Raw genomic sequence first — 272,438 nt, forward strand, 5'->3', positions numbered from 1 at the left:
GGTGTGTGGAGGCTGCACCGTCCCCGCTTCATGCGGCTCGGAAAAGGTGCCTGCACAAACCAGCCTTTTTTGCCACAACTCTAACGTAATGCTGACTTGCGGAAAACAGACTCCACAGGCAGTAGGATTGTAAAGTGGGTATGTTTATTGGTTCGTAAGGTTTATTCAGCGCTGGGCAGCACGGGGGTAGGCCCACCAAAATCGTGCCTGCCTGACGGGGCAACTTGCCCTGGTTCTATGCAGCAAAGAGGTACACGTGCACAAAGTTTCCCAACGCGCCTATACACGTTCATAACCTAGCTCCGCTTCGTATTAAAATGAGCTCCAAGGAGTCATTTCCATGAGCTCCTCCTGGCTGCACTTGCGCACTGTCTCCTCTCCTGGTGGTGGTCTTCGGGGGGTCGTGGGGACGAAGGCCGATAACTCCTCGTCATCACCACCAGCTGACCCCCTCAGCTGCTCCTCGGCTCTTGCCCAAACCACAGGGTCGGTCTCAGCTGCTTTTTTGAGACCGGTTCCCCGGTTTTGTCAGGAAACGTCCTCTGTGAGGGGCCCCGAGACTCCTCGTTTCGGTTCATTTGCACAGCAGCAAGCAAAGACACTCAGCACCATCTATTTTCTAACGCCATGAAGCGAGCCCCCATTCTTCCCTTCCCGGCTTTACCAATCCCGATTGTTTCCTGTAGAGCTCACGAAGGCGATGGAGCAAGCCCCCCCTCTCCTAGCCTCTCCTAGCCTCTCCTAGCCTCTCCTAGCCTCTCCTAGCCTCTCCTAGCCTCTCCTAGCCTCTCCCAGCCTCTCCTAGCCTCTCCCCCCCCTCCCCTCCTCTCCCTGGCTTCCCGCCCTCCCCTCAGGTATTTCTAGCCACGTCCATGCCCCCTCGGCTCCCCTCGGCTGCGCTCGGCTCCCCTCGGCCCCCCCTGCTGCACTCGGCTGCGCTCGGCTGCGCTCGGCTCCCCCCGGCCCGTGCTGCTCAGCGCGCCCGGCCGCGCTTCATTTGCATAGCCCCGCCCCCCAGCGCCCCAGCGGCCACTCAGCTCTTGGGGCCAACCGGAGCGCCGCCCCCCGAGGGTGCGGCGGTGGCTCACCGGCTCGAGGCGCTCGCATACCCCTGACCTCGCGACGTGAAGAGAAACCTGAGGTCACGGGTTCGAGACGCAGCATGGGGGTGCAACGCCCTTCCTTTTGCACACCCATACTCTTGCTTACAATTCCTTCCTCTTTTCTTTCTGCTCTCTGGCGTGGGTTTTTTTGCGTTTTACTCCATTACGAGCAAGTCCCTTTCATCTGGTAGATCCTGGGGATCCTGGCTTCCTAGCAGAATCTTTCCTGTTGGCCCCTTAAGAGTTACTATCTTCAGAGACTTTACGACTGAAGCCTTCCAATTAACTTCCTCAGAAAAGAGATTAAACAAGGCATCATCCTTAAGAAGATGGATCCCAGTAACAAATCAAATACTGTTTCACCCGTGCTGCTCCTGGGAGCCAGGACCAGATGTTCCCTTCCAGGTTCAAGACCTTCCAGGTCTGGACGCGAGCTACTTTTCTAATTCCCTTTTGTAATTTCTTCAGTGACTTTCCTGTTGTCATCGATTTGAAGACAGCAGCTTGCATCATTTGGCTTTGTCCATAGGCACCTCCTCCTCGTGCTGGTAAGTAATCGAGGACCGTGAGACGTAGCATTATTGCAGCTCGCATCGCATCTGGGTGGCTTGATCAGCGAGCAAGTCAGGAACCTTGGCGGTTTGGTCGGTGACGGTTTCAAATACTGCCTGCCACCTTATGATTCGATTTAGGTTGCACATGTATCTTACCTGCCGAGCTCCTGCAACCACCTCCTTCGGCTTCCAAGCGGCTGGCCCATAACGTTGGGTGATTCTCTCTGGAGGCCGCTCATCTGTACCCCGTTTCTGGTTACTTCCGGAAGCTAGGGATGTATCTCCTGACCTCTTTTCTCTTTTAAGATCATCACGTCGTTGGATTTCCAATCCCTTACCTTCGAGTTCTGGTATCAGAAAGAATGGTGGCCTGAGAAGTCCAACATAACTAGTACCTGAGGATCTTAATGGGACACGGTGTCAAAGACCTTCCTGAAGTCCACGAAGACGATATCCACTGCTCTGCTTTCATCTGCCAGACTTGACATTTCATTACAGAAGTTTATCTGCATTCAGTCAGTCTCATTTCGCTTCATTTGGCAGATTGGTTTTTCGACAAGCAAATCCCAGATCTAAGCAAGCTGAAAGCAACAGTCCCCCTGTTCAGCATACTAGTCCTGTACTGACCTCGCGAGCCATAGGCATCCTGTTGAAGATATTCCATAACACAATTCCCACCACAACTTTGTCCCTGAGGTAGAAAACGACACCTTTGCCATAATCTTCTCCTTCCTCTGCAACGCGAGGCGTTGGTGAAGCACTCGGAGAAGTGGAAATTTCCGAAGCTTCTGCTTCGGTTTCACCTTCCGATCGGATACCTGTCCCTAATGTAAAGATGTCACGTCAAAGAACCAGTGCAGAAAAAGGCAGCAGCTCTCTACCTGCGGTGATAAAGGCAGGCTAAAGAGAAGGCTTCTCTAAGAGACTGAGGGGTGTTTTTCTTTGACTTGACGCCAGCAAAAGTTAGGATTCTTTAACACAATAACGAAGCAATCCTAACACAAAGCATAACGCTGACAACTCCTGGCTTCCGTCACCAAACACGCTGTAGACTCACCGAACGGTTTGGGTTGGAAGAGGCCTTCAAGATGGTTTGGGTTGGAAGAGGCCTTCAAGATGGTTTGGGTTGGAAGAGGCCTTAATTCTGAACCCCTGCCACGGGCAAGGACACGAGATGCACTACATCAGGTTGCTCAAATTCCCATCCAGCCTGACCTTGAGCGCTTCCAGGGAGGGGGCATCCACAACTGCCTTGGACAACTTGGTCCCGTGCACTGAACTCGCCCCGTGCAGTATTGGCCAGGCTGAGCACAAACGGGGTGTGTGGAGGCTGCACCGTCCCCGCTTCATGCGGCTCGGAAAAGGTGCCTGCACAAACCAGCCTTTTTTGCCACAACTCTAACGTAATGCTGACTTGCGGAAAACAGACTCCACAGGCAGTAGGATTGTAAAGTGGGTATGTTTATTGGTTCGTAAGGTTTATTCAGCGCTGGGCAGCACGGGGGTAGGCCCACCAAAATCGTGCCTGCCTGACGGGGCAACTTGCCCTGGTTCTATGCAGCAAAGAGGTACACATGCACAAAGTTTCCCAACGCGCCTATACACGTTCATAACCTAGCTCCGCTTCGTATTAAAATGAGCTCCAAGGAGTCATTTCCATGAGCTCCTCCTGGCTGCACTTGCGCACTGTCTCCTCTCCTGGTGGTGGTCTTCGGGGGGTCGTGGGGACGAAGGCCGATAACTCCTCGTCATCACCACCAGCTGACCCCCTCAGCTGCTCCTCGGCTCTTGCCCAAACCACAGGGTCGGTCTCAGCTGCTTTTTTGAGACCGGTTCCCCGGTTTTGTCAGGAAACGTCCTCTGTGAGGGGCCCCGAGACTCCTCGTTTCGGTTCATTTGCACAGCAGCAAGCAAAGACACTCAGCACCATCTATTTTCTAACGCCATGAAGCGAGCCCCCATTCTTCCCTTCCCGGCTTTACCAATCCCGATTGTTTCCTGTAGAGCTCACGAAGGCGATGGAGCAAGCCCCCCCTCTCCTAGCCTCTCCTAGCCTCTCCTAGCCTCTCCTAGCCTCTCCTAGCCTCTCCTAGCCTCTCCTAGCCTCTCCCAGCCTCTCCCCCCCCTCCCCTCCTCTCCCTGGCTTCCCGCCCTCCCCTCAGGTATTTCTAGCCACGTCCATGCCCCCTCGGCTCCCCTCGGCTCCCCTCGGCTGCGCTCGGCTCCCCTCGGCCCCCCCTGCTGCACTCGGCTGCGCTCGGCTGCGCTCGGCTCCCCTCGGCCCGTGCTGCTCAGCGCGCCCGGCCGCGCTTCATTTGCATAGCCCCGCCCCCCAGCGCCCCAGCGGCCACTCAGCTCTTGGGGCCAACCGGAGCGCCGCCCCCCGAGGGTGCGGCGGTGGCTCACCGGCTCGAGGCGCTCGCATACCCCTGACCTCGCGACGTGAAGAGAAACCTGAGGTCACGGGTTCGAGACGCAGCATGGGGGTGCAACGCCCTTCCTTTTGCACACCCATACTCTTGCTTACAATTCCTTCCTCTTTTCTTTCTGCTCTCTGGCGTGGGTTTTTTTGCGTTTTACTCCATTACGAGCAAGTCCCTTTCATCTGGTAGATCCTGGGGATCCTGGCTTCCTAGCAGAATCTTTCCTGTTGGCCCCTTAAGAGTTACTATCTTCAGAGACTTTACGACTGAAGCCTTCCAATTAACTTCCTCAGAAAAGAGATTAAACAAGGCATCATCCTTAAGAAGATGGATCCCAGTAACAAATCAAATACTGTTTCACCCGTGCTGCTCCTGGGAGCCAGGACCAGATGTTCCCTTCCAGGTTCAAGACCTTCCAGGTCTGGACGCGAGCTACTTTTCTAATTCCCTTTTGTAATTTCTTCAGTGACTTTCCTGTTGTCATCGATTTGAAGACAGCAGCTTGCATCATTTGGCTTTGTCCATAGGCACCTCCTCCTCGTGCTGGTAAGTAATCGAGGACCGTGAGACGTAGCATTATTGCAGCTCGCATCGCATCTGGGTGGCTTGATCAGCGAGCAAGTCAGGAACCTTGGCGGTTTGGTCGGTGACGGTTTCAAATACTGCCTGCCACCTTATGATTCGATTTAGGTTGCACATGTATCTTACCTGCCGAGCTCCTGCAACCACCTCCTTCGGCTTCCAAGCGGCTGGCCCATAACGTTGGGTGATTCTCTCTGGAGGCCGCTCATCTGTACCCCGTTTCTGGTTACTTCCGGAAGCTAGGGATGTATCTCCTGACCTCTTTTCTCTTTTAAGATCATCACGTCGTTGGATTTCCAATCCCTTACCTTCGAGTTCTGGTATCAGAAAGAATGGTGGCCTGAGAAGTCCAACATAACTAGTACCTGAGGATCTTAATGGGACACGGTGTCAAAGACCTTCCTGAAGTCCACGAAGACGATATCCACTGCTCTGCTTTCATCTGCCAGACTTGACATTTCATTACAGAAGTTTATCTGCATTCAGTCAGTCTCATTTCGCTTCATTTGGCAGATTGGTTTTTCGACAAGCAAATCCCAGATCTAAGCAAGCTGAAAGCAACAGTCCCCCTGTTCAGCATACTAGTCCTGTACTGACCTCGCGAGCCATAGGCATCCTGTTGAAGATATTCCATAACACAATTCCCACCACAACTTTGTCCCTGAGGTAGAAAACGACACCTTTGCCATAATCTTCTCCTTCCTCTGCAACGCGAGGCGTTGGTGAAGCACTCGGAGAAGTGGAAATTTCCGAAGCTTCTGCTTCGGTTTCACCTTCCGATCGGATACCTGTCCCTAATGTAAAGATGTCACGTCAAAGAACCAGTGCAGAAAAAGGCAGCAGCTCTCTACCTGCGGTGATAAAGGCAGGCTAAAGAGAAGGCTTCTCTAAGAGACTGAGGGGTGTTTTTCTTTGACTTGACGCCAGCAAAAGTTAGGATTCTTTAACACAATAACGAAGCAATCCTAACACAAAGCATAACGCTGACAACTCCTGGCTTCCGTCACCAAACACGCTGTAGACTCACCGAACGGTTTGGGTTGGAAGAGGCCTTCAAGATGGTTTGGGTTGGAAGAGGCCTTCAAGATGGTTTGGGTTGGAAGAGGCCTTAATTCTGAACCCCTGCCACGGGCAAGGACACGAGATGCACTACATCAGGTTGCTCAAATTCCCATCCAGCCTGACCTTGAGCGCTTCCAGGGAGGGGGCATCCACAACTGCCTTGGACAACTTGGTCCCGTGCACTGAACTCGCCCCGTGCAGTATTGGCCAGGCTGAGCACAAACGGGGTGTGTGGAGGCTGCACCGTCCCCGCTTCATGCGGCTCGGAAAAGGTGCCTGCACAAACCAGCCTTTTTTGCCACAACTCTAACGTAATGCTGACTTGCGGAAAACAGACTCCACAGGCAGTAGGATTGTAAAGTGGGTATGTTTATTGGTTCGTAAGGTTTATTCAGCGCTGGGCAGCACGGGGGTAGGCCCACCAAAATCGTGCCTGCCTGACGGGGCAACTTGCCCTGGTTCTATGCAGCAAAGAGGTACACATGCACAAAGTTTCCCAACGCGCCTATACACGTTCATAACCTAGCTCCGCTTCGTATTAAAATGAGCTCCAAGGAGTCATTTCCATGAGCTCCTCCTGGCTGCACTTGCGCACTGTCTCCTCTCCTGGTGGTGGTCTTCGGGGGGTCGTGGGGACGAAGGCCGATAACTCCTCGTCATCACCACCAGCTGACCCCCTCAGCTGCTCCTCGGCTCTTGCCCAAACCACAGGGTCGGTCTCAGCTGCTTTTTTGAGACCGGTTCCCCGGTTTTGTCAGGAAACGTCCTCTGTGAGGGGCCCCGAGACTCCTCGTTTCGGTTCATTTGCACAGCAGCAAGCAAAGACACTCAGCACCATCTATTTTCTAACGCCATGAAGCGAGCCCCCATTCTTCCCTTCCCGGCTTTACCAATCCCGATTGTTTCCTGTAGAGCTCACGAAGGCGATGGAGCAAGCCCCCCCTCTCCTAGCCTCTGCTAGCCTCTGCTAGCCTCTCCTAGCCTCTCCTAGCCTCTCCTAGCCTCTCCCAGCCTCTCCCCCCCCTCCCCTCCTCTCCCTGGCTTCCCGCCCTCCCCTCAGGTATTTCTAGCCACGTCCATGCCCCCTCGGCTCCCCTCGGCTCCCCTCGGCTGCGCTCGGCTCCCCTCGGCCCCCCCTGCTGCACTCGGCTGCGCTCGGCTGCGCTCGGCTCCCCTCGGCCCGTGCTGCTCAGCGCGCCCGGCCGCGCTTCATTTGCATAGCCCCGCCCCCCAGCGCCCCAGCGGCCACTCAGCTCTTGGGGCCAACCGGAGCGCCGCCCCCCGAGGGTGCGGCGGTGGCTCACCGGCTCGAGGCGCTCGCATACCCCTGACCTCGCGACGTGAAGAGAAACCTGAGGTCACGGGTTCGAGACGCAGCATGGGGGTGCAACGCCCTTCCTTTTGCACACCCATACTCTTGCTTACAATTCCTTCCTCTTTTCTTTCTGCTCTCTGGCGTGGGTTTTTTTGCGTTTTACTCCATTACGAGCAAGTCCCTTTCATCTGGTAGATCCTGGGGATCCTGGCTTCCTAGCAGAATCTTTCCTGTTGGCCCCTTAAGAGTTACTATCTTCAGAGACTTTACGACTGAAGCCTTCCAATTAACTTCCTCAGAAAAGAGATTAAACAAGGCATCATCCTTAAGAAGATGGGTCCCAGTAACAAATCAAATACTGTTTCACCCGTGCTGCTCCTGGGAGCCAGGACCAGATGTTCCCTTCCAGGTTCAAGACCTTCCAGGTCTGGACGCGAGCTACTTTTCTAATTCCCTTTTGTAATTTCTTCAGTGACTTTCCTGTTGTCATCGATTTGAAGACAGCAGCTTGCATCATTTGGCTTTGTCCATAGGCACCTCCTCCTCGTGCTGGTAAGTAATCGAGGACCGTGAGACGTAGCATTATTGCAGCTCGCATCGCATCTGGGTGGCTTGATCAGCGAGCAAGTCAGGAACCTTGGCGGTTTGGTCGGTGACGGTTTCAAATACTGCCTGCCACCTTATGATTCGATTTAGGTTGCACATGTATCTTACCTGCCGAGCTCCTGCAACCACCTCCTTCGGCTTCCAAGCGGCTGGCCCATAACGTTGGGTGATTCTCTCTGGAGGCCGCTCATCTGTACCCCGTTTCTGGTTACTTCCGGAAGCTAGGGATGTATCTCCTGACCTCTTTTCTCTTTTAAGATCATCACGTCGTTGGATTTCCAATCCCTTACCTTCGAGTTCTGGTATCAGAAAGAATGGTGGCCTGAGAAGTCCAACATAACTAGTACCTGAGGATCTTAATGGGACACGGTGTCAAAGACCTTCCTGAAGTCCACGAAGACGATATCCACTGCTCTGCTTTCATCTGCCAGACTTGACATTTCATTACAGAAGTTTATCTGCATTCAGTCAGTCTCATTTCGCTTCATTTGGCAGATTGGTTTTTCGACAAGCAAATCCCAGATCTAAGCAAGCTGAAAGCAACAGTCCCCCTGTTCAGCATACTAGTCCTGTACTGACCTCGCGAGCCATAGGCATCCTGTTGAAGATATTCCATAACACAATTCCCACCACAACTTTGTCCCTGAGGTAGAAAACGACACCTTTGCCATAATCTTCTCCTTCCTCTGCAACGCGAGGCGTTGGTGAAGCACTCGGAGAAGTGGAAATTTCCGAAGCTTCTGCTTCGGTTTCACCTTCCGATCGGATACCTGTCCCTAATGTAAAGATGTCACGTCAAAGAACCAGTGCAGAAAAAGGCAGCAGCTCTCTACCTGCAGTGATAAAGGCAGGCTAAAGAGAAGGCTTCTCTAAGAGACTGAGGGGTGTTTTTCTTTGACTTGACGCCAGCAAAAGTTAGGATTCTTTAACACAATAACGAAGCAATCCTAACACAAAGCATAACGCTGACAACTCCTGGCTTCCGTCACCAAACACGCTGTAGACTCACCGAACAGTTTGGGTTGGAAGAGGCCTTCAAGATGGTTTGGGTTGGAAGAGGCCTTAATTCTGAACCCCTGCCACGGGCAAGGACACGAGATGCACTACATCAGGTTGCTCAAATTCCCATCCAGCCTGACCTTGAGCGCTTCCAGGGAGGGGGCATCCACAACTGCCTTGGACAACTTGGTCCCGTGCACTGAACTCGCCCCGTGCAGTATTGGCCAGGCTGAGCACAAACGGGGTGTGTGGAGGCTGCACCGTCCCCGCTTCATGCGGCTCGGAAAAGGTGCCTGCACAAACCAGCCTTTTTTGCCACAACTCTAACGTAATGCTGACTTGCGGAAAACAGACTCCACAGGCAGTAGGATTGTAAAGTGGGTATGTTTATTGGTTCGTAAGGTTTATTCAGCGCTGGGCAGCACGGGGGTAGGCCCACCAAAATCGTGCCTGCCTGACGGGGCAACTTGCCGTGGTTCTATGCAGCAAAGAGGTACACGTGCACAAAGTTTCCCAACGCGCCTATACACGTTCATAACCTAGCTCCGCTTCGTATTAAAATGAGCTCCAAGGAGTCATTTCCATGAGCTCCTCCTGGCTGCACTTGCGCACTGTCTCCTCTCCTGGTGGTGGTCTTCGGGGGGTCGTGGGGACGAAGGCCGATAACTCCTCGTCATCACCACCAGCTGACCCCCTCAGCTGCTCCTCGGCTCTTGCCCAAACCACAGGGTCGGTCTCAGCTGCTTTTTTGAGACCGGTTCCCCGGTTTTGTCAGGAAACGTCCTCTGTGAGGGGCCCCGAGACTCCTCGTTTCGGTTCATTTGCACAGCAGCAAGCAAAGACACTCAGCACCATCTATTTTCTAACGCCATGAAGCGAGCCCCCATTCTTCCCTTCCCGGCTTTACCAATCCCGATTGTTTCCTGTAGAGCTCACGAAGGCGATGGAGCAAGCCCCCCCTCTGCTAGCCTCTGCTAGCCTCTCCTAGCCTCTCCTAGCCTCTCCCAGCCTCTCCCCCCCCTCCCCTCCTCTCCCTGGCTTCCCGCCCTCCCCTCAGGTATTTCTAGCCACGTCCATGCCCCCTCGGCTCCCCTCGGCTGCGCTCGGCTCCCCTCGGCCCCCCCTGCTGCACTCGGCTGCGCTCGGCTGCGCTCGGCTCCCCCCGGCCCGTGCTGCTCAGCGCGCCCGGCCGCGCTTCATTTGCATAGCCCCGCCCCCCAGCGCCCCAGCGGCCACTCAGCTCTTGGGGCCAACCGGAGCGCCGCCCCCCGAGGGTGCGGCGGTGGCTCACCGGCTCGAGGCGCTCGCATACCCCTGACCTCGCGACGTGAAGAGAAACCTGAGGTCACGGGTTCGAGACGCAGCATGGGGGTGCAACGCCCTTCCTTTTGCACACCCATACTCTTGCTTACAATTCCTTCCTCTTTTCTTTCTGCTCTCTGGCGTGGGTTTTTTTGCGTTTTACTCCATTACGAGCAAGTCCCTTTCATCTGGTAGATCCTGGGGATCCTGGCTTCCTAGCAGAATCTTTCCTGTTGGCCCCTTAAGAGTTACTATCTTCAGAGACTTTACGACTGAAGCCTTCCAATTAACTTCCTCAGAAAAGAGATTAAACAAGGCATCATCCTTAAGAAGATGGGTCCCAGTAACAAATCAAATACTGTTTCACCCGTGCTGCTCCTGGGAGCCAGGACCAGATGTTCCCTTCCAGGTTCAAGACCTTCCAGGTCTGGACGCGAGCTACTTTTCTAATTCCCTTTTGTAATTTCTTCAGTGACTTTCCTGTTGTCATCGATTTGAAGACAGCAGCTTGCATCATTTGGCTTTGTCCATAGGCACCTCCTCCTCGTGCTGGTAAGTAATCGAGGACCGTGAGACGTAGCATTATTGCAGCTCGCATCGCATCTGGGTGGCTTGATCAGCGAGCAAGTCAGGAACCTTGGCGGTTTGGTCGGTGACGGTTTCAAATACTGCCTGCCACCTTATGATTCGATTTAGGTTGCACATGTATCTTACCTGCCGAGCTCCTGCAACCACCTCCTTCGGCTTCCAAGCGGCTGGCCCATAACGTTGGGTGATTCTCTCTGGAGGCCGCTCATCTGTACCCCGTTTCTGGTTACTTCCGGAAGCTAGGGATGTATCTCCTGACCTCTTTTCTCTTTTAAGATCATCACGTCGTTGGATTTCCAATCCCTTACCTTCGAGTTCTGGTATCAGAAAGAATGGTGGCCTGAGAAGTCCAACATAACTAGTACCTGAGGATCTTAATGGGACACGGTGTCAAAGACCTTCCTGAAGTCCACGAAGACGATATCCACTGCTCTGCTTTCATCTGCCAGACTTGACATTTCATTACAGAAGTTTATCTGCATTCAGTCAGTCTCATTTCGCTTCATTTGGCAGATTGGTTTTTCGACAAGCAAATCCCAGATCTAAGCAAGCTGAAAGCAACAGTCCCCCTGTTCAGCATACTAGTCCTGTACTGACCTCGCGAGCCATAGGCATCCTGTTGAAGATATTCCATAACACAATTCCCACCACAACTTTGTCCCTGAGGTAGAAAACGACACCTTTGCCATAATCTTCTCCTTCCTCTGCAACGCGAGGCGTTGGTGAAGCACTCGGAGAAGTGGAAATTTCCGAAGCTTCTGCTTCGGTTTCACCTTCCGATCGGATACCTGTCCCTAATGTAAAGATGTCACGTCAAAGAACCAGTGCAGAAAAAGGCAGCAGCTCTCTACCTGCGGTGATAAAGGCAGGCTAAAGAGAAGGCTTCTCTAAGAGACTGAGGGGTGTTTTTCTTTGACTTGACGCCAGCAAAAGTTAGGATTCTTTAACACAATAACGAAGCAATCCTAACACAAAGCATAACGCTGACAACTCCTGGCTTCCGTCACCAAACACGCTGTAGACTCACCGAACAGTTTGGGTTGGAAGAGGCCTTCAAGATGGTTTGGGTTGGAAGAGGCCTTAATTCTGAACCCCTGCCACGGGCAAGGACACGAGATGCACTACATCAGGTTGCTCAAATTCCCATCCAGCCTGACCTTGAGCGCTTCCAGGGAGGGGGCATCCACAACTGCCTTGGACAACTTGGTCCCGTGCACTGAACTCGCCCCGTGCAGTATTGGCCAGGCTGAGCACAAACGGGGTGTGTGGAGGCTGCACCGTCCCCGCTTCATGCGGCTCGGAAAAGGTGCCTGCACAAACCAGCCTTTTTTGCCACAACTCTAACGTAATGCTGACTTGCGGAAAACAGACTCCACAGGCAGTAGGATTGTAAAGTGGGTATGTTTATTGGTTCGTAAGGTTTATTCAGCGCTGGGCAGCACGGGGGTAGGCCCACCAAAATCGTGCCTGCCTGACGGGGCAACTTGCCGTGGTTCTATGCAGCAAAGAGGTACACATGCACAAAGTTTCCCAACGCGCCTATACACGTTCATAACCTAGCTCCGCTTCGTATTAAAATGAGCTCCAAGGAGTCATTTCCATGAGCTCCTCCTGGCTGCACTTGCGCACTGTCTCCTCTCCTGGTGGTGGTCTTCGGGGGGTCGTGGGGACGAAGGCCGATAACTCCTCGTCATCACCACCAGCTGACCCCCTCAGCTGCTCCTCGGCTCTTGCCCAAACCACAGGGTCGGTCTCAGCTGCTTTTTTGAGACCGGTTCCCCGGTTTTGTCAGGAAACGTCCTCTGTGAGGGGCCCCGAGACTCCTCGTTTCGGTTCATTTGCACAGCAGCAAGCAAAGACACTCAGCACCATCTATTTTCTAACGCCATGAAGCGAGCCCCCATTCTTCCCTTCCCGGCTTTACCAATCCCGATTGTTTCCTGTAGAGCTCACGAAGGCGATGGAGCAAGCCCCCCCTCTCCTAGCCTCTCCTAGCCTCTGCTAGCCTCTCCTAGCCTCTCCTAGCCTCTCCCAGCCTCTCCCCCCCCTCCCCTCCTCTCCCTGGCTTCCCGCCCTCCCCTCAGGTATTTCTAGCCACGTCCATGCCCCCTCGGCTCCCCTCGGCTGCGCTCGGCTCCCCTCGGCCCCCCCTGCTGCACTCGGCTGCGCTCGGCTCCCCCCGGCCCGTGCTGCTCAGCGCGCCCGGCCGCGCTTCATTTGCATAGCCCCGCCCCCCAGCGCCCCAGCGGCCACTCAGCTCTTGGGGCCAACCGGAGCGCCGCCCCCCGAGGGTGCGGCGGTGGCTCACCGGCTCGAGGCGCTCGCATACCCCTGACCTCGCGACGTGAAGAGAAACCTGAGGTCACGGGTTCGAGACGCAGCATGGGGGTGCAACGCCCTTCCTTTTGCACACCCATACTCTTGCTTACAATTCCTTCCTCTTTTCTTTCTGCTCTCTGGCGTGGGTTTTTTTGCGTTTTACTCCATTACGAGCAAGTCCCTTTCATCTGGTAGATCCTGGGGATCCTGGCTTCCTAGCAGAATCTTTCCTGTTGGCCCCTTAAGAGTTACTATCTTCAGAGACTTTACGACTGAAGCCTTCCAATTAACTTCCTCAGAAAAGAGATTAAACAAGGCATCATCCTTAAGAAGATGGATCCCAGTAACAAATCAAATACTGTTTCACCCGTGCTGCTCCTGGGAGCCAGGACCAGATGTTCCCTTCCAGGTTCAAGACCTTCCAGGTCTGGACGCGAGCTACTTTTCTAATTCCCTTTTGTAATTTCTTCAGTGACTTTCCTGTTGTCATCGATTTGAAGACAGCAGCTTGCATCATTTGGCTTTGTCCATAGGCACCTCCTCCTCGTGCTGGTAAGTAATCGAGGACCGTGAGACGTAGCATTATTGCAGCTCGCATCGCATCTGGGTGGCTTGATCAGCGAGCAAGTCAGGAACCTTGGCGGTTTGGTCGGTGACGGTTTCAAATACTGCCTGCCACCTTATGATTCGATTTAGGTTGCACATGTATCTTACCTGCCGAGCTCCTGCAACCACCTCCTTCGGCTTCCAAGCGGCTGGCCCATAACGTTGGGTGATTCTCTCTGGAGGCCGCTCATCTGTACCCCGTTTCTGGTTACTTCCGGAAGCTAGGGATGTATCTCCTGACCTCTTTTCTCTTTTAAGATCATCACGTCGTTGGATTTCCAATCCCTTACCTTCGAGTTCTGGTATCAGAAAGAATGGTGGCCTGAGAAGTCCAACATAACTAGTACCTGAGGATCTTAATGGGACACGGTGTCAAAGACCTTCCTGAAGTCCACGAAGACGATATCCACTGCTCTGCTTTCATCTGCCAGACTTGACATTTCATTACAGAAGTTTATCTGCATTCAGTCAGTCTCATTTCGCTTCATTTGGCAGATTGGTTTTTCGACAAGCAAATCCCAGATCTAAGCAAGCTGAAAGCAACAGTCCCCCTGTTCAGCATACTAGTCCTGTACTGACCTCGCGAGCCATAGGCATCCTGTTGAAGATATTCCATAACACAATTCCCACCACAACTTTGTCCCTGAGGTAGAAAACGACACCTTTGCCATAATCTTCTCCTTCCTCTGCAACGCGAGGCGTTGGTGAAGCACTCGGAGAAGTGGAAATTTCCGAAGCTTCTGCTTCGGTTTCACCTTCCGATCGGATACCTGTCCCTAATGTAAAGATGTCACGTCAAAGAACCAGTGCAGAAAAAGGCAGCAGCTCTCTACCTGCAGTGATAAAGGCAGGCTAAAGAGAAGGCTTCTCTAAGAGACTGAGGGGTGTTTTTCTTTGACTTGACGCCAGCAAAAGTTAGGATTCTTTAACACAATAACGAAGCAATCCTAACACAAAGCATAACGCTGACAACTCCTGGCTTCCGTCACCAAACATGCTGTAGACTCACCGAACAGTTTGGGTTGGAAGAGGCCTTCAAGATGGTTTGGGTTGGAAGAGGCCTTAATTCTGAACCCCTGCCACGGGCAAGGACACGAGATGCACTACATCAGGTTGCTCAAATTCCCATCCAGCCTGACCTTGAGCGCTTCCAGGGAGGGGGCATCCACAACTGCCTTGGACAACTTGGTCCCGTGCACTGAACTCGCCCCGTGCAGTATTGGCCAGGCTGAGCACAAACGGGGTGTGTGGAGGCTGCACCGTCCCCGCTTCATGCGGCTCGGAAAAGGTGCCTGCACAAACCAGCCTTTTTTGCCACAACTCTAACGTAATGCTGACTTGCGGAAAACAGACTCCACAGGCAGTAGGATTGTAAAGTGGGTATGTTTATTGGTTCGTAAGGTTTATTCAGCGCTGGGCAGCACGGGGGTAGGCCCACCAAAATCGTGCCTGCCTGACGGGGCAACTTGCCGTGGTTCTATGCAGCAAAGAGGTACACGTGCACAAAGTTTCCCAACGCGCCTATACACGTTCATAACCTAGCTCCGCTTCGTATTAAAATGAGCTCCAAGGAGTCATTTCCATGAGCTCCTCCTGGCTGCACTTGCGCACTGTCTCCTCTCCTGGTGGTGGTCTTCGGGGGGTCGTGGGGACGAAGGCCGATAACTCCTCGTCATCACCACCAGCTGACCCCCTCAGCTGCTCCTCGGCTCTTGCCCAAACCACAGGGTCGGTCTCAGCTGCTTTTTTGAGACCGGTTCCCCGGTTTTGTCAGGAAACGTCCTCTGTGAGGGGCCCCGAGACTCCTCGTTTCGGTTCATTTGCACAGCAGCAAGCAAAGACACTCAGCACCATCTATTTTCTAACGCCATGAAGCGAGCCCCCATTCTTCCCTTCCCGGCTTTACCAATCCCGATTGTTTCCTGTAGAGCTCACGAAGGCGATGGAGCAAGCCCCCCCTCTGCTAGCCTCTGCTAGCCTCTCCTAGCCTCTCCCAGCCTCTCCCCCCCCTCCCCTCCTCTCCCTGGCTTCCCGCCCTCCCCTCAGGTATTTCTAGCCACGTCCATGCCCCCTCGGCTCCCCTCGGCTGCGCTCGGCTCCCCTCGGCCCCCCCTGCTGCACTCGGCTGCGCTCGGCTCCCCCCGGCCCGTGCTGCTCAGCGCGCCCGGCCGCGCTTCATTTGCATAGCCCCGCCCCCCAGCGCCCCAGCGGCCACTCAGCTCTTGGGGCCAACCGGAGCGCCGCCCCCCGAGGGTGCGGCGGTGGCTCACCGGCTCGAGGCGCTCGCATACCCCTGACCTCGCGACGTGAAGAGAAACCTGAGGTCACGGGTTCGAGACGCAGCATGGGGGTGCAACGCCCTTCCTTTTGCACACCCATACTCTTGCTTACAATTCCTTCCTCTTTTCTTTCTGCTCTCTGGCGTGGGTTTTTTTGCGTTTTACTCCATTACGAGCAAGTCCCTTTCATCTGGTAGATCCTGGGGATCCTGGCTTCCTAGCAGAATCTTTCCTGTTGGCCCCTTAAGAGTTACTATCTTCAGAGACTTTACGACTGAAGCCTTCCAATTAACTTCCTCAGAAAAGAGATTAAACAAGGCATCATCCTTAAGAAGATGGATCCCAGTAACAAATCAAATACTGTTTCACCCGTGCTGCTCCTGGGAGCCAGGACCAGATGTTCCCTTCCAGGTTCAAGACCTTCCAGGTCTGGACGCGAGCTACTTTTCTAATTCCCTTTTGTAATTTCTTCAGTGACTTTCCTGTTGTCATCGATTTGAAGACAGCAGCTTGCATCATTTGGCTTTGTCCATAGGCACCTCCTCCTCGTGCTGGTAAGTAATCGAGGACCGTGAGACGTAGCATTATTGCAGCTCGCATCGCATCTGGGTGGCTTGATCAGCGAGCAAGTCAGGAACCTTGGCGGTTTGGTCGGTGACGGTTTCAAATACTGCCTGCCACCTTATGATTCGATTTAGGTTGCACATGTATCTTACCTGCCGAGCTCCTGCAACCACCTCCTTCGGCTTCCAAGCGGCTGGCCCATAACGTTGGGTGATTCTCTCTGGAGGCCGCTCATCTGTACCCCGTTTCTGGTTACTTCCGGAAGCTAGGGATGTATCTCCTGACCTCTTTTCTCTTTTAAGATCATCACGTCGTTGGATTTCCAATCCCTTACCTTCGAGTTCTGGTATCAGAAAGAATGGTGGCCTGAGAAGTCCAACATAACTAGTACCTGAGGATCTTAATGGGACACGGTGTCAAAGACCTTCCTGAAGTCCACGAAGACGATATCCACTGCTCTGCTTTCATCTGCCAGACTTGACATTTCATTACAGAAGTTTATCTGCATTCAGTCAGTCTCATTTCGCTTCATTTGGCAGATTGGTTTTTCGACAAGCAAATCCCAGATCTAAGCAAGCTGAAAGCAACAGTCCCCCTGTTCAGCATACTAGTCCTGTACTGACCTCGCGAGCCATAGGCATCCTGTTGAAGATATTCCATAACACAATTCCCACCACAACTTTGTCCCTGAGGTAGAAAACGACACCTTTGCCATAATCTTCTCCTTCCTCTGCAACGCGAGGCGTTGGTGAAGCACTCGGAGAAGTGGAAATTTCCGAAGCTTCTGCTTCGGTTTCACCTTCCGATCGGATACCTGTCCCTAATGTAAAGATGTCACGTCAAAGAACCAGTGCAGAAAAAGGCAGCAGCTCTCTACCTGCGGTGATAAAGGCAGGCTAAAGAGAAGGCTTCTCTAAGAGACTGAGGGGTGTTTTTCTTTGACTTGACGCCAGCAAAAGTTAGGATTCTTTAACACAATAACGAAGCAATCCTAACACAAAGCATAACGCTGACAACTCCTGGCTTCCGTCACCAAACACGCTGTAGACTCACCGAACGGTTTGGGTTGGAAGAGGCCTTCAAGATGGTTTGGGTTGGAAGAGGCCTTAATTCTGAACCCCTGCCACGGGCAAGGACACGAGATGCACTACATCAGGTTGCTCAAATTCCCATCCAGCCTGACCTTGAGCGCTTCCAGGGAGGGGGCATCCACAACTGCCTTGGACAACTTGGTCCCGTGCACTGAACTCGCCCCGTGCAGTATTGGCCAGGCTGAGCACAAACGGGGTGTGTGGAGGCTGCACCGTCCCCGCTTCATGCGGCTCGGAAAAGGTGCCTGCACAAACCAGCCTTTTTTGCCACAACTCTAACGTAATGCTGACTTGCGGAAAACAGACTCCACAGGCAGTAGGATTGTAAAGTGGGTATGTTTATTGGTTCGTAAGGTTTATTCAGCGCTGGGCAGCACGGGGGTAGGCCCACCAAAATCGTGCCTGCCTGACGGGGCAACTTGCCGTGGTTCTATGCAGCAAAGAGGTACACGTGCACAAAGTTTCCCAACGCGCCTATACACGTTCATAACCTAGCTCCGCTTCGTATTAAAATGAGCTCCAAGGAGTCATTTCCATGAGCTCCTCCTGGCTGCACTTGCGCACTGTCTCCTCTCCTGGTGGTGGTCTTCGGGGGGTCGTGGGGACGAAGGCCGATAACTCCTCGTCATCACCACCAGCTGACCCCCTCAGCTGCTCCTCGGCTCTTGCCCAAACCACAGGGTCGGTCTCAGCTGCTTTTTTGAGACCGGTTCCCCGGTTTTGTCAGGAAACGTCCTCTGTGAGGGGCCCCGAGACTCCTCGTTTCGGTTCATTTGCACAGCAGCAAGCAAAGACACTCAGCACCATCTATTTTCTAACGCCATGAAGCGAGCCCCCATTCTTCCCTTCCCGGCTTTACCAATCCCGATTGTTTCCTGTAGAGCTCACGAAGGCGATGGAGCAAGCCCCCCCTCTGCTAGCCTCTGCTAGCCTCTCCTAGCCTCTCCCAGCCTCTCCCCCCCCTCCCCTCCTCTCCCTGGCTTCCCGCCCTCCCCTCAGGTATTTCTAGCCACGTCCATGCCCCCTCGGCTCCCCTCGGCTCCCCTCGGCTGCGCTCGGCTCCCCTCGGCCCCCCCTGCTGCACTCGGCTGCGCTCGGCTGCGCTCGGCTCCCCCCGGCCCGTGCTGCTCAGCGCGCCCGGCCGCGCTTCATTTGCATAGCCCCGCCCCCCAGCGCCCCAGCGGCCACTCAGCTCTTGGGGCCAACCGGAGCGCCGCCCCCCGAGGGTGCGGCGGTGGCTCACCGGCTCGAGGCGCTCGCATACCCCTGACCTCGCGACGTGAAGAGAAACCTGAGGTCACGGGTTCGAGACGCAGCATGGGGGTGCAACGCCCTTCCTTTTGCACACCCATACTCTTGCTTACAATTCCTTCCTCTTTTCTTTCTGCTCTCTGGCGTGGGTTTTTTTGCGTTTTACTCCATTACGAGCAAGTCCCTTTCATCTGGTAGATCCTGGGGATCCTGGCTTCCTAGCAGAATCTTTCCTGTTGGCCCCTTAAGAGTTACTATCTTCAGAGACTTTACGACTGAAGCCTTCCAATTAACTTCCTCAGAAAAGAGATTAAACAAGGCATCATCCTTAAGAAGATGGATCCCAGTAACAAATCAAATACTGTTTCACCCGTGCTGCTCCTGGGAGCCAGGACCAGATGTTCCCTTCCAGGTTCAAGACCTTCCAGGTCTGGACGCGAGCTACTTTTCTAATTCCCTTTTGTAATTTCTTCAGTGACTTTCCTGTTGTCATCGATTTGAAGACAGCAGCTTGCATCATTTGGCTTTGTCCATAGGCACCTCCTCCTCGTGCTGGTAAGTAATCGAGGACCGTGAGACGTAGCATTATTGCAGCTCGCATCGCATCTGGGTGGCTTGATCAGCGAGCAAGTCAGGAACCTTGGCGGTTTGGTCGGTGACGGTTTCAAATACTGCCTGCCACCTTATGATTCGATTTAGGTTGCACATGTATCTTACCTGCCGAGCTCCTGCAACCACCTCCTTCGGCTTCCAAGCGGCTGGCCCATAACGTTGGGTGATTCTCTCTGGAGGCCGCTCATCTGTACCCCGTTTCTGGTTACTTCCGGAAGCTAGGGATGTATCTCCTGACCTCTTTTCTCTTTTAAGATCATCACGTCGTTGGATTTCCAATCCCTTACCTTCGAGTTCTGGTATCAGAAAGAATGGTGGCCTGAGAAGTCCAACATAACTAGTACCTGAGGATCTTAATGGGACACGGTGTCAAAGACCTTCCTGAAGTCCACGAAGACGATATCCACTGCTCTGCTTTCATCTGCCAGACTTGACATTTCATTACAGAAGTTTATCTGCATTCAGTCAGTCTCATTTCGCTTCATTTGGCAGATTGGTTTTTCGACAAGCAAATCCCAGATCTAAGCAAGCTGAAAGCAACAGTCCCCCTGTTCAGCATACTAGTCCTGTACTGACCTCGCGAGCCATAGGCATCCTGTTGAAGATATTCCATAACACAATTCCCACCACAACTTTGTCCCTGAGGTAGAAAACGACACCTTTGCCATAATCTTCTCCTTCCTCTGCAACGCGAGGCGTTGGTGAAGCACTCGGAGAAGTGGAAATTTCCGAAGCTTCTGCTTCGGTTTCACCTTCCGATCGGATACCTGTCCCTAATGTAAAGATGTCACGTCAAAGAACCAGTGCAGAAAAAGGCAGCAGCTCTCTACCTGCGGTGATAAAGGCAGGCTAAAGAGAAGGCTTCTCTAAGAGACTGAGGGGTGTTTTTCTTTGACTTGACGCCAGCAAAAGTTAGGATTCTTTAACACAATAACGAAGCAATCCTAACACAAAGCATAACGCTGACAACTCCTGGCTTCCGTCACCAAACACGCTGTAGACTCACCGAACGGTTTGGGTTGGAAGAGGCCTTCAAGATGGTTTGGGTTGGAAGAGGCCTTAATTCTGAACCCCTGCCACGGGCAAGGACACGAGATGCACTACATCAGGTTGCTCAAATTCCCATCCAGCCTGACCTTGAGCGCTTCCAGGGAGGGGGCATCCACAACTGCCTTGGACAACTTGGTCCCGTGCACTGAACTCGCCCCGTGCAGTATTGGCCAGGCTGAGCACAAACGGGGTGTGTGGAGGCTGCACCGTCCCCGCTTCATGCGGCTCGGAAAAGGTGCCTGCACAAACCAGCCTTTTTTGCCACAACTCTAACGTAATGCTGACTTGCGGAAAACAGACTCCACAGGCAGTAGGATTGTAAAGTGGGTATGTTTATTGGTTCGTAAGGTTTATTCAGCGCTGGGCAGCACGGGGGTAGGCCCACCAAAATCGTGCCTGCCTGACGGGGCAACTTGCCCTGGTTCTATGCAGCAAAGAGGTACACGTGCACAAAGTTTCCCAACGCGCCTATACACGTTCATAACCTAGCTCCGCTTCGTATTAAAATGAGCTCCAAGGAGTCATTTCCATGAGCTCCTCCTGGCTGCACTTGCGCACTGTCTCCTCTCCTGGTGGTGGTCTTCGGGGGGTCGTGGGGACGAAGGCCGATAACTCCTCGTCATCACCACCAGCTGACCCCCTCAGCTGCTCCTCGGCTCTTGCCCAAACCACAGGGTCGGTCTCAGCTGCTTTTTTGAGACCGGTTCCCCGGTTTTGTCAGGAAACGTCCTCTGTGAGGGGCCCCGAGACTCCTCGTTTCGGTTCATTTGCACAGCAGCAAGCAAAGACACTCAGCACCATCTATTTTCTAACGCCATGAAGCGAGCCCCCATTCTTCCCTTCCCGGCTTTACCAATCCCGATTGTTTCCTGTAGAGCTCACGAAGGCGATGGAGCAAGCCCCCCCTCTCCTAGCCTCTCCTAGCCTCTCCTAGCCTCTCCTAGCCTCTCCTAGCCTCTCCTAGCCTCTCCTAGCCTCTCCTAGCCTCTCCCAGCCTCTCCTAGCCTCTCCCCCCCCTCCCCTCCTCTCCCTGGCTTCCCGCCCTCCCCTCAGGTATTTCTAGCCACGTCCATGCCCCCTCGGCTCCCCTCGGCTGCGCTCGGCTCCCCTCGGCCCCCCCTGCTGCACTCGGCTGCGCTCGGCTGCGCTCGGCTCCCCCCGGCCCGTGCTGCTCAGCGCGCCCGGCCGCGCTTCATTTGCATAGCCCCGCCCCCCAGCGCCCCAGCGGCCACTCAGCTCTTGGGGCCAACCGGAGCGCCGCCCCCCGAGGGTGCGGCGGTGGCTCACCGGCTCGAGGCGCTCGCATACCCCTGACTTCGCGACGTGAAGAGAAACCTGAGGTCACGGGTTCGAGACGCAGCATGGGGGTGCAACGCCCTTCCTTTTGCACACCCATACTCTTGCTTACAATTCCTTCCTCTTTTCTTTCTGCTCTCTGGCGTGGGTTTTTTTGCGTTTTACTCCATTACGAGCAAGTCCCTTTCATCTGGTAGATCCTGGGGATCCTGGCTTCCTAGCAGAATCTTTCCTGTTGGCCCCTTAAGAGTTACTATCTTCAGAGACTTTACGACTGAAGCCTTCCAATTAACTTCCTCAGAAAAGAGATTAAACAAGGCATCATCCTTAAGAAGATGGATCCCAGTAACAAATCAAATACTGTTTCACCCGTGCTGCTCCTGGGAGCCAGGACCAGATGTTCCCTTCCAGGTTCAAGACCTTCCAGGTCTGGACGCGAGCTACTTTTCTAATTCCCTTTTGTAATTTCTTCAGTGACTTTCCTGTTGTCATCGATTTGAAGACAGCAGCTTGCATCATTTGGCTTTGTCCATAGGCACCTCCTCCTCGTGCTGGTAAGTAATCGAGGACCGTGAGACGTAGCATTATTGCAGCTCGCATCGCATCTGGGTGGCTTGATCAGCGAGCAAGTCAGGAACCTTGGCGGTTTGGTCGGTGACGGTTTCAAATACTGCCTGCCACCTTATGATTCGATTTAGGTTGCACATGTATCTTACCTGCCGAGCTCCTGCAACCACCTCCTTCGGCTTCCAAGCGGCTGGCCCATAACGTTGGGTGATTCTCTCTGGAGGCCGCTCATCTGTACCCCGTTTCTGGTTACTTCCGGAAGCTAGGGATGTATCTCCTGACCTCTTTTCTCTTTTAAGATCATCACGTCGTTGGATTTCCAATCCCTTACCTTCGAGTTCTGGTATCAGAAAGAATGGTGGCCTGAGAAGTCCAACATAACTAGTACCTGAGGATCTTAATGGGACACGGTGTCAAAGACCTTCCTGAAGTCCACGAAGACGATATCCACTGCTCTGCTTTCATCTGCCAGACTTGACATTTCATTACAGAAGTTTATCTGCATTCAGTCAGTCTCATTTCGCTTCATTTGGCAGATTGGTTTTTCGACAAGCAAATCCCAGATCTAAGCAAGCTGAAAGCAACAGTCCCCCTGTTCAGCATACTAGTCCTGTACTGACCTCGCGAGCCATAGGCATCCTGTTGAAGATATTCCATAACACAATTCCCACCACAACTTTGTCCCTGAGGTAGAAAACGACACCTTTGCCATAATCTTCTCCTTCCTCTGCAACGCGAGGCGTTGGTGAAGCACTCGGAGAAGTGGAAATTTCCGAAGCTTCTGCTTCGGTTTCACCTTCCGATCGGATACCTGTCCCTAATGTAAAGATGTCACGTCAAAGAACCAGTGCAGAAAAAGGCAGCAGCTCTCTACCTGCGGTGATAAAGGCAGGCTAAAGAGAAGGCTTCTCTAAGAGACTGAGGGGTGTTTTTCTTTGACTTGACGCCAGCAAAAGTTAGGATTCTTTAACACAATAACGAAGCAATCCTAACACAAAGCATAACGCTGACAACTCCTGGCTTCCGTCACCAAACACGCTGTAGACTCACCGAACGGTTTGGGTTGGAAGAGGCCTTCAAGATGGTTTGGGTTGGAAGAGGCCTTCAAGATGGTTTGGGTTGGAAGAGGCCTTAATTCTGAACCCCTGCCACGGGCAAGGACACGAGATGCACTACATCAGGTTGCTCAAATTCCCATCCAGCCTGACCTTGAGCGCTTCCAGGGAGGGGGCATCCACAACTGCCTTGGACAACTTGGTCCCGTGCACTGAACTCGCCCCGTGCAGTATTGGCCAGGCTGAGCACAAACGGGGTGTGTGGAGGCTGCACCGTCCCCGCTTCATGCGGCTCGGAAAAGGTGCCTGCACAAACCAGCCTTTTTTGCCACAACTCTAACGTAATGCTGACTTGCGGAAAACAGACTCCACAGGCAGTAGGATTGTAAAGTGGGTATGTTTATTGGTTCGTAAGGTTTATTCAGCGCTGGGCAGCACGGGGGTAGGCCCACCAAAATCGTGCCTGCCTGACGGGGCAACTTGCCCTGGTTCTATGCAGCAAAGAGGTACACGTGCACAAAGTTTCCCAACGCGCCTATACACGTTCATAACCTAGCTCCGCTTCGTATTAAAATGAGCTCCAAGGAGTCATTTCCATGAGCTCCTCCTGGCTGCACTTGCGCACTGTCTCCTCTCCTGGTGGTGGTCTTCGGGGGGTCGTGGGGACGAAGGCCGATAACTCCTCGTCATCACCACCAGCTGACCCCCTCAGCTGCTCCTCGGCTCTTGCCCAAACCACAGGGTCGGTCTCAGCTGCTTTTTTGAGACCGGTTCCCCGGTTTTGTCAGGAAACGTCCTCTGTGAGGGGCCCCGAGACTCCTCGTTTCGGTTCATTTGCACAGCAGCAAGCAAAGACACTCAGCACCATCTATTTTCTAACGCCATGAAGCGAGCCCCCATTCTTCCCTTCCCGGCTTTACCAATCCCGATTGTTTCCTGTAGAGCTCACGAAGGCGATGGAGCAAGCCCCCCCTCTCCTAGCCTCTCCTAGCCTCTCCTAGCCTCTCCTAGCCTCTCCCAGCCTCTCCCCCCCCTCCCCTCCTCTCCCTGGCTTCCCGCCCTCCCCTCAGGTATTTCTAGCCACGTCCATGCCCCCTCGGCTCCCCTCGGCTCCCCTCGGCTGCGCTCGGCTCCCCTCGGCCCCCCCTGCTGCACTCGGCTGCGCTCGGCTGCGCTCGGCTCCCCCCGGCCCGTGCTGCTCAGCGCGCCCGGCCGCGCTTCATTTGCATAGCCCCGCCCCCCAGCGCCCCAGCGGCCACTCAGCTCTTGGGGCCAACCGGAGCGCCGCCCCCCGAGGGTGCGGCGGTGGCTCACCGGCTCGAGGCGCTCGCATACCCCTGACCTCGCGACGTGAAGAGAAACCTGAGGTCACGGGTTCGAGACGCAGCATGGGGGTGCAACGCCCTTCCTTTTGCACACCCATACTCTTGCTTACAATTCCTTCCTCTTTTCTTTCTGCTCTCTGGCGTGGGTTTTTTTGCGTTTTACTCCATTACGAGCAAGTCCCTTTCATCTGGTAGATCCTGGGGATCCTGGCTTCCTAGCAGAATCTTTCCTGTTGGCCCCTTAAGAGTTACTATCTTCAGAGACTTTACGACTGAAGCCTTCCAATTAACTTCCTCAGAAAAGAGATTAAACAAGGCATCATCCTTAAGAAGATGGATCCCAGTAACAAATCAAATACTGTTTCACCCGTGCTGCTCCTGGGAGCCAGGACCAGATGTTCCCTTCCAGGTTCAAGACCTTCCAGGTCTGGACGCGAGCTACTTTTCTAATTCCCTTTTGTAATTTCTTCAGTGACTTTCCTGTTGTCATCGATTTGAAGACAGCAGCTTGCATCATTTGGCTTTGTCCATAGGCACCTCCTCCTCGTGCTGGTAAGTAATCGAGGACCGTGAGACGTAGCATTATTGCAGCTCGCATCGCATCTGGGTGGCTTGATCAGCGAGCAAGTCAGGAACCTTGGCGGTTTGGTCGGTGACGGTTTCAAATACTGCCTGCCACCTTATGATTCGATTTAGGTTGCACATGTATCTTACCTGCCGAGCTCCTGCAACCACCTCCTTCGGCTTCCAAGCGGCTGGCCCATAACGTTGGGTGATTCTCTCTGGAGGCCGCTCATCTGTACCCCGTTTCTGGTTACTTCCGGAAGCTAGGGATGTATCTCCTGACCTCTTTTCTCTTTTAAGATCATCACGTCGTTGGATTTCCAATCCCTTACCTTTGAGTTCTGGTATCAGAAAGAATGGTGGCCTGAGAAGTCCAACATAACTAGTACCTTTGGAAGTAAGAGGAAGTGCTCTGCAAGCTTGACCCCCATGTAACTGTTATTTTAATGCATCAGCTCTCTTAGGGAATAAATCAGCTCAGTTATTTTTATCTGGTGCCTAGCAATAACACGTGTTCCCAGAACCCATAGGATGAAATGTCTTGGCACGATGATTTTACCAGGTATTACTGCATCTCCAGTCCCCATTTTCAGAAGAGCAATTGATCTCTTAATTGCTATTGGCAATATTGGTAAGGTTTGTTGAGGACCAGTACTCCTCCAACATCACTATGCACCCAGATTGATTTATGCAGTTCCACTGTTGACAATAAATGGTGGCTTCTGGATTGCTGCTTCTTCTGTTAATCACTGAAGCTGTATTGGAAGTCCAGTTACGTGAGCTGTGTCTTAGGAATGCACTGTCAGCCTGATTACTCTTTATGCAATAAATGCTTTTTCCTGGATAACCTATTGCCCAAGGTGGCACATCAGGGTTGTCTCATGGCTCTGTTTTATTCACTTGCAATTTGCTTTGGTTGCTAACCAACCAGCTACTTAGGTGCCAAGAGAATGGAGAGCCATGGCCACATATTTTCCCCTTGTGGCCCTCTGCATACCCAGCAGTTAGTGAGGTTCTACACCTGACTTATTCTTGTCGGCTAAGGCACAGCATCAATTGTGGGACTCTTCGGGCAGTGAGTTGTCTGGTAAGTTGCTCTGAGTGCCAACGAAAAAGACAACACTCACTAAGATCACGTATGCCAACGTTTTCCCAAGTAGTCAGTATCTTTTTCCAGACAAGAACTACCCACCTCCACAGGAATGTGACTTCTCCTATTTACAGAATCAATTTGCCAGTTTCCCTCCAAAACCCATAGTTTGGACAATTTATTTCACCCCCTACTTCCAAACTGACCCAACATTGCATCCCACAATTTGGACAATCAGTTATTTGGACTGGCCCTTCTGTTGGATACTCAGTCCTTGTTAGCATTTCGAAGTAACAGGTCAGCTCTGTGCACCTTGATTTACACAGGATTATACCAAAATCAAGTAAGCAGATTATTCAAAAGACCAATACTCTCTCCTGAGGACACTAATTCAGTACAGGACAGTTCATTTGCCCAGCCAAACCCTGGCTGATACGAGCCAGGATGCCGTTGGCCTTCTCTGCCACCTGGGCACACTGCTGGCTCACGGTCAGGTGCGTATCAATTAACACCCCCAGGTCCTTTTCCTCTGCACAGCTTTCCAGCCACTCTGCCCCAAGCCTATAGCATTGCATGGGGTTGTTGTGGCTAAAGTGCAGGACCCAGCACTTAGCCATGTTGAACCTCATCCCATTCGCCTCTGCCCATCAACCTGACCTGTCCAGATCCCTCTGCAGGGCCTTCCTACCCTCCATCAGACCAACACTTCCCTCCCGACCTGGTTTCAGCTGCAAACTTTGCTCGTGGTTCGCTTGATCCCACCGTGTCACTGATAAAGATATTAAGCAGTACTGGTCCCAGGACTGGTGGAAATCATCTCCAGCTACACTCTGAAATGCTACCTCTCTGGCTCCACTCCCCTGTATGGTGCTGTAACCCATCTCTGCATCTCTTTTAACCTTTCAGGAACAGCTGAGATCTCAGTTTTATCAGAGAGCACCCCAACTCCCACACGGCAGCACGGGAGCTAACATGCTCCTGCTAGCACACCCTGGGTCTGGCATCACCAGTGAATGGTTCTCCCCACCCCCTCCAACCTGTTTTCTCCAAACCTGCACCGGTGTCCCTCTTCCAGCAGTCTCATAACAACTCCCAAGAGCACAGCCCTCCCCAAAGTTAGCCAGCAGTACTGAAAGATCTCCAGCCAGAACGTGCTGCAAGAAAACAGGCACTTCTGCAGGCTTCTTTGTTGTTGGTAAGCGGGAAAAGCTTAGAGAGGCACACAGCACGCTCCCCTTTCAAAACCAGTAATGAACATGTGCAGGAAGAAGACATTTAAGTTAGAAGAATCTGATTTTATTGGTGCAAACATTAGAATTCTAGGTGATGGGAAATATTAACAAGTGCTCAGAGCAAGTTCTCCAAGATGAAGGGGTACACACAGTCAGCAAGAACCTGCTGCCCTACTCCTATTGCAGCAATTAAATTCTGGAGCTCAGTCTTCGTGGATGTTGAAAAGCTTTGCTACTTCATTGAGATCAGCATGCTCCTCCCCATCTTTGATGATCTGGAAGAAGGAAGCTTGCATTAAAACCTGTATATGCTATAAAAAAAAAACAGCACTGCAAGCCCTACACAGTCACCCAGCCAATGCCACACATTTTAGATCCTCTCTAAAAGCCTCCTGGTGACAATATATTGTCTGTGACAATAACTGGAGAGTGATCTCCCTGTCCTTATCTTAACCCTTGAGCCATTTTTTCATTACATTTTCTCCCCCTCTCCCTTTGAGGAGGGGGAGTGAGAGAGCAGCTGTGTTGGAGTTTGGCTGCCCAGTAGGATAAAACCACCACCACCACATGACAACAGTATTTACTACAGCCAAATTGAAATGTAGCAATATCTGTCTACAACACAGACTTCACCAGCTTCTTTGTGAAGATCTTAATGGGACACGGTGTCAAAGACCTTCCTGAAGTCCACGAAGACGATATCCACTGCTCTGCTTTCATCTGCCAGACTTGACATTTCATTACAGAAGTTTATCTGCATTCAGTCAGTCTCATTTCGCTTCATTTGGCAGATTGGTTTTTTGACAAGCAAATCCCAGATCTAAGCAAGCTGAAAGCAACAGTCCCCCTGTTCAGCATACTAGTCCTGTACTAACCTTGCGAGCTATAGGCATCCTGTTGAAGATATTCCATAACACAATTCCCACCACAACTTTGTCCCTGAGGTAGAAAACGACACCTTTGCCATAATCTTCTCCTTCCTTTGGAACGCGAGGCGTTGGTGAAGCACTTGGAGAAGTGGGAACTTCTGAAGCTTCTGCTTCGGTTTCACTTTCCGATCGGATACCTGTCCCTAATGTAAAGATGTCACGTCAAAGAACCAGTGCAGAAAAAGGCAGCAGCTCTCTACCTGCGGTGATAAAGGCAGGCTAAAGAGAAGGCTTCTCTAAGAGACTGAGGGGTGTTTTTCTTTGACTTGACGCCAGCAAAAGTTAGGATTCTTTAACACAATAACGAAGCAATCCTAACACAAAGCATAACGCTGACAACTCCTGGCTTCCGTCACCAAACACGCTGTAGACTCACCGAACGGTTTGGGTTGGAAGAGGCCTTCAAGATGGTTTGGGTTGGAAGAGGCCTTAATTCTGAACCCCTGCCACGGGCAAGGACATGAGATGCACTACATCAGGTTGCTCAAATTCCCATCCAGCCTGACCTTGAGCGCTTCCAGGGAGAGGGCATCCACAACTGCCTTGGACAACTCTGTCCAGGTATCTAGCCATCATTGTAAGTAATTTATTCGTTCTATCATCTAAATCTACTCTCTCCTAGTTTAAAACTGTTACTTCTTTTTGTATCACTACACACCCTGGTAAAGAATCTCTTCCCCATCTTTCTTGTAGTCCCCCTTTAAGTAGCTTTCTGGGCTGCAGGCACACATTGCTAGCTCATGCCAAGTATTTCATCCACCAATACCCCCCTAAGTCCTTCTCCACATGGTTGCTCTCAATCCATGCATCACCCTACCTGTACTGATGTTTGGGATTGCCCCAACCCTTACAGGATCTTAGATTGGGACCTTGAACAGTCTCCTTCTTGCAGACTGTATATGCAAAATAAATATGCTTAGATTTGCACAATTTCTTTTGTGCATATCCTGATGAGTTTATTTCTGTGGAGGAAATTAATCTTGACTGGGAAAATAAAGTGTTTAATCTGGTAAATTAGTTACATGATGTGGTCTTGATGAACACTGTTTTAATCATGTTTTAACATTAAAACCAGCATTCAAAGCTTGGTCTAGAAAAGAAGCTTACAGACGATGTGTCTTAGAGTGCTCTGCCATGAGATCAGACTGACTGTTGCCACTACACAGAACAAGACACAAAAACCTGCATGCACACAAACAGCTCCCAAGGAAGGCTGTACACCTACCTGATTGCTCCGTTGCAGATTTTGGTGTGTCCTTTGCTGTTGCTTTAGCAAAAACCCCTACTGTTGGTAAAGTACTGTCAACAAGTCCAATGGCTTCATACCCTACATCAGGGCCCAGATCGCTCCTAGGAATGAACCAAAAAAAAAAAAAAAAGTCATTTATAGGATTAGCATTACAAATGTAGGGCAAGTCTAACCCAAGCCCTAATGACAGTGTCATGCAGGAGGGATCATGGCACACACACTGACTAACACCACCTCTGATGCACATGTAGTGCGTTTATGTGGCAAGGTTTTGGTATGGGGTGGAGGGCATAGGGGAGGCTTCTGTGAGAAGAATCCAGAAGCTGCCCAATGTTAGATAAGGGCCCCGCCGCTGGCCAGAGCTGAGCCAATAAGAGATGTTGTTTGCACCTCTGTGAGAGCATATTTAAGAAAGGGGAAAAAACTGCTGAGGAACAGCAGCTGGGAGAGAGAGGAGTGAGGATGAGCCCTGCAGACCCCACGGTCCGTGAAGGAGTGGGAGGTGCTCCAGGCACCGGAGCAGAAGTCCCCTGTGGCCTGTGGTGAGGACCATGGTGGAGCAGGCTGTGCCCCTGCAGCCCGTGGAGGAGACCACAGTGGAGCAGGTGGATGTGGCCTAGAGGAGGCTGCGACCTGTGGAGAACCCCTGCTGGAGCAGATTCCAGGCTGGACCTGTAGCCCATGGAAAAGAGCGCACGCAAGGCGTTTTTGGTTTCTTTCCTTTGTTTCTCACTTCTCTAGCTTGTTAGTAATAATAGATCTTCCCATCTTCCTACTGTTTTGCCTGTTATAATAATTGTTGAGCGATCCTTATGTCAACCCTTAATCCCTTTTCATTGTATTTTCTCCCTCTTTCTCTTCGAGGAGGGGGAGTGAGAGCGGCTGTGGTGGAGCTTGGCTGCCCACCTGAGTAAAACCACCACAGCATACATCAGTGTGAAAGAAGTAATCAAGATAGAGCAAATCTAAGGTCACCAGTTTCAGAAGAAACCAGCTTAGCGAATAAAAACTTAAAAACTACTCCTTTGGAGGAAATTTAACTAATTCCAAGAGCTGTGTATCTTGACCCTTTAGAAAAATTAAACATCTGACCTCAGGATATGGATATGAACACTGGTAGACAGTTACTTGCCTGTAATTACTAGTTGTACTAAATTGTAATTAGTCATAAGTACTTGCAGAAGTCTTCCGTGTTGCTTGCTAAGTACTAATGTCACTTGAGACAAGGTCAAGGCAGAAGCAAGTATTCCTCCAGGTTCTACTTAAGGCCATTTGACTAAGTTTCTGGCACGTTTGTTTTATAACCACTAGACTTAGCACCACAGACAATTATTTAGTGCATATTTGAGAGAGTGCATTTAAAGAAGATTGAAGAGAACTGCATGTTGCTTTAACACCTCCTTGAACTGGGCACCAGCTGAATTTGAATGTGCTTATAGTAGTCGATTCAGCCGTAGTTTGGGACTTAGTAAGCACAGTCTGTCAAAAGTGTTCCCAACTATGCTGAGGACAAAGATGCATTACACAAAACAGTATGGGTATCTCTGTATGTGCATTTCTAAATTACTGGTCATAAATCTCAAATACAGACTGGGGAGAATGAAAGAAATACCAATAACATGCCAGCCAACCGTACAAGGAACCCAGCTCAGCTGTAGCTTCACTGCAGTCAGAAAACAGAACGTTTACAAGGCATATCTTGTCATAGCTCCTACAACATGGCCAAATAAAAAATACCAAAAGAAGAACTGAACATTACCAGAACATGGACTGATGCCAGTAGGGCTTTGCAGCTCCCGTCATGTTTTCTCCAGCTAGTCTTCCACTCACAACAGCATGATCGTGGTGCTCTACACGTCTCCTACCTAGTTTGATATCATAGAAGCAGGCAGCATCCCCAGCCTTAAAGAGAGATTCATTCAGTGAGGACTGAACACAGACATCAAAAACTCAAACTAATGCACAAAAGAAAAAAGGCATTGGGAGGAGAACCAACTCAAATAATGAACTGAGTTTTCCTAACAACCCAACTCAGACCTGCTCCCGCTCCCCATGGCGCAGAAGCTCCACCTTCTCAACATTTTTCACTGATCTTCAGAAAATTAAGACAGTATCAAGTACGCGTTTTTCAGAGGAGCCAGAGTCATGACTCCCACCAAAAAGACTCTAAATACTCCCATGAAACAGCGTAATTTGTGCTACATTTTAATTTACCCCAACTCCTCTTACATATTCAAAAATATTCAAAAATATGCATTTATTACCACAGTAACAAAACATGCTGTAGTGCATGAACAGGCTCCAAGGCTGCTGGCAGGGTATGCACTACAAGTGGCCTCACTAACGTGCTGTTATTCACTTAATTGAGGTACGTCAGACCCCACAATTCTGTGTGTTTTGACTGCATCAGCTTAACTAGCAGACAGAAAACTCCTCCACATACTCACCACCCAGATATTGGAGCGTGCCTGCAGCTCTGCATTGACCCGGAATCCTCCAAAGTCAGAATCTACCTCCAGACCAGCAGATTTCGCTAATTCCACATTAGGCTCCAGCCCTACTGCAGCCACAATGTGATCAGTCTCCACCTGTTTGAGAATTTATAATTACTATTCTAATTCTCTCAGTGGCCTCTCTGCAAACTTACTCACCCTTTGCATTTAAATTTACCTTTCGGCCATCTTTTAGTTTAATCACCAGTCGATTTCCAGAGACAGAGACAGACTTGACCACGGCGTTAGGCATAACATTAACACCCTCTGGAAACAAACGTAAGAAATGTAATTACTTGCTCAGCAATAGTCTTCACGTGAAGCAGATGTCCTTAGTGCAAACTAAGATGGAGGCAGTGCAAGAACCAGCTTAGGAACCGAGAGGGAGACTACCTTATCTTTACTGAAGCACAAGGAGAAAGAAATCCAGACAATAAGTCAGAAAGAGCTAATTAAATGACAGTTGAAAGTATATCTCATATGATGGCAAAGTCACATCCAGAAGAACTCCCTAAGACAGGTTCTCAGGCCATAAGGATATTTAATTACCTACTGTTCTGTTACAGCCAGACCCAGAGGTTCTACGAGGAAAGCTTCCACAAGGAGAAGAAAGTAAATTGGACCCATCAGTTACTGGGTCCTGTAGCTTGCAGCCCCAGTTTCCCTCCTTCCTCTGTCCCCACTCTACTGATCAATCCAGAGGAACAGATTCTGCAGTACATATAGGAAATGGGGAAAAAAAAGGTGTCTCAGATCTTACAGATCAATTTAACACTACACTAAAGGTGAATGCATAAGGCATGGGGCTACACAATCCTTCTCTCAAACTGATTCTAGGCCAACTAGATTAGGCTGTAAGAAGGAAAATTACATGAGGCTTAGAGCAACTCAGAACTTGCAAGCTGTATTGGCAGTAGGGATCACTCTCTGTAGTGATATTCCAGGTGTATCACTGGCATCACCATGCATATTTGTTTGTCCTTGCCAGACGAACAACTAAGAAGTGAGAGCCCTGGCAGCTCTGTGCTACCCAAACTGCTCAAGGGCAAGCCTGAAACACAACTTGTTCTGTTCTGCACTTGGGCCACCTTGCAACAGACCCAGTTTTCCTGAGACTCCACAGGCTGAACAAGCAGAGATCTGTGTTGTACAAAGAAGAGTTACACAATAGCCACTGATCTAAGCATCACAGCTCAGCCACTTGCAGAGGAGGAGCACTAAGACACAGCTTTACCTCTTCTGACTTTCTCTGTGGTCCAGTTGCTCAGATATTCAGGCAAGATTTTGCCCATATTGCCATTTTCTGGAAACAGCTGAATCACCTCCAGGCCTCTGGTTCGCGCTGAGAGGAAAGCAAAGAGCAGACTTCTTACATCTCATCAATAAAGAGCAGTAGCACAGATTTCAGGACACAAGCTTCACTTTGCTTTACACAAGGAGCTTGGCAGAGGTCTCCAAAACTGGGAGTTCTGGCCCCCACATTTTCCACAGGAATCAAAAAGTGACCATCCACTTTGTCACATACACCTGAAAACTCTAGGATAACAGACAGCAAACTTCAAAGTAAAATGCTTAACATCTCGGTTTCTTATTGAAATCCTGCAGAAATTAACAGTAAAAGTTTATTCAGAAAGCTGTTGGCATTTGACAATTGAAAAAAAAAAGTTCAGTTTGAAGTAATTTTATGATGCCTTTTAGTATGAGAGCACAAATATATTACTTTTTACAGGGTGGAATGACTTCGCGACATGCACTGGTCTGCAAAGCTTACAGAAAGCCCAATTTACAAAAACATTTGTAGTCAGGGTCTGCTTGACAGCTAATGAGAGAATTGAAAACCAGGCCAGCCCATATAGCCAACAAAAGGCACGTGCATTAAGGTTATTTCAGACAAATCACAAATCCGTGTGAAAATTCAGCAGCTGGGGAATGAAAAGGAAGCTTAAAATATCAGGCTGCTTGCACTCAGTGTCTGTCACTTCTGTAAAGGTGTCAGATAAAGCAAGCTGCCTGCAGAGGCACACTTACCTCTTCTTCCCAGAGCACAGGCCAGCTCACTACCAAGAAAGCCACCACCAATAACTGTGATGGATTTGACTTGTCTTGAAATCTTCTCCAGACTTTTGAAGTCCTCGACCTGAAAGATGTATTCCCATTTCAAATATCCTCAAATAGGAAAGGCAGCAGGGTAAATTCTTCAGTTTCTCCCTTTGAAATAAGAGTAGCCCTCTCCTCAGCTTAGAAAATGGAAGAAGCACATCTCCCTTGTTCCTCTATCATACAAAGAAAAACAACCTCTGGCTTCCCAGTCTTGGTGCAAACTTTTCCCTGTCCAGACAGCCTCAGATTCCTGAGTTTCCCCCCCCAGCTGTCAAGAGAAAATTAGAAGGAAATTTCCAGACACAAATGATCTGAAGTACACGCAGTATTGTAAGCACACCACAGATCACAACACAACTTTCCTGTGCCACAGTTGATCAAACCAAACCTGACAACAACTAGACCACAGTGCAAGTCCAGCACAGAGCAGCAAGATTCCATGGGGCTCATAGGTACCTTAAAGGAGGCTGTAGTGAGGTGGGAGTTGGTCGATTATCCCACGTGCCTGGTGACAGGACGAGGGGGAATGGGCTAAAGTTGTGCCAGGGGAGGTTTAGGTTGGATATTAGGAAGAACTTCTTTAATGAAAGGGTTGTGAGGCATTGGAATGGGCTGCCCAGGGAAGTGGTGGAGTCACCATCCCTAGAGGTCTTTAAAAGCTGTTTCGATGTTGAACTTAGTGATATGGTTTAGTGGAGGACTTGTTAGTGTTAGGTCAGAGTTTGGACTCTGTGATCTTGGAGGTCTCTTCCAACCTAGACGATTCTGTAATTCTTATTATTGATTCATTCCCTGAACTAGACTGAGGAGAAACCTGTATATCTGTTCTAAACCCCACATTTTCAAGAAACGTGGAGCTTGTCAAGAAAAAGAATCTCTACTGTGAAAACAGAAGTCCACCAACCAACTTCTGTGTCTTTTATTCACTTTCTCCCAAGGCACAGGATGAAGGTGAAGAAATGCCATGAAGAAGACACATGCATTAGTTTATAAGCTCATCAGAAAACTACCCAAGCCAATCCCAGAGCTAACACAAACACTCGACTTCATACTCCACTAAAAATTCAACATATGAGAGCAATTTCTGTTCCGTTTCAGACTAAAGGCTGACCTCTTACCCATATGATGCAGAAATACGGCATACACTTATTCAGGAGCGGTGTCAGGCTGGAGCACTAACCTAACTTACACCATCTGATCATTGTCCTGAAGGCACACGATGCTTACAGTCCAAACTGACTTGCAGTCTTAGATGAAAATCATAGATCTAATACTGCTCATGCGTTTAAAAATGCTTGGAAGGTACAACAAAGCCATAGAGGAAAGAGACTAAAACCAACACCATAACACAGCTCTCAGGCCTGAGGTAAGGGCGAAGGTGGTGTCTGAGACTCTTAACTTGTTCACCCACCCAGAGAAAGGAATACACAGCAAACACACTCCTGTTTTTATCAGCTGAGGGAAGCTGCTGCCATGGCAAGGCTGTCCTAGACCCAAAGCAGAAGAGTGAACAAGCTGAAAATCATGGTAGTGGTTTTAATTTCTTCAACCTCACCACAGGACTAGCAGAGACTGGAGCTTACCTTTCGGAAGAGTGTCAGCCTTTGCTGGACATCTTTTCCTGCTCTTTCAATGGCGGGCAGATTCCTTGGGGAACCACCTGAAGGGGAGGGTATAAATAGAAAGATAGACTAGTGACTGCTGGCCCTGTCACTGTTTATCTAGTCAATGCAGAGCTAACTTCAGTCTGGACTGTGATTTTCAAGCTGTTACAGTATGTTCTATTCGCTGTTGTGCTCCGGGTTTTTACCATGAAAGATTTCCTGTGCAAGCAGCAGGTGACCCAAGTAACACAGAAGAAAAATAAATAGAAATCCAATGCTATACACTTCGTTCCACTAACTGGAGACAGTCAGTCCCACTCCATAGGGCTGTGGAACTGCTAGGGGTAGATGCTAGAGCAGTGTTCTGCCAAGGTAAAAGTTGGTTCTCCTTGCTACTGCCACAGGCAGGATTTGAAAGTGTTGAGCTATACAGGAGTTCCTTTACCCAGCTGCTGGGGAAGTCACCTTTTCCTCCTTTCCTACCGATTTTCAGAGTAAAACTTTGAACGTCCCAGAGAATCTGGCTCATGCAAGGCAAGTGAAAAACCCCATGGCACATTTGTTGGTCTGACTGTCCTTCATGTGACTGCTCGGCAAAGAGTTTGATACGCATGGCAGGAACTTCCTTGCCAAGTAAATGTCACTGAAATAAAAAGCCTGACACAACACAGAGTAAGGAGGAGATGAGAACAAAACACACACAAAAAAACCTTACCGGTGGCAATCAAACATTTATCATAGGATATCTGGGAACCATCACTGAGTTTCACCATGTTGCCTCTAACATCCATATGCACAACCTGCAAAATTAAACAAGCAGGAGAGCTCAGGCTTCCACCCACTGTAATTCCATCCATTTGAGTTAAAATTGCACAGACTACTGATTAGAAAACTTGTAACATTCCCCCACCTTTAAGTGGCTACTATTTTTCTACTGGGAGGCAGAAAGGGGAGGGCGGGACAGGCAGGGAAGGGAGAAGACTGGAAGGAGAAATTCAAAGAGCTTCTTTTGGCAGCAATAACAGATCGGGCCGATCTTCCCAGGATCTGAATCTAGAAGTGATTCAGCAGTAAGAAGACTGAAATCACTGAAGTCTTATTTTAGCAATATACAGAAAATTGAGGAGACAAATATAGTAGAAGCCTCACCATGAATTCTTTTTCACCTTTCTGCTGCCTCTGTACAATGCTCATGCTCATGTTATGATCCACAACTCAGATGACACTCTACTCTCTTTACCTCTCCTTCTAGTTGATACATAGCCTAGTTCCAATTTTGCCATACCTTGTTTGTAAACTGTATAAATTCTCATCCCATGCACATACTCCAATCTCATCCTTCCTGCTTCAACTTCCCTCAGATCACTACTATTTTTCATAGCTTTTCCTGCTTTCAAGCTTCACACATGCTGTTCTTAAGATTAGGGTAGTCCCAGATTCACTGTATAAATTTTTCACATTTTTCATATTCACCTTCTCAGCCAACCCCCCACAAGGGTTTACAGCTGTTACTTTTAAGCTTAGACCATGGGTTTTGCTTGGGAAGAGCTGTATGATGATAGAACAACAGCTAGTGATGCACTCACCTTCTTGCCACAGAGAACTGCTACTCCACCATTTTCTACAAAAGGCAGATCGCGAGCAGGCACATAGAATGACGGCGGCTGGAAATATATGCTGAAAAAAGCTCAATTATCAAATGAGTTCCAGTTTCTCTCTGACACCAGCTATCTGGAAATTACCAATGATATGAAGACAACTCTGTGCACCTGTAACAAGCTCCAGAATTTATTTATTTTTAAAAACTAGCAGCTTCACACTGTTAAGTTCATGTATTTACTTCAGTATGGGTTTATATCATAAATGTCACAAGGATCCAGTGGGATCCTAGGTTTCTTGAGCTCTGCTCTGAACTGTGAAGCTATACCCTCACCTATACCACTAACTTATTTCACAGGATTTCTCCCAGCAGCATATGATTAAGGGAATCACAGCAAGTTTCAAGTGATGTTTAGCACTAAGCTAACACAACGTACTAAGCAGCACATAACTGCCACCTCTGGAACATTTCAGCATCTCTGAGAAGCCCCTTTCCACATGCCTGCAGCCTCTTATTGTGGAGTCTCTTGGACTCCACAACTCAGATGGTCCAATGCAAAATATCACACAGGTTCTGCCCACAACATGCAACGATCTGTTCCTTCTTCAGTCACTCTACTGACAACGAACACATCCATGCACAACCCAGGACTCTCTTCATCACAGGGAAACATGAAGTCTACTCAGTGATCTGTTTAAACAGCATTGCTGCTGTGTTCCTCAGAGCTCTCCAGTAGCTCTCTCACAAGAACGCTTTTATCCTCATAAACACTTTCATAAACACTCTTCTTCATCTTTGCTAAGTGACATACCTCCTCTCCTTGCCATTCCACTGTTTGAATCGCAGAGTCTCCGTCACATTTGGATCATCTGAGAACCACAGTTCTTTGGAAAGGGGTGGACGCATGTAGGGCAATGCAGGATCTTCAGACACAATCAGCACCTTTAATTGGTCATTAAACTTGTCAGTTGAACTGATGCAGGCAATGCCAACACACACAAGGGCTCCGAAGCAAGCATGGTATTCAGCCATCCACCCAACTCTGCTCTAGAACAGGGCATCTCTTACCCGGGCACCAGGGTCACGAGCCCGAATGGACCGGGCAGCAGCAAAAGCAGCAGTTCCTCCACCGATTAGCAGGAAAGGAACATGAGATGGGACCTCAGGGTGAGCTTCTGGAGCTGCAGGTGACATATTAGACATTTTACTACAAATACAACATGAAAAACTGCCCAGCAGCAAAGAACAGAGTACACCACCAGACATCTTTCACATACAAATTTCCTTTGTCAGACTGCCCTTCAAATACTTTCTCCTCCCTTCCCTTCCAGCCCAATATAGTTCCCATGAACCATGCTGCTGCTTCACTAAAAGCAGGCTCCCCACATAACTCAAACTGGCATATTTTATCAAACAGTTTTTCTAAGCTAGATCTGCACAGCTGAGCTCAATGACTACTGAGAGTTTTAGAACAGGCCAGCAGCACAGCTTACATGATTTAGCTCATCTGTTATAAATCTACTTTTCTCTGGTTTAAGAGTTTGGGAGGAGTAAAAACGATCTACATAGCAAGTTTGAATACTAACATTTGGACAGCCTGTTAAATGCTTGTCCAGCAGACTCTCAAAGAGTTTCATTTTACTAACTGATCTATTTAAGAATGCTGCTTATGTTTGCACAGCTCAGTGAAGAGGCTGCAAAGTCAAGACCCCCAAAGTTTGTTTCTGGCATTGAACATGCAATTTCAGAAGCTTCAGATATCATCAGGACATTCTCTGTAGAGTATACTCAGGATAATGAAAACATGCTCAGCCTCTACTTTGGCCAAATATTGTACTAGAAATCCAACAGTCAGGTTTTATAGTAAATCTGTTGAGTTAGCAAGAGAGACAGCCAAAAAAAGTATTCAGGAGAAAAAACCTCAGAATTCTACATGACAGGGTTGCCATTCAAATCAGGAACCAACGTCAAAATTATTTGGGAAATACAATCTGCTGAGTGTTTGATCTAGCTACATTTCCTCAGCACCTTTATGGACATAAATCAAGACCAAAACTCTGCACTGGACAATCAGTTTATAAGAAAACAAAATTCTCAAAACCATACCAGAAATCCTAAGGTATATTATTCTTTAATTGCATTCCAAAAGGAGTCCAGCTTTTGAATTTCTACCAGAATATCTTTCCCCTCACACACAGGTACTGTTTCTAAACAACATGCAGTTAAATTGTATGTAGGAATAAGTCAAACATTACCATTAAGACCTCACCTGCTGAGCCCTGAGAAGCAGCACCTGTATGTGAAAAAAAAAAAAAAAGTCGACACTGACTTAATGCAACAAAACACAATCTAACAAGGATAACTTTAGGAAGCTGCAGTTCAGAGCTGATTCAAGACCACGTTATTAACAGACTCATCACCATAAAGGGGCAGAGACTCCAGAAACATTGACTTACAGACCTCTGCTTCAACACCTAACCTCTCACTCTCTTTTCCAGCCTCAACCCTGATAAACATGCTTTATCCTCTTCTTCAGACCAAAGCAATTAATTTGCTGTCCTGTTTCCAGGATAATATGTTGGTTTCATAACCAAGTGACATAGAACATGCTATTTTTTACGACCTGAAGCCACTCTTACTATGAAATACACCGTTCTTTGGCCCAACAGCTTAGACAGGGCCACACAGTCTGCCAGGCATCAAGAGCTTCACTAATTGTCAAGATTCCTCCATTTATACATGGCCCAAGCATGGTACTCCTTGCTGCCCCAGCCTACTATGCATGGAACAGGGACATGGCACAGCACTGAGGGTTTAGTGTTGGCAGACCATACTGTTCCCTTGGAATGTCTTTGCCAGACCAGGTAAGGGTGAAAACCCAAAGCAGGACCTTTTCTCCTTTCATCATGAAAGGTGTAAACTGCAGAAAGAAACCCCGAGAGACACACTACTTTTATCTGTAGGGATGTGTGTAAGGATACTTCATCTGTAACATAGAAGTTATGCATCAGGGGAAGCTAGCACCACATTCCATGCTGAGAAGACAAGTGAATTCACAAAAAAACAAAACAAAACAAACAAACAAAAAAAAAAACAAACACAAAAAAACAGAATGCACTAAGAAGCATCAATGCTGTGAAGGCACAATTTATGCTAATCTGTGGTCTGAGAAGGGCTCTGTTCTATTTGTTTTAGGAGTCTCAAGTTAAGAGCTTATGGAAAATAAATCTAAACACAGAAATAACAAGCTAGTACCCACCAGGAGATGATGCATTTTCTTGGGATCGTGCTGTTATTGTTGTGACACGGCTGGTGAAACGCTCTTTGTTTTCTCTTAACGTTTTGTACACCTAGAGATAGACAAGAAAACACCTTGTACGTGTTACAGCATCAAGGCATCATTCGGCTTCCCGCACCTGTAAACTTCTGTTTTGGATTATTAAATGTTGAAAAGTTTATTGTAAGGCAACTTTTCCCTTAAGAACTACATTATTTCAGAATAATAAATCTGTAAAATTATTTGTCAATGTCCCTCGAAATTATTTGAGGCCAGGGAGCACAAGGATGGCTTAACTGAAGTAAATAACTAACTTGGTATGACATTAAGGTACCCTCCCTCCACCCGCTCACCCAATAAAAACACATTTATTTAAGCATCTTACATAAGCTCCTGCCCCTGTGACTGTTCCTCCTACAATTAAGTAGAACAGTAGGTTGCTGCCAGCTTTGCCAGGAACACCTGAAGACATTAGTGATCTAGAAGGGTATCTTAGATGATGACACTGCAAAACTGTAGGTGAAGACAGGCAATGAGAGAAAAGAGAGGGAAAGTGCTGAGTATTAAGAAGAACTCTTGATTAAACAGATCTTGGAAGGAAGAGAGTATGTTTTCAGTTACCTTGTCTGTCAAAAATGAAACAAAAAAGAAAAAAAAAAAAAGAAACATTGGTGCTACAGGTAGAAGTACATATACTTACAGTTTTGGACTCAGAAGATAAAGACCTCTTAATTATTTAAGTCATCTTTCATGTTCAAAACAAAAGGTCTGGCTCAGATGAAGCACTGATTTTCCAGTGTGGACTAGGGGAAGGAGCTGGGAACACACGTCTCTCAAGACTATCTAATAATGTTTCCCTTATTACAAGTAACAAAGATTTTACTTTTTTAGCTTTTAGCAGATGATGAGTGGAGTTTAAATTAAATGTGTATATATATATATATATATAGTGACAGGTCACAGCTGCCCATGGTTTCTGGCCCTTCTCCAGAATTTTTACCCCAACCTTCTTTCCAGCTAGACAATAACCACAGATGTTCACACCACTAAAATGCTGTTCTATTTCACAAAGAAGCTTTTCACACTCAGAGGTGTATCTCCTCCTGAATGACAGAGCAAAGCTTCTTCTCCTTTCAAGTCCATCAAGAAATTTAATTGGCTTCTTAATCAGTTTTTCCTACAGCTGCTGTCTTCAGCTCAGGCAAGACTGCTGCTGCTACTCAGTATGAGTTGGCAGATGGAAGAAGCACAAAAGGACAATAAGGGCACATGAAGGAATATTTAATAGGAAAACATACTTTTCCTCCATGCACTGTTTTGAAATTCTATTTATTTCTCAGAAGTCTTCTGCATGGGGAAATTTCATTAGGAGAAAAATCACAACTCAAACCTTTTAAATAAATATGATCTTCAAAGAGGAAAAAATCTTAACAAAGATTTGTATAATGTAATCTTAGGGCCTGTCCCCTTCTAGGTAATGCTTTCACTCTTCAGCTGTTGGGGAATGTGTTTTACTCTCTAGGTTAGGCTGGAAAGGTTTACTCTTTTGAATCTTTGAGTCAGACATAAACGTGTGCTTCTCAACACTGTGTTGATTTGGTATACCTACACAAGCTAAACACTAAAGTTCTGAATTGAAATCTGTCAAATAAAGGTTTGTTTTGGTATTAGCAGCATATACCATCAAATTCTCACCGAACCATATGCTACTGTCACATACAAGACAACAGACAGAGCTGTAGTTGGTAAAAATGTGTGCCTTTATAATTAATAAAAACAAAAAAACACCACCACCACCACCAAAAAAGTAAGTTAATTTCCAGATAGTTCAGTTAGCTCCCCTCTATCAAGTTGACCAAAGGAAGAAATAGCTAGAAAGATAAAAAGCTAAGGAAAGTTAGCTGAAATACAACAAGCACTTGATAGGATAGCATAGCTTTTTTCTATGAACTACCTTTCTACTTACATATACACCCGCTCCTAACGTTGACAAGCCCATAATAAGGGCAAAAACAGAACTACTGCCTTTGCCCCCAGGCACATCAGAGCTAGCCACTTGTCTGCTCATCTGTAGTCCTATGGGCACATTCCAGCGCTGCAACAAGTTGCCTAAGGAATACAATTTATTAGACAAAAACATAAAAAGATTGTCAATACAGAGTTGTGTTTTAAAATTAGAGCCTAAGTCATTTCTGAAAAATAGTAAATAAGCTATTTGTTTGAAAAGCACAGTATCATGTCACCGCAGTGATTTATTCTATGCCAGAACAGCTACAAGACTGCTCCAGGCACCTGTGGATACCACAAATACAAGCAAGATCAAAAACTACTACAAGCCAATTAATAGCAAGACCATCTGCAGTGAAGATCCACGGACTACCTCCTGCTGAAGGAGTCTTCCAGCCACGTATCACTGGGAGAGTACATCAGAGATATGTGCGTACTATGCATTTGCTTTTCTTACTCCCTGCTCTTCTGTCAGGAGCAGGTGCTGGTCTAAAGAATCATTTTCTCATATTCAGCCAGAACTTGCTGCAGTTTGTACCCATTGCCTCTTGTCCTCTTGCTGGGCTCCACTGAAAAGAGTCTGGCCCATCCTCTTGACACCCTCCCTTTGGGTATTTGCACACACTTACAAGATCCCCTCTGTCTTCTCCAAGCTAAACAGGCCCAGCTCTCTCAGCCTCTCCTCGCATGAGAGATGCTCCAGTCCCCTCATCATCTTCATAGCCCTCCACTGGACTTGCTCCAGGAGCTCCCTGTCCCTTTGGTACTGGGGAGCCCAGAACTGGACACAGGACTCCAGGTGCAGCCTCACCAGGGCTGGATGGATGGGCAGGATCCCCTCCCTCGGCCTGCTCACAGCACTCCTCTGAATGCACCCAGGAGACTGATGGCCACGAGGGCATAGTGCTGGCTCACGGTTAACGTGCTGTCCACCAAGACTCCCAGGTCCTTCCCCGCAGGGCTGCTTTCCAGCAGGTCAGCTCCCAAGCTGTACAGGTGCAGGGGGTTATTCTGCTGCAGGACTCAGCACTTGCCTTTGTTCAACTCCATGAAGTTCCTTGCTGCCCAAGGCTTCAGCCTGCCCAGGTCTCTCTGGCTGGCAGCACAGCCCACACCGTATCGGACACTCCTCCCAGTTTTGTGTCATCTGCAAACCAGCTGAGGGCGCGCTCAGCTCCACCGTCCAGGTCATTGATGGATAAGCTGAACAGGACTGGGCCCAGTACGGCCCCGCTGGGGGACACCGCTGGCTGCAGGCCTCCAGCCAGACTGAGCGCTGCTGATCACAGCCCTCCGAGCTCTGCCCTGCAGCCACTGCTCCAACACCAAGACACTAACATAGCCACGTTAGGACAAGCAGTAGGTACGGTTATACCAACAAAAAGTCAATTTGCCACCAGTTTTCTGAGGAACTACCACCAGGAGGAGGCTTTTGCTGATAGCAAAGGCATCCCAAACGAAGGGCAGCAGCAAGGGCTGCCAATCCAAATGCAGCCCAGTAAACCTTACAAGCAAGACAACAAGCACATCTACTTGAACAGCCACATACCGTTTTATTTTAGGCTGAAGTATGAGATTAAACTTCAGTATTTCAATTAGACCTTTACCAGCGTCACAGCGATGGCTGAGCACTGCTTTAACACTGCCGGCCAGCTGTGCCCGGGCTTCTCTGCAGAACACGTTCCCCCTGACACAGAAAGCACCTTCTGCCTACTTCAGTGCTCGTAACACACAAACCGCTACACCCGCTTCATTTCCTCGCATATATCAGCGAGACAGAGCTGATTTGGAAGCCGTGAGCATCCAAATGGATGCGAGTAAACCAACCCCAGCTACACTACGGCTTCCTGGAACAGTCCTTGGGAACTAATGCACCTCAGCAGCTCCCTTGGGGCACGCCAGCCCCGCAGGCGCCGCTCGCAGCTCCAGCACCACATTTATTTTATTTTATTTTTTTCCCTGACAGGGCTCGCAGCGCCCACCTCGCGCCGCTTCCCCTGCCGCAACCCTTTATCTTCCCAACGCCTCCCAGCGCGGCAGCACCGAGCAGCTATCCCCTCCCACCCCACCTTCCCGGAGCAGCCCCCTCACGCCTCAGCTCCCCCCGCTCACCTGCGGCGGGGCCGAGGGGCCGCAGCGGCCGCCGCGCCCCAAGGGCTGCCAGGCGGCAGCACAACATGGCGCCCGCCGCCTCGCCGCCAGCCGGCCCCGAGCAGCCACCCCGACCCCCGCCGCCCCCACGGCGCACGCGCGGCCGCCCGGCTCCCCATTGGCCGCCGCCGCCTCCCTCCCTTCCCGCGCGCCCGCTCCGCGCCGCCGCCGCCATGTTGCGGCCGCTCCGCCGCCGCCTCAGCGTCCCGCAGCCGCCGCTCCGCCGCTCCTCCTCCTCCTCCTCCTCCGCCTCAGGGCCCGGCCACCGCTGCCGCCCCCTGCTGCTGTCGACGCCCATCTTCTACGCCAACGGGCCTCCGCACCTCGGGCACCTCTACTCCGCGCTGCTGGCCGACGCGCTGCACCGCCAGCGAGGGCTTCGCGGCGCCGGGCCCGGCCGCTTCTCCACAGGTGAGCCCCGGCCCTAACCTCCCGCTGCTGGGCGCTGCCGGCTCCTCACGGGGCTCCCCTGAGGTGCCCGGTCGCCGCGGCTCCCCCCCCCCGCCTCCGTGTGTGTCCCCTCACGGCCCTGTGGCGTTTCAGGTACCGACGAGCACGGGCTGAAGATCCAGCAGGCCGCGGCTGCGGCAGGGACGTCGCCCCCGGAGCTCTGCGCCCGCGTTTCGGCTCTGTTCCGCCAGGCCTTGACCCAGGCAGCCGTCTCCTTCACGGATTTCATCCGCACCAGCGAGCCCCGCCACCAGCGAGCCGTGTGTCACTTCTGGGGTGCCCTGCAGGAGCGTGGGGCGCTCTACAAAGGGTCTTACGAGGGCTGGTACTGCACTCCAGATGAGTGCTTCCTGCCCGAAAGCCAGCTCGCTCTGCGTACGGACAGCCAGGGGCGCACGTACAAGGTGTCTTCGGAGACTGGCCATGAGGTAACCATAGCATATCTGCATAAGCACTGCGTAACTGTCTGGTACTTTGTTCTAGGAAAATCTGGGGACGTTTAGTGCTTCCCGTGGGCTTTGTAATTCGTGTCAGTTGAGATTTGCCTATGCCTCAAAGAATGTCTCTCTGCTGCGTCTTATAGCCGTGTATGGCTGCATAAGGGAGAGATACCAATGGGATTCTAAACCCCAAGTGAATTTTAAATTTCAGCCATGTGGCAGGCATGTGGATTCACCCGCTGCTGAGTTTCACAGGCCATTGGCTTGGAAACAATGTTCTGAAGCGGTGATGAAAGATGTTAGATGTGAGGAAGGATAAAGCTGTTTATAACTGAGCTATTTGTTGGGTGCCCAGATTTTCAGATGACCTAGTTAGTGAGGCAGTTTCATTTGGCCTCTAGATATTTTTAATTAGTCATGTGTCATTACACGGGGTTTGGACCTAAATTAAACACAATAAGAGTACCTGCCTGTGGTTTAGTCTCACAATTGAATGGTGCAGCCAGGAGTATGGGACCTGACCTAGAGTGTCTCTGCCACTGCAATTTCTATAAGGTATCAGGAACGTGATTTAATACAATTGTGGCAGATAATCATGCTTCAGAGCTAAGCAGAGGTTATGCTCCTCTGATATTTGTACTAGATTGGGGCACGTGAGCATTGGTTCACACAGAAAGGAGTATGTTATGAAATAATCTCTTGTTAGGCACCTAATGTAGTTGGGGCCACGGAGAACGAGCTTTCAGGCAAATAAATCATTCCTTAGATCTAAAATACAGGCAGCAGGCTTCCACACCCTGAGAACAAGCTCCCTGAAGCTCCCTGTACCTATGAAGAGATCATCAAGGGGATGGAGCCAGGTTCTTCCAGTGGTACATGACAGGAGGGTGGGAGAGAATGGTCACAGGCTGAAACCAGAGGTTCAGACTGGGTCTAAGGAGAAGTTTTTCCCCATGAGGACAGTAGAACAGGCTGCCTGGAAAGGTTCTGTGACCTTCATCTGTGGTGGTTTTCAGGATGCACAGGTGACTGCTGGAAGCAGGAGGCTGAACTACCCTGTGTTCCTCAGACCAGGGCTGGATGGAAGACGACAGGGAATATCAGCTCTGTGCACAGTGCTACTCCTGGGCAGTGCTGAGAGCTGATACCCCAGAGTTGAAGAAGCTTATGGAAAATGATAAAGAATTCAGAATTTAAAAAAAAAAGAAGTTTGTGTAACTTGTTTATGATTTATGCAGGGAATAATATGTCTTTTGGGGTAACCTTTTAATGAAGTAAGCAAAGGTAGTAGCAGCTACAGACTGAAATTAGATAAACTGAAGTGCAACATACCACTAGGGTGGTGTGTTCTTTACTGGTCATATTGAGAGTGAGGCACTTTCTGGCTCAGCCAAAAATTGTTGGATTCAGCGCTAGAAAATTAAACTCTCCTGCATGATGCTGTCTTATTTTAGAGCCTTAGTCAGCTTTAAAAAATAAGAATCCTGACCTTCCCACAGATCTCTTGAGTATCTTTACACAATTCACTTGTATCTTAGGTACCCACAAAGTTGTCATTGTTTCAGCTATGTTACATAATTTAAATCTGTGAGAGAAGAGCTGTCAGTACTTAGACATAATTATAGGCTAAAGTTGGCAACTAAAATGCATTAAATCTTAAATGGAGGAAAAAGAGTAGAAGCACCTAGGAGAAAAGCAAGAGCACCCACCAGGAATGTTATTTTGTCTTTTTATGATTTTCTCCCGTAATCACAAAACTACATTTCTAAGAAAGTGTATTCTTGTCTCCGTTGTTCTTGCCTGATGACACACGAAGGCGGCTTGTAGAAAGGTATTCCTTCCCTGGGGGCATGAGGATCCTTCAAAGCAGAATCCCGGGTGCCTCAGTTCTTGGGTGTTGCTCTGGGGAACCTCGGAGGTGGTGTCTTTGGAGAGGAGGTCCCTCTAGGCATAGAACTATACCAGGGCTTTACGTGGTAGGGAGCACACCCAAACACAAAGGGAGCATGTGACAAAATCCCCGCTGAGAGTGCTGTGTGCAAATTTTAAAACCATTTGCAGTGCATTTGGACTGTAATTCTTTTCTCTCCTGTTTTTTCAGGTGCACTGGACCAAAGAGGAGAATTACATGTTCAGGCTCTCTGCATTCCGGGACCCATTGCAGAAGTGGCTCCGTGACAACCCCCGTGCCGTTTTTCCCGACCCTTTCTACCAGCGTGTGCTTCACTGGCTGGGAGACGACTTGCCAGACTTGTCTGTCTCTCGTGAGAGAAGCCGGTTGCAGTGGGGTATCCCTGTCCCCGGTGACTCCACGCAAACCATTTATGTGTGGGTAGATGCTTTGGTGAACTACCTGAGTGTCGTGGGCTACCCTGAGACACATGGCGAGTGGTGGCCCGCTGCGCACCACGTCGTGGGCAAGGACATCCTCAAGTTCCACGCTGTCTACTGGCCAGCGCTGCTGATGGCAGCAGGGCTGCCACCCCCCGAGCAAATTCTTGTGCACTCCCACTGGACTGTCCGTGGGCAGAAGATGTCCAAAAGCCTGGGCAACGTGATCGACCCTTCCGCTTGCATTGGACAGTACACGGTAGATGGATTTCGGTACTTCCTGCTAAGGCAGGGTGTACCCGAGCGGGATTGTGACTATTATGATGAGAAGGTTGTTAAGGTACTGAATTCAGAACTGGCAGATGCGCTTGGGGGACTTCTGAATCGGTCAACAGCCCTTAGCATTAACCCCAGCAACACTTACCCTTATTTCTCAGAGTCTTGTTTCCCAAAGATCTTGGATTACAGGGAGACAAAAGCCTTGGGTAGGGCTTCTGCTGAAGACTATGAGTTTGTGGTGTCTGTGGCTTCTCTGCCGCTGCAGGTGGCTAGCTATTTTGAAGATTTCCAGATCTACAAGGCTTTAGAATGCATTGCTCTGTGTGTAAGGCAGACCAATGGTTTCTTCCAGAGACACAGGCCTTGGAAACTCAACAGAAATCACCCTGCAGAGAAGCTGTGGCTTGACACCATCATCCACGTTACGCTGGAATGCTTGCGGGTCTTTGGGACTCTCCTGCAGCCAGTGATCCCATGCACTGCAGACAAGTTGCTTTCCAGGCTGGCTGTTGAGCCAGAAGAGAGAGGTCTCTCAAATTTGACGTTTCTTCCACGTTACAATGGGAAGCCGTGTCCCTTTGAGGGGAGACAGCTTGGACCTGACACCGGCGTCTTATTTCACAGACTCGAGAAGTCAAGTCAGCATCAGATAGAGAACAAGAGGCTATAGTCTCTCACAAATAGCTTTTGTAAATAACAGCCTCCAGGAATGCCCAGAAAATGTGATCTTTATTGGAGCATGTCCCTCCCATCTCTTGGTGGTAAAGCAAATTAGATAAAACAAAACTGAGCAAGGCTGCGCTGCCCCCCTCTGGTCCTTTGTAGGTGATTGCCAGAGGCATCTGCCTGAACTGGTGTGGTTGTACGCAGCTGGGCAGCTGAGCTCCACCACAACTCTGCTCTCACTCCCCCTTCTCAAAGGGAAATGGGGAGGAAATATGAAAAGGGCTCAAGGGTTGAGATAAGGAGATGGAGATCACTCAACAATTATCGTCACAGGCAAAACAGACTCAGCAGAGGGAGAAACTAAAAACGCCTTCCTCCCATCCACCCTCTTCTACCTCCCCCCAAATGGCACAGGGGAATGGGAGCTGTGGTCAGTCCCGAACACTTTGTCTATGCCACTCTTTCAGTCGCTCACTTTGTAGAATCACAGAATGGCCCTAGTTGGAAGGGACCTGAAAGATCATCTAATTCCAACCTCCCTGCCACAGGCAGGGGTGCCACTCACTAGGTCAGGTACGCCAATGCCCCGTCCAGCCTGACCTTGAACACTTCCAGGGATGGAGCATCCACAGCTTCTCTTGGCAACCTGTTCCAGTGCCTCACTAACCTTACCGTGAAGAATTTCCTCTTAATGTCTAATCTGAATCTATCCCCTTTTAGTTTAAGACCATTCCCCCTTGTCCTATAATTACCTGCCTGAGTAAAGAGTCCTTATCCATCCTTTTTATAGGACCCTGCTGAGTATTGAAAGGCCTCAGTGAGGTCTTGGAGCATTCTCCAGGCTGAACATCCCCAGCTCTCAGCCTTTCTTCATAGAAGAGGTGCTCCAACCCTCTGATTATCTTTGTAGCCCTCTGGACTCACTCTAACAGGTCGACATCTTTCTTGTGCTGGGGACACCATGCCTGGATGCAGTACTCCAGGTGGGGCCTCACAAGGGCCTCCTCCAGGCCACATCCACCTGCTCCACCGGGGGCTCCTCCACGGGCAGCAGCGTGGAGATCTGCTCCATGTGGGACCCATGGGCTGTAGGGGGACAGCCTGCTCCACCAGGGACCTCTCCACAGGCCTCGGGAACTGCTGCTGTGTGCCTGGAGCGCCTCCTGCTGCATTCACCTTGGTATTTGCAGGGCTGTTTCTCACTCCTCTCTCCCAGCTGCTGTGGTGCAGCAGGGTTTTTTTTTTTCTTTTTTTTTCTTTTTTTTTTTTTTCCCTTTCTTAAATCTGCTGTCACAGGGGCACACACAATGTCACATATTTGCTTGGCTCTGGGCAGCGGTGAGTCCATTTGGAGGTGACTGGAACTGGCTCTTAGCTGACATGGGGCAGTTTCTGGAGTCTTCTCCCAAAGGTTACTCCTGCAGCCCCCCCACTACCAAAGCCTTGCCATGTAAATCTAGTACAACGGGGAAGCAGACACACTCAAACTACCTGTATCAATTGGGCTGACAGCTAGGGAGGTTTCTGGGGTAACACCTTGGGGGTACACCTAAGCAGTGCAGTTGGTAGCAGAGAATAAACTGAAGGCACTGCCTAGGGTTTGAATATTGCTGCTTTGTTTCCTGGTGTACTTTAAGGGAAATGAAAATGGGTTGAGGCAAAATGCTTACCCCTTAAAACAGGGCGTGCTATGTGCACTGCCTTGAGGTTCTGTTAGAGAGCCCTTTTTCCTACGCATATCTTTACAAGGCAAATAACCTGGGACGCAAATGGCAGGAATGCCAGACCTCCTGCAGGAGTAGAGATGGCAAATGACAGCTAGAAACAACCCTTTACCTTAAGACCCTAAGGCTATTGGCAGATATGACCACCTAGTCCAGAAAGGGGTTATTTGGTCATGATCTCCCATTCAGACTGATGCTGTTACAGAGCTGTGATGCACATTTCCAGTAGCCATGTGCTGCTGAGAGCAGGCCAGTGTTCAGACTGAATCTGTAGGAGGATTAGTGTCCCTGAGAAAGGGCTCTTTCTGTGGGCACTCTCGGCAATGACTGTCTCTGCTCACACAGGGAGCTGATGTCTTGGTGTCCCCTTGACTTTGCCCTAGAGGTTTTTGGCTAGGCCAGGACTGTCTGGAGGTAATCAGAAATTATTTCCTGACAACACCTCTGGGGTGTACTCCAACTGTTGAGTCCATCAGCTGAATTTCCTTTATGGGCCAAAACCTTCGATCAGCTGATGTCTGCGTGAAATCTGTCCCAGCTTTTGGCTCCTTCACTTCTCACCAAGTACCTCTGCTGCAGCAGACTCGTGTCCTGGGCCAATTTTACCAGGCTCTGACCTCTTCTGGAGGTGTCTGGGCTGCGTTATGAGACAGCAGGTGTACCCTCCCTCTCCCCTCAGAGCACCGTGGGTGTCTGCAGACAGATCAGGGCAGGGCAGGGCTGCTTCCCCCTCACATTGCTCTTGTGTTTTATTTTTTGCACAGAGCATCCAGGCACAGGCAGAGGAAACCGTGCAGGACAGGGAAAAGCGAGAACCCGTCCACATCGCCTCACGGGCTCGCCTCACGGGCTCGCCTCACGGGCTCGCCTCACGGGCTCGCCTCACGGGCTCGCCTCACGGGCTCGCCTCACGGGCTCGCCTCACGGGCTCGCCTCACGGGCTCGCCTCACGGGCTCGCCTCACGGGCTCGCCTCACGGGCTCGCCTCACGGGCTCGCCTCACGGGCTCGCCTCACGGGCTCGCCTCACGGGCTCGCCTCACGGGCTCGCCTCACGGGCTCGCCTCACGGGCTCGCCTCACGGGCTCGCCTCACGGGCTCGCCTCACGGGCTCGCCTCACGGGCTCGCCTCACGGGCTCCGCTCGGCGTCCGTGACGCGGGGCGGAGCCACCTCAGCGCTGGTGCTCGGTGCCGCCGCTCGGTGCCGCCGCCCCCCGGCCGCACCGACCACCTGATCCCGCTCCGCCCGCCGCAGCCGCAGCCTTTGTGTGAGGAGCGGGGCTGCGCGGGGCGGCCCCATGAGGCGGTGAGGGATGGCGGCGGCGGCGGCGGGCGGCGGCGGCGGGCGGCCGCCGGGCCCCGACTCGTCGCTGGAGCCCTACGTGCAGACCCGCATCTTCAAGATCATCGTGATCGGCGACTCCAACGTGGGCAAGACGTGCCTGACCTTCCGCTTCTGCGGGGGCACCTTCCCCGACAAGACCGAGGCCACCATCGGCGTGGACTTCCGCGAGAAGACGGTGGAGATCGAGGGCGAGCGCATCAAGGTGGGCCGCGGCGGCACCCGCACCCGCACCGCACCCGCAGCGCACCCGCAGCCGGGGCTGGCGGCGGCCCCGCTCCCTGTCACGGGGCCGAATCTGTGCCTGCCGGACACCCCTCGGGGCTCTCCCGTTCCCATTCCGTCCTGAGGGAGGGCCACGGGAAGGTTTTCCCTCCCCGCGCTGTGGAGACGTCCTCCCAACACGCCGCTGCTGTTAATAAATAGCCACGTTGCTTTTTTTTTTTGCTATTTATATGCTGTTTGCTTGAGTCTGCAGGGGGGCTGAAACAATAGCTCGGAGCGAGACGCTGCAAGCATCTGGCGTAACGGGGTCCTCACAGCGCCAGGCCGGCCCCGGCTTCAGAGGCTCGACCACAGCAGCAAAGGGGTGAAGCTGTAGGGAGCTGGAGGAAGGAGCTGTGTGCAGAAACCAGAGCACAGCTCACACAGAAACCACGAGAGCATATGGCTGTAGGCTGGCTAGAGGCTTGCTGGAAAGCCAGGAGCTTGCACTAGCTGGTTGCAGCGGGCCTGACAGCTCTGATGTTAATGCACAGGAATGTTAGCAGGCAATCGGAGGATGCAGTTTCAAGGGAACTAAAATAGAACTAATTTGCTGTATGTACACCAGCAACAGTAAAGAAATGCATTAGCTCAGAGCTGAGGAGATCCGCAGATCAACGAGCAGTGGGTAGAAAACAGCTTGGGAAGCGCAGTTTGCAGCAGATCTTGGCTTACCTGGTTAGGTAGATCAGCACAAGCAGCAGTCTATGTGAAAGACTGACTTCTGGAAGAAGCCCATACTGCTATATTTTGCAGACAGATGGAGAATCAAAAGTTGAGGGGCCAATCACAGTGAATGTAGAGCTAATGTTGGATGATAAGATCTTTAATTGTGCTTTTAAACTGACCACGATTTTTTTCCTCTCTTTAAGACGAAAGGTGTTCATTTCCCCCCTGTGCCTTGCCCAGCTCCATCCAGTGCCCCCTGTCTGTGTTACAAGCTATAGTGCAGGCTGGCATGAAGCTGTCCTATGGCCACTAGCTTGAAAATATTGCCATGCTTTCTACCTTTGGATATTACTTCTGCTCTAGCAAACAGGACTGGGAGGCAGGGCAGCAAATTGCCCTTCTCCTAGGACCGTGCATCCAAATGGGGAGGTAGGATCAGTTCCTTTAAGTCGCACTTGTTCCCAGCAAGCACCTTGGGGACAAGGGGCCTGGGGCTCCTGCTGCTGCTCTGCCCAGAACTAAACAGCCTGGGATAAAGTGGCATGGAGATGAATGAGAGGTATCTCTTTGTTGCCAACATTTTTACTCTCTGAAAGATTGTGGGGCAGGCACTGTCACAATTCAGGGTGGTTCAGGTAAATCGCAGTAATTTAGAAATTGCCAGCTTGCAGCTTACAGAAGTTCTTACAGAAGAGCAAGGTGCAGGTTGGAAGGGACCTCTGGAAGCCATCTGGTCCAATCCCCCCTGCTCAAGGAAGACCACCCAGAGCAGGCTGCCCAGCACCATGTCCAGGTGGCTGTTTAAGATCTCTAAGGAGGGAGACTCTGTAACCTCTCTGGGCAACCTGCTCCAGTGCTCTGTCACCCACACAGTAAAGAAGTGCTTCCTGAGGTTTAGAAGGAACTTCTGCTGTTGCTGGGCAATGCTGAAAGAGCCAGGCTGCTTCTTTGCACCCTCTGTCCAGGTATTTATACATATTGATAAGATTGATTTATCACATTTATATATATACATATTTATAACACTGGTGAGATGTGCCCTGGGCCTTCTCTTCTCCATGCTGAACAGCCCCAGCTCTCTTAGTTTCTGATACAAGAGCTGTTCCAACCTCTTTATCATTTTGAAGGCCCTTTTCATTTCCATGTCTCTCTTGCACTGGGGAACTCAGAACTGGACATGGTACTCCAGATGCCACCCCAACAGTGCTGAATAGAGGGGAAGGATCACTTTCCTCAACATGCTGGCGATACTTTGCCTGGCACACCGTTATCCTTCTTTGTGGCAAGGGCACGCTGTTGGCTCATGTTCAAGCTGGTGTCCACCTGTACACCCAGGTCCTTTTCTTCAAGGCTGCTTCCCAGCTGGGCAGCCCCCAGCATGTCCTGCGGTTGTTCCTCCCCATGAGCAGGACTCTGCACCTCTCCTTGCTGAACTTCAGAGGGTTCCTGTCAGCCCGTTTCTCCAGCCTGTCCAGATCCCTCTGGAGGGCAGCACGGCCCTCTGGTGAATCAGCCCCATGCCCCACTTTCGTGTTGTTTGCAAATTTACTGAGGGTGCAGTCTGCCTCCTCACCCAGACCATTAACAGAAATGTTGAGCGGGAATGGACACGGTTTTGACCGCTGAGGTACTACGTTCATTACTGGCCTCCACCTACACTTTGTACCACCGACTGCTACCCTCCAGGCCTGGATGATCAGCCAGTGTTTGAAACACCCCACTGCTCATCCAGACAGACTTCATCAGCTTCTCTGTGAGTATCTTATGGCAGACAAGTGTTGAAAGCTTTTGTTGAAAGCGCACGTAGGCAATATCCACTGCTCTTACCTTGTCTAGCAATGCCTCTAGGCCTGTTTGCCTGACTACCTGTTCACTGGGATGCTTTTTTTTGAATATTAGCCAGATTTCTTGGGCCCATCTTCTGTCTTTCCTTTTCAAAATTCATCATTGTGGTCTGAAATTTTGCCCTACTCCTTCCTCTTGGGATCCTGAGTTCCACCATCTCATGGTCAATGAGATGGCTTCGACCATGACAGCCCTTCCTTGTTGGTATGACGCCCAGCAGAGCACCTCCTCGTCTCCTCTGCCACTTGGGTCAGGAATTTGCCACCAACGCTCTCCAGGAACCTCAACAGCTCTTTAATCCTAACCCTTAAGTTCTCATTTGGCTCTTTATCCATCCCCAGGCAGAGCACCACGTGGGAACATTGCTCTTTTCTTTGCCCTGCCTCTTCTGTACTGTTGCAATTCTGTCGGGTTCTTTTTTATGGCATAGGGTTAGGTGGGCCAATGTCCTGATCTGGTGCAAAAATGTTTCTGAAACGGGAAGCATTTTGTGGCATTTGTTTTGGTGGTGGGGATGATGGTGAAGTGCATTAGGAAGAGGAGGGCTGTCTGGCAAGGCGTTTCAGTCAGGTAAGTCATCACGCAGGGATTTTTCTCACTTAGAGCACACACAATTAAAGGGCACTGTCAATTCTTTTGAATATAATGGACCATTTGCAATGACTGAGAAATGGGATATGCCATGTAGAGCCTAGCCCTCGTCTGAGAGTATTGAAAATGAAGGAAAGTGCTGATGTGATCGCTCTTACTAGATGAGCTAGGCTTACTGTTTGAATTACACAAGCATACACACTGTCATACACAGCCTTGGACACTGCCAGCATATGCCCCCAAACCTGTAACTCATCCAACAACCCTGCTTCATTTAGATAAGAACTTGCCCCTCTCAGTGTGCTGGCCTTGCCCGTGTCCTGGAGATGGCTCAGTGCTGTTGCTCCATGATGCACTGTCAGAGGTGGAACAGCAGGAAGCCCTCCTGCTTTCCGCAGCAAGTTAAACACACCGACGTACTCGTGAAGCAGCAAGCCCTGCCTCAGGGTGGGCACTCGGTGCTCTGTGAGCCTCCTTTCCGTGCGTGCCTCAAGAACACTGTGCTTTGCTTCCTAGGTGCAAGTGTGGGACACGGCTGGCCAGGAGAGGTTTCGGAAGAGCATGGTAGAGCACTACTATCGCAACGTGCATGCCGTCGTCTTCGTTTACGACGTCACGAAGATGACTTCCTTCACCAACCTCAAGATGTGGATCGAGGAGTGCAACGGGCACGCGGTGCCCCCCCTCGTCCCCAAGGTGCTGGTGGGGAACAAGTGTGACTTGAAGGACCTGATCCAGGTGCCGTCCAGCATGGCCCTGAAGTTCGCTGACGCTCACAACATGCTGTTGTTCGAGACCTCAGCCAAGGACCCTAAGGAGAGCCAGAACGTGGAGTCCATCTTCATGTGCCTGGCCTGCCGGCTCAAGGCGCAGAAATCGCTGCTCTACCGCGATGTGGAGAGGCGGCCGGGCCGGGGGCACCGCCTGGAGCTGACGCGCGACGCCAACGGTAAAAACGCCTGCCCGTGCTGAGCCGGGCGGCCCCGCCGCTGCTACCAATAAAGTCTGTGAGGCTGCACTGCGCCCCGCCTCTTGCTTTGCGCGGCCCGGTACGGCCCGGTACGGCTCAGCCCGGCCCGGTACGGCCCGGCCCGGCCCGCGGGAGCGCGCATGCGCGGGGGTGGGCGGGCTCCCGCGCCCCGCCGCCGCCATGAAGTAGGTTGTGGGGATGATGGCGGGGGGAGGGAGGGAGGAAGGGGGACACGGGGGTAAGGCCGGGTGCTCCCGGTGCTCCCCCGTGCTCACCGTGCCCTCGCCCCCAGCCCGCTGACGAAGGTGAAGCTGATCAACGAGCTGAACGCGCGGGAGGCGGAGCTGGGCGTGCAGGAGGCGGTGTCGTGGCACGCCGAGTACAAGGACAGCGCCTGGGTCTTCGTCGGTACGGGCGGCGGAGGGGGGAAAGAGGGGGGGGGGGCGGCTGTGGCCACTCTCAGATCCCGGTCCCGGTCCCCATCCCGGTCCCTGATCCTGATCCCGATCCCGATCCCGGTCCCGGTGCCCGTCCCGGTGCCGCAGCGCCGCTGCTCTCCCCGCAGGTGGGCTGCCCTACGAGCTGACGGAGGGGGATGTGATCTGCGTGTTCTCACAGTAAGTGCCTCGGCCCCAGCCCCACAGCGATGGGGCCGTGCCCGTGCGGCTGCTCGGGGCGCTCACGGTGTGTTTCAGGTACGGGGAGGTGGTGAACATCAATCTGGTGCGGGACAAGAAGACTGGGAAGTCCAAAGGCTTCTGCTTCCTGTGCTATGAAGACCAGAGGAGCACCATTCTCGCTGTCGACAACTTCAATGGAATCAAGGTGAGTGAAGCTGCCTGCGATGCGGCTGCTTTTACTCCTGGCGAGTGGTTTGAGCTGGCCCTGCGGTTCTCTGGTGTCCCACAGGGCGCAGGGAGTGGGTCCATAGCTTTGCTAACTACGTGATTCCTGTTGCAGATCAAAGGAAGGACAATCCGAGTGGACCACGTGGCCAACTATCGGCCTCCCAAGGACTCCGATGATTTAGATGAGGTCACAAAAACTCTCCACGCAAAAGGCTGTGGAGTTAAAACACCGCCTCATTCGTCGTCTGATTCTTTGTCAGAAGATGATGATGTGCCAGCAAAAAAGCAAAAAGGTGAAACATGTTCCTGCCAGTCTTTACTGTGGATGGGTGGGACTGCATGGGTCTCCAGGACCCTTAGCTCATGGAAGCAGCATTAGTGGGAACAGCAGGAATAGGTGTCTGAAATGGCTTCTGGCCTGAAGTGGCTTCTGGCTTCCAGGATGAGCTGATTTGGCGTGGTGATGTTGGCGTGGGGTGGGGGTGTTGGTTATTCTGAAATCAGCCTGGTGCTTGCAGCGTGCAGAGGAAGCTTCTGTTACACACCTGGGCTGTCTCTGTGACAGGCAGTTATGTTATCTGGGTTTGAGACCTGTCTTTACTGCATCCTATTCCCCTATCAATACAGTAGTTCAGTACTGTGCTGCACAGATTGAGGACACAGGATGGGGCCTTAGCATGGGGGAGAGGGTGGTAGAGGTAGAGTCCTAGTTTGAGAAAAGTGGGTTGGAGGAAAGAAAATAAGCACGAAACCAAGGCTGGAGACAAGATGTCGCGCAGAGCTGAAGAGATGTGCAAAAATGAGAGAGGCAAAGGGGAGTGAAGAGGGAAGAGAATCATTGTCAACTCTGGAAATTCTCCAGATCCAGTGACATTCTTGTTGTGTGTACATTGCTTAGAAAACAGAATTTACAGTAGATGCTAAGCGTTGCAAAAATTGCTCAAAATCATGAGAGCAACCTAGCTGGAGATAACACAAGGTGACAAATGTTAAAGAAGGACTTAGGGTGACTCACATTGGAGAAGAAAAGTGTCAGGTTTGGCAGTAGAATAGGATATCTGGGGGGGTAAAGAGACTGTGAAGTATGAAGCTTGGGCCAAGGGTGGGAGGAACTCAAAATGGGAGTGGAGTTGGAAAGGTGCTGTGGTGCTAGGTAGCAGAGCTTGAGGAGCTGAGATAATGCTTGCAAGACTGTCCACCCCTGAAGATGAATCTTTTGTTTCAGATAAAGAGAAGAGTAGACAAGAAAGGCAAAAGCAGAGCTCGCAGTCTGTGAAGAGGGCAGCGTCTGCTGAGGAGGCACATCCTAGAATCAAGATTAAAAAGGAGAAGGAGGATCCTGCTTATGACCGATATGCCAGTGGGAGTCATCAGTCCTGGAATGGGTCTGAGAGGAAACATGCGAGCAGGATGCAACGAGAAGAGGAAGAGCAGAGGCATCAGAGGCAGTCGGAGAGAAGAGGAGAAAAGAGCTCCCAGGAACACAGGGGACAAAACAGTTTGCGGGAAGAGAGAGAAGAGACTGGCAGGAAGAGTGAAAGGCACAGCAGCAGGCGAGAAGAGTCTGAGGGGACCAGATCCAGGGACCAGCGGGAGAGTAGCACCAGAGAGCCCCATTCCAGGCACAGGGAGCGGGGTTCCACTAGAGATTCCAGCCACTACTGAGCTCTCATGTGAGCACCCCTTAGGGCTATGGCTGCTCCCCCTGAGACAGCTGTGCTCCTTGAGCCTGGACAAAAACCTGTGCAGGGCTTCCTGACACCTCTCTGTGGATACCCCAGCTGGTGCTTTCGCCTCCCACAGCTTCGACTTTGTTTCTCATTTCACTTCTCGGACAGGGGTCTCCTTGCTGTCTGTGCTGGCAGGCACCCTGCAGAGCAAAAGTGGTTGCTGAGGGTGGCAGGGTGCTGCTCTCCAAACTGCCCGGCACCACCCTGGTGGGAGCATCCCTGGTGTCTGCAGTGAGAGGCTGTTGGGTGCCTGCAGGCCTGACACGCTTCCTGGGTGCACCCAGCGCATCTTCCTTGTGTGATGAACCCCAAGAGACGTGCTGTTGAGTTAGGGTGCTTTTTTGTGTTTATTTTTTTAAACTCTTCTTAATAAAACTGATCGTTAACCAGAAGAGAGAACTGAAGCAGCACTCTCATTTCCCGGTGTGCTTTGTTTTTTTTGTCGTCCTGTGTTCAGGATGGGGGAAGGGGGGGCGTGCACGGCGGGGCCGCGGCCTCAGCCCGGTGCCGCCAGGGGGCGCCGGCCGCCGGCTGCGCGCGCCGCCCGTGCCGGGGCGGTTCCCGGTTCCCGTTCCGTGCCCGTGCCCGTTCCCGTTCCCGTCGCCGCTCCCGTTCCCGTTCCGCTCTCGGCTCCGGTTCCGGCGGCGGGGCGGCCCGCGGCCATGCCATGTCCGCGCTGAGCTGGAAACCCTTCGTGTACGGCGGGCTCGCCTCCATCGTGGCCGAGTTCGGTGAGGAGGGGTTCGGTGGCGGGTACCGGTGATCCCGGTACCGCTCCCGGTTCGCTGATGGGCGCTCTCCCCGCAGGCACCTTCCCCGTGGACCTGACCAAGACGCGGCTGCAGGTGCAGGGGCAGAGCGCCGACGCCCGGTTCCGCGAGGTGCGCTACCGGGGCATGTTCCATGCCCTGTTCCGCATCTGCCGCGAGGAGGGCGGCCGCGCCCTCTACTCGGGGTAAGCGGCGGGGCCCGGGGCCGAGGGGAACCGGGAAGGGGGCGTGGGGGTGAGCATCGGGGTACCGGGGTCGCTGGCGGGTTGGGGCCGCGGGGGGGTCACCGGCGTGTGGGGCCTGCGAGGGCAGCGTGCACGGCCCAGAGTCGTCTGGGTGGGAAGGGACCTCCAAGATCACCCCGTGCAGCCTGACCTAGCGCTAACCAGGCCTCTGCTAAACCACATCACGCAGTTCTACATCTACACGGCTTTTAAAGACCTCCAGGGATGGGGACTCCACCACTTCCCTGGGCAGCCCATCCCAATGCCTCACAACCCTCTCAGTAAAGAATTTCTTCCTAATATCCAACCTAAACCTCCCCTGGCTCAACTTTAGCCCATTCCCCCTTGTCCTGTCACCAGGCACATGGGAGAACAGACCAACCCCCACCTCGCTACAGCCTGCTTTGAGGTACCTGTAGAGAGCGATAAGGTCGCCCCTGAGCCTCCTCTTCTCCAGGCTGAACAAGCCCAGCTCTCTCAGCCGCTCCTCGTAGGACTTGTTCTCCAGGCCCCTCACCAGCTTTGTCGCCCTTCTCTGGACTCTTTCAAGCACCTCGATGTCCTTCATGTAGCGAGGGGCCCAAAACTGAACACAGTACTCAAGGTGCAGCCTCACCAGAGGGGACAATCACTTCCCTAGCCCTGCTGGCCACACTGCTTCTTGTACAAGCCAGGATGCCGTTGGCCTTCATGGCCATCTGAGCACACTGCTGAATTCGGTTCAGCCGGGTCTCATTTGTTCCCCTGCTCAGGATTGCCCCGGCGCTGCTGAGACAGGCGTCCTACGGCACCATCAAGATCGGCATTTACCAGAGCCTGAAGCGGCTGTTCGTGGATCGCCTGGAAGGTCGGTGTCGGCGCAGGCAGGTCTCTTCCCGCAGGAGGTGCAGCACAGAGCTGTGCGCTTTCTGCTCTGTGTGGTCTGGCTCCTTCCTTTCTCTGCCACCTTTCCCAGCTACAAATTGTCAAAGAAATTGAGTTGTTTTCATCTTCTGCTGCGCCTTTTATTTGTATAATAACAGCAAGGACAGCTTTCAACATAGATTTGAGCCTCACTGTGCTTGTCACTGCCCACAGTCGCAGAAATGACCCTTAAGCCAAACACCTGCCCCTCCAGACAGACCTTTACTTTCCCCAGCGTTTATCTCTGTTTTGTGGTTTCAGAGCCCCCCACCCCAAAACAAAAACAAAAACAAAACAAACAAACAAACAACAAAAAAAAACAACAACAACCCACCCTCTTCCTGTGTATGGCTCTACACCCATACACAGGGCTGCACACCCCTCCTCGCTCGCTGTTGCAGCGTTTCCAGTTGTGAGTACTGTTGTTTGAATATTTGTCTTCCTACAGGCCTGGGGCAGCCAGTGGCCTGGTCTCCGCTGGAAAGTGCGGTGGTCAGTACCAGCAAAGGGCCATACCTTCTTCCAACATAACTATCACTCTAATACTGGGCCTGGAAATCTTAGATTATTTTTTTCCTTTTCTGGGACTAATTGCATCTAACTTTCTCTGCCTGGGTCACCTATTCTCTGTTTTCTCAAGGCAGCCACATATTCAGAGTGTGGCCAGCTGGTGCTCCAGGTTAAAAGTAATTTGTATCAGGTTGCCTTCAGAAATGTTTAGCTGCCCCACTTTGTCTACCTCTGTCTTGCTGTTCTCTACTGTGAGAAATGTGTCACTGGGCACTGAAATCAGATAATTGTTTAGAATTTTCATGTGTAGAGGCATTTTCCTTGTCTGCTCAGCTAGAATCATCAGTCAGACCTGCTTCTCTCTGACAGCGTGTTGCTGTTTCAGCTTCTACTTTTTACCTCTGGCAGCTGAGGCAGTTGTGGGGACAGCTCTGCCTTGATCTGATTACAAGTTGCCAGTTTCTGCTTGTGCAGCTTCACCATGTGATTTGAGAGCTTACCTTTTCTGTTCTTTCCAGAGCTTCTTGCTTGTTCAGTACAATCTATACACCTTCCCTTTAGACCTTCAGAATCTGACGTTCTTTTCTTGGTTGCAGATGAAACGTTGTTAATCAATGTAATCTGTGGAGTGGTTTCAGGGGTGATCTCCTCTGCGCTTGCCAATCCAACAGATGTGCTGAAGGTAAGAAGTATATGTGGCCAGAGACAGCTTCCTTGTTTTGCTGTGTGCTCCTGCCTTCCAGTGAAGATGCATCTTTCCCAGCTGCGGTGACATGTTCTCTAAGCCACTACTGGCATTATTTTTGCTAATTTGGGCTTGTTGAGAATGGGAGTAGAAGCCCAGAGCCGATAAAAAAGAGTAAAAAAAAAAAAAAAAAAAAAAAACGCAGCTCCTAAAAATCAAGAAATCTGTAAATCTTTAAGGGGTCCAGGCTGTGTTACCTTAACTGGGAAAGGTGAGTGGGGTGGCAGCCAGCCATCAGAACTTCTCAGCTCCATTCCCTTTGATGACTATGCTTAGCTTTGTTGATACAGTTCAGCCCTACCTGTTGTGTAGAGAGTCTGGAGAACTTTCCCATACTTCCCCTTTGTGTGGTTCAACCTTCTCGGGCTGCCTTCAGAAGGGAAAGACCATGCCTGTCACTCTGTGTTGCTTGAATTTTTCACTGCCCTTCCACCCTGTTGCTGTCCCTCTGCTTGCCTGCCCTCATCTTCTGCATGGTTTGCAGGGAGAGATTGTGTGGGTAGTGGGAGAGCAGTGTCTGCTGTAAGTTTCCCCATTATTCCTTACCACCAGGAAGTCGCTGAGCTGCTGTCCTTGTCCCCCTTGTAGCAGACACTGATGCTATCCCACTGACTTGTGCATTTCTTTCAGATTCGAATGCAGGCTCAAGGCAGTTTATTCCAGGGTGGCATGATTGGCAGCTTCATCGATATCTACCAGCAGGAGGGTACCCGAGGCCTCTGGAGGGTGAGCACCACCTGATGGATAGTTGTGTTGAGGTTATTCTGCTCTTTAGACAAACACGCAAGAGGGGAAAATAGAATAGAGATGAAATGGAGCCCTCTTTGTTGCTGGTGTGTGCTGCAGACAGGTTGCAGTGCAGAGACAGGTCCAGTTCAAATTGGATTCCACTGATCAAGCTAGTCTTGTTTCTCTCTGGTTTGGGATAACCACTAGGTAGATCATGGCTCATAATTTGGCACACTGAAGAGTTGTTCCTGCTTCCAGTGACTGGGAAGCTTTGTCATGATAACATGGGTTTCCCTGAATTACTCAGGTGATGTTAAAGTTCCTGTGAAATGGCCAAGCTCTGTATTGCTGCTGTGTTCTCTGTGACCTGGTACTCAGTGGAATTGTAGGTGCTTTTACCTGTTTCCTGAGGGGGTGGTTGCTAGGTTATTTCCCAGATGGAACATAGCACTTACCTAAGCTCATGCTTGTTCTTTCCAGTAATTGTTTTGTCAGTTCCCAGATCAATGTCCTGCCACTGACAACTTTTGTAATACACGATCATCTCCTAAATCAACAGTGCTAGCAAAGCAAAATCTAGTTGCTGGCATGTAGCAAGGAGGACCTGGTCCTGGGAGGACTCCATCTGGTTCTCTAAACAGCTGCTGGTTTTGTGGTGCAGGATCTCTTTTGATGTTGAATCCCCTGGGTACTGTTGAGTGAGGGAAGATGAGTAAATTGTAGCCTAATTCCTGTGTGTTAGTGGCTGAGAGGAGAGAAGCAACATCTGGTTAATCTAGCTGGAGTAAAACTGTCACGGTGCAGGATGGAAGAATCCTTCTTAGCTTTGGAGTTAATGCTGGGAGACGGGGAGCTGGTCCACCTCAAAAGCTACAGCTGTGAGACAGGGTGAGGAGGATTCCGGGTAGATTTTCAGAGAAAGGCTCCTGACAGGGGAGTGGGAAGAGATATTACACTAGCTGCAGGCCTTCTGGCAGCAAACTGTGCTTGTGACTGATGTTTGTGCCCTGCAGGGTGTCGTCCCAACAGCCCAGAGAGCTGCCATCGTGGTTGGGGTGGAACTGCCAGTCTATGACATTACCAAGAAGCACTTAATTCTATCAGGCCTGATGGGCGATACAATCTTTGCCCACTTCGTGTGAGTATTTGCTGCAGCTGCTGGACTCTCCAGGCTTGGCAGGGTGTGTGGAGCAGAGGAGCAAGCTGGGATTTGGAGTGAGATCTGTTTGTAGAGCCAAGTGCTCTGGAGCTGCCAAGAACAAGCTCAATACTTCTGAGAGATCTGGTGTGTTGATTGGAGCAGCTCAGGATGCCCAGCAAGTGTCCCTAGAGAGATCTCCCTGGAGAAAGGAACTGAACGAACCCTTCTGGTGAAGTTACAGCTTGAATTTAGCTCACTGATGACCAGACATGCTGTTGCTCCATGTCTCTGCCCTGGTACAAACCGGGCAGGAGTTTTGGTTGTGTAGCAATCAGTTAAAAGAGCTGCTCCAGTCCTAGGTGCTCATCTCTGCAGACAATGTCAGCTTGCAGCCATTGCTGTAAGAGTTTTGTGAAACAGAAGTTTGCAAAACGGACCAAGAGAAGGCCCTGAGCAACCTGACCTAGTTTTAAAGTCAGCCCTGCTCTAAACAAGGGGTGGATTAGAGACCTCCCAAAATCTTTCTTCACCTACATTTTCCTATTATTCTTCTAGTGGACACTTTAGCTGGAGGTGCTGCAGTGCTTCTGTTGGGTTTGCCTGCTGTGGGCTGAAGGTGACAAGCACTAGACCATATGTGCAGGGAGGAGACTAGCAGCTGCATGCTCCCTCTTGCTGTCTTTGGTCTTCCTCCCTCCTTCCCTGCCATGAAGAAATGTTTGCTCTGGGGAGAAGGATGTGCACTTCCAAGAGGCTGCCTTCAGGTCTGTGTCACCTTGTCAGCACGAAGAAACCCTTGCTGGACTGCAGAATGCAGACCTGGCAGTGGGCTCTGACAGGGACTTAATCAGACGAAACTGAGCTTTTACTTTCCTTAGCTCTCTGGGGTTTCAGAGTGGTGTGATTCCTTTTTCTGGGTGGGAACAGAGAGTACAGCTAATGTTTATTGCTAAATACCCATCATAACATTCAGTGAAAGATATTCTTGTGCTTCTGTCACGGCCTTTCTGAGCCAGATTGGCCATACTCAGCTACTCCTCTCTGATGTTTTGGTGTATGTATAGTTCCAGTTTTACGTGTGGGCTGGCTGGGGCCATTGCTTCCAACCCTGTGGACGTGGTGCGGACACGGATGATGAACCAGCGAGCAATTGTGGGCAGCGTGGAGCTCTATAAGGGCACTCTGGATGGTCTCGTGAAGGTAAGGAGGTAACAGGTGGGCAAATTCCTGTTTTTTAGAAGCTGGCCAAATTCAAGCTGTTGAAATATGGGCTGGATGAGCAGACAGTGAGGTGGATCAAACACTGGCTGATCATCCAGGCCTGGAGGGTAGCAGTCGGTGGTACAAAGTGTAGGTGGAGGCCAGTACTGAGCGTAGTACCCCAGCGGTCAAAACCGTGTCCATTCCCATTCAACATTTTTGTTAACGGTCTGGGTGAGGAGGCAGACTGCACCCTCAGTAAATTTGCAAACAACACGAAAGTGGGGCGTGGGGCTGATTCACCAGAGGGCTGTGCTGCCCTCCAGAGGGATCTGGACAGGCTGGAGAAATGGGCTGACAGGAACCCTCTGAAGGTCAGCAAGGAGAGGTGCAGAGTCCTGTTCATGGGGAGGAACAACCCCAGGACATGCTGGGGGCTGCCCAGCTGGGGAGCAGCCTTGAAGAAAAGGACCTGGGTGTACAGGTGGACACCAGCTTGAACGTGTGCTCAGTGACAGGATAAGAGGCAATGGGCACAAACTGGAACAAAAGAGGTTCCTTCTAAACATCAGGAAGGAATTCCATACTGTGTGGGTGATGAAGCACTGGCATATGTTTTTCAGAGGTTTTGGAGTCTCCTTCCTTGGAGGTCTTGAGCAGCCATCAACCTTCTCTGGGTGGTCTTGCTTGAGCAGGAGGATTGGACCAGATGGCCTCCAGACATCCCTATCAGACTCAGCTGTTCTATGATTTCCTACAAGATACACCACTGTTCTGAGCAGTTAGATTGCACTGTGAGAGAACAGACTTGTCAGTGTTCTAAACCAGAAAAGGGTCTAGAGTCACTTTCCTGGGATCTCCTTTGCCAGCTTGAGCATTCTTCCAGCCTTACGGGAGAAAGCTTTGTTAGTGAATGCTGTGGTTTAACCCGGCAGGCAGCTAAGCACCACACAACCATTTGCTCACACCCCTCCACCACAGTGGGATGGGGGAGAGAATAGAGAGGGGAGGGAAAAAAGTAAAAACTTGTGGGTTGAGTAGTGTCTCATAACTGATAACTCCTCTCTCTTCGCAGACATGGAAGAGCGAGGGATTCTTTGCACTCTATAAAGGCTTCTGGCCAAACTGGCTTCGGCTCGGTCCCTGGAACATCATTGTATCCTTCAGTGTGCTGCTGGGAGGCCATGAACATGGACAGGCAGGGGAGGACAAGCTGTAAGTAGAAGTTCAGAGCAGACACGCTGACGGTGTACCTCTTTGTCTTCCTCGCAGTAGCCCAAAGTGAACTCCCTGTTCTGCTTGGACAGATGTAAACCGATGTGGCTGCAGATGGTTCAAGTGCCAAAAAATGCCACTGTTGGCGACTGCTACTTCTAAAAACTCTGTAGGTGGTTAGTGCAGGGACTGCCAGTGCAGCAGCGTGGATACTTTCCTGTAAAGTAAGTGCTCTCAAGTGTTTGGCTTTAAACTTTCCATTTGGCTTGAGCTGCTAGAGGTGCAGCAGTTTCTGGATTGGCTCCCATTTTTTGGGGAAAGCCTGGTGAATTTCTGCCCTTAGGACAGGTGCTGATCTGCTCTGCAGAATCAGCACTTCCGGATTGCTGTAATGGTCCTTCTGGCCCTCTGAAATTGTGTATACAGCTTATTTTAAAGAATTCAAAATTTAGGAAGTCCCAGTCTGGGGTTAGAGTCGCCTCCCATTCTCAGTGGTTTTGGCAAGCCTGGCCCAGCTTGCTTCTGGGTCAGTCTCTTCCCTCTTGGTAGCTCTCCTGCAGCTCTCTTCCACCTCTACAGATCACTTTATGCTGCCTGGAAGAGGGACTTTCCCACGGGCTTTCTGTGCTAATCTACCTGCCTTGCCTTGTCAGGTACGGCCTGGTTATGAGGGAGGTTCAGTGCAGCTGCTATATATATATTTGTCTGTCCCAATTCCTTAACTTTCTCTTCAGTTTTTTATCACATATGAGCAGTTGAAGCGACTTCCGTTCTGAGAGCTGGCTGCATTCCGTGGGTGTCATCTTCAAGACTTGCAGCAGTATTTTGCTGCAGCCTTCCTCTTCATTTCACCATCCCCGTCTTTTGATGTGTTGGTACATGTGGGTCTGGACTCTCCCCCTCCCCCAAATGCATGGTCCCTGGAGCATGTTCTGGCTGAAGTATAACTGAGAGGCTGATTGCAGGTACTGCATGTTGTTTTTTTTCACACAGAAGCAAGTATTAACTGTGTACAAGTGTCTGGGCCTGAAGCAATATCTTCTGTGAAGATCTGTGCATTCCAGTGGCCTTTTGATGCAGCTGTGGTTAGTTGTTTGGCTCATGTGCATTGTTCTGCCGTGCCTGTGGGGTGAGGCTGGAGGCTGGAAAAGGGGTGCTGTCATGTTTTCTTGCAGATCTGTAACCTCATTAAATTATTTATTGACTGGATGGTATGAGTTTGTGTTTGTGCAGACTTACAGTAGGTATATTTTCCAGAGCAGATGGTGTGTCTGCCTTTGGGGAGAACATGAAGTATTTTTTTCTGCACGATGTGTATCTTTTTTTTCCCCCAAATATATATTTTTTTCTTATCAATTTTTACGTTTTGTTGTAATATAAAAGTTTCTAAAACACAGTTTGTTACTGTCAGGAAATTGTTACCTTAGTTTTGCAAAACCTCAGTCTCTCATAACCTTATTGTTTATATTATTTTAAAGCAAAGTAAATTGATTTAAAACTGAACTCAGATGCCCCACTTTAAGATGATGGTCTAACATTTCCAGTGTGAAGCAGAACATCAGGTTATTTTCATCATTCTCTTCTGTGTTGTTTTGTTTTGTTTTGTTTTGTTTTAATGCATATGTCTGTGAAAGCAAACAGCTTAGGTTTTCCTATTTCCTTCCTTCTTTATGGGGAAGCTTTAGTTTGGATGAAGGTCTCTTGTGACATACAGCAATGCTTCCTGTTCACGAGCGCTGTAAACCGCGATTTTCTGTGCAAATTGCATAAGGGATGTTCAGCCGAACTGAGGGAATTGTTTGCTGTGGTTTTGCAAAGACCTAGGTGTACTGTACTAGCTGAATGCATAAGGAATTTGACTCCAGTAAACTCCTGAACTTAAATCATGCCATGAACAGAGTAGCAGCCTGTAGGTATTCCTACAGGGCCACAGCTCCTTCTCGTAGGGCTGGGAGGATTGTTTTCAGAGTTAAACCACAAGATACCAGAGACTGGGAACAGTGGATTGAAAGAAATGGACAACATGCATATGCTTCACCTTGCTTTACTCTTCAAGAGAATTTCTAAACATTACAAGTAAATAAATAGTTACGTGATGGATGAATATGAGTCCATTTGAGAGATGTAATTTAACTTCAGTTCCATATATTCTTTCGGTTTTCTTTGGTGTTCCTGTATCTTCAGTTCTGGAGCAGTTTCTTCTGTGCAACTCCATGCTATATTGCTGTTGTTAATTTTTGGACTGCTCATGTGACAGTTCTTTGCTATCGGCTGTTGCTAACCTGTTTTGTTCTTCAGGCTGCCACAAGGAGCTCCTCAGAAATGCATAAAGAATGTATCCATGGCCACTTTGTTGTTTGTATTTTTCAATGCAAGGTGCTGATGAGAGGCTCTTCTTTCCCCCATCTTTGGATCAGCTTCCCCACATGGCTTTGGAGATGCTCCTTCCACTTGCTTGAGTGGTCCTCAGCCCCTTGACCCCCTCAACCCCCAGTTAGTCAAACGTGTTGATGCAGATCCTACAATTGCCTCAGGAAGCAGGGGTACCTGAGCTACCAGGGCCACAGCTGCCCCCCTCTGTGTTGGCCATGTTCATGCCCTGAAGGCGTTACCATCTCTGCCTTCAGTGGCTGTGCCATTCTGCAGTGTGCCTGTGTGCTGAGGCATCTTCCTAGAGCATTCAAGGTCATAACAGGGGCAGTGGGTGGTGGTGGGCTGTGGGGGCTATTCTGCAGCAGAAATGTGAACTGGCACTATGGGAAGGAGGAATTGCTGCCTGTGGTACCTGCTGGGCCAGCTGTGGTCTCACAACTTGAGGTCTGTGCTGCTAAGTGATGGTCTCGTGAAAACACCTGCTGAGTCCTGAAATGGGGTGGAGGAGCCCCTGCGGAGCAGGCTTGCCCTCTCACCAGGAGTTATGTATGGGACAGAGCAAAGATACGTCCACAGGGAGGGAGCAGCTCTGGTTTCTGTTTGTGCTTTGTCCCCAAGTTGTCCTGCCATTTCTCTAACTTCCTGCCCGCCTTGATCCCACGCTGTGGAATTTGGACCTTCCCCCCATCAGGACTAAGGCACCCCAAATGTTTCTTTATATGAGACTCCCCAAGGTCCAGGCCCACAAAGGCTGGGCAGGGGTAACAAGGTGGCTCTGAAGCACTCCTGCCACCCTGTTGTCCACGGAATTACAGCACCATGCTGGGGACTGGCTGCACCTCTCAGCTCAAACCTACTGTTACCTCTTCCCAAGTGTCTAGCCCTCCCTCTCTGGGGTGACCCCAAGGGCTCTGGGGAAGGTGATCAAGGAAAGAAGTAACCACCATCTATACAAGGTGTCAGGAGGGGTCCTGCAGCCTGGTGGGAGAGAGGCTGGGGAGAATAAATTCACCTGGACAGGAAAAAAGAGGAGGCTCTAAGGACACCAAAGTTCTTCCCCATGGCTTTTTGTGCTGTGCAGACCCAGGGTCTTCACAGGCCCATGGTTCTGTTCACAGTGGCCTCAATTTATGTTTGCTGCATCCTTCCTCCCTGCTGCAGTATCTACAACCTGCCCTGTACCATGCTCTGCCCTTGGCTGTGTCCTGCCCTTGGTTCTACTCTCAGCCTGTCCCCGGCAGCCTGCTCTCCTCAGATTACTATTTGACAGAGGAAGTCTTTGCCCTTCCCTGTTTCCTCGCAGCTTTATTTTTTCCAGCTCACGTGGCAGGAGAGGTGGCTTGCGGCCCTTTGTGTAAAGGGATCAGTATTGTTTCCTTGGCCTCACGGGAAGAGGCTGCCCTCGGTCTGGCACTGACCCTGCGGAAAGGAAGGCCTGTGAGCTGTGCCACCTCTGCATCCCGTGAGGGTTGTACAGTTGTTACTGCTTGTTCTCCTTCGTTAGCGCTTGGGTCAAAGCAGGGCATCGTCTCTGCTCAGGTCTTTGGTGCTTGGCTGGAGGTGCCCACCTCCTGATGTGCCATCACAGCAGCACTGCTGGACAGGGAGGAGTGACCAGGGTACGATCCTAGTGCCAGAGTGGACTGTGGCCTCTGAGCAGGTCTCACGGTCATGCTGCAGGAGATGTTAGGAAGGCCAGTGACAGCATGGGCAGCCCTGGGGCAGGAGATGCTGAAGAAACCTGTGCAGGGGCTGCTGTGCTGCCAGTGGGGCAGGGAGCCAGGAGAGCATGAGTGGGCTGTTTGTGAGAGCAGCGTCAGCCTGGCCTTGCTCGGGCTTCCTGCCCAGGTGCTCTCTGCTCACCCTCCTGCTCCAGGGTTGTCTGGAAACGTGGCTGAAGGGGAGGGACCTGCGTGGGCACAGCGGGTGCCGTGAGTGCACCAGTCCCTTCCAGCAGGCAGCTGCACAGCAGAGCTCTGCTCCTCGGCCCGCGACACCACTGCACCCGGTGCTCTCACGGCACTACCTGGAGAGTGAGGGGCTGCGCCCGCTGCTGCCTGCTTGCTGAGCTGTACGTACCAAGAAGTACCAGGTGAGGGATGCTCTAGGATCGTGGTGGAGACACACAACCTTCAGGCTGTGCCCCACAGTGGCCAGATATGGCTAGCTCGGCACTGGGAACCATCCTGGCTGTTCTGGCCTCGCTCATCATCACTGCCAACGTACTGGTGGCCATCGTCCTTCTTCGCCTTATCCAGACGAGCGGCTACAAGGGACACTATTTTGTCCTTAATCTCGCTGTCGCAGATGCCATGGTTGGCTTCACGGTCATGGGTCTGGTCATGGATGAGTTTTCTGAGCCCTTTCATCCACCTCAGATCTTCTGTGTCCTGCGAATGGCTTTTGTGACTTTCTCTTCTGCTGCTTCTATCCTGTCCCTGACTCTGGTTGCGTGTGACAGGCACTTGGCAATCAGAAAGCCTTTCCACTATCTCCAGTTGGTCACGGGCTTGAGGGTTGGGGTGCAGCTGGTGGGGCTCTGGCTGCTTGCCACTATCATTGGCTTCCTCCCAGTGTTTGCCCCAGTCTTTCAGAGGATCTCTGCCCAGGAAAAGTGTTCCTTCTTTGGAGTCTTCCAACCCACCTACATGCTCACTGTCTCCTGCATCGGCTTCTTTCCAGCACTGTTTCTCTTCATTTACCTCTACTGTGACATGTTGAAAATTGCCTCTGTGCATGTGCAGCATATCCGTGAAGTAGAACATGTGGGGCTGGCAGGGAGCTGCCCCCCACCCCACACCACTAGCGACATGAAGGCCTTGCGCACCGTGGCTATCCTCATCGGGTGCTTCGCACTGTCCTGGTTGCCATTCTTCATCGCCAGCATCGTGCAAACTGTGTGTACCAACTGCTTAACCTACAAAGTCATTGAGAGCTACCTCTGGCTTCTGGGACTGTGCAACTCCCTCCTGAACCCCCTGCTCTACTCCTGCTGGCAGAAGGATGTGCGGCTTCAGTTCTCCCAGCTAGCTGCCGGTATAAAGAGGAGGGTCCTCCTTCACTTGGGCAATCGCCACCGTTTCCCTGGCAGAGGCACCAAATCCCTTCCTACCGTGTCCTGCTTGCGGCTCCAGGACTGATGTGGTAAGGAGTAGCAATCACTGGCTTTCTGGGTTATCTCCTCCGCCACAACCATGAACTTGGGGTCCGCCAGCTGTGGAGGAGATCCTGGACAGGGTGGGACAGGACTGGATGCTAATTCCCAGACATCAGCATGGCCAGCATGGCTGGTTTTGCAGCAGCTCCAGGGCAGCCCAAATTGCAGGTGCACAGCGCGTGTTAAATTTTGCTTGGAGAGCACTCAGCAAGAACAGCCTCGTGTCTGCTGTGACCAAGCCCTTGGCACCTACTCCATAGGTCGAGATCCTTCACCTTTTGCTGTCTAGGTTCCCCAGTCCATACCTGGGGTCCTTCTGCACTCCCCTCTGCCTGCAGAGTCAGCTGTCAGGGTCAGGTCCCCCGGCACCTGGGGCAGGGCTGCTCTCACTGTGTTGGCTTTGTCACCCTTGGCCAGATGCAGTAGAGACTGGGAGATGTGTGCACATCTGTCCAGGACCACATGTGCTCCCAATCACTGCCCTACTTAAATCAAACTCAAAATCCTACAGATGCAGTCAGGGCTATCCCCCAAACCTGTCCCCTGACTGCAATCAATCCTGCATTTGGGGAGGTGGCAGGCTCATCCCTCCCCCAGGCTGCACCCACCCCAGGCAGAGGTGAGGGGTATGGGCCTGGGGTCTCTGCTGTGGTGCAGGGGATGCAGTCAGGGCTCTGCTGTTCTTCAGCAGCAGCTGTACCTGCACCAGAGCAAGTGCTGAACAACCCCAGGCACTGCATGCCTGGGAGAACTGCAGGGCAGCACAGGTTGTGCTGTCACTGTTTGGCTTGAGCTGTAAAGTGAGTTAATGAGTAACCACCTGAATGCTGAGCTTTAACAAAGGAGCAGGAAGAAGACCTTGGAGACAGGGAAAAACCTGTGCAGAAGGGCTGCTTTGTCCCACCAAGGCTGTAGGATTGGTAATGGGACTGCAAAGGTCCCTCTATACTGACGCACAAGGTGGGTGCACACAGCGTTTGTTCATGTTGTCTCACACTGTGGTGATGGCCAGACTGCTGGCCCTGCCAGAGGCTATGGTAACATTTAATTGCTTTTTGTTAAATCACATCCATTTAATCCACATAGTAATAATTTTTCCCTTAAAACTGGTTTCTTAGCTAAGAACTCACTCTTCATCTGAAGATGAGGATGCTATGCATAAAATAGCAGCTGCTTCTACCTCTGTCACTTGCCCTTCTAATAGATATGAAGGCTCAAGGCCATATCCTGTATGCGTGCAGAACCTGCCTTGGTTCTGAGGCCATCCCCATACCAGAGGAAGAGAAAAAAATAAAAGTGCTCTATTAAAAACAAACAAAAATCAGTGGGCACTCTGGCACTCATCTCTCTGCCTGGGAAAGGCCTGAGACCAAACAGCATTAATCAGATCCTGTGCCTGGCTGTGTGTTAGGGGAAGAGCCTGAGATAAGGCTCATGTAGGATAGACCTGGCTCTGTGTCTGTGAACTGGTGCCTTGCAGGTGGATCTAGTGGGTGGAACCAGTCTGACTCAGTTCTGGGGATCAGTGCATCATCTGTTTGCATTATATGTTTGCTGCGTGAACTCCAACAGCTGTTGCTTTGCAAAGCTGACCTGTCCTTGCTAAGCATCTGACGATGCTGAAGCCATCCTCTGCCTCCCTCACGCATGCTTCACATGCGAATACCCACTGTGAATGGAGATGCTTTGCAAGCAGGCCTATTGCTGCTTTCCAAGCTTGCTGACTGCTGCATCCACTGCTGTTCTGCTGCCCACAGCGGGCCCAGCCACGGATAGGGTTTGTGCCTGGCACAGATCTGGAATGGGTGGCTCTCACGCTGGGTGCCCAGCAGCAGTACCCCTGGATGTGTGGGCCTGCAGCCACCAGGGAGCCCCTGTCTGCTGCTGGGATTACAAGCTCTGACCACCTCCTCAGTGCCAGAAATGCCGTTGAGACCCAGGGTGGTGGCTGGATGGGGAGATAATGCCCTTCTGCTGATTGTGGGGCTGGAGAATGTAGTCATGCTGGAAACAGAGCATCTAGCAGAGGATCCCTCGCTGTGCCCTGGCACTGACCTGCCTGTCCTCCCTCTTCTTGTGCCTGGGCTGGAGGTGGTGCTCTCAGGAGACACCTCAGGACCTGACGGGGCTGTTTGTGGTGTGAAACAGTGCCTGCCTCTGCACAACCATCCAGGTTGGAAGAGACGTCCAAGACTGCATAGCCCAACCTCTGCCCTAACACTACCAAGCCCTGCACTGAACCACATCGCTATCCCGTGTCCCAGAGAGCGCCCGTCCCCAGCTCTGCCTCATGGTGACCGGGCACCGAGCCCTGGGCGTGCGGGGAGGCCGCGGGGTGAGGGGGGCCCGGCCGTGCTGCCCCGGCACCATGGGGAAGGAGGCGAGGAGCGGCTGCCCTGCCCGCTGTCCCCCCGCCTGGATGAAGCCCGTGCCTGCGCTATAAACAAACAAACAAACAAACAAATAAATAAATAAATAAGTTTATTAAGTTTATAAGTTTATTAATTAATTCAGTGGAGAACGAGGAGGAGGAGGAGGAGGAGGAGGAAGAGGGGAGGTGCCTCCATCCCCGCCCCTCCCGTGGCGCAGCCGCCATGGGGCCGGGCCGGGTCCCTCAGAGCCGCCCGCGGATTCCGCCGCTATCCCGGCGTGCCGTGCGCGCGCGGCCCCTCCCCGCCCCCTAGCGACGCGGCAGCCAATGGGAGGCCTGGGAGAGCCGCGCGGAGGGGCCGCGGCGCGGATGTTCGCTGAGGGCGGCCGCGGCGGGGCCGGGCGAGGGCCGGGGCCGGGAGCGGGGCCGGGAGCGGGATCTGGATCAGGATCAGGATCGGGATCCGGATCCGGATCCGGATCGGGGCCGGGAGGTGAGTAAATGCGGTCAGGGCCGGGCCCGGAGCGCGGAGCCGTGTCCCTGGCGGCCGGCGGGCGGCCTGCGCTGCGTCCGGGCTCGAGTCGGGCCTCGGGAGGTTCCCGGAGGCAGCCGGGGGGGCTGTGGGGGGCTTTAGGCCCGTGGGCGGCCGCCGAGCGCTCGGTCTCGGCCGGTTCGGGCGCGGCTGCGGGGCGCAAACGCGTCCCCAGCGGCACGGGGCGCCCCGCCCCACGCAGCGCCAGGAGGCCGGCATGTACAGCTGTGTACATGTACACAGACGGCTGCACACGTGTTGATTTGGTGCTTTACGCATTATACTCCAGCTTTATGCTTCTATGCTTCTTGCTGTCTTATTTGTTTTACTCCTATTTTGGTACATACCTCGAGGTCCATCTATTAGCAGAATACACTCAGATCATGCTGCACATAAATGCTTTTGTTCTTTAATGCCGTGTTTCTTACACGAACACGTCAGTCCTTGGATAGATTGCTCGTTACTCCACACGCTTCAGTCATTTTTTATCTCCCCTGTACTTGTGCAGCTGCAGTAGGTGAGCACCACGTTTTCCTGACCTGCAGAGCGTTGCTGAACAGCAGTGCAATGACAGGTAAAATGCGAAGGCGACCTGAGGTAGCTGTTTGTCCAGTAAACCTGAATTCCTTCCCTGCTACTCCAGCTTTTCATCACTTATCAGGGAGTATAATGATAAGATGAGCATAATGACTTTAAACTTAAAGTGGATAGGTTTAGATTAGGTATGAAGAGAAAAAAATACTGTGATGGTGATGAAGCCCTGGCACAGGTTGTCCAGAGGAGCTGTGGGTGCCCCATCTCTGGCAGTGCCCAAGGCCAGGCTGGATGGGGACTGGAGCAACCGTGACTGGGGGAAGGGGGTTGGAACTGGGTGATCTTTAAGGTCCCTTCCATCCCAAGCCATTCAGTGATTCTATCTCCTGCCGTCTCTGGAAGCTGAGGAGTTGTTTCCTCTGTTTCTTGTTATTACATTTGGGGCACTCAGTGATATCTAACTGCAAAGCTCTCTGTGTTAAGTTGTTGAAAGCTCCGTCTGAGCCACTGTAAGGTCAGGTTTCTTAGCTTAAGGTCATGTTTTTGGTATCAGTGACTTCAGCTCGTAGAAGGGGTGAAGTTCAGTCTCCAAGTAATTTCAAAGATAAGGTGTTGCTAGAGAGGCATTCTGAATACCTTCCAAAGATGGTGTGAGATTTCTCACCTAATCCCCAACTTTTCTGCTGACATTCTTCCAGTGCCAACGTGTTCATCCCAAAGCAGTGTTCTCCTACAACACCCAGCTGCTCTGCTCTCAGCTGAGGCTGCAGTTCTGGTCCTCACGCTGGTGCTATAGCTGTCCCTTGGCCTCTGGTCTGCTTCTATCTCTCTGCAGATGCCTTGTTTGGGGAGCAGCAGCCATCCCTATAGGCCAGGTTTGTGCAGGATTTGTGATGATCCTGGCTGCTGGCTCTGCTGGAAGCTGAGTGGCTGTTCTCCTGCAGAAGGGAAAGCTCTGGGGAGATGTTACAGCAGCCTTCCAGTACCTAACGGGGGGCTACAAGAAAGCTGGAGAGGCACTCTATCAAGGATTGTGGCAGCAGGACAAGAGGTTATGGCTTTAAACTAAAAGAGGGCAGGTGTAGGTTAGGTATAAGGAAGACATTCTATGCTGTGAGTGTGGTGAGGCACTGGAACAGGTTGCGCAGAGAAGCTGTGGATGCCCCATCCCTGGGGGTGCTCAGGGGCAGGCTGGATGGGGCTTTGGCAGCCTGGGTTGGTGGGAGGTGTCCCTGCACCCCCTGCAGCGGGTTGGGGCTGGCTGGTCTGTAAGGTCCCTTTCAACCCAAACTATTCTGAGTGTGAAGTTTCCAGGGGAATTCACTCTCCTGCTCCACCCCAGTAGGTTGGTGTCAGAGAGAGGGTCAGTTATTCCTGCATCCCTTCACTTGTAGAAACACGTTTCATCTGCTTGTGTGTATAATTCTGCAGAGGTGATAGAAATGTAAAACTGCTCTTGACAGGGATGAGTCTCTGAGCCTTTCACAGTGGCATTTTAGATCGTACAAGTGTGAGTTTGTGCGTTTGTGCAAAGGTGCACGTATTAATTTCTGGAAATACTGGGAGTGAGGTTGGCAGGGTGGCTTCTGGAGAGCTTTGTATCCCAGCTGGACGATGAGCTGTCTGGGATTAGGCGTGTTCCTCTCCGTGGGCTGCAGCTACACGCTGCACACCTCTGCTTCCAGAGTATGTCTGCACATTGCCTGGAAGTGCAGGTGTCAGCGTGGAACAACTTCTGGATGCTGTGTCATGGGAAAGGTGGTTTGGCAGAGCGATGTGGGCGTCCTAAAAATACTCCTTGCCGTGAAATATTTGGAAATTTGTCGTGGTGAAGCCATGTAAGCTTTGTGAGGACTGTTGAGGGCTTGCCACAGGGAAGCAAAGAGCAGGCAATGGTGGATGTACATGTGTAGGTACATCGTGTTTCCCTTTCTCTGTTTATAACAGGAAACAGAAAGCACGTCACACACAACTTGATCAAGTCTCCATGTTTTTGCTGCTGTGTTGGCAGTGGTTTGTGAATACATGCCACTTGAAAACACTGCAGGTGGACCTTTAGTGTTACGAATGTTGTGTCTTTGGAGGCAAAGAAGAGAGTAAGTCCTTACATCTCCTTTTTTACAGTGCCCTGCTAGAATAAGCTTGCCTGAAGTTATTTCTTTTCCACTACAAGCTTCCAGAATCCAGAAGTGGGCTGTGTGCCTTTTATCTTCAAGGATTACCAGGACTTAATCTTTTGTGCAAAGGCAACTAACTTCAGGCATGCAGATGGGGTTCGTTTTGCTGCGTGCCAGTGCTTAGAGCATTGATGTATGAAATCCCTCACGGATTCAGATTTATTACTGCTAATCAGTTCTCCAGCTGCTCTTTCACCTCCTTGCCCCACGCCCAAGAATCAGCCCATTGGTGTCAGTCACTGGAGACTGATGGTGACACATGCGGCTGCAGTTTGTAAACTGTCCTAACCTGTGCTCTTGATGCCTGAGCTGTCGTTGCCTGCTGGTGGGGAAGCGCAGCGCTGGTTTTACTGACCCACCTTCCTTTCGTGCTCAGTGGCTTTTGTGGGGCTGTACTAAGACAGGAGCCTTGTGTGGGAGCTGAACCATCCGCCTTTCAAACAAACAGATAAGCAAACTGGAAGGGGCAGGAGAACTGGCTGAAACACTGAAGTATTATCAATATCTTGCCATGTTCCTTGTGCAGTATGCAGGTACCGTGTGCGTTTCGTGGCATTCTCTTGAGTGTGCGTTTCTCTGAGGCTGTCTGGATGAGAGTCGTTAGAATAAAGGATTATGTAGAATTGACAGGAGTAACTATCAAAAGCATGTTGGTCTCTTCAGTGTGCTTAGGCAGCTTCTCTATCAAATGTGTGTCTGCTAAACTAATTGTTATAAAGCTCCAGCTGTTCACACAGGAGTACAGCAGAAAAGAGTGCACAAGCCCAACAGTAGATTTTAAACCTGGGAACTATTTCAGAAAGCAAATGTTTGGTGTTGAAATGTGACTTCAAAGCCTTGGTATCTTGATTCTCTCCTTTCCTTTTCTTGTTGTTTTCTTTTCTCTGTGTTTTCTAATTGGTTACTGTCGGTGTTCCGTACTTTTTCTTCCCAAATTTATTTCTTTAGATGTGAAAACAAGTAGTATGTAAGCAGACGGGAGTTTGTATTCTGCAATTCTGTTTCTTTCTGGGTAAGAAAAGGGACCACTGCCCAGGTTGAGAAATACGTACTTCCAACATTTGCCAATGTTGGCAAAAGGTAGGTCCGTATTTATAGCAAAGCCTGCGTCAGCCCATTTCTGTTCTTCCTTCTTTATGCTGAGGCAAGTGGGAAGCTTGGTGAATGGTATAAACTTTTATAGACCTTCTAAGTGTGCGATTAAAATACTTTTAGGTATATGAAGGTGTCAGGGTACTCATTACTACTTTTTTTTTGAGTTACAGGGGATGAATTTGTGCACCTGCTTTTCGTTAACTAATTGGATGTCAAGACATTGGAGTGCCTAAACGGCGGTAGCATGAGGTTGCTGCTAGGGCGTGCATCCTGGGTGAACTGCTCTGCCTCTAAAGCAGTGCTAGGCTTGTGCACAGAGCTTGTGCTGTCATTTAATCAAATGTTAGCGAATCCAGCAGGTAAGATTTTTGCACAAATGTTAAGTGGAAGCCCCGTTGAGGTACTGTTTTAAGGAATACAGTTTTAAAGCACACCCAGCTGTGCGCAGTCGCGTTTTGGGTAGAATTGTTGCTGGCATTTCCAGCTGTCAGTAATAAGAATGATCTGTAAAACAATGCTTTTCAGTTCAAACGAAGTTGGTTCTCTCTTTTTTTGCTGGTCATTAAGACCAATGGCCAAGTTCTGTTAGCAGGAGCGACTGGTTGGAAAATGAAATCTTGTCGAGGGGCTGGCATGAGACCCAGTGAGGATAGATCATTCCGTTCATTTATGCCTGGAACATCATGATCTTCCCTATCTCTATTCAGGCTCCTTCTAAACGTGTGCTGGGAGAGCTGCAGCTTCCATCTGTGCATGTATTTGTGTCTGATGGGATACGGATCAGAGCTAAAGCTCAATGTTAGTTCACAGACAGTATAACAGGGAATTGTTCCTGAAAGTGGCTGCTGGGCATGGCATTCACCAGTTGTAGGGTGAAAATTTTGGTATAACGAGGTTTTCCCATAATGCGTAATTCCATTATGTGAGCAACAGAGAAATGGACTCCGAGGCACACTGAAAATCTTCTCCCTGGCTTGGTTTGTTCTGGGAACAGAACCCATGCTGCAGGAGCGCAGCGGCAATGTGCTCACTGTGCTGCTTCTGTTCTCAGTAATGCTGCCTCTGTTGCCTCTTGGCCTCTGCCTTTCTTCGTCTTGGGCAAGCAAGTGACAGCTTTCCCAAGCTGGAAACTTGGGAACTTCTCAATATTTAGCGTGTTGTAACAGCAATACTGTGGGCAGGGAGGCTGCAGTAGGACAAGGGAGATGATCGTCCCCCTGCACTCAGCCCTGGTGAGGTTGCACCTCGAGTGCTGCGTTCAGCTTTGGGCCCCTCAGTACCACAAGGACGCTGAGGTGCTGGAGTGTGTCCAGAGAAGGGCTACGAAGCTGGTGAAGGGTCTAGAGAACAAGTCGAGGAATGGTTGAGAGAACTGGGGCTGTGTAGTCTGGAGGAGTCTCAGGGGAGCCCGTATTGCTCTCTCCAACTGCCTCAGAGGAGGTAGGAGTGGGACGTGGGGGTCAGTCTCTGCTCCAAAGCAACAAGTGATGGGAAGAGGAAAAAGGTGCGCCAGGGGAGGTTTAGGTTGGATATTAGGAAAAAAAAAATCTCAGAAAGGGTTGTGAAGAGCCGGGACAGGCTGCCCAGGGAAGTAGCTGAGTCACCATCCCTGGAGGTATTCAGAAGCCCTGTAGATATGGTGCGCAGGGACGTGGTGCAGGGGTAGACTTGACAGAGCTAGAATAAAGCTTGGCTACGATGATCTTAGAGGCCTTTCCCAACCTCAGTGATTCTGTGACTCATCAGCTCCCGGCTTCTTCAGCTTCTGAATATTTCTGGCTTGTGGGATTCTTGTTGGAGTCTATTGAAACAGGACAGTGGGCTTCTCTTCCAGAGCACTTGGACCACGTGGCAAGTAAGTTGTAAATGCAAAGGGTTAGCTTTCAAACCAAGGAAGTCCTTTCTTTCTATTTTCATCTTTTGAAGAGGTTTAGGCTGTGCGGAAGAGCACATACAATGAGAAGGGCAGCTCCAAAACAGTTCTGACATTGAGAAATAATTTGTTTGGCATAAAGCAATTAACTGGAGTGAGTTTTACGACAAGAGTGCAAACTTACAGTAATATTTTCAGACACAAAGCATGATTTGAAGCCATAATGTTTTCGCTCTTTAAATCTTAGCTTCTAATTCACAGTAAGGAATCTTTGCTGCCTCAGCACTGCCTCAAAGTGCATCCTATGCCTGTGAAATACCAGTTGAAAAAAGGTTATAGAGAAGTCAGTCTCTTGTGCTGGAAATCTCTGAGCTATGTACTAGTTCTGGGTTTTATTCCTACTCTTGTCCCCTCGTTGTACTGGTATCGCCGTTTTATGATTGTTCTGTAAGACGTGTCAGCTGTTGTATGGCTTGAGGTTAAAAACAAACCAAAATCCTCCAGCGGGGGGAAAATGAGGATTTTAAACCTGACCTCTTCACTGATTTACTCCCAGTGTGGTCTCACAAATATTGCAGTGGCGTGACCTCAGCCATGGCTTGATGAGGCGGTGAATCTGGAGCTGAATTCCTGGTACCAGTGCCCCCTTAATCATGCCCTGTGGGGTTATCGCTGTGCATTAATCTGACACCATGAATTTGTGCTAGTGCAAAAAATGCTGCTGCATTCACGTCTGGGGATCATGTGTTGCATCTGTTACGGATCATATCAGATTATATTTAATGGGGAGCCCATAAATAATATTTTTTTTGGGAGTGGGCTATTCGTGTGATGTCTGGAGCAAGTCCATGGTCCGTTCTCCAAGGACCGTGGTGTCTCTGGTTGTCCTTATAATGCTTTTGTTGTGTTGTGCCCACGTTGCTCACAGCCAGCGCCTGGACCTTGATATTTGGAAATGTGTTTCGTTAGGTGATGCTGAGCTGGGTGCATCCTCATCTTTTAGACAGTCATTGAGTTCAAACTGAACTTCGTTTGCTTCCCCCTTCCTCCCAAAAAGCATACAAACAAAAAACCAAACAAAACCCACCTCCATTGAACTTGAATTCGTGTTACTGTTGCCTTTAGTCTCCCACCTACCCTTCGTACAGGGGTAGCCTGCTTGTGAAGGTGGGTTTAGGTCATTTTGTGAGCACGAGGTAGCCTGTGATAGCCAGGGATGAGCGACCTCATTCCTAACATCTTCCAGTGGCATGGGATGGTGTTTTGTTTGCTTGTTTTGTGTCGTGTCTGTCTTCCCCCTTACAGAGACCACAGTGCTGTGGTGCCTGGTGCTAGCTGCTGGAGGCTTGCCCTTCACCAGGAGAGAGGGGTTTCATTCTGTCAGTTCCTGCCTTCCTCTCCTTCCCTGCTTCAGACCCTCTCTGCTTTGGCACAGGCTGCTAAGATGCTCAGAGCTCTCCCTGCTTCTCTGGCCACAGCTGTTGGAAGCTGCTTCCTGCCCGGTGGTATGAGTGAGCAGGTCAGTTTAGCTTCATATTGGTGTCTTATTCCATCTTCCAGTTTTGAGTGAATTCCCAAATTGTGAATCCCTTTGTCTTCACATTGAGAAAACCGAAAAGTTCAGCCATCATCCGTGTCTGCCTGAGCATTTATGTGATGCTGTCTGGCTATGGCTAAGCAATAGCCTCAGTCGCTGTGGTCTTTTTAAACATCTGGCAGTTCTGCACTTGATCTAACCCTAGATCACCTAGTGCTCAGGACTGGACGGGATACCTTGTTGGTGCCTTACAGCTGTTTCGATGTACAGCAGCCTAACTTTGTGGATTTTAGAAAACTTGTGTAGGAGATGGTGCTGGGAACCTAATGCTGCCACAGGAGGTTTCCTCTTGGGTGGAGGGAAACCTCAATCTGTAGCATGATGGAAAAGACTGGGGTAATGCCTGCGGTTGGTGTGGCGTAGCTGGGGTGTTGTGTCCAGCTCTGCGAGGCACTTGTGGACATAGAAGAGTGAGCCCAGTGAAGGGCCGTTAGATGGGATCGTAGATGTTAGTGAGGTATGAGAACTGGGATTGTTTAACCTGGAGAAGAGGCTCGGGGTGGGGAAGATATCTCTTATCTCTTGATAAAAAGGTAATATCTCATTTATCTCTTATCTCTTGATAAGAGAGGTAAATTTCACAGTTGCTCTTTTTATTTTCTATTTCTTTCCTGTGCACAGCCTCTCTATTTTTAACCTGCTGCATTCGTGATTTGTTTTCCTGAAGCCTTGTGACCTCCGTGATATTTTGACTTTGGAGTATTGAAGAAACAGCATTGTAGGCATCTCGCATAGTCGTGCGTGACTATTGTTGGCTGCTGCCAGCTGAACAGTGCTTGTTTTCTTGGCTGCTTCTTGCATTCTCACCTTTCAGTAGCTAAGAGAAGAGCCCCCTTAGACTCTCTGTACCCACTCTCTTGTCTATTTACAGCCATACACAGCAACTGTATTTATTAGCAAGTTCTTGGAAGTGGAATCCTCTAGAATAGAAGTCACGGCGCTGCCTGCAGCTTGCAGTGTGTCCAGGGAAAGGTTCGTATAAATGAAGCTGTTGCCATGTTTCAGCCTATCAGTGCACTGAGGCAGCATAATTGTCATCTTTGATACTCTTGCAGTTTTGCTGGGTTCTCCCAGGAACATATGGCTTAGCAGAAATGCAGCTATTTTTATCACTTCATGTTAGTCCAGATTTTTTTTTCGCATTGCCTCTGTGTTCACGGTGAGTTTGCTGAGATGAAGATAAATAAAACTGAATATTTTAGTGTCCCTTCAGTCTTGCATCCCTGCAAGTGCTAGATGAAACAAAAGGTGGAACAATGAACTCAGAGCTCAGTTAAGGGCAGTATACCTCTCTAAAACTTGCTGTGATTGTTTACAAAATACTTTTGTACCTTTTTTTTTTTTTTTTGAGAAAAAGGCCATGGTAAAGAGGCAGAAAGGGTTAGGGACACATTCTTTAGGCACATAAATGACACATAGTTGACCATCACATCATTTTTCCATAACAGATCTGTGGAGAGCGATAATTGAAGCTCAGAATTACTCTGGAATGGTTGTAATGCCTTGAACTAGGAAACACACTGCAAGCTGCAAAGCAATATTTCTTCAATCACCTTTGGTTCAAATTTGCATAATTAGCTTTTCTTCATGTATATAGTGGCTGGATGTGGTTTGTCCTTTTGTTCTGTTTCCTGATATCCCCTAGAGGGCTGTAGATGTTGCTGAGTTGATGAGGTATCTGTCCATACTGGAGGGTAGACGTCTTAGAAGTATGCACATAAATAACTGCATTGATGTTGGTGTCCTGTCCTGAACTGGGTGCTGTCCTGCTGTCCTCTGGATCTGGCGTTTGCATGCTCCGGGTGTGCAGGTGGAAGCTTGAGTGGGCAGAGAAACTGAAGCAGAGCCCTCTGTATGTGCAGCCTGATCTGAAGTAGCTGGTTGCCTGTTGGGGCTGTGTGAACACAGGTGGAGGACTTCAGCTGCGAGTCCCTGAAGCGCTTGGACATCTGTGGTGGATGGGGGGAAATGCACAAGCTGTCCCGCCAGCGAGCGTTTACTTTCCTTCTGGCAGCTTTTGTTCTGCTTGATCATATTACTCTTCCTTAACTGTTGCTCCTTCTTCACGTGTAGCGTGGTAAACACAGCATTGGGTATTTCTTGGGAAAGCCAGACTCAGCACTGAAATAACTTGTCCTGCCTGGAAACAGGGATGTTTGTGAGTGAGGAAAAACTCAAAACTTTCCGGAAGCACAACAAACATGGTGCTGAGTGATCAGCAAAGTAATTTTTAAGTAATATTCAGACTATTTGTTTCTTGGTATTTCAGAACGTGCTTTATGGCTAGAGAATATTTAAGAAGTTACCCTATTTTTAACACCTTATTCTGGTCTTTATGGGTCTGTTCGGGCCTTGACATCTCCTTCAGTTGGGAACCATCCTGGAAAGCTGGGTAACGTCCTCCAAGGATCATGGCGTAACTCCGCTTGTAAGGTGGATGATGGGCAGCTCAGTCTAAAACTGGCATCGTGTGCTATCAGAGTTTGTGTTTACAGTAAATTTTGTGTGTGGATCTAAGCCTGCCACGGTTCCATACTATGTGCTGTGTCAAGCATGTCTTAAATAGCTGTACAGCTTTTGCTCAGTACCCTCTCACTGCAAAGTAGAAGAGGAGGCATCAGTTCCCCTGATGGAGCTTTTAGGGTGGAGTGGAGGTTAGAGCAAGGGAAGCAGATGGGAGTTTTCTGTGGCACAGAAGCAGGCGAAGGAGGTCTCAATTGTTCACACCATCTTAACTGTTCTGGTTTTATATCTTACGGGGCCTGTAGGGTACCAGTTGTATCTGGGACTGGGCATTATCTTTTATTACTGTGATCCCGAAGCATCACAAACCATAACAACTGTATCTGAATGTGTTTTTGTCTTTCAGGCTTAAACCATCTGTCCTTTGATCCTGCCAGCAACAGCAAATCTTTGCAGTTCAGCAGCACGAGTGGTGCACGGGTGTTGGAAAGCCCAACTGAGAATGGAAATGATCCGGGCAAGAAGAGGAAGAGAACAAACATTCCTCCAGGTGAGCTATGTAGCAGCTCAATATTTGGCAATGGACAAGACATCTGCTTAAGTGCAGACCAAAACCAGCTGCTGTGCTAAGACGTCAATGCAGAAATTGTTCTGCATTGGATAGACGGAAATAAAGTTGTGGTCTGGTGCTGTTTGCAGTCAGACCAGTGTTTGTGTTTCCATTCTTACATGGCTTTGAATCAGTCATCTTTAGTATTTCTGTGTAAAAATGAAAGCAGTTTTGTATTTTTTAAAAACCATTGTGGAATCACTATACCTGTCCCAATAGATTTTTTTTTTTTTTCTAATTCAACAATATCTCAGTATTAAAATCATGACTATAATGAAAAGTAGTAACTTAGAAGGCAGAACAGTCTGAATGAATGGAGACATTCATGGTTAAGAGAATGTAATAAAACCAAACTTGTTGAAGCTATTATTGTCTATTTAACACTTTCCCTTGTCTGTTTTGCCCTAAGACATCTCTTTTCAGCCAAAGTAAGGCTCCTTTTCCTTTTCAGAGTTATTAAAGAAGATAGCTTTCTCATCTTCTTGGAGACATTTTCTCCAATTGTAGAACAAGACATAGCTTTAATTTCAGTTTTGCAGTGCATAGTGTGATGTGTTATAAAATCATTACCTGCCTCTATTACCAAGAAGCAACGAACATCAGGAGTTCTTTGGAGGTGTGAGAGCCTGATTGTTCTGCTTTCGAGTTCAGTTAACATATTGATGGCATGTGAGTGTCTTTCACTCCAAATGTACCTTGCAGTTGCACACCTCTCCCAGGTGTGTTACATGCAGCAAGTGTGAGACCTGTCTAGCGTGACAAAAAGAGAACTGGAGGGAATTTGCTTTTTCCCTCTGAAAAGGAGGTGATGGCTTCCACTTTTGTGCTATCAAATATATCTCAGGTGAAGTGAGACTTTGGTCAATTTGCAAGTACAGGTAATGTAAATGTAGCCAGTAGGACTGTCCCCTGTCCAAAAGCAGTCCTAAAGGACTGGCTCAAGTGGGTAGCATCAGGAATTTTTGTTCTTTTCATTATATCTCTGGACCTTTTGCCTGTAAAGAAAGAAGGACTTCTGGGTGATGTGAAGACTGGAGGCCCTCTTGGACATAGTGATCACTAATTAATAGAGTTTTTGATCCTTGGAAAAGTGAGGAGGAGGCTTAGCAAAGCTGTCACCTTGGACTTCCAGAGGGCTGACTTTGGCCTCTTTAGGAGACTGGTTGGCAGAGGCCCTTCTTCTCGCAGATAACTAGTGACAGCACTAGAGGGGATGGCCTCAAGTTGCGCCAGGGGAGGTTCAGGTTGGAAATTTGGAGACATTTCTTCTCAGAAAGAGCAGTCAGGCATTGGAATGGGTTGCCCAGGGAGGTGATGGAGTCACTTTATTGGATGTGGAGGGAAACAGGGTGACAAGACATGAGGCAAAGGCTGAGGTACTTATTGCCTTCTTTGCCTCGGTCTTTAGCAGCAAGACCAGTTGTTCTCTGTGTACTCAGCCCCCTGAGCTGGTAGATAGGGACAGGGAGCAGAATAAAGTCCTCATAATCCATGAGGAAATGGTTAGTGAACTAGTACAATAAACTTTTCTGTGCAAACAGAAAGAAAAGCATTTTGTCTTGGTGGTGGTACGTGGAAGTAATCAGCTAAAGGCATGGTTGACCCCACTAAATCACTGCACATCTGAGTACTTAACATGAAGCCAGATATTTGTATAATGCTAATGGTTCCGCCCGGTTCCCCAGGTAACTTTGCTAGATGTTGAGTAAATAACAGTGGAACTGCTGCTGCCAGAAACATTGTTCTCTGCTTCATTTCTCCTTTTAGAAGGGAAGATATGTCTTCAAATGGGAGTGGAAATAATTCTCTGCTTGAGCAGACTGGCAATCTCCAAATTCAGTGCGATTATGGCAGTTTATGCCTGCTGAACATTTGTCCCTTCTTCATAAATTCTTATTTTTAATCAGTGTTCCTTCAAGGTCCCTTAGAGCTGTGCACTGTAACAGACAAAACATAATTTATGTGCTTTTGGAAGTCAGTTCTTCCATAGACTTGCTTCCCTGAAATGTCATCTACTTGATTTTTTTTTCAGTTGGCCCTTTTCTATATGTTAGGGTCAAATCTATTTTTGTATGCTGATACCTCACAGCCTTCTTGAGTAACATATGTCCAGCAGAAAATTTAAGATATGCACTGAGCTCTTCATCACCTTTTTTCTCTCAGCAGATAGTGGCAGAAATCTAAGCCTAGACTCCATTCCGATGGGTTTGCCAATGTCAGACCCAACTGCCTGGGCCACTGCGATGAACAATCTAGGGATGGCTCCCATGGGAATGACAGGACAGCCCCTCCTGCCTGGTACGTGAGTTATCCAGACTGTGTCCACCTTTTCGTTCAAACAAGTCTTTGGGAAGAACCTGTTTCACTTTAGTTAATGTTTTTTATATGCAGTAGGCATTTAATGCATTTCAAACACAGCTTATAATGTCTACAAGTGATTTATTCAAAGGTCAGTGTTTTAAAACTGATGCTTTTATGTCTTTTTCTCCTGCTCATGTACATGTGCCAAGTAAAAGTCAGTAGAAGTCTGTACTGGGAGTGTATACAAGTTTGAGGCCAGTTTCCCATTCCCTGATGTAAGAATGGGGAAGGCTTTTGGTGTTCTGAGTAGTGTTCATCCTGATCCTTTTGAGAGAAGACTTTGGGATCAGGAGTTCTGCAGCCAGCACAAACGACTGAGAATGTTTTAGAAGGAGCACAATGTTTTTTCTGATCTGATTGCAAGAGCAGAATGCTCTGGTGAATGTGGATCAGTTCTCAAGCCTGATGATAGTTTGAGGTTTAGACCAGTCACATTTGTAGTATCTATATAAAAATAAAAAGAAGAGAGAGACGGTGGAAGCTTGAAATGCTGTGGACCATCTTTGTTTAAAGCCAGGAGAGATTAAAGTTTCAGGTGACAGTAAGAAAAAAAATGGCTAAAAATGCTTAAGAACTTACTAGCTTAATACTGTTTCTACGGATGAAGTAAAGCACGTAGTTGGGAGATGCTTTGACAGGATTGCAGTATCTAAAATGAATATACAGCATCTTTCATGACATCCAGGTAAAGCCAGTCTTTGTATTAAAGGTTATCAGTTTTCACCAAACAAAACAGCACCTGCCAGGCCTGTTTCTGAACTTGTTAGAGTCCTTGAAGACTTTTTTCCTCCTTTTTTATTTTTTCTTACAAATGGAGCCTGACTCTTCTGATTTTGCTTCTTAAGCCTCTCAGGTGCTGGTCTGTAGCCACAGGCTTAGCTTCTTAACAGGAAAAGCAGACCTCTAGGCAAGATGGCAAGTTGTCCAGCATTTGAATATTGCTGGTTGAGCAATAAACAGTGGGGGTCACCACAGATCCAAAGATCACAGGTTCTGTTTCCCTCTGTGTACACACTTTCTACCTTTCTTTACAGTGTGGTTGTTCACTACCCCACTAGTTCTTCTGCTTCTGATAATCCTATCAATTCACGCTTTTTAGGAAGCTGTAGGTGTAGGTTAATCAGGGAAACACCTGCCCGTCCTAGATTTCTTCTCCTTCCAATTCCTCAAGCTCCTCTGCTACTGTGTTCCTCCATTAGAGATTTTCTCTGATTGGCATCAATTTCCATTACTGTTAACTGACCTTGAAGGAATAACAAATTATCAGGACAATAGGAGACTGCATGCTCACATTGGTATGAAGAATTACAGAATATGAAAAAATTAATTTAGAGGCTTACAAAAGCAGTAGCAGCGAATTTACTTGTCTGTTCTGGATATGTGGCAGGTAGCCCAGAGTAGGGCTGGGAGGAAGAGCCACCGTCCTTGCCAAGGATGGTGAGCAGGTGGCTGAAGCACACCATGTTTTGCACCTTTTGCTGCCAGCTAGTGTGATTTCCCTGCAATAGCATTGTGAACCTTGCTTCCCAAAGATGGAAGACTTGGCTGTCATCAGTTCTGATGTTTAACGACACACTCTATTCCTGTTTTTTTTTCTTTGTTCTGTGTCTATTTTCTGCTGGCCAGCAGTGAAATACTCTTGATCTCATAGGTGTACGTATGCCAAACTGTGCAGAGATGACAAGCAGGACCTTTAGATTCTAACACATGGGCATTTCAGCAGCCTGCATTTTGCAGCAGATCACTGCTGCTCCCTATCCCCCATCCTCCCTCCTGCCTCAGCAGTGTGAGCTGTGGCCATTCCTCCTCCTTGCAGATGCTTTTTATGGTTAGTAGTGGGCAAGGGCCAGATTCTCCCTGCTGATGTTTCGGAGTACAGCTCCAAGAAAATAATGAGTTTCTTTGCCATTTCAACAATGATTTCTGTGGGAAGATACCAAAGCTGTGTTTATCATAGCACAAGCTGTGAAGAAGTGATGGGCTGTGGGCGTGTGCCAAAATGGCATGGCTTCATCTGTGCTTCTTAGAGGGGTACCTCAGGACCTGCTCTGTTACCTGTACCATGGGCAGGGTGTGGTTGGGATAGGCAGTATTTGTGAGAATGGCTTAAAACTTCACAGCTGGGATTGAGTTTGCTGGCGTAGGTGTCACTTCTCTCCTTTTTGGCAACAAGCATCCCATTGTAAACCTTTGAAATCTGAAAGAAGTATTGCTACTCCAAGCCTGTGAGCCAAACCCCAGCACAAAGAACGCTTGCGTGGAGGATTGCAGTAGAAGAAGCAAATCCTACCCCACGATAGCAGACATACAGGTATGTCATTGATCATTCAGCCCCAGCCTAACCCTAGATCTGAAAGTCGTACCTTGCAATCTATTTCCTCTGTAAACTAATAACCAGTGTATGTTTCAGGGGAGTTGTGTGGCACCAGCATATGTGCTGATCTTTTTTTTAGACAAGTGAAAATACTGTTTAAAATAGCTGCAAACAGTGCTGTCTGCCTGGTCTTTTCAGCAGCATAATTTCTCAAATCTACATGGAAGTTTAAATACTAAAATTCTGTAACTTCAATGTCACACATTGCAAGCCAGGTATCACAGATTAGATACCTCATTGTTAAGTGATTGTGAATAAACCAGTGTATCTCATAAGGATAAAATTCACATGTATCTTTAAATGCATTTTTTCCACAACTGGCTTCAGGAAAATTTATTTTCCCTTCTCTGAAAAGTCTGTTTCATGGCAGAGGATTTGCTTCATGGCAGAGGATTTGGGGTTGTGCTATGACACTGTTCATGTGTGGTGTGAAATGGTGATGCTTGTACTGCGAACAAAACAATGTACATAAACTGTGTAGAAATGCAGCCCCAGATAAAATATTTTAAAATACAAAGGAAAATAAAATTCAGCTACCAAACTCAGACATCCCATTTGTACGCTAAAAGCTGTCTTGCATTCAGATTATTGTTCAGCCAAAGCTTTTTCTAAGTAGTATTTGCAAAGAGAAGAATACAAAGCTGCTTGCCTGCCTAATGGATACGAATAGAATCTGAAACGATGCCAGCTTAGGATCAAAGGAGAGTGCTGCCTTGCACCACTCAGTTCTGCCTATTTGTAATTTTCATCTGTGCCTGGCAAAACAAATCTTATCTGCCTACATCTGAAAAAAGCAGCCAGATTCAGAGGTTCCGTAGTGCTCAGGATAATATATTCGGTGGTAGTGTTTTGTGGTATTTTGGGGATTGCCTAGATCCTCAGAGTTTCTTCTGCTACAGAGAGAGGAATGGTGGTAGACAGTAGAGAAGATGATGTGCACCTGCAAGAGGAAATTATTCGTGAGATCTCAACCTGATAGTACCAGCTGGCCCTGGTGGTGTCGGTTGTCTTTACAGTTTAGCTGCTGACATTCTCAAACTCGTGAGCTTTCTTTCTAAGGAATTTATGTATATGGTTTCTATTTTTGTTGCATGCAAGTATTGCTTCCCCAGGGCTCACAGCTTCAGAACAGATAAAATACCTCTTGTTTGATAATTCTCTTTAGCTTTAGTTAGCATTGGAAGTTAAATGTAAGAGCAAAGTCAGAATAAAATGCTACTTATTCAGATATAGTAAGAATACTAAATAAAGCCTAGAAACAAGTTAAGCAGAGTAAAATGTGTGTTGCCATCGCAGGTTACACTTAATGGTAAAGTATTTCCTTAAATGCTCCTGTGCCTTTTACCCAGATTTCTTCTGGCACATTCTTAGCTGCTGAAATTCCTACACTTGTCTAGTGCACCATGTCACAAGCTGTCTGCACTACTTAGCTACTTAATAAAATTGAGCTGAGTTTGCTTTTACACTGTTTCCATACATCATAGATTTTTTTACATGGGCAATATAATACTTACTGGGAAAGGTTTTGATGCTAGATAAGAGATGGTATCTATGGAGTAGAAAGGGAAATAGTTTATTTAACTGAGAAAGTCTATTTGGCTGAGGCAATTGACATAGTTGTTTTTTTTTATTTTTTCTAAGGGTATAAATGTAATTTTCTGGTGAATTATATGAATTATATCCCTCTGTGTTGTTGTTTATTCGGTTAATTTTCACTGATGCATGTGGGTGGAGTACTTAATTTGCTGTCTGAATGAACAATTGCTGTATAAGTCCAAAACTGACTCCCTAATTCTCTCCCCTGTTTAGATTTTGATCCTGCTCTTGGGATGATGACTGGAATCCCTCCAATCAACCCCATGATGCCAGGCTTGGGGATAGTCCCTCCTCCCATTCCTCCAGATATGCCTGCTGTGAAGGAGATCATTCACTGCAAAAGCTGCACTCTCTTCCCACCTAACCCACGTAAGTGTCTATTTATGTTTTATCTTCTTTCTGTCTGTATATGAATATGTGTGTATAAAAATATGTATATAAAAATGTGAGAATATGAGAGAAGAGCCCTTGCACTGCCTGGACGTAGCTGCTGTGGGGTGAGTCACCATGCTCAAAAGCATGATGCTGGAAAACAGGTGACAGAGCTGCAGGAAAAATCTGCTTTTGTCCTTGAGTGTTTGTAATTTCAATAAATAGTGTTTACAGTTCAGTTAGATTAATAAGGATTGGGATGGAAAATATTTCAGTCCCCAGAACTGGAAACTACACAGCTGAATAGTGGTGGGACATAAGTGCCAGCTGCAATATTAATACCTCTTGTCTGCTGGGAAAAGTGTTGCTTGGCCTTATCCCATGCTTGCAGCCATATGCCTCTGGGGGAGCGTTGCTGTTGCAGTTTTTTTCTGCCACATGCTGGTGCACGTGCATTAGTGTGAAGACATGCTCATGAGCTCTGTCTCCCGATCCTGAAAAATCTAAATAACAGGTGATTTCTGATCTCAGTGGTTTTGTCTCATGGAATTAAAGGAATGTTTCCTCCTTTTTTTAGGGTTCAGAAAAAAAGTCATTGATGCTAATGCTGTGGTTGTTTTGCTTTCCGCAACTATGTAGTGGCTGATTCAGAAAACAAAGCGCGTTTGACAAATAATGTTCAGTGTGGACTGCATGCTGCAGCAGAAACTCAAGAGCAGCCTTAACCAGAGCTGCAGTTACCCAGCTGTGTTCCACATGAGCATGGTGGGAGCCTGAGATAGTGAGCTCTAGCCGGTGTTCTGCAGGAATCTGCCTTCTAATGCACAGTAGACCTTAAATCCCCATAATGCTTACCATCTGGGCTCCATTGGCTATCTTCCTCATCAGAAAAAAATGAGGAGCAGACTTCCCTTTTTTCCCCTGAGATTTATTACAGGGCTATCACGATTGTGGATTCCATCTGGATAACTTGAAATTGTTCTTGAACCTTACTGAACATCTAATGACAGCTTTCAGCGCTTCTTGATGGAGGCTACCATATTGGCATGTACTATAATGGGTGTATCAGATTCCTCTTCCTATTAGTGTTGCTCCTGAGGAAGGAGCTTTCCTACCTGACTTCTTTCTGTGGTCCTTATTCTGTAGTGGGAGTCAAAGAATGTTCCTGCTGGGAACATGTCATTCTTGTTTTCTGAGTTCTAACCTAAATCACATAGATAATTACATAAACATCACTTTTATAGGTGGTATCGATCTGTGTGTGCAGGTGTAGCTCGAGTAGGTAAGTGTGAAATGTGTACAGCTGCAGTACAGAGTTTACATGTAGTTTAGTTTTGCCAAATGATGGTGTGAAGCTAGTTCCTGGTCTGCTAATTAGTAATAAAGTGTTGTGGCCATGAGAATCTATTAGACCTTTTAAGAGTGCTAAGTCCAGCAGACAGCTGGGTGGTAACCTGGAGCTGGTCAGTATCCTGCCAAATACCACAGTGAGACCTGTTGCTGCTCTGGGGAGAGTGGGCTTACATTCTTTGCCAGAAAGCAACCTCAGAGACCATGTCTTCATGCAAAAATAAAATGCAGGTCTGCATCTTTCTGAGTGTTTTGGTGGCCTCTCTTTCTGGGGTCTAGGTTGCAATCTTACCTATTCAAACATTTTTCCTCTGCTAAAGCTAGTTATCACATGAGGGAGGATATCATAACGAGCAGACCACTTTCTTCAAGCTTCTGTAATTAATGTTTCTTGAGTTTGGCTTGCATTCCTGCTTGTAGGCTTTATAATGCTTCCTTTTGTTGTATATGTAATGAAAAACACGAACTGTGCAAGCTGCTCTCAGAGTGCATCATGTACATCTTGCCATAATTTTGTATTGGGCCTACATCACATCTAAGCAACACTGTTGAGGCTGTTACATACTCAGGAGGGACCTTCTCAATACTGGGTACTCCTGTTAGACATGGAGCAAGGTTTGGTATGTTCCATGGAAGTGCACAGCACACTTGGACACCTAGGAGACTGGGAGGACAAGGCTGTACTTACAAAAGGCACACTGGGCAAATGTTCCTCAACACCTTAACTGTATTAATTACACCAGTGATCAGCTCTGTCTCCTCACTGGAAAGAACATATGAACTCCATGGGGATGTTTTATTCTCCTTTGATCTTTTTGACTGGTGCTGGGGCCTTGGTCACTCCTTGTTACGTGACCATCTGCGATACAATTAGTATTTGACTTGAAAAATCAGAAATATGTGACCTAAAGTGATTAACGTCGTCCATAGAGCACTGTTGAGCTGTGGCACTACAGTGCTGTATTCTTACTCTGAGCAGACCAGTAGCAGTGGGAGGCTGTTGGCAGTTGAGCAAGGACATAGTTCTTGGCCAAATCAAGATTCAGGAATGCATCTCACGTTTGCAGGAGCCTGTACCTGCTGTCAGCAAAGTTCATGTCAAGATGTAACAGTTGCTTTTGAATCCTCCTTACTTGTAGCCAGTTTAGCAGGAGCAGAGGTTGCAGATCTACTACAGCATTATCAGTAGGATGCTGCTTGTACTGCTTCATTTATCACTTCACTAAACTGACTCTGATTTCAACAGGAAGGTGCTATTGCAGAGGGAGAGGGCAGGTCTTAGAAGTCTTAGTTTTCCCTTCAAAGAAAATAGGAAAAATACTGAACACTCAGTAGGGTAGCCATTTTGATGTGCTTGCCATGAGACTGGATTTCCCACACAAGGTACTTATTTGCAAGATGTGTGAAATGAGTTAACAGCTTTTAATGGCCCCTTTGTCACCCTGTGGTTGGAATGGGGCACCTCCACTTGGTTCACGTTACTGGAGTTGACAGGAGCTGCACATGATCACGTTCTCTTTTTCTGCTTTCTGCGGTGGGTACCAACATATGGCAGAGCCTGGCGTGAGCCCTCATGTTAATGCAAGCAACTTGGCAGCAAGCACTCCCCCAGTCTTCCTGAGATTGCTGTGTGCCAGGTAGCCAGAGCTTTGCCTGCAAGCAGGGCTTTGCTTGCCTTGTTTTCAGAGAAGGTGCCAGATCCTGTGAGCTGTGCTTACTGCCAGGCCAGCAGCGAGTGAGAAGGACACCCAGTAAAGCATCAACAATAAATTTTCAAGTAGAAAAATAAACAAAAGTTATGAACTGGGAGAGAGAAGTATGAAGTGCAATCTCAGGCATACTTCTCCCCTGAGCCTGTGTAGCTCAGCCACAGTGTTGGGGCCCTGCAGAAGTCTGTGGGGCTGTTTCAGGTAGGAGGGCTTTGAAATTCTTGATTGGAAAGAGAGGAATTTACCTAATCTTTTCAAAAAAAGGATGTTCCCTGGAAATATGATGCTAACTATGTGGAGAAGATGCAGATTTTTTTTTAGCTGCATGTCACTATATAATTCACAAGAAGGTGCCACCAGATGGCACCCAAATCTGATGGGCTCCCAGGATTGAGAGTCTGTGATGTTCCCGTGCCCAGCATTTTAAGTAAAACTCTGGTAATGCCTAGTCTTGTGATATATCAATTAGTATACCATTCCCTCAAAACAAAGAACAAAAAAAAAAGAAAACTAATATCTAACTGTCCTGGAAACAGCTTTTTATTTGTAAGTAATGCAGAAAGTGGTGTTCAAGGATCATCCTACTGTGGAAGGATGAAAAGCTGACAGCTCCCTCACTGTCTGGGCAGTGCCTGTCTGTAAGAGACCACAGCAGGGTAATTAAGCACAGCACGGATTATCTTACCTATCCCAAGCATACCCGTCCCTTAGCACACTGGCCTCAGTCCAGTACCATACATGTTATTCAACCAATAGATCATCGAATGTTGTTCAAGGCTCTAGTCTTGCATCTCTGCATCCAGTGAAAGATACCTAAATAAAAATAATATCGGATTTGGGGATCACAGTGTGGGTAACTGAAGGTTGTTTCAAAACAATCCGCAGCGCTTTGCAAGGCTTTCCCTGACTGCAGAAATCCTGCCAGCACACTCTCAGGGCACAGACTTTACAGCCTGCAGTACAGCTTTAGAATCCTCTGTATATGTTTTCTACTTACTCTGTATGTTTGGACAGTCCCTGAAGCTGTGTTTGTGTAACACCTCCTGTGATAACTTTTTGAGGTCCTAGCTGCTGCTCAAGTTTTATGATAGGAACCAGTGAGCCTTAGGCAAAGTGTTTGGAGAGCTTCACACTCCTGAGATCGTTTGTTTGGAAACAGGATGGTAAATGTGTTTGCTCTTGTGGAGCACCTCAGCAATGCTTGTACAACTCTTTGTTAATCAAGTCAAATACAACTAATCATACATGTGCTAGTATGGTTTGCGAGTATTTGCTAATCATACATTTGAAGGAATCCAGGACCCCTGTTAGGGCACATGGGCAAATGAATAGAAAGTGTTCTGACAAACCTAACCTGGCCTCTTTTCTTTCTGTTTGTGTTTTCAGATCTGCCCCCTCCAGCAACAAGAGAGAGGCCCCCAGGCTGTAAGACGGTGTTTGTTGGAGGACTGCCAGAAAATGGGACTGAGCAGATCATTATGGAAGTGTTTGAACAGTGTGGAGAAGTCATAGCTATTCGGAAGAGTAAGAAGAATTTCTGTCATATCCGCTTTGCTGAGGAATTCATGGTGGACAAAGCACTTTATCTTTCTGGTAGGTGTATTTTTGTCTTATCCGGTTGGCTTTCTGGGCTGCAAGTGCACGTTGCCAGCTCATGTTGATCTTGTCAACCAACACCCCCAGGTTCTTCTCATCAGGGCTGCTCTCAATCCATTCTCCACCCAGCCTGTGTTTGGGCTTGGGATTGCCCAAATTTTTTTTGATTCACCTCCCTGTCTATCTAGCCCATATTTTAACAGCCTCTCTCTGAGAATCACCTCCAGAGTTCCACTTCCAGAGTCACTCTGTGCACTAAGCTCTTCAATAAACTCTTCTGTTCAGGGACTTGCTGGCCTTGTGGGAGTTGCAGGTGGGTCCTGCTAGGTTTATGGAGCCTGAGATACTGCCCTGTGCGAGCCACCTGTCTTACCTGAATGCTGTTGTCATCACCACCAGGCTATCGCATCAGGCTGGGCTCCAGCACTGACAAGAAGGACACTGGGCGCCTGCATGTGGATTTTGCACAGGCTCGGGATGACCTGTATGAGTGGGAATGTAAGCAGCGGATGCTGGCAAGAGAGGAGCGCCATCGTAGGAGGCTGGAAGAGGAACGCTTCTGTCCGCCCTCCCCGCCTCCTGTCGTCCATTACTCTGACCACGAGTGCAGCATCATTGCTGAGAAACTAAAAGGTAGGTGGTTCCGTGGGCATGCACGTGTCTGCACGGGTACTGAGGTAGGGAGTTGTATTCTCCAGTGGTATTCTTACTGAACTGAGGTGGTGGTGTAGTTTTGTAACTTTCCTCGTGCTTCACATTGTATGTTAAAAGTTTACACAAAGAACAGCTGGTGGTGATTACTTATAATATTAAGGAAATAGAAAATATAGGGGGAAAAATGCTGTTGGACTGTTATAGAGATGGATTTAAAAATCTCATCACTTATATTCTGGAAGAGGTGGCATAGACTTCCCTTTTTTGACCCTGTAACAGCTAATACAAGGATGTGTGCTGCTGGACTTTTTTTGTTTTAATATCAAGAATACATCTCTTTCTCCCCATCTGCAGTTGTGACAGCTGCCACATTTGTTGTGTATTTCTTTATCATCTACCCTCATCTAATTTACTGGCTCTATGATGATCCTGATTTTTTAGTGTTTAATATAAATTAATTAACTGCCTGGGCGGAAGTTTTTATTTGTTGGTCTTTACTAGAATATGAATTTTGGCAGTGAGACAGGATGGATAATACTTTTTTTTTTTTTGCTTTCCCAAGAAAGACCATTCAAACTGAGCCCTCAGGCTGCACACAAGCTGCTCAGTGTTGCCTGTGGCTTCTGAGTATAAACAGAAGATTCTTATAAGCCTTATTGCACCAGTGCGTCTCCTGTGCCTAGCTCTCAGCTCTGTGCCATGAGCTGCTCTCCCAGCTATCTCTTTTTCAGAATTGTCTTTTTGTAAAAACGAAGGTATATTTTAGTACAATGGTTTCTTCCAAAATTTATTTATGTTAAAATGACTGGCCTAAGTCCCAAGACCTTTTATGAAGCCTAAACCAAATCTGTAGCCTGACTCTTCCAGTGAGAGAATATTTGCTGTCATGAAAGAATATGTCTAAATAGGCATATGGAGTTTTCCAGTAGGTTGTTAGCAGTTAATTTTCTCCTCTTTTTGTGCCTCGAAAGACAGTTTGCTGTCAGCTTGGTATTAGACTTGCATTCCTTTGTGTAGTCTTGTGTTTGGATAATACTGTGCTTTCAAGAATCCAGATTTGCCACTATAAGACGACCTTTGAAAGAGAGTAGTTCAGTGACATCAGGGCAAGGATCTGAAATCTATACAGGCAAACTTGCACTTCCATGGTCTAAAGATGTCCTTTCTTGCTGCAGATGACACAAAGTTCTCAGAAGCTGTACAGACCTTGCTAACCTGGATAGAGCGTGGAGAAGTGAACAGAAGGACTGCGAACAACTTCTACTCTATGATTCAGTCAGCCAACAGCCACATTCGCAGACTGGTAAATGAGAAGGCAGCTCATGAGAAGGAGATGGAAGAAGCTAAAGAGAAATTCAAACTTGCTCTCTCAGGGATTCTGGTTCAGTGTGAGTAGTATTTTTGCACTGAATGTTGGTTGTCTGTTGTTGTAGAGAAGACACTTAATTTCTAGAGTCTGGTGAGGTCATACTGAAAAAGTTCCAGGAAAAAGAAATGGCAATCCTTTTTACTCAGCTACAGTTAATTTATAAGCATATGTCATTAACTAATCAGAACTTTGTTGTGGAACTTTTCATTGACGTCAGAGTCCACATCCTGGGGGAGGAGAGCATGAATTCCTAATTTTTTTCCTCTTTTAATTATAGTCTATTAGAAATTCTATCATCTTTTCAACATTGCACTTCTGTATACAGACAAGGTAAGTTCCTGGTAATCTGATGCCTCAGCGAAATGTACAGGATTTATTCACCAAAGGTAGGATGCAGTAGAGTGTTCTCAACACTCTGTTCTCAGTCACAATGTAAGAAGTTAGTCTAAACGTGTTGTAGAGTAGAATTTTGAACCTGGGTCTTTCAAGTCCCAGTACTTTATTAAATCATGAAATCAAGGAAGAGTCATTGGGTCTGTTCCAGAATGTGATTTATAACAGTTCCTCAAATCACTCATTGCCTCTTACACATCCCTTCTTTAAGTAAGTCTGATTATTTTAAGAGTACTTTTTCCATAACTGTACTAAGTCTCCTTGAGCCCCTTGGCTAGCATATGAACAGTATTAATTTTGGTTTTATATTCAGTAATTTTGGCTGTTACTTATCTGACACTTGATTTTTATTTTATTTTTTTTTTTTAATTCTGTAAAAAATATGGGCATGTGGTCCAGAAGACAATACAGTAAGCACTGCACAGTAAGTAGTAATAGACAGCAGCATGCAACTCATCTCTACAAAACAGCTAGTGGTATCTGAGACACTTTCAGATTTATTAGTTAATCTAAATAGCAGAGAGATAATTTTATTTCATTAGAGTTATGCCTACTACAAGATTACATTTGTGGGGGGAAAAAAACAGCTAGGTGTGCTTTCTGCTGTTGGGTGAATTCTCATCCTAAGAGAGGCACTTCATATTTCCAAAATACCTCTGCAACTTTTTTAGAAAAATATTTTAGAAGGAAACCTAAGGAAACAAAATATTTTAGGAGGAAACCTAAGGAAACAAAAAAGTTGATGGCTGATGGATTGGATGCAGTGCTCAGGCTGGTGCAGTGTTCTTTAGGACTGGACCCCTTGGGCGAAAGAACATCCAAAGTGCTAGCTTTCACAGTTGTGAGAGGAAATGTTAGAGAGCGCATGCTACCTAGGTGTATCTGTTGCACTCACAAGCAGTGTTGCTCAGTGTGTTTGAGTGTTTTGTTTTTTTTCAGTGCAACATCTGCCTTCATTTTTTCCACTTGAGTGCAGATGAAGTTTTCCCAGTTGATCGTGGCCTGGTGAAGTCCATACTTTCCTTTCCAGGCACAGAGTCCTGAGCATGGCTTCAGCACAGTACAGTGTTATGACAAAAGGTTAGCCAAACCACCTGCCTGATTCCACTCTTTTACTCCTTTACTCCTTTGTTCGCCCTCTCTGGATGATATTCTGGCCTGATTTGACTGCTGATTTGATACTACAGTCGAGCAGATAGTGGCCGTGTACCATTCTGCCTCCAAACAAAAGGCTTGGGACCATTTCACGAAAGCTCAGCGTAAGAACATCAGCGTGTGGTGCAAACAAGCAGAGGTTGGTAATTTTCTATTGTGTTAGATTCTGCAGCCAGTCTCTTTCATGTCAGGATATTGATTTTATGTTTGCACAATGCTCACATGGGTAATGACGTCTTAATTCACAGTGTAAGATGGGAATTACTCAGTCGTCTCTTGTGTTGCAGGTAATAAATTTGCTCATTGTACTTCTGATACTAGAAGCAATATATTGATCTGTATGCCAATTGCAGTTGTGCACAATAATAATAAATATAGATCTGTTTTCTACTGTTTTTAATGTTAAAGCAAGAAGTATTTCTAGAGAGATACTAAAGAAAACAAGTATCATCACTGAGATCAGCTTTTTTCATGTTTTTCTTGAAAGATTTGAGAGATTGAAATAATTGCAGCTGGACAGTCTTGAAAACTCGAGGCAAGTTGTTCTCATATTCATATATTTATGTCATGCAGCAACATTGTTAGTGAAAAAAGGATTTAAAAATGGTGGCAAGGGTGGGGATAATGGAAGAAGGAATGTTATTCAAACTGCTGTTCCTGCAAGAGGAAGAATAGTCTTCAGTCCCTTATTTGATCTTCTGTGATTCAGATACAACATCAGAAAAAATAAACCTAAGATAAAGAAAGATTGTCTCTGCAAAGTGATGATTTTGTCAGATATTTTTCCTGGAGTCTGAGATGAAATATGTGCTGCCTTCTGTCACCTGTGTAGTAGGGATGTCCCGTTGCTTGGCTGCACCTGGCAGTGGAGCACATCTTGATGCTCTGTGTCCGGCCTGAGGAAGGCTGGAGGAGATTGTTATGCTCCTGGGAATGTGGAGGGCTTCCAAGAGGAACAGAAGAGCCCCATGGTAGGTTAGAGCTCTTCTTCCATAGAATCTCATTTTTGTGTTCCTTCCTAAGAAAGGTTAATGCTCAAAGTGGTAACCGAAGTGTTGTCACCTTGGGGTATGAATAGTTTTAAAAGAAAAAGCAAGAAGTTGTATTTTCCTTGCTCATTAACCTTTTTAAGTTGGATGAGACTTGAATCAGTTTTTACTTCTGGCAGCACACAGATGTCTTCTAAGTGGCAGGAAAAAGCATACGACAACAAAACAAAAACCTGCTATGAAAATTACCTGCCTTTTAAAGTAACCCTGCTGTGTTTAGATAGTAATTTTTTATTCACTATGAAAACGCCAGCAATTTAGAGATGATGTTGTCATTTATGTTTCGAAAATTTGGCAAAGCATATGCTTTCTCATCTCAGCATAACCTTAAGATGATTTACAGCCCAGTTGGTTTCCAGTGTTCTCCAAACCGAGCTGAGAAGAATATCAGCCTGAATGCATGAGGTAGCGTCCTTGGCTGAGGGACTTGGGAATTGGATGTTTAGCACTATTGTCTAAGTGTTCCCATGACAGATGTGTAAATAGGTGATGGTGTCTTGTCTCCATACACTGCTGAGTAGTCAGGTTTGGGTGAGAAATCCTAGTCTGCTTGATGGCTTTGGATTTTCTTCTTTCTTTGTTTTGGTTTTGTTGCTTGGAAAACAAAGGTTGCTGACTGCTGGACCTCATTGCATGACTTCTCAGTGCCCTGTGCAGTCATTAGTGGATTTATCCTCTTGAGATGGGGATAGGAGAGGTAGTGGATGAAGAAGCGTTTGCCTGATGTTGCCCAATAATTCTCTGGAAGACCAGATGTTTTGACTGCCTGTTGTGGATCAGACTCAGTATTTCTAGCAGTATTTTCTCAATATTTCTAGTTTGTCTGTATAGATCAGGTAGAACTGAAAGTCTGGAGACACTTCATGACACCCACCCCAGTGCAGGCCGTGGTAAAAGATGTGCATTTTGAAGTGTTTGTTTATTCACAGTAAAAAGAACTCAAATATATAAGCAGTAAAATAGCAATTAAAGAGGAAGGATAGCTTTTTAACCACAGCTTCTTGTTCAGTTGGTCTTTCAGTGTGACGTTGAAATCCTGTTCTGCAATGTTGTGGTGTCTGTCGCAGAGGTCTCTTCTGGTGGAGCACCAAGCCAGAGAGCACATAAATTCTACTCAGATCCCAGGAGCATGTCAGTCTAGGCATGTAGCTTTCTGCAGGACACTTGTGCACCTTTCATGCACTTTGGATCATGCTGATTGTTGTAGAACAGAACTCATATGTTGATTTCTTTCAGGCATTTGAAGGTTAGGCTGTACTAAAGTCCTCTGTGTGGTTAGAGCACCCCAGTGCTATGTAGAGTGTTCGGAGGGATATGGAAGGAACGACTTCCATCATCACTTCTTTACTGATAATGTTCAGAACAGGAAAGAAATGGCACACAAATATTTTAAATATTTTTTAAAATACTCCGTTTTTTGTATTAAAAAGCTACAGTATTAAATGAGTTTGCTGATCATGTTAGGTAGCTACAACTCCACAAGAACACCATAGTTACCAGCCATGACCTGTGATAGCTCCAGAGCTGTTCTGTAGCTTATCACCAGATCCTCATGAAGTCTTAAACCCGTCTCAGACCTGTGTGGATCTGCCTGGCCTTGTTTCAGCATAAAGCAAAACAGCTTTGATTAAACCACCTCTGAAAATGTTACTCTGTGTTTTCAGTCTTAACTGCATTAAGATCACATCTTTTTTTAACTAAGCCTGTAATAATGAGCGTCTAAGGAGAAAGCTTTTATTTTCTAAAGGACGATAATTTCTGTGAAAGATGTGTGTTTACTCTAGGGCATGTGAAAGAAGTAGATGAGTGTATACTTTCATATAGGACAGATTTTGCAGGGTTGCTTTGGTGAAATGGTGCTTAATCCAGCACTCTCAGGTGCAAGTGCAAAGCACTTGTGACATACATCATCCTTATTTTCTAGTGAAGTCAAATTTAATATTTAATAACCATTGATATTCCAATTTATATGTAATATTAGCAACAGAAGAAGTGCATCAAGTATCTGATTAAACCTCTACACATATCCCATCTGCGCATGCATAAATAAACGATAGATCTGAGCTAAGAACATGATTTGTCTGCCAAGCAGAAACATGATAAAGTTTTCTATTTGGGTTCTGTTTATTTCTGTTAGGAACATTCCTATGACTTCTAAGATTTGTCTTCCACACTACTCATGCACTGTGGGTAGTACAGAATTAGTGACACAATATCTTCTCTGTACACTCTCCTTACAAGACTATAACACCGTAGAAATTGTATACTAAAGGAGAATTGTTTGGGGATGTGGACATATCCATCACCTTGCTGCTCTTCACTCATCATCATATGGGATGTTGGGAGAATGAATTATGATAATTTTCAGTAAGGTCGAGCAATCATTTATTTATTTATGTGGATGGAGATCAGGAAATTCATAACAATGAGACTGATCAGTGGAAAAGATCACAGCCTTTATTTGCTTGGAGGGTAAGCAGCAACTGTGTAACAATTCCTTGGTTATTAAAAGGAGTGTATTAAAGAAAGTAGCTCACTGAACAGACTAAGTTTTTGTAGGAGAGAGGCTCTTTAAAAGGAAGTGCACTTAAGCAGCCAGTGTTTGAGCAATGGGATTGGGCTTGATTCTTTTCCCCTGCTTGGCACCAGGGAAACCACAGTTGCACTGCTCTGTCTGGCTTTGCCCCCCTCTCTTGTCTCCAGCCGCCCATATGAGAAAGATGACAGTGAATCAGTGGCAGCCCAGCAGGTATCTGCCAGGATGTTGAGGGAGCTGGGCTTTTGTAACCTGGGGAAGAAGAAGCTGAAGGGCCACCACCAGCAGCTTTCCACTATTTAAAGTGGAATGGCCTGAAGCTGCAACAACGGACAGTTCAGGATGGATATCAGGAGACAGTTCTTCACCCAGAGGTGGTCGGGGACTGGGACAGGCTCCCCAGGGAAGTGAGTGGTCCTGGCACTGAGCCTGCTGGAGTTCATGAAGCATTTGGACAACACTTGATCTGGGATTGCAGGGAGCACTTCTTTGAACAGGGCAGGGATTAATTTAGATACTTTGGGAGGGACTGTTTACAGCATAAATCTTCCTGTGATTCTGTGTTTTTCTGATGTATTGAGTTCCTTATTACAAACTGAGAAAACAAGTTTATTCCAAAAAAGCCAGAAGTCATCTTTCACCGTAAAGATATTTTAACATCAAACTTAAATTTGTTCTAGGCAAAGTTGACAAGTTGGTGGTAACTGTTTATATAGAAGTCATTTGTGACGGTGGGGTAGGTATGTGCAGGCCGCCTTTCAGGATAGCTGCAACCTGAGAAAAATCTAAATATCTGTAGAGCTGGATAATATCCCACTTTGGTAAAAACAAAAAACAAACAAAAACAAACAAACAAACAAACAAAAAACTGGTGATTGATCCTCCACAATGACTGTTTTCCTGGGAATTTTGCATCTGTGAACCTCCCCATGAGACTGCACTTCTGAGACTTCCTTTCCAAATCCCACTTAGTCAATCCTTTCTTAGCAGATGTAAAGGAGGAGCTAATGTTTTGGTTTATACCAAAAAAAAAAGATAGTTGGAGAGTCTTGATTCAGGTTATGGCTCCTCTTTGAGCCCTAGCACTTCTGTTTTGTGCTTGCCTGAGATTGCTTACCGTGACTGGGGTGGGAGTGCTCTCTCCATTTGGAGTGGTCTTTTGTTCCAAGGTAAGTTCTCCTAGTGCGAAGAAGCAGTGAGACCAGTGGTGAGGCCTCTTGCAGAGACGCTTGCTACTAGGCTCAGCTTTCTTTCCCTTATCAGAGTCTTTTCTTGAAGGAAAGTGGACCCCTAATATGCATCTTCTTGCTACAGCTTTTGTTGGAATTAATCCTGTGGGTGATAGCATCAGAGGAAAGCCCAGGGCAGGCAGCAGGTGTTTTGGAACTGCAGCCAGCCCTGTCCCTCCTGCTTTGGTCTGCCTTGTTCTTACCCTCTTCCCATTGCAGTCTCCAAGGTATCCACACACCCAAACTGAAAGGATGTGCATTTCACCTGTTGGCTGAGCTTGATTGAGCTGTGTTTGGTGCTAGCAAGCAGAGTTTTTGAAAGCTTCAGGCCATTAGAGTAAAATCTGCAAAGAGCTGAACATTGATTTTATTTCAAAAGTAGGTCTTCTGTGTCTTTTCTCCTACAGCTGTTTCTGGGATGTGTAATCTGAGTGAAGTTTGGGTAAGCTGACATCAGGTAGGGAGACTTGGCCAGCTGTGCTAGCCTCTAGTGAGTATTTTTGGCACCTCTGTTGTCTTGAATACTGGCCATCGCTTTCTGAATATCTCTTGTGCTGCCTTTGTGCAGGGGGGTAAGTCTGGCTAAGTATTTCCCTGTATTGCCAACAGGGCAGTGTGGGTCTGTGCAGTTCTCTCCAGCCTGAGTAGGGGACAGAGCTGAGGGATGGGTGAGTTTGGCTGGCTCTGCCTGGACAAGGTGAAAGACATGGAAAGGACCCGTGAGCAGGAGCTGGGGTCTCTCAGAGGACACTGTCGCAGTTCCTTTCTGATCCCTAAGGTGGAACAAGGCTGCGACAGAGGAGAGAGGATCTCAGCAACTGCAGGGGGAGTCACTGTGGTGCAGGCTGAGCCCTGGTAGTTGGCACAGATGCAGAAGGGGGAGAAGCTTCGAAGCTCACCAGGGTTGATATGAGTTAGGAGGTGGCTGGGCAGTGTCTGGCCTCTATCTGTGTACTTGCAATTCCCTCGTCTAACTGGCACGATCTCCATCTCAGGTAGGTTTTGTTGTAGCCACCCGGCTGTGTGGAGCAGGCACGCAGCACAGAGGAACAGAGTGAGGCAGTGCTGTGGATCACAGCTATGATCACACTGCAGCATGGCAAGGTTCATGGCACCGGGCACCGTGCAGGCCAGTGCTCGGGAAGGTGCAGAGTACGTTGTATGGCAGGAGAAAGAAATGCCAGGGAGGTGTGTCAGGTTGCATACTATGTATGTGAGGAGGGGATGTCACTAGTTGCAGGAGAGTTGTACAGATGTCAAGCAGGGCATGTGGGGAACAAAGTTCAGCAAGAAAGAACCCTGCAGACAAGGCAAGTTGCCTGCTCTGGGGTGAAGAATAGAAGGAAGATGGAGGAATCAGTAATGCCAGTAGTGCCGACAGATTGACTCATGCTAGACATCGTTCTAGATTTAGTAGTCAGTGCCAAAAATTTCTATCGTTTCCCTTTTCTTGTATCATGGAGTTGCAGTTTGCAGACTTAGATTTCAGCATTTCTGTATCCATCTGGTTGGTTCCTTATAATCTGTATTGAAAAAAACCTGCTTTCTGAACCTTAGGAAATCCGTAACATTCATAATGATGAACTAATGGGTATTCGAAGAGAGGAGGAAATGGAAATGTCTGATGAAGAAATAGAAGATCCATCAGAGATGAAAGAAACAGAAGAATCAGGTAAAATCACTTTTTGCAGCTCTTACATAAAACACATGTCTCTTCAGTGGAGTCTATTATTAGCCTCACCCAGATCTGACTGTTTATCTGCTGCTGAGGTTTAAAATTTTGCGTACAGTCTCTCTAATATGTGTTCTGCCTTGTATTAACCTCGTCAAACTTGTGTGTATTCATGCAAATTCTGAAGGACAAAGAAAAGGTCATAACACTGTGACAGTGCCAGGACTTTAGAAGAAACTAAGAAACCTGCTGTAGGCAAGTGTGGTATTGATGGACTTCAGTATTTAAGCAGTGGGTTTTATAGCTATTTATGTTCGTATCAGATGCTTTACCTTGGCTATTACTGCTGTTCTTCCAAACCCCTGATGTCTTTTTGAATTTGCTGCTATATGTTCTGTTGCAGCAAACCCTACAATCATAGATATAAAACATACAAAATGCTCTTCCTTTTGCATTTGAAGGTTATGTTATGAGAGAGAGCAGAGGGCTGTTTCTCCTAGCCAGCTGTTATTTTACATCGTTTATCGTGGCTCCATTTGGTGCCTGGCTTCTCATTCATTCCTTTCACGTAGATTTTGCATTATCATAATGCTCGAAATACCTGTCACTTCTTGATTGTTTCTTGTCATATCCTGCTTAGTTGAGGTGAAGCAGCAAGGTAACGGCTGCAGATATGTACATGAAATATTAGAATATTTGATATTTTCTACTAAGGAGTTGTTCTTTGTCCAGAGCAGCTTCTTTCCTAAAGAGACATCAGGAACAGTGATTGCGATAAATTTATTTTGTTTATTTGGGTTTGTAACTGGTAGCTGTGAGCCACAGAGCTGTCTACACACTGTGGGGAGAGCACATCGTGACTTCTTGTCCCCAACTCTGCTTTTTTCTCCAGCACTGGTGTCACAGGTGGAAGCCCTAAAAGAAGAAAATGACAGCCTGCGCTGGCAGCTGGATGCCTACCGGAATGAGGTGGAACTGCTGAAGCAGGAGCATGGCAAAGCAAGCAGGGATGAAGACACAACCAAAGAGCAGCAGCTGAAACTTCTCCAGCAGGCTCTGCAAGGAATGCAGCAGGTGGGCCTAGCTTTTTCTATAGCTGTGGCCTTGCTAGAAAGGCAAAGGGGCTGTCATGCAAAGCATGGGCACAAACAAAAGCATTTTGTTAACTTCAGTGGTAAATGAGAGCAACTTTCTGTCATTTCTGGTATTGCCAAAAAATAAAACAAAAATCTCAAAACAGTGATTCGAAATGAGCTGATAACAGTTGCATGAAAACAATCCATAGTTATGGATTCCTTGTGTGCTGTTTGCCTGACCACATTGTGACTTTTGAAATATTGAGTCTGTGCCTACCTTCCCTCGTAACCCTGTAAATCCTGCCTGCAAGCATGAACAACACGGGGAAATCCAAAGCTTGGTTTATTGCCATTTCTAAAGTTTACTGGATTTTCATTCTCTCAGAAACCGTAGGACGTGTTGTTCTTTGCTGTTTTCCTTATCTAAGTATCAAGTGTTTTGGGTCCCTATACACCTTAACAGTTTTGTCTCACGTATTAAGCCAGACAGATAACCAAAACACAGAGTTCAGCTAATAGTTCAGTTAAGCACGTTATTAAAATTAGAACTTGAAGAGATATTGTGAAGGTTGGGATTGTTTACTGGATGCACCTGTGGTAGGAACTAATTGCATTGGCATTTGTAACATTGGAGGTGGCAGAAGCTTTCTTTGGTCACTGTCAGCTATCCATGTGGGAGGAAATGGCAGGGGCTGCAGGACATAATAGATTTTCCTTTGTGCAGGTGTCAGGGAATTAAGGCTTCTCTAGGTACCACTGCCAGGATAAGTAATCATTCTGGAAGAGCACTCTGGAGGACCTACCCTGAGGAAAAAAGATGTTTGTTGTAAATATTAGCAAATAGTGTTTTATTACAAATAATTTTATATTTTTTTTTCTAGATGAGATAGTACTTTTCTGAGCTTGAAAGAAAGGATTAACTGAAATACCTATGTCTGTATCCTGGTTTGACCTTGGAAGGCTGCTAACCTAAAGACTTAGGCATATTAGTGTTTAATCTTCTCTCATCCTGGTGCCATGATCTTGCCCATCTCTGAAAGGCCCAGTGGTAGTAGCAGTTTTCTGAGAATCATTTTCTTCTAGCTCTGTTGGGGAATCAATCATTTTTTTTCCTCTGTTGCCCCTATCAGATTCTTGGTTTGTTCAGTAAGGTCTTTGTACTCATGTGCGTTCAATACAGACACATTCGAGACTACAAGTTTGTTCTCAGAGCAGACCATTGTATCCACAACCACAGCCTGGTTATCCTTGATAGGAAAATCATTCTGCTCATCTCTGAGATGCGGTTTGTGATTCACTACACCATCTTTCTTCTTAGCTTTGCGTGTCAAGGGAGTGCACGATGTGTTGTGGCAGCTGCTGCAAGCATGCTGAACTGCTGGACTGATGTCGAGTGTGGGAGCACTCATCACATTTTTCTGCTATGCTGAATTGTGCAAATAATAGCACAAATTTTATTAACAGTCATGCTTTTTGTGTATGCTAATAAGCAAAGAAATTGCTTGGGTATAGAAAAGATTTCTTCTTTTTGTGTACCTAACCTTTTAATTGTTACAAATATGATCTGTCAGGTCTGCATGGAAGAGTGTTTATTCATTTTATATTCTTTAAATAATAGGAGGTGAAAGGCTATGAACTGTGTTTAACTTTTCTTTTCCAGCATCTTTTGAAAGTACAAGATGAATACAAAAAGAGAGAAGCTGAGCTAGAAAAAGTGAGAGAAGACAAACTAAAGATAGAAACATTGCTAGAAACCCTTAAGGAGCAGGTATGTGACTTCCCAGTCCTTCCTTATTCTCAGTAGTAAATGCAGTCCTTGGATTTCATGGCCTATGGCAGGTGCAGGGAAAAGCAGAGTGTAGGAGATGCCTAGACCTGACTTAGAAGCAGTCTTTAGAAAGCTGGAAAAACTTTCTGCTTAATTGGAGGTTGCGTATTAGTAGTGAACTTGCTGATTGATCCATAAAATAGCGAGAGAATCAACAGAAGCAACTATATAAACAAAAGACTGACTTTCATTTTGTAGGGTACAGTGGTATTGTAGCTGAAATGTTTTTTTATGCAAACTAAATTTTAAAAGATAAGAAAAAAACCTCAATTATCAAACATCAATATTAGAGACATGTTTTGATCTGACCTTCATAAAACACCAATGAATTTAAAGTTTTTGTCAGTGTTATAATATTCTTATACTTGCTGCATTTATTCTGAACATAAATGCATACTGTTTATTCTCAGGTATGATCCATTCTGTATTTTGTGGGCCCACATGTGAATCTAACCTTTTTGGATCCTCTCCTCTGTAGCATGGACTCAATTATATGTGTACCTACAGAATAGATGAGAAACATTCCAAGGCACTTCTCGTTAAGGACCGTAGAGCCAAGTGCTAGGTCCTTCTCTGAATTTCTATCTTTTGCCCCACCATTCGGTGCCATGAGCTAGGGAATATAATAAATACTTGTCTTTCCATTAATTAAAACAGAGTTTGAATACCAGTAACCTTCAGTGCAGGAGCTTTGGTGACTTTTTGTATCAAAGAACAAAAATAACAGACTGTCATCAGTAATCTTTCCTTTTTCTTAAACTCTGTGTAGCAAAGCACAGTAGATGAAGAGGACAAGGAGAGAGATGCTATTGATGGCCAAGGGAATGTAAGTCTAAGTTTCTTTTCTGCTGCTTTAGTCAGAGTATTTTACTGAGGGAACTAGTGACACCTCATTGTAAATTGAGCAATCGTTTAGCATTTGATTTCTTCTGAAGTGTACAAGCATAGTACATATGGACTGTCTATGTATGTACAAATGAAACAAGTTAAACTATCCATAGCAGCTTCTAGATGGAAGAGCAGTAGGTATTTCCAATGCTCTGGTGTAGAAATGGGCTTTTGTGTGCAAGGTAATTTTTTGCATTGTCTTTTCAACTAGTCTTTCCAAGAGAAAGGAGGCCATGCATTTTCAGTATGACATTACTGGCTGAATTACAGTTCCTATATCAATCGGAAGCTAGCTTTGTTTCCACAAAGTGCACACCATTACTTTCTCCTGCAGAAGCAAATTATAGCCTGTTTAGGCTAGGACTGCGCAGTTTCAGTTCTGTGTAATTCACAATTGCTCTAGAGTAAGAAGCTAATCAAATCCGAGGAGCCATTTAATTCTATCTTTGTTATTGGCTCATGTCCAGTTCATTTTACTAGTGACTGAAGGCTATTTCCAATTATAGCTGCCTGTATCTCTCAGACCACTGGAATTCAGGCTATAATTTAGGAATAAAAGTCAGTCATGCTTTTAGTGCAAAAAACAAGTATTTGCTTCATGTGTAGTCTTACATTTATTTGGGGGATAATAAATTATGCAAAATTCTGTTTGATTTCAGTACCACAAACTCAAGTCAAGGACAGTCTGATCCCAAATCCTTTGCATCCAATAGGCGCTTGCTTAATCATACTGCCACTGTTAAGGCATTTGAAAAATGAACATCTGTGTCTCAATTAGTCACTGCAAGACTTCCTTTCTAGTCTTTTTGTTTGACTGGTTGAGGAGTTTGTTTGTTTTTGTGTTTTTAAGGCTCTTGCAGAGTAGACATCATACCAGTGAAACAGGGACAATGAAAGTGCATGTTATGGCATCTTACTTTTACTTTATGGGCTTTAATCTAGTTTGGTAGCTCAGACACGCAGTTTCCAACAGCAAAATGAACATCAGTGTGTTTTGTTGGAAGCATTTTGCGGAATAAACAATAGATAAAGCAATGCAGTGACTCACAGAAACAGGAAGACAAAAATACAAACACCGTCAAGTCTTATTGAGCTGCTGTAAGAGCGTGTAAGAGTGACTGCTGTGCTGTCAGTGTTTGAAATGGGTCCTCTGTGTTTGTTTTTCTTCTTCAGGAGAGCAGTATGTCCAGAGTTTGTGCGTGCAGTCAGGAGAAGGAAGGTCCAGTTGAGAAGACACTGAACAATAGTCCTGTGAAATCTGAACGAGAAGCTCTTTTAGTTGGTAAGGCCTTTTGATGGACTTGGTGACAATGTTAGAGACCGGGACTGAATGGGAGTTGCTTCAAATGGCCTCACAGCTTCCGCTGGCCACCTTTTGTTCCTTGGGTTATGCCAGTAGAGGTGGGAGTTCTCACAGCCTTTAGTCTTGGTGGTGCTCAGGGTTTCACTTGGTGCATTGCTCACATGGAAATCTTGTGCCATGCACTTTTCAGTCACGACCACGGTTATTATTGAAAAATAACCTAATAACCTAACACTGCATGCTACAAATTTTCAACCAAAAGCCAGTAGCTGAAAAAAATTTTTGAAGCACTGAGTGGGAGGAAAAGAAGTTCTCTTCTTGATGGGACAAGATAGCTTCTTTCTTGTCACTCAGCCTAGTTCTCTTTGGCCATCCCTCCACATATGATTTGAGAACAACAAAAAATCATTTACTGATATTCAGATGGGTCTGTTTGTGCCAGATCATGGTCTGATGTCTGCACAGAAAAAAAGGGGACTTTCAGGAAAAGATCATAGGCACTACCTTTTACTTCAGATGATGGTCAGAACTACAAGTTAGTATTTTGGATTTACAGTTCTGCCTGTGAGCTGGAAAAGAGTCTCTGTGGGACAGGTTACAAACTTGTGCTGCTCTGTTTAACTGAATGCTGCAGGACTTGTGAGATGGGACACACATATCACTGCTTGATCTCTCCATTTGCCTTTTCCTGCTCCTTGAAGTGATACATCTGGAGCACAGCTTTCCCTCTTCTTTAGCCTTGAATCCCCACATTTATGATAACCTCTTGCTGAATTTTGACAAGGATCATCATGGGGCACGTTACCATTACTCAACAGGCATTGAGAGCAGTGAGGTCTGTTTTAAGTGCTAACCAATTGCATCAATTAGCTGTTGTTTCCTTTGCAGCCTATGGGCCAAACTTCACTGTATTTAAAAGCAAAAATGCCTGATAAGATCCCTGTGTTCTGTACTAGCAGTGGCAGGGAGCTGGGGTTCCTAACTAACTCTTCTCAAGAGAATGATGTTTGTGGTGTTCCTTTTTTCCAGGAATAATTTCAACGTTTCTTCATGTGCACCCATTTGGAGCAAGCATAGAGTACATCTGTTCCTACCTGCAGCGCCTGGACAGCAAAGTAGGTGTACCAATGTCTCCATTTCCCCGAGCAAGCCTAGGCAGCACGTTTGTGTTCTGAGTGTGTAATTTCATTCCTGGGTATGATGCTGGTTGGGAGTGAGGACTGTAAGAGCTCGTGTCCATTACCTGGAATAATTTGTTGGAAGAGGACAAGGGTAGGGGGTGAATTTCTTCATAGCTTCTGGCTTAGCCCTTATAATTATCCCAGCTTAATGTTAACCTAAATACGGAGCTGAAGGTGATGTTATTGTTAATGTTTGTGTGTGATCCTGCTCGTAAGTCAAGAAAACCCTTTGACACTAAGTGTATTTTGCAACAGTGAATCCCATGTTTAAAATCTGCATCTGAAATGTATTTGTGTTTATTCTGTTTGTTTACTGCCTTTGTTTCCCTTATCCCTACGACTTCCAAGATAAAAGAGAAAATAACTTGCCCCGTTCATACTGTTCATTATACTGCTATGCCACTGTATATATTCTATCTAAATTGAACAGACTTAATGTCTTCGTGTCTCTGTGCAAAGTTTTTCCATGTTTCTGATCACGTGGCTCTTCATCAACCCTTTTCTGTCTCTGTTTTGACACTTAGAAGTGAAGTCATTTTTAGGAGGATGCTGTGCCTTACACTCTGAGAGCATAAGGATTGAACCACAGCCCCTGGTACAGAGGTCTGTGCTAAGTGGAGGGATCAAGTTCTTGGTGCAGAGCTCAAAAATGGCAATAACAAGATGAGCACTTGTGCGTTTTCCTTAGTACAAGGAGAAGCTGCTCTTTCCTGCATTGTTTCTGTATATTGCTGGCTTCAGACTCCTTATCAGAGTAAATGGGGAGGGACTGACCTCCCCATTAAAGGGGTTGACCTGACCTCATGGCAGCCTGCAGCCTTCACGAGGAGAGCGGAAGGGCAGGCACTGAGCTCTGCTCTCTGGGGACAGCGACAGGACCCAAGGGAACAGCATGGAGCTGGGACGGGGAGGGTCAGGCTGGGGGTTAGGGAAAGGTTCTGCACCCAGAGGGTGGTCGGGCACTGAGACAGGCTGCCCAGGGACGTGGTCATGGCACCGAGGCTGCTGGAGTTCATGAAGTGTTTGGTCAACACTCTCAGACATAGGGTCTGATTTTTGGGTGGTCCTATGTGGGACCAGGAGTAAAACTCTGATTCTTGTGGGTCCCTTCCTGCTCAGGATATTCTGTTACTGCGTAAAAAGTTTTGAAGGTTCTTGCAAATTGCATCTTGCTATTCTACTCTACTGATATACTTTGATCGTCTTCCTTAAAGTGCTCCATGAACAGGATAGTTACCAACAGGGGAATCATCTCTTGTGCCTGGAACTTTCTCAGGCTGCTTTTGTTTATAACTTAGTGCTTAATTTTCCCCATTCTAAGAAAGAGATCAGGCTCACTCCATCCCTTTAATGACATACATAATAGTTCATCTTCTTGTGCAAGTTCTGAATTTGTCTGAGAGGCAAACAGCTACCTTTATTTTCCTTTGGAGCTCCTAAAGGAATGCTGCCATGTATTTCATCAGACTTCTGACATTTCCTGTTTGTGATTTAAAATGTAGGACAGTGCTTCACTTCATTGGAAATTTCTGCTTAGCAGAATTTCTGCTTAGCTTAGCAGAAAACTACAGTGAAAAGCGCATCCTTTAGTCTCTGCAATGCTCTCAGTCCTTTTTATTGCTTGCTGATGCTTGGGTAACCTGCTAACTTCAACAGGATTTGTGTGTGTGATCTCTTAGAAGGTCTTCCCATTTCTTCTTCAGGGTACATCTTAATGTTCTTGTCTTCATTACTGTGAAAGCTAGGTAGTAGTTGTGGTTTTTGTTTTTAAAGTCTACCTGGTTTTGGCTTGAGGTTGGGCAGGTCTAAAGAGAGCACCTCCCCACTTCTGGGCAACACCTGTTTTGTTTTTTTTGAAGCCGTCAGCAAGGAATAAAGGAATATCTTTCCCCTGTTCACTGCCTATCAGTCTCACCAAGTAAGCCACCAGGTTAGCAGACAGTGCAGAGGTTAAAAGGGCAGTTTGGAGCCTTGAAATAATCCCAACAGAACTTCTCCAATACTACAGTGAGCACTGCAAGTGCTGATGAATAAAATAGATGATGGCTATCTTGGGGTGTCTCCTATCTGCTCCATGTTTTAGGTTGAACTTCTTCTTTACCAAACCCACTGTCAGCCTGAGCTTGTGCTTTTTCTTTGTCTTAAAACTTTAAAACTGTCATTTCTACCTGATTGGAAAACAGAATGATGACAGAAGTGCACCTCCCAAACACAAACCCATCTTGCAAAGCAGGTGCTCTTGATCTTTATCACATGTCAAAGAGTTTTCATGCACTCGCACACTAATGAAGCCTTAAAAGTGAATATACATTCTGCTACTTCGTTTTCTCAGTGGTAAATGGTAGCCTGCCCTCTTGAAAATAAAGAACTTTTCGGCCTAGCTGAGTCCTACCTGAAAACTGTGATTCTTGCTGGCATACGGTGAAAACGACTGAGTCAAAAGAACTTCTTTGAGAGGGTCAGAGTCAAACATGACTTTGAAGGACGGTAGGAGAAATGACTCAAGATTATCTGTTGGAAAATCCAGTTATGCATTGTATTAGACAGCATGAAGTGGGATCAGACTTGACATTACAGAATTGTTGCACTGAAACCACTGTGTTGGAGGTGGAAATGAAGCAGCAGCAGGAGGCATTGCTGAAGTGTGTGGTCCATACACACCAAGCTTGAAGCACAGCCCCTGAAAACTGACAGTACTGCAACAGTAGGACTACAAACTATGCAAGCTCTAAAGGGAATTAAAACCAAAAACAGTTACTGCGGTAGATCAGCAGAATATGTAAAAAGATGTCACATTCCCTGCAGTCTTGGAAAATACCCACATTTTCATCCAAAAATGTATCCTAATGTTTCACCTATCCAACAGGAGGATGAGGTTATTGTGCAGAGGTAGCTCTGAACATGTGTCAGAGCAGTCTCAAACACACAACAGAAACAAACTTGAATTGTTATTAATACAATAAATAAATTTTTAATGGTTCTGCTGCAGTAAGAAAACAGGTGCAGGCAATTGGACATAAGGTGGACACAGCCTTTGCAGTTTTTATATATCCTGAAACTTGCAGCATTTTACAGTTTTTTTTTTACTTGCTGAACTTTAATTGTATCTAGTAAATGCCAGAACAGTCAAATTTGTTAATCAAAAGTCTCCATAAGTTCCCAATTTCCCCGATTTCTGTATGCACTAGCTGAGAACTCTTTCTCAAAGCAGTGGTAGGAGTATTTACTGTTCAGTTACATAAATGCTTGGGAGTTTTTAATCCATTATCTTGCATTTAACAGTGAAAAACACTGGACGTTCTTTTTACCCTTTATTTATTTTTTAGTATTATAGCTGCAGCCATCTCACCCTGAAGTGTGACAGTAGCACAACTCATGCCATCCCAAAGATGTCACCATTAGTATTTGGACAAGAGATCTAGGGAAATCCTAGATGTTCCTTAGCAATTAAATGTTCTTGAGTTTGATTGTAACCAGTCATTTCAGGGCTTCTGTAACCAAAAGTATCCTCTTTTTTTAGTGAAATTTTCCTTTTGTTTTCACAGATTTGCACCACCGAAGTGGAAGTTCTCATGACCAGACTTCAAACTACGTTCAAACAGGAGCTGAGTGGGGTTGGGGCCAGTTTAGAGAAAAAATGGAAGTTTTGTGGTTTTGATGGGTTGAAAACAACTTGAGCTTCAGTTGAACTGACTTAACACTGAAAGCAACAGCAGGATGTGTATGTCAAGAAAACTTAGGATGCCTCTTACCTCTGTTTATGACGATTATCTTGCACGCATGGGATAATATATAAGTGAAATTTTAAGTCCAGAGAAGCTCTAGAAGAAACTTGAACTGCTGGAGCTTCTTTGATCAGATATTTTGTTAAGAAGCAAAGTGCTGTTTGATACATTTTGTGTACAAAGTTCATCTGATATTTTTAAGCCCATTGTGTTGACCACTTGTTTTGCCAATGTTGTATGTGCTGTGTGTGCCTAAATCTCTCATCCTGTACCTTCTTTTTACTGGTAGGAACAGCCATAGACTGTCCACTAAAGCACGAACAAAAAAAAAAAAAAACTTTCTGGTTTCTAGAACCACCCAGAGGGAAAAAATGACATTTTTTTTAGACATTTATATGACAAAAAATGAGGTATGTTTAAACAGAAGACGACTTAGTTGGCTCAGAGTCGCTATGAGCCTAAGTCAGATCTTTTTCAATGCTCTTTTCTCTACTGAAGATTTAACTGTTAAGCTAATGTGAAGGCAGTGTCACTAGGAGTGTGATTATGGTGGTTTCTCTGAGGGTTTGTGCATTGCAGAACCAGTCTGTAAATAATTTTCGATGTAGGAGGTGTATTGAATTTTCTACTGATCTGGGTAGAACAAAGGGCCTATGTCAGACCTGTATTTTTCTAACAGCTTACCATCAAATTTCTCCATCCGCTTCGTTTTTGAGACTGAGCTTCAGAAGGTGCTAGAAAACAGCACAGACTTTTCTCCTCCTGAATCTTCCCCAAGGCTGTACCTCACATTCTCAGTAAACATCAGCCTCCCCAGCCCTCTGCAGAAGGTTGGTAAGATATAGGGTAAAATGCTTTAAAAAAACAAACAAAAAATCTAAAACCAACCAACCAAACAAAACCGTACTCTGTCATCAGAGAGAGCTCTGGCAGTGGATGCCTCCTGGAGCTTTCGAACCTAGTGAGAGATCTGCACGTAGCTCATTTTGGCACAGGCAGCAGAAATGGGTGGAACAAACCTTTCTGTTGGGACCAGGCTTCCCATGGGGGGTGAGGGGGGAAACTATCTGCTCACTTTTGTTCCTGACACTGAAGGACTGCTACACTGGAAGCATATGAAAATCCTTTTTAATAACTCTATTTGTGTCACTACAGGTGAACATTGTATTTTTAAGGAATAAACATTTTTAATGTTCAAATCTTGGCTTTGTTGCTTTTTTTTTTTTTCCTTCACCCAACTTGCATTGTCTGCTATAGGAAAGGGAGCGCTCCATCATTAAAATGAAAGGTTTGAGGCCAAGCCCTCTGAACATGGGGCTTCACTGTCCTTGCAGACATCTGCTCTTCAGCTTCTGCCCCATAGTGTATCTAGACGCCAGGCTTCTTGCTGTGCACATCCTGGTCTGCTCTTGAAAAGATCAAGCGTCACTTTTTGTCACCTACCAATCATCTGGACAAGGACAGCTTTAGGTGTGAGGAAAGCTCCCAGCTTCTGGAAAGTTTCAAGTGTTGACTTTCAGAGGTGCTGGGATTTGAATCCTGCTTCCCCTATGCTGAGCTAGGCTCTTGTCCTCAAAAAAAGCAGACCTTGCAGACTAGGCACAGCTGTAGTGACTAGGAGGCAGGGTAGAAGCCTGCTGCTGGTGGCTGAAGTAATCCAGGAGCAGAGAGATTTGGGGTCAAATCTGGGCTGACACAGAACTTGTTAGAGAACTCGAATCTGCATGCAGGACTTGGTTTCACCTACAGCAAAATTCAGGCAGGATGCCAGAGCTTGAACTGGTTACAGGATTTTAAAATGAAGAGTAACAAATGTGACAAAGGTCAGCGCTTAATGCTTATATTGGGGGGCAAGTGAAAACTGCGGTCCAGAAAAGGGTGGCAGAAGGCAGGTTTAGGAACTGTCTGGGCAGCTAGATTCCACTGGAGCAAGAAGGTAAATCAACCCAAATTATGAGTACTTTTACAGCCTCTCCTGCCACTAATACTAGGAGTCCCGAAATAACCCTTGCTGGTGCAGCAATGGCGTAAATATTAATTTTAACTGTCTGTGCTTCTCAGTTACCAGTGACTAGTAAAGAGGATTTGAGCCAGCAGGAAGGTATGCAGATCTTTCCTGGACGATTTGCAGAAAAGGACTTTTAGGGTTTGTGTAATCTGTGAAGAAGAGTTCATGGCTGTGTAGACTCCTGCTTCTACGTCAGCACTTGAGACCTCAGTCCTCAGCAACTGCAAATGTGGTTTTCCTATGGGTTCCATTTAGGCAGCTCCTGCTGCTTTCTGCAGTTCTGCCTTTTAATCCCTTAATTCTTTCTGGGAGTTACTTTCTGTTACTTTTAATATGGGGTTGTGATTAGAGCTGGTTTAGGTTATTTCTGGTGAACGCTTTTGGCAGGGTTGTAGCTATGATGCTACAAAGCATCATATGATGGTACAAAGCATCACAGCTCCAACCACAGGCTGAGATCTGAGCAGAACATCATACCTCCATCGGCAGGAGCCTTTGGAAAAAAAAAAAAAAAGAAGATGCACCCCCTGGGACTGGCACAAAAGTAGTGCATTGCATTGCACTGTATCAGCTGACGTCCTGCACTTAAGGACATTTATATTCTGTGGGATTCTTTTTCCTGTTACCGTATCTACACCAAAAGCCTGTGGTGCTGATGGGGCTCTGTGTTTTCCAGCAGCGCAGTGCTTGTGCAGCCAGGTTTGGTGCAGCAGGGCACCAGTGCTCGTAAAGACGAGACTCCACAACAGGGCAAACAGCATTCCTGTGCAATGGATGCCCGTTTTGGAGGTAGCTGCAAGCTTGGCTGTGACTCCTCAAAGAGTAACTGCTGCTAAGGAGGGAAACAGTTCAGCTGCTGGCAGCTGGTGCCCTGCCTGCTGTATCACAAGACGCCGAGCCTCCCTGGGCAGCTGGAAATGGCAGAGACAGGTCCCAGATAAACAGGAGGCATCTAGTTTAAAAAGGAGCCTGAGGATAACCTAGGCGTTCCTGGAGAAAGATGCTCTGGAAACACGAGAGCTGGTCTAGGACTGGGTGTGTGATCATGCGTTGACTTGTGAAGTTTCAATTTTAGGTCTCGCCGTGCACGCTTTGTGGCTTGTTGTAGGTAGGTAAGGTTCTCTGGGACCTGTAAGCACCACGTACAACATGTCGTACAAAACGCCGGCTGTGCACCTGTGCTGTCAGGCCCCTGAGCTCTGTAATGCCAAAGCTTTGCACAGGATTTTGGTGGCCCCTCAGGTCCCTCATGGGTACAGAGGGCAGCCACGTGCCTGGCCCAGCCTGCCCGTGCCAAGCGGCACTGAGAGACGTGGTCATTTCTAAGAGAAGGTGATGGACCAGGTCAGAGCGTGGAGAACCAAGATAAAACCACAGACCAGCACCTAAGCAGCAAATTTCCCTTTCAGGTTTAATCTGCCAGAACAGCTACTGCTTTTGTGGCTGTCCTAGTTATTGACAGATAAGGGTAGGGAAAGCATGGGGACAGGGGATTGAGCAACGATCCTCTCTGCCAAGGAATAAACACTGTCAGGCGTGGGAAGTGCTGTTGCTTCCCATCTAACCCTGCCCTCTATCTCAACACAATGTTTCTGGCTCTCATTCCTCTTGGCAGAAAATTCATTTTCTCACCACCCTTCTCCTCCCCTTGGCTGCATTTAGATTTTCTTCCCCATCACTTCTCATCCTCACTGCACTCAGGGAAGGTTCCCTCACCCTTTGGAAGGGGCTGTGCAGGACACGGTGAAGACGTTGCTTTAAAATTCATCATCTCGAAGGAAAAGAAAGCGAGCCTGGGCTGTCACTGATCATGCTGTGAGAAGAAAATGAGAAAGGTAAATGCAAGTCCTTCCTTCCAGCTGGAAAGAGGGCAACTTTACTTCTGAAAATGGGGGAGAAAATGCAGCTCTCTGGGACTAGAAGGGGCAGCTAAGCTTAGCTTTTCCCATGAAATTGTTTAAATAAGACCTACTCCTAAAAATAAGCATGGAAAGTCATTGCAGAGAGGAAGTGCAATGTTAGCATTCCCAATGAAAAACTTTTTATTTCTGTTTTAGGATTAATCCAATTCCTTTTATGGCATCCACCTCTGAAAGAGGATTTGTAGTACTCTGGCTTTTCCCCAGCTGTGTATGAGCATTGGGTGTTCCCAATCTAGCTTGCTCCTGTGAGCACAAACATGAAGTAATTGAAAGAAGTAATGCCAGGTGTTTTGGCATTAACCATTAACAACAAGTTTATCTTAAAGCTGGTGATGGTGAAATTCTCTATGGCTATTCTTGGAGGGTGTAGACTAGCGCCAGATAAGCAGAGGGTTTCTATGACTTCCTGCTTTCTCTCTCTTCTGCTCTCTATTCTAATCTGGTTTCCTCCTCCTTTCCTCAAGGCAGCTGCATCCTCAGAGACTCTGCTCAGACCGTTCTCTCAGCTCAGGCAGGGGCTGTGAATGTGGGCTCTGTCTGGATCTGTGAGCTTCACCTACAGAAAGGTAATTCTCTTCGGTTTCACTGTCTCAGGGGCTGTCTCTCCATCTGCAGCATTTGCTGGTAGCAGAGCTCATGTGCTGCCAGGAGCCTCCTGGTCAGGCACCGCTTCTGCCCATTCCTGACTTCTGCAGGAGCTGCAGATCCTGATGTTGTTTAACAATGTAATAATGAAAAAATCCCTTTTCAGGCAAGACATAAATGCCTTTAGGGGCTGTGCTTGACTTCAGATTTCAGTAGGTGTAGTGACTCTCTGGGCTCTTTGCTAACGCATCCCCCAAGCTCCAAAAGCTGTAGAGTGGTCGCTGCTAAATCTGGCTGTATGCAGGGTTAGCTGCAATGCATGTAGCATTGCACAGCTCTTTTGGGGAGATTTACCCTGATCCAGTGTATTAAACAGCTGTGAGCACCTGGATCGGTGCTCAGGTTTGGAAGGTTTTTAACATACAGCAGTGTTGAGCAGTACCAGGAAACTTGGCTGTATTACATCTCGTTTTTGTCACCAAATCCTAACAGAGACATATAGTTTCTGTAATAAACTTTAACATTTTTAAGAATATCCAACCCCTACAATTCTGTGATTCTGTGATCTTTGCCTTTAGCTGAATTCCCTTTTTGGTTTCTCCTTCTGGGGAGTTTATAGCAATTTATTTATTTATTAAATTTATATAACTTTCTAAATCTGTTTTAAGAACTGGAAACCTGGCCAAAACAAACACTATGGCTGACAACATTCCTCCCCAGGCACAGAGGATGGAGGTGTGCTGGGGCTAATACAGGAGCCTGTGCGGGCTGCCTGGGCCAGCTACTTGGGCCAGCGCTTCTGAGCATTTTCACCCTCATCACTAGCTCTAGATTTCCAGAAACTTTTTTTTTTTTTTTTTTTTAATATTTCTTTAAAACCCTCCTTGGGAAAGCTCCTTTGTAGCCTGTACTTTGACTACATCTTTTCTATGTACATGCTACTAACCCAGGTCATTTCTTCTATTTACTGCTGCTTTTTGCTCTTTGGACTGTGGCTTGTGTTTGATGGGTGCCAGCAGAGGTGTTGCACGGAGTGCTGAAGGATCAGGGAGCAAGGGCAAGCCCCACCACAGCCTCTCTGCAGATAACAGGGAGAGGTGAAGTTGCAGGGTAAGTGGTCAGCACCCACTGCCTGGAGGCTGATGACACACCGCCTGGCTGGGGATGGGGCATTCAGCAGTCACCTGTGCCCCGTGTGGGGCTGTGAGCTGTCAGCTGTAGCCCATCCACTGCTGAGAGTAAAGACATTGAGGATTTGACCCCATGGGTTTATGATTTGGAAGAAACAGAGCTCAGTGTTAATTATTAAATTCAGAAATTAAACTATTTATAATGGGGAAAGAAGGCAGAGAAGAACAGTTCATGAATAAAATGGGGCCACAAGTCTTATTTAGTGGGATGTGTGCTAATTTTCAGATTTTAGGGGTTTGTAAACGATACTAAATCGGGAGGTGCTCTTGACTCCCTCAAGGGTAGAGAGGCCTTGCAGAGAGATCTTGACAAATTAAAGGTCTGGGTAATCAACAGCTGTTTAACAAGACAAGATAACAAGGTAAAGTTTAAGAAGACAAAACAAGATAAAGTTTATCGATGGAGCAATCGGCAGGGTCTGTTGGAGGGTTGGGACAAAGCAAGGGGAGGTGCCTGGGGAGCTGGGACATGCTCAGGACACCAGGAGGTTTTTATCAGGTGTTAGTTCTGGGAGGGAGAAAGGGAGGGGTGGAAGGCAAGGAAAGTCTGAGTCTGAACAAATCCAGAGCTGATCCCAATGTAGCTGTAAACAAATGCAGCTGAGGGTTGGGTGTGTGAGGATGTGATGAGACGGAGGGAGAGCCCCCTGGCTTCAGGAGTTTGTTTGCTGAGCAAATCTCAGGTGGAGAAAGGGGAAGAGCAGCATGTGAGATAAGGTGTTAGACCAAGCAGGGATAAGTGGTGTTTTTGTTCTCCTCTCGTGAGGTTTTGTCAAGCTTTGGAATTGATATTTGTTCTGGTTTTGGTAAGGAGATGGCCAGACGTGTCTATCCTGACTTTGCTCACATGGAGCATGGTCCAGGTGCTGACACCAGCCAGGAAACGTTCCCCTGGTGAAGAGCTGCAAATTTCCAGCATCAGGACTGTGGTTCCTACTCTGGCTCGCTAGGATGTGCCGTGCCTTGTGTACATGAGCCTGATAGCGTTGGGCTTCATATGAAAACAGAGGCAGCCAGAACTAGCCAGGAAACTCTCTGCTAAGCAGTGAGATGCCTCAGGGAGCCTGCTGGGTCTCAAGAGCCAGGACTGAGATCCCTGATGCCTCCAAAGGCCTTTGCTTGGAAGGGCAATGAGCCAGTGTGTCCAGGGCACCTAGAGATCAGCAGGCTCTTTGGAGAGGTGAAAGAGGGGCAAGTGTCCTTTGCACTTGGAAAGACACCGTGGGACGTTTTCAGCAGGTGTGTCTGCAATGTGCTCTTGAGTCTTTTACTTTTACATGTATGTTTTTCAGAGGACCTTTATCTCAGCTCTTCTGCCAAGATAAAGCACTGAAATGCAGCCTGTGTCCCTACACAGCCTTTCAGAGTTGGAAAGAGTCAGTCTGCAGGAGCTAGCCCTCTACCAGCTGCAGGAGAAGCTGCTCGTTGGAGATCTCAGCTTGGCTAAAGGTAGGGGATGGGAGAGGGTGGCTTTTGCCAGGGAAGGAACAATAGCTGAGCCATTATTGTTATTCATCCTCACTCCTGCACTTCATAATGTGGGATCATGTTTATGGAATGACATTTGTGACACTTAAGGGTTTTGTTCCATTTAATTTTTTTGTTTCCTGTTTTGGTATGAGCCTTGAAGGCCTAATGAGCCTTCTAAGGAAGGTTTGTGTGGCTATAGGAGTGTGAGAATATGACCTTGTCTGTTTGCCTCTGGTTCTCCTAATCCAAAACAGATGCAACATGATTCAACAAGGTCTTCCAGCAGGGCCGTCTTAATTCCATTGGGATAGGACAAGCTTTGCTTTGTGCATCAATGTTCAGCACAAAGTTCTGACGCTGGGATGGGGCTTATGCAAGGCTAGAGGACATGCTACTGAAATTAATGCTGAGATAAATATAGAGGTTCCCCAGGGACTGTGCTCCTCTACCCTAGCCTATGAAGAAATACAGGCACTATCTGCGTTCCCAACCGCCCTGATGTCTTCACATCTAACCAAACAAGTGCAATGAGATGGGGATCGGTAGACGCCTTCCCAAACTGTACTCATTACTTAACAGTGGCCAGACCAGCTCCAATGCACTACACTGTATTTTGGCACCCCAGTAGGGCAGAAAATACAACTCGTGTAGTTTACCAGCTATACAGTCACCTGCTACCAGCAGAGCGGTTGCAGGAGCCTGGGGGTTCTCCAGCCCCACTAGAGCACCAGCACCAGCCAGTTGCTCTTAGACATTAGAGCAAACAGCCACTTCCAGGATTACCCTTTTGAACTGCAAAGGAAACATGATGGGCACTACAATCTCTTTTTGGCCAATTCTGCAAGAATAAGTATGTGGCTCAAGCAAGAGGTGAACAAGAAAGATGAAATATCTGCAGGAGGTACATCTCTCAGTGAAAAGAGGTCATCCTTGTCTTCCAGGTTTGAAGTGGGCTTTGTGTTACTCTCTCACAGAGACACCAGCTCATGCCTTCTGGACAGGGGGAGCTTGGTGGTTTCTTTACTACCTGCTGCCTTGTGGTTTGTTTCCATTGGGAACATCTGGAAAGCTTTAGGAGTGGAGTTACTGTGATGGTGTTTAAGCAGTGGAGTTTTGCTGACATTTTTCTTCCTTATCTTGGTACTGTTTTTGGCTCTGGATTGTTCTTCATCTTCTTGCTATCTCGTCATTTGAATGAAACAACACATGTGGTGCAGTACAATGGTTAACGTAGGCTATTCTTTATACAAATACTGTTCATACCAACGTGTCTCTCTTCAAAATCTTACAAAATAACCCAAACATTTATATAAGCTGTGTCTAGGAAGAGAATTCTTAAGGAGTACAGAGCACGAGCCAAGGTAGGATGATGTGTTCTGGCTTGATTTAGTATAGTTATTGGATGAATTTTCAGTTCATAGTTACAATAAAAAATGATGACTGATGCTCCTGAATGTATAAATTGGAGCATATTTAAATATGGAACTTGACTGTCTAGGATCAGGATGGGACTTCTGGGTGGCATGTGTTTCATCTAATAAGTGTGGCACTGCTTTGTCAGCTTCTCAGCATTCACTCACCCAAGGGAGGTGCCTGTGGCCACGCTCAACTGATGAGGGTGCAGAAAGGAAAATGGCTTTAAGGTGGGACTGATCTAAAGCAGCCTAATGAAGCATAGCTTTTGCTTTCTCTTGCCCCCATAGTTGGACCTAAAGGCAGTAAATCTATCCGCCAGAAACTGGAGAGCTTTTCAAAGGAGAAGAAAGGTGAGCAGCCTTCCTTTTACCCAGGTTTTGGTCATCAACTCAAACAGAACTTGTGATTTTTTTGATGGGGCTGAGATGGGAAGTGTTCAAAGTCAGCAAAATGTTTTGTCCCAAACAAACATTGTTTTGTTGTTATTTCAGTGTGGTGTGTAATCAGAATTACACAAACATGAGAGCATGTCGAAGAGTGCATACGAGTGTGTGCATGAACATGCACGTGTAAAGATGTTCATTTGCTTACCTGCACATTTTACCCCTAGTCTTGCTGTTTTGAGTCTTGGTTTCTTTTCTGGTCCCTTGAAGGATATCAGCTGGAAAGTGGGGAAAACAGAAATGTAGAGTGCAGTCAGCTGGGAACAAGCACTTACCATTTATTTTTTTTTTTTCCACACAAGTACGAAGTCTACTCAAGGTGATTTTTAAGTCTGGTATTTTATATCTGTTATTCTCTTCTGAAGGCTAATTATTTTATTCAGATATTCACATAGATCCTTGGCAGCTGACCTGTGCTGCACTTGCTCTGTCTTGTTTTTTCACTGATAGCAATACTTTCCAATTCCTTCCATGTTTTTTTCCTAGACTATTCTCCTCAGACCTTTGGGATCCCACTTTTCCAAGTCATTGCCAATGATCGTGCATACAAGCAACTGCAAGAAACCGTGAAGAGTAGCCGCCGGCTGTGCTTGGAGGTGGAAGCAACAGTGACAAACTTTCGGGCACAGATGCAGAAGAGGTCCCAGCTGGGCAGGAGCTGCTGGATGGTACCTTGTGAGATGTTCCCTGAAGAGCCTCTTTCCCCAGCTTTTCCTGACCATAGCTCTTCCTGGAGTCAGAGAAGGGTACGATTGCAAAAATGGATTAAGTTCTCTGGCAGACATGTCATGATAGTATTATAGGCTGGGGGAAGCCCTTGCTTCTGCAACAAATCTGGTTTTCCAGGGTCTGTTCTTAATGAATGTGTGTTATTCATGCTGTGTCCCTGTCTGCCCTCAGAGAAATGAGGTGGGCACAGTTCACACACTCAGGGGCCACTTCCACCCAAGAGATGGACTGTGAGGGGTGGGCCAGTCTCTACTGGCTCATCTTGTATGGAAGCAGAAAGCTGAGGAAAACCAAAGTTACCAGAAGGACATGGCCAAATTCCTGTCATGACAGATAAGAAACAGGCTTCTTGGCTTTAGTTCTGTTTCCTGTGTGGAGAGGTGGGTATTAACTTGAATTTGGTTTGCTTCATCTCTTTGGAATAGAGACCCATCCCACCTCCTGCTGTGTCCCTGTAAATCCTGGTGTAGAGCAGCTCCAGTGTAGGTAACTAAATCCAGTATGTTGCTCAATCAAAGATGAAAGATTTGGGGATGTTTCCTCTTTCCCCATGTCTGCATGCAATATGGGCTCTGTCCCAGAAGGAAGGCTGTGTTTAGAAACACCTCCCACTAGGAGCAGTGCGCATAAACAGATGCGTGAGAGATGGAAATTGCGTCTGTGATTCTATTGCAACCCAGGATAGGCTCTTCGTAGACCTCTGCATTCATTTGGAGGCGATATTTACCTTTCCCACAAACTTCTGAGGTCACAGCAATGATGGTGCAGTGGGATCTTGTGGGGCAGTTCCTGCCACCCCATGAATGACCTCTCCTCCATCTCAGGGGGCAATGTCCGTGGACTCCATCACTGACCTGAGTGACAACAGTTCCAAGCTGCTGGAGGCACTGCAGTTGTCACACCCCCACGAGCTGGATCCACAGAGAAGCCTGGGCAAGAAAAAGATGTTAAGCCTCAACCCCATCACCTGGCAGGTCCCACGGATTGTGGACAGATGTTGCAAACATATTGAAACATATGGTAAATACAGATTTCTCTCCGGTCGGGTGGTCTGTCCCAGAGCAGGTTGGTCAAACCCATTGCAAGTGCTGGGCCAAGGCAGTTTGGCCTGGAAGTTCCCAGCTACAGGAGGAGACTGCTGATTTCTGAGGCAGGGTACGCTGCTGAACAGTCACCCAGGTAGAGTCCTCCAGGCTGAAGGCAGCCATTGGATTGAGAGGTGAATGTCACCTATGTGTATTGGTGACCCTTTCCTGGTGTGCTGGCCTTAACTTCCCCTGCAAATCCACTTCAAATCTCAGAGTGACTGTAAAAGTGGTTTTTCCTCCCTGATCCACAGACAATCAAATCTTATGGCTCCAAAACCTTTCTTCTTATCCCCTCTGCCAGAAATGGGGAAGGACACACTGCCTCATGTGCAGGTGAAGAGAGCTGTGTCCGTGATATTTACATGTTGAGGTGCTCTAAGGATGGGATGGGGCAGCAGGGAGCTGTGAGAATGCAGAGCACTAACCCACCTGTCCCACAGGTCTCCAGACAGTGGGCATCTTCCGAGTTGGGAGCTCCAAGAAAAGAGTTCAGCAGGTAAAGTCAGACACTTACTGCATCCTCATATTGTTAATATCATATCCAAGGGACAAATACCCATATGGGAGGTGAATGAATACAGCAGGTGTTGGCATGCAGAGTTCTAAAATATCACAGGCCATGCTGGAGCAGAATATCTGTAAACTGCTGGGTCCTTTTTTGCAGCCATGGAAAGCAGGCTTCATCTCTCCAAGCTGCCTTTAGCATAGGAGCCTCCTTCCCCTGGTGGCACTTCAGAGGTCCCTCTGGGTTCTCTTCACCAGCCAAGGCGCTCCCTCTGGTCAGTAGCAAGCTTTTGGGCTCTGGCATGCTTTCTTGCAGTAGCTCTGCAGAGGGAGAAGTTCTTGACAGCATTACTCATATAAAAAGGAAGAACTGACTGTTGCTTTTATTCTTCTCATTTCTATCTTTAAGCTGAGGGAAGAGTTTGACCACGGGCTGGATGTTTTCTTGGATGAACATCAAAGTGTTCATGATGTGGCTGCTCTGCTCAAAGAGTTTCTTCGGGACATGTCAGATTCATTGATTCCCAGAGAGCTCTATGCAGCCTTCCTCAGCACAGCCTGTAAGTACCCACATCAGGACGGTGACTCAACTGAAGTGCATCTTCAGTAATATATGCAGCATGAGCAACGTATAGGAGGAGCTGGAAGCTATTGTGCAGCAGGCAAACCATACCTTAGTTGCCATCACAGAAACGTGGTAGGACCATTCCCACGACTGGAGTGCTGCAATGGACACCAGTCTGGCTCCCTCCAGGGCTTGTTACTAAGGATTTAAACTAGGGCTGTCCAGATAGAAATATGTGTACAGCAGGCTGGAAACTGCACTAACGATGGGTTTCTCTCTTCCTAGCCATGGAAGTCCCAGCACAGCTGGCTGTGCTCCAGCTGCTGCTCTTCGTGCTGCCCCCCTGCCACAGCGACACGCTGCACCGCCTTCTGCAGTTCCTCAGCAAGGTGGCCCAGCATGCCAAGAGCTCCTGGGGCCCCGATGGCCAGGAGGTAAGGCTGGCCCACAAAGATCAACTGCATGAAGAAGATTGTTCAAACATTGTTGCTTAAAACCCAGCAGAGTTTCTTGCAAGCCTCGGTTATTCCTTTGACACCTTGGGTTCACGATGGCTCTCCTCTGGAAACTGTTGAACCAGCCAAATGATGAGGATTTTTTTCATTTTCTTGGGCAATATTTTAATTAGATCAATTAAAGGTGACAGTTCAGGCTGCCCTCTGTTGTACAGCTAGCTAGGGACCAGGTTTTGCTCTTAAAGAAACTGAGGCAGGTAACATTTAAAGAAGAGGAGGAAGAAAAAGAAGACTTATAAAACCAATTGTCAATAAATTTCCTTTTCTATGGTGAGTCTGGGTTGCTCTCAGTCCAGTTAAGCGATTTTCAGGATTTCATTAACCCCAGAGAGACTTGGCTGCACACCTGTACGCAGCACAAGGGACCTCTTTAGTATCCTGCTTCCAACTTTCATGAAGAACTCACCATCATGCATTGAGGTTGATTTTGGTTTCTCTGGACAACTTGAGCTCTAAGTCTCTCCATGATGGAAAAAGACTGTTTTCCCCCCCCTCCTTCCCCCCCGTATTGTAAGACAATATAGAAATATCAGCTGTTAACTTCTAGCACGGGTTGTGAAAGTGAATTAGAGGGAGACGAAGGCTCTGATGCAAAGAAGGGGTGAACACGTACTCCAGCACCACACACCCTTCAAGCTAGCCCTGCATTCAGAGAGGACCAAACTGGACCCAGATCAGCACTCTGTCCTCACTCAATAGCTCGTGTTCCTGTCCTAGGGTGGGTGAGGCTATCCTGGGACATCTTGTGCCGGTGCATACATAATCTGTAATTTCTCTTTGTGCTTGTTTGCCAGATTCCTGGGAATAAAATGACAGTTTCAAACTTGGCCACAGTCTTTGGTCCCAACATACTGCAGAAAGAGAAGCCTGGAGAAAAAGATTCTGGTGCCAAGGACTTTGAAGACAGCACTGCCATCATACTGGTGGTTCAGAGGTTGATTGAACATTACCAGACCCTGTTCATGGTAGGTGAGGCTTTCCCAGGACAGCTTTTCTAGACCTTTTCTTCCCATCTGAACAGTTTCTTAATAGTAGCAAGGACGTATTCACAGCCCCATTTAACAGCAGGTAACTTGAGTCAGCTTGTGTAAATGTGATTCATTGTCCATGACACATGTGAGTATTAATTTGGGATGGATCCCCCACCAGGGGAAGAATTATCTCTTTATCAGAATTGGCCATGCTGTACCTTGACCTGTGCCCAGGCTCCATCCTCTCTCCACCCTCCTGCTGGATTAGTGGGTGGGTTTAGTGGGTGACATTAGTGGTAGGGGGATGGTTGGACCAGGTGATCTTGGAGACCTTTTCCAGCCTTAATGATTCTATGATTCTAATCCTCCCTTTCCTTGAGTCAGGCTCTCTTTGGTTGCCTATTTATGGCCTAATCTTCTGTGACTAACCTCCAACCATTCATCACATCTCCCTCTCTGAAATTCCACTTAGGTCTTACTTCTACAGGTCTGTGAGCAAGTACTGGCCCAGCGTCCTTTTGGCTCTGCAGCACAGGGCCCTGGCTGTCTGCTTTTTTTGCCTTCAGAGAGGAGGAGGTGCCATGAGCAGCTGTGTTTGTGTATCCCTCCCAGGTCTCTCCAGAAATGCAGCATGACATCTTAAGAAGACTGTTTCAGACAGACCCTGATGTCATTGACTACCTCTTGCGCAGGAAATTCAATACTGTGCTGTAAGTCATGCCTGAGGTACAGCTGGGGGGCACCTCACTGCATTGTACAGTAACACTCGATGTACTGCTGGCAAGTCAAACACAAGTCTTGCTGACCTTTTGTGCACTCCCCTCACTACCCATCTTTCCTGTTCCTTCCATCCCTTCTGGTCATAAGCTACCCATCCAAAATCCTTCATTTTCTGTGTTAATGCCTTCTACCAGCTGGAACATCACGGCTTTTCTCTGTCCCTTGGACCTGCTTATTCCTTTCTTCTCCCTTGTCTGTGTCACACTCTCTCAGAATTCCACCATTGCACACTTTGCTGTGTGTGTATCTACACAGCTCTTGTCCTGCTGCACTCCCAGTCCCTTCCACTCCTCCAGGCTCTTAGGATCACAGAATGATGACTGCTCCATTTTCATCTCCATCACCAGCCTCCTGCAAATTTTCTTCACTCTTGGTGTTTTCTGCATTTCTGTTCATCCTTTTTTGCCTCTCTTTCATCTGTGTGAATAGGCATGTGCATGTATCTGTGTGTCTGCCAGCTACGTCTGTAAATCTATTTCTTGGCTGCAGGATAGGATAATCCCATAGAGACTTGGGGTCACTGTTGGCAGTCCTGTGGAAGGGGAGTTTGGAATAGAAGCACTTTGAAAATCCTATTTTTTTTTTTCCTTCCTTTCTTAGGAGCACAGAAAGTGAGGATTTGACAGAGGAGCATGTTCCAACCCCACTGTCTGGTCAGGCCCTGGAAAGCAACTCTGTCTCATCAGAATTTTACAGCAATATCTCATTCCTAAACCTGGATGTTGACATCTAGCAAACCTGGGTCAGGCCCTCTGCACTGCCTTCCATGGACAAAACCGTGCAACATTTCTACCACAAAAATAAGTTCTCTATCCCACTTTGGAGGAGTGGAGAGATGAAGGGTGTATAAATATTTGTGGGAGCATCTCTGCTAACAGTAGGCATGCCAAAATGTTCTGGTGTAGGCAGACCTGCAGCAGGAGAGGTTTGCTTGTTGCCAGCAGGACGGGTTTCCTGATGTGGGTTTATTGCTAGATGGCAGCAAAGAAATCTGCGTGCTTGTGCCTTGTGAGCAAGCCAAAGAGCGATTGGCATGTCCTGTAGCCTCCTTGTACATCTGAAGCAGTGCCTTCAGCACAGCACTGCCTCTGTGGTCTGCTGCTTCACAGGAGTTTGTCCCCAGAGCTGTGCACGACTCGCAGCTCAGGGTTACCAATGCACTGGCTGGTAGTGGGACTGCCTGGGGAAGACAGCCTCTCCCCCTCTGAATAACCACCAAAGCACTGGGACAGCAAACTGGAGCAGGCTGAGGAGCAGCTGGCAGAGGTCTCTAACAGCTCCGTGCCATACTCAGCAGATGGGACCTCCAGTCGCCTGCTGGGATGGGTGCTGTGCAGACCGGGCCAACACGGCCTGAGACACAAGTGGATGGGGATTGCCAGCAGGGCAGTAAGGATAGAAAAATGCAGTTTAACTTCATGCAATTTGTGTTTTGATATCCCATTTGCCATGTGTTATCCTGTCACTTCCTCCCTCCCTCCCTTTTTTGAATTCAGGTTTCCAACTGCTCATTTTATAGGCATAAAACACTTATTGACCACAAAGTATATAGCTAATGTACTAAGTAAGAGGGAACAATATACTCTGAAGATTATGAGCTGCTTTTTCCTTGAGTTAATATTGAGGAAGAAGACTGTGTAATGGATTGTAGAGATCCTGGTGGATTTTTTTTCATGATCTTTGTCTGAGAAATGTCTGGTTTGGTTTGTTCTGTATCTATAAAGTTTTGTGTTCAGCTGACTTTGGGAGCCAGGGAAGGTCTTCTGCTATCGCCCAGCCTCTCAGACTAGGGACAAATTTACTGCCACGGTTAAGTTATACTACTGTTCTGTTTGGACAGAGGCACCCTCAGGGCAATGCCATGGTGTGTTGGAGGTGTGAGTCCTCCCAGCAGTGATGGGCACTGGGAGCTGTGGGGGTTTGTGCTTTGCTCTAGTTGGTGTTAGGTCAGGGTTTGGGTGAGGCTCTGTGGCCTCCTGAGTGGGATTCCCAGGAGTCCTGCTCCATTTGGACAGCTGGGAAAAAAGCCTGATCATCATCTGGGATGTGGTCACATCCAAAAAATGGTTGCACTGTCGATGCTTTTCTACACGGGAACAATTGTGGGGGTGACAAGCCCGGGAAAGGGTGACACACAGGGTCCAAATGCTGATGCCTTGCCCTTCTTGTGAGCAGGGAGCCCACAGCTCAGCTCATGTGCCCTACACTTGCCATTGAGGGGTTATGGCTTTGGCCACCCTTTGTAGCATCAAGAGGCTTGTTAAAAAATGTGTGAGGCTTCTTTGCCATCAGTCAGGGAGATATTACCCTGTAGCCTCGGTTGCACTGCTCAGGGTTGAACTCTTGTTTTGAAAAGGCCCCTTCCCTGCACATGAGTACAGTCAGTATGGGTGGAGACAGAGTACCTGGAGAACGGCAAGCTGGAAAGAGAAGAGTGTGCTGAGAGATAGCTGGTGAAAGCCTCCACAAAACTGATAAACTTCAGAGATTAGCAGTGCTGTTGAATCTGCAGAAAACAGATAAACCCAGGACACCATGAGTCTGCTGAATGCTTCTGGGGCCACTAAGCACACTCAGGCATCAGCTGCGTGACCAAGACCGTGTCCAAGGAGGCAGCAGCTGCTCTGTGCAGACAGTCTGCAGGATTACACCTGCTGCAAGAGCAGACCCTCCAGGGGACCTTCCAAGTTTCTTCCTAAAAGACTCTGGCATGTCAGTGAGATTCTCTGTTCCTCAGTCAACTGCCAGCATTGGTCTCGCTGTTCCCCTGTGGTTTAAAGGACTGCCAAGGACAAGGTGTTCTAGTAACTGTTGCTCTTGGCAGATCGGGGAAGGGGGAATATACAGCACTAGGACACCTTTTCTTTGTCCCTTCTGAAAGGGAGCATTAAGAAGGGGAAAAATCCTCATATTGGGAGGAGTCATTACAAGCACTCACCAATAATTTTGAATCCAAGAGACAGCAGATGATCTCTATAGCTTTAATTGGATAAAAACACATTCAAATCATAAATCATTATGCCAAGCTGAAACTTGGACTGCAAATCAGCTTTTTTTTTTTTTGTCGTCATGTGGGAATATGAAGTGTTTGAGTTCTGGATGTATGGGGAATGGATGGATAAGTCTTGGTAAGTGCAGCAGGTTGGTGAGATATTCTGGGAAGGACCTTCCTAAAAGTGTCAGCCTAGAAGAGGATTAAGTCAGCCCTGTAAAGGCTTTATGGCAGACAGGCTGGCTGCCCTCAAATTTAATTTAAATGTGCACACACAAACTCACCGTTGTATTTCTCATGCTGATTCCCTTGGGCTATGGGAAGAAGTGCAAGGCATTGCAGAGCCCTTTTCAGAAAAGCCACTACAAAGAACGCTGAATTACTGTTCAAGTTTATGATAACCTGAAGGTGACAGGTACTCTGAAATGCTGTTTGCTTTGCTTTGCAAGAAAATTGCTTTTCAAGTTTGCTTTTCCAAACACTGCAACAGTGGTGTCTTTTGCAGTCACCTCAGGGAAATCCACCTTTCAAAGCTGGAGTTTTTTATTACAGAAAATGTAAAAAACACTGTGCAAGGACTTTCCACCACGTCACAAGACAGAACTGCTTAGTACAGGATGAACATCGGGATATTGCTAAAACCTCCACTTGAGGGCAGTACAGCACCTGTATGCATACTGCTTTCTGCACGTGAATTGCTGTGAATTGGGTTGAAATGCTCTGCACCACCCTGCACTGAAAAGAATTAGAGACACTGACAAATGCTGCTGACATCATCGATTTATTGGTATGGCTATCCAAAATGATATAAAAAAAAATAATACTAAAGATACCGTCCATCTGCAACAATAAACTAGACTCTACTCCTCTGTAATGCCTCATCTGTTAGAGCCACCATCTGCCTCTTATAGCTACTGGAACCCAGGCAGGTGGACAGTTTTAGTCGAAATTGAATCACAGTGACAGAGTAGTATCCATATCCACAAACCAGCAGCAAGGGGCAGTGAATGCCTTCCTCTGCTCTGCAGTGTACATTTAATGGGAAAGGTGCAAAAACATAGGAGGCTTCCCAGCACGGTCCACAATGCCAGGCAATCTTCTCTGGATGACGTTCCAGTATTTGTTTTTGTCTCTTTGTCAAGCAGTCAGACAGTTTGATGGTTGAGGACCTCTTCTGTTTGCCAATCGTTGGTGCTGAAATTATTCAGCTCTAGGCAGAACAGTGGTGTTTGCTGCACCTACTGCTTGTGGGAATGTGTTGTAGTGTTGTCCAGACGTGGACCTCTCAGCATGAACACTTACGAGTAAAACTGAAGAACAGGAGCTTGCCTGTATAGACTTACACCTGGAGCCACAAAGGTGTCAGCATTACCTGATGGTTCTGTACAGGACTAAGAGACGTTCACCTTTGTTGCAAGTCAGTTTTTCAGGCCAGGGCAGAACTCAAGGGCACCATCAGCAGTCCGGCTTTGTGACAACTTACAGACATCAGCCCACTGGAGGTTAAAAACTGTCTCTTTTTGCTGCGAAGAGCTGGGCTAATTGATCAGCACGGGCAGCTAGGGCTTAAGCAAGAAATAGTGACCTGGTGAACTCCATTGCTATCAAGGGATAGGAACCGGCGAGGTTTAAATTCAACCTGTACCTATGGAGCGTGGTGGGGGCTCTGCTGGGAGGACGAGCTGGGGAAATCCTGCTAGGGAGCTCACTCGTGGGTCAGCAGCTCTGCAGCAAAAAGGACAGCCCTCAGGAGAGGACACAAAGGCAGAGATGGCTGTAGGCTATGGATTTGTCTCATGCAGCTGTGCCCGTGCTGAGCACAGAGACGTGCAAGGGGCTAAAGCACACGGATATAGGCGAAAACACACGGATATAGGCGAAAACACGTACTGCAAAGCAGCCCCTCGCACCCCGAGGGCCTGAGGCAGCCCGAGGACCTGACGGGCACGGCCGGGGCTGGGCTGGAGGCGGTCCCGGGGGCGTCCTCGGGGCGGTGCCGCCGCCACAAAACGGCCGCGGGCCCCGCGCCCGCCCCGCCCGAGCACCGGCACCGGCACCGGCACCCCGAGACGAGGTAAGCGAGGGTGGCACCGGCACCCCGGGGAGGGAGAGCCGGCCCCGGGGAGGGGAGTGCTGAGCCCTCGTCCCTTGTCCCAGCGCCGAGCCGGTGGCTGAGACCTCCCCGGAGCCGCCCCGAGGTGGTGCCCGGCACGTCCCGGCTCTCAGCGGGTCTCTCGTGGGTTTCCAGCGGGCTTTGGCTGCGGCTCCGAATAGCCCAGGGGCCTCGCTCAGCCCTGCTGGCATCTCACCCGAGGGCGTGGGGTGAAGCTGGGGCAGGATCAACAAAAAGCCGGTGCCCTATTTCAGCGGTGCTGCTCCTGAGGGCACTCGGTGGAGGCTGTTCGCCTGGTGCCTGTCCCCAGCGCCTCACTGCCTGGTTTCTTGCTCGCAGCGATGGCTGACGACTTCAGCGACCTGTTGCGGGAGTTCGATGAGGCGATGGAGGACTTTGCGAGGGGCCCCGCACGTCAGTCCGAGCAGCACCTGGAGGAGCTGAAGAGGAAAGCGGGCCACAGTGTCTACGACAGCGGCATCGACGAGCTGGAGAGTGAGTCTGGAGCTGGGGAGTAAGGAGAGGTGTGGGAGGATGGTATCCAGCGGGATGGAGCTGCTTTAAGAGCTGTGGGGTTCTGCCATGGTAAATTGCTCAAGCTCCCCGCTGGCTTAGCCTCTGGGCTGCCCATCTGACCCATCCCCTGAGGGCTGGGTGAGTAAGGCTAGGAGGGCTGTGATTACCATGGGATCTTGGTCCAGGGCCTGCCAACATCTGCTTCTGTTTCTGCTGGGTTGGCTTCTGTAGGACCACCAGTAATGTGAGAGAACAGGGGATATCAAAAGGAAGCAGCACGCTGTAGTAACCCTGAGGAATCCCCATGGCCATGCCCAGGCAACCTACAAGCATTCCTTGTAGCCAGGGAAGAGCAGGTGGGCTGGGCGAGGGTCAGGGTAGACCAGGGTCCTATTCCATCTCTGTCTCTGGTCCTTGTTCCGTCCCTGGTCCTGCAACTTGTTCACAAGGTGCCTGTGGCCTTGAACATTGACTGACACTTTGCGTCTGCAGGTACCAGCACATCCCCAGCAAGCAGTCTAAACTCCAGCGAGGAGGATCTCAACACACATGCCAGTGCTTACCCCTCTAAAGGTAAGGCTAAAAGATCTGTCTGAAAGGCTGTCTGCCAGGGTTTCCTTGGGCACGTTTGGGAAAAGCCTTTAAAACAGTGAAGAAATTCCCGTGTCTGGCAGCTGAGGTCACCCCTTCCTGGCTCAGCAGCAGTGGACCCTGCTCTGTGAGGGGTGTGTGTGCAGGTGTGCCAGTGGTGCACTGCAGGATCTGGAGGTGGGAATGAGCCTTGAGGCCCTGGCTGGATCCCAGAAGAGATAAGAAGTTGGATTGGTATGTTCCCCATCAAGGCTAGGCTGGCCAGGGGTCTCTTTAGGAGGGTCTTGGCATGAAGCTTTGACCTGGAAGCACAGGATCTTACAGGGATAAAAAAACACAGGGAACTTGTCTTCTTCACATGATGTACTAATCCAATTCCCTGACCTCAGCTGAGTCCATGCTGACTTAGCTCATATCATGTGCATGGGAGGATGTGTCCCTGCCTTTCTGTTTTCTCTGATTACAAGCCTAAATTGCCACTGGCTGCTGTACAGGATGCTGATCTGCATGATGCCTGTTGGCGCTATCATAGCCCCAGAGCCCAAGTCTGGAACTGGGAGCAGAGAGGGTTGGGTTGGTGGGCTGAGAGGCTTTGCGTGGAGGCACATAGCGCTGGAGGGTGGAAAGATTGTATCTGCAGGTAAGAGTTAGTCCTGGGGTTTTCCTTTCTGTGGTGTCTTTGGGTAATATTGTGGGTGTGGAACACCCACCCCCTCAACTGTCTATGCAGCCATTACATAAACCCTTGACCACATGCTTCCAGGCAGCCTGCAAATTTACACATGACTGTTGTGAAAAGAGCAGACAGCTTGAGCAACTGTAGTCAAAACCAAGGGGCAGAGATCTTCTCTTAGACTAGAGGAGGGGAAGAAAGAAAGGACTGATGGTGTCTGTTTCTGTTCCCTAGCTAAACTTGGAGACACACAGGAGCTGGAGGAGTTCATTGCAGATCTGGACAAAGTATTAGAGGGTACGTACACAGCCCTGGTCACCACACTTTTGGCACAGACATGGGAATGCTTCTAACACACCAGTGTGGTTTCTCCAGGGCTGGCTGTGATCTTCCACTGGTGTGGATCTGGGGTGTGACTTATCCCCTCTGTCTCAGGATGCCTCTCTCCTGTAGTTGGTCTGACTGTGCTCTGGTGTTCCCTTGTTCTGGGAAATACCCCCAGGTAGCTGCATCCAGCATAGCAGGATGAAAGAGCCTTGGAGAAAAGCAGCTAAGCATAACATCATGTAGGGCTCTTGGCATTTTCAGGAAGATCTCAAGACATTTGTGGTTCTTTACCTCCATCATACCTGCTCAAAGGCTTTTCTTTGCAGCAGGCAGCAGAGTGGGTGAGCAGGAGGGGGAAGAGTATTTGTACTAGTGGTATGTCCCTGTGGAAATATCCCATGTGGAGTGAGGAATGTGAAGATTCGGGCTTGATAAGTATCACCTAGCAAATGCCACTTGGGATGTGTTGGCAGTAGGCAAGTCCTCTTAGGCAGGTTTACCCAGGCAGCACTACAGTATCGTGAGGTGAGTCCCCAGGAGCTTTCTAGCTGGGGAAACTGAGTTATGGGGTCCACAACTCCTCTCTGAAAGGGCTCCTGAGTGGCAGGCTAGAGTTAGAATGTGATTAATTTTATTCCTCTCCTCCCCAGTACGCTACATAGGTCACAGTTCTCAGTATCTGTTACTTCCCTTCCCTTCTGAGTGTCCAAAATGAGTTGGCTGGTGGGGAAGTGTGACTCAGGACCAGCAGAAGTAATACTTGGAGTCAGTAAACCAGGAAGGGTTTACTCAAGGGTAGCCCTGAGAGCAGCTCTCTGCTCTAACCCTGCTGCAGGCGATGCTGGATATAATGGTGGGGATGTACAGTGTGCTGTGCAGCCTCCCCAGCTGAGGTCTCACCACTTCTTTCCTCATTGCTCATCCTGCAGAGATGTGAGATGTGGCTTTGGAGCGTTGGGAGGAGCATCCACAGTAGATGCACGCAGCGCCTCCCTGATGTACCCTCTGCTTCTGTGCCCCGCCGCTCCTCTCCTGAGTGGATGACAGCTCTTCTACGCCATGGGACGTGCTACTCCGTGTCAGGGAAAGGCAAGGAAAACCACAAGCATGGACTGATCCTGCCTGAGCAGGCCAGCCTCCTGCAGCCTGCCTTCACAGCTGCCTTCTGGACCAGCAGCAGGAGAGCTGGGATGCGTTTCTGGGACTGTGGGGTTGGGGTGCTGGGGCAGCTGTGCTTGTGCCAGTCTCCTGGCACTGATGGGCTCAGGCCTGTGGCAGCTCTGTGTTCGTGGCTTGTTCAGGCCCTGGGGCAGGGCAGGCTGCTGGGAGGGCAGTGGGAGCCTGAGGGTGCTCCTCCCTGGTGGTGTGGGCACAGCCATAGAGCAGCTCTCTCCTCAGCCTTGCTTTTGGCCCGCTGGGAGATCTCCTGTGGTCTGCTGGCTGGAGTGGCACAGGCAGCTCTGCTGTAATGTCATCACAGGCACCAGACTCTGCTCTGTGAGGGAGGGCTGGGCATCTGCAGACCAAGTGGGTTTGGGGAATTCGTGCCACTGAAGCCAGAGGATGATGGTGGCATGGGGGGAGATGAGCTTGCAGTGCTTCAGTGATACCTTGGTGTCCTCTCCTGGTTCAGGAAGCCTGTTTCTGCTGTGGTATGCCATGCAGCAGCCACTGCTTGCCCTTTGCTTTGCATGGGTATCTGCAAATAAGGCCCCTGCCTGGACCCCAGGTGCTTGGACCCCAGGTACCTTTGCCCTGGCTTCTGCTATAAACACTGTAAAAATGATGTTGTACACTGTACAGTTGCTGTATTTTTATGAACGGGATTTTAAATCTTGGCACTTGTCTGTGTTTTTTGTCCAGCCTGCTCCTGTGGGCTCCTTTCATCTTTGGAGCTGCCTGCAGGTGGGAGCAAACACCGCTCCAGCCTTGAGTACTGCCAGCCAGTGGGCTGTGAGTAGTTGTGGAGGAGCTCAGGATGAGCTGAGCAGCCTGCCCCTGCCCGGAGAGGGATGGGGGACTCCACAGGGACACCGTGGTCCTCTCTGCCCTTGCCTTGGCAGCATGGGGAAGCCACCTGAGGTGGGGGTGGGACAGGAGGAAAGTGCCTGGGGCAGAATCCCCTCTGTTCCACCTCCATCTGTTGAGGAGGTGATGAGCCATCTATTTTACCCTGAAAGGACATTGTAGGGCATATTTCTTGACTGGCCTAAAGAAACAAGAAGAGAACAAGATTCCTTGCCATGAAGCCAGGTTTGCAGCTGTGTGTTTATTCCTGATATGTTTGGAAAGGTGAAGATGTCCGTGGGTAACACCGCATACAGACACTGCTCTTAGCAGCTCCTGCTCGCTAGGGGAGAGGCCCTGCTGATGCTTCATTTGGGTTTTCCCCTGCACAGAATTTTCCCCTACAGAGAGGCTGCCTTTTGAGTAGCGTGATGACTGGGAGGAACACAGGGAGACGTTGGGGTGGGGGGAGGCTGCTTGCTTCAGCCGTCGATGCTGCCCTTCCTTCCCTGTGACGTCCTGGTGAAGCACTGACATGTGCAGCTCTGTTGCAATTGTCTGAGCAGGAAACGAGACAGATTTAGCTTCTCCCCTCACCCCTTGGTTTACGCGATACGCTGATGTCGAGGCTACTGGTCATGCAGTCAGGCAGCTCGGGTGCTAATTCTGTCCCAGAAGTCTGCTGACAAAACGCTGATCTGGTGAACTCGAGCACTGGGGCAAGGAAGCAGCAGGGCTTGTGAGCTGTCGGAGCAGAGCCCGGCAAAGGGCAGGCTGTGCGTGGGACAAATTCTGCCATTGCTCTTCCCATGCTGGGTGATGTGGCTGCAGAGCTGCCTCCCAAAACGGACCCCTGAGCCCTCAAAGGGCAGCTCAAGGGTGGGGGTGACAGTGGTGCTGGGGGGCTGGAGGGGGAGATGCTGCTTGAAAGCATTCCCGTGATCCTGTCCTGGGGTGTGGAGCACCCTGCTCTGCAGGGAGACTCATCCCACACCAGAGGGGCCAGGGCAGCAGAAGCTGCCAAGATTGCTCACATTGTCTGCGTAGTGGGTGCCCGGTGATGGCAGAGCCCCTTGATGTCACTGGGGGTGCTTTTTTTCCCCTCTGATTCATTGTGTGCAGGAGTTTCACCCCTGCGCGCTCTAACTCTGAGTGTGGTGTTTATTCCACCCACGGTCCCATTTTCCCTGTGAGTATCACTCACGCGTTACGTGCACGTGTGGGAAGGGTGTTAAAAAAACTCGCTGGCCGATTGCGTGGCCTCCCATGGAGTGGCCGTGGTGCTGGGTGCTCGTCTGGGGCACCCCGCGCTGCCACAGCCCCAGCTGCTGCTCGCTGGCTTTGCAATAGTGCCGCAACTGTTGCTAAGCAACTGCATATATATGTAAATACTCTCAACCCCCAAAATTTGCTGCTCTGAATACACCCCTGCAGCAAAATAACGCCGTGACGTGCTGCAGGGGTTGTTTGTTGTGGGTGCTCTAGGAGAGGAGCTTGGTTGTTTCCTGGCCATCCAGCCCTTCAAGTCAGGTTGGCCACGTCGATGCAGCCCGTGCTACGAGGCTGGTAAGGCCAGGGCACGGGAAGCAGAGGCAGGGAAAGTGAGCAGCAGCCCCCACCCTGCCATCCGGGGGGACACCCAGCCCTAGGCAGGGCGTCTGCGAGGCTTCCAGCCGCGTGTGTTCGCTGCAGTGCGGTCTGCTGCCTGGTAACCCTTTTCGTGTTTTCTTAGCAGCAAGAACGCAGCACATGCGGGGCTGACAAAGGACGGGAAGTGGCTAACCAGAGCCAAGGCAATCGCAGCCTCCTGCCTGCACCTTTTCCTACAAGCTCAGCTGCAAACATAGCCTTCACAGAGAACGGGGGGTTTGTTTACCTGTGGAGCAGGCACTGCCCTAGCAGCAGGTCTCATACAGGCTCTCTGCAGGGTCTTTGAGTCCCTCCAGCTCCAGGCTGGGGGCATTTAGCTCCAGCCGCCACGCAAGATAACAGAGGAACAGTTCTGCTGGCATCCTGGAGGCCTGAACAGCTGTGTTGGGATGGAGGTGAGAGATTTAGAAGAGGTGGCCCACAGAAAGATTTGTTGTACAGTGGCCTCCCTTCAGGTTTGTGGGGAGGAGGGCAGGCACGCAGATGCCTTCTGTCTGTATGGAGGCTGATGGAGCAGGACGTCCTTCCTCAGATGGTCCTTGATGAAGCTGTTCCCTCGTGGAGAGATCTCCCCCACCTCAGTGGAGGGTAAAAGGAGTTACCGCTGTTCTTCAAAATAAATTACAGGTTAATGGACTTCTCCCTCACACTTCTCCCTCATTCACACATAACCAGAGCTTTCCAACCCTCTCCAGACTGCCTGTGGTCCTGCTCTGAGCCCCACCAGCAGTGCTCTCCCATCCAGCAGCCAAGTGAGTGTATTTGTACAGTGCTGCCCAGGGCTGGGTGCTCTCGCTGGCTTGGGGACTTGTGCACCACGCTGTGTTTCAGAGAGTAACCACATCCTTTATGGGGAGGGAAGTATCTAGAGCTCCAGACAGTTGGGCTGGCCACGGTGATGCAAAACGTTGTAACTATTTTGGGAGATAACTAACCCTAGGGATGAAGCCTGCTGCTTCTTCTCTTTTCTGACAAATCTTCTGGCATGTTTTGGGGGGATCTTTCCACGTTTATGGAAAAGGGAGATACAGGGCAGTTTCATGTCCTGGTGTAAGAGCATATTTTTCGTCATGCTTTCTTTTTTTTTCTCTGTCTCTTGGAGAGGTGCTTGGGGGCAGGAAGCAGATCTCCCTGTAATTCCCCTCCCAAAAGCACGGCTCATTGCTCTCCCCCTCCCCAGCCCATCCTGTGATGTTTTTATGATATGAGTTTGTCTTTGCTGCTGCGAGGCCCCTGCCTGGGGGCTGTTGTCCTCAGCCCTGGCATCATCTGCAGGGCTCATGATGCTCACCCCTCACTGTGCCTGATCATCACAGGCAGATACAGGTTCTTGGGGTGCAAGCCAATCCTGAGGAGCAAGGGAAGACTGGCATGGTGACCCTGCCTGCCTCCAGCCATCTCTCTTGTAAAACATCAGTGGCCTTTGGCCACCCCAGAGTCACCCCTCTGTGTTATATGGGGTGGCTTTACCTCCTGCAGTGGGAACCTGCACCTAGGCAAGGGGCAAAATAAGAGTAGGTTTCGTCTGCTTCAACAGCTCCTCGGAAACAAGCTTCCTTCCCAGAACTGAAAGGGGTGGTGTAGCCCAGAGACACCACACCATCATCTCTCTACTGGCCTTGACCACAGCTTCCACCTTGGAGACAGCAGATCTTAGCAGTGATGCCGCAGGATGTGAAACCACGGAGGGATCCAGTGAGGAACATAGGGAACTAGGGATTTCAGAGGTTGTCATCATGCTGGAAATTCCCCAGAGCAGCCAGCAGGAGGGAGGCTGGTTGGAGCAGAGCTGTGAGGAGAGCTGTCATTTGGGCTGACGAGTTCAGATCTCCGCTGAGAGTGAAGGGAATGTGGCTGCAGAACACAGCAAAGCGACCCTTACAGGTAACGCAAAAAGCTGGGGGCTTTGACAGCCATGGTGAGTTCAGGAACTTCCTGAGTTCCTGAACTCTTCCTGAGTTCCTGAGGAACTTACCTGTGAGGAAGAACTGGAGGAATTTGGCAAAGCTGAAATGCGAGGTCTTCATCAAACACAAGGTGTTCAGGAAGCCAGTCTGAGCGTGCTTCCCCCCAGTCACCTTGCAGCATCCTTTACAGCCCACAGAGGCGTCCCCAGCTACGTCAGCCCTCAGCAGGATTTTTGCCAGTGAACAGTGAATCTCTCCTGGGCCATATTTCAGGATGCTTTAGGGCCTGTGAGCTGCATCCCTGCTCCAACCAGAGCCTGAGGGACTTTCCCTGTGTGAACTCCTTCAGTGAACAGCTTCATCCCCACAGTGAGCAGTGCAGTGCTCTCTGACGCCCGCCTGTACAGACTGCAGAGCAGTGATATCTGGGGGCTGACTTCATCCCCAAGGTATCCAAAGGCACAATACAGGCAGCGGCAGCCAGCACAGCATCCTGTCTCCTCACCTCCCTAGGTCACTTCCCTGGATTGTTCTGCTCTGCTAAGGACAAGGGTTGGTTGCTGGCCGTCCCTGGAGACAAGGAATGGACAAGTGTCGCATGTCTCTTGGCCGGTGGAATCTCATTCAATGGCAAAGCTTACCTGTGGCACGGGACAATGGCACGGGAAGGTTATCCTGTCTCTCTTGGCTTCCTCCTACTTCTTTGGGAGCTGCTCTCCAGCATTCCCTATCAACAGCAATGTCAACCAGCCCCGAACCAGGGGCACGAGCCTGATTTCCATCCTTGCCAAAACCCTTTGTCTGATGTTGGAAAGGCTGGCTCAGGTTAGGGCAAAATTGAGGGAGAACAGAAGAACACAGCTGATCCATGCTCAGGCTCCCTGCTGGCTTAGATGACATTAACCTCACAATTAAACTAATTAAACTAATACCAGGATGATCCAGTCCTGTGTCACCATCCCTCCGGCACCAAGCCTGCAACCAAGCCCACCAGCTAAGCCTGCAAATTCTTTACCTCAGATTTTCTGCACTCAGAGGTGCGCAGCCTTTTCGTATTATTTGATCTTTGTATCTGAAATACCTTTTCTTTCGTAATTCCTTTAATTGTTTTTGTTAGGACGATGACCAGCCACGTGCTTTTTTCCCCACTGTATCACTTGAGTTTTCTTGTCCTGTCTGTCCTACCTCTGTAGGATATGTTTAGAATTTAAACTTCAACTCTTCTCACGTTTTGCTGTGAAGCTTGCTTGCTTTGGACGTGTTCCTTGACATCTTCTGTCTCCCAGATGCGTGCTGGCTGTCAGTAATTGGAAGATCAATGTTGAGTCAAATTGCTGATAGATGACACGTACAAATACCATGTGGATAAAGCAGCAGGAGGTGCTGCAGCATCCTCCCTACGGCCTCACATAGTACAGGGAATCTGTTCTTTCCTCTGTGTGGATAGCTTGGACATGTCTAAGGGATTCCTCTGCTCTGTCTGCATCACAGGGCCAGCAGCTCTGTCCCTGAACAATGTCCTTGCAGAGACACTGAAGAAGCTGGTTGTTTCTCTCCTGAGGATTGTCTCCGTTTATCCCCAGCACAGGGGATGCATGCGGCTGAGCTCTGCATTAGACAGGCAGCAGCAGAAAGTGCGGAAAAGCAGCAGCGAGAGGCTGCACCTCTCTCTGGGTGTGCTCTCCAGGTGGGATTCCAGATCAAGTGTGGCTCAGAGCATGGCAGGAATTCGTCCCAGGGTCTTGGACAAGGTGGGCAGCACAATGGCAGGTGAGGAAAAGGCACAAAATGACGCTGAGGAGCAAATCTTGCTGTGCACAGGGGGTGTCAGGATGCTGGATGCTCCCGGCCCTGCTCCTCACCTCCCTGTCAGCCCCAGCCAGCCACGTGTTTCCAGCTTCTGCTATTTCAGGGCTTCCTGTTTCCCTAAAACAAGTGTTTTCCCAGCACGCTAGGGACAGAACCAGCAACTGTGGGGCTGTCACTGCCTTCATATGATGGGTCTGACTTTCACATTCAGACAGAGGAATTTTTCTTCTGGTGAAGCTCTCAGGCAAGTAGCATCGAAAACAATGGACAGGAAAATGGGTTGAAGTTGCCTGCCTTTCCCTTCCCTGGCTCCTTGGTATGTGTATTGTTTGTGCATGTCTGCAGCTGTCTGTGAGTACCTCCAAGTCTGGGTTTCTCTTCCCCCATTGAGCTGCCCAGACAGGCAGCACAGAATTGCTTCTCTCTGCCAAGAAGAGCATGACAATGGCATCGTGGAGCAGACCCCTCTCCTTTCCATTCTTCCCTAGTTCCACACCCCTGCTCCTCTCTCCCAGAGACCATTGCTTTGCAGAAAGTCTATTTTCTGCTGAGGTTTCCAAGGTTCACCACCCTGTGAACCTTTCTCTCTGGTTGTTCCAGGCCTTTTGCATACTATGCAAGTGAAAAATAAATTCCGATTTCCAGGAGGAATAGACGAGAAGTCGATTTAATGGGAAAATCTCTTTTCCCACCTGAAAACACCCTGATGGGAGCTTTTCAGCCTGCCTCAGGACTCTTGTCAAGGAGTCTGGCAGGCAGTTGTGGGTGGGAGCTGTACAAGAGGAGGACAGCCAGCAGCAGGAGGAATGCTGAGATGGCACCTGCTGGGGCTGCCAGTCCCATGGGAGCTCCGCAAAGGACTGCACAGGCCTGGGTCAGTAACTCAGAGAAGGAGTGAGAAAGAGACCAGAAGAGCAACCAGGGCAGGAGAGCCCTTACTGTGTGCTGGGCCTCTGGGCAGAGCACAGAGGTTGCCCGCGCCAAGCTGGCCATCTCTAGGGAGGGAGCTGTTGGCTGCCTGCTACTCCCCATCAACCCCAATGCACTGAGCATGGGTGGAAGAAGGTGGAAAGCCAAATCCAGCAGCCTCAGCTCCCTTGGAAGCAGCCAAGAACATGCACCAGCCCAGTGCATGTCTAAAGAGGAGAACACTGGGTGTACCACATCTTGCTCATGCTGTGGGATAGTACAGGGATGTGGTGGGGCTGTCTGTGTCCAGTAGCACAGCCTGGAGTTGAGGCCAGAGGAGCTGGTGTTCATTTCTTACCACTAATCACTGGGGGAACCTGGCCAAGCTGTGTAATCACAGAAGATCAGAAAAATCCAGGGTTCACCCCTTCGGGACTCGTGGCAGGGTTTTCTTCTTTTAAAGGACTTTCACATACATGGCATGATGCCCATGCCATCTTGTATGGCAGCTGTTATGCTAAAACCAGTGTCTGTACTGCCACATCCCTAAAACATGAGCATTGCCAGCCCCACCATGATATTCACCCTCTTTACATCTCACCCCCACCTGGAGTGACATGGGAGGCCTGAAGGTACCAGGACACTGGGCACTGGGTGGAAGCCTTTGAATAAGGGAAATTAATTCTGAATAAGGGAAATTAATTTGAATAAGGGAAATTTAATTCTGCCAGCCAGAATTAAAAACTTCTCCGAGGGGACAGTGGGGAGTGCAAGCCAGGTGCTCGAGGCCGTTCACAGACTGGAGGCTGCTGCTGGCTGCACCATTGCTGCCCTCTAGTGCTGCCAGCATCTGTACTGGTGCCTGCTCCCGGATAGACTGGTGTGACGGGTGAGGGACCTGGGATGGGGTATCTGGTGGCCTGCTGTAATAGGAGAGGCTGTTTAAAATCTGTATCACACAAGAATCCGGGGATTCTGCCTGGGAATGATTTGTACCAGGTGCTGGGTGCATGACACTTCACCCCCCCTAGCTGCTGCTCCAAAGAGCTTAGTGGGGTTAAGGATGCCACAACACTGAGGGTGAGTATGAGGGGCTGGGGGAAAATGTCTGTAAAACCTGCACAAAGATCATCAAGTCCAGCTTCTGGCTCCACAAAGGGCCACCCAAAAAATCAGGCCATATTTCTCAGAGCATTGTCTAAACACTTCTTGAAGTCTGGCAGGCTTGGTGCTGTGACCCCTTCTCTGGGGAGCCTGTTCCGATGCCTAAAAGGAAGGAGGAAGCAGAGGTTTGCTGGATGTAGGACATGCTGTGTGACAGCACTCATGAAAGCTGCAGAGCATTCCACCGGAGTGGACAGCACAGCCCCTGACACCCCAGTCTGAGACACAAGTCACTGCCTCAAAAAGCAACAGTCCTAAAACCCAACTATATTGGCTCATTAAAATTCTCTTTTCTCCTCCAGGCTTGTTCCCTTCGGAGACAGGAGCAAAGGGGAGTGACAGGAGACGGAGCCTTCCCTGGACGCCCCCAGGGGCATGGGAGCTGCCAGCTATGTGCTGCTGCTGTGCTCCAGAGGTGTTTAACACTTGCAGGGTGTTAGCAGAGAAGCTGTTTCCCAGTCCAGTGCCTCTGGTGATTCTGATCCAGGCTGCTGTCACTGTAGCAGTCTGTGGCATGCCTTCAGCTTGTTTCTTCCAGGCACCTCAAAACACTTTCCCAACATTCACGACTTTGTCATTCTCTTCCTCTGACTCAGCTTTTGGGAAACTGAGGCAGAGAAAAGTCATCTGTGACATACTGGGTTGTACCCGCTCTACATCCCTGCCTGGGCTCTCTGGGTTATTCCTGGGCGCAGATGTGCTGCTGGGTGCAGAGCACAGGCTGGACTCTGTTCCTGAGGGGGCCACCATGGTGACCTGACACCAAACGAAATACTGAGAGCCACCAAGGTTAAGGCACAAGTGGTCTGAGGGTCCTTTGGGCACAGGAAGCACTAACACCTTATGTAAATATTTGGTGTGTTGATGGGGGGAGGTTTAACTCATCAGGCAGCGAGGTGCCACACAGATGTTCACCCACTGCCCTCTCCCTGAGTGGGGGAAGAACTAAAACATCAGCGTGTTCCCAGCATTGTTTTGCTCCTAAATCCAAACCATGGCACACACCATTTATATATATATATATAATAACATGGACCCAGCATTTATAAGCATGTATTTAGCTGTAGGAAGTTAGGGGCAGAACGGGCGCTTATTTTTGGGGACTTTTCACAACTTTTACGACCAGGAGGCGCCGGCCCGCAGGGGGCCCCCTCGGGCCCAAGATGGCGCCTCTCGCGGATGGGGCCGGAACGGGAGGGACCGGAACGGGCGGGGAGGGCCGGGGGGCGGTGGAGCGGGGCCGGGGCCGGGGCCGGGGCGGGGCTCGGCGGAGCGGAGGTGAGGGGCAGGGGTCGCGGTGATGCCTACGGGATGGGGACGGGCGGTGGCGAAGCGCCCCGGGGCTGCCCCAGCCCCGCGTCCCCCCCTGTGGGTGCAGGCAGCGGCTGGGAGGCAGGGTGGCGTTGGGCCCTGCGGTGGCCACCGGGAGATGAAGCCAGGTGCTGCCTTAACTGTTTCGAAATCCTCTTTATTCTTTTAAACCGAAAGGGTCTTTCTCCTGGGGAAAAAAAATAAATTTCAGGGAGGTCGTCGGGCGACTCCTGGGCTGGGTTGTGCAGCGCAGGAGCGCCCGGTGGTGCCCCCGTTTCGTGCCGGGAGGCAGGAGCCACGCCAGGCACTGATGGTGAAGGGTCTGGAGGGCAAAATGTGTGAGGAGAGGCTGAGGGCCCTGGGTTTGTTCATCCCCGAGCAGAGCAGGCTGAGGGGAGGCCTCATGGCGGCCTGCAGCTCCCTCACAGCGAGCGGAGGGGAAGGCGCTGAGCTCTGCTCTCTGGGGACAGCGACAGGACCCGAGGGGACGGCATGGAGCTGGGACAGGGGAGGGTCAGGATGGGGGTTAGGGAAAGGTTCTGCACCCAGAGGGTGGTTGGGCACTGGGACAGGTTCCCCAGGGACGTGGGCACAGTCCTGAATCTGCTGGAGTTTGAGAAGCGTTTGGACAACGCTCTCAGACACAGGGTCTGGGTTTTGGGTGGCCCTTTGGGGACACAGGAGTTGGACTTCACGATCCTTGTGGGTCCCTTCCAGCTCAGATATTCTGTGAAATTGAAACTATAATTGCAGTAGTTTTGGTGGAAGGCTTGAACAAGAAAGGATTTGTAATGCTTCCTAAAGATTAGGCTTTGGCTTTGTCCTCTAGGATGTTGGTGTACAGGAATATTCTTTGAGCTGGCTTTTTTTTCCCCCTCCCGTGTCTTTCTTATGATCATTTTGGCAGTTGTGCAGAAGAATTGTGGGTTTTGACATACCAATCCTTGAAGATTACTCTCAAAACTTTTAGTTGGCTCCTGAACATCCTTGGCTGTCGGTAGAAGAACTGGAGTGTGTATTTGAACACCGGAGGAAGCTGATGGTGCTACTGAGAGCCTTGTGTTTCTGTTTCCAGTGGTTGAAATGGTTTGCAAATGTAGTGCAGCTTGAAGACAGCAGTCCGTGTTTTGCTGTGTCTGCATTCCTATTGTACTGAGGATGGCAGCGTGGCCTTTAAGCTCCTTGGTACGAATATCTTCGCATCAGTAGGTAACACGTTGCTGTGAACAGCCATAGGAGTGGGCATGGTTTAGATTCACCTCCTGGCTGATGTGGTCTAAGTGGCTGCATGCCACCTACTGTAGCAGCCCAGCTGGTGGGCATTCAGGCAGCTGCAGCCTCATCTTTCTGGTGATACTCTTGGTCTGTTGGAAATGGTTGCTGAAATTACCCCTACCTGGTTCTGGTGGTAGTTACAGTCAAGGTCTGCAGCTTGCTGCTGGGGATCAGAGAGAGCTCGCCTTGCCTGCCTGAGCTCATGGCAGCACAGCTGGCTCTGGGTGGCCTTTGTCCTTCGTGGTGGGTTGTGAATGAAGGATGGCTGCTTGTTTTCTTCCTCTGGCTAAAAAAAATTGCCCTAGGAAGCTATAGGTAAGCCAGTATGCTGCTGGAGGAACAGTGGTATGTTGTGACTACAGTAGTTTGCACCTTGGAGCAGTGGTTTTTGGAAGTGGCAGGCTGTGAAGTAGGAATAGCTGCACTTCCCCCTAGAAGCATTGTCAACTGTGCAGTGCAGGAAAACTCTCCCTGCATACTGGTGCTCTGTGGCAGAGATGCCTCTCCAAGCATCCAACAAAGCCAAAGTCTCCGGCAGCCTCTCCCCAGCAAGGCAGAGCTGTGTGTCTCAAAACATGTATTTGAGACTTGGCGGGGATTGCTCAGAGCTAAACGTGTAACCGTGTGCTGTATCTCCTTACTCTGTTTTGACAAGGTAAAGTGGCTCATAGGGGAGGCAAGATTGCTAGTCTTGTCACCAAGGATGGGAGTGAACAGCTAATAAATAATGAGGATGTGTTCGTGGTGATGAGCCAGGTATGTTGGTAATAGAATTTCAGTCACACTGCTCTGAGAGAACTATCTCATGATGTGGAGGAGAGGCAGTTGGAGGAGGATCGCTAGGCTGTTGGTTTCTTGCTTTTTTATCTGCTAAGAAATAAAACTGTTCAAGGTAAGCTCAAAAGGGCGTGTGTTATCCAAAGTGCTGGTCTTAGCAGTGATGATGACGTAGGAATCCTTCAGGCTCAGGCTTGTCTCAGGTGACCTGAAGTGTAGGGTAGGTGTCAGCAGGGAGGAGGAGCTAGCGCCTTGGGATCAGGGCAACCTGCAGCAGTGCCTAAGCAGCTGGAGGATCCTGCTGCATTTGCTAAGAGGACACAGCGTAGTCCACACCAGCCTTTTGCCAGTTCTTTGCTCTGAAGTGCTCAGTCATGTGAGAGATATTGGGGTAGGCTGGGGAGGAGAAGGATCCAAAGCATCTTACTTAGTTCTAGCTTGCTGCCTGCGTTGGGTGGGATGATGGAGGGAAACTTCCCTCCCTCCTCTCCTCCACTGTGATTTCTTGGTGCTGAACCTCTTGGGCTGCATCAATCTAAAACTTGATTCTCAATAGCAAGGTGGAAAGGCAGGTTTAAACTAACACAGTGTGAGAATGACTTCCCTCAGCAATGTTTAGCCATCTGCTAGATCAGGCTTTATATGCAGTCCATTGCTCAGGCTTGCGTTCTTCCCAGAAGAAATGTGAATCTTCTCAGTCTGTAAGGAACGTGTTCTGGGAGTCTGTATTCCTTACTCCGTGGGAAAATGGTGTTATCTGCTAAATTCCTATAAACATTTTAGAAACTGCTACTGGAAATGAAAATTGTCTCTTTCATTGTCACGTTGTGTTCCAGGTTCAAACATAAGAAGTTTTCAAAATATAGTTAAGAGCTAAAAGCTGATTTTTGAGTCTGTTGATTTACCTGTCCCACTATGTTACCTCTCTTTCCAGTACGGGCTTAATGCTTGTGTCAGCTACCATTAAACTGGTCTTCTCTAGTCCGTACTGTGCTGGTGCTAGAAATGGAGGTAAGAAGCAGGAACTCTTGGCAAAGCTGACAGGAGGAAACTTTAAGAGAAACACGAAATGGGCAAATTCGTCAATTCCCTTTGTGAGCGCAGTGATGTTCTTAATGAGATTTGACACAACTTCAATAGGGGCCTTCCCTTTTACTACTGTGTAGTTCTGAGTCATAGAACTGACATTTACTGCTGGCAGTTCATCATCTAGTCATGGCTGGGTGTCCCACCTGTGTCTACTCACCTGAGCAAGTTACTGTTTCTTTTCCAGCTTACAGCTCCGAGAAGCATCAGAGTGAAGGAAGGAGTAACTGAGCCAGTGGAGAAGATACTGAAGCTGTTTGATGGGTAAATCCTCTCCTAATCCTCTCCTAATTTTGATTCACCTCTCCTTGGGATGTATGCTGGTGCTCAGAATCGAAAGCTTGCAGTGATTGTTGGACTAACCAGCTTGCTGTGATGTGGACTTCCCAGCAGATATTTACAGAGGATGGTGGTCTGTAGTCCAAGAACAGAGTGCTGCTTAGCACTAGAGAAGAACACTCTCTTTTCATTTTTTTCTGATTCTGCTGGAAGAGCAAATGGTCACAGGTGGCTTCCCTCTTGATTTGTTTGGGTGCTTGAAGAAAAATCCTGTCTGAGGAGGCGTCCAGGAATAGACAGGGTGAGAAATCTGTCAGCCAGAATTTGGCAGTCTTTTAATACGATACGTGTAACCAGCTTCTGGATGTTGTTAGCTTTGGTTTGTCGAAGTTTTAAAGCCTTTATTAATCTTGAAACTTGTTCCTCAAATCTCTTTGTAAGCGGAATGAAATAAAGTATTTAAATTTTCATACTCGTGCAAAGCAGGTGTTTGTAAAATGCTAATAATCAGCAGAATTTCCTAATTTTCAAGATGCTTCTTGTTTAGTTCTGCTATCAGCCAAACTGGTCTCCTGACCTAGCAGACAGAGTAGGGATGTGGGACTGGACTGCAAATGCTGGTACGTGGCTGAAATATTTCAATAGAACTTTTTTTTTTTCCAATTTCTTCACAGAAGAACTTGAAAACTACAGGATTTTCATTGTTGTTGTTTAAATACTGTTTGAACAACAGTGATATGAAATAGATAATGATTTTTAATTGTGATGCAGCGGGCTAATCAATTTCTTGGCTGCCAGAACTGCCTGCTGAACCGCCACTTTATAAAATAGTCTCCTGTCCTCTGCATGGTGATAGGTGATGTTTTTTTTTGGCATAAGACCTTAAAATAGGTTGCACTAAAATATATTTGAGCTTTGGATTTGTCTTTTTTTAGTTGGTATTTGTTGTTTGTTTCGGTGTTTTGTTTTTTTTTGTTTGTTTGTTTTATTTTGGTGTGTCGACGATTTTGTGGAAAACTGTTGTTCTCTGTGAACTTCAAAAGCTGAAATGGATTGGGAGGAACATCTGACACCAAATGTTTGTGTTTTTTTTTTTTTATTTTTTATTTTTTTTATTTATATACTTGCATTGCACCTTCTCTGCTCTTCGTATACCATACACACTTAAAAACATAACAGCAAATTTCCTTCAGTCATTCTGTGGATTTTGTGAGTCATGAACTGAAGCTACCAGGGAGCTGGTAGCTGAATGCCTGCACCAGGCGTTGTTTGGGGCCGTGTCCCTGAGCATGCAGCAGCTCTGCAGAGGGGCAGTGGCAGGTGGCTTTGTTCTTGTGGAGGGCCACCTGCTCTTAGGGAGCTTGGAAACACCTTTCACAGCCTGTAGGCTTGCACTACTACAGTATGGGTTGGCACAGGGATTTTAAGTGCAGGTGATATATTTATTTACCTCAGAATGGTTTTGTAAATAAGTATTTTCAAGAATATGTCTGGGCTTTGGTGGTGGCATTCTCCCCTCTGAGCTAGGTGCTTTCTTCAGCTCTGTGGGTACTTAAGGCTGACCTGTTTTTTCTGCACTTTTTCCCTGTATCCACCCTGTGCCCCTCAGCCCCAACACCTGCATTATCCTGTATTATCTCTTTCCTTCTCATGTGTTCCCTAATTTTCTTGCTCCGTCGTTGTTGCTGGAGTCATGTGGAAGGCAACACCTGTATCGGGTGGTATATAGTCACTGGTGAAAGGTGGCAAACCTGCCCCCTCAAATTCATCATCTTTACAATTTTTATATAGGGATACAGCTGATCCATGTAATATGACAAACACCCAGTGTTCCTAGGCCTTCACTTTCATGGCCTTTGTGGGCAGCTTCACTTAGGTGTCCTGGAAAAATTGAAGTGGATGAAGTCTAATGGTGTGGGGAGCCTCTTTGGTAAGGAGCTGCCTCTTAGGCTGTGCTTGCAGGCTGCATTCCAAACTGAGTGCTAACGAGTGCAAACTGAGGCTGGCTGATGTTGCCATCAGGCTGGCCCTGAACTAATCCAGCTGGTTTGTCCATGACTTTGAATTCAGGGCTCAGCCCCTGACTGCAAAATTTGTCATCGGGTGCATGAGTTTGAATATTTATATATATTTTCCATCATGTTTTTAATTATTCATGCTGATATAACAACTTACTCTTTTGATTATGAAGCATAGCTTCATCTGTATTTATTTCTGAAGTACTGCAAACCCTGATTTTGGAAGATCATTTTCTGAATGAGTCCCTTGAGAATGGAAGTACAAGGAGACCACCCGTCTCCCAGATGTAGTTTGAACAGCATTCAAAGGCAAAACGGATGAGTGAGCTTCCACAGGGCCCTTGGGGAGCCTACTGCATGGTACAGAGTAGACACAACAGTTAAGGTAACTGTGATGATGGGAAGCTGTAAAGCAGATGATTTAGATGTTATATGCCCATTCCTGTTTAAGCTGCCAAAGTTTGTTTAGTACTTACAGTGTCAGGGGAATGCTTGAACACTGTGAAGTGGTGTGAAAAGACCTTAACCGTTATTTGAGGGCTTGTTGTGGTGACACTGGTAGTGTTATCTCATAGTTGTTGTTCTTCTGTATAGCTGAGTCTTGCAAGATGCCTGTCCCCGCGTGCTTAACCATGTGAAACCATCAAGGATTTCCTCAACAGCGAAGAGACTGTCTGCACAGAAGGTGGCTTTTTGCAGCACCCTGTTGTTATCTGAAGACCTAGCTGTAGAGTAGGGCAAAATGTCCTGTAGTTCTCCAGCACAGAGCTGTCTTCCCTGCAAGCTGCCTGTGTCTCTGTATGGCTCTTTTTCAACCGAATTCAGGCAATTAAGCAGAAAACTCTCAAGAAATTAAGAAATCAAGATCTACTAGTACTAAGATCTACAGAGGATACATAAAGTTGCCTTTGTAATAACATGTGCTACAATAACACTTTAAAAAAGATTTTCTGGGATATTTCGTAGCAAACAACATGGAAGGTATTCAGCAAATATAACAGGAAGATCAGAAACCCATGTGTTGACTGGGTAAGGAAAGTATTCCATCACCAGCCTGGTTCTAGAAAACATTATACTGCTAAATACGTGGGCTTTGTGAGAAACTTGCTGGAAATTAAGTAGGGGGTTAGGCTGCCTGCTTCTGTGTGCCTAGCTGCTTTACTCTTTAGAGAAATATAACTTTTCTCCAAGGGGCTATGGCAGTCTCTTTATATTTTGAGGGAGCTGGAGCTCTGGGTAGCTACAAGATGTTTGTATGCTGAAATGTTTTATCTGCTTACACTACCTGGCAGCTGCCTTCTGTTGCTGGAGAGTGGAAAGGGAACTGTTGAATGTGCATCCTTGTTTTGCAGGGGACCAAAATGCCTGCAGAAATCTGGTGAGTCCTGACAGCTGCTTCAATATTTGAGTCTGTGAGTTAGCCGTTGGCTACCCTGTTTGTGTACCAGCTTGTTCTGGTTCAGTGAAATGGGTTTCAAAACTGTAGAATTACAATTTGCTACACGTCTAGTGACTACAAAAAAAAGAAGTGTGTATATTTTGGATCAAATAGTCAGTCTGAGGAAGTGTCTACAGGCAGAATGAGATCCATTGCTTTGAGAAAAATGTATAAAATCAGCGGCATGGTGTGTGCTGAGAAGCTCAGGTGTATTTCATGGAGAGGGAGATGCTTAGAAGTTAACTTGTGTATACAACACTCAGGGCTTGGCTACTGAATAGTATTCAGTATGTGCCAGGTGCAATTCTCACTGTAATTTGGTAACATTTCTTTGAATCATTAACCACAACCTCCCTAGGGAAATTTAGCAGTAGTTCTTTTCAGTCTTCTGGTTCTCCCCCTATGACCTCCTTAAAATTGCAAAGGGAAGTTAAGTATTGTTTTCTCAATGAGAATTTTGGGCAAATTGGGTGTGTTATGTTTTTGTGCCTCTGAAAATTCCCTTTTAAGTCTGTTGTAGTTTATATTTCAGTAATTTGAGCTTTTTCCTGTATCAAGCAAAAAAGAAATGCAGTCTCCCCAGAATACATCTTACTTAACACCACTTTGTGCAGTTTGAATTTAAGGGCGTGCTGTGAAACGTCTCATAAAAGAAAATGTAAGAGATAAGGTAAAAAAAAATAGATTAGATAAAGTAAAAAGATAACACTGCTGGAAGAAATACACCACTCGGCACTTAACAAAAGTATGGCGTAACTTTTCCAGCCAAATCTTCATGCAAGCTTGAAACCAAAGGGGACTATAAAAAGTAATTGGAAGTTTTTGTTCAAATCTTACCATTGTAACCATGATGGTCCTTATAAAAAATAATTTTAAAAGGTGGTGTTTAAGCAGAGATGATATTTTATCAGTGGTTATTTGGCTTTTTTTGTCTGAAAAAGTTTTGAGCATCAGCTGTTTTCATCAGATCTGGAAGACTTCAGCTCCTTAACGTCAAATTCTTGTTCTTTTTGAATTCTAGTAAAATAACTAAATGCAACAGATACAGAAATAATGGGGTGATTACACTGTTGTAAGTCACATACTCAAAAGAAAAGATCCTCTGTAGTCATGTTGGTTGCACAACCAGTGATTATGGTTCCAGTAGCGTGACTATGAGGAGGTTTGTGCTTAACCTGAAAAGTGAATTCACAAAGCATTAGGTGTGTGGCTTCAGTAACTTATTTTAGTCAGGAAGTAAACATTTATCTGCGTCTTTAATAAATTAACTGTTTTTTCTTGTTTATCTTACTCGTGTCAACAGGAGAGGACCAGTATTTAAAAATGCTGCTGCCTGGCACATCATGGTTTTTTGTGGTACAGAATGGTCTTGCGTGGTGAAGCACAGAGAAGCTAAGATGTGAGGGACTGAGGCTGCTGCGGTTGGATGGTAGATGGTAACTCGGTACAGGCTAAAGCTGAGTTGACCGACAGGGATGCGCCTTTTAGAGCTGCCACAAGCCCTGGCACCCATGGTTGCAGCCTACAGCACGCATAGCTACAACCTCAAACTTGCTGGACTGAAAGGTGAATGCCAAACTGAACGTAGGGGCTGGTGCCTCCTGATGCTTGTAGGGGCAGGATGGAGGGAGGTGCTGCAGCCTTCAGGCGTGTGAATCCATTCAGTGCCGTGGATCTCGGATGCCTTGACTCACCTCTACTTTTCTTAAGGGTGAAATTTGGCTGTAGCTATTTTAGCACAATGCTGTGGTGGTCTTATACTGGAAATAGTTGTTAAGGAAAGGGAAAGAAGCCTACCTTGCGAATGAAAACAGGCCTGTAGGGTTGTTCTGCTTCCTCGAGCTCTCCTAGTAAAGAATTTGGCTGCGAGGACAGCTTTGGTTGTGATCCAGTTCAACTAGAGATTTTGGCAGGAGGTGACTTCAGAGCCATTATCCAAGATTTTGATGTATTCAGGATGAAAAGCACATCTGATCTTAATGCTGCAGCAGTGTCTGTGATGAAGAACGTGTGCTTACTCTGGCTGTGCCATTTTAGGATCATGCTCTTCTGATTTGCATTGGGAAGGCTAGATAAATTCAGGGAAATCTGATTTTATGTTCTTGAAGGTTTGCTAACTTGAGGATGGCTTCCAGATACATTTTAATCATCACTTAGCTACACAGTTATGTTTTAAAAGCAAGACTGTAGCTTGGTTGCTGCTGCTACACAGACATGTGATAGTTTAACCTTCTAACATCCTGATTTCCAAAGAGGGCAGTAGTGGCAGAGAAGCTGTCAATTCCGTACTGAAACATGGAAACTCCTGTAAGTAACTGAATTTGGTCTAGAAAATACAGAAATCTTTACCAAAAAAAGTGTGTGTGTGTGTATCCTCAACAGCCTGCTGCACAGCACAGTTACAAACTGCCTGTAAATGTAGGGTGACCTGTTTACTGAAACGCATGGTGTTCCATAAACATGAGGAAGGCTTTTGGGTCACATCTTATTCAACTGAAGGGCAGAAAGATGTGTGAGGACCTGCAACTCGTTTTCTTGGAAACTAGGTGCTTTTTTTTCTCCAGTTGCTCCCTTAAAGAACTTCTTTTCCAAATACATGTACAGGTGACGTGCTAATGTTTGACGTGTACCTTCCTGGGGATGTCTAAAGGAAGACCAATGAATTTATCCTCTTGTTGCTTTGCTTTACACCACCTCCTTTAGTTAGAGAAGCAAGGGCATCCTTACTGCTAGGTGGATGTAAAATGTCCACCGATAGGTTTCAAGTGGGAGTACAACAGACTGTCCTTGCAGATGCAAGCAAAGGATGGTTTTCTGCATCTTCAGGCAAGAAAATCTGTCCTAGGAAAGAAAATTATGCAAAAGTGGACTGTCTGGTAATAAAAGTCATTCTCACATGCTGCCCAGCCCTGCTCCAGAGTAAAAGGTGGTTTCCCTTTAGCAGAGGAAGAGAACAGAAACCCTTGGAACTCTTCATCCTGGGACTTAGTACAAATAAGCAAATGGCAAGCGGCAATGAAGGGAAAGCCTTTAATGTTACACAGCAAAGTATAAGCAATAGATGTGTGTTAGCCATTGCCCAACACTGCAATGTGTACACTCACAAACTTTAATGTGAGTTAAACGCGTTGAGTTCCCTAAAGGTACTTGGTACTTGAAGAGGAACTTTTCAGGCCTGCTTGTAACTTTACATGAGAGAAACATTTCTTTTTAAAAGCAAAAATCTGCTTTCAAGCCTCAAAATGCCCTTTCTCTCGACCTTCTCAGATTGGCCAGATTTGGCCTCCTGAATTTCATGTAGAGTTGATCTGTCGGTTATCTAATCTCCTTCAGCATCTCCCACAATTCAGCAGAAGCATGGGGTTTTTTTCTTGTTCGTGGTGACCCAGGCTTTACCTTTGCCATTAGTAGTCCCTTGTACTTCCGTAAGTGTATAGAGGAAAGGATGGGTGGTGTTCTCTCTGTTGGAAAATTGAAAACTTTATCTTGAATTTGAAGGCTGAAACTTCATCTTGTAATTGTCTGTGATGTGTTACAGGTAAAACAGCACACGGAAATCAGAAGGCAATGTTTTGAGCCACGTCTTGACAGAACCCTACCCTGCAGTAGGCTCTGCTGCAGGAAGGGCAGCATGCTCATGGTGTGTGCACACAATTGCAAACTGTTTTGCTCATGCAAGGGGCCATGGTTATGTTGAAAATAAGAAAGGTACAGGATAGCCATGCCAGTGGAGAAGTATGTGGTGATTCTTGTCTTTTTACTGTGTTAACCTTGGAGCACGTGTGTAAGACTGTGCTGTTGCATTCCTACAGATTTGTTTAGCTTGTGGCTTTGAAATGAAAATAGAAACTATAAAAAGCTTAGAAGGAAAAAAAACAACCCAGTGAAAACAAGGCAGTCTGATTTGCATATTGGTGTTTGTTGTGTCTCTATACAATGAAGCATCCTACAAAAATGGGAATTCCTGCAGAAAAGCACTGAAAGGTCTGTGATCACAGTAAATCTGCTGGTCAGACTGCTTTGATTTGGAGCCACGTGCTCACGATGACCTGTTGTGTTTTTGACCAGCCAGCTGAGGAAAATGAAATTGTGCTGAAGGTGCCATTCCTGGAGAATGACACCTGAAAACTTATTGCCTTTGGAGTTGTTGGGCACTCGTGCCTTCCTGTAATGAGCATAGGGAAGAGAAGCAAGAAGAGGAGAAAAAGCAAAGCTGTTAGAGAAAGCTGGGAGACAAAACAGGAAGCTCGCCTGGGCCCAGGAGCTGTGTCAGGCCCGTAGTTAGTGTCACAAGACAGCAGCCAATTAAGCAGTCCTCTGGAAATGCGAATGGTAATTGTGTAGGGCCTGGGCTGGCTTTGCTGTGGGTTTTATCTCCTGAATCACTTCCTGGCAGAGGAGCTGGGTGGATTGCAATGTAGAGCATGTGGGTTGGAAGCAGAAGTGCCTGGTCGGGGAGGAGATGTAAGCAGCTTTGGAAACAGAAGTGGGTGTTGTGAAATTGGAGGTGCTGGCTGTATCTCGAACAGGCGCGTTATTTGAGCTGCCACAGGTGTTTGCTGTGGATAAAACAGGAAGAAATCCCACCCTCTGAGAATACAGCATAGCAGTTCTGAGGGAAGTCAGGGTCTGTCGACCTGTGTTCGCCTTCTCACAGCCTTCCTCAGGTGTTTCCTTGTGCGGCAGGCTGGCCTTGCTCTGCATCTCCGGCTGTTGGCAGCCATGGGTGGGCACAGCAATTACAGCCTCCAGGGGCCCAGTTCAGAGGTACAGCTAACAAAAAAATAAAAGGCAATATCAACTGAGAGGGGATCTTATTAATATTTATAAATGCCTGAGGTGTGGGAGACAGGGATTTGGCCAACCTCTTTTCAGTGGTTTGTGGGGACAGGACAAGGGGCCATGGCCACAAAATGGAGCCCAGGCAGTTCCACACCAACACGTGAAAGAACTTCATGGTGAGGGTGACGGAGCACTGGGACAGGCTGCCCAGGGAGGTTGTGGGGTCTCCTTCTCTGGAGATATTCAAGGCCCATCTAGACACCTACCTGGGCAGCCTGCTCTAGGGAACGGCTTTTGCAGGGGGGTTGGACCCCATGATCTCTCGAGGTCCCTTCCAACTCCTGCAATTCTGTGGTTCTGTGATCAACGAAAATGTTTAAATGGAAATGTACTGTTTTATCAATGGAGGATTGAAAGCTGTGTTTGCTCTATCAATAATTAATAGGAAGAACCATTCCTCAGCTTTTAGGAAGCGGTGCAAGGTGATGTCACATACTGAAAAGAAGCTCTCTGTTGGAAATGTAATCCACTTTCAGCCTGCGAGCACTTGTGGAACTGCTTCTGAATTCACATCAGGTGGGAAAGCCCTAAAGGCAAGAAAAGCTCCCTAACCCACGCAGAGCCTGTGTAGCCTTGCCAATGGCTGTTTAGAAACCTGTTTCCTGCAGAATTTGTAGGAAACTTGAATATTGTTTACAGATCAGTGGCCAGTGTTGGTTAGTTCTTTTACTTCCCATGGTGTCTTCACTTTTGTTCATAAAAAGCTTGCTGAGAACTCCTCTTTGAACAAGAGCTTATCCTGTTGCTGTCTTACAGCATCTTAAGAAATTTTTAATATGAATTTGTCACCAGTCAGAACAGGACCTGGTAACCAGAGATGATTTAGCTGCTTGATGCTTAGTGATCTCAATGCAAATTTGAACAGACTTACTGACTGTTAAATGTGACTTGGCAGTGTTATAGCACAATTCCTTAAAGCTATACCTAGCGTGATTAATATTTCAAAGAGCTTGAGAGTGTACAGGAAGAGGGAGGGACAACGAGGTTTCCTGGATAGGCCAATTGATGCAGCTGATAACTGGGAGGAAGTAGTAAAGAAAATATATTACTATTAATGAGTTATGATTTACTGTTGGTACCAGTGGCAGCTGAGCTGAACTTGAATGAAACAGTGCTTTGTTTTGTTTTTCCAGATAATTTTTGGAGGACTGACCCTAGTCTTGCTTTGGGTTGGAAGTAGAGTGTCTCTGCTTCCATCTGTGTGCCTGGAAGCTCCCTGCATCGCACGGCCACGGCTGCTGGTCCCAGCTGTCACTTGCTTTGATTCACACCTGAGGTTAGCAGCTGTGCTGGTGCAGAAGCTCATGCACAGCTCCCTTTCATGCAAGTAGTTCAGAACCAGCTTCTTCCAGTCCTATGTGTTTTCCCTGTTTCAACTGATGGAGACAGTGATGCAGATAATATGATTTAGCTACAACTACAGAGCTGTTCTGTGAGGTTTGTGCTGCCTTGTCTCTTTCGTGTCCTTTTCCCCATCAGTACTGAAAGGTGTAATGGCAGGCTTTGTACACTTGTACACGCTTTCCTCTTACTAAGTGCTTGGTGAATAAAAGCAGTAAGCACGTTCTTACCTGGCTTATTTATTTTTTAAATGTGCTCAAGCCCAGGGATTAGGAAGGAGCAGCATGCACAATGTTTGTGCTTGTGAAGGTTGTCAAAACTTTTCTTGGAAATACCAATTTTATAAAGTTTTATGATGCCTTTGCTGAGATATATGCCTTTTAGGTACTGATGGGACAAAGTATTTGTAAATTAGTCTAAAAGTTGGGTTGTGGAACAAATCTGCACTTCCTTGATTGTGATCTGAGTAATGAGGTCTTTATCTTCACATGACATACCACTGTGTTCTCCTCTGAACCACTAGAAATAAATAGAGGTTTCTTCAGACCTAGGACATGAACAGTTGAAACCTGTTAAAACTTCTGGTATTGTATGTGTTATGTGTTTTTGTGGTTATTATGTGAAAAACACCAGGAGAGGTCTTCAGTTGCTTGTTTTCCTCTTCCATGAAAACTAATGCACACACACACTATCCAACCCTGATCTTGAACTTGAAGAAACTCAGGAAGCTTTCCTGCAAGCTCACCCTGTCAGTACGTTCTGCTTCCATTCATTCTTCTGACTTGCTCCAGGTAGCTCTGACAAAAGCTGTTCAAACTTCTGGTACAGCAGGAGGAACTCGATTCAATTTCTTATTTCTCGAAAATCCCTTTTATGCAAAGCGTGTGCTGCAATAAGCCATTTCTTTAAAATCAATTTCGGATAGTTGTAGAGGGTTTTAATCTAGTAAATGAAATACGGAGACATCTTGATTTTGGAGCTATGCTCTCCTGACAATTATATGTGATTGTTAACAGTCACAGAAATGAGTCTTACTCTGAAGGAAAGTCTAGTTGCTCATGAGCTGGATGAAATCAGCTGTGACTGTGATGTTTGCCTCCAATTGAGTTTTCCACTGTACTGGGCTGCGTGACATAAGTGAAATGATGAATTATTCAAGACGAGGTGAGAGTAATGCAGGCTTAAAGACATCAGGTTTAGGTCTCTGTGTGCCTGTCAGTGAATAAGCATACCTGGATGGCAATTAATCTGTTAACGTGCTGTGTGGATCAGCCCAACTCACGCAGGTGTCCAGGAAACCTGAAACATTGCAGGGTTTGTGTGTTGTGTTCTGTGTAGTGTTACCTGGTAAAACACGGCGATGTTATCTCGCTATAACGATGTCAGATCATAGCATAGAATATCCTGTTGTGATTTACCACTCGTCTCCTCGGGGCTTGTAGGATTATGTTTAAAAATAAACAAAGGAACCCCATATAAGCGCTAACCCTCCAAGTGTTTGCATTTAGGTTGTGTTGGGACCCTTCTGTGTAATGATGGATGCACTGCTTGGGAAATTGAGGCATTGCTAATAACGTGGTTCATGTATGGAAAGAACATCTCATTTTTACCTGAAGTTCTTTGTATCCTTCACCTGGAGGGAGCCAAAACACAGCTTAAAAAATTCTGCTGGTTTTCAGCTCCCCTGGTGGTCCCCTTATGTGTCTTTTGTGTCTTCATGACACTTTCAAAGGCTGCCCTGGTATCTGAACTGAAATCTTGGTTTTGGGTGGGGGCAAGCTTAGGTCACAAGGAACGCTCCTGCTAGGGAAAAATTCAAAAGGGGAGAGCTCCTCTTGCATTTGGCATGTTTATGCTGTCCACTGTGGTGGTAGCATCCCTCTCGTGGGTTCTGAGAGCTTTGCGAGGGGTAGGATGCTGCAGAACAGCCCTGCTGCAGCAAAGGGTGCTCTGCTTTTTGTCCCAGTGCATGCAACAGGGTTCCCTTCCCTGGCCTGGGGCTATTTGCTTTGGCACTGTGGCAGGGCATAAAGCTGCTTAGTTCAAATCTTTCTCTAAATCTCTGTGGCTATTGCAGCAGGTGTTTGCAGTAATCTCTGTTGTTCTGCAATTACTGCCTGGCATTGCCTTCCCTTAGGCGGCTGGACCCGGGGTAACCACAGGAGAAGCACGTGTGGAGGTCTTCTGAAGTCATTACCTCCAACTTTGTATGCGTGGTCTTGTGATGTTTAGCAGTGAAAGAAGAAATTACAATTCTCTGCTAAGATCAAAAGTTTCCTTTTGATCTTTTATTAAAATCGGAAAGAAAAAAAATCCCCTTTCCTCTCTCTTTTTGCAAAGCACCCCGAGTGTGCTCTGCAGCTCCATCCCACGTGGAGGTGAACCTGAGGGTGAGCTGAGAGGGCTGCTTGGGTACCTCTTAAACCTTGGGGCTCATCTGACCCTGGCCTCCGAGCGTTTTTCGAGCGAGCAGCTCTTGCTGATCACTTCCCTCTTGTAATTCACTTACAGCCCACGTGTAGGGACCTGGGACTATGAGGTTTACGTGTCGTGGACTGTGATATGAGGAAGTCTGAAACAGCTTGCTTAGTCTGCCAGTGCACTGAAGTTTCTCTCGTGGAGTGAGCTCCTCTGCCATGAAATGCCTTCCTCCTTCTTTGTTTTCTTACAGCACTGTGAGCGGTTGGAGTGATGATGTTGTAGTAAAGCTCTGCTGGCACCAAGCCAGGTATTGACACAGCAAGTATTGACATAATTACATGATTTCCTTTTTTTTTTTCCTCCAGTTACAATTGCTTTCTCATGTGTTTTTCATTTGCGTATGGCTGAATCTTGGCATGGTGCAAAGGAACGTGCCTGGCTGTGTGCAGAGATCCTGTGGGGACAACGTGGGGCTCAGGAAGAAATGTGAAGGTGGGAGTGGGGAGGAAAAAGTGCCCTGAACTTCAAAGCTCATCTTTGGTTCTCTAATCTCTGAAAAAGAGGAGTCTTGTGATCTGGGCTTTGGTTTTTCAAATTAAAGTAGCCGCTAGGTGGTAAACTTGCTCCTTCCTCACAGGAAGAGTGACTCACGAAGGCAGCTGATCAGAGTGACTCTGTGCTCTTTTTCAAGATTTATTCTTCTCACAGAACGTCCTTGTGCTGGTGGTGGAGCTGAAACCAAGCCTTGTATCAGACAGGGAAGAGAAAGTGTTTTGGAAACATTCAGCGTCCTCTGACTTCTGAAAGTTTCAGGTTTGCATGCTGGAAGAGCTCCTGCAAGCCCACAGCGTGGTTTAGCAGCAGCCAGGGGACGGGGAAATCCTGCTGGTGCCAAGGCAGCGCCAGGACCAGCACTCCAGCGAGCAGGGGAGCAGATGTACCGCGTGCGAGAGGTGATGTTGGAGCACGGACTAAGAGGAGCCTGCAGGATCTGGTGTTGATTTGTGTGTTGCAAGCGATGGAGCTGACACCGGACTAGGGGTGGTTCTGTCCTGCCAGGATGGCAGTGGGTGCTCTCGCTTCCTGGTTGCAGTTGCTGTCACCAGAGTCACTGCCAGGCATTACAGAGCCAACTTCTTCAGGTTTATTGCTTTACTTCCCTTTGCCTGATTGAGATGGAAAGAAGTAGAAGAGATTAATGGAAGCATCTCCAGCAGGATGGCTTCTTACGCCCTCAAGCCCTGGAAGCACCCAGAGCCTTTTGGTACGTATGCCTGCCATGGGAGAGTCCTGGAGAGTGCATGAACCGTGCCAGCAGTTATCCTGTGATCTGGTAGGAAACAAGCAGCAGTTGCCCACTTAAGTATTGTGGTAAATTAACTAGAAGATAAGCGTGAGAACAGTTGTGTCTTTGTGTGCGTGGTTTAGCCTGGAAAAGCTTTGCTTGCCCGTAGAGGGAGTATTATTATTATTTTTTTTTTTGGCGGGGTTGGGGGGGAAGGTGATTTAAACTTGTATCTCTGAGGGCTGTTGTAGGACTTGTGAAAGAAACACGTAATTGAATTGTCTTCTGTGTCCTTTTTTTCTGCAGGCTAGATGTTATCTGGGTTCTGTTAGGACTGAAAAGTGTTTTGCTTTTTGCTTTTGTTTTCTAAACGGTGAGAACAAATGTGGAGATAAAGAGGCAGGAACGGGGAGCTGACATAACTCCAATTCCTTCTTCTTAGCACAGGCACTTGTGCTTCTTGCCAGACAAGGGATTCAGCTTCTAGCAGGCTATAAATTTATGCTTTTAGTGCAGATAGAATACATGAATGTGGACCTCTTTTAAACCTACTCGCACATCTTGCACAGCCACACTTGAAAATACTTATTGTGACACACAGGCACAGACTTTCTTGGCTCTCCTCTGGGGTGCATCAGGCTGTGTCTGCTGGGAACTGGAGCCCTGCGCTTCCTAGGAGCAGGTTGTCTGAGGGACAGCACAGCATGCTCTTGAAATTCAGTTATATTGTTAGCTGGCAAACAGCTGTGAATCCTTAAAAAAAAAAAAAAAAAAAAAAAAAAAAACTCAAGTCTTCGGTTTTCTGCTGATCGAGGTATGTCTTTGTGCTTGCAGAATGTTAAAGGCATTGTTTCTGGCAGGGCAGAGTGCAGCAGCTCACATGCCTTCCTGCACGCCCATCAGCAAGGATTCAGCTGATGAGTTTGCATCAGCAAGCGCTCAGCACTTTCTTTACTCTGTGTTGTGCATCAGTTTAATGAGTAAACAGGGCTTGAAAGTTAAGCAACGTTGTGTTCCACAGGGTAAGGCTCAGTAAAGAGCTCAGTGTGTCGCTTAGTACAATGCCAAGATATTTTTGGGTGGTGTGGTGCCTTTTTTTGTAAAAGGAAGTGCTTTCTGCAGACTGTGTAATTCATACTGTTTGCAAGTGCTGTCTTTTTCCCTTCCTGAAATAAGGCTGAGCTGCATGTTTGGTTCCTCTCTAACTCTCTTGAAAAATATGTCTGTTTGCGAGAGAAAAGCGAACGTGGCCTATCACCTTGTTAAGGTGAAAAAATCTCCATTTTTCAGGCTGCAAAGTCTGTTTTTGAGGCTAAGACCTGATTTTTTTTTTTTTTTTTTCCCAAATTATGTTAGTATTAAGCATTCAGAGTTTGTGCTCTTAGTTTCCCTACCATCCTGGGGAAAAGGACGGGAGCCAGGTCTTGTGTCATGGTCTGGTCCAGGCAGCTCCTTGAGATGGGCAGGGCAGGCAGCAGGTTGGGGACACTTCCTCAGGATTATTTATGAAGTTTAATTGCACACTTCCGTGAGTGACCTGCATTTTGAAGCTTCATCTTTGGGTAGTGAATAGTCAATATTAACTTGGGTTGTTTTGATCATTTGTGTATATCAGGACGGGTAGGTCAGTGAGTGCAACCCGTCTGAAGAACATCACCCAGCTGTGTTTGTGGGGTTCCTTCCTCCCTTACGAGTATCCTTGTTGGAGTTTCACATGCGTCTCACATGCAGAAATTATTTAGAAAATACACCATTGGATGTTACGTGCCTTGTCTAACATGGTGTTGACCAGAGTTGTTCTTTACCTGCTATTAGAGTGGATTTTTTTTTTACTGCTCTGTGTGGTATTGATCAGCAAATATAAATTGATTTGCAGTCTTTGTGGGTCATACAAAGACAAGTATTTGGAGAAAAAGGAAATACTTTCAGTGTCTTTTTAGACCAATATCTGTAGAAATATTTGTTTCTCTGTAGAGAAAAATATCGGAGGCATTCAGGCTGCTCTTGTGTTTGAGTTCCTAGTTGCAGAAGCTTGTGATAACTCATGCATTGTTACTGGATGTTGGACTTTGTATGTATAGCATTTAATTTTCCAAATGATCACACTGACATCTGATTCACAGGAGTGAAAACTGGTGGTGAGTGACATGTGGCAACACGTACGGGCTATGGTCAGCTGAAATATTGTCTGTTCCTAGTTCTTCAGGGGGATTGCTCTTTGCTTATAGTTTGTCAGTCTCATTGCCTTGATTAAACCTGTCCCATGTCTGGCAGCTGGCTCGCTGTGATTCAAAATCAGTTTTAAGCACATTTCATACACTCCCATTTTCAGTTTAACTGAGCATCACAGGAAGGGGTTTACAGTCCTGCTGTCTGTAAGGTCAGGAGCTCACATCCTGCAAAAAACTAATACTGTGCTCCTAGGCTGCAGTGTTTAGGAGCTATTTGCTGTGCTGGCTTTTCAGGCCACAGAGCTCAGCAGCAGGAGGAGAGGCTGCTGTTGGCCTTTTCCTCATGCGGGCTGGATCTGTCGTATGTGCTGCCCTCATTCCGAGCTGGAGAGTTAGCACACCTGCACGAGCTGTCTGGGATGCACTTACGGTCCCAGGACAGGGTCTGCTGCGTGCTTTGGTACTGTGCATTAGTGCCTCCTGTCCTTCGGGACAGAATGCCAACTAGACATCCACCCAGCTGGTTTAGAAAATGAGTCTTCACGTTTGTGCTCTAAAAAATGTCCCTTTTTTTCAGGTTTGGAAGTTCTGGCCATGGATCAAAAAGGTTATCGACGAGAAAGTTTCCAGAGCAGCACTAGTGATGAAGATATGCTAGAAATAGCAGGAGCATCTCTGGACTTCCCCATGGCAGATGATGACCCACCACTCGACAGAGAGATGGGAGGTAATATTCGTGCATCTCTCTGCTTCTTCTTTTTTCATAATGTCTTTTGGTAGGATTTAATGTAAATATTTGCTCTGTGGATCTCACTTTGCTAGTGTGAAAGACTAGCATTTTGGCACCAATACAGGTATTTTGCAGCATTCTGCACTGCATTATATCCATGAATAGATTTCTGCAGAATGCTCATGTGTCATGCATGCTTGGTATCTGATACCGCTTTTTTAAAGGTGGTTGATGGGAGGTGTGCGTCCAGTAAAAGTAGAAAATATCCGTAAAATAAATGGCAATTGCAAGAAGCAAGTGATTGACTTCAGTGTGGTGGTGGGGATGCACTGCTTCTTTAGCTCTAGTGTCTGAGCTGCCTACTACTGGCTGTGTGCTGCCAGTGGCAAGGAGGTAAATTGTTCTCTTTAGCCATCTGTGTGGTCATCTTACTATAAAACGTAGCACATCCTGTCTCATCACTTTGCTTTTAAGGTTCCTGAATAGAAAAGTTTCTGTAACTTCCAAAAGTAGCTGCTGTAGGGAAGAGCTGACCATGCTATGAGGGGAGTATCTTTATCACCAGTGTGAAAGGTGCAGATGATGGTGCTGAGTGATTCCTAGGGGGCTGTGATATGAACAGAGACTGCCCCCTCCCCTTCCTGTCTTCCTTACTGACAATTTTAAAGGTTGTCCTTGGCCTTGCTTCAGTGGAGAGAATCTCAAAAGTTTAAGGGAGTAAAAGGATTTGATGTTGAGCAGCGTGAAACACTTGCCTTCCCCTGACACCTCCTGTCTGTCAAGAAAGGATCTGTTACTACTTCTATCTGAGCCTGAATTAGTGAAATTAACAGGGGAGAGGTGAATGTACATTTTTTTGCTGACCTTTGGCACTAAATAAGCAAGGTATATCTGATTTTTGTCTTCCATGAATTATCATAAATTAGTCTAAAAGTGAAAATATTTTATTTTGGACAGCCAACTGCCAGTCTCTGTGACTTCCCATAAGCCTTTTGTAATCTCTTTCTCCCATCCTTGTTTGCCTTAGGGCAAAAACTAAAAACAAGTCTTTCTATTTTGATTCTTGACTGTGTGATCTTGAGGTAGTACAAATGAAGAGACTTCCTCAAATGCTTGTCACCTGCCAGTAGCTGCTGGGGATACTGTGAGCACTGTGTGGTTTTCTTCTTGTCTGGGCCCCTTTCATCGCCTTCCAGGCTCAAGCCTCCCAGGCTCAAGCATGAGAAGAATTATTGTTTCTGTATCAATTGCATCAGCTCTGAGTGATAAGTGAAACTTTGTGGTTATGAAGTTCTGTAAGTCTACAAAGGGAATATGTGAAAGATGTACATCTTGAACGTGTTATTTCATGGGTTATGCTGACTCCATCTAATGTGAAAGACAACAGCTAGTACTGACAGGTTTGCTCTGTCACAGATAGCAGGCACTATACTCCTCCAACCTGACCTCGTGATGTCCAGGACTTTTAGAAACAGACATATCACCAAATGGCTGAGGTTGGAAGGGACCTCTGAAGATCATCTAGCCCAGCCCCTATGCCAAGCAGGATCACCTAGAGCACATTGTACAGGATGGCATCCAGGCAGGTTTTGAATATCTCAGGAGAAGGGGACTCCACAACATCTCTTGGCAACCTGTGTGTCTGGGAGTTCACTTCAAAATTCCTCACATTTAACATGAAATAATAACTTGTGCCTGAAGTTCTTATGAACATTCGTTAATTATGCCTACGTGCAGAATTAGATACATAAAAATAATTGCTTTATGCATGTTGTTAATGCATCTCCTCTGTCAAGATGCTTTTTCCGTAGCTGTTTGGATATGAGCTATCTGAAGTTAAATGTTTGTGTTTAATATTTAGAGAGAATGCGCTAAATTATTTCCCTGACTTCTTGTAAGGAAATTAATTGCTCTATAGAGTTTCAAAGCAGTGGTAGATAACGTAGCTTTCAGTGGTAGATAACTTGTTTGTTTTGCTGTTTGCCTGAAACTCCTCTGCTCTGAAACTTCATCCCTTCTTTATCCCCTCAAAATGTTTTGCCACTTGTCTGAAACAGTACTCAGTTGTTTCCCTCCTTGTTTAAGCAGGATTTTTCCATCTCTGCTCAGTGCATTTGAAGGCCTGTGACGCCTACTGTGAAAAAAACTTGGTGGCAGGAATCACTTCCAGGGAAGTGGACGTCAGTTTAGCACAACTGTCCTTGGAGTGGTTAAGTATGCCCCACTAAAATGTAAATTGGAATAAAGGTGGTGGGGACAGCACTTGAGGAGGCTACAGACGGCTACTCTGCAGTGTAACAACTGTTTGTCTGTTTCTTGCGATTTTAGCAAACTTAATCATGGAGAGAAGCAGTTTCAGCAAAAAGGGGCTCTTTCTGTTAACAGGAAGTATAAATCTTTGCTAGTTTTGACATTGAAGGAAAAGAGGAAATTTAAAACGGGAAGTAGTTGCCTCCCTGAATACTGGTTTCAGTTCTCTATGGATTTTCCCTACTGAATTCAGAAAATGTTTGCTGACAAATACTTGGGTGTCAAGTGCCCAGCCTGCCCTTCAAAGGTGTAGCAATGACACATGCTTTGCCTGAGCTGGAGACGTGGTAATTGAAGTTCTCTTGTGGTGGTCTTCTGCAAACTTGTGGTTGGGACCTGTATTTCTGACGTGCTGCATTTGCTGTGACACATTGAAGAACAGAGGTTTTTTAGTGATGCCATTTGAAACCAGAATCCAGCCCTCTTTCACCTTCTTCTCCAAGACTAGCAGTGTCTCAAACTCTCCTGCGAATTAGCTGTGGCATCTCAAGTATGAAAATGATTGCAGCTGGAGCTTTTAGATCCTGTGAAATGACTTGAAGAAGAATCACATGCTCTTTGATAAATTTGTATATCTGGATTGCATTTCACAGCCAGTGCTCTTTCATGCTTTCCTCAAGAGCCCTGACTAATGAGAGGCAGGATTTTCTTGCTGTGTTATGGAAATGGGCAGCGGCAGCCTTGCACGTGGCCTGTAACATGTGATGCTTGTATTGGAAAAATATCTTTTTCACAGGACCTATACAGAGTGTGAGACTTTGTTCCGAACTGGAATTTGCATGTATGCACCTCCTTTCTGAAGTCTTGAGTTCTATGAGAGCTTGATATAGTTGTAGATACTGAGTTCTTCAGGCTTGGTTCAGTTGAAATGATTTGCAAGACTACAGGTACTTTTAATGCCTTGTACTGTGCTGTCTGCCTTAATGAAAAGTCACCATGAGTAGCACAATATATTACTCATCTTTTTTTTGTTTGAACTTCAGCATTTTGTCAATAAATAATAACAGATAAGTCTCCTTGCTTTTACATAATGTGCTTGAGAATCAAACTTTGATGATTCCACCATTTCCTTTCTCCTGTTTGGAAAACCAGCACATTTAGCCATTAGCAGCCTGTATCTTCATCCAGTTGGTCTTCTGTGGGAGAACTTACCCAGTGATTCCCAGAAAGCTTTATTTGTGTAAGACCCTCTGAAGAAGATTCTGTAAAAAGCTTCAGGGATACCCAAATACATTGTCAGTTATGTCTGTGGTCCTGTTGCTTTTTGGAAGAAATGCAAGATTTACATGGTCTGATTCCTGTAACAAAAGCTCTGTTGGAACAGATGCCTTAGCAAATACCAAGTCTCCTAGTTCAGCTCTTGCTTCTGTTGTTATGAAGGTAAGTTGTACTTGATATTCCTTTTCCAAACTATTAAATTTGTATCTACAGATAGTTTTCTTTGAACAGTAGTTCTGGTTGGGTGTGTAAGTTAGTCAGTGATGCCAACTTATTTTGCACTTTTCTTTCATGGCTCTTCCTCAACTCATCACAGTGGTGAGGCAGGTACTGGGCATGGGAGGAACAAGGTACAGTGCTTGGGTATCACAGTAGCCTCTGGATGTACTTTAAATTGTAGGGGACAAAAGCAGGACTGTGTTCCCCATTTCTTTAGAAGAAAGACTTAAAACATTTAAAGGCTGGAAAGTTCTCTTTTGTTGTACGACTTAAGAAGTTTTTTCTTTTGAGCTCTAAGGGAAGAATAGAGCATACTCCTAACACTACTCTAACTCTCAAAAGTGTTGCAGGATAAGCTAATAAGCAGGATAATAAGTTAATACATGGGGCTGTGAGAAGAGGACCAGCTGAAGACAGGCTGAAGACAGTCCTGGCTGCCAGATCTGCTGTTGGAACCATAACATTGAATACATCTGGTGGAAGTGGTATTGTCAGCTCTCTGCAGCTGCATTTGCTAAATTCAGACCCGCAAGTCCACATGTTACTGCTGTTGCTTCATCTGGCAGTGCTTTTGGCATATTCTTCAGCTGCATTTGTCCTTGAATTCCATATTGCCAGAGCAGTAGGAGGCCCTGCTGAGCCTCCACCCGGCACAACGATAAGACCAAAGTTAACATTTGTTAATGTGTAGTGTGTCAGACTTGTGAGACAAGGTTTAAATGACAAGTTATCACTAGTAATTGAAGCCAGGAAAACTTAATCACGAGCCCCTTTGAGTTCTTATGTATATTGAATGGCAAGATAAATAGTGCTGATGAGGCCCTGGAGGGGCTGCAGACAGCACAATGACATATTGCTTGAGGGTAAAAAAAATAAATGAATTGTCTGCCTGCTAGAAGGCAGTAAGCAAAGAGCATTGCCACTAGCCTTTTAATGAGCAAAATGTTGACAAAGTGGGAGAAGAAAGACTTTGCAGTGCATCCGTGACTGATCCCCCCCGCTCAGGAAACTCCACTACTAGATCTGTTTTCCTGCGATGTAGTTTGGCTTGGTCCCAGGCACGTGTGCCAGGAGCATCGTAGCCCTTGCTGTCTCATCTGACACGTTTAACTGTCAGTGCTTGTGGTAGAGGTCATCCCTCCACAGACAGACTGCGGATGAGGTTGTTAGTTGGCACTTTTTGTCAGTCTTTGGAACTGGATCATTGGGGTGAAGGGTATCTGGAAATTCTCAGTGTGCAGCTCTAACCCACCCGACTTCAGAGAGCGAAGAGTGTTATCAACAAGTTATTCAGCATCTCAAAACCCCTGCGCAGTCAGCTTCAGCCATCTGCACACTGAGTCTGTGCAGCTCAGCAAGCAGGTGGGTATTCATGCTGGGGAACGTGTGCTGCCAGTCAACATGTCCCGAATGCTGTCAGAGGAGCAGCTTCAGGATGAGACCTCTTTCCATAAATCAGGAGCCGCAATCTGTGGATGTAAGTCTGCTCTTTGCCCTTTCTTCCTTGCCTGCAAGCAGGAGCCTCTCCCTTGTGCTGATCCTGCCCCTTCCAGGCGGTGGAAGGGCTGGCTCATGTGACGGTGGCTGCTGACGACATGCTTGGGGAGCAGGGAGAGCCTAGCGCTGCCTGTGTTTGTCTTCACCTGAGTCCGAGGGAAAAGGATGAAGCGAGAGCTGCCGTAGAGGAAACAACACCCCTTTTCCCTTGACTTGCCTCGCCGTGCGATGGGCTGGTGAAGGTCCTTCTGCAGGAAAAGGAGCGTCTCCGTGAGGGTAAGGGGACTGTTGCCAGGGAGGAAGGGGAACACATCTGCCTGGAGACGCACACTGCAGAGGCTGTGAGGCAGCAAACTGCTGCTCACGGCTCTCAAGCTGCTCTGGTTTCTCCTCAGACGGAAGGTTTGATTGCAAAGGGTGAGCAGCCAGGGTGGTCTGTCAGATTTCTGCTGTGTGATGATCATGTACGGCAGTTCTTCCTTTTTGTCTGAAAAAAAATATAATCCTTTTTCCATATGTGTTATGGGAAAAAAGGACAGGGACACCTCTCTTGCAGGTGCTGTGCTGGCAGGCCAATTAATTAAGTGCTGCAGGTTTCCTGTGTTGCAAATGACAGATGCCTGTAACTTTAAAGAGCACTGTTCCTGGCTTTAAAAAAAAAAGGCAATCTCTAAAATGGAGCATTAACCCATTTAGGGAAGAAGAGGTGATCCAGAAATAAAAATAAAATCTGTTTAAATATGAGCTGTGTTTCTCTGACAGGACTGTATTGAACTTGCTGTCTCTTGTTTTAAATACTGATTTGGAGGTACATATGTTAGGAATTGGAGAGACCTACAGGATCATCTTGATTGTGTTTTGACAAGGCATTACTGAGCAGATTTTCCTGATTTATTCCTATATGAATTTCCTAGCATTCCTTATTTGCAACAAGCTGAGGCAGGAAATATGATCTCGATAAATATTTATGGCTGTCAGCCATTTTATAGTTTAGTATTAATCAGGGAAAAAAAAAAAGGACGTTTTCTCATTATCCTTTGTGAAATAGACTGCTTCTCCACTTGCACAGCCACAAAGTAGTCGTGTATTGCTTGGGGACTTCGGGGTTCTGATTCGGCGATGTGAAATCCGGTCACCTTAGGCATGGACTGAATGGGAGCAGTGTCTGGAGAGCAGGTTCGGTCTCCAGAATGCACCTGACTGTTCCTGAGCACGCAAGTCAAGGTGAACTGTCCTTTCTGTGCTCGACCTCCTTGCAGAGACTCACGGTGCGGTTGCTGGCTGCCGCATTGATGGAATGTGGAGGCTGATACCTGCGTGACTTTTGGCCCTGTTTAACAGGGCAGACCTGAGGATTCAGTTCCAGCAGCCCCTTTTGCTTGCTGAGCAGTGCTTTGTACTGACTCTGTGCCCTTTTGGTCTGGTCCATGTTGCTCTGTGGTAGCTCTGAGCTGGGAGGAGGTTCCCATGGCAGCTAAAAGTCATGGGCCTGGGCAGTTATTTCAGAAGATCGAGCAAGGAATGACACCAATCTCATCTTTCAGCAGAAAATGCTTCTCAGTGTTGTGTCAGCTTGGTTTAACACCACTTCTGATACTTTTCCTTTGGCCTTAATTTTTAGCTTGAAGAAAGACTGTGGTAAGTGTCCCCAAATAAACTGAGCGAACAGTGAAAATGTGCTGTCCCCAGTATGGATGTCTGAAACGCTATTGTACTTCCAGAAGTTTGGGTCATTCCTTTAGGAAAGATAACAGACTGTTTTGACTGATCTGCTTGGTTTTGAGAGGCGTGTCCAGGAGCTGGTAGTTAATCTCATTTTACATTTCTCAAGGCAGAATTAATGTAGTCTTAGGATAACTGGGTGTGGTATTTAAAAAAAAAAAAAATCATCACCCACACTTAGCAAAGCCTCAAAGACCTCCCAATAGTGCTTTCTTGTTTCTGTCTGCAGCTGTTCTAAAAGTGATGTTGCAACGGTGGTTCCTTTTGTTTCATCTCTGTCCCCTAAATAATGTCTGGATGGATGCTGACTTCACTGTCTGCTTTTAACAGCATTAAGGAACCTTTGCTGGATGTACTGAATCTGTTGCCTCTACTGTTAGTCACAAGATTTGTTTTTAGTGCTGCTGTTATGGGTGGTTGAGGAGTTCTTGGTCTGTCAGGTCTGTAGAATAGTACTTGGGATTTCCACTGGGCATACTTGAATGGGGAAGTCTTTGAAAGCATTGATACCGGTTTGTGTATTTTCTGTTGAGTGCAAAAATGTTGTTGAAAGCAGAGTACTTCCAGGCTCTCAACAAATGTGTACTGTTTTCTTTACAGTGCAAGTTGGGTGGGTTGGATTTGTGGTCTGTGAACTCCACTGGTTGGGGAGATCTCTGAAGAAACTCACTTAACCTTTTTGTTTTTTATCCTAAATGAAGAAAGGATTTTTTCTTTTTCTTCCCAAAGTAGGTTATTTTGTGGTACTTTTCAAGTGCACTATGAGACTGATCTTGTTTTCTTCGTTATTATTTTTTTCTTAATGCCTTCTTTGCCTCAGTCTTTAGCAGCAAGACCAGTTGTTCTCTGGGTACTCAGCCCCCTGAGCTGGTAGATAGGGATGGGGAGCAGAATAAAGCCCTCATAATCCATGAGGAAATGGTTAGTGAACTACTACACCACTTAGACATACACAAGGCTATGGGGCCTGATGGGATCCGTGTGCTGGTACTGGGGGAGCTGGCAGAAGTGCTCACCAAGCCGCTTTCCATCACTTATTTATCAGCAGTCCTGGCTATCTGGGGATGTCCTTGTCAACTGGTGGCTAGCAAATGTGAAACCCATCTACAAGAAAAGCCTGAAGGAGGACCCGGGGAACTACAGGCCTGTCAGTCTGACCTCGGTGCCAGCGAAGGTTGTGGAGCAGGTCATCCTGAGTGCCATCACGCAGCACTTGCAGGACAACCAGGCAATCAGGCCCAGTCAGCATGGGTTTATGAAAGGCAGGTCCTGCTTGATGACCCTGATCTTCTGTGAGAAGGTACCGTGCTCAGTGGATGAGGCAAAAGCTGTGGATGTTGTCTACCTAGACTTCACTAAGGCATTGGAACAGGCTACCCAGGGAAGTGGTTGAGTCACCATCTCCGGAGGTCTTCAAGAAACGTGTGGCTGTAGAGCTTAGTAGCAAGGTTTAGTGGTGGACCTCTCAGTACTAGGTTAGAGGTTGGACTGGATGATCTTGGAGGTTTTGTCCAACCTCAATGATTCTATGATTCTATAAATGAAATACTAAACATTATCTTTTTTATGTGGGAGTTTTAATACTTTTCCATTTACTGCCTTTCAATTTTGACCCAGTTTTTGTTTTATCTTTTTTATTTTTTCCTCTGAATAACTGTAAACACTTCATGTCTTACAGAACTGCATCTAGATTTATTCTCCTGCCCAAGTCTAATAAATCAACCTTTCTACCAAGAGTGTCTTCATCTGTACACCCTTTGTTTTAGGAAAGGTGTTTTTTCACTTGAGCTTGGTTTGGATCATAACTGTCAGTGAGTGAAGGCTGCAGTTCAGAAGAGCAAAAGCTCTGCAAAGAACAGTGTTGTCAGCTATCAGTTCGAAGAAGCCCTTCCTGGTTTGTACTTCTGAAATAGTCATTTTTCTTTAGTGTGATTTTTTTTCTTTTTTTTTTTTTTTTTAATGAAGAAGCAAACTGCACCGTAGCAGTTCAAGGTAAAGCTTAGGAGCTCTTTGGCTGTTAGGGCCATGGAGAGAGCCTTTGGGAATGAAAGTAGCATGAAAAAAGCTTCTTGAGGGAGTTTCAAAATTAGTATTCAGTATGTAAAGTAGCATAATTTTATCTTAAGAGGACACTTTTGTATACTGGAAAATACTGTAGGGCACCTTTCATCTCCACTGAAATTTAACACACTGTTTCTTGCAGTAACCCAGTGAATTTTTGCCCTTTCAGCATTTGGTGGCTTAGCAAGAAAAATACATGGAGTAAAATTAATGAAGAATTCTGTTGTTATTGACTTGGAGCAGAGGCCTCAGTGCTTGCACAAGCAAAAGAATGAAGCTTGGGCTGAATTGCACGGAAGAACTTGTTCTCTTGACAGAGTGACATGGAACTCCTTGATTTCCCTGGCTAAAGTTTAAAAGACTTTTGTTTTGTTTCCCCACCTACCCCTATGTGTTTCAACACCGTCAAACTGCTTGAATGGGGCTTTAAGAAACAGGTTTTTAAAGGAGCAAGGACTAAGTGTTATGTTAGTGGGATTTCCAAAGTTTCTTTTCAGATCAAAGGTGCCAATATTTTATTTTAGGAGCAAATAAAAGCAGGAATAGAGTTGTGAATGTTTTCCAGGTGGAAAAGATTTAAGTACATTTTCCAGGGGAGTTAAAAACCACTCAGGTCCAAGGTTTCTGCCTTAGAAGCCATAGGGGCAGCTCTGTTCTGCTGCTTTTCTGCCTGGCGGCCTTTTCCTTCAGGTGAGCAGTGAGGAGGGCAGGGTGCTGGGCAGGATTTTCTCTCCCCTTACTCACTGAACCCCGTGCTTTTGGGCAATTTGCCTCCTCTGCCTCTTACTTCATTTGGAGGCCCTCTTTGCTGAAGGTCTCTGTCCCAACCGGCTGGAAAAAAAAAAAAAAATCCCTTTTGTTTAGGCAGTAAAGCCCGTTAGGCAGCACTGGTTAACCACCGGTGTCGGAGGTGTCAGAGAATTGATCTGTGCTGAGGTCAGTGGTGCTGCTCAGCTTCCCGATGGCTGTTTGTAGCTGCTGGACGTGGGGGAGCATCTCCCTTGAGGCACCTGGTGCGGAGCACAGGAGCTGGAAGCCCTCATGGGAGGAGGAATCGCGTGGTAGAGGAATAGGCTGAAAGGTGGCAGGGCCCTGGCTTCTGGACACAAAGACAGCACCAATTGGCAGGGTTTAACCCACTTCCTGTGATGGAGTCCAGAATTAATTTTATTTATTTATTTATTTATTTTACTTGGCAGAGGGTGTTGGAACTGTAGGAATGATGCTTAGGAGGTTTTACTTTGAAGCGTGAGTTTGAAGCTGTGCAGAGCTTTTTGTATGCCATCTCCAGATGGACAAGGTCAACCCCTGTCACGCTGTAGGTTAATAGTTTTCTGCAAGCACTTACTGTGCCTGCCCCACACCCTTGGGCTGTGCTTCTAACTGTGAAGAGATTGTCTTTTGACCAAAATTATGGGAGCTTCCCTATTCAACATCATGGGCTGGAGCAGATCAGACAAAGTCAAGTGATTTGTAGTTGGCTGAGTTTATTTGACCTGGAAGGAGACAGCAAGCTCTTCAGGTAGCGGGAAAACAGGGCTCTTCTCAAGCTCTGATTGCTTTATCTGCTTTGTGTGCACTGTCTCCCCTCAAGCGATGGCTGGGGAGGATCAGGTGGTCATTTGCTTCTCCCTGCTGCCATTCACAGTCTTAGTTTGGTTCCTGCTTTATTCTTCCAATGGATCTCACTGAACTCCCTTCAACTCTGGTGGAATTCTTAAATATTTATTCAGTTTCCCTTCTTCCTTTCCCCACTGTTTCCCTCAAGGGTCAGAGTACAGCCACAGTATGCCCTGGATTTAGGGAACAGTTCAGTCTAGGTACTAGTTTACTTTGGTGGTTCCTGAACAAGTGTTTCCAGAAAAGAGCCCATCTCCTTATGGACTGTTGAAGCTGGGGACGTGCATATGGGTGCTGAGCAGTTAATCCCTGGGACGCTTGCCTGGTGCATGTAGCTGAAGGAATAGCTCGTAAGCTGTTTACTTACCCTGAAATCTGTATTGTTCCACTGAAGTCAGCACTTTAGTGATGTTTCTGAATTTTTTTCTAAAAAAGGGGGAAAACTAAGAAATTCTCAATTTTTCCCCCCTCGCTCCCCCATCAGGATTTTCCTCATATAATGGAGGAGAGATGAACGGCACAAGCAAAATGATGGATTTCCTGGAGGAACCTCTTCCTGGTGTGGGGACCTATGAAGATTTTAACACTATAGATTGGGTGCGAGAGAAGTCCAGGGACCGGGACAGGCACAGAGAGGTAACATTTCTTACTACTCCTTGCTAGCACCGAAGGCGGAACTATTAACTTGCTTAGAGCTAATCTGAGTTCTAATTATCTTACTAGGGAGCCAGTTACATGATACATATCAAGAGATTGCTGTAAGGGGGATACTGAAAGCCTCTACCTTTTGAGGAAAAAGAACACTAAATTGAATGTGTTGCAGTTTACCCATTGCTACTTTTCTGTCCAAGGCTTTATTTTAAAAGCTTTAACGATACGTTTTTCTGATATATGGCTTACATGCCTTGATCACTCATTTCTTTATGCAAGTTAAACTCGCTCAATTCTGAAGCAAATCAAAACTTACAATCCTAGCCATGGAAGATGCACGCATTGTTTAGAAGAATTATATTACCATTCCATGGATTATATGTAAGAATATAAGCACCCATGACTCCATTATACACATTGCTTATTGATAAAGAAATGGGATAGTCTTCCTACTGAAGTTTGTGCTGCATGGTTGAGAAAACTGGAACAAATGCTGCTTCTGGGACTTTATTGCTCTCTGCATATACAGGAATCTGCTTCGAACACAAGGGTTGTTTTAAATAAAGTACTGATGTCCCCAGCATGCTCCTGATTCATGAGAAACCCTTGTTGGTGGAACTTTTGGAGGGTGACAACTGAACTAAACTTTGCTGTTTACTTGCCAAACTGTTCTTTGATATTTTATTTTTGAGCCTTACAAAGCAACTCATCTTAAACAATTGTAGTGCACAAGCCGAGCTCCATCCTTGCTGGTCAGTGTGTGGGAATTACAGTACAGTGCCCAAATCCGAGCAAGTACAGACCCAACTAAGAGGCCCCAAGCCCAATACCTACTGTCTCCCAAAAAAACCAAACTTTCTATTAGTGCATTATGAGTACAGACTCCAAATCTTCTCAGATGCGTACACACACACAGACGTGTCAAACATGATGTCTGTGACTTTGGAAAAGGACAATCTATTCCCTATCTACAGAAAGCCTTTTTTTTATCAGAAGAAGTTGAAATCAGGTGAAGACAAAAATTACTACTGGTCAAAGAGATGTATGTTTGGTCAAACTGAAACAAATACCAAGGCAATAGTTTTGGCCACCACCTGAACTCCCACCTTCCTCAGTAGCAGTGATGCTGATGAAGCGTGCGGCATTTGAAAGACAAAATCTAGCGGAAAAAAATGAAAGTCATTGAGGAAGAGAGGATTCTTTCTCATTTAGTGAGAATTAGTTGTTTTCCTCAGTGTGCCTTGTCACCAGGGAATGATGGTGGTGTGCTGGCGCCAGGGCAGCGGGCAGGCTGCTCGTGCCCCTTTGTGCCATTGCCAGCCTGGCAGGGCCTGGCCAGAGGAGCTCGCTGGCCTGAGGCCTCTCTGTGTGGCTCTGAGTCCCTCTTTCAAATGCAATCAGCACGTGTAGGTTCCAGGACTCATAACTCATCCACACTCTGTCGGTTTGAAACCTGCTAACCTTCTTGTGGCCGGCTGAGGCTGATTTATGGCAAGCAGCGCTTGGCAGTCTGCTGTGCTCGAAGTAACAGCTAGTTTGTATTACAAATATTGAGGGAGTAGCTGAAGACTTCAAGAAGTTGGTGACAATTTCTGTTTGCTTCCCAGTTGGTGTGATGTCAGTACCTGTGAGGCAGCATGGGTAAGTTGCTGGGGGCAGTGCTATGAGGGTCCCTCGAGCATTCACACTTGCTTGTGGCATCAGGCTACTAGTAACTTCTTATTGCTAACAAGAAACATTTTAAAAAAACTAAAGGGTGGAATTTCTTTTCTTATTCAAAAGACATTGAAGAAGAATATGTTACATGAATGCTGGGAAGAATGGAAGTATCCTCGATTAATTCTTGTTCATGTCTGAATTGGAGCTGCTTTGGACTATACCAGCTGTAAACCCAGCTCCTGTCTGATGTTTTCCCTCTTGTCCCTCAAAACGGAATGTACTGTGATCGTTGTAGTGAACATTAGGGGTGTACCTCCAACACACAATGCTACCAAGTAACTCTATTTACAGGGAATTAGATCAGTGTCCTAATGGATTTTTTTTTTTTAATTCTTCTAGATTACCAGCAGAAGCAAGGAGTCAACATGGGCCCTGATACACAGCGTGAGCGATGCTTTTTCTGGCTGGCTGTTGATGCTGTTCATTGGGTTGTTAGCAGGTAAGAGCAAACCTTAATATAAAACCTGGTTCTGTACCATCGCTACTGATTCCTAGCATGAACCCTGTTATATCATTAAAGCAGGAGATTTTGTCCCAGAAACAAGGGCTGAGGAGCTACACTGATACTTATGGCTCTGCCACTGTTCTGCAATTTAAGTAGAGTTATTTTTAAATGCCCTGAGACCCTATTCGTATAAATACCAAGATACAAAACTCAGACTGAAGGCTGTCCTGGGGACTGTTCTTGATCTGATGCTGGTACAGAGCTCTGGAATAATAATAGGTAGCAAAATGGTGGTTCAGAGGGAAGTATCATGCTGTGAATCATTTTTGCTGAATGCTCTTTGACACTGGAGAGGCTGATGTCAAGGAGCATTAGATTTTATTCCCCCCCACTATACTTAAGAATAAAAGGTGAGCAATATTTCTTGGGAAGTCGGGCTTCTTTCAGAGGTTGACTGGCTGAGACCTTTTATATTATTTCAGAAGCAAACTTTGGACCCAAGTGCAAAAGTAGTAAATCAGTTGGATGCAAATCTTGATAGAAGGCAGCTAAACATTCATCATGAGGGATGAAATTAAGTCTTCTGTTAAATATTTACATAGGAAAGCTGCTAGCAAGTTTTTCATTAACTGGAAGATTTGCTAAGTGTTTAGCGTTGCCTCTGGGGCCTCTGATCATGCAGACCAGAGGTCTGTATTCCTGGCTTCTGTGTTAACGTGGCATTTTACCTGAGAATAGAGCCAATTACAGAATTTATGGGGGGGAGGTATAGGAGTTTTCCTTAACAGAAAAATACAAGATTGCTTGAAGCTTTCTTTTTTTAAAATGTAAATTACTTTCTGTACCGACTCTCGGATTGTATTATTTGACGTAGTTGTAACTTTCCCCTCTGTTTCTTTGTTAGTTGTTTGGTTTCTGTTTTCAATTGGGATTGGAAATGTTTCCTCCAAATTCAAAGTTATTCCTTGCACAATCTTAGCGTTGTTAGCATAACTTGTGGATTTCAGCTCTTGTGCTGGAGACCAGTTACATGTTTTATATTTTTCGGAAACATAAAACCCTCCTTGGCTCTGTCTACTTTCCATGATATATTTAGAATGTCGTTGTTCAGTCTATTTGAGAAGAATTAATTTCTAGTGACTTAGGGTAGGTTTTAATGCAGTTTCCTGGGGTCAGCCATGGAAATGTTGTTAGCCACACTTTGTTTTGTGACCTACTCTTTTCAGTGTATGCTTAAGCAGATCTTCCCTTTAGCCCCCTTAAGAATAAAAGTTAATTGTAGGCAAAAATATCAGTGCCGCTCTGTTTGCTGGTAGGTGAGTCAAAGTAGGGGCAGACTGTAACCTTCAGATATGTGAGTCTGCATAAGATGGTTATTAAGTTTTCACCTTGTTTTTTTTTAACCAGGTTCATTAGCAGGTCTGATAGACATATCTGCCCACTGGATGACAGATTTGAAAGAAGGAGTGTGTTTAGCAGGCTTCTGGTTTAACCACGAGCATTGCTGCTGGAAATCCAACACAACCTTTACAGACAGAGACAAGTGTCCCGAATGGAAGAGCTGGTCACAGCTTATTATTGGCCATGGAGAGGTAATGTATGCCTAGAACTACTTTTGCCACTGAATGTCCCATTTCCCCAGCCTGTATTGTCTCTTGGTATGATCTGTATGTATATGCCAGAAGTGCTAACTGAAGATATTTCAGTGACTTAAATTTGAATGTTGGGGTCTTCAAAGGGTGTGAATAAACAAGTTACTTACGTATTTTCCTCAGTGGGGAAGCAAAGCATCGGCACATTTACAAGTGTACTGCTTTAGTTGTGTTTGAGACTTACTGCTTAGAGAATGTTTTTGCCCATGAACACTTTAAAGGAATGCCAGACAAGCTCAGGTCCTGTGTTCTGGATAGAGCCAAGTTCTGGCAGTTCTATACAGTGGAGCAGCCAGCTTGACTGGGACAGTATTTGTATAACTTGTTTGCCATTTTATAAAGTGGTCTTCGGAAGTGTGGTTGGCTCATGTTTCTGTAACCCAGCAAATGTAACTTGTCCTTGGAACTGCAGACTTATTACGATTCCTGTTATTTTTGGCTGATGATAACTGTATTTTTTGATTACCTGCTATTTCTGTGAGCTTGCTTCAGTGTACTGGTTTGACGTAATCTCAGTTGAAGTGATACAAATTGGTTAACTTTCTCTGCATTACAGGGGGCTTTTGCATATATTCTCAACTACTTGATGTATGTTATCTGGGCTTTGTTATTCTCCCTTCTTGCTGTGTTACTTGTGAAGGGCTTTGCTCCTTATGCCTGCGGCTCAGGAATTCCAGAGGTGAGCAAGAATGAAAGTGTTGTGGGTTTTTTTTGTGTGTGTGTGGTTTTTTTTGTTTTTTTTTTTTTTTTTTGGGGGGTGGTGATGTTAGTTTGTGTTAAGGTGGGGTAGGGATCCACCATCCAAAGATAATGCTTGCCTGCTATGGACTAATACTTCCTTATATTCTAGAAATGTATAGTGGCTTAATATATGCTTTTTTCTCCAAACTGTATTCCTGAAACATGTCTAGTACTTAAGTCTCCATAGAATCCCTTTAAAAACTAAAATAAATTTACTAAAAGTAAATGCAATCTACAAGAGATACAAACAAAAGTGCACCATTTGTGGAAGACTGCAAAAGCAGCATCAGATTATTTTTCAGTGGGAAAAACAGTCCTGAAGGAAGGACTCAAAGGGCACCCTCTGTAAAGGGCACCTTCTGTCTTTGCATGTAGAGGTATTTTTACTGACTGTGTTTTACTTTTGATAGCTTGGGGAGGGACTGTGAAAGCTGTAGAGGAAAGCTGAAGGCAGGTCTGGGAGAGCCTAGTAAAACGGGAGCTCTGACCAGGACTTGAATGAAAGCCTGTAGAGCTCTGTGTGCTTGACTTCCAGATCAAAACTATCTTAAGTGGTTTCATCATTAGAGGCTACTTGGGCAAGTGGACGCTGATCATCAAAACCATTACCTTAGTGTTGGCGGTGTCCTCTGGCCTGAGCTTGGGAAAAGAGGGCCCCCTGGTGCACGTTGCCTGCTGCTGTGGAAATATCTTGTGTCATCTCTTCACCAAGTACAGGAAGAATGAAGCCAAGCGCAGAGAGGTAAAACGATACTGTGCTATTGTTAAACTGTTGAGATAGCATGGGAAAGCTGGTGGGTTTGGTGCTTTGTGATGAATAAAAGTTCTTGTTTTGGCACATTCTCGGAGCATCTCAGTTCAACGCTTCTTTGGAGCAAAAGCAATGTCAGTGACACTGCAGCTTTTCCCCAGCACAGGCAGTCATCTCGTTTGTGATAGGAGCATTCACTGGTCCTAGCCCACTTTTGCACACCCAGTTTTGCAATGTTTGCTTGTATTTGTCATACAACCTCATAGACTAAGACTGTTTGAGGGACTTGGACCTAGCTGTAGGCTGAAGGGCTTCACTTTCAGGGACCTTCTGCTGTTGTGAAGGACATGGTGTAAGGACCAATTTAACATCTTATGTGAAGCTTGTGTTTCCTCACAACGTAAGGTTTTTTTCTGGACAAGTCACTGGAGAATGATTAGGGTGAAATGCCTACAAGTACTGGCCAACTTACCCTCTGTTAAACACAGCAATGGCAGAATCCACACAGGGAGCAGGTGAGGTGTCTTCACGACATCTCTAGTTATACTTTGTTCTCTTCTAAGACAGGGTACAGATGTGAGGCAGGCAAATGTAGCAAAAGGCATGTTCTGGGAAATGGAAGTGCTGCTGTTCTGTTTTACTAAAGCTTTATCTAGGGTGCAAGCATAGCATGAAATCAGGTGAAAAAGAAAAAGGTAATTGCAATCGATGTCAGCTCTACTGATTTAGAGTTGGAACTGTTTAAATGGCAATGCTTTTTTTTAAAGCTATTTGTGGATTGAAATAGAATCTTTAAGGTTGAAAAAGACCTCCAAGATCACCTAGAATATTTCTTAGGGAATTAGCTCAGTTCATCTTTTCCCTGTTGTCTTTAAAACAAGTCAGACGTTAGCTTATTCGGTGATCATTGGATATAAAATTCGCACACATTTAAGTAGACATCCGACAAAAAAAGGGGAAAGGTTTTGAGGGGAGAGCTAAAAATGTGTGACTGACTTCAGTTTCTTTCATAGGTTTTATCAGCAGCTGCAGCTGCTGGTGTGTCTGTAGCTTTTGGTGCACCGATTGGAGGAGTGCTCTTTAGTCTGGAAGAGGTAACACCAGCATTTTCTATTAGCTCTGGTGAGCTGTTTTATTGCAAGAACTGACCCCGCTGGTTTTAAAATACAGTCCACTCATAACTGCTTGGGTGTGGAAAGGAGACTCTGTTGAATACTGATTGGTGGTGTATTTACAAGGTCTGCCAGGCAACCTAAACTTTACTGGGGTTTCAGGTAATTCTTATGAATACTGTAGAATTTATTTTGAATGATGTATATCTCTGGCTTTAAAGTAAACCTGCTGTTTTTCCCTGATCTGTCCATGCTCAGCAACACTGACTGCTCACAACCACAGCCTCTGTCATTCCATATGTCCACTCTCTCCAGACAGCTCTGTCTCAGAGTACCTCAAAACAAACTTACCTTGCTTATCAAACTCTTTTTCTTACCAAGTAATTTCTAATTCATGTTCTTTTGATCCAGACATGAAATGGATCACCATTTCTGGCTTCAGGGCCTAACTCAGAGAAAGAGTGGGATGGTTTTGCTCAGCTGAGCAATAGTTGTGCTCAGCTACTATGGCAAACACCATTGTTTGGCACTTCTGGACCTTGCAGAGCATGAAAGGCAAATACTACTCTGGTTTCAGCTCATAGGTGATTAGTAGCAACTTTTATCTGAGTAAATCATCTACGCTTCAGGAATCATAGAGGGCATTTGCTGCAAGTATGCACACCAGGATCCATCCTGGTCACTGTAGTCTGTATAGAGGGGACCTCATAATCAAGTCTTGGCTGAAGGGGAAGGTACATCAGTCGCAGTCCTTTCAGTCCTCATTTCACACCAGTCTCAGTCCTTTCTTGTACTTCATGCAGTAGTGATGTTACTGGGCACCAGTCAGGGTAGCAACAAGTGATTGAGTCTGCTTTGTTTTTCCTTTTTTAGGTCAGTTACTATTTTCCTCTCAAGACACTATGGCGTTCCTTCTTTGCTGCTCTGGTGGCTGCGTTTACTTTGCGCTCCATCAATCCTTTTGGGAACAGCCGCCTGGTTCTCTTCTACGTGGAGTTTCACATGCCCTGGCATCTTCTGGAGCTTGTGCCATTCGTCCTTTTGGGAATATTTGGTGGGCTTTGGGGAGCTTTCTTCATTCGCAGCAACATTGCCTGGTGCAGGCGACGTAAGACAACCAAGCTTGGTAAATACCCTGTGCTGGAGGTGTTTGTAGTGACTGCCATCACAGCCATCCTGGCCTTCCCTAATGAGTATACCAGAATGAGCACCAGTGAGCTGATCTCTGAACTCTTCAATGACTGTGGGATTTTGGACTCTTCCAAGCTCTGTGAGTATGTGAATGACTTCAACAGCACCAAAGGGGATGACCTGCCAGACCGAGCTGCTGGCCCAGGAGTTTACACAGCCATGTGGCAGCTGGCTTTGGCCCTTATAATGAAAGTCTTCATCACAATCTTCACCTTTGGCATGAAGGTGAGAGTTACCTGTAAAGCAGGTCATGTTCTTTTCATCTGATGCAGAAACCCTAGAATTTTATCTGTTTAATAAACAGACATGTTTTTCTCTCCAAGCCCTGTTGAGGAGAAGAAATTGTGCTTTGTAGGGGGGTGATAGATGGCAATTATTTGTTCCATTGTGAGTAACTGAGCACAATAGAAATCTTTTATCCTGTGTGTGGCCACCATGTGCAGTCACTGAAGCTGCTAGGTTAGGGATTCGTGGCCCATTTTCCAGACATTGAATGCTTCTAAGTTGTCTTTACTTAAGCCTTTTTGATACTTCCATTGTATCTCCCCTTTCCTAATTGCAAAGCAATTGAGATATTCATTTGTAAATGCTTAAGATTTCATCAATCAGACTGTTTTGCTCTTGTTCAGTGGCAGTCTCCTGAGTGGTGGATATACTGCCTAGGTCTGAGCTTTCCCTCTGGGCTTTATCAGATGGATCCTACCCTGTCCCACAGTCCCGTGAAGGGATTGTCCAAAAGAGGTGGCCCTGCCTCAGAGGTTTGCACCTCGTTGTTGCACTGAGGTTGTTGCTGACATTCAAGGGCAATCATCAAAACTGTGAGGAAAAATACACTGTATGAGAAAGCTATATGAAAAATATGTGAAGGGCACAAGGGGGAGATTCTCTGACTTCAAAGAACAGGAGCTTTTGAAATCCAGGAACAGTTGAAGTGCAGAGGTGAAACTTGCTGGTAGTGGCCCTACTGGGTATCACTAATATGCTAATTACAAGCACTCTCACTTTGAAGGATCGTGTGTATTTCATAAATAAGTACAAGTACTTGGTTAGTTGGAAAGGCACGGGGGAGTGTTAGTGGTGTGCAAATGAAACTTTGTTTTATTATTCTGGGAAATAAACTTTGATTTTTAGGAAAATTTTTGAAAAAAAGAAAGCCTTTCCTATTTCACACTAAACTGTTGTGTGGGTCTTTCTCCTGCTCAGAAAGAAGTAACTGCAAACAATTCAAACTCTGTTACAGAGGTTTTAGAGTGTGGTTTGTTTCAGTGAGGGACAGCATTTGGCATACCCAGTGCTGTCCCTTGTTCCCTCCAAGGATACAAGGAGGTGTTCTCCCACCACCTTTTTTGGTGCAGGAAGGGCGAAGATGATGAAGCATGGCATCTGTGCCATTTTTAACTTTAGAATAACCTCTAAATCAGTCTTGTTTGAACTTCTGTCACTAGTCTTTGAATACTGCCTCCCTGAGAAATGCCTTATTCACTGATGTGCTTTTTCATAGGTCCCCTCGGGGCTCTTCATCCCAAGCATGGCAGTAGGTGCTATAGCAGGAAGATTGCTAGGAGTAGCAATGGAGCAGCTGGCCTTTTACCACCACGACTGGGTCATCTTCAGTGGCTGGTGCAGTCAAGGAGCTGACTGTATCACTCCAGGCCTATATGCAATGGTTGGGGCTGCAGCATGTCTGGGTAAGCAACAGATTTCTTTTTAAGTCCACGCTGCATGTTTGGGTGTTCGGTCTACTTTGTGGTAGAACATATAATGTGTTTCCTATTCTATTTGCATTCTTTTGCCAGCACCAACCTATCACTGGACATGATAGGTTTCCATGGGGAATCTCCTGAACATGCAGCTAGAACAAATGAGACTGTCCAGGGACTTTAGATTCCCACGTAGGGAAGCCATGTTGTTAGGAAAATTAATGATAGTAGCCAGAGGATGTTAAGACGCCACTTGTCTTTTTGCATGGCCTATCATAGGGATCACTCCATAAATCTATTCTATCAGTGTAAATGTGTAAGGCCCTTTCACAGCATGACAGACTATTTTGCAGGTAGTTCACTTTCTTTTGTGTTTAAGTAACGGGATGACCTTCCCAGCAAATTGTCGTGAAATATTTCATTGATATATAGTCTTAAGAAGTAAGTTTTGGACAGATGTACCACATCATTCATGGATCTCTGCAGTTCAGAAGATGTGCTATACGAGGACACATGCCTCCAGGGTATTTCTTATGACCTGATTTGAAATGACTATGGCCTTTTAAGGTTGCTTCTCAAAAGGACACCAAAAAAAAAGTAGCAGAAGGCCCCATAATCATGATATTTTGGAACAGACAGATGGTTTTAACAGTATGTTCTGTTCATGTTTGGCTTCCACTATGATGCTGAATGTGATGCTTATTTTCTAGCTAGGAGTCCAACAGTACAACCTTTTACTGATCTAATACGTTACCTAGATGCATTGGTGGAGGACAGCTGTAGCAACTGTCAGAACAGCTCTACTGGTTGGAAATCCCCAAAAACATGTTAACGTCTTCTGTCTTCCTGTGTTCTGTTCGTAGGAGGGGTGACCCGAATGACTGTGTCACTGGTGGTCATTATGTTTGAGCTCACGGGCGGACTGGAATACATAGTTCCTCTGATGGCAGCAGCCATGACCAGCAAGTGGATGGCTGATGCTATCGGGCGGGAAGGCATTTACGATGCCCACATTCGTCTCAATGGCTACCCTTTCTTGGAAGCCAAGGAGGAGTTCTCGCACAAGACACTTGCAATGGATGTAATGAGACCACGGAGGAATGATCCTCCTCTGACTGTCATTACTCAGGACAGCATGACAGTAGAAGATGTTGAGACCATAATCAATGAAACTACGTACAGTGGCTACCCAGTGGTGGTGTCACGGGAGTCCCAAAGACTGGTTGGATTTGTTCTCAGGAGAGACCTCATCATTTCAATCGGTAAGTGCAGGAAGGCAAGATGCTATGCAGATAAACAGTGCAGTTAGAGGCCTTAAATGGCATCAACTGTAATTGACTTAACAAATTTAAACACTTAGTGGTGATGGTGGATATACATAACGGAAGCCTGCATCTCCATCCCCCTGCATGTCTTGAGTGTGAAGGGACAGCATGACTTGTCTATTGCAATTATAACGGCTGTGCTACCTGCAAAAATCTTGTGAATCTTGTGAAGTATGAGACTTCTTGTCAGCAAGATCTAAGCCACATTTTCTTTTGGGTGACTCTGCAGAAGGCTTTCTTAACTGTTAATGTCTCAAACCTTATTTTATTTAATTAGAGGAAAAAGTCTGGTTCGTGTACTGAATGTTGGGTCACTTCTGAGGTGGTGCTATCAAACCTGTAAATATTGATACTGATGTTTTTGAGGAGAGTCTTTTTCCTTTCTCTGCACCACTGAAAGCCATCCCAATCTTTGCTCATTTCACATGTGCTCCAGCATTGTTCTGAGGCAGTTGATGTGTGGTGCTGGCAGAACCTGGTAGACACTGTCCTGGCATCTCCCACGTGCAATTTTCATCTGTGACGTGAGAGTTGAGTTCCTTTGGAAACAGCATTGTACAAAACAGCGTTGTATTTTACAATTATTAGGGCACAGTTAGGTTCCTCTTGCTCACATATTGCTTAGAAGCCTGTAAGTAATGTTTGTAAACGTGAGGTTTGAGTACAAGTTGTGATCATGTTGCCTCTTGCTGGTTGTGTGAGGCAGTGTTTCTTCTGTTGATGAGGCAGGAGAAATCTGTGTGTTAGGGTTGAGGAGTACATTGACGTGTAGGTGTTTTAAAAAAAAAAAAAAAAAGCAGCACTTGCTCTATAATGAAGATTTGGTTATAAGGGAGTCAAGGTCCATGCTCCGGGCCTGTTTAGTCTGCGTAGATTGCATTCAGCTGGACCTGAGGCTCCAAGCATCTATGCTAAGCTTGAGTGAGCTGGAGTTGCTCCCATGCCTACTCACATTTCCTTACACCATCACCAGGCAGAATCCATGCAAGCCCTGTGGTGAGCTGGATGGAAGACCTGATCCAGCTGCATACATATCTCAGTCATTGCTCAATTACCTTCCTGCAGATCAGTCCCCTGTTTTGGCTCTCTGGGGGGACACAAATGCTGGTGAAAGAGAGCAGGTGAGAGCATGTTTGCTGGAAGGAGGATGGCAGTTCCCTTGGACAGAAGCAGAAAGTGATCACAGAAACAGCATGGTTATTAAGGGCTGAACACATCTGAGCTCTGTGGTGTGGTTTAATGTGCTGTCTTAGCTCCAGCTTGATGCTTCTCTGTATGGAAGGTTAGAATTGTTGGTCCTGAGCTGAGGTTGTACCATGGCACAATTAGTTTCTATAAGTTACTTGCAGCTATGAAACAACCTCGTGTGTTCCCTCTTTTAAGGTAAATTGTCAGTGTCAGTTTTGCATACAATACATTCTTCTGGAGTATGTAAGTATTGCTTTTCTGATAAGTACCTGGTCAAATGCTTACGACAAAATGTGATGAAATACAGAAAAAGTGCACTATCATACTATTTATTTTCTTCATTCTGTTAGGATACTTCATGGTGTGACTGAATTCTTGGGTTTGCCTTGTTCTGAATCTCTTGGAACTCCTTAAAAGTAATTTTTTTTTTTATCCAGGATGCATGGAAAATGGGATTTAGCTTTTGACAGCCTGCTCTGAATATCAGTCTGGTGTTCAGATGCCAAGCCATTCCCAATCCAATGAGTCCTGGAATGTAAATATCAAATTGAAGCTGCGATACAGCAGACATCCAAATTGCCCATGGAGCAGGAGTAGGCACTATTGCAAATACCTGAATGGTGTCAAGTACTTAACACCGTGTTGATTTTTTTCTATTCTTGACCCTGGTCAGGGGACGTAGAGCTTGAGCCAGTAGGTTAAGCATTTAAAGAAAAAAAAAAAAGACTTATTTTATTAATCAGCTTCCCTGCACAGGTCCCAAATCAGTGACTGGTAAAAGTACAAATCATTTCACTGCCTGCTTAGGTCATTCATTACGTGTTTTGAGAAACAGTGCAAGTGAAGTGAAGGAATGGACCTCTAAAGCCATTCCGGTGTGGCAGAGAGCAAAGGATATGTTCTTCAACTTAGAAAAGGAAAGGTTATTTAACCGAATATTTATTCTTCTAGAAAATGCCCGGAAGAAGCAGGATGGAATTGTGAGCACTTCAATTATTTATTTCACTGACCACTCTCCTCCACTGCCTCCAAGCTTCCCCTCCATGCTGAAACTCAGGAGCATCCTGGACCTCAGTCCTTTTACAGTGACAGACCAAACACCCATGGAAATTGTCGTGGATATATTTCGCAAGCTTGGATTGCGCCAGTGCCTGGTTACTCATAACGGGTAAAAAACAAAACAAAACAAAAAACAACTACCTGTAGATGCAATCTTGGGCCTGAGTCCCAATGGATAGTGCTAGATTAGTTGGTGTCTTTGGGCTGTTTATAGTAGGAAAACTCCATGCAGGAGAGCAAGATGGCAGTGGGTTTGGAACTTTAAAGGTCCCTTCCAACATCAAACCGTTTGATGATTAAACATCTGCATCTCAGTCAGAACTTCAAGTGGCCTCTGATAGGTAGAACTGAATATCAGTTAGGGCAAAAGTAATCTGGGGGGGAAAAAAAAAACCTGAAACCACTGAACCTCTTTCAGTTGGATCAGTTAGTTATACTTAAAGCGTAGCTATTGAGACTACCAGCACTTAAAATGCAGTCCTAAACATTTAGGTCGATCTTTTTGGAGACGGCAGGTGGGTGCTAATAAAAATTGTGTCTTGGGTATAAGTCTTACCTTTTTCAGTATAAAATACTGATAGAGTATCTGTCTGGGCTTAGAAGCACTGTACTTTGCATGGAGAGTCAGCCTTGTGATCCAAACAAGTACTGCAGCTACTGCAAGGAGTTAAAACTCTCATATGAGAAGCTATGCAAGAGCAAGGATATGTTCCTTGGATGTTGATGCACTGAAAATGTGTTTTAATTTTTCAGGAAGCTACTTGGAATCATTACCAAAAAGGATGTACTAAAGCACATTGCACAGCTGGCTAACCAGGACCCAGATTCTATACTCTTCAATTAATGGCAGACTTGTAGGTGTTGTGTGTTAAACACAAAAGAAACTTTATAGAAGAACCTGGATATTCTTTCCTATTTTTATTGAGACCTTGGAACTAATTTCAGCATTTCCTTTCATGGAGCTGAAGAAGATAATTTTTTTTCTACAAGATAACCAATTGCACTACATAGTCTGTGGAAAATTAATCTTCTTTTTAGAAGAAAAAGACTACATTGCTTTTGTGAAGTTGCGTTGGAAAGATTCCATGAAGAAGTAAAAGCAAAATGCTACAGAATTATCTCTCTCCTTTTTACTTTATCTGAATTCTTGTTACTAATGTGGGGAGGAAAGACAAGGTGTATACCTTCAGAAATTTTGAAGGCGGATGATTTTTGCACACAGTATTAAGGTGGTGGCGGAAGGATGCAGTTGTAACTCAGGGGCAGTGTATTTCCAGTGAGCCAATTAGTGAAAATAAGAACCTTGTACAGTCAAAAAAAAAAAAAAAAAAAAACATACAAAATTGTCAGGTGGTTCTGTAACTAATTCCATATAAGAGCTCAACTCCTCAATTACCGATATTGGTTAGTGAAGAATGTTTTGCTGAGAGAATGAAAAAAAAATCCCGCGGAAGACCAGTCTTAAGACTGGGTTCACATTTGGATTGGGAAAAAGTTTATTTTGATTAATCTGCTGTGAATGTATTTAATTACTCTCTGATGCTAGCTTGCTAGGAGAATCCTGAGTAGGAGAAAGGAAGAGTTAACAGTTGTATTCTTGTCATGCTCTCTTATTTTAGATATATGCACAAGGATTTCTTCTTGATTTCTTTTGAGCATGTAATAAAATTGCAAGGACTGAATCCTAAAGCCCTGGCTTTACTGCACTTCCAAGTGAAGTCTGATCATATTAGTTATTGTGCAACTGACCTCTTCCTTAATCAGCAGTGTCTTATGTTGCTGAGGATGTCTTAATGGAGACTCCTGGGCCCGGAATGTTTACATGGATGCATTTTTTTTTTGTTGTTCCCTGCTATTCTCTCCAGCCCTGCACCAAACTCAGGCTCGGATCCTGGCTCTGGGATTGAGAACACTGCCACTTTATGTATGTTTGCCACTCGATGTCTCTTGTTTCACTAACTATGCAATAAGAACCCTGCCTGACAACTGTCAGCAACATAACTTGTTCCTGAGAGTTGCTCCGTTCCAAGTCTGTGCTCCTTGAATCCCTGTTCCGATTAATTTTCTGTTAATAAAATTGTGACAGTTAACTGGAATTCTGAATGTATATAAATTCCTTTTGGGGATCAGCGTAATTGTGGCTTCTGTCTAAAGCAGACTTTACTTGTTGTCTGTGGCTGAGGCTTGTCAATGGGAACAGCTCCCTTTCACTCCTGATTCACCACCAGCAGTGCAGGAGGGGGCCCAGGGTAGGAGCTGACCTGTTGAGTAATGAGATGGGGCTCTTACTCTGCTTCCTGATGGACAAACCTCCAGCTGCTAAGCAGGTGGTGCACTCTGCACAGCCTCAGCCACAGACACCGTGGTACCAACTTCCCTCACCCTGGCTGAAGTACCTGCAAGATGAGGCTGAGGTGCAGTGGCAGGAGGCGATGGGTTGTCAACATGAGGCTGCTGCTTCTGTGCAGTATAAACTTCTTCTGTGGCCAAGTGGGGCTCCTAACTAGAGATGGCTAGAGATTTTTGCAGTTTTAGGCTCTCTTAAATATAAATATATTCCTCATCTGTGCTTGGAACAAAAGCCAGCTTATTTATTTTTTTCAAAGCCATCCAACATCAAGTACCTGTTGCCGCTACTGTAACGTGGTAGTGAGGTGGAACCACTTGAGTTTGTGTATGGCTTAAAGCTGAATCAAGCCAAGATGTTAACAATGGATGAAAGATCTTATGTTTGTAAAGCAAATGCCACAACTTTGTGGTGTTTTTGTACAACAGCAGATGGTTTTCGAGTCACCTTAGGCTCGAAACAAGGATACTGTGTGCCCGTAAGATGCTCACAACTTGAAATGCTTTGCGGTCTTTCTCTCCTATGACTGTCAGCAGGCTTTGTCTGGTGGTGGCAGAAGCTTTGCCTTTAAATGCATTTTGCCCTGTTCTGAGAGGGTTGTCCTCTGCTTACCAGTAAGAAGGATGCTCACAAGCCTGGGTCTGAGAACAGGGAAGAAGCCTCCTCTTTTCCTTGCAGGCTTCTTGCAGAGGATATCTGCACCGAAGGAGGCTAGGGGTGCCTGTTGCATGCTGCTCAGAAAGCTTTGTTCTCTTCGGCACGCGTGGGACACCAGGAAGACGTAAGCTTTTGTTTTGTGCCTTTTTTTTGCTTACTTTGCAATATGCAGGGATTCTCTAGCTTGAAAAATAAAGACCCTGTTATAATTAGATCTGCAGTACGTGACAGCTTATTTCTCTAACAGTCATTAACATGTAACGCTGGACTCGGTCGCTGTGGTAAGTGCCCTTATCAGGGAAGGGAAAGGGAGGGACTGCTTGTGGGAAGGCTGCAATAGTTTTAGTCCAGCATGTCAGGTGCTGACAGGAAAATCCAGTCGCAGGCTGGATTGTCACAGCTGGCTCGTGCCCTGCTTCCAAAAGGGAAGCTCTTGTGGAAATTGGCAGGTCAGAGAGAGCAGACCTTCAGAGGAGCCAGCCTGTTGTGTGGGGGTGGGAGCATGGCAGCCAGAAGCTGCAAAATTAATTTTGGGGTTTTTGAAGGTAGTTCTGTAGGTAGCAGGGGTCAAAGAGCCATCACAGTGTGCCTGTCACATGGCTTTCTGGTATGGAGGAATTGTCCTCGAAAGGTTGGCCTGAAAAAATCATACACAGGAAGATGGGAGTGTGAGAAAACACAGGATTTTTGGGACAGTCTGGTAGAGTTTTAGAGAAGGTGAGTCCTTGATGGAGGCAGGGTTTCAAGTCCTCACAATGCCAAACCAAACATCATTAAGATGGGCAAATAAAAAAAAAAAAAGTTTTGCAATAGTAAAAGGCCTTTTTTTTTTTGCAAGCTTCTGAAGAGGAATGTTCCTCTTACATGAACACATTTCTCTGCTCTTACATCTTTTTAGTATGGAAACAGATTTTTTTGGTGAACGAGAATATAGTTTAATGAATGGAGGTCTGGTACGTGTGGGTAAGGTGAAAATAGAAGCTCGGAGTGATTTCATAGCTGCTCTGTAAGTGAAAACCTGCTGACCACATAAAACCAGTGGAAGTGGTTTCTATGTGAAAATAATAATAATAATTTCAGCTCCAGCTGTGTTTCTGAGCTGTAGTTTTCTATGGGGGAGCTTGCAGCAAAATTACATGGTCAGTGTTACTGCATTGGCTGCAGCAGTGATGTCAGAACACAGGGCTCATTAGGGCGTGATGCTGATTTGGGTGGATAGCTCTGTACTGGGACTGATGACTTCATTTCTACAGGTAAGACATTGTTTACAGAGACTCCCAGCTGCTTGGTGTGAGCTTTTATTTAATGGAGCTTTAATTCCTACCAAAATGTGTTAAACTGTTTCATCAGAAAGTCAGGGGAGATATCATAATCAGTTTTTTGAGCTCAGGCATTTTCTACCTTGTCTGTAACCAATGGTGCTGGTTTGGAAAAGGGTTCCCCTGCCTAGGGCTGTTCCAGCTGCTGTTAAGGGTTTTGTCCTATCCTGTTCTTGCTTTTGTATTGTTTTACTTTCAGAGCGACTCCAGGAGGAGCCCTGGAGTTTCTCTTCAGCAAACAGCTCATTATACAAATCTGTACACACATACTCCCCACCCTCCCCCCCCCCCGCCGTGAGGGTAATTTTATATTTATGAAATAAATTATTTGGGATCGTTTTGGAGAGGCTTAAATGCCTGCTGGGCCTTCTTAAGGGTGGGTTGTGAGTTGGAGCTTGTTTGATTTTTTTTCCTCCCAGGAAACGTAGTGCTGGGATTTGAACAGGGTGCACAATTCCCGAGGTGGTTTGTTACGGAGGTACGGGGCTAGTGAGCTGAGCACAGGAGAAAGAAGCCCATCTTCTCTGCCTGCCCGCAAACAAACCGCTGTTCTCTGAACTTTGTCGCCGTGAAATGCAGTGTGTAACGTGGCCTGGTGCCAGCCCTTCCCACCCTGCCAGTAGCCCGGAGTGGCAGGGTTGGGACTGGAATCAGCACTTAACAGGTCCTGCTGATGGGCAGGAGGGAAAAGTGAGGGGCAGGTCTCCTCCTGCCTCTGCTGTGCCCCAGGGATGCTGTGAGTAAAGTAGGTGTTGGAATCTTTTTTCTTGGTATCCCCAGCTCGGGGAAGAGGAAAGCAGCCTTCCCCTTCGTGCTCTGCATACCTGGGTCTGGATCAAGCTGCCTCAGCTGTTTTGTTGCATACAGCTCGCTCTTCCCAAAAGGAGAGCACGTTCAGAGCCAGGCTGTGCTGGCAGGGAGGGCTGGGACAGCGCCAGAGGAAGGAGGTGATGTTTGTGTGAGGGAAAATGGAGGAATGACCGAGCTGCTGGAACCAGTTTCATCGCTTCAGCAGATCTGAGATTTGCTGCTCAGAGTCCAAGGTCTGGGTGGTAAAAGGAAAATCACTTTGGGAGGGCAGAGAAACTGTGTTCGAAGCAGTCTCCCTCTTCTGGTTCACTGCTCACTCGTGTTGCAAGAGCATTAATGTTTTCCCATAGGTAGGGCTGCTTTAAAGAGCATGCTGCTTCCTCCAGTTACACCAACCCTTTTTGCTGAAGGAAATAGGTTTGCTGGGTTTCGTTTTCCTCTTCCAAGGCTTAACTAAGGCTTGGGGATGAGCTATCTCAGAGCAGGACTGCGCTGTACTGTGAGATGTGCAGGGAAGTGAGGTTCAGGAGGAGCATCTGCAGGACAGGGAAAAGTGCTCTGAATTTTTGTGTCTGGGTGTGTGCAGTAGTAAGGACGTAACCTCCCGCATGGGCTTTCTCTTTGGACGCTTTATTTACAGTGTTCCAAGAAATGATTTCCTGGGGTGTTGACATGTTTTTCAGCGTGGATTTCCTCCTTACGTCTGAGAAATTGTGCTGGGCTCGGGACTTGAAAGTAAAACCAGATCTTGTTTGGAGGGGAACAAAAGACTTGGATGTAGTGATGAGCTGGTTAATAACAACAGAGAGGAGGAAAAAAAAAAAAAAAAAGAAACTATCAGCCCCAGAATTTATTTTGAGACAAAGGGCAGCAAAGTTAGCATTGTAAACGCCCTTGGCTGTCTGGCAAATTTGTCTGAGCTGTCTGCGCAGCCACACGATGAACTGAAAGCAGAGCTCCGAGACAGGGAAGATAAGGCATTACTTGGCAGCAACTACAAGGAAGGAGCATGCATCTTGATCAAATAAACATGATGAGGCCATGAGAGTTAAGGTCAACCTGAAAATGTTATTAGAGCTGTTGTTGCATCTTCCATCCCCCCTATTTTTTTATTTATTTTTTTTTAAAGCATCAGGTTTGTGAAATGTCACCTGGCAGGGATAGCAGGCTGGGAACAGGGAGGTTGTGGCGGGTGAAGGGGGGCAAAGTGTTTTTTTCTTTTCTGGAGCAGTTTGGTGACTGGGCTGCTACTACTGAGGTTAGTTACTGAGGTTTTTTTTTTACTGATCCTGTTCCCCGAAGCCACAAGTTTCTCCCAGGCAATGCAGGCAGGCCGGCACACCCCCTGCACTCACCTGACATCGCCTCTGGCTCTGCCTTGACAGTTCCAGGAAGAAATCACTGCAGGGCAAAGTAACACTGCAGTGGGCAAACAGATGAGTAACGAGACAGATGGCATTATTTTATATGCTCCTAGGTGGCAAAGTGTCTCTATTTATGCACATGTGCACGCACATATAGGCATGTACAGGCTTTCTGGTGTAAAATCCATAACATGGAGTAGATCAAGGTCTTTCCCTGGTGCTGTCCATGCCACCAGAACTTCACCCTGGGACGGGTGAGGAGATGAGAGCCATGCTTGCTGGGAACATGACTTTGGACTTTGCTTGAGGTGCTGTGGTGGATAAAAGTACTCTGCAAGCTGCAGTGCTATGTAGTGCTTCTGCCTGTGGGTCTCAGACTTTTACAGAGACTGACACACTGGGTATCTTGTATGGGTGAGGTAGTTGAGGCACAGATGCTTAATGAGTGCCCAAGTCTTCTGATGAAGAAAATGAGTAGTGCTGGCTCTGTGCTCTCATTTATTGGCTAACTCAAAGTGCTTGTTCCATCTCTGGCAATTGTAGGAAAATAAGCTAATGGGCGCTTAAGCAGGTTGTGGTTATGACCTCAAAATCTCTTGGTTAAAGATTCCCTGTCCTCTTCATGTCTTCAGGGTGTTCTGCAGGTATTCCTAAAAAAAAAAAAAAAAAGATCTTTGTATAGTGTTGTGCAAATGAGATCACAACCTGGAGAAAGGCACAAGCCAAGTTCTTCCTCCAGGCAGCCTTTGAGATGAAGACATTCAGTTTCTGAGGATGGCTGTGCGTGTGGCCGTTGGGTTGACCTTGCCCAGCCACCAGGCCTTTCAATTAAAATCAAACTTTAAAAATTCAGGGCCTGTTCTTTGTACCAGCAAGCATTGAGGCAGCTTTGCCTGGTGCTGGAATCATCAGTGTGTCTGTGGGAATGGGACCGGAGCCTCCCTGCCACGCTGGGTGGGATGTGCAGAAGCAGGAGATTACCCCCTGCCTCCCCGCGTCGGTGCGGTATGGTCTTGAATCCAACATCTCTTGCTGTTTGTTTTTTACATTTGGTTTTAATTTGGGAAACTTCAAACCATTGCCCTTCTCCACAGAGCTGGTGCAGGCAGCAGGGCCCCAGATTTCTTCCCCGGGTTGTTCCCTGCAGCACTAGCAGTGCCTGCCCTCCCTCTGTTTATCCTGGCGGCGGGGCTTTGTGTCCTTGCTGATAATGGGGTCATCTTGTGTCTGCAGCTGGTGAAATCCCAGGGCTGACACAGAACACCCCCCTTTGTGAGGCAGAGAGGGGTTTCTGGTGATGGTTGCTGCAGTTTTACATGACTGCAATGCCCGGAATGGAGGCTGGAGCACCTGTAAAGTGCTGCTGCTGCTTTTCCAGAGAAACCAGGAGCAGCTGGAGTGCACACCTGGTTCCTGAGCTGTCTGAGAGCCAGCAAAGGAAGAGGAATGATCCAGAGCTAAATTGGGCTGGGGACTTGCTCCATCAGGCCTCTGCAGGAGCTTGGTCTCCTCCAAGGTGGCCTAGGCCAGGTGTGTACCTGGGGTGTCAGCTGGTGCTGGGGGCTGCTTGCAAGCCTCTCACCCCACAGCTGGGCCCTGTGAAGCACACACAGACCAGGGGGGCTGGAAAAGCTGCAGAGCTGCCAGAGGTGTTGCAGTGCCTTGACAGGACAGTTCCAGGCCAGAGCCAAGCTACCCCTTGCTGTGCCAGCTATTTTTTTCCCCTAGTCTGTCACTTCGCTCATTGCCCAGTGGTGCCTGGCTCTCAGCAGACTAAGGAGGATGCCACTTGGCCTGATGCTTTTGTAGTTCGTCTTCTATAAAAAAAAAACTCTGTCCACAAGTCATCTCCCTCGTAGGAAAGTGGAGCTGGGCACGGGGCCTGACTCTCCCAGGTCATGCACCAGGATGGTTTACCTGGGATGCCATGGGCTCCTGGCTGCTCCTCCACGCTGGGGGAAAGCTAAACTGTGTTTCAATGAAAACCTTTGCACCTCCTGCTCTGTTTCCTGCAGCTCCAAGTTGTCTGGTCGAGCTCTGAGCTCCCCCAGCTGTTGCCAAAGGCAGCTCAGGGGCTGAGGCCACAGGAGCCCAGCTGAGCTCAGTGCTCTTGGAAGAGCCCTGGGAGTCTGATTCCTGGCGCTGGTCACCAAGGCAGCCCAGAAAGCAAGAGGGAAGATGAGACTGGGAAGAATAAAGTACCATTTAAGTGGTACTTCTTGAGGGAAGGGTTTTGCAATAGCGCCAGAAGCCCGCTGGTCTGTAAGCGTGCAGCGAGGACTGGTGCGGTTGGGGATCTTTGCTAAAACAGGATTGCGTGTGACACAGCTGTGCTGCAGGCTTCGCTGCTTTGTGTTGGGCAAGAGCAAAACATGACGGTCAGAGATGAACACGCTTCGTGGCCGAGCCTTTTCCATCTGTGAGGCCATGGGACTTCCTCTGGAGAGGGGCTGCTGGGGCTGAAGCAAGGCTCTGCAGCACAGCAGGGATGACACAGAAATGCCAGCAAGGGGAATGCAGGGGGTGCTGGGCATGGAGCAGGTTGGTGTGTGGGGGCAGCCAAGGATGGAGACAGAAGGCTCAGGCTGGAAAGCTGTGGGATGGGCAGCAGGAACAAAGAGCAACTCCTGCCTAGCTTCAGTGTGGAGGGGAACAAGCCCATCTCAGCACCCTGGGGTTTGGCCCTGGCTTGGCTGAGCTGTCCCAGGTCCCAGCAGCCTTGGGCTGGGCTTGGCAACCCCAAAGCAGAGAGAGGAGCAGCACAAAGACTCCCACTACCCCAGAAAACTGGGAGGTAGCCCACGAGACGCCAGCCTCCTGCTACTAGTGGGCGAGAGCTGATGGAAGCAGTTGGTTTCCTGCATGGCATGCCCAAGCATTTCCTTTCCCAGCACCGTGGGGGAGAGCTGCAGATGGCTCAGGATGGTGCAGAGGAACGGGGTAAAGGCTGAATGCCCCAGGTGGGCTCAGCTAGTGTGCACCTCCCCATGGGGGGCAGAAGCAGGGGAGCATCTCTCTCTCTGGGAAAGCCTCAGGCATTCCCAGGGGAGTGGCAGCAGCTGCCCTGGCACAACCTTGGCCTGGGCTGCGGAGCCGTTGGAGAGATTAGGGATGCAAGATGGGACAGGACCAGCGACTGCCTGCAGCGTTCACTGGGGTCTGCCTGCAGCTCTCAGGGATGGAGCTGCTGGAAACCACGCACGCCTGCTCCCCAGGGCAGCCTTGGCACTCACGGCTCTGCCTTGATACCTGAGCTGCTTCACTGCTGCCACTGGCGTGCTAGCACGGTGTCTTGGGGCAGGGGGGTCAGGCTGGGAGCAGGGCAGGGCAGCAGGGCTCTGCTCAGGCAGGTGAGGAGGTACGAGGGCTGAAGTCTGCAGCAAGCAGGGGGCAAGCCAGTCCGCTGCTCCCAGCCCGTGCAGCACTCTGCCTGCTGGTATTTTGTGCTGGATTATCTGCCGTGGCAAGGAATGTGGTGTGGGGGGGGCAGACAGGGCTGCTCTGCAGCGAGGGGGGCTGCACAACACTCAGATGCTCTGTGGCATGTTAGGGGAAAGCAGGGGAGCTGACTCCGTCATCAACCTGTCAAGTCTGGGCAGCACTGGGGCTGTTCAGGGGTATAGGGCTGGTTACGCAGGGTGAGCCTGATGCAGAGGTGCAAGACCAGTGCTGGAGTACAGGATTTATTTAAACAGGCACTGAGACCCCCACGCCAGAGCTGTGCTGGCAGGAGGGGTACTTGCATCCTTTGTGGGAGTCTGTGCCGCTGGCCTGTCCGTGCAGAACAACTTGCACGCCAACAGCCTTAATATGATACAGAGTACACAAGTAATTACAAAAGTGGGCTACATCCACCCCAGTGCCCAAGCCAGCTCTATCTATCATGCTCTGCTTCAACAAGTCTTTTGTGTCCGTCACATCCTGGGGGTTTAACAACGGGGGTTTGGTCTTGTCCGTGCTCAGCTCCATGCTGCTGCTGCTGCCTGGGCTCAAGCATGGCCTGAGCTGAAATTGTGGAGGGTAATGACCGCGAAGGCTCAGGGTGTGAGCAGGAGAGCAGCTGTGCCGGCCCAACAGGGCTGGGAGAAACAAAACCCGAAGGTCAGAAGCACCTTGGCTTGGCACTGTCCATCTGAGCTGCACCGTGTCCCGCAGGCTGGACCAGCTCATCTGCAGCACAGCTTAGCATCAGGGGGCTGCGCACCCCTCCGTGCAGCCCACTGCTCTCACACAAGGCTCATGGGGAGCTGCCCCAGGCCAGGCTGCTCCCAAGGAACAGCTGATCTGGGGGTTCAGCATCTCCTCAGCACTGTCAGGGGTTTGGGTGGGCCACAAAGAAGCACCTGAGGGGGTCTGCGGGTGCTGGTGCTTGTGCCAGCTGCTGAGGACCGGGCCAGGGGCTGAAGCTCCCCCAGCTTTCTGCTCTTCGCCGGGCTCCTGGTGGTGTGGTACTCTCGGCGTGATGCATTCACATCTATTTGGGGGTGGAGAGAAGATGCTGAGCGAGACGTGCTGTGCCCTGGGCTCTGTGGATGCAGTGCCACTGAGGACGTCTAATCCACCAAGGCAAGGTGTGTGTCTCCGCCACGTGCCTGGGTGTGGTTGTTTGTGCTGGTAATTAGTCCAGCTCTGTGCCCTGCTCTTTGGCTCCTCAGAAACTGATTGCTGGCACTGGCCCAGGTTGCTAACTATCCTGAAATGAAACTCCTTTGCTGCTTTCTGGAAGCGGGTGCTGGAGCTGCCCTGAGCCCTGATGCTGTCGGGGCGGCGGGCAGCCCTGGAGCAGTGCTCACCGTGCCACTGCTCTCTGCTAATCCTGACTTCTGCCCCAAACGCCTCCAGCTCAGGGTCCCTGAGCCTCGCAGCCTGGTTTGCTGGGCCTGCCTGTGCCAAACGTGGATGCAGAGTTGCAGGGGGTTGGTTGTCCTTCCACAGGGAGAACTGGTCTCACATTTGTGGCTGTGACCCTGTGCCTCTGCTTTGTGGAGGGTCGGGGGGGTGGTTACAAGGTACACTGGTGGTGTGGCTCTTGCTGGGTTCCCTGCAGTCTCACCCAGCTCCAGCAGACACGCAGGGAACGACGCTGCACCAGGCCCCCCGGCCATGTGGCTGCTGTCCCATACAGGTGAAGGCAACGGGACCAGGAGGGGCTCTCCATTCAGCAGCAGCTCAAATAATAGCTGCTGCCCTGGGCCGCACAGAAGAGTTGACGTGGCAGGGGCACAGGGGAGGCGTGAGGATGAGGAGGCAGTCACAGGTCGAGCCGGAAGGCCCCGAAATAGCTGGCTGCTGCGTCGTTGTAGTCAATAGCCAGCGAGGAAACCGAGACAAAGAGCTCATCACCGGCCTTGAGGTCAAACAGTCCCCCCTGGTAGAGAGCGTGGAGGCCGTAGTCTGCCTCAGGAGCCCAGCACTTGGTGCCGACCCCTTTGAGCAGGAGGATGGGCTGGCTGTAGGACGTCTTCCAGTTGATGCACTGCACGAGCTGGGGGCCGGAGAGGCGGGTGCTGGCCCCCTCGCTGGGGTAGCGAAAGTAGATCTGGGAGTAGACGTAGTACTTGCCCGCCTGGTTGACCCGCAGCCGGCCGTCCCGGTAGGTGATGTTCTGCAGGTGGGAGTGGATGGTGCCGTCCTCCCAGCGAGCGATGGCGTGGCGGCAGGACTGGGAGAGGTTCCCGAAGCGGTTGGAGATCCCTGGGGAGAAGGAAGGGTCACCAAGGGGAGGACACTGCGCTGGGAAGCATCCTCCAGGGGCAGGAGGAAGGGACAGGGTGGCTCTTTCACTCTCCCAGGGTCGTGCAGCTTGGAGTGGGGGTAGAGAGTGTGGCCTCGGGCTGGAAACACGTGCACTGTGCTCGAGGTGATCCTGTTTGGCAGGGGGGTTGGACCAGGTGATTTTTCAGAGGTCCCTTCCACCCTCGGCCATTCTGGAGAGGAGAAACCTCTCCCCATCTGCCACCAAACGCAACCTCCCACGCTGAGCCCCATGCCCTTCGTGTGAACTCTCCTCCCCATTCCCACCCTGGGAACTCTCTAGTGCCCTGCTCGCCACCCCCAACTCACCATCCAGGGCCAGGCTCTGCGGGCGGAGGGTGAGATGTGCTGAGGGTTTGCCAGGTGTTTTGGGAGGAACCTGTCCCTCCGAGGTATTGAAGTAGCTCTTCTGCGCCTCTGCGAGGAAAGAGACAAAGGGCTATAGAGGCCAGAGTGCATGGGGACCCCCAGACCCATGCCACCAGAGCATGTCCTTAGCGACCAGAAAGATCTGGGCAGGACTATGCCTCGCTGACCCTACAAAGAGGGTGTTTACTTGGGGATGGAAATATCTGGTCAATTATTATCTCACAGTCTGTGCTGCCCCTTTGGTAGACAGGCTCCCCAGGCTGCCCCTCCAACCCATGCCGAGGGATGTGAGCCCCTTCCCTGCCCGGTGGGACAGTCTGTGCCCCCCGTCCCACCCCAGCTCACAGCCATGGGGCTGTGCCTGGTGGAGTTTGCCCCCGAGCAGCCCAGCCTGCTGGCAGCCCTGGCCACAAGCTGAGCAGTGCACGCGTGGGCTGTGGCTCCCTCTGCCCAGCTGCACTTTGGGTTCAAGCAAACAGATCCTTCCTTGGCAGCACCAGGGAGCGGAGCCCCGTCGCCTGCCCCAGGTGCTCAGCCAGGACGAACTCACCCTTCACGCTCCTGTGGGCCATGTTCTCCGTCACCTGAACCATTAGAGAAGAAAAAGAGCCCCATGGTTTAAAGGTTTTTAAAGGTGCAAAGGACATTCCCCGCTCCCCAGCTCCTCGCATCTTTTCCCTTTTTCAGGCCGTGCCTTTGGACCCTACCAGCTCCTTGATGCAGAGACCTGCAGAGGGCCTGGCGTGCAGCTGCACTGCTCTGATCCCACTGAAATCAAGCCTCTGCCACCCCTTCCTGAGACGGATGGGGAAACTGAAGCAGGGAGACAAGCAGGAGCCCTCCTGTGGTGTGTCCCACCCTCCCCAACCCCACGGGCCCGTGCTCACCACAGCGACATAGGCTTTGATGGTGTTGGCCAGCTTGAGGCAAGACTGGTCGCTGATCAGCTCCTCCAGGTTGGAGCCCTCCTGCTGCTGGTTGATGAGCTGCAGGCACCTCAGCTCCTCCAGGCTCCCTTGTGACTGGGCTTTGAGCTGGAACAGAAACACACAGACGTCCACGAATTGCACAGAGCAGGCGAAGGCAGTATGTGTGAGTGTGATTTGGCTGGTGGACGCAGAGGAGATTCCCCTGGAGGGGACGTGTATGGGTTCAGCTGCCTTTGGCCTGGCTCCTGCAGTGTCAGGGGTTCTCACGCACCTTCCCCCTTCCAGGACTGAGCCGTACTGGCTGGAGGCCGAGCACTCAGCCCAGGCAGGTCTTAAAAACTTCCTAGTCTGCTAGCTTGTGGTTTGGGATGGGAAGCCTGCCTTCCGTACGATGTGAGCTGCTGCATGGTGAGCTGTGCCTCGCCAGCTGGCTCGGTTCTGACCCCGGTGTCCCAGTGGGGTGAGCTCCTCTACAGCTGCCAGGCACGGCCGGCTGCTGGGTTGCTGTTCTGCTGTATAGGGTGTGGGAAAACCAAGGCACAGATGGGACAACTGCCCTGAAATCAGCGTGCCAGGAGCCAGGAACGAACACAAGCACATTGCCCATCCCACCTTTATCACCTTGGTCTGTCCCAGATCAGGACACAGGGCTTGGCCTCGATGTCAGTGTCACCAGCATCCTGTGCTTCCCAAGGGTCCCTGCCTGCTCTAAGCCCTGCAGCTCCCACCAGACCACTGCCTGCCCCTTGACTGGGATCAGCGGAGACTCTAGTACCTGCAGAAAAGCTACGTGAAATAAGACAAAAAGTATTTTTTTTTCCTATTGGGCCAACAGTCAGTCCTAGCGCTGGCGGGCTGGATTTGGATTTTTGTTTCAGAGGTGGGCTGCAGCGATGAACGCAGAGGAAGTGGTGTGGTGGCTCATACAGCTGGATGACTGCACAAGGGTGAGCGTAGCCCGAGCAGTTTCGCCTCATGTGGATTTGGCCAGCGAGGCTGCAGTCGTGCAGGGACGTGCCTGTCTGAGTGGGTGGATGCACAGCGCCTGCTGAGGAAGTAAAGCTCCAAGCAGTGGAGCTCCACAACACAAGCACATGCTCAGTCCCAGCATAACCACGGGCACCGCAGGCACCGCAGCCGCACGCTTTATCCCTCTGCCCACTAACAGCTGCCTGGCACTGACTACGATGCTAATTGCCTCGAGGCTGCCTGTGCCACCAGCACTTCTCATTTCAGAGGGTAGCCGCTCTGCCCGCCTTGTCTGGCTCCCCTCCTGGGAAGCATGCACAGGGTAAGGCTTTAAATTAAGTGAAAAGCAGGAGAGAAAATTCTGTAAAACTGGGGGAGGGGGGTGGCAGGGGGAGGACCCGGTGTATGCGTGTGCACTGGGGTGAGGACAGGCTGCCTGGGTTGTTCAGAGACCCCAGATGTGCTGAGCTCTGATTGCCTACACCTAGCACTGATCCCGTGCAGGGACCTGGTGAATAGACTCCAAAATCATCTGAAAAGGTAAATTCAAGTGGCAATCTGTCTTCATCCATTCCCTGAGGCTCTGTCTGCCCACATTTCCGTTCTCTCGCTGCTGCTTTTCATGTAAATCCTTCCCAGTGGGTGCCACATGGGATCCAGGCACGGAAACAAAGCCTGGAGGGGAGTCTGCTCCAAAGGATGCTGGACCGGGCACAAGACAGGCTGTTCCCCCTGCATCCACGGGCAGGACTTTTCCCAATTTTTTCCCTCTCTGTTGTGTTTTTGTGCCATGCTTGGCACTCCAGCGCTCTTTTCTTGCCGACGAGCCCTCTATCACCAAAGCTGACGGTTACCAGTGGTGGAGCTGCCCAGAAAGCTGCTTGGCAGTATTTAGTTTCCCTTTCTCCATAGCAAAGAGCTCTTCTCATCGGTGTTTACCCTCCTCAACCCTTCCACTGCTAGGGGATCTTAGCAGGGACAATAGTGCGCGTAGCTGGGTTTGCCAACAGGATCAGGTTGTTGCAGCAAGGACAGCACCCGTGTGATGGTCATGGGGGGCCCTGAAGCTCTTGGGACTGGTGGTCCCCAGCAGGCAGCAGTGGGGCAGGGTCATACCTGATGGTTACGTGCTGGGACCGAGCAGGAGCTCCCCATCCAGCTCCTAAAGAGGCTTTAGCAGCCCTGCAGGGTGCTGAGCCCCCTTCCCCGGGGCTCGGGGCGCCCCCTCCCCGCCTCCCGCGGGGGGCTCCTGCCCCCAGCCCGGCTCCGCCACGAACCCCGAGCCCCCTCCCGGTAGCGGCAGCTTCGTCCCGGCGGCGGGCTCACCTTGGAGATGGCCATGGTGAAGTAGACGAAGAGGCCGGTGGTGGAGGCGATCTGCAGGGCGACGATGGCCATGACGGCCACGCTGCCCCACAGCGGCCCGCAGCACCGCCGCCTCCGCCGCTTTCCCCCTTCCCACCGGGGGTCGCCGCCGGGGCCGTCCCCCAGCATGCGGGCCTCGGAGCCGCCACCGGCAGCGGAAAGCCCGTACGGCCCGGCCCGGGGCTGCTGCGGGGCCATGGCCCGGCCGCCGCCGTGCTCCGAGGGGAAGGGAGCGGCGGCGGGGCGGGCACGGGGCGGGCCCCGCCGGGGGTGGGCCCGGGGCCGTCGGGGAGCGCTGGGGAGAAGCAGCCCCGGGTCGGGGTGCTGGGCTGGCAGAGGGGGAAAGGGTGTTTGGGGGTTCTCTAGTGGCCGGCTGGCGATCCCAAAGCGTTCCCAGCTGCTGGGAAGGGTTGAGATGTTGGGAAAGTAAAAGGAAAGGCCGGAGGAGGGCTGCTGCCTGATGGCCCCGCGGTCAGGTGTGACCCGCTGTTAGCTCTGCAGTGGGAGTGAGACCTGAGTGAAGCACAGCAGAGCTTTGGCTTTCTCTCCTCTAAGGATGGGGCACGGGGAAGCCGTGGTCTGTCACCCGGCCCCAGCAGGCAGCTGTGGTAGCACCGAGTGGTGTGCTGGGGGCAAATCTGTGGCTTGGGGCAAAACAGGACCTGACTGTGAGCGAGAGGCTGGACCCTGGTGAAACCCACGATGGGAGAAGCTGCCCCGTGGCCCATCGCCCTGCCAAGTCTTCATGCCACAGCCACCCTCGGCAGGGACACAGTGGCTCATTTTTCTAGCACTCTCACACGATGAATGGCATTTTTTCCTTTAAGAAAAGAACTTGGCCCACTCCTCATCCTGCCTGCCAGAAGTGGCACTGTCTTTTCCACTGAATCCTGAAAACACTGTCTTTCTGCAGACAAATTTCCAGCAGGGAAGCCCCAGTGGGCCACATGCTGCTGGTCAGGATTCAGGGAGAGGGAGCTATTCACAAGTAGGATCTCATTGAAAGGAAAGGAGCAGTTCCAGCAGCTCTTCTTACGAGACATTGTGGCTGCTCTGCTCCCTTTGTGTGTCTGGGAGGGAAGCATCAACTTCCTCTCTGGTCCCTATTTGTCGTGGGCTGGGGTAAGGAGGGATAGGAATTGTCCTTCCCTCAGTGCCAGAGCAAAAGCTTGAACTAAAAACCTCTCAAGCATCTTTCCAGTCCTACTTTAATACTGCAAACTCCTCTGGCCCATACAGGTGGCCTCATTGTTCCTGCAGCACTGGATTTAGAGCAATCATCCCAGTGAAGCAGGTGGTCCCCGTGCACTGCAAGCGACCCCCGGGCCTCCTTCATTCTCCTTTCCTCATCATCCCTGGCTGTCTGGTCACGGCACCAGCCGTTCTTGGTGGCCTGTGGATGTTCCTGGCTCATGCTGGTGGCCCTTCCTGGCAGCAGGTGTTGTCTCTGCAGCAGTTCACACCCACTGTGGAGGTGCTGCACCCTGGCAAAGGGCTGCTGAGCACCCAGGCACAGGAGCTAGAGGTAGAAGGTAGTTGGTTTTTTTGTTATTATTTGTTTGCTTGTTTTTGAGGGAAAAGCTCTTTGTTGCCAGGAGTGCTCATCTGTGCAGAGGTCCAGCTGTGCCGCAGCAGCAATGCTGGGGAACTCCCCCCCTACCCAGCTGCTCACCCATTCCCACTCTTCCTCGTCTTTCTTGTAAAGCAGACACTTTTGTTTTGCAGGTAACGGCTTCCTGCCACAGCCCCTGGGCAGGTCTCCCTGTGGGGTTGGTATTTGCTCCCTCCTTGCCCCTCTGGCTGATGCCTGTGCCCTCATCCTTCCTCTCAACCCTTACTCTCTGGACCCAGCACTGCAGCTGGGCTGGCAGGGCACGCACCCCAGGAGCAGTTTTGCAGCGATCTCCTCAATGGGAGATGCCTGATTTGCTCTGAATTGATGCTAGGGTCACAGTCTCAGCACTTTCATATCCCCAAGCCCAATTTTAGCCCTAAGTACGCACAGATTTCCAGTAATGCCTGCAGCACTGGCCAGGCACATCAGGCCTCTCCAGGCTGCTGGCATGCCCTGCATGCAGAGGAGCCACGTGACGAGCAGTCATGACCTTCCAGACATGGGAAAGTGGGTAACTGGTCACCTTATCTGCTTTTATTGCTTTATAAAAGACTTCACCAAGCCTTGAATAATGCAAGCTCCGTACAAATGTCTTTAGATCACTGATCTAATCATGCTGTGCCCAGAAGGATACTCCTGAGACAAGGGGATCTTGCAGCCAAAAAGCACCTGCCAAATCAAGTGGTTTCCCTCAGCTCAGTGCACGACACGGTGCCCACAGCCTGCAAGGGACAGGCATTGCTCTGCTCAGGCACCAGTGTGGGCACTGTCCCTGCTCTGGCAAGTGTCTGGAAGTGGGAGACAAGCGAGGTGACCTGCCAAATGCAGTGATGGCTGTTGTCACAGGCAAGGCGCTTCTGTTGGAGCTGGGGAAGGGCACTCAGCAAGGAGAAAGTGGCTATCCATTTCTAAAAATGCAGTGGAGATTGAACCCTCCTGGTTGTTCTTCTCAGTACTTCCAGAACCAGGTTGAGCAAGTGGAGGCAAAAACAGAAAAAGGTACGTCTGTGGGTCGAAACACTTGCAAAATCTTGCCCTAGTCTCAGGCAGCGATTCTGCCTGCTTGGGTGTTGGAGGGCTGCATGCACTGAGGGATTGCAGGAGCCCCATATGCACGGGGCAATGTTTGCCTGTCAGAGCCGCCAGCCAGCCAGCATGGGGAGAGAGCAGAGATGGTCATACTCCTGCTTGTGGTGGAGATGGACTTGAGGAGCCAAATGCATTTGCAATTTGGGACATGGATACATGTGCAGAAGCAGCCCGGGTACTGCTCACCCATGTGCTGTGATCCTGGTCCATTTGTTGCTCTGTAGGATGGGGCAAGCACCCAGCTGTGCTCTTCTGGTGAGTAGATGCCTGGAGCTACAAGAACTTTGTAGCCTGGGGCTGCGCTCTGTGCCTTGAAGACAGGAGGTTTGCAACGCAGCCAAGCCTGTGAGTGAGGGCAGGACCAGAGCTTTAGCTGTGCAAAGAAAATTGGGTGGGAGCCAGATGAAGAACTGCCTCCTGAGGCTGGCTGAGTTGTTTTTTTACTTTTAGTGTTTCCTGGTCTGTGCAGTTGGAGAGCTGGGCCAGCTGAGCCTGGCAGTTTGTTTCCTCAGCGCTGGGTGATGCAGAATCAGTGCAGAAAAGCAGGAGAGAGTGTTTTGCTGGGATCTTGCTTGTGTCATCAGCAAGGCACTGGAGGGGGGGAAACTAGGCAGAGATAGCCTGTATAATGCGAGTTGTGTGGGATTTTGCACTCTGCCCCTTAGATTCACTTTGGCTTTGCTTCAGGCATGCTGGAAAAATGTGCAATTCAGTCACGTTAGTTTCCCAGGTTTTACAGATAGTATGTGCAGGGTCTGTTGGGTTAGCCTAGACTGGACTCGCCCACACCCCCCTTGGGATGGTCAGCAGCAGAGCATTCCTTCCCAGTTCCCATCTTCTGCAGCAGAGATCCAGACCCAGGTCTCATTTTCCTAAGGCTGTTCCTTTAAGGCAAGCCCCAGCCTGGCCTCGTTTGCCTGAGCAGCTGATGATTTCTAACATGTGTTGGCCCCATGATCTTCAGTCAGGAAGCAGCAGCCCCCCTGGGATGTGAAATCAGCGCAAGCAACTCAGGAAGAACTTTGCTAACCTCCCTGGCATGCTCTCTCTAACATTCGTCTTTTGATTTGAACCAGTGAATTCCTGTGCCAAGCCGTATTTGAAAGAAAAAAAAAATAAAAATAAAGCCTTTTCAGCCTCTTCACACCGTAATTCCAAGTTTCAATGGGAAGCTCAGGGCTTCCAGCTGATGTACTGGATCAGTTCACCTTCCTGAGCAGGTCTGCCCCAACCACGTGGAGAATGCACTGTGACATCTGTGCCTGACGTCTGCGATCGGTTCTGGGGGTGGCAGGGACCAGCCCCGCTCCCTTGGCCGCTCCTCTCCTGTGGCCCAGCAAAGCCCGGGTGGTTCACCCCCTCCTTGGGGCACTGTAATATTTTACCAGGTAGCAGGAACCTGAGAAACAGGAAGATGCCCAGCTTATACGATGCCCTGGTATTTTTTTATCCTGGGGGATGCTGCAAATGCTCTGCTGCAGGGACATGCCCCAGCTGAGTGTGCTCTGTCAGAGGGAGGAAACGCTGCTCTGGATGCAAATTACAGAAAACAAAAATAGCAGGAGAGCTCCCAGGCTGCTTATTATGTGGAAGCAGTGCAAAGGGATGGATGCCAACGTGAAATGCGTTCATCTGATTCGTGTCAATATGGAACAATGCTAGGGCCGCATGGTATGAATGTGACCTTCTGTCTTACATAGCCTTGTATAACCACAGGTCTCAGAAAACAGAATGTACATGTATATGGTTCTTGTATCTTGCAAAGGAATAGTCCAGCAATTTGTGTCAACAGGGGATAAGAGAACAAAGGGGTTTCAGAATGACTGCTAACTATTATGACTATTGCATGGGACACTATGCAAGTCTCAGATATCTGGCCAAGAGATTAAGGAGAAGGGGAAAGCTGAAGGATGACTAAAAGTCAAAGCTTGCAGGGGATGCTGCACAAGTCTCTGACATCTGGCCAAGATGGACAAAGGAGAAGGACAAGAAAAAAAGCCTGGGAGGAAGACTACGAGCCTTCAGCACGAGAGACTGATACAAATGGGCCAGTAGGAGGGTTTGGATTCCGGGAACTAATTATAATAACCCTGCCTTTTCTAGAAGTAATAATGAATATGTAGGAGCCTAGGAACATAAAAACCAGCTGCCTGATGTGACTGGTGTGCATCTTGGTGGAGCAGAGACTCCCGACGTACCCAGCGCTGTTTGCTTACCTCTATTCCTTTAATAAATTGTAAACTTTGATTGTAACCCTATTTGGGACTTCTTGGGACTACTTGGGATATGATCCTGTGTGATGTGCACTAGGTGACCCTGCTTGGCAGGGGGGCTGGAGCAGATGACCTCCAGAGGTCCCTGCCAACCTCAGCCATTTCTGTGACTCTGTGATTCTTTGTCATCAGGACCAGGAAGGGGCAACCCCAGCAGACATGACTCAGCACCCAAACAGCATGACTCAGCACTCCAGAAATGTTGTCTAACAATGCCAAAGCGTTGATACAGCAGTAACTGGGTGTCTGGTTTCTCTGTGGGGTCAGCAGTCCCGATCTGCCTAAGGCCACTGTTGAACCAGCAGAAAATCTCAGCCAAAGTTGTCGTGATGGGAGGAACCTGTGTTTCTGAGAGATCCTCGGAGAAACTCTTCTCCCTCAACCCCTGAGCCCTTTTCATTGTATTTTCTCTCCCTTTTAGGAGGGAGAGTGAGAGAGCAGATGTGGGGCTTGGCTGCCCACCTGGGTAAAACCACCACACACACACACAAGCAGACCCAGCACAGACACACACAGTGTATGCTTTCTTTTTGAGGAACACAGATCCTCTGCTTTGTTCCAGGGAATCTGGAGAAACACGCAAACCATATGGAGGCTGCGGGGAGGATGGGTTTCAGCGAAGCAGTAGCTGAAGCTGACTCAGAGCTTCCCACCGCAGGTTTCCTGCTGGCTCAGGGCTTTTCCAGCCTTCCTCCCTCCCCATCCCCAGAACCATCCAGCTCCTTGAGAGGGGGCTGTTTGGTTGGATGGGCACAAGCTAGCCCTTGCTGGCCAGAAACTCCACTTCCTAGAAGCTGTGGTGGGGAGCGAGTGCGTGCATCCTTCTGCCAGCAGGCAGGGTCTGGGTTGGCTCAGCTCAGCTCCTCTCCCACAGCACCACCCTTCCTGGCTCAGCCCCAGGATCTGATGTTGCACCCCAAGGGAAGACGTCGCCAGCTTAGGTTGAGTGGTGCCTCCCCTGAATGGTTAAGCTGGGATACGGCACCTGGCTGCTCCTGGGCTGCAGAGAATAAAAGGAAGCTCCGCTGGGTTGTTTTGACTCATCCTCTGGGTTTTGCAACCTCCTGGAAAAGCAGAGCATCAAAAAAATAATATTAAAAAAATAAAAAAAAAGGAACTAGTAAAAAAAGAAATCAGGAAAGCAGCCCACTTTCCTAGTTCTCCTTCTGTCTCCTTCCACACAGCTGACTCTGCTCTTGCTCTCGCTGCGGGAACTGAAACCCAGGGACAGCACAGCAGAAGGTGTTTTGGCTGCTCCTCTGTGTCCGTACATCTCCTGTTGCTGCCCCTGTCTTCCTGCCACACCGGATTACATCCATGAACATCCCTGTGTGAAGGGAAGGTGTCTTGCAGTGGAGGAAGGATGATCTAGAGGCACCTGCTTCAAGGGTCTGCTTCCCCTGGGCCAGCCAAACGTGGTGTCAAGCTGCGTGCTAGGGGAGGGTAGAGAGGGCGGCTGGTTCGTTTTCTAGCCTGGCCAAAATACCCTCAGAGCCTTTTCTTTCAGAGATGCAGGCCTGGGACGGGCTGTTTCTGTATGTTTGGCAGGCAGCCTGATTTCTGCGAGGTGGGGAGAGGAGACCAGGAGCTTGCACGATGAGCTGAACTTGTCCTTGAATGTAGCTAGCAGCCTGGGCTCACCTTGCCTGGGGGATGTGCAATGGGGCTGGTGCCTGGCAGTAGGTAATAGAAGCCTTTTCCCTCTAGGCAACACAAAGACCCTGTGTAGGACCCCAAACCTCCCTGTGATGGCTCCAGCAGTCCCTTGCTCGGGCCAGGGACAACAGGACAGCTTGCACAAAGTACCAGGACGACGCCTGCTGTATCATCACAAGGGGATCTCCTCGTTCCTGAGATACGTGCTGCCTGCTCAGGAGCATCTGGCGGAGGAGGAAGGCCCAGTTTCTGCCTGTTCCACACTGAAACTCTTCCCCTCGCCTCGCCTGAGAGCTGATCTGCTTGCTCCCTCTACTGAACAGCTCGGGGCACGGCCGGGCATGTTGCTTCCCTGCCCGTGTGCACACCAGGGCCCGAAATTTCTCCTCATGCCTTCTACATCTCGTCTTCCTCTGGCCGTGCTGGGTGGGCTCCCTGGCCTGGCCCACCCCTCTCCTTCCAGCAGCCCAGGGGAGGAGCAGAAAACCTTGCAAGAAGCAGCCAGGACACCCTGGTTTTACCAGAATCTGTCTCAATCCCTTCCTGGGCCCCGCTCTGGAGATTGGAGAGGATTAATGTCGCCTGACCTTGAGTGGGCTTAGCACGCTGCTACAAAGCCTCTCAGGGGGTGCGAGGCTGGGTCTTAATGACGAGTAGAGATTAACGAGTGTGCAGCAGGCACGTGGTGCTCGGAGCAGCCCCAGACCCACGGGCAGCCCTGGTGCAGCAGCTGATGGACGTCACCTTGCTGGGCCTCCTGCACTTCCTTGTATGCCAGAGTCAACAGAAACCTCATCTGGGAATCAATTTAATTCAATCAAATTAAGGCCAAGCTACATTTGATGGAGGGGCTGCAACTCTCCAGACGTGAGCTCTTGGCTTGCTGGTTCTTGCTGGTTTTCAGAAGTGGGACTGGCAGTCCAGCTGCAGCAAAGCCAGGATATCTACCTGAAGGCAGGGAGACGAGGACTGTCTTGATTCCTTCTGAGGGCTCTTCTGCGCTTCACAGAGGGGTGAGAGAGAAAGACTTTGTAGTGCTCTTTGTGGGATCTCAATAACAAAGACCTTACAACAAATGGTACAATAAAATAACTATTTTAATAAGTTGGAATAAAGGAGGAATATAAATGGTGAGCAAAATCTTACAAACCTTCAGATGCTGGGAACCTGCAGCATCAGGCAAACCCAGACGGATTTCCTATGGCACTGCAGAGATCCTGTCTGTAGAGAGGGGCTCCCCCAGCCCCGCTCCCCCCACAAGCTGTGGGGCTGAGGGGCATGTTGTAGTGTTGTGGGTGTGCTGTAGGTTCAGTGGGGTGTCAGGGGTTGGTGGAGGCAGGTGGGCAGGGGGAGCAGAAAGGGGCAGGGGGACATCTGAGGGGCTGAACGGAACTGGGAGGCGTTCTGAGGCTCACTGGGGCAGAGGCATCTGGGGGACTGGGGTGGGCGTTACTGGAAGGACTGGGGGGCAATGGGGCAGGGATTCATAGGGGCAAGGAGTTAATGCAGGTGGGGGGTCCGTGAGGATGGCCACAGGGTGAGAGGAGCATTGGTGGGCAAATAAACGGGACAGGGAGGATGGGCTGCAGGAGATGGAGGATTCCAGGAGGTCAGAGGGGGTCGGGAATGGCAGTCCTATCCCGTGTTAATGTCTGTGTGAAAAATGTCTCTTGTGGCAGCTGGCCGAGCTCCCCGAGGCAGTGAGGGGCCCACAGGGCCTCTGTCACGGTGCGAGGAGGACAGCTCTGCTCCTCTCCAGCCCTGGTGGTGAAGGGTTCTCTGCAAGGATGCTCCCTGTCCCCGTATCTCCTGCCTGCCACGCTGCTCCCCTGTGTACTCTCCACACAAACGTCTGCCCCACTGCTCCCAGTCCGAGTCCTCCACTCCCCGGACTCCCCCTCACCTGATCTGCACAGATCTCCCTCCTGGGCCCACTGCCTACCCCCCAGAGCCCCTGGCTGCCCCTGCCTTCCCCACGAGAGAGTCCTTCCCTTCCCAGGACAGCGCCCTACCTCTCTCCTGCAGGGACCTGAAGCTGGAACACCTCCAGGATAGCGAGGACAATGTCAGGGTCTTCTCCCTGTTCTCCAAGAGGGTGTCCGTGGAGGCTGCCAAACCTCCAGCTTAAGCAAAGGAGCCCCTTTGCTGCCATTAACTGGCCCTATAACCTTCGTATCTGCTATGTATATGTGTACTTGTTTCCTGGTAATAGCAGGAAAAGTTTTTATTCATATATACCTATTCGCCTTATTAATCATAATAATAATTATGATTATTATTATATGGTGAAGTTTGTTGATTTGTAATAAATAGAAATGTTTATTAAACAAACCCTCTGTGTCCTCGTGTACCACAGGATCCTACAGACTCACTGTGGCAGTTGCTACATGCCCACGAGCTGGGGAGTTTCCCCCCTTTTAACTTGTCACCACAGAAGCCAAGCAATGGGGCAGGCTGTCCAGGGATGTGCTGCTGTCACCGTCCTGGTGACAGGGCCTTTCCCAGAATCACAGAATCACTTTTAGGTTGGAAAAGACCCTTCAAGATCACAAATTCCAACCATCAGCCTGCCCTACAGAGTCCACCACTAAACCATACACATTAGTGACACGGCCACACAGCTGAATCCCTCCAGGGACGGTGACTTCAGCATTTCTCCAGGCAGCCTCTGCCAGTGCCTGACCACCCTCTCCATGAAGGAATTCCTAATACCCAATCTAAACCTCTCCTGGCACACCCTGAGACAATTTCCTTGCATCCTATCATTTGTCACCTGAGAAGAGAGACTGAAACCCTCCTCGCTGCAATGTCCTTTCAGGTAGTTGTACAGAGCCACGATGTCTCGCCTCAGCTTCCTTTTCTCCAGATTAAACAGCCTCAGTTCCCCCTCATAAGTCTTTTTTTTTTTTTCCAGTCCCTTCACCAGCTTTGTTGCTCTTCTCTGTACTCGATCACACAGCTCAATAACCCTCTTGCAGTGAGGGGTTCAGAACTGACCACCACATTCGTGGTGCAGCCTCACCACACACAGGGGCCGTTGCTTTCCTGGTCCTGTTGACCGCGGTGTTTCTGCCACTCTTGGCCACGCCAGGACCCACTCCTGGCCACCTCAGCATACTCTGGCCCACGGTCAGCTGGCTACCAAGCAGCACCCCCGGGTCCTTTTCTGCTGGGCGAATCCAGCCACTCTTCCCAAGCCTATATTGTGTTGTGGCGACCCAAGTGCACCTGCCCTTGTTCAACAGCACACACCTGGACCCATCGCAGCAATCCAGCCTATCCAGGTCCCGCTGCAAAGTCTTCTGACACTCGAGCAGATCAAATTGGCCTAAATTGGTATTTTCTGTGAGCTTGCTGAGGGTACAGTTGATCCCCTCATCCAGGTCGTTGATAAAAATGTGCTGTGGTTTAACCCAGAAGGCAGCTGAGCACCACGCAGCCGTTTGCTCCTTCCCCTTATCTCCCGTAGTGGGATGGGGATAAAAATAAGGGGGGGGGGGGGGGGGGGGAAGCAGGTAAAAGCTCACGGGTGGGGATAAAGACAGTATAATAGGACAGTAGAAGAGGAAGAGGGCACAGCATGCCTCTCCCACCGACAGCACCTGCAGAGAGCAGGTTTGGAGGTGATATCCATCCTTGGAGTGCCACAGCATTTGTCAGGGAGAGCCCTGAGTGCCCTGGGATAGGGCTGGGACCAGCACTGCTGCAGGCAGGCCATCTGCCTGGAGACCCTCAGGCTCCCTTCCCACCCTTCTTTCTGATTTGAGTCGAGGACCCTGAAGATTTCAGCGCTATTCTCGATTATTTGCACTGCTTTACATCATGCTTGCACCACGTCGCAGCACGGTGGTTCAGCAGGAAACCTCGCCGTGCTCTTGGGGCAGGGACAGGAGCATCTCCAAGAGCCATCTGCCCCCTTGATTTCTGAGACCTTCCTTTGCTGCTCTGGTGCACCAGGGAGACTGCCTGCTTGGTGAGACACAGCTGAGGCTTTCCTTCAGACCTGCAGGTCAGGGCATTCCTGCTGGCAGTGCTTTGCCTCCGGGCACTGCAGAAAGCCAAGCTGGCAACCTTTGTGCTACTGCGGTGAAGGCAGGGGCAGGTAAATGACCACGCTGCTCAGCCAGGGTCTTTCTCCACGCTGAATTCCTGCTGCTGGAGAACAGTTCTTGAGCTTTCACCAGCAAACACCTCGTGTCGTTTTCTGCTCAGTTCTGCCTCAAATTGTGCTATTAAAATCCTCCAGAGCTGGCTGGTGAAAAGGCTGGATGAGGAACTGCTCTTTACTCACTGGGTGGCTACTGCAAAAAAAAAAAGAGTTCCTTTCTCCTTTGCCACCCGGGTCAGGGATGCAAAGGCTCTGCTCTTTCACTGGCACTTGTGGGAATCTCCCCTTTAGCCGAGCTGGAGCACGTCCTGGCACAGAGCGAGTTTGCTTTCTGCGCCGGCAAACCCATCCTTGGGGAGCCTCCCTCTGGTATTTTCTCCAGGCAGAGCCTCCAGCCCTCAGGGGGGGACCACTGCCGGTATCAGCACCAGAGCTGCAGCCCAGGAGGGACCAAGGACGTGGGGCAGTGTGTGCACAGCCCCTGCCCTTGCTGACACAGCCACCTGAAGCAGGTCCATGCAGTGGCACAGTACTGCTGTTTCCTTTCAGGTTTTCCTGTACTGGCTGGGGTGCAGAGGGATGCCCTCACCAGTGCTGACCCCAAATCCCTGCACGAAGCTGGCCCTTGCAGAGCCCGGCTTTTCTACAGCCCAGCTGCAGGGCCAGGCCATGGTGCCCAGCTATGTCCCGGAGCTCGCGCCGACAGCCCCTTTCCACAGGTACCGAGCTCTGGACCAACTTTTCTTGGTCAAACCATGGCCCCTAGGGCACGGCTGCACCGTGCAGAACAACATCCCTGCTTCCTGCAGCACTGCAGCCCCCCGCCGAGCCTGTGGCTGATGGGGACAGCAGGAAAACCCACCCCAGCCCTTGCAGGGGCAGCAGCATTTTCCCCTCCCTAGCATCTGGCTGCCCTCTGGGAGGCTGTGGGGCAGGAGTGCCCCAAAGGGATGAGAAGGAGCTGGGCATCCCTCCCTCCGCTTCTCCCACAGCTCCTCAGGGCACAGAAGGAAGCAGACATGGGACAAAGGAAAAGAGGCAAGACACAGGGGGCCTGATGCAGGTTTTTTCTGTACAGAAGTGTTTTTGACACCACAGCCTGTTGCTTATAATAAAACAGAAATCAGAAAGAGCAGCCAGAATACACACCCAAAGGCAAAACCCCGCGGCTTAAAAAAGGAGATGCTGGGCCCCTCAGGGAGTGGAGGCCAGCAGCTGGGAGTCCAAGGGGAAAGGGTACACCTGCCCTGGCTGGGAAGAAACACAACACAAAGAAAAAACAAACAAACAAGAAAAAAAAGAAAAAAAAAGAAAAAAAAAAAAAACAGAAAAAAAAAACAACACCCATTGCTCCCGCTGCTGAGCAGGGGAGAGCCAGAAAAAGAAAAAAAAAAAAAAAAACAACAACCAGATTGTCCCGTCCTCAGAGTCCTGTTAGCACCTGTACAATAAAACTGTACCATCTACCGGGAGCGGAGCAGCCCTGCCCCGTGCCCCTGTGGCTGGCACCAGCGCGCCGTGCCCGCTCTCACCAGTAGAACTGCTCCCAGTGACACAGGAGGGGCCGTGGAGTGAGGAAAAGCCAAGCAGACACAGCGCAGGGCAAGGGGAGGGGGGTTCTGCAGTGGTGAGAGACCCCAGAGGGAGACAAGCTGCTGGAAGCGTGGGGTCTGCTCGGGGTCTGCTCGGGGTCGCAGGCTGCAGCTGCCTCCGCGACAGCCGACAGGGACTGAGGGCAGCAGAGGGAATGAAATGCGGGAAGGAGCCTGGTGAGAGGACGGAGCAGAGCGGCTGGCTCTTGGCTGGCAGGTGAGAGAGTGCCTTCAGCAGAAGCTGGCTCCGAAGCTAAGAGCAGTGACTGTCCCCAGGCTCTCAGCCGAGGTGTGAGAGTTCTGCAGCTCAGGGGCTGTGCTCCGGGGGAGCGCCAGCCATGGGGAGTGTTGGAGAAGGGCCGGAGGAAGCCCTCGTCCCGTAGCCCGCAGCTCACATAATCACAGTGATACAGACTCAGCAAAAACAAAAAGGAAACATTACAAATTAAATACTAATTAAATAAATACTATGGAAGACGTTGGGGGCAGGGAGGAGGGCAGACAGAGAGGCGCAGTTCCACAGGGTCAGGCAGGAACGTGCAGCGGCACCCACTGCCCTGCGCTTGCAGAGCTCGAGCTGGTCACTGCCCCATGAGCTCCAGCCCACCAAGCCCCACAGAGAAGGCTTCACCTCCTGCTGCTGCTGGATGGGGCTGCCAGAGAGCTGCAACCACCGCTGCTCATCACAAAGGGACCCTGGGAAGTCCTTGGAGGCGAGTGTCCTCTCGCCCCAGCTGGCACCGAGGCACCGTGAGGAGGAGGAGGACTGGCTGGCCAAAGACTCGGGTCCCTGCTGCTGGCGCTGAGAGGGCTGCTTCCCGTTGGTCCTTATTATTGCCTTGTAATGCAGGGAGCGACCTGCCCCCGTCAGCTGCTCCAGGCCTCATACTCCACCGCCGAACCCAGTAGCTGCAGCAGCTCGGGCTCGTAGTGCACCAGCTCCACTGTCTCTGCGGCACCCTGAGCTGGCTCGGGGCTCTCCTGCACCTCGTCCTGAGCCAGCACCTGGCTGAGGGCGACCTGGCGCTGGAACTCCGCCCTGGGCAGCGTGGCGACCTCGAAGTGTGGGAAACGGGCCTGGAATATGCGGGAGGACAGCTTCAGGCGCTTGAGCACGTCGGAGAAGAGGAACCAGTTGCTGGGCCTGCGAGGACAGCAAGAGGATTGTGTGTTAGGGGATGTCCCGGCAGCACCCCCAGTCTGCGGTCACCGGGGGCTCCATTTCCCTTCCAGCCATTTCTCCTGGTCACCGTACTTGTCCCAGTGGCTGGACAGAAATTGTCAGGAGTAGAAATTTGCTAGACAGAAGAGAGGCATTTTTCTTGCTCCCTCTTCCAAGTCATCCTTCTCCCCTCTGCAGGCCAAGGAAATGCAATAACCATCGTGTCACAGGAGAAGGGAGGAGTGCTCCAGTGCTGTGACCTGACTCAGACTCTCATGACAGGAGAAACCATCTTGTCAGACCCATCAATGCAAGCTGCTGCTGACTATTGCTGCAGAAACCTTTTCATCAACCAACTGGGGCTTTAATTTTTTTTTTTTTATTTTATTTTTTTGAGTAAAAACAGTCTATGCCATGCTTTCTTATGAGATGGCATAAGATAGGGAGTGTGCCACAAGAGGGTTATCCTGCCTCAGCAACAGCAGTTTGCTGCTAGTAGGAAAGCTGTCCTAGTTCCATGCCTCTGTGTCTTTACATGTAGAACAAGGATAAAGGTAATTTCATCCATTTGCAAGCTCTGAGATCTACAAGACGAATACATAACAAGCTAAACTCCACACTACCTGTCTCCTTTGCAGCTTGGGCTCTCAAGAGTTTCCTCAAGTACACATTAATTTTCAATACCTGAACATTTCACATTATCCCCAGCCTGGAGGTTAACCCACAGGCCCATGAGCCCCCTTCTATTGCAGCATTAATGTCACCCAAATTCTCTCTGCTGCAGGAAAAGAGACTCACCCGCGAGACACTGACACCTGGAGGTTATAGCTGGGAAGCAGCGGCTTGTCTGAGAACTCAAACATGAAGTTGTCGGGATCTTGCTCCTCTTCCTCCTGGTCTGAACTTCCCGGAGGGTTGAGCAGAAGATCGCATCCAATGGTATCTTTCCCCTCTGCAATAAGCAAAACAGACGTTGGTATTGCTCAGTTTCACTCTAGCCAGTGCTCATCACTCCCTGGGGCATAACTCCGGACCAGCTACCAGCACAATCCCACACGCATGGCCCCACAACACCACAGGTGTGAAAGGTAAGTCCCAGGGGCACCTCCTGCTCTCTTTCCAGCCCCTCATCTTGGAGAAACTCTCGAGAGTGCAAGGCTGCTCCACAGAGTGAGTGAGTTATGGAGGAAGAACATCTGACATTATAGCGACCTTCAGGTTTACACTGATCCCACACGAGACAAGGGACTGCCTGCTGGCAAGATGAGACACTTCGACTTGGCAGGTATTTTTTGGGGTCAAGCACACACTCTCAGTGAAATGGCCTCAGCTCTCACCCCTTTACTAGCACAGCTATTTGCAGCCTGGAAGAATCTGTACCAGCCAGGAAGGAGGTGAGTGTACAAGATGCTTTGTCTGCACAGATCCTATAAAAGAAGGCACTGCTCTCTGCTCGAGTGCTCTGCCACCCAGATCCCACTCTTGACAACTGTCGGTGGGTTATCTAGAGGTACATGCCAGTAACTGTGTCTAAATAAGGACTGCAAGACTGTGCCACCAAACTGTGCAGCAGATCTGAAGCTTACTAAAACAAAGCAACAGTAAGTGTGATTTCATAGATTTCTGGCATAAAGCTAGCTTTTCTAGGAGGTTTCTGAGCTCCAGCAGGATTTGCTTGCACGTGTTGAAAAATAGCTTTCTGCCTGGGTTTTATTAATAAAAGGTATGAATAGTCTTGGGTTTGCAGAGCCTGCTGAGATAATATAGGATAACTCCAAAAACTTCCAGAAAATAGAGTGTAGATTTAACAGAGCAAAGTAGACTAAATGTGCTGATAAGCAAATAAACCAATCATGCAAAAAAAGTCCAAGAGTACATATGAAAGAAAAGGCTGCCAAAAAATCTTACGGTATGCTGCATGAGCAAGATCCAGGCACCATACTGCTCTGCAAATAAACGCAGCACCTAGCAGGAATGTTATGTTAATAGACAACCTACAGCTGGTGACAGGAGGTGTATTCACACATGGGTCTCAGGAAAAAATTAAATAATGTCTTGGTCCTGCCAAGGAAAAAAAAACATCCTTAAGAAACAGAAGAACTTCGATCTTCAAAAGTTGCTGTAGGAAAGGGCAAAAATAAGTGACATGAACATTGCTCTGGTATCGCTGCTAGGCAAAGCTGAAATGCCATTGCTGAAAAAAAAAGACAAAAAACACCACGTTTCTTGAACTTGGGAAAAAAAGAATTAAATGCATTTAATGTGGCAAAAACAATGGCCCAACATCTCTCCTGAAAACTGCTCACACTCAGTCCTGTCTGTTAACCTGAGTGAAGGCTGCTGACGAACAAGAACATCCTGTGCCACCACAAGACAGAGATAATCAGGCACAATAATGCTAGTCCCAGGTGCAGAACAAAACCCTGCAGTGGGACTTAGTATCACGAGCTACAGGAACATAAAGTGTATGATGCTGACGAGCTTACCATACCCAGACCTTAGAGATCCCACACCCTCGTTTGTCTCATTTTCCTTTGGCCCCCAGAGATTTGCAGATCTAAGGGAAAACGCAGACAACATTCCTGCCTCAAAGAATAGAAATGGATCAAGCAGGGGCCTGGAATTTTTCCTCCATCCTGAGCAACATGTAACGTTCAGTGGGTAGCTCTGATGGAAAGGGAAACTTTGGGTCAATTACTCTGCAGCAGGTACTTCGCTGCCCTGGGGACCATCTGCTGTCAGGAACCAGAGGTGACTATTGAAGAAAGGATTACTTTCCAGCTGGGTTCATTCCTTGCTGCATCTTGCCCCACAGACTCACAAAAGCAAGTGAAAGGGTTACACTGGAAACGCTCCGAGCAGAGAGGTGAAAGGAAGGACAGTAAGACTGACCATCTGACAGCAGCGTGCTACAACTTCAGCTTGGGATCTCTGCCTTCTCCTCTCTGAGCCACAGAGGGAAATATAGCTTGTGTGATATCATGTCATTGTGTTTCAGAATATTTCGTGGTCCCATCTCTCTTGGGATCATCAGCCTCAGGTCTGGGAATAACCTAAGTTCTCCCAAGTGCTCTGTGGAAGTAACCATTGAAGTCTGAAGCAGCTGAGATGCATCAGCCCACCCAGCAATGGAAAGATCTTTCCACTGGAGCGAGGCTGAAAAGATATTTCTCAGGAATTGTATAGGCAGTTTAATGCTGGATTGGTCTGACTTGTTAACCAACTTCAGGCAGCACGGGATAGAAGGAAGACAAAGCCTGATAAATGGCACCGTGTGAATGACAAGGACCCAGGAGACATCCACAGCAGACAGGAGCTAGTGTGAAGCCCCACTGGAAGAAGCAGGGTGTGTTTTAACAGAGACCGTTGTCTTTCTCCATCCTCAATGAAGAAATGCTCTGAAGAGCTCAACTGAGGTCTAAGGGAAGGAAATGAAATGCTGTCCCCAGTGCTTCCTGCAGTGCCCTTCCATGTATTAGCCAAGCATCTCAGCAAGTTCCTTGTGAGCAGTGAACTGCCATCACTGATGGCATCCCAATAGCCCTCATCCCACCGAAGGTTAGCCAGATTAAAAAAAAAAAAAAAATGCCAAAAAAAACAGGTAAAAGGAGCTTTTTTTTTTCCATATGGGACAGAAATGTTCAAAGATATTCACATCTATGCTATTAGGTATATAAAAAGCAAAACCAAGATGGCACATTCCAAAATTACTTGCATGTGGCAGTGGGCCTCCTACAGGGTACAAGAATTTGACAGTGTACAATCTCACACCAGGATCTTGAGGAGGAAAGGACACTGATGAATGGGGTACAAGCAGATACTCAAGCACGTAAGCTCTCTGGGCAACCAAGAACTCGGCATGCTGTAGTAAATGATGACAGCCACTCTCTTACCCAGCAAACCACACAATTTCCTTGTTTAGCTCAGAAATCCAGGTAGGAATCAGTGATAAATCAAAAGGGGTAATATCTTTGGAATATTTAAGTCAAAGAAAAGCTACTTTTCTTTTGGTCAAGAGGATTCTTCTTAAAGGATTGTAATAGCTTCAAGTATTAGAAATCCATTAGAAATCCAGAGGAAGGAGGCTGTGGTTTTAACAGTTTCTTTGGCCCAAGGTTGCACCTAGGGGTGAGCAACTAAAATCGACAGCCTTTTAGCTTGGCAGCAAAAGTAACCCAAGTCTCTACGAAGGACTCGGAAGTGATGATCTATCATCTTGGAAGTGGCTGGGAGGGATTCCACAGAGGGAATCACCAGCAGCACCTGGAGTCTAGTCTTGCTCACTGTTTGCAGCTTGCTTAGAAGGACCCCCAACATGTAGTTTCCCAAAGAAAAAGTCCCTTTCAGGAGCAGTGGGAACTCTCAGCATGCAGCATTATGTCAAGATAGCTGAGATGTGATTTGGGAGGGAAGACAGAACCGAGTGAATGCTGTGTTATTTCACAGACACAGTTCTCTCTGCTCTGCTGCTGTAAATTAAATGGGATTGACTGAACTCACCGAGTACAGAGCTGCTGTAGAAGTCCCATGCTGTTTGAGGATCCCCATCAGCGCGCCCCTGGAGATCCAGAAGGTAATCTAAAGAGGAAAATTCGAGATGATTAATGCTTATCTACGGGTCACATTGTGATCCTGGCATACATATCCATTGATCCTGGGTAAGATACATCATGTCTGTTGCTTTTTCTCTGCTGCAAAGTTAGGCAGTATGGCAGAATCTGAACCATAACTTACTTGCAAGAAGGGTACTTTCACTCAGGATAATACAGCATTGCCCTGGCCCAATAACACGAAATAGAAGCCAAAAGGGGAAAACAACTGACAACACTACATGGGCTGGAAAGGTTCTTAGAGTCATCTCAAGTTCAAAATTGCATCACCAACATATGCACATAACATTAAGCCTGGAGGAGCACAGACAGACAACTGGCAAACAAGACTTTTTAGAAACTGGAGATTTTCTGCCTTACATTTATCTGGGAACCACCACCATTTACTCCATCTCTCTCTTCCTCACTGTTGTGTAGAAGCCCTGACACTCATCTTACTTCTATTTAAACAGTATAGAAAGACATTGCTGTTATTCTTGCCTTGCACATTAGAGGTCAAAAAGTGACTTGTCTCTTATTTGGTAAATGATATATTTGTCTATAATTAAAAGTTGGGTGGTAAAAGCATAAACACAACAGGACAGAGCTAAAATTACTCAGCCACTGACTGCTCGGGCACTTCTAAACTCTTCAGCACCCAGACTTGGTCCTGTATGCTGCCACACAGAAGCACTGCCACCCCAAGGCTTGGCACCTACCGCAGAGGAAGCGCTTCATCACATCACTGGTGGCAAGCTTCACAGCTGTCTGCCCAGAGTAAGTGGCCAGAGTGGGATCAGCACCATAAGAAAGTAGAAGCCACATGGTTTCCAGGTTGTCATTTGCCACCGCATCATGGACAGGCCTGCAGGGACAGGAGCATTATCAGAAAAAAAAGAAGATACTGGAGGAGACTGCAAAGCAAGTTATACATTTTGGGTTAAAACAAATCTAGTGACGACCGATAGCTCTTCCTGATAAACACGTCCTGCTCACTGCCTCCAAACTTTTTGGTGCTTCCCCAGAAGCGCCCCCTCCCCTCTCCCTGACTTGCCTTGTGCCATCCTGCGCACTGCAGTTCACGTTGGCGCCGTGCTCTAGCAGGATGTGGAGGATGTCGATCCATCCTCGCGCACAGGCTTCGTGCAGAGCTGTGTAGCCAGCATTGTCACGATGGTTCACGTCACTGCTCTTTTTCTGCAGGCAATAGAGCACCACATCCTACAGGAACGACACCGTTGCAGGCCTGGTTACACGCAAACCAAAATAAGGCAGCACGGTACACAAAGCAGCCAGGGGCACCAAAACTCACCTTGTAGCCCAGGCGAGCTGCTCGCTGCAGAAGGGTCTCCCCTGCGTTTTTGTTCACTATCAGCCGCCGTGCTTCAGGAGGAATGTGCTGGGCCACAGGCGACTCAGGGGAGTTCCCTGGGCTGACACAATGGGATTTACAAAGTGGCCACGAGTCCTGGGGCTTCTTCGGAGAGCGCATTTTGGGCTGGATCCAGCATCCTTTCACCTGGAGAAAAAAAGAAAAAGGAAAAAAAAAAATGAATACAACTTCTTAGCACTTGCAGGCATGGCTTGCAGACAGGAAACACCCTCTCATTTCTCCCCACCAGTTCAAGCCATACCTTCCCCTCATCACAGATTCCTGCCAGGTGTTTGGTTTTACATTTGCGTTTTCCTGATGGTTTCTCTAGCTCTTCTTGGACAGGAGAGCTGTCTGAGCTCTCCAGGAAAAAGCCATTCCGAAAGTCTGCGTGTCCTTGAGATTTTCGGGGGGATGGGGAAAGCCTGCTCCTCAGCTGTAGCTCTGTGCCTTTACCCTGCGCAGACTCCTTCTGCTTCCGGTACCTAAAATCTAAAGGAGAAATGGGAATGATGGAGTTTCTGTAGGTACAGGAGCAGCAACCAGTCAAAACAAACCATTCATCTCTGATGGCCACACACCCAGAAATCCAGACCACGGTAGAGGCCCCGTAGCATGACACAAGCAGCAAATACGCAAATTTTCCCCATCAGGGATGGACTCAGCATGGACACAAGAAGCACAACAGCAGACAGCCACCCTAGTCTGAAAAGACCAAACCTGCTGAGATTTGGGACTCTCACACAACTCACTGAGGTTTTTCTTTAGAGAACGCAGTTTGTCAGCACGTCTGTCAGCATGTAGTGGAGTAACTGCACGCTTCCCTTCTATCTGCAAAGCTAAGCAGGACTCAGATGGGGTACCCCTTAGAGAGAACAGGACATCCAGGAGGTGTCCCCTTTTTAAGCTGTCCATGAACAGTCATTGCCTACAAAACCAGACCCTACCTTGCCCTCTCATGTCTTCCCCTTAAGCAGGGCATTAGGGTTTCAATTTCATACGCATGGAGGCAGGAAATACTCGAGTGCCTCAAGGGAAATCCGGGCTTTCCTTCCTTTCACGATGCAGAGCTGCGGGGTCCTGTTCATCGTGGAAGGACACGCAATCTGCTTCACTGAAATAGCAACATCCCATAGCAAGGGCACGACAGCAGTGAGAAAAAGCACGGAACCAAACAGCAAAGCCCCGTGACCAAATAACCACCCTGCCACGAACGATAATGTACAGCTCCCTCTGCTGTTTCTGAACAGTGTCTGAATGAAACAGGTTACAAAGGAAGGGCACTGTGCAGATCGAAGGAGAGCAGAGGCATCTGCATGCAGCTTTTCAAAATCAGAGTCTATCAAGCATGGCTCTGTCTATGGCTTTGGGCACTTTGTGAACAAAGCTTCATTTCTAGGTGAAGAGCTAGGAAATGCCCCTGCGGGTTACTTCAAGGGATCAAGAGGATAATCCTCAGAAACATAATGCTCGGGTCTGTTAGGGACACTGCGTGAATGACTGATCCTGCTGCCTCCAGCACCAAGGCAGGTTTTGTAGGTGTCCGGGAGCAGCTTCCAAGTCACGCTAAGGCTCTAGCTTCACCACATCAACCAGAACAACTGAGGAGTGCAGAAGCTACCTTACAAAAAAGCTGGGACTCCTCTGCCTGGTGAGAAGGCTGAAAGGAGGTGGCTGAAGTTTGTAAAAATCACAAATGGGTGGATCAGCCGAATGGAGAAATCTTGTTCAAACCCAGTCCTGCTGTGCAAGGCTTAGGGGCACTCCATGAAATGAGTTAAAAAACACGCAGAAGGAAGGGCTTTGCACCGCAAGGACAGAACTTCAGGGCTTTGCTGCCACCCAGGGGTGGTGGAAGCAAGTATCAGCAAGACCTGAAAGGATTCAGACAAATTCTTGGCCACGAGGGCCATAAATTAACTACAAAAGGCCTGGTTAGGGACAGCCCCAGTTTAGCTGCTCTGAATGCTGGGGAATCCCGGCCAGCTGAAGCCTGGCTAAAGCTGTGCTCAGGGCTTGCCCTGCATCGCCTCTGTGCTTGCTGCAGTCAGGAGAAAACCGCGGGCTAGACAGACCCTGGCAGCATGCTGGATGTTAAGGCTGCAATGAAGCAAATGAAGCAATGCCTCTAGGCCACAATTTCCAAATCTGACATAGAGCAGCATGTATATCTGAGGACCAAACCACCAGTCTGTAAGAAAAACTGGCTTCTGGGCAGAAGACAGGCACTTTTAAGATGTGTGATAAAGCTCCGGGAGAAAATTCTTCCAAATGCTGCTGCATTCAAACTTCTGCAGGCTCTGTTTGGAACAGCCTGCAGTGGGAGACAGCCTGAGAGAGTCTGGGAGAGAACTGCAGAGATGCCAGGAAACCCATCAGAACTTTGCTCCTGATCACACAGCATAAAGCTAGGCTAGAGCAGAAACAGCTCGGGAGGGCAGTTGTCATCTCTACTACTACTCCTCGTGCCTCATCAGCATTACAGCTTCTCTTGGGGGCTGATGATCTGAGCACTAATGCTGCGCAGCAGACAGCAGCAGTTGTGCAGCCACTACCTTGCTTCTGAGGGATGAACTGGGGAGCTGGCACAAGTGCTTCCCCCAACAGCACGGCTTAGACGTGCTCTTCTGCAGCCCTACCAGAAGTTACCCGCAGCAGACACACCGGTGAGCTACCAGCCCTCTGAGACACCTGCCTTTTGGTGGATCAATCCCATCCTTACAACGGCTTCAAAACGCCCCCTGCATGGGCAGAGAGAAGGGAGGACAGAGACTGCTAGATCTCAGGGGAACACAGATCACAGATTTCATTCTGACCACACGGTTGGGGCAGTTTGAGAAGAAAATGTAAGAGCAGAAGTAGAGCAGGAAGCAGGACACAAGCAGGTGGCACGGCTTCCTCAAGGCAGAGCTGCCAATACAAACCACAGGGGAGGATTTCTCTGTCGCCTGCAAACACTCTGGCTTTGTTAATCCTTATGGTCCTTGGTACAAACTTGCAAGTTAAGTTAATAAAGCAAAACAGAGCACACAGAAGCCTAGTTGAACCGGGATGGTCCTGTCTCCCTCTGCTTTAGCTGAGAACGTCGAACACCGCTCTCAGGGGTCCATGCTTGTCCAGAAATGTTTCACTGTGCTACCTCGTCTGATCCCCATCTTCCCATGCCCTCTGTCTTAATCTGAGGGTGAGATCAGTGCCTAATTAGCCACATAAGCTGACGTTTCATGCTCAAAAATTTACTGCAAACACTTCTGAAAGAGATGATCAGTTGAGTGGCTCACACTGTGGACATCAAGCCCATTGCTCTGATTGTGCTGACAAATCCCCCTAATTATTTAGAGGGGAGAAAAAAGGAAAAAAAAAAAAAAAAAGCCTTGGGCCCTGGCCTGGTACCAGAAACTCTTCCGATATTGTACCTGCTTTGGATTTTCGCCTCCTGTGGGGGAAGCCCACTCGTTCTTCCTCTCGTTCAGTCAAGTACTCCCCTGTCTGGTATCTCCGACTTTTCTGTCGTCTCCTTTTCTTTCTTTTGATGTGGCTGTCATCCTCCTCCTCGTCGTTGGGCTCCCATAGCTGCCTGGGTGCTTCCACTCTCCAGGGCAGCTCCCGGGTTCTCCTCGCATGACAGCTGCTCCTCTCCGACAGAGACCTGTCCCTGGCCCTGCGACTGTGATAGCGTGATGCTCGGTGGGATTTCCGCAGCTTGCGACGTTTCAAGGACGTCTCTTCCTCCTCCTCTTCCTCCTCTTCTTCCTCATCCTCCTCCAACAATGGTAAAATGCCTTGCCCAGTCACATCACACTCTCCCATCACGCTAGCTGACGAGCCAGCGATGCTTCCTGCAAGAAAGTGCAAATTCTAGCTGACAAAAAAAGCCAAGATCTCTACAAGAAAAACAAAACAAAACATGAGGCAGGACGGAAGGCAGGCACAGGGCTTCGTGAAGAGGGAAACGCTCACAATCCACCCGGGATGCCAGTGACCTGCCAAGGAGGTGAAGCGCCCAGAAGGGCTGTCTCAGTGCCTGGGATCCTGGCACCAACTCACCCGACTGACTGCGTGTCCGGCTGCTCAGCACCACCGGAATGAAGTCCCGAAAGTTGTTCTTGGGCTTCTTCTCAAGGCAACCTGTGGGGAAAACCACCCCTTGAGGAGACGCGCCACAGATCTCTGCACACACATCTGCTGGCCCGGGACGGGCAGTCCAGCAGCTCGTTTCTGCTCTGTTTAGGGTCCCAGTTTGTGGTAGGAAACCACCAGCTCCAGAGGCCATTCTGGAGACCTACAGCTCGGTCCCACAGCACCAAGTACATCCCAAACCGCCGCAGCCTGACCCTGCAAGAACACACTGCCTTTCACAACAGTACCTTCCTCGTGGCTGTCCCCACGGTGTGCTGGAGACGGGAACTCTGTCTTCGCTGGCCTCCTACGCTTACGCTTTACCCTGAGGCTGTTGTGATCCTTCACTGATGCCAGGCCAGTTCGGCCTTCTCGCTTGCTGAGTTCGTGCAGATTGTCGTGGTGTTTTCGCCACTGTGAATGGAGGACACAGACTGAAGCTTGAGCTGCTGATTAACGGTGCTGGAGGAGCAAGGGAGAAGGGACAAAACACCGTCCCCCGCTCATCACGCTGGTGCCCTCCGGCATTTCTGACAACCCAGATCCATTTTTGCTCTCAACTGCCCACAGATACGGGGTATTTCAGACACGAACCCACTGCCAGGCAAAGCCAAAGAGCGCGGGCAGAAAGCCCTGTGCTCTCCGCTGCCCTCCCCCGTGAGAGCTCCCTCCTCACCCCCAAGCTCACCCGCTAACCTCTGCAGTAACCCACCAGCCCCGGCCAATTCCCCTTCCTTGCAGCCCCTCACCCACCTTCCGGCCGTGCAGGCTCTGGCTCCCCAATTTGCTCGGGGACTCCTCGCCATCCTGCGCTTTGCACTTCAGTCTCTTTTGCGCCTGCCTGGCGTCCCCGTCGTGCTGCCGCTTGGATTTGCAGCGCACGCTGCCCTCTTGCTTGATCTGGCCCACGCCTTTCAGCTTGACCTCGGCAAAGGCCTGGGGAGCAGCCCCAGCTCGCAAGCAAGTCACGGATGCAAAGGAGACGTCGCACTCCACCCGCTCCTTCTTGACCCTGCACAGATCCACCTGGCGCACGCACTGGAGGGGCTCTGCAGCTGGCGGCTGCTGGGAGCCTTCGCAGCCCAGCTCCTTGCGTTGGCTCGCCGCGGGCGCCTCTGGAATCCCGCGCAGGCTCTGCTGCCCGACCGCGGGCAGATCGTGGGACAAGTAGGCTGCTAACACTTGGTTTTTAGGCTTTGCATCCGACTGTTTGAGGCTACAGCTCCCCTGGGGAGTCTCAGTCTGTACACCGCCCTCTTTGCTGGAGTCAGCTTCTGGTCCATCGCACTCTTGACTCTTCTGAGGGTTGTCCACCTTCCCCTTTCCCCCCTTCCCATCCAAAGCGGTGGTCTGAGGAGACGGACCTGCATTCAGCGGGGCTGGATTGGCCTGCTCCTCGCAGAGCTTGGGCAAGGCCCGGCAGCTCTTGCCCTTGGGGGCAGCTTCCACGGGCGGGAGCCTGGGCAGCCCCTCCGGCAGGCTCTGGGCTGCGGCGCTCGACTCCGTCGGCTGCACGCTCAGGAAGGTCGGGAGCTCGCCTGCACCAGCTGGCTTGCAGGAGCTGCTCTGGTTCGGGGGCAGCTGCCCCGTCGTGGAGATGCCAATCGAAAGCAGGGGGGTTTGATGATAAGGAGACCAGCCAAGAGGCAGGAGCTGAGGATTGGAGGGTTTTCCGTTCACGGGGCAGCGCGGGTACACACTTCCCTGGACGGGGTTCCAGGTGGAGATGTCCTTGGACTGACACAAAGGAGCTCCCGGAGTAGCTCTGCCGTGAAGCCTCCTGGCAGGATCCTGCTGTTTCTCTGCTCCAGCTTGGTTGGCTTTCTTCCCGCAGGGAACCCCGGTGCTTCGAGGCTCTCCCTGGTCGATGATGGAAATAGGCTCCTGCTTGGGAAGGTGGCGCGGGTCCCTGCTGAAGCTCACGCCGGGGTCCTTGCTGAGCAGCAGGGAGGCAGGCACTGGGTTGGCGACGCCGACGTAGGTGCCCGGAATGGTGCTGATGAGCGTGGTGTTCTTCACCCAGGAGCCCTGCTCTCCGTTCCGCAGGAAGTCGGGGAAGATGACGAAGGGCGGGGTGGCGCTGAGACACGAGGTGACGCTGCTGCCCGTGCTTTGTGCTGCACGCTGGGACTTGGACAGGACCGTGGTGAGAAGCGCTTTGCCGCTGGTGTGCACGGGCGTGAGGATGGGCATCGGAGGCGTTTTGCGCTGGCTGGGCGGAGGCAGCTTCTGGCGATTGGACTTGGAGGAGAGATCGAGCGGCATCTCGCTGCACTCCGGAGAGGAGACCATCTCGCGCTCCAGCTGCGGAGGAGACTTCAGAGGAGAGACTGAAGTAGCGGTCCCCGGTGCATGTGGCTCAGGCGCTGCCGGGGCTCTGGCGTGCGTGCCAGTGCCAGAAGAGGGAGCAGTGCTTCCGCACGATGCTGCCGGTGCAGGCTGGCTGGGCGAGAGGGAAGGGCCGGCTGTGGACGGGGGAGTGCCTTCGGCAGCGGGCTGGGCACCACTTCCACCTGAAGGTGAAGAGCAGCTAAGCTCCACGGACACCACTTTGGCATCTGGAGCCAAGGGCCTGGTGACAGAGAAGGTGTAGGGGTAGGAGCGCAGCTCTGGGGAAGCAATAATGCCTGGAAGGCAACGCTCGTGTAGGTAAGAAGGCAGGACAGGGAGGGTGAGCGTGGAGGAGACCCCTAAGGTGCTTGGAAGCGTAGCCACAGTGAGCGGCTGCCCGCAGCTAGGTGGTGGGATGTACACTAGCGACTGGCTCGGGCTCAGAACTGTCCCAGGCTGAAAGGACAGGGGCACTTTTTGCATAGCAGGGGCCTGAGATGTGGGAAAGCACACTCTACTCAAGGTAAAAGTAGCAGGGGTGGAGGCTGAGGTGTTGCAGCCGGAAGCAACCACAGACAACGTCCCTTCTGCCAGCACTGCTGGCCCTTGTGCTCCAGTGCTCAGGGTGGTTTTCTCCTTCCCAGCAGGCTCGCTCTCTGGAGCCGCAGAGCAGGCTGGAGGAACGTCAGCCTGCTTGTCACTGGGAGGATCTGCAGGTGTCCAGGCAGCATCAGCACCACTGCTCTCCTGCTCAGCGGCTCTGGGGATCGCAGGCTCCTGCCCTCTGCCATCCCCCTGGCTTGCCAGAGGGCCCTGGACGTCATCTTTCACAGTCTTTCCCACACACTCTGCGTTCGGGTTGGGATCAGGCGGCTGCTCTTCCAGTTTGGGTCCAAGCTTTTCCTCCACCTTGCCGTCTGCATCCTGGGCACCGCTGCCATCACCGCTGACCGCTGTGAGCTCCACCTGCAACCAGAAGGGAGAAGATGACCCTGAAAAGCTGTGCAAGCTGGTTCAAGCTCCTAGTGAGGCAGGCAGGACGTTCTCCCTGTGTCCTGCGGGCAGGGCTCAGGAAGGCCACGCCAACAGCTCTTTCCAGCTTAGAGCATCGCTCTAAGTGCACCTGGGTGCATCCCTCTGGAGGGGGGGCCTGCAGGACCCCTTGGGCAGCTGTTCCATCAGAGAAAAGGCCTTCTCCTGCCCCAGATGGGCATACAAGGAGCTCACCTTGGAAAGGCTGCTGCTGACACAAAACTCTTGAGACCCCAAGTGCTGGGAGCTGTTGGTTTTAGACTCCTCATCAGAAAGGGGGGCTCTCCTGGGGGAGGAACAACAAACACAGCGTTACCACACCCGGGGCCGACCCCAAGACCCCCCACACCCCGTTCTTAGGGACAGCAGAGCAGCCTGCGGGCAGCAGCAGCGAGCTCCAGCTGCTCACCGGGGCTCCGAGGGGCACCGGGACGGGGCCCGGGGCCCTGCTTCGGAGCCGAGGCGGCTCCACCCCGGCGGGCAGCGAGCGAGGCGCCAGAGGGCGCCCGAGCCCGGGCGGCCCAAGGAGCTGGACAGCGGGCGGCCGCCCCGCCCGGCCCGGCCCGGCCCGGCCCGCGAGGCCTCGGCTCCCCGCAGCCCCCGGGCCCGTGCCCGTTCCCCACGGGGGAAGCCGGGGGCAGGTCCCAGCCGCCGGGCCCGGGCCCCGTGGGCTGCCCCGAGCGGCCCCTCGAGGCCGCTCCCACCCCCCCCCACACCCGCCCCCGGTGCCTCCACACAAGGGCCGGGGCCGGGCGGCCCGGTTGGGGCTCGGAGCCCCGCCGGGGGGTGCTTGGGGCGAGCGAAGCCCCGAGCGGTTGAGGAGAGGCGGCTGGAGGGCGACGCCGTCCTCCGGTTCTTATCTGAGGGCCGCAGACGATCCCTGCCCGCGCTTCTGCCCCAGATGAGGCTGAGCTCTTCCCTATCCCGCTCTTAGGGCTGGCGCTGGGAGGGCTCGCTGCCAAAAGCCTCCGCTGAGGAAGGCAGGGAGACAACGGGCACGCGCTGCCTGTGAGCCTGTGAAGCCTTCCAGGCTCTGGCAAACGTTCTGGATGTGCGGAGCCTCCAGGAAGGCACCGACTGATCCGTTTTGAGCAAGACATGGGGCAGGTTCAGAGCGAGCCTCAATCGATGCTGCCTCCGGGCCACTAATCCTCCCTCAGCTCCAGTTTGGTGGTGGCATGTCACCGCTCTCCCACCGGACCGTTAGGTCTGCACTGACCTCCCCCTGGGTCACTGGGAGCTCTTCTTTGTAGCTTGGCTTGCGGTGGGTCAAGCCTTTCCCTTCAAGCCTCTTTCCTTTCCCTTGCGGTTAAGGGCACAAGTCTGACGAAGCCGACGGCGTGCACAAACAGCACAGCCCCGAGACCCACCGGTGCAGCCAGACGCAGCCGATGGGTCCTCTGCAGAGAGCAGAGACCTCACCCCTCGGCCCTATCCCCTACTAAAAGCAGCAGCCCCACCGGAGCCTCTCTCCCAGACCCCTCGCTCACGTCCTCCACCTCCTTCCCCCGGCAGGCCACCCACGCACCTCACCTCTCCTCGTTGAGGCCACACATGCGAATCCGCTCTGTGCTGGTCCAGTTGTGCACCCCGCTGTAGAGAGGTGCTGTAGAGATCATGACAACTGCTCGTCACCGACCAGGGCCTGCTGGGGCTCGAGGGGCCACTCTGCCTACAGAGAGAAAAAAAAAAAAGAAAAAGCGTAAACCAGAGGTTTGGTAACTCCTGCCAGGACGACCATTCAACCATGGTTATCCCTGCTGCATCATCAGGCAGGGTGGGTGTAATGTCCGAGATGCTTCAGGGCTGGAAGGTGACTGGAAGAAATAAGCAGTGCCCCAGGACGGGATCCACAGTCCGCTCATCCTCTTAATCAAAGATCTTTATTGCCAAAAAGCCTCAGGCTACCGCCTCGCGAGTTTCACACAGGTGAAACCCCACGCACAGGCGTATCCTTTGCAAGATTCCCCCGGTTTTCTTCCCGCTCCGGAGGAACCTCCAGCACAGGACAGGGCGCTTCGAGACAGACCTTCGCCCACGACCATGATGGCCTGTTCAAACACGGACACCCCCGAGGCTTCGTATTACATCGATAAACCAGCATGTGCCGGGTTCAACGCGGAAAAACTCAAACGAGGAAGCAGCTGAGGAACCCGAGGGGGGGGGGGGGGCAGAGGCTTGCCAGCAGTGCCATCGGACGTGCCGTGATGCAAACACCTCCACGCCTCAGCACAACAGCACCTTCTGTCGGGAAGGTGCCGGTATTCAGTGGAGGTACGGGGTGAAAGGGGGGGGGGGGGGAAACACGAGGAAACACAGAGACTTGCGAGCATCCGCGATGCACCGTCGGCTGGGTGGAGCTTTCGAGGGAGGCTATCGCAGCCAATCGTGCAGCGCTGGGTGTTGGAGCATTAAGGCAGCTTTGCTGCTGAAGTCGTATCAGGGAAAAGGCGAGGAAAAGGAGGAGAATATCTACGGCACTACGCAGGTCGGAGCCAGCAAGGGACTGCCTGCAAACGGCGGAGATGCTGCCAGAGGGGTTCCCGATCCCGATGAATTGTAAACACGTGAAGGGAAAGCAGGCAAAGAGGCAGAGGGGTGTTCTTGGTGCAGTGGGGGAGAGTGGGAAGAGGCTAAAAGGGCCACGTGATCCCAAATCTCCGTCAGTTGTCTTTTCCCTGACAAAATCCTGGCGACGCAAGCTGTGAACAGGACAAGAGGTGGCTCGCACGATCCCTTTATGCTGAGACCAGCTGCAGAGGGACCGTCAGGCCGAACTGACTGCACCCCCTGGCCGCAGCTGCTGCCAGGTGTCCTCGCCTAAGCCCGAGGATGCCAGTAGGGATCCTCCGAAAATGGAAAAGAAAGGCCAGGCACGTAGGAGAAACGGGGGCAAGGCGCTTTGCTGGCTAAAAAAGAAGCGACGGACACATCTGCACGGACGAGTGAGCAAAATGATGGAAAGGGGAGCCACGAGAAGAGGGGGGAAGCTACTAAGAGCCACGCTGTAAGAAGGAAGAAATACTCTATCATGGAAGGGGGAGCTGGGCCAATTCTAAGGCAGAGAGCAGGGTCATACCCAAAGAGAATGAGAGGTGGCTTGGAGCAGGAAGGGGAGGAGTCTTTCGATGCTTGGAGAGAAATGCAACATAAAGGAAATAGGGGAACAAACAATCTGCGGGGATTTCACCATCTTAGGCTAAACTGAAAGAAGGGGAGGAGAAAGTTTCTGCCCCTGAGCACAGTGACAGGACAGCTGTTTCGGGAGGACTGGGAAGGGACCTTCTGTGCGAGTGGGGAAGGGGACGCACGCGGCTGCGCGACGCAGGACGGGAGTTTGGAGGCAAGCTGAGGCATCAAAACAAGCAGGGAACAGGCACGGCCCGAGAATAGGTCTGGCGAGGGAAGCGGTAACAAGGCGATGCACGGGGCTGGCAGAAGGGACACGTTTTGAGCACTCGAGTAAGAGCCGGCCAACAGAGGAGGCGGGATGGCCACCAGAAGAGAGCCAGGGGGGCACAGCCACGGAGACGGACGCCGTGTCGTGAATTCTTGGTCTCTGCTCTCTACGGATGATGCGGGACACGTGCCAAAGACACTCCGCAGGGAATGAAAAAGGAACAAGGGGAAAAAAAAATAAAAGGAAAACCAAGATTTCGAGTATGAGAAGGGATAAAACACAGGGAAAAGAGCAGGCACGTTCTCAAACATGAACTGGAAGGAACGGCAAAAGAAGAGCATCCTTCAGAGCACCGACTAGGAAGGTTGTGCAACGCCGAGCCAGAAAGGGCAGCTGCAGGGTGCCTGGATCGAAGGAGACTTGTAGTTGAGTCAACACAAGCAAGCTCCTCTTCTACGCTAGTTCAGCTTGAAACGGCTGTAATTAAAGCAGGAGAAACCCCTTGGAGAACACAACTAGGGCATGGGTTCTCCTTTGAGTAGCAGAAAGCACTGCAGCCCTTCTCTCCCTTCGCCCCTTCAACCACGCCACTGAAACCGTGGGGTGCACCGGCAAACTTGACCAGGTTGCTGATCTGTGTTTAAAAACGGATATATTTTATTTTATTTTCCCCCTGGCTGGTTGGGTTTTAACCCATCTTAGCTCCTAGATCAGGTTCACCAGGAGGGAGAGAGGGCGCAGCCTGGCACAGGATCTGTTTAATCCAGAACCTCTGCCAAAAGAAGTGTGTATGAAACCACAGTCTTATTTTGATTTAGCTCAATAGGTGCCCGGCCAATTCTAATTAACTCCAAAGAAAATGAGTTTAGAGTGAAATAAGACTATCAACATCACATTTTGCACGGAGAGAGGCTCATCGTGTGGAATTAACGTTTGTTCACCTCTCCAAGCAAAGCGTGCTCTAGGAATTGCCAGAAGAAAGGTGCTGAACACGTTTCTCTTCGACAGCAACCACTCAGAGAGATTTTCAGGGAAACGAACGCTAATGAATTAACTTCATTAAAAGCATAGTAATTTATTTATTTTTTTTTGTTCATTACAACAAAACCCCTTGTTGCTCTGCAGATGGACAGGACGCTGCTATGCAAACCAGTCTGTGCCGGGCTCCAGAACCAGCGAAGCATTAGGTGTCTTTTTTTGTGGTAAAACCATGCTTTTGCTCAAGTTAACTGCACATGAAGTCCCCTTGAATGAAGTCAAGACTTAACCCAAGGCTGAAATACAGCCAGACAGTCTATGGAAACAAGTTTCCTGAGATGAAGTTCTTTGGGAACAGATCCCTTCCCGTAATTATCTATAGGGAAATCCTCCTCACCCAACATCCCAGCAGCACCGAGGCAACACTAGTTGTCAAAGGATGGCCAAGCTGAGGCTGGCAGGACAGGCTGCTTTTAACTTTTTTTTAAATCTCCATGCCGGGCACTGTTAAAAATCACACCTGCTCCTCACCCTCAGGGATCCTAACTCGAGCTGCCAGGCTTCCTGACTAAGTTTCTGACTGCGACGCTGCCCCTCACCCTGGCATTACCGCGGCAGAGGTGTGGGAGGTATTTGCGAAGGAAAACGGGTTTGCAAACGGGAAATAACAGCGCAAATAACAGCGATTCCCCAGCCAGCCCAGCTCCCCGATCGGCCTCGATGCTCAGCCCCTCCGCTGCTGGTGCTGGCAGGCACCTAGGCCAACTTCTGGGGGCTACCCCCAGCCACAGGGAACACGGGGTTTGTCTTCTTCCCGACAAAATCCACGCCGTGTTAGTTCGCTGCTGTCAGCGTGCGCCCTAAGGGCTGTCACATCCCTGCTGTCAGCTGGTGCAGCCCTGATTTCGGCGCCCCTGGCCGGCCGGAGCCGTGGTGCTGACCATGCTCTGCCACTGCAGTGCCTGGGGTGCACCCAGGCAGGTACAGGGCGGCGTTTTTCCCCCGTTCCTCACACAGACAGCTCGCGCCAGCCACTTTGTCATGCTGCAAACTCCTTCAGCTTTAGGACCGTGCTGTCTTTACTCCCCCAGCAGGCTTTTTATGTATTTTACTGCTCTATACATCTCCAAGCATTGAAATGGCTCGGATTTTAAGATGCTTACCTCTCCACTCCTCCACCCTAGCACCAGCTACGTGCCGACCCATCGCTGCTGTCTCCACCGTGCCCTGCCTAGGCCAGGTAGGAGCTGACAGGCACCAAAAGAGCAGCAGCCAGCCTCCTAAAACCTCCCAGCTGACACAAGGCTTCCCTCTGCTCGGGCTCTGGGCAGGTAGGAGAGTGCTGCGCAGCGCCCTCAGGCAACGCGGGGCTACAGGTGCCAGCAAGCTCCCCCAGAGCGAACGGCAGCTCCAGCACCACACCGCTCTCACAAAGCAAACCTCACAAGGCCAAGGGCAAGCTCTGGAGATGCCACTTTGGGTCACTCTGAGCAGACAAAGAGATGCACCCGGCTGGGGGCCGAGCTCTTGACAGGCACGGCGCAATGCCGCCCCGATGTCGGCTCTGCTTCCCCGCTGCATAACTGGGACAGCGGCTCAGAGAAAGGGAAGGGAAGGGAAGGGAGATGTGCCCGTCTGAGCGCACTGGAAAAGTCCGGCGCATCCCTCTGCAGCAAGAGATCATCGGGAGGACGCAGTCGCTGGGATTTCCAAGGTGCTGTACAGCGCGGCTGGCCAGGGGGCACTGTGGGAGGCCGGCAGGGATGCACTTTGACCCTGGAAACACACCCACGGGAGACACCTTTGTAACACTCCTTTCCCAGAGAGGAGCAAAACCCAGAACGCCACTTTTTCCCCCCGCGATGAAAGCATAAAACGGTGTCAGCTGCAGGGAAGCCGAGCGGGACTTGCCCTTGGGCATTCGCCGCCTGCAAGCCGCTTACTTCGACGTGAGCAAAAGCAGGGGAATGAGGAGGAACGTGCCCCTGCTGCCCCTCGGTGGGGCACGTACGGGTCAGGAGGAAACGATCTGCACCAACGGGGACAGTCTCATTTGCTCACGATAGTTTGCTCACTTTGGCAATCTTCGTTGCCATTAGTAACACAGGCTAGAAAATATATATATATATATTTTTATATGCAATTGTCAGGCGTCCATTTGAGGGACACGGGTCCAGAGCAAGTGCCAACCGGAGCGCTGCCTGCAACGCATCCGCAGAGATTCAGCCCCAAACGGCGCTTCAGAAAACCCCTCCAAAGAGAACCGCATGCAAAAAAAATAAAGAAAGAAGTAAATCACGATGGTCCTCTCCCAGGACGCACACAGGGTATCGTATGCAGCAAAATTAAAAAAAAAAAAAAAAAAAAAAAAGAAAAGACAGCGCTTTATTGTGCGTTTCTCACAGAGAGGACAGAAATTGTGGCCAAACTGACTAGCAGAAATTGCTGGGAGAACAAAACCCAGCGGGGACAGGTCTGTCTCCCTCTGCTTGGGTGGAAGCAGAGAGAGACAGACCCCGGCCCCGGCAGCAGCCCCGCGCTGGGTCTGGTCTCCCTGCACAGCCCCGGACCGCTGCGGTGCTGAGCCAGGCTTTGCCCGCACGCATTTGCTTAAGCTGCTTTAAAGACACAGTAACACCGTAAGCAATTATAAATACTCGGCGCGATGAATTGAGGGGGGAAAAAAAAAAATAGAAAGAAAAAGAAAACCCATCCCTGCGTAAAATAAAAAAAAAAAAAGAAAAGTTTGTTGCGCATCAAGCGCTCTGTGAGTGGGATGTCCCAGCTGCCGGACAGCTTCTGTCACTAGAGCCTGACTTGCTCGAGGCAACGGGGCTGTCCCACGAAAGCCCATCCTCGTGGATTTTAAAGGGATGGGGGAAAAAAAAAAAAGCCACTAGACGTGGCTATCCGTAAAACGTTTTGGAAACTGCACCTGGAAAGGCCCACGGCGCAGCAAACCCCGCAGCACCGGAGCCCAGAGGTGCCCGTGGTGGTTTCCTCCCGAAGGCCAAACCACGCCAGGGCCCGGAAACCTTCGCGGGAATGCTTTTTTGGGAACGGGCGGAGAAGCAGCAAGCAGCACGCTGCCTTCCCCGCTGTGCAGCCACCGGGAGCTGCTCCGCCGGCGCTGCGGGACGGCACGGGGCAGGCTGCGGGGTGCCGGAGCCCTTTCGCCTCGCTCGCTGCCCCTCCGGCTCGGGCAGCGTCCAGCGGAACAATGGGGTCCCCGGCAGCGGATGCGGAGGGTGAGGAGCAACTCGGCAAGGACTCGGAGCGGAGCAGCGCAGGAGCAGAGCCGCAGGACTCCCGGCGATGCTTTCCCGAACGGGTTTCACCCCGCGGTCAGGCGAGGACACGGAATCGGTTCGCCGAGCGAGCCGCCGGCTACCGGCACGCCGCCGGAGGAGTTGGGTTTTTTCCTCTCCGGCAGCAGGAAGCGCCTCCTCCCGGTGCCGCTGCCTCCTCCCGGTGCCGCTGCCTCTCCCGGTGCCGCCGCTCACCTTGGGCAGCGGGGAGCGGGGCGGGGGCCCGGCCCCTCCCGGCCCCTCCCGGCCCGCGATGCGCTCGCCCGGCCGCGGAGCCAGCGCCGAGCCCGCCCCGGAGCTGCGGGGCCCCAGCGGCGGCCTCAGCCCCGCCACAACCGGGCGGGGACGGAGTCCGGGGCTCGGACCCACCCCCCACCACCACCCCCCTCCACGGCCCCGTTCCCGTCCCCGTAGCCCCGCGCGGAGGCCGGGCCCCGGCAGCCGCGGCCGGGGGTGGGCGGCGGAGGGGAGGGAGGGAGGGAGGGAGAGGAGGGAGGGGGGGGCTCCACCCGGGCACTCCGCGGCCCCGCCGAGGCCCAGGCCCCGCCGCCCCCGGGCCCGTCCCCGGTTCAACAGTTGGCCCCGGGGCCGCTCGCCGCAGCCCCGGGCAGGGCCGTGGGGGGGGGGCCGCAGCGGGGCAGCCCCGAGCACGGAGCCGCGCTGCCCCCGGGGAGGGCTCCTTCCGCTAGCGGGGCCGGGCCGGGACGGGGACTCCGCCGCCGGCTCCCGGTATCGGGCGGAGGAACCGGGAACCGGGAGCGGGAAGCGGGGCAGCGGGGCCGGCCGCGGGGGCCCCCACGCCGCCAAACTCCGCGAGCGCCCGGCGCCGCCGTCCCGGGTGCGCCGCGCCCCGCCCCGCCCCGCCCGGCCCCCGCCGTGCCCCGGGACCCCCCGGTTAGCGGCAGGTGCCGATCCCCGCTGCCTATCCCCGGTGTCGATCCCGATCCCGATCCCGGTCCCGATCCCGATCCCGATCCCGGTGGCGGTGCCGCCGCGCCAGGCTGGGCACGGGCACGCGGCGCCGTCGCGGGGCAGGGAGCGGAGCGCGGAGCGCGGCGGCCCCGGCGCTGTCACCGCCCGCGGCCCCCGCCCGCCGCCGCCGCCGTTCCCCCCCCCTCACCCCCCCCCTCATCCTCCGCCGCCCGCCCCGAGGTGTCCCGGGACCGGTTTCCATGGAGACCCCGACCGGCGGGGCGCGGGGTCGGGACGCCCGCCCCGTCCGCCTCGCCTCGCCTCGCTTCGCCTCCCCCCCCCCCCCCCCGGTCCCTTCATCCCCGGTGCGCCCCCCCCCCCCCCTCCACCTTCCCCAATTCTCCTCTCGGTGGGCTGCGGCCGAACGGGCCCCGGGGGGGGGGGGTGCCCGGGCGGAGCGGGGCCGGGCGTCCGGTGCTGGGGGGGGGGGGGGGGGGGCGGTGAGGGGGCGGCGGGCACGCACCTGTTTCCCGAGCCGGGCTGCGGTGGAAAGGGGGCGGCGGAAGCGAGGAGGGCCCCGTGGCCGAGGAGGCGGGGGTCGGCGGGACCCCGGCGCGGCGGAGCGGCGGTTCGGCGGCGGCGGAGCCAGCGGCAGCGGCAGCCGGAGTGTGAGGGCGAGAGCGAGCCGCCGCCGCCGCCGCCCGCGGGAGCTGACGGGAGCCGTAGTCCGGCCGCCGCAGCCCGGCCGCCCGCCGCGCCGCCCCGAGGACTACAAATCCCGGCGTGCCCCGCGGCCAGCCCTGCCCGTGAAGGGAGGGGGGGGGGGGAGTGGGGGGGGGAGCCAGCCGAGTCCGGAGAGGGAACGGGAGGGGAGGGGACAGGGAGGGGGGGGACGGGGAAGGGGGGGGGGGAGGGAGGGGGCTCCGCGCCCGGCACGGCCCGGGGGAGGGGACGCGGGGAGGGAGGGGAGGGAGGGGAGGGGAGGCCGCTCCCGGGTGGGGAGGGGCTGCGCGGCTCCGCTCCGAGCCCCACGGGCGGCCGGCGGCGGTGGCGGAGCGGGGGGAGCCCCGCGGGGACACGGGGACACGGGGCTGGGAGGGGGAGGGCGAGGAGGAGGAGGAGGAGGAGGAGGTGGAGGAAGGCGGCGGCGGTGGTGGTGGTGGTTTGGGGAGGGAAGGGGGGGGTGCGGGAGCTCCACGCCCGGAGCGTGGCCGGGCAGCCGGGAGGAGCCGCTCCCGGTGCCCCCCCCCCCCCCTCAGCCCCCTCCCCACGCCGGGCACAGCGAGAGCCACGGCGGGGCCGCAACTTTCAGCCCGGCCCCGGGGCCGTGCCCCCACCCCGCTCCCCATTCCCCGGTCCCCTCCGGTCCCCTCCGGTTGTCAGCAGCCGCCCCCCCCTCATCCCCTCCCCGGTTCTCCCCCCCCCCCCCCCCCCGGCCCCGGCCGCGGCCTCCGAGCGGCCCCGCCGCGGGCCCCACGCGTGGCAGCGCCGCCGCCGCCTCCTTTGTGCGGCCGCTTTGCGGGCTGTGCCCCCCCCCCCCGGTACCGGGAAGGGCACGGAAAGGGAAAGGACCCCCCCCCCTAAAAGCACCCACCCCAAAAGCAGCGGCGGTGGGACGGGTGGGAAGCCCCCGGGCAGCCCCCGCCGCTCCCGGCGCCTCCGCCCGGCTTTGCAGCCCCCTTTAATTCGCATCGCGGGGTAATTAAAAAGCCACTTTTTATTTTTATTTTTATTTTATTTTTATTTTTTTTAATGAGAGCCCCCCCCGTCCTGCAGCCGGCCTCGCCGGGGATGCGTTGCATCGGGACCCGGGGACATCGTCACGCGATTCGCTCCCAAATCCTGCGGCTTTTACGTTAATCCTCCTTGAAAACGGGAGATTTTGGGGCGTCCCCACCAGGTGAGCCCTGAGGTCTCCCCGCAACCCCCACGGACAGCACCCGCAGCCCCTCAGCTCGCCCTTACCCCACCAGCGAGACCCTCTGCACCCCGAGCCTCCTCCCAGAGCCCTCCCGGTGCGGGTGGCTGCGGGATTTTGGCTCCTGCCCGGCCACGCACCCTATGGGACATGGGGCCCATCGCTGGTTTTGGGCATCCCTGCCCCAGGGCCTGGCCTTGGGATGGAGCCGTGGCCGAATAAGTTGCCCCAAAGCCGGGGAGGGCTTTGTCCCAAGGGGGCTGGTTGCCAAGGGGTCCGGTGGTCTCCGTCTGGGTCTCCTGGGGATTTTCCTGCAGCTTCCAAGCGAGCCTACGTGCCGCCCCGTCCTCCCCAGGCAGCCGGCTTCAGCGAGGTTTTATTGGTGTCGGAGCAGCAATAAAAGGTGTCAGCTCTCGCCACAGACTTCATCTGCCCGCTTTCCGCCGGCCAGCCTGCCCACAACCCCAAAAGCTCCTGCAGCGTGGCCGAAGGTGCGGCTAAAATACAGAAAATTCTCCTGTAGGGCCAGTGGCCGCCTCCTCGCCTCCTTGCTCCTTGGGGATGGAGGAGCGAGGCAGGAGGCTGCCGTCCCTCCCTGCAGGCTCAGAGGTCTGAATTTTGGCCCCAGCCACCGCCGTGGTGATTTGGCACCGGGAAGAAGGGTTCATGGCTCAGGGGGTTGGGTTGCGTTGCCTTGGACCTCGCAGGGGGTTCAGACACGGACCCTTCCTCGCCGGGTGCCCCACCGGGATCCTTCTTGGGAAAAGTGAGGCCAGGGAGGCAGGAGGTGTGCGGTCCACGCGCCGTCCATCCCCTTGGCCCAGGAGAAGTCCTTAGCTGGGAGGACACCACGGAGCAGCGAGGATTTGGGGCGAGAGGCACGGGGAAGGGAGGGAGGAAGATCCGCGCCTGGCCCCGCTCCTCGGCAGCTCCAGGGCTGCCACGCTGGAGCCTGGGGTCCTTTTATTTCCCCGTCCTTCGGCCCCGCAGTCGCCAGGTCTGGCTTCAAGAGGCGCTGAGCGCTCCTAATTGTAGTGGCAGACAAAGAGAGCCGGCCTTTGAAGGCGGCACATGCTGCGTCTGACAGCACGTGCCTGCAGCCGCTGACAGCGCTGACAGCGGCCCCGGGGACGTGGGAGCTGCAGGCCAGGGTGCAGGACACGGCCCCAAGCCGAGGGGAGCAGCTCCCCGGCCCCAGCTCAGCACCCCTGAGGATGAGGAGGGTTCACAGAGGTGTGCTGCTGTCACGCTGCTGTCCCGGGGCTCTCATCCCCCCGTCCCTGCTAGCTGCGTGCCCCGGAGTGGCTCTGAGGGTGGGGGAAGCTGTGGGGTGCAGGGGGCAGCGCGGGCGCGCTCATGGGGGGGACACGGGGACTTTTCTGCTATCCCCATGGGTGCCTGGGGATGGATGTGTCCCCGTCCCTTCTGGGAGACCCAGAAAGTGCCACGACAGCGTGACCCGAGTGCCGAGGTGCCCCCTACCCCGAGCAGGACTGAGGAGCCCGGTGGGAGACGGCGTGCCAGGGAGGGGGAAAGCGCTTGGCCGACCCCAACCGGCGACGGCCCCGCTGCGGGTGCCGAGGGTCCCGGCTACAGCATCCCGGCGGCAATCTCTGGCTCAGGTTGTGCCGTGCTGGATACGGCATCTCCATGGAAACCCTCCCGCTCAGGCTGTGCGGGCTCGGGAGATGCCATCTCCACGGAAACGCGGCGGCCGTGCAGGCCGGGATGCGCAGCCGGGCACCGCCAGGACTGCGGGTGCCCCCCCGGTGCCCCCCGATCCCAGAGGCGCCCCCCAGGACTCGCAGCTCGCCCCTGTCCTCGGCACCGGGGGGGTGGGGAGGCACGGGGAAATTCGGGGGAGCTTTGCTCTGCCGGAGAGCCCCGGTGCAAAGTAAGGGAGCAGCGCAGGACCCTCTGATGGCCACGGGGGCCCTGCCGCGGCCAGGGGCACCCCGGGCACACTCAGGCAGTCCCGCGGCATGCGGAGCCGGGGGGCCTTCACCGGGGGCTGAAATTTCACCCTCCGAAATAGCCCGGATGAAATACTTTACAGGTTATTTATAGCCCACGCTAGAAAACAAAACAAAACAAAACAAAAAAAATAAAAGAGAAAAAAAAAAAAGGACGAAAGAAAAGAAAGCAGCCACACGAGCCCTTTTATGTGCTCGTTTTTCATCTGCCTTTTCCTTTCGGCTGACTCCTGCTGGCCCCGAGGGCCGGCCGGAGCCCGAGCACGGGATGGCTGAAGCCTCGGCATCACCTCTCTCCCCACGGGGTGCCCGTGGGGTCCCCACCCCAGGGCAGCTCGGGGGCACCCCAGCGGAGCCGCGTCCCCGTCCCGTCCCGGAGCAGCACCGGGCGCTCCCTGCCGGAGCCAGCGGCGGTTCGGCCGCCTTTCAGCCAGGCTCCCCAGCTCCGTAAACCTGGCTTTGACGTAGCCCTGAAAGTAGGCCAGTAAGAGCAAACTGCAGCCGCTCGCAGCCCTCTCGAGGGACGCCGTGGCTGCGCGGCGGGAGGGAGGAGTGCGCATTAACAGCGCCGCTGCTCTCCGCGAGCTCCCGCGCCGGCGGAGGACGGTGTTTTTCTCTCCTCCCGGTGCCTTCAGGCTCGCCCAGCCAAGCCCCGGCGTGGCGATGCGCGGCGGCAGGGCACGAGCGTGCTGCAGGAAGGGGATTAGAGCGGGGAGTGTCCGGCCCCCGTCTCCTCCCTGCTGCCGTGGCAGCTGCCAGCGGGCATCCCCGCCATCCCCCTTTCCTGCAGCATTTTGCAGATCCTGATTTATTTTTTAATTAAAAGCCGAGCGCTGACGTCCCCCTGCCCTGCGGTTTGATTTCTGCGGGCACACCAGGGGGACGCAGCCCGCTCTCGTGGCAGCACCAGGAGCGGGCGAACCCCAAGCGCTGCCAGGAGATGCGGCTGCATCTGGGTCCCTCCCGTAACTCACCCCAAGCAGCTTACACCAAGGCTTTAGGGATTTATTTTGGAAGCATTTCCCGATCCTCGAAGCCCCAGTTGGAGCCCAGGCCGCCCCAGCACTGCCCTTCCTTGCGGGACCGGGCACCCCCAGCTCTGCAGCTCGCTGCCGGCTGAGCGTTGCCGTGCTCGCGCCATGGGAGGTGCGACAAAAAACCTGGCACGAAGCTGCCCTCAGAGCGAGGGGCCGGATGGCCGCAGGTCCTGCCCACCGCTTCAGGTGGTCACAGCCTTCGGGCCGCTGCTCTGCACGGGGACACGAGCCCGTTTCAGGTGTGGTGACCCCAATCCTCTCCGGGATCAGCACCCTGGGAGGTGCTGTCCTGCTGCCTCCCAGCGCACCGGGCACTGCCTTCCCTCAGCTTTGGGGCGCTTCAGCTTTTCCTAAAACAAACACGAACTCCCCCTCACCCCCCTGCTGACGTCCCCAGGGGGACGAAGGTTTCCCACAGCGTTTGGGGCAGCCGGAGCAGAAGGAAGCTGGGGTTTGAGCTGGGGCCACCAGCCCAGCGAGGGGCTCGGCGGAGCCGTGGCACGGAAATGATCGCTGCTTCCTTTCTTTTTTTTTTTTTCTCTTTTTTTTTTTTTTTTTTTCAGCCCTGTCGGCTCAAGCAACGCCACCGTGCCCCCCGTCTGCGGCCAGTGTCATCCAGCAGCCCCGGGGCACCACGTGGAGCCAGCCGTGCACCAGCTGGACCCCAAAAACCCCAAAAAGGACACGGCCCGGGCAGAGGGCAGCACCAGCCCCTTGTCCTGGGCACCGCGGGCTCCCCGACTCCCACACGGGCTTGGAGCAGCCTCCCCTGCAGGGTGCGGGCGCAGAGCGGAAGAGCCTGGCGTATTTACGGGGCCGGGAAGCCAGCGAGATGTGGGGCCGGCTGCTGGCAGCCTGCACGTGCCCATGCAGGCTGTAGGGGACAAGGGCCAGGCCCCTGCACGAGGTGGCTGCGGGGCCGAGCGGCGGCGGTGTGGCTCTGCCCCAAAGGACGCAGCGGGATCGGGGCTGGCCGCGGTGCCAAGGTGGGAGGAGGCGTCCCCGGCGCAAGGGCCGTGTTTCCTGGGAACAGGAGCAGCTCCTCAAGTCCCTCCTTCGCTTGGGATCAGGAGTTCCTCCAGCTGGCACGAACGCAGCCCACGTGGGAAGAGGGAGGAGAGGCCGGGAGGGCTCTCGGCCCGCTCCCGTTTCACCCTGCCTCTCGGCCACGGCCCTCGTGCTCAGGAAGGGGACACCGAAGATGTGGGGGTGGCTGCGCTGGGACAGAGCCCGCTCCCAGCCCCTGTGGGGTGGCAGCAGAGCTGCGCAGCCCCGCTCTGAGCTCCTCAGAGCTGGCCAGAAGTTACTCGGGGCAGCAGGAGGCCGTGAGGAGCATGGCCACGGGGCCAGGCTGTGAGAAAGCCAACGCGGCCAAGAGGATAACTCTTTATGCAAAAAATCGTGGCACTGAGGACGAAACCAAGGGGTAGAGAGCTTGCCCAACACGAACGTGGTGCCAACAGGGGCTCCACCTCCTCTTCAGGCTCCCACCCCCAGGCTGCACCTCAAGGGCTTAACCCCCGGGGAACCGTTCCCGTTACACCAGGACGAGCCCCCCCGCCCCGCATCAGGCCCCAAGGACAGGCAGGAGGGCACCAGCTGTCCCGGCACGAGGGCAGCCACGGCACTTTTATTGCGGAAGGAGCATTAAAAAGCCCCTGACAGAACCAGGAGCCTCTCCCCGGGAGGGAAACCCCCGGGCACGGCCCCTCCAGCTGCTCCCCAGCGCCGCGGGGGCCAGCGCTAGCCCTAGAGCTATCGTGCTCTCTTTTGGGGGCGGCGAGGGGGCTGCTTGGGGGCCGTTTCTAGCACTGGTTTGGCTCCGCTGGCAGCTGAGGCGAGGTCCTCAGCAGAGAGGGGCTGGATGATGTGGCCTGCCCGGGTGATGACGCGGGGGGCGGTCAGCTTCTGGAAAGCACGCTGCGTGTTCCACGTGGGGCCCACGGGCGTCCGGATGCTCTGCTCGAACTGCTGGTGCTTCTCAAAGGGGAAGGGCAGCTCGCTGACCTGCGGGGAAACAACACGGCGGGGGGGGGGGAGCACCCTCAGGGCTGTGTCAGAGCTGGAAACCAAATTTCCCTTTAGAGGCAGGGATTTAGGGAGTTTAGGGGCCGGGCCAGCCCCGGAGGCAGCGCAGCACCCACCTGATGTGCCGCCGCGTGGATGTTGCGCTGCTCGCTCAGGATGACGTGGGGCAAGTGCTGGTCCTTCCTGGGAGGCGCTGGGGGGGGCTTGATCAGGAACCTGCCGGACACGGGAAGAGGTCAGGCCCCGGGGCCGGGCTGCAGCGCGCTGCCACAGCCCTCCCGCGCTCACCGTTTTATTTTCTTGGCGCTGGGCTTCAGCCCGCTGCCTCCCCACTCGCCCCAGCCCGGCAGCACCAAGTTCACCGCCTGGGGCTTGCCATCCTGCTCCGCCTTGCTCTTCTCCCGGTGGAAATCGGCCACCACGTCGTCCCCGGCAAACGCCTCGCTGATCACCCCCCGCTGGTCGATGCCACCCTCCTGCGGAGACAGCAGTCAGTGCCCGGCCGCTCCCGGCTCACCCAGGAGGACCGGGCCCATCCCGCTCACCTCCTCCTCCATGACCACGGGCAGGCTGGGGCACTGAATCTCCTGGGGCTTTTCAGACAGCACGGACTCCAAGCGAATGATTTTCTCCTTGGCTGTGGGTTTCTTGGCAGGCCTGGCCCCAGCTTTGCCTTTCTCCTGCCGGGGCGCTTGCTCTTCTGCTCCCGCAGCCGCCGGTTGCTTCTCCTGCTCCTCCGAGGGCTCCTTGGAGGCCAGAGCCTCGACCTCCTCCATCGTCTGCACGCGGTGCAGCTGCTCCGACAGCAGGATCTCCTCCTGGGCCTGGGGAGGGGGCTCCATCCCTGCACTTGGCTGCTCCTCGTCACAGAGGGGGTGCACGGAGCTATCCCCAGGAGGGTCAGGAACCGCCTCCGTCTCGTCAGTGCCTGTGCATCAAGGCAACAGAGAAGAAAACAGCCACCCCGTGAGCAGGGAAGGAAGCAAGGCAGCTGTAAGAAAACACAGCCCTCATGACCCAGCCCAGCCCCGCAGCACATCAGATGTCGCGTGGGGCTGCGAGCTCCTCACCGTGCTGCTCAGGGCTCCCTGCCCGCTGCTGCCGTGCGTGCCGTTTCTGCTCAAATTCTTGTAGCAAGGCCTCCTCCTCCGACACCTCCTCCTCCTCTTCTTCCTCCTTGCTCTCCACAGCAGCAGGCACCGCAGCGTCTTCGCGAGCCTCTTGCACCTCGGGTTCCTTGGCCGGGTCGCTGGGCTTGCCCAGCATCCAGGGATTTGCTCTGCTGGCACTCACGGGGATGGTCACGGGCGGGAGGTCCTCCTCAGGCACATCCCCTGGCTCCTCCTCGGGCAGCTCCACCCGCACCTTCTGCATCAGCTCCTTGTTCCTGGCCAGCTGCTCCTGCATGGCCTTGCGGGCCTGGGAAGGGATCGAGACAATTCTAACGCAGGCCAGAAGCAACGCGCCCGCTTCCTTTGCCCCACCTCAGCCGTTCTCCCCTTTTCCCCGAGCCCCAGCTCACCTCCAGGTCGTACTTGGCCATAATGGCCCTGGAGCGGGCCCATTTCCCCTTGTTCTGGTGCTTGAGACTCATCCGCTCCTGAGGGAGAGGAAGAGGAAGCCTCAGGAAGAGCACCCTCAGCCGGGGCGAGCTCCCGAGGGATGAGGGAGAGGCAAGCGAGCGGCACCTCCATCCGGAGCTGCTCCAGCTCCTCCAGCTTTGCCAAGGCGGCCTCCGGGTCCGACTTCTGCAGCAGCTCGAACTCCTTCAGGGCCTTGCGCCTCTTGCTTTTCTTCAGCACGCGGTGGTACCTGTGGCACGAGGGGGCAGGCAGTGAGACCTCCTGGCGTGAGCACCCGGCCTTCTCTTTAGGAAGCTGTGCAGGCAGCACGGCTTCCCGGCAGCACCTCAGCCTTCCTCCACCCTTTATCCGTCCCCACGCACCGGGCCCTGGCCCCCTCCCAGCTCCCCGAGCCCGGCACCGTCAAGAATCTTACTTCTTGCTCTTGATCTTCTTCTCTCGCCGAGCTTTGGCTTCGTAGTAGGACTGCAGGACCCGAGCCTTCTGCAGCTCCGCTCGCCGCCGCCGGGCCTGCCAGGGAGCGCGGCGTTAAGGGGGAGGGCAAAGGAAGAGGCCCCCCCACGGGCAGCGCGGGGCTAAAGGGAAGCGTCGCCCACCTCCTCCAAGCTCATCGCCTGCAGCGAGGCTTTCTCCTGCGGCGTCAGCAGCGGGTCTGTGACGGGTTGCTGCGTTTTGTGGAGCAGCCCGAAGATCTCCTGCTCCAGGGGAGTTCGTGGCTGTCGGGGGGACAGATGGCACAGCAAGGAGGGGTGAAACAAGGAGCGGCGCAGGAGCCAGCACCCACACAGATCTCCCCATCCCTTCCGATGCTTGAGCAGGCTCACGGGAGGGCACAAGCAAGCAGAACTCCCAGGCCCCACAGTGCTGTGTCCAGATGAAACGAGAGGGAGCTCTGGGAGGGTGAAGTGGTGCTTGTTAAGCTCAGAGCTCGGTGGGAACTGACCTCGCCCTGACCTGGGGAAGCTCTCCAGGAACAGGAGCCTCTCCTGCCACGCAACACAGCCCACGTGGGAACCCGCATTCAAAGCCAAAAGCATAACCAAGACTTATAGGTGGGCGCTAGTTGGTAAACCAATTCCTTCCTCCACCTCCAGAGGTGGCTGAGGCCCACGAGCAAGCACCCGGCTCCGTGCAGAGCCTGGGCAGCAGCAGGCTCAACCCACAGCTCGAGCGCTAAAGAGCGGGGAGGAGAAACGCACCCAAGGGGTGTGAGAGCCCCCACCTTCCATGCTGAAACTACTCGCTCCAGGGGGGCAACCGCCGTGATCTCCTGCTTCAGAGGGAACACCAACTGCTCTGCTCGGCGGTTCTGCAGGACCACCGGCTGCCACTTGCCAACGTCTTTGGAGGTCTTGACGTAGGCAGCCTCCCTCACGACCTGCAGGTGGGAACGAGAAGGGAAAAGGATCAGTGGAGAAGCTGAGCTGAAGAACGCGGAAAGCCAGGCAGCATCAGAGAGGAGCAGATGGCAGCCAGGGGCTCAACCCAGCTGCCCCTTACGGCTGGAACTGCTTCCCCCTCCCCTGCCGCCCGCACAGGCCCACGTACCCGCTCCCGCTCCTCCTTGCTGAGGGGCAGCTCCACCGCCTTCTTCTGCTTCACTTTGCTCAGCTGCTTCTTCACGCTGCTCAGGGCGGACTGGGCACGGATGGGCTGCAGGAGCTCAGACAGGACCAGCTTCTCCCCGGCACCTACGGGAGATCACCCCACACATCGACACGGACACCCCACAACCACGCTGAGCAGCGCTATGAGCTCCGACGCTGTTTGTTACGAGCTGAGATGCCTTCAGCACAAACAACCAGCACGGCACCTCCCCGGGGATCTCCTCCAACCAGCCTGGAGAACCTGAGCACCTCTTGAGGGGGAAAAAAACACTGGGGAAAGCCCCAAGACCCCAAGAAGCCCTCACCTTTGGAGCTGACATTGAACTCAGACACCTGCACGCTGGCCTCTGAGCGCTCCACCAGCTTCCGCCTGCAGGAAAAGTGAATAAAACAAAGGAAAAGAGGTGAAAAAGCTCCCTCAGCCCCGCCACCAGCGGCTGCTCGGGCTGCAGCCGAGCCGGGGGGGCTCGGGGCGGTGGGAGGGGAGGGTCAGGGGGTGCTGGGGGCTCACCGCTTGCGCCCCGACAGGGCGCTGACCGCCTCCAGGAGCTGCCGGTGCCGCCGGTCGCCATCCTCCGGGCCCTGCCGCGGGGCGCACACGTGTGTGAAGGCCGGGCCCGCGCGGCCTAGGCCCGGCCCCAATCCCAATCCCAATCCCAGTCTCAATCCCAATCCCGCTCCCCATCCCAATCCCGGCCCTAATCCCAATCCTCATCCCAATCCCGGTCCCAACCAGCGCTCCCAGTCCCCTCCCAGCCCCCCCCTTCCCGGTCCCGCCGCCGCTCACCTCCTCCTCGCCGCCGCTGCCCGCCGCCTCCACGCCCAGCCACTCCTCCGCCATGCCACCGGAAGCGTGGCGCTCACTTCCGCCCCTCCTTGACGCCGCCGCCCGGCCAGCCTTCCGCCCGGCGCGTGACGTCACGGCTGCCTTGGCAACGGGGCCGTGCCGCGGCCGGCCCGGGGCGGGGAGGAGGAGAAGGGGAGAGGGCGGGGACTCGACGCTGAGCGACAGCGCTCTCCGCCAATGGGCGCGCGAGAAGAGGAGCGGGCGGGCCAATGGCGGCCGAGCTTTCACCTCCCTCACGGCGGCGGCGGCGGCGGCGGCGCGGGGCGTGGCGGCCCCTCCCGCGGCGCTGGGGCAGGAGCGGCGCGGCCCGGCCCGCACCGGCACGGGGGTGAGCGCCCCACACACCCCCTTTTTACTCCTTTTCACCCCTTTTCACCTTTTTTACCCCTTTACCGGCCGCCCTTTACCCCCCCGGTTCCCCGGTACCCGCCGGTTGCCATGGCGACCCCGGGAGGTGGGGGGGGGGGGGGGCTGCGGTTACCACAGCGCCCCCCCCCTCTCCCTCCCCACTGAGCCCCTTTTGCTCTTTTTTTCCCCCCAAATTCTCCCGCAGCGCCCAGCCCAGCCCGGCCCAGGCGGGCCCCGAGGATGCCGGGGGCAGCGGCAGAGCAGCAGCAGCAGCAGCAGCAGCAGCGGCGGCGGTGGCGGCAGTGACGGCCCCGCCATGTCGGTGCTGGTGGCGAGGAAGAAGAAGAAGCCGAAGGTGGTGCGGCGATGGGAGCGGCTGCCCGGCAGGAACACCTTCTGCTGCGACGGCCGCATCATGATGGCCCGCCAGAAGGGCATCTTCTACCTGACGCTCTTCCTCATCCTCGGCACCTGCGCCCTCTTCTTCGCCTTCGAGTGAGTCTCCCCGCCCTCCCGGCAGGGTTTGGGGCCTTCACGGGGCTCCGTGCACCCCTCCCGGGATGCCGAGGCCTTGGGCACGGAATGGGCAGGGAGCCGTGGGCTGAACGCTGCCCTGCAGCAGCCCCCTTTCTGCTCAAGGCCAAGCACCTGGGGAGGCGCCGCCTGCCCCTTTAGGTCAGATCCAGACTCAGCTTGGCCCAGAACCAACAGCAGGGGGTTCCCCGTAACTCTACCGGCTCCTTGAGTCGCTCGGGAAGAGAAGCGACCTGCCAAAAAACACAGAATTGCAAAGGTTTGGCTAATAGGGGTGGTGTTCTAGGGAGAGGGCAGGCTGGCCCCTTTTTGCCCGCTCTGTGGAGGGCTCAGCCTGAACGACAACAAAACTCCTCTCCTCTGTCTCCGTCAGCGTGTTTGTTTGCGTCTCGGGGAGGCGAAGTCCTCGGTGGTGTTGGGTAACACAAAAGCTCCTTAAGCCAGGAAGGCAAAAGGAAGAACCTTGCCGGCTGGTTAAGCCCTTAAGTTTTTCCTCCAGGTCTATAAAGTGCTCAGCACGTGTGCTGGCCTCCGAGGCACCTGCCCCAAAGCGGGGAAGTTGTCTCTGCTCCCTCTGGTCCAGCATCGCCCTCCTTGCTAGCGGACGCTGCTGGCAGCCTCGCAAAGGGCTTTCTGGAATGCCCCGCGGAGGCCTGCCACGTCCCAGCAGAAGCAGCGGGGTGCAGCACATCAGGTACGAGGCTGCTTTTTCTGCTTAGTCCTCGTGTAGCTTTGCAGGCGGGTGTCACGCAGCCGTAACGCGAGGTGTTGGGGTTCCCGAGCTCAAAGAGCCCAAATTACCCCTGACTCAGCCCGAATTCACGGGTAAGGACCGACACCGCCGGTTGTTTGTTTTGTTTCACGGCCGAAAAATGGCACTTGGGCTTCCTGCCTTGCAGGAGTGAGCGTTACCACACTCCAGGAGCCCTTATTGCCAGGGATGATTGCTCTCACTCCCTGTCCCGGTGGGATGAGCGGAGCCGTGTCTCCCTCTGCCCCGTTTTGCCCTCGCTGCTGACCTCCACAAACCCTGCTGGGGTTTGTGGGGCAGCCCGAACCAAGCCCGCGTTCCCAGCCCTGGCGGCGTGATGGAGCCGTGTGTCAGGGCAAGGCTTTGGGACGTTGGCTGCGGGGCGGTTGTGACCAGGGAGGTGAGGGAAAGGTTGGAGAGAGAAATCTAAAGTGCTGACTTGATGGTCTCCGAGCGCCGTGTCTCGATGCTTCCTGTCTGAGCGGGGGAGCTTTGTTGTGAAATTGCTTGCGGGTTTTTCAATTTCTGGGGAGGAATGAAACGCTGCAGAGAAGGCAGGCGGCCGGGCTGCTGCTGGAGGCCTGGCGACCCTTTGTGCCTTCTGCCTGAGGGTCGTGGCTTTGATCTTTGTGCTGGGCGTGTTACCCACCCATTTCAGCTCTGCGGCCGCGCCGAAATCCAGTTTTCCCCCTGTGGAGTTTGTTCCACGGAGGAACAACGCAGGGCGTTAGGATTGGGCTCTGGAGAGCAGCAGACGGGGCGGGTGGAGGAGCCCTTTCGGCCCTCGCCCGCTGACTGCAGGGTTTTCAGTGCCCGTTTCTTTCCGCTGAATCACTCGCGCAGTCACACCTTGCCTCAGCACGGCTCGGGGATGCCTGAAGCCAGCGCCGCTTTGCTCCTCGCCCTCCGCTTTGCTCCTCGCCCTCCGGGCTGCGCCGCCCGGGCTCTGATTGCAAACGCCCTCTCCGCGGAGCCGGTGCTGGCTGGCATCACGCGTCACGAGATACAAGCCACGAAATGACAGCCTCTCTGTTCCTGCTGGCCGGTTTGCTTCTCCCCGCCTCGTTGCTGCGGTCTTGGAGGCTCGTCCGTGCCCCGAGGAGGCCCCGAGGACGGACCCAGCTGCTGGCGCCGTACCCAGCCGGCTCCTCCCTCCCTCCCCGATAAAGCAGAGGCGCTGCGCCGGCTTCTTGAGCGGTGCCAGGCAGCCTCTGAGCGCTCTGCTCTGCCCAAGGGCACCTCTCGCCGCCGCCCCGGCTGAAAGCGGCTGCTTCAAGGCTGAGGCTGGTCCCCGAGGCTTGGGTTTCATTGGGCCTGCTCTCTGACCGGCGCTGCGTCACGTGGAATCGCGTTTCACAGCCCCTTTGCGTTGTTTCGGGCGTTTTATCGGGTGTGGAGGCTGCTGCGTGAGGGCGCTCAGCTGTCTCGCCGTGCCCGTGGCGCCTGGACTCGATGAGAAACCCTGGCAAAATTGCTCTGGGATGGAAGCTGAGGGGATGGGGTGTCCCCGCTCTGACTGCCGGGGCTTTCTCTTTCCAGTTTGCCAGCGTGGCTGTACCGGCTCTCCTCAAACAGCAGGCACTCGCTTCTCCAAAGCGGCTGCAAGAGAACTCAAATTTCTTTTGTCTGCAGCCTTTCGCACAAGCGAGACGTTTGTAAATGTTACAGGCGAGATAGCGCCTGCAATGCCAGGCTCCTGGCTGCACGAGGGGGCTGCTGTTTGCTTTTCCAACAACCGAGCACGTGGAGCTTTTCTTTTTTTTTTCTTCTCTCTACGTCCTTAGCTATGCAGAGACCAAATTTTGTTTGTTTTTCTGATAAATCCGAAATCCTAGGCCGGGCCCGCTGGTTGCTGATGATATTTCTCTGCTTTGACAGCGTCCGGGGTGGGCGTGCGTGGGTTTGGGGAAGTTAAAGGGGTGATTTTGGGAGTGGGGTTTAAACAAACTTCACAGCAGAGCTCGTGCTGAGCCCTGCAGGGACCCAGAGGTGGGATGCCCGGCCTGGTGGTCCCGCCTGAACCCTGTGCTGCTCGGGAGCTTCAGCAGAGCAGTCCGTGCTCCTCGGGCTCGCCGCACCTCCGTCTGTTGCTTCTTGCTGCTCCCCCCTTCCCCGTGGTAATGATCTCTTTGTCTGAGGCTCCCCCCTCCCCCCGGCGTGCATTGTAATGGTGCTGTTGTCTGATATTAGACGGCAAAATGCTCAAGAGCGCAGCTATCGCCCTGGGAGGGGAGGAGGAGCCACATCCTTCCAGCCCAACAGCGCGGCTCTGTCGGTGCTCAGCTTTCCCAAACAATGGCCCTTTAAAATATCAGTTCCTCAGCGGTGTGAGTGACTCGCTGTGCTTGATCCCTCTGCAGCCCAGGCACAGGACGAAGACTCCGCAGCGCTCCGGCCACCTGAGATCTCTTCTTTTTCCTCCTGAGCCAGGGGCCCGGCCTGCCCCGTGCCTGTTCCGCGATGGAAGAGCCGGGGAGAGGCTGGAGGATGCTGCTTCACCTTCCCACAGCAGAGAGGACACTGATGCGCTCGTCTTCTGTCTCCTAAAATTGCAGGCTTCTTCCCCTGCCTAACAGCAGCCCGGAGGCTCCTCTGGCTGTGCCCCGGGGCACATGTGCCTCCCCGAAGGGCTGGCTTCTCCGGGAAGATGCCCGGGGAGCAGGTCACGTCCCCACGCTGGCGCTTCTCTGCAGCCCATGCAGGGCTGATCCCATTTGTTCTCAGGTGCTGCCGCGTAAAGCTTTCGGCTCCGTGCGTGGCAGAGCACACCCAGAGCAGATCACGTGCTCGAGGGCAATAAATCTCTTCGCTGGTGGCACGCTGGAGAAACTTAGGAAGGTGTCAGCGTGATTCTGGGGCTGGGAGCCCTGGCGTGGTTTCAGCTCGGCTTTAACGCAGTGCACGGATCCTTTTCCGAAGCCTGTACCGTGTTCCCGGTGTTACAGCGGCCATAAAAGCCGGTGTGTCAGCTGAGCAAGGCTCAAGCTGCAGCCCTCGGAGGCAGAGCTGCTGCGGGAATCAACCAGATTCCTCCCCAAAACGGGATCCAAGGTTGCTGTTTAATCACTGGCTGACTCGCAGCTCTCCAGCTAGACTTTGTCCTTGCGGGGGGAAAGACAAAGTTATCTCAGGCTGCGTTAACGCGCTAAGCCCAGCCCTCTGCCTGCTGGGGCTGGCTCTGCACGTGGACGGCTCCAAGGGTTGCGTGGTTCTGAGTAGCTGCGGGGCTGGCAGTGTCTAAAATTAACCACGGTGGTTTGGGGGCCGGGCCCTGTGCGTCCCAGTGGCCAAAGCGTCCCGTGGTGTATGGGCTGGGGCGTGCACGTGTGCGGTCTCTGCTTGGTGGCACGCAGAGGATCGTTGCTGGAGTCAAGCAGCAGCAAATGCAAGTCCACTGAGCCGTCCTGCAGGGGGTGGTGAGTATTGGGGTGGCAGAATTTGGGAGCAGTTGGAGCGAGAAACTTCAGAGAAGCTGTGGGTGGGACGGCTACCCAGAATTAATCAGCTGATGTATGGATGGCATGGAAATCCCCCTGTTCAGGACGATGAGTCCACTGGGGAGGATGATCCTGTGTCGTTCACCACCGCAGCCTTGTGCTTTCCTTGAGAACAGCAGTGGCTGGGAGCAAGGGTCTGGGCTGGGTCCGTCTCTGCGGGCTCAGAGGCATCGGGAGGAAGCAGGAGAAATGAGATGTGCGAGGAGAGGTGAAATGCCCCACGAGTTAGGGCTTCAGGCAGGGCTTCCCTTAAACCAGAGGAAAGCTCCGTAAGACCATCACCCCATCAGCAGCAGGGCTTTCTAAAGAAACCAAGGGAAAAAAATGCTTTCTGTTTCCCTGCAGGTGTCGGTACCTGGCAGTCCAGCTCTCTCCAGCCATCCCCGTGTTCGCAGCGGTTCTCTTCCTCTTTGCCATGGCCACGCTCCTGCGGACGAGCTTCAGTGACCCCGGGGTGATCCCGAGAGCCCTGCCTGATGAAGCGGCCTTCATTGAGATGGAGATCGGTGAGTGCTGCAGCTGGACGGGTGGTGGCTGGAAAAGCCTTGCTGGTTTTGGTACGGTCTAGGTTCTCTGCAGAGCTTTTTTTGTCCCTGTTGGGGGGCACGACCTCCAAAAGTGGGAATTGCCCCAGAGTGAGCATCTTACCGCCTCCCGGCTAATTCTGCTTGGCTGAGTCTCAGCTGGTGCCAGGTTCCTTCCTGGGAACCTTTTCGTGCAGTTTCCTCTCCTGTAGCTGTGAGCATCCAAACTCAGTTTGCTCTTGGTAAGGGGTGCAGGAAGCTTGACGCAGGCCCTTCAGTCCAGCAAGCAGAGAGGACATTTGGTGGATACAGTTCTACTTCTTGTTTTGGTGTTTTTTTTCCTCCCCTTGTGCTCCTGAAAACTCTGGCACCTCGCTTCCAAGTTCCAAGTTGGCTCTGGAGCGTGTGAGCAGAGGTGTAGCCACTGGCTGTCGACCCAGCAGGCTCCGATCCACCTGGTAGAAGGCGCGAGGAGGAGAGCTGTCGCTCTCGTCCTGTTGTGCTGTAGCAGCAGATCTGATCTCTGCTTGCTTCCCTCTCTCAGAGGCCACCAACGGGACCGTGCCTCAGGGTCAGCGCCCGCCCCCGCGGATTAAGAACTTCCAGATCAACAACCAGATAGTGAAGCTGAAGTATTGCTACACGTGTAAGATCTTCCGTCCGCCCCGTGCCTCGCACTGCAGCATCTGTGACAACTGTGTGGGTGAGTAGGAAGGGCTGGGGCTGTTCCTGCAGCCGCCTGCTAGGTGAGAGCCTTCGGAGGAGAGCAGGCGAAGAGCTGCAGCAGCTCTCGCTCCGTGTCCTGCCTCGTACCGCGCATGCCTCCAGCAGCCGTGGAGGAAGTCCAGGATGGTGTTGCCTGAACAGATGGGGATGGCCTGCCTCGTCTTAAGCCCAAGGAGCTTGAGATTTGCTCAGAACCTGAAGCCAGATGGTTCGGCTTTGCCAGCATCTCGTTGGCAGTAGCTGGTCTAATATAAATCTAAATTATCCGGGGAAATGTGAAAGCAGCTCCTCGCACCATCTTGGAGACTATGCTGTTACGCTGAGTGCCCGTTTTTTGTCCCCCCCACCACCACAGCAGCTCTTTTAGCCCTTGTATGTGCCATAATTAGCTCATATTCAGCGTCCCTTCTCGAGGAATAAATCCCATTCTGGATCCCTCTCCTTCAGTACAGCTTCCCAGCCCTTTGAGCACTTAGGCAGTCTCTTGAACCTTCCTGTAATGATCCCAGTAGGAGTAAAGCAGCATGCGGGTGAGACGAGCACTGCTGAACTCCCAGACCTTCAGCCAACCCGTGCGCTGCTTTCAGAAAAGCTCAGGTCTGTGGGAGAGGAGACATGCATGGGGTGAAGCTCTTAAATTCTACCTTAATGCACTGACTGACTCCAAGGAGGAGTTTTGCACTCTCTTACCTGGCTTCTACCGCCCCTGCTGATGCAGGGACCTGAGTTAGCAGAGGGGCAAACTCAGTGGCCCAGGGGGTCCTTGTCAGCCTTGTACATTTCTGAGTTTGGGGCCCTGGGATAAGCGCCTAGAAGCAGGCAGAGCTGTGCTAGAGCAGTGCTGATCTCCATCTTCACTTCCACAGAGCGCTTCGACCATCACTGTCCCTGGGTGGGCAACTGCGTGGGGAAGAGGAACTACCGCTATTTCTACCTCTTCATCCTCTCGCTCTCACTCCTCACCATCTACATATTCACCTTCAACATAGTCTACGTAGCACTAAGTGAGTCTGCCTGCGGGGAGGTGGCTGGCTGGGCTGGCCGAGGGGGAGGGAGAAGGTGGATGGTGTTCCCGACCCAGAACTGATGGAATGGGAAAGGGAAATGAACTCGATGCAAGCTCCCGGAGACCAAATGCCTCTTTCTTTGTGTTGCCAGAATCTCTGAAGATTGGGTTTCTGAACACGTTGAAGGAAACCCCAGGGACATATCCTTCCCCAGTGCCAGAAGGGTTGGCCTCTAAGTTGGTGAGGGAGTGCAAGCTGCATGATGGGGGGATTGAAGTCTTGATACTTCGCTGGGTTTTCCAAGGCATCACCTCCCTGCCTCCTTGATTACAAGGCAGAGAGCGATTTTTGTGGTTTTGGGGAGGGGGGTGAAACAAAAAACTGCCTAGGTGAAGAAGCAGCAGGGCTAACGCACCAGAGTGTCGTGACTCAGCTCGGGTGTGACTGTTTGCCCGGTCCCTGCTCCTTAACTGCTCTCACTGTACTGGAGGTGCTCATCTGTTTCTTCACCCTGTGGTCGGTGGTGGGGTTAACTGGGTTCCACACCTTCCTGGTGGCACTGAATCAGACAACCAACGAAGACGTAAGTGAAGTCCCTTTGTTCCCCTGAGCCACCCCTCTTCCTCTTTGCTTCCTCTGCCACAGCTGCCCCCACCTTGCCGACGTGCCCTGCTCGTGCTGAGGCTGGGGGCGGATGCTGGGGGAGCAGACCTGAGCTTGTGCCCTGTCCGTTGCAGATCAAGGGTTCCTGGACTGGGAAAAACCGTGTGCAGAATCCCTACAGCCATGGCAACATAGTGAAGAACTGCTGCGAGGTGCTCTGCGGGCCTCTGCCCCCCAGGTAGGCTCTCGAGGAGCAGCCCTGCCGTTCTTGTCCCCCTCCCTGGGGTCCCGTGGAGCTTTCCTTGCGTGGCTGCAAGACCTTTCTGCCAGGGCTGCGTGTGCAGAGGGCTTCTGGAGGTCGCTTGGGACAGAGCCGGCCCCTCTGGGGAGGAAGGTTTTTTGTTGCCTTCCAGTGATTCACGCGTGTGGTGTGGTCCCTTAACGCTGTGTGTTTTTGGGAAGCAGATGAGTGACTTCCCTTCCCCGGGACAGTGCATGCAGAGGAAGCTCAGGGTGCTTGTTTCGGTGGGCTCCCACCCTCTGAAGCGGGCTGTTCTCTGGAGGGCTTGATTTCCCCAGGAGGAACGGAGGCACTCCTAAGATTAACTGGGAGTTAACTAGGACTGGGTGGAGCACAGCCTGGTTTTGGGGTGTGGGGAACGCCTTCCCTTGACTCCTGTCTTCCACCAGCGTTTTTCCTGCTAGAGAAGAAGCTGGTGCAGAAGAGGCGCGGGGTCTCTGACAGTGGGATTTTGTTCTTTCAGCGTCTTGGACAGACGGGGCATCTTGCAGCAGGAGGAGAGCACAGCTCAGGAGGAGACCTGCACGCGGGGGTCCAGTGCTCCAGAGCCCGCTGCTGCTCAGGGCCCTGGTGGGCAGGAGGAGGAGAGCAGCGCTCAGCAGGACGGCAGCCTTCCTCACCCCAGTGCCGTGAGTGATCCCCTCTGCATGCGGTTACCGGCGGGCTGCCGCTTTGAAACGAGCTCTGCTTTGAGGGCAGGGTTGAACACGAGACCCTCGCTGCTCCTTTCTTTCCCAAATTGTTCTGTGAGCACGGTGTGAAGGGGCCGGGCCCACTCCTGCCGGAGTGTGAGCTGCCTGTTTCTCTAGCACAAACAGACCAGAGCACTGCTGGAGCAGCCCGGTGCTCCGGATTTTTCACGAAGCTGATGTGCTGCCTGCTTGGTGAGGGGAAACAGCCCTGGTTTCCCGTTTTCCCAAGCGCAGCTGAGAGCTCTGCTCCTGGGGCTGGAGGCAGGGGCTGCAGGGGAGCCGGGCCACATCTCTGTGCGCAGACAGATCCTCCGTGCGTTCGTGCCAAGTCACTGCTGTCTTCTCTCCTCCAGGTCCCCGTGCCGTCCCTGAGCAACGCTGAGATGCCGGAGGAAAAGCAGCTAACGACCGGGGAGCTCCCGGCCCCATCCCAGGACGCTGGGCAAGCAGAGCACTAGCCTCTGCTTGAAAGGGAGAACTTTCTTGTTTTGTCTAATCAAAGCTGGAAGTGATTGAGGAGAGGAGGAGATGGGCTGGATGGCAGGCAAATGATTCCTCACGGCCGTTTTGCTTTAGTCATTATTCATCTGGAGGCGCAGGTGGCGTGGGCTGGCGCTGGCCATGCACGGGGGCAAAGGAGAACGAGCACGAGCAGCCCAGCGCGCCCACCGAGGGACGCTCCCCGCCACCGGGGCTGGTCTCCCTGCGGGCCGAGGCAGGACCTCTTGCTCTGCAGGTTGTCCTCAACGCTAAATGCTGGCTTGGTGGCCTGAGCTGTCCCTCCGCCTGGCCCTGACTGACCCGCTGACTTGTGGTCAAGCAGCTCAGAAGCGATGTTAGGGTCGGCCTGCTCCCTGCTGCTGAGGAATCCCGATGGGAAGGAGCAAGTGATTAATGGCAGTAACGTCCTCTCTCCCCTCCTCCCTCCTTCCTCTAATCTGTGGCATTGTTTTATTGGTTAACGTGGCAGGGGTTGTCAGGAGACGTCGTTTTGGTGCCAAAAGGGCCGAAAAAACTGGGAAGGTGTTCTGCTGGCCGTGTTTCTTACAGTAGCTTCCTTCCCTTGCTCCCTCTTCTCACGCCGCTCTGCAGGCGTGAGCGCAGCCGCGGCGCGGGCACGGGGCTGGGGGCAGGAGCGGGGCAGCCCCATCCTCCTGCTGCTCGGCTCTGCCCCGGGGGTGCCCGCAGCGTGTGCCAAGCTGCAGGGCAGGACCTGCCCGCGGCGCTGCCTCCCAGGCTTGCTCCGGGGCTGGACGTGCTCCTCCTGGGTGCCTGCGCCCAGCACGGGCTCCCCCCCACGCCCTTCCCCGCTGGGCTGCAGCACGCCGCTCTGCGCAACCTCGGCCCCGGTTCTGTGTCGTGTTGTCGTGTCCCGTGCCCCCTCCCCGCCCCTTGCCCTGCATTTCTCAGCCATCCTTGGCTGGCTTTCAGAGCCTTCAGTTTTCATCCCCCTGGGCTTTGCCGGCCGTTTTGGCTGCGCTGCGTCCTCCCCAGCAGAGGAGGGAGGAGAGGTTGGTGGCCACCCCTGGTGCCGTGGGCTCCTTTTCCACTGCAGCACCCCTTCCCCGGGGGCTCCTGCGGAGGCTGGAGGTGGAGGCAAGGCCGCGAGGTGCCCTGGCAGCTCCCCATCCCCATCCCCATCCCCATCCCCTGCCGGGTGTGCTCGGTGCTGCTGCCTCCCGCGGACATGCGGCAAATGGACGGTGGGTGGAGATGTGGCAGGGGCGGCCCAGCTCGCTTCTCCTCCCGGCAGCGCCTTCCTCCCGCCGTGCTCTCAGCACCGTGGCGTGGAGCAGAGCCGAGGGAGCCCGCTCCCTGCAGCCGCTCCTCTTGCTGCTCCTTGCCAGCTCCTGAGCGAGCTCGGGGTCCCCCCACGCGGGGCTGGAGCCGCCGACACCCTACGGGCAGACCGGCTGCGGTGCCCTCGCTGGTCCCATGCACGGCCCGCGGCAGCCAGAGCTGCCCCCTCCTCTCCCGCCTGCCCCCAACGCGCTACTGACCAAATCTCAAACTCGTTGCGAAAAAAAAAAAAGTGTATTTTTTTGGTTTTACTAATCTATTTTCTAACGCGGTGTGTCGAGTGCTGCCTGCTGGGGCCGTCACAGATGCTGCCTGCACCTGTGGTTCCTGTCTGCTCTGTTCAGGTTCTTGTGAAGGAAGTGGGGGTAGGGTGAGGGTTGGTTTTTCTTTTTCTTTCTTTCTTCTTTTTTTATTTTTTTTTTCTTTTCTTTTTTTTTTTTTTTTTTGAAACAATGAAGGAAACTTAATTGGTTTGGAAAATGGCTGAGCTGTAGCCTCTGCCTCTCTCTGTTTATGCCTCCCGAAGCGGGCTGCCTCCTTCCCTGTCCCCTGGGGCTTTCCAGCCTCTGCATCTCCCCCATCCACGGTGTGCTCCAGCCCGCCCCTGTCCTATCCGTGTCCTGCCGTCCCCGACAGCGGGGGCCATGGGTTACAGAAGGAAGCCACCATCCTGGGAAGCCGAACGACCCCCAGCTCCACCGAAAGGCCGCTGCTCCCCTCCCTGCCTCTCTTCCCCGAGCCCTTGGGGCAGGTAGGAAGCAGACCGAAGGCCAGAGCACGCTTTTATTGAGCTCAAGCGCAAAGGAACAAACTCGGGGCCCAGCGGCCTGGCGCGGCGCGGGAGCTGGAGCTGGGTGAGTGCAGCCCTGAGAGCTGGGGCCGGGCGAGCGCTGCGCTGCCACCGAGCCCGGGGATTTGTCACCCGTGGGCTCCTCTGCCACCGCCTGCCCTGCCTGGCTGCAAGGGGCTGTCCCGGGGGGGTACCTGGGGACGGCCCTGTCCACCTGCGGGCAGCGCGGTGCTCGGCTCTGCTCCTCCACCATCCTCTCCGGAGCAGGCTGCTGAGTGTCCGTGCTCCCCCCGGCCATCCTCCTGGGGCTGGGCTGCTCGCAGGGCTTGGCTGAAGCTCTCCCGGCGGCCTCCCGCTGCCTGCTTTGGCTGGGCAAGGAGGTGGACGGGGGAAGGCGGCACCTCCCTGCTGCTGGCGGCGTTTCCTTGCTACCTCTGCTTGCTTGCACCCATCCGCACAGCAGCGGGTGTGCTCTGTCCGTGCCATCCCTGTCCTCGCAGGCTCCCCTGCGCTCGTGTTTGCTCAGCCCAGCCAACGAGGGCTCCTGGAGGAGCTCCTGGAGCTGTGGACAACACGGGGCAAGCCCAGGAGGGGCGGCCCAGCCCTGGCTCGCAGCCCTGCGGCGTCACCTGGGCTCACCCAGGGCGTGGGGCAGTGCTGTGGGGCAGCGCAGAACGTCCCGGGGAGCAAACCTTGGGGGCTGAGCCCGCCTGCAGAGCAGCTCCTGCTTTGGGGTCCCATCCCCGCGGCTCGCCCGCACCCCGGCAAGCTTCCCCTCCTGTCCGCTGCTGGGCCAGAGCCGGCGAAGCGCTTTTGGGGGAGGATCAGGAGGACTCCGCTGGGGACAGAGCCCCCGGCTGCCCCTCGGGGCCTGCCAGCTCAGCCTCCTCCCGGCTGCCGTCCAGCGTCTCGGATCCTTCGAAGCAGCCCGAGTCCCGCGGGATGTCCCCCTTGGGCTCCGAGGGCGAGGGCTGGGCTTCGGAGCTGTCGCCTTCCTCTGACTCGCTGGCTGCTGGGGGCGAGAGGACGAAGCATCAGCTCCCCCCCCCCCGCCCCGGCAGCCAGCATTGGGGACAGCGTGGGATGTCCCCTGCCACCCGCCCAGCCCTTACTGTCGTAATCCAGGAGGAGCTCGGCGGCCGTCAGCAGCTTGGCGCGGTGCTGGGGGTCCGTGATGTTCAGCTCGTTGAGGTGGGTCTCCCGCAGCTCCTTGAAGTCCTCCAGGGTCTGGTAGCCGTTCAGGAGCAGGGTGGAGGTGTGCTCCTGGGGTGGAGAGGGGAGGGGATGAGGCACCCTCATCCTCCTGCGTCCTCGTCACGTCCCCTCCCCACCTCTCCCGGGTGCCCCGTGGGTCCCCAGCCCTCACCTGCAGGTTGATGCGCTCCAGCAGCTCGTGGAGCGTCTTGGGCTTGGGCCTCTTGCTCTTGCCCTGGCCCCGGCTCTTGCGGGCGGGGGCCATCTCCTCGGGGATGATGTCCACGTAGATGAACTTGAAGGAGCCCACCTTGTTGTTGAGCAGCCCCGTCCAGGTGCCCACGGGCGGCTTCTCGATGATGCCGATGATGTCCCCTTTCTGGCCCAAAAACGAGGAGGGGGTGTGAGGGAAGGAGCCACCGCCACCCCCCGCTCCTTCGGGGCCGTCCCCAGCCCTCCCTGCCCGTGCTCACCCGCAGCTTCAGCGAGTCCTTGTCGTAGGGGCTGGGCGTGAAGTCGGTGTGGACACGAGCTCTGCCGCAGAAGGGGCCGGTGTAAGCCGGGCCCCCCTCCTCCAGCCTCAGGCTGTCCCGGTTGTTGGGGCCGGGGCTGGACGCCTCGCTGCCTGCAGAGGGGAGAGGGAAACGGGGTGAGGACAGGGTGAGGGTGAGGGGCTGGGGGCTGCCCGGGGGCCGTGCTCACCACTGGACAGCTGCCGGCTGACGGCCGGGTGCCCGTCCTCCTCCAGCTCCATGTAGGACAGGGGCACCTTCTCGTGGCTCGGCTCCTCCGTGCTGCTGGTTGGGGACAGCGGGGACGGGGACCCCTCCTCCTCCGCCTCTGCCTGCTGGGGGGAGCGGGCTTGGTGGTGCCGGGGAGCAGGGGCTTTGGCCCCGCACCCCCCCGGGGCACCCTGCTCACCTTCCCCTCGGCCAGCGCCTTCACGGCCATCCTGCCCATCTTGCGGTTCATGGTGCGGGAGATCACCGCCCGCCACTTCTTGCCCAGCTTCATCCCGCTGCTCCGCGCCGCCTCCTCGGGGGCTGCGCTGCTGGGCTCGTCCTCGGGGATCTGGCAAGGGGGGGGAGAAGGAGAAGGAGAGGGGAGGGTGCGCTAGGGCTGCGGGGCTCCCTGGGGAGCAGGACCCCGAAGCCGGGCACGGTTGAGCCCCCGAGGCTGGGAGAAGGGGGCTCAGGAAGGGGCTGTGGGCGAGGAGGGGCACTCACGTTCTCATCCAGGTTGAACTCCTTCTCGCTCGCCACCGGGGAGCTGACTTTGGCCTTGGCAAAGTCCTTGAAGCTGCTGGAGCGCTGGAGGGAGAGCTGGGGGCAGATGGAGAGGGGTGAGGGCTCCCCCCGCCTTGCTCCCCAAACTCCCGCATGCCCCAGCGCTGCCTGAAGCCCTTCCCAAGCCCTTGCCCACAGCCGTGTGCCTTCCTCCCCTAGTTCTCCTTTTTGCCAGCTCAGCCCAGCATCATTTTCTCTTTATTTCTACCCCTCAGCCCGCCAGACCCGGGCGAGGTGAAACCCTCTGCGCCTCCTTCGGGTCTCCTCGAGCCTAAACCTCCTCGCTCTGTGGTTGCCACCCCAGCCTCGCTGCGTGGCCGCCCGCCTGGGGAGCGTTGCGCGATCGGCCGGCGGTGGCGGCGGGGAGGAGGAGCCGGTGTTGCAAGAGCAGCACCCGGCAAAACCGCCAGCTCTGGGGGGGCACCGGCTGCCCCGGGGGGGCCGTGCCCACGGCAGCTCGGCAGAAATGGAGCGAGAGGGAAGTGAGAGCAGCGGGTGCGGCCGGGGCCGGGCAGGGGATGCCCAGCGGGGGCTCGCTGAGCTCTCCGGGACACCCCTGCTGCAGGGGGATGCTTCATCCAAATTTCCCCCCCGACAGCCGGGTGCTTCCCAGAGCGGGACCTTGCCCCTCTTGGGCACACGGTGGTTGGCAAGGGACCCTCTGCCCGGGCCTGGCGGGGTCGTGCCGGTGCCGTGCCGGTGCAGGGCTGCTGGAGGAAGCAGCAGACACACGTGACGGGGCTGCAGCCTTGCGCTGCCTCGACCGCAGACACCTTGCTGGGAGCTGCGCGCCCGGCAGCCCGCGCGGCACCGCCGTCATCCTCTGCCCGGGCAGGAAATGGCAGCGGTCGCCCACACCGTGGGGAGCAGCGGGGTGGGGGAGGTTCTGCCCCCGGGGCACGGCCCCACAGCTCCCTTTGGTCCCCCTGCCTGCACCCACACGAGCTGGGGGGGGGTCTGAGCATCCCCGACCCGCTGCTGCTGCCTGCTGCGCCGCGGGGACGTGATGCTGCCCTCCTGCTGCTGCTGCCTGTGGGCTGGGAGCAGATGGGGGCACTGGGTTGCAGCCGTGCGTCCCGGGGCCACAGCAGGGCGTGGGGCAAGGCAGCTGCGAGCAAGGACCGTGCGAGCAAGGCGACGGTGGCTTCGGTGGCAGGGCCAGGCTGCTGGCACTGCCATCCCCCAGCCCCAAGGGGCTCTGCCCCACGGCCACCCCAGCCGCCCAGACCGCATCTCCCCATCCTCCCTGCCCCACATCCTGCAGGTGGAGAGGGTGGGCATTTTTGGGGGGGGGGGGTGCGGGGTCTGCTCCGGTGGGCGCTCACCTTCCTGTGGCACGGCTCCTTGTCGCTGGCGTTGGAGGGCTTGCGGCGCAGCATGGTGCTGGGACCCCCCCGGGGGGCAGAGCGCGGCGCTGGACCGAGCGCCTGGCGGGGCACGTACCGAGGCGCCGGCACCGAGGCCGGGAAGCACACAGGAAGCCAGCAGTCACATGAGAGGTGCTCGCAGCGGCGCAGCTCGGGGCTCGCTCGCTGGGCCAGGAGGAAGGAAGACCTCCTCGAAGCATCTGCCCTGCCCAGGGCCCCCGGGAGGGTGCCAGCCTCGCGCCCCGGCACCCGCCTCCGGTGCTGCTGATGGGCTCGGTGTTCCCACTAGGCAGAAGAGGAGGGTCCCCTGCCCATCCACCGATCCACCATGCCCCCTCCCCGTTCCCCTTCATCCTCCTTGGCCATCCCCTTCATGGGACGTCGGGCTGGGATGTCCCCTGCACCCTCAGGTTGTCCCCGTGCTGCGGAGGGGCAGCCGGCCCCAGGTGGAACGGGCACACGGGCGCCTCACCCCCCCCGTCGGTGTTGACACTGTTTAATCGCAAGGATGAAAATAAAAAAAAAAAAAAAAAAAAGGCAAAACGAGGAAGTGAGCGGTGGTGAGGAGAAGCTGCCTCGGCAGGGGAGGAGTCGGGGTCAGGCCTGCAGCCCCGCCAGCAGCACGGAGAGGAGCGAGCCGATGGCCAGCGTGCCCAGCGTGGCGGCGGCGGCGGCGGCGGTGCTGGCCAGCGGGAAGGGCTCGGTGTTCCTCTGCAGCCAGCGGTACTCCTCCTCCAGCTGCTGCCGCTGCAGCTCCGGCCCCACGCGTGCCCGGATGGTCTCGTAGTAGGCGTTCAGGTACTTTATCTGCAGCCGGGGACCAGAGGCAGCTGCAGAGGGCTGTCCCAGCGGTCCCAGCCCATCCCGGTCCCCTGGTCCCTCTGCACCTCTCTGTCCGTGTGTCCATCCCTGCCTCGGCCCCGTTTGCCCACCCGGGCTCTGTTTGTTCACCCTCTCCCAGCGCCCCGTACCTGCTCCTGCGACAGGAGGCTGACGTCGATGAGGTTGCGGTCGTAGGGCACCAGCGACACCACCTCGAAGGTCAGGAAGGGCTCCTCCCCGGTCGGGTGCTGCCGGGGGGAGGCCGTCAGGTGGGTGCCCCCCGCTCCTTGCCTGGCGCAGCCCCCCCGGCACTACAAGTCCAGTGATGGGAGCAGAGGAAGGGTCCCCGCCACCCCAGCGCTGTTCCCAAGCACCCCCGTCCTCCCCTGTGCCCCCCCAGCCTGATGCAGAGCCCTGGGAAGGGAGGATGGGGAGAGGAGGCAGCTCCAGGCCCCTCGGGCAGCGGGGCCGGTGTTACCTTGGTCTGCGCCTCCACCACCAGGGCGATGTCCTCGATGCGGATCCCGAACTCTCCATCCCGGTAGTAGCCGGGCTCTGAGGACAGGAGCGGTGCCAAGAAAGCGCCAAACCCCAGCAGCCTTCCCCCCCCCGAGCCCATGGAGAGCCCTGGACTGGCTCCCCAGCAGGGCAAAAATTTGGGGCCCTTGGCACAGCCCCGCACCATCTCCTAGAGCTGGCCGGCCCCGCGCCGGGGGCACCTACCGATGGAGGTGAACATGCCCGCGGCCAGCGGCACGTTGTTGGACTGGAACCCCACGGGCCCTGCGGGAAGGGGGAGACACCCTCAGGGGGTGAGCCCTGGTCCCGCTGTCCCCGAGCTGCCCCCCAGCACCTACACTCGTGCACCGAGAGGAAGTTGCCGATGCCGTGGCCGGTCCCGTGGCCGTAGTTGAGCCCCACGTCCCAGAGCGCCCGGCGGGCGAAAGCCTCCACGTTTCTGCCTGGAGGGCGAGGAGGTGAAATAGGGGCTGGAGAGCGGGGAGGGCACCCCCTGCCCTGCTCTCCCCGTGCCGGACGCGGCACCCACCGGCCGTGTTGGGAGGGAAGACGAGGCGGGAGAGGTCGATGTTGCCCATCAGCACGCGGGTGTAGGCTTCCTAAGGGCGGCACGGGGTGTGGGGGCTGAGCATGGTGCA

At 50.5% G+C, this 272,438-nt stretch overlaps 16 protein-coding genes across 35 annotated transcripts in view; 10 read left to right on the forward strand and 6 right to left on the reverse strand.

Annotated features, from left to right (window-relative positions):
- Positions 1–27,483: 27,483 nt before the first annotated feature.
- On the reverse strand, positions 27,484–44,908 carry AIFM1 (apoptosis inducing factor mitochondria associated 1). Of its 3 annotated transcripts, none has more exons than XM_082770802.1 (17): positions 44,806–44,908; positions 42,653–42,795; positions 40,669–40,759; positions 39,679–39,702; positions 38,478–38,590; positions 38,221–38,351; positions 37,396–37,486; positions 36,525–36,609; positions 35,789–35,865; positions 34,134–34,242; positions 33,340–33,447; positions 32,284–32,372; positions 32,061–32,201; positions 31,373–31,515; positions 29,590–29,714; positions 28,311–28,507; positions 27,484–27,710 (listed from the first exon to the last, which is right to left on the reverse strand). In XM_082770802.1, exons 1-17 carry the CDS (start codon positions 44,870–44,872, stop codon positions 27,639–27,641), a joined length of 1,806 nt encoding a protein of 601 aa, XP_082626928.1. In that variant the 5' UTR covers positions 44,873–44,908; the 3' UTR covers positions 27,484–27,638. The 3 variants fall into 3 exon arrangements, with proteins under 3 accessions (XP_082626928.1, XP_082626929.1, XP_082626930.1); XM_082770803.1 differs by lacking the exon at positions 42,653–42,795 and adding an exon at positions 41,072–41,199 and having other exon boundaries at positions 44,806–44,890; XM_082770804.1 differs by lacking the exon at positions 44,806–44,908 and adding an exon at positions 41,072–41,199 and having other exon boundaries at positions 42,653–42,757.
- A 109-nt stretch (positions 44,909–45,017) lies between these two features.
- Positions 45,018–50,666, forward strand: MARS2 (methionyl-tRNA synthetase 2, mitochondrial; the record flags this gene model as incomplete). Its single annotated transcript, XM_082770435.1, has 3 exons — positions 45,018–45,255; positions 45,388–45,722; positions 47,836–50,666. 3 exons carry the CDS (start codon positions 45,018–45,020, stop codon positions 49,012–49,014), a joined length of 1,752 nt encoding a protein of 583 aa, XP_082626561.1. The 3' UTR covers positions 49,015–50,666.
- A 1,125-nt stretch (positions 50,667–51,791) lies between these two features.
- RAB33A (RAB33A, member RAS oncogene family) lies at positions 51,792–56,824 on the forward strand. 2 transcript variants are annotated; one of them, XM_082770904.1, is made up of 3 exons: positions 51,792–52,281; positions 55,962–56,394; positions 56,708–56,824. In XM_082770904.1, exons 1-3 carry the CDS (start codon positions 52,048–52,050, stop codon positions 56,713–56,715), a joined length of 675 nt encoding a protein of 224 aa, XP_082627030.1. In that variant the 5' UTR covers positions 51,792–52,047; the 3' UTR covers positions 56,716–56,824. The 2 variants fall into 2 exon arrangements, with proteins under 2 accessions (XP_082627030.1, XP_082627029.1); XM_082770903.1 differs by lacking the exon at positions 56,708–56,824 and having other exon boundaries at positions 51,795–52,281; positions 55,962–56,462.
- RBMX2 (RNA binding motif protein X-linked 2) lies at positions 56,574–59,385 on the forward strand. Its single transcript, XM_082770902.1, has 6 exons — positions 56,574–56,600; positions 56,708–56,823; positions 56,981–57,032; positions 57,111–57,240; positions 57,376–57,556; positions 58,489–59,385. The coding sequence occupies exons 1-6, from the start codon at positions 56,596–56,598 to the stop codon at positions 58,926–58,928; spliced, it is 924 nt and encodes a 307-aa protein (XP_082627028.1). The 5' UTR covers positions 56,574–56,595; the 3' UTR covers positions 58,929–59,385.
- A 168-nt stretch (positions 59,386–59,553) lies between these two features.
- On the forward strand, positions 59,554–67,639 carry SLC25A14 (solute carrier family 25 member 14). Of its 2 annotated transcripts, XM_082770654.1 has the most exons (9): positions 59,554–59,724; positions 59,801–59,948; positions 60,740–60,834; positions 61,997–62,082; positions 62,776–62,871; positions 63,888–64,012; positions 65,080–65,215; positions 66,291–66,371; positions 67,165–67,639. In XM_082770654.1, the coding sequence occupies exons 1-9, from the start codon at positions 59,661–59,663 to the stop codon at positions 67,204–67,206; spliced, it is 873 nt and encodes a 290-aa protein (XP_082626780.1). In that variant the 5' UTR covers positions 59,554–59,660; the 3' UTR covers positions 67,207–67,639. The 2 variants fall into 2 exon arrangements, 1 of the variants encoding a protein (XP_082626780.1); XR_014318392.1 differs by lacking the exons at positions 66,291–66,371; positions 67,165–67,639 and adding an exon at positions 64,571–64,779.
- Positions 67,640–70,859: 3,220 nt separating this feature from the next.
- On the forward strand, positions 70,860–71,943 carry GPR119 (G protein-coupled receptor 119; the record flags this gene model as incomplete). The annotated part of the gene is made up of 1 exon (XM_082770779.1): positions 70,860–71,943. The coding sequence occupies exon 1, from the start codon at positions 70,963–70,965 to the stop codon at positions 71,941–71,943; it is 981 nt and encodes a 326-aa protein (XP_082626905.1). The 5' UTR covers positions 70,860–70,962.
- A 2,765-nt stretch (positions 71,944–74,708) lies between these two features.
- ENOX2 (ecto-NOX disulfide-thiol exchanger 2) lies at positions 74,709–117,938 on the forward strand. 2 transcript variants are annotated; one of them, XM_082770698.1, is made up of 15 exons: positions 74,709–74,824; positions 85,009–85,152; positions 87,376–87,510; positions 91,757–91,912; positions 96,361–96,567; positions 96,970–97,203; positions 98,400–98,612; positions 100,174–100,280; positions 106,513–106,627; positions 107,520–107,701; positions 109,364–109,471; positions 110,301–110,357; positions 111,593–111,701; positions 112,752–112,837; positions 116,449–117,938. In XM_082770698.1, the coding sequence occupies exons 3-15, from the start codon at positions 87,414–87,416 to the stop codon at positions 116,578–116,580; spliced, it is 1,803 nt and encodes a 600-aa protein (XP_082626824.1). In that variant the 5' UTR covers positions 74,709–74,824; positions 85,009–85,152; positions 87,376–87,413; the 3' UTR covers positions 116,581–117,938. The 2 variants fall into 2 exon arrangements, with proteins under 2 accessions (XP_082626824.1, XP_082626825.1); XM_082770699.1 differs by having other exon boundaries at positions 87,379–87,510.
- A 2,404-nt stretch (positions 117,939–120,342) lies between these two features.
- On the forward strand, positions 120,343–135,595 carry ARHGAP36 (Rho GTPase activating protein 36). 6 transcript variants are annotated; one of them, XR_014318412.1, is made up of 13 exons: positions 120,343–120,471; positions 121,023–121,124; positions 123,626–123,782; positions 125,507–125,569; positions 126,149–126,408; positions 127,216–127,411; positions 127,920–127,975; positions 128,393–128,543; positions 128,834–128,982; positions 129,858–130,028; positions 130,647–130,744; positions 131,415–133,942; positions 134,131–135,595. XR_014318412.1 is itself a non-coding variant. In XM_082770977.1 (13 exons), exons 4-13 carry the CDS (start codon positions 123,668–123,670, stop codon positions 131,545–131,547), a joined length of 1,392 nt encoding a protein of 463 aa, XP_082627103.1. In that variant the 5' UTR covers positions 120,343–120,471; positions 121,023–121,124; positions 122,160–122,253; positions 123,626–123,667; the 3' UTR covers positions 131,548–135,595. The 6 variants fall into 6 exon arrangements, 5 of the variants coding, with proteins under 5 accessions (XP_082627103.1, XP_082627102.1, XP_082627101.1 ...); XM_082770977.1 differs by adding an exon at positions 122,160–122,253 and having other exon boundaries at positions 131,415–135,595; XM_082770976.1 differs by adding an exon at positions 122,163–122,253 and having other exon boundaries at positions 131,415–135,595.
- Positions 135,596–135,742: 147 nt separating this feature from the next.
- LOC309883159 (regulator of cell cycle RGCC-like) lies at positions 135,743–139,864 on the forward strand. The gene is made up of 5 exons (XM_082770982.1): positions 135,743–135,880; positions 136,259–136,414; positions 136,928–137,008; positions 137,934–137,996; positions 138,956–139,864. Exons 2-5 carry the CDS (start codon positions 136,261–136,263, stop codon positions 138,961–138,963), a joined length of 306 nt encoding a protein of 101 aa, XP_082627108.1. The 5' UTR covers positions 135,743–135,880; positions 136,259–136,260; the 3' UTR covers positions 138,964–139,864.
- A 9,025-nt stretch (positions 139,865–148,889) lies between these two features.
- LOC309883160 (H(+)/Cl(-) exchange transporter 5) lies at positions 148,890–193,970 on the forward strand. 7 transcript variants are annotated; one of them, XM_082770984.1, is made up of 14 exons: positions 148,890–148,911; positions 152,109–152,185; positions 168,294–168,443; positions 179,578–179,729; positions 181,803–181,902; positions 183,316–183,500; positions 184,117–184,239; positions 184,837–185,043; positions 186,066–186,146; positions 187,038–187,580; positions 188,857–189,043; positions 189,919–190,317; positions 192,520–192,736; positions 193,381–193,970. In XM_082770984.1, the coding sequence occupies exons 2-14, from the start codon at positions 152,182–152,184 to the stop codon at positions 193,469–193,471; spliced, it is 2,439 nt and encodes an 812-aa protein (XP_082627110.1). In that variant the 5' UTR covers positions 148,890–148,911; positions 152,109–152,181; the 3' UTR covers positions 193,472–193,970. The 7 variants fall into 7 exon arrangements, with proteins under 7 accessions (XP_082627110.1, XP_082627114.1, XP_082627111.1 ...); XM_082770985.1 differs by having other exon boundaries at positions 148,893–148,911; positions 152,109–152,501; XM_082770988.1 differs by lacking the exon at positions 179,578–179,729 and having other exon boundaries at positions 148,892–148,911; positions 152,109–152,501.
- Positions 193,971–202,786: 8,816 nt separating this feature from the next.
- On the reverse strand, positions 202,787–208,724 carry LOC309883234 (tumor necrosis factor ligand superfamily member 10-like). Its single transcript, XM_082771138.1, has 5 exons — positions 208,472–208,724; positions 206,135–206,281; positions 205,798–205,831; positions 205,188–205,295; positions 202,787–204,818 (listed from the first exon to the last, which is right to left on the reverse strand). Exons 1-5 carry the CDS (start codon positions 208,706–208,708, stop codon positions 204,376–204,378), a joined length of 969 nt encoding a protein of 322 aa, XP_082627264.1. The 5' UTR covers positions 208,709–208,724; the 3' UTR covers positions 202,787–204,375.
- An 11,429-nt stretch (positions 208,725–220,153) lies between these two features.
- BCORL1 (BCL6 corepressor like 1) lies at positions 220,154–244,705 on the reverse strand. The gene is made up of 14 exons (XM_082770469.1): positions 244,570–244,705; positions 236,982–237,120; positions 235,644–235,734; positions 232,839–235,382; positions 232,334–232,499; positions 232,014–232,094; positions 231,383–231,805; positions 228,229–228,458; positions 227,907–228,113; positions 227,649–227,815; positions 227,314–227,459; positions 226,506–226,583; positions 222,804–222,957; positions 220,154–221,987 (listed from the first exon to the last, which is right to left on the reverse strand). The coding sequence occupies exons 2-14, from the start codon at positions 237,065–237,067 to the stop codon at positions 221,711–221,713; spliced, it is 4,650 nt and encodes a 1,549-aa protein (XP_082626595.1). The 5' UTR covers positions 237,068–237,120; positions 244,570–244,705; the 3' UTR covers positions 220,154–221,710.
- Positions 244,706–250,557: 5,852 nt separating this feature from the next.
- Positions 250,558–255,048, reverse strand: UTP14A (UTP14A small subunit processome component). The gene is made up of 14 exons (XM_082771211.1): positions 254,980–255,048; positions 254,704–254,774; positions 254,498–254,562; positions 254,134–254,276; positions 253,808–253,963; positions 253,182–253,301; positions 253,001–253,095; positions 252,691–252,814; positions 252,525–252,602; positions 252,073–252,421; positions 251,548–251,930; positions 251,291–251,478; positions 251,119–251,218; positions 250,558–250,981 (listed from the first exon to the last, which is right to left on the reverse strand). Exons 1-14 carry the CDS (start codon positions 255,031–255,033, stop codon positions 250,730–250,732), a joined length of 2,178 nt encoding a protein of 725 aa, XP_082627337.1. The 5' UTR covers positions 255,034–255,048; the 3' UTR covers positions 250,558–250,729.
- Positions 255,049–255,307: 259 nt separating this feature from the next.
- Positions 255,308–266,024, forward strand: ZDHHC9 (zDHHC palmitoyltransferase 9). 2 transcript variants are annotated; one of them, XM_082770609.1, is made up of 10 exons: positions 255,308–255,367; positions 255,593–255,882; positions 260,515–260,675; positions 261,238–261,396; positions 262,286–262,423; positions 262,578–262,639; positions 262,917–263,009; positions 263,164–263,267; positions 263,794–263,959; positions 264,376–266,024. In XM_082770609.1, the coding sequence occupies exons 2-10, from the start codon at positions 255,704–255,706 to the stop codon at positions 264,478–264,480; spliced, it is 1,167 nt and encodes a 388-aa protein (XP_082626735.1). In that variant the 5' UTR covers positions 255,308–255,367; positions 255,593–255,703; the 3' UTR covers positions 264,481–266,024. The 2 variants fall into 2 exon arrangements, with proteins under 2 accessions (XP_082626735.1, XP_082626734.1); XM_082770608.1 differs by having other exon boundaries at positions 262,578–262,624; positions 262,910–263,009; positions 264,376–266,009.
- Positions 266,025–266,506: 482 nt separating this feature from the next.
- On the reverse strand, positions 266,507–270,791 carry SASH3 (SAM and SH3 domain containing 3). Of its 3 annotated transcripts, none has more exons than XM_082770607.1 (8): positions 270,418–270,791; positions 269,033–269,128; positions 268,728–268,877; positions 268,509–268,653; positions 268,280–268,431; positions 267,979–268,185; positions 267,725–267,875; positions 266,507–267,621 (listed from the first exon to the last, which is right to left on the reverse strand). In XM_082770607.1, the coding sequence occupies exons 1-8, from the start codon at positions 270,469–270,471 to the stop codon at positions 267,437–267,439; spliced, it is 1,140 nt and encodes a 379-aa protein (XP_082626733.1). In that variant the 5' UTR covers positions 270,472–270,791; the 3' UTR covers positions 266,507–267,436. The 3 variants fall into 3 exon arrangements, with proteins under 3 accessions (XP_082626733.1, XP_082626732.1, XP_082626731.1); XM_082770606.1 differs by having other exon boundaries at positions 266,507–267,624; positions 268,509–268,650; positions 270,418–270,785; XM_082770605.1 differs by having other exon boundaries at positions 266,507–267,624; positions 270,418–270,783.
- Positions 270,792–270,923: 132 nt separating this feature from the next.
- XPNPEP2 (X-prolyl aminopeptidase 2) overlaps positions 270,924–272,438 on the reverse strand; it is a 4,960-nt gene continuing 3,445 nt past the window's right edge. The window contains exons 16-21 of the mRNA XM_082770604.1: positions 272,330–272,399; positions 272,139–272,243; positions 272,005–272,064; positions 271,760–271,836; positions 271,431–271,529; positions 270,924–271,266 (exon numbers count right to left, since the gene is read on the reverse strand). Coding sequence (XP_082626730.1) covers positions 271,057–271,266; positions 271,431–271,529; positions 271,760–271,836; positions 272,005–272,064; positions 272,139–272,243; positions 272,330–272,399 — 621 coding nt within the window. The 3' untranslated portion in view covers positions 270,924–271,056. The remainder of the gene's footprint in view (positions 271,267–271,430; positions 271,530–271,759; positions 271,837–272,004; positions 272,065–272,138; positions 272,244–272,329; positions 272,400–272,438) is intronic.

This window comes from Aythya marila, assembly GCF_965140915.1.
Source record: "Aythya marila genome assembly, chromosome: 13".
Classification (NCBI taxonomy): domain Eukaryota; kingdom Metazoa; phylum Chordata; class Aves; order Anseriformes; family Anatidae; genus Aythya; species Aythya marila.

Bases quoted from the DNA above. Each gene is read 5' to 3' on its own strand.
- AIFM1 (XM_082770802.1), bottom strand. From the start codon at position 44,872: ATGTTGTGCTGCCGCCTGGCAGCCCTTGGGGCGCGGCGGCCGCTGCGG. The intron at 31,516-32,060 runs GTGAGTATGTGG...TCTCTCTTTAAG, and splicing joins CACGCTCCAATATCTGGGTG to GCTGGGGATGCTGCCTGCTT. The intron at 27,711-28,310 runs GTTAGTACAGGA...TCCTTCTTCCAG, and splicing joins GGATGCCTATAGCTCGCAAG to ATCATCAAAGATGGGGAGGA.
- RAB33A (XM_082770903.1), top strand. From the start codon at position 52,048: ATGGCGGCGGCGGCGGCGGGCGGCGGCGGCGGGCGGCCGCCGGGCCCC. The intron at 52,282-55,961 runs GTGGGCCGCGGC...TTTGCTTCCTAG, and splicing joins TCGAGGGCGAGCGCATCAAG to GTGCAAGTGTGGGACACGGC.
- RBMX2 (XM_082770902.1), top strand. The intron at 56,824-56,980 runs GTACGGGCGGCG...CTCTCCCCGCAG, and splicing joins CAGCGCCTGGGTCTTCGTCG to GTGGGCTGCCCTACGAGCTG. The intron at 57,033-57,110 runs GTAAGTGCCTCG...GGTGTGTTTCAG, and splicing joins GTGATCTGCGTGTTCTCACA to GTACGGGGAGGTGGTGAACA.
- SLC25A14 (XM_082770654.1), top strand. From the start codon at position 59,661: ATGTCCGCGCTGAGCTGGAAACCCTTCGTGTACGGCGGGCTCGCCTCC. The intron at 59,949-60,739 runs GTAAGCGGCGGG...TCCCCTGCTCAG, and splicing joins GGCCGCGCCCTCTACTCGGG to GATTGCCCCGGCGCTGCTGA. The intron at 66,372-67,164 runs GTATCCTTCAGT...CTTTCTCTTCAG, and splicing joins TCGGTCCCTGGAACATCATT to TTTTTTATCACATATGAGCA.
- ENOX2 (XM_082770698.1), top strand. From the start codon at position 87,414: ATGGGTTTGCCAATGTCAGACCCAACTGCCTGGGCCACTGCGATGAAC. The intron at 87,511-91,756 runs GTACGTGAGTTA...TCCCCTGTTTAG, and splicing joins AGGACAGCCCCTCCTGCCTG to ATTTTGATCCTGCTCTTGGG. The intron at 96,568-96,969 runs GTAGGTGTATTT...CATCACCACCAG, and splicing joins CAAAGCACTTTATCTTTCTG to GCTATCGCATCAGGCTGGGC.
- ARHGAP36 (XM_082770977.1), top strand. From the start codon at position 123,668: ATGCAGCCTGTGTCCCTACACAGCCTTTCAGAGTTGGAAAGAGTCAGT. The intron at 127,976-128,392 runs GTAAAGTCAGAC...TCTATCTTTAAG, and splicing joins CCAAGAAAAGAGTTCAGCAG to CTGAGGGAAGAGTTTGACCA. The intron at 128,544-128,833 runs GTAAGTACCCAC...CTCTCTTCCTAG, and splicing joins AGCCTTCCTCAGCACAGCCT to CCATGGAAGTCCCAGCACAG.
- LOC309883159 (XM_082770982.1), top strand. From the start codon at position 136,261: ATGGCTGACGACTTCAGCGACCTGTTGCGGGAGTTCGATGAGGCGATG. The intron at 136,415-136,927 runs GTGAGTCTGGAG...TTGCGTCTGCAG, and splicing joins CGGCATCGACGAGCTGGAGA to GTACCAGCACATCCCCAGCA. The intron at 137,009-137,933 runs GTAAGGCTAAAA...TCTGTTCCCTAG, and splicing joins CAGTGCTTACCCCTCTAAAG to CTAAACTTGGAGACACACAG.
- LOC309883160 (XM_082770983.1), top strand. From the start codon at position 165,479: ATGGCTTCTTACGCCCTCAAGCCCTGGAAGCACCCAGAGCCTTTTG. The intron at 184,240-184,836 runs GTGAGCAAGAAT...CTTGACTTCCAG, and splicing joins GCGGCTCAGGAATTCCAGAG to ATCAAAACTATCTTAAGTGG. The intron at 186,147-187,037 runs GTAACACCAGCA...TTCCTTTTTTAG, and splicing joins TGCTCTTTAGTCTGGAAGAG to GTCAGTTACTATTTTCCTCT.
- LOC309883234 (XM_082771138.1), bottom strand. From the start codon at position 208,708: ATGGCCCCGCAGCAGCCCCGGGCCGGGCCGTACGGGCTTTCCGCTGCC. The intron at 205,296-205,797 runs GTGAGTTCGTCC...CTTTCCTCGCAG, and splicing joins GGCCCACAGGAGCGTGAAGG to AGGCGCAGAAGAGCTACTTC. The intron at 204,819-205,187 runs GTGAGTTGGGGG...CCTTCTCCCCAG, and splicing joins GCAGAGCCTGGCCCTGGATG to GGATCTCCAACCGCTTCGGG.
- BCORL1 (XM_082770469.1), bottom strand. From the start codon at position 237,067: ATGATCTCTACAGCACCTCTCTACAGCGGGGTGCACAACTGGACCAGC. The intron at 235,383-235,643 runs GTGAGCTCCTTG...TTCTGGTTGCAG, and splicing joins TCAGCAGCAGCCTTTCCAAG to GTGGAGCTCACAGCGGTCAG. The intron at 227,460-227,648 runs GCAAGTCAGGGA...CTGTCCCTGCAG, and splicing joins AGTGCGCAGGATGGCACAAG to GCCTGTCCATGATGCGGTGG.
- UTP14A (XM_082771211.1), bottom strand. From the start codon at position 255,033: ATGGCGGAGGAGTGGCTGGGCGTGGAGGCGGCGGGCAGCGGCGGCGAG. The intron at 254,277-254,497 runs GTGAGGGCTTCT...GATCTCCCGTAG, and splicing joins GTTCAATGTCAGCTCCAAAG to GTGCCGGGGAGAAGCTGGTC. The intron at 252,422-252,524 runs GTGAGCTGGGGC...ATCCCTTCCCAG, and splicing joins TGGCCAAGTACGACCTGGAG to GCCCGCAAGGCCATGCAGGA.
- ZDHHC9 (XM_082770609.1), top strand. From the start codon at position 255,704: ATGTCGGTGCTGGTGGCGAGGAAGAAGAAGAAGCCGAAGGTGGTGCGG. The intron at 263,010-263,163 runs GTAAGTGAAGTC...TGTCCGTTGCAG, and splicing joins ATCAGACAACCAACGAAGAC to ATCAAGGGTTCCTGGACTGG. The intron at 263,960-264,375 runs GTGAGTGATCCC...TCTCTCCTCCAG, and splicing joins GCCTTCCTCACCCCAGTGCC to GTCCCCGTGCCGTCCCTGAG.
- SASH3 (XM_082770605.1), bottom strand. From the start codon at position 270,471: ATGCTGCGCCGCAAGCCCTCCAACGCCAGCGACAAGGAGCCGTGCCAC. The intron at 268,878-269,032 runs GTGAGTGCCCCT...CCCCCTTGCCAG, and splicing joins AGTTCAACCTGGATGAGAAC to ATCCCCGAGGACGAGCCCAG. The intron at 267,876-267,978 runs GTGAGGGCTGGG...TCTCCACCCCAG, and splicing joins TGGAGCGCATCAACCTGCAG to GAGCACACCTCCACCCTGCT.